The sequence below is a fragment of the Platalea leucorodia genome, assembly GCF_965183815.1.
Source record: "Platalea leucorodia genome assembly, chromosome: 14".
Classification (NCBI taxonomy): domain Eukaryota; kingdom Metazoa; phylum Chordata; class Aves; order Pelecaniformes; family Threskiornithidae; genus Platalea; species Platalea leucorodia.
Window position 1 is genome coordinate 247,610 of NC_138836.1, and position 284,634 is coordinate 532,243.

At 48.1% G+C, this 284,634-nt stretch overlaps 2 protein-coding genes across 8 annotated transcripts; both read left to right on the top strand.

The window, feature by feature from the left end:
• The first annotated feature begins 24,936 nt into the window (after positions 1 to 24,936).
• On the top strand, positions 24,937 to 42,707 carry LOC309597245 (uncharacterized protein). The gene is made up of 8 exons (XM_082326480.1): positions 24,937 to 24,991; positions 26,649 to 26,813; positions 27,661 to 27,972; positions 29,596 to 29,748; positions 30,991 to 31,113; positions 39,615 to 39,962; positions 41,326 to 41,435; positions 42,463 to 42,707. Exons 2-8 carry the CDS (start codon positions 26,750 to 26,752, stop codon positions 42,571 to 42,573), a joined length of 1,221 nt encoding a protein of 406 aa, XP_082182606.1. The 5' UTR covers positions 24,937 to 24,991; positions 26,649 to 26,749; the 3' UTR covers positions 42,574 to 42,707.
• Positions 42,708 to 111,527: 68,820 nt separating this feature from the next.
• On the top strand, positions 111,528 to 215,720 carry SEPTIN9 (septin 9). 7 transcript variants are annotated; one of them, XM_082326764.1, is made up of 11 exons: positions 111,528 to 111,605; positions 155,002 to 155,661; positions 195,134 to 195,325; positions 199,377 to 199,505; positions 199,924 to 200,005; positions 200,687 to 200,824; positions 207,358 to 207,475; positions 209,977 to 210,072; positions 210,955 to 211,051; positions 212,602 to 212,653; positions 213,553 to 215,720. In XM_082326764.1, exons 1-11 carry the CDS (start codon positions 111,584 to 111,586, stop codon positions 213,686 to 213,688), a joined length of 1,722 nt encoding a protein of 573 aa, XP_082182890.1. In that variant the 5' UTR covers positions 111,528 to 111,583; the 3' UTR covers positions 213,689 to 215,720. The 7 variants fall into 7 exon arrangements, with proteins under 7 accessions (XP_082182890.1, XP_082182888.1, XP_082182889.1 ...); XM_082326762.1 differs by lacking the exon at positions 111,528 to 111,605 and adding an exon at positions 140,651 to 140,769; XM_082326763.1 differs by lacking the exon at positions 111,528 to 111,605 and adding an exon at positions 154,851 to 154,911.
• The last annotated feature ends 68,914 nt before the right edge of the window (positions 215,721 to 284,634 follow it).

The following is a 284,634-nucleotide window of genomic DNA, read 5'->3' on the forward strand; positions in this document are numbered from 1 at the left end:
TCCTGGGCACTTCATTTTGCACAACCAACCTCTTCCCTTCATTCCTCTTCTTATCTACAGGCTCGAACTGTGGGAGACCACGGAGAGCAGTTCCAGCCCTGCAGCTTTCACTCCAGTTTCTCTTCCTGGAGCTGCAGCGAAGGGAGGGTCAGTAATTTACTCCGGGCTTTCCATGGGAAATGAGTGCAACTCCCTGAAATAATAGAAGAGAGGCAGCCACGTGTCGGAGATTCGGCAAGGTGTGTTCTCCCATGTAATTTTTGAGACCTTATCACATCAAAAAAATGTTTTCTCACTATTTTATCATGTCAAAATGTTTGTTTTCTCTCTGCTTTTATTATTTTAAAATGAACTGAAACAATAAGCTGTGTTGATGATGAGACTGTAGTGTTATCTAGTCCATTAAATGAAGTCAGACACAGGATGAAGTCAGGCAGCAGATGGCTCTCCAGAGCTCCTTGTCAGCTTGTATCTCTGTTGAAACAGAGCACTTTACTATTGCAGCTGCTTGCTTTATTATAGGATTTCCATTTTGTTGCTAGAACCACAACTCATTTGGTTTCCTCTGGAGGGGAGGGAGCTCTCCGGGATGGATTTACTTGCCTGGAAACTGGCATCACTTGATCCTTTTGTAGTTGAAGGTTTTTTGGGCTGTATTTTTTTTTTTTTTTCCCCTCCCCGAACCCTACAGTAATGATGGAAATCTTCCAGAAAAAGAATACAATGATATTTTTTTGTTGCAATGGCTAGGCCCTACAGACATTTATTGTCTTTTATGCCTGTGGCAGGTCTACGCTTGGTTGGGCCCTAAATATTATGAGTCTGCCAGCTCCTGCGAGGGTTGTCCTTGGAGAAGCGATGCCAGTAGGACCATGGGAAGGAAGGTCCCTAACTGAGTGTTGCAAAAATAGGCATGTGGATAGCTGTATTCACATGTAACCCACTTGAGAAGCGGTAGCCTGGAAGCCCAACTGGTGGCTGAGGCTGAGTGCTTTCCAACCCAAGGGCTTTAACTCTGCAACTGAAAGTCCTCAAGTTTGTGGTCCTCATCTCTAGATTTGTTCTCGGCAACTGTAAAGGGATTATTTAACGATTACCTGAAGGCAGTGCTTGGTGCTACTGTAGATCCCCCCAGGTCTTCATGAGTTCATTTACCTTTGCAAGGGACAGTAGGTCACAGATTGGTGAGAAAAGGTGGAATTTATTCCTGGGTAGAGTATGGGAGTATTAAGCATAGAGAAGGATGACGTTTTGTTATGAAATTATTTCCTGGATTTTTTTCCTTTTTTGGGGAAGCTTCCATGGAAAAAAAGATCTTATCTGGGTAACGTCTGCAGGAAATCAGTTGTGTGAGTGGAAGGCATGGTCCAAAGAAACCCTCAGGAGAACTGAGCATGGTCTTACATAAAAGCACATACCCTTTTTGGGAATGAATCTAAAGGAAATGTGGGTTTTGAGGTCCTGGCGTAGCTCCTGATTGAATGTTTATGTTGCCAGTGTTTTGCTGCAGTTTTGTGGTGTGAATTTCAGTGATTTCTGGATTTGAACCAACTTTGTGTTGGACTAAATGAACTCTGTGTGTAGTTTGGATGTTTTGCAAGTGTGTTTAATTATGTGTACTAAATAGTATGATTATTTGTATGTGTTTTTATGTATGGAAAATCCAAATACAATGCCTCTTGGCTAACCCCATTTCCTCCCACCCCTAATCCTTCAAAACCTTGGGGCTATTTGGATTCAGTACCTGCTGCTTCCGCCATTTGATCCATTTTTCCCCCATGCTCTTCTGATCAGAAAAAGGAACCAAGTTAAAACTCTAAGCCCACTTATACCTCTGTTTGCCTCAGAGACAAAGAACATCATGACTTGGCACCTGGTGAGACCAGACCAGTTCTGCTGGCTTGGTCTGGATCCCAACATCTCACCTCTAAGAGCAACCATCTATCTGCAAGTGCTTTGGTAGCCAGCGTACCTCTGGGATGTATCTTCTTAGCAGGCAGCAGTTAGAGACTCCCTGAGCTGGAGTTCACATCAAAGCCATAGTGTTTAAGAGCCTCTGTTGCTGCACCTTTCTTCCATAGATCTGTCTAATCCCAAATGTCCTAATAGTTTCTGGGCTGGAACTTTGTGCTGTAGCAAAGGGCTCTTCTCTTGATTGTTTTAAGCATACAGCACAACAATGTTTTTTGTGAACAGCAGGAGCTGATTGGCATCCGCACCGTGTTCAGCCCCTGGGAAGCTCTCAGCCAGCCTGGGGGCTTTGCTTTGGTTCCTTCAGGGCTTTCAGGTTGCAGCAAAAAATGACCCTTGTGAGCAGAGGGAGCGCTGCGGCTTTCATTTGCTCATGTGATGCAGCTTTAATTATTTTCCCATAGTGGCCCCTACTGCTGCATGTAGCCAAGCAGTGCTGGGCTCTGGCGAAGACCCATTCCACCACTTACTGGGTGGCTAGAAGACAGTTGTCCTTGCTGGTTGGGTGGAAGGGATGGGGGTAACCGGCTTTTGCCCGGGCCAGAGGCAGAAGTCTCCTTTCTGATCTTGAATGATCAGCTTCAAAGTTATTTATACATTTTTAAATTCAAGGCAGGATCTTTTTCAAACACAAAGACACTGGATTTCTTAGAAATACACCTAAGTGGTCTGGACTGTGCTACTTTTTCTGTTTTAGAGTTTGAACTTTTTAAAGAAATGGGAAATGACAGCATGCATTATGCACAAAAAAAAAAAAAAAAAAAAAAAAAAAAGATATTGTACCAGGGAGCAGTGAGTGAGCAAAAAAACATGTAGGTATGTGGAGAGATGTCCCAGACCACCAGAAGAGACAGTACTGAGGAAAGCTAAAGCAACCAGGAGCTCGTTCCTCTGAACAGGTCCTGCTTTGTCACTCGGAACCAAACATTCCTCTGTAAAGTTGCCAAATCACTTAGGACCTGATTCAAAGAGTGCCGCTGCCTTCAAAATGGGCTTAGGATCAGACCAGAGAGCTGGTGATTCTCAGTCTAGCATGCAAGCAGACTGTCCTTTTTGACTACCACTGTGACACTTGCTAGAAAGCTCCCTGTACAGAAAAAAGTAATGGCCAAGTAACAAGCCTTATTAGATAACTGGTGGAAGAAAAAATGATGAAGATTTCTTTTTTATTAGTATTTATCTCAGCATCTGGAAAGAGAGAATTTCTGAATGCAAAGTCTGTCAGGTAAATGATTAGCTATAAGTTATTTGATCCTCTTTCACTGGATGGTGCAGAAGCAGGACATGATTCAGATGTCTTTTGCCTGCTGTCAGCACAGGTTGATTTTACCTGCTGAGAATAACATGGACAATATACTGGTAAAGCTGTGGAATAACAGGAGTAGGAGAGCTCTTACTTATCCTGTGGGATATTTTCTCCCAGCATCCCCAGCCCTGTCAGTGGTCCCACTTCATCCTGAAAGTATGTGTGTTTGCTTTGAGGTGAATGAACTAATTAAAACCAGCTCTCGTGGTGGAGAAAAGCAATGCCAGCCTCTGCAGCATGCCATCCTGCTGGCATCAAGAATCATAGAATCATTAAGGTTGGAAAAGACCCTTAAGATCATCGAGGCCAACCATTAACCTAGCACTGCCAAGTCCACCACTAAACCATGTCCTCGAGAACCACTTCTACCTGTCTTTTAAATATCTCCAGGGATGGAGACTCAACCACTTCCCTGGGCAGCCTGTTCCAGTGCCTGACAGCCCTTTTGGTGAAGAAGTTTTTCCTAACATCCAACCTAAACTTCTCCTGGCGCAGCTTGAGGCCGTTTCCTCTCGTCCTGTCGCTTGTTACTAGGGAGAAGAGACCGACCCCCACCTCGCTACAACCTCCTTTCAGGTAGTTGTAGAGAGCAATAAGGTCTCCCCTCAGCCTCCTCTTCTCCAGACTAACCAACCTCAGCTCCCTCAGCCGCTCCTCATAAGACTTGTTCTCTAGACCCTTCACCAACTTTGTTGCCCTTCTTTGGACACGCTCCAGCACCTCGATGTCCTTCTTGTAGTGAGGGGCCCAAGACTGAACACTGTACTCGAGGTGTGGCCTTCACCAGTGCCGAGTACAGGGGCGCTATCACCTCCCTGGTCCTGCTGGCCACACTATTCCTGATACAAGCCAGGAAGCTATTGGCCTTCTTGGCTACCTGAGCACACTGCTGGCTCATGTTCAGGCGGCCGTCAACCAACACCCCGAGGTCCTTTTCCGCCAGGCAGCTCTCCAGCCACTCCTCCCCAAGCCTGTAGCATTGCATGGGGTTCTTGTGACCCAAGTGCAGGACCAGGCACTTAGCCTTGTTGAATCTCATACAGTTGGTCCCATCCCAATGATCCAGCCTGTCCAGGTCCCTCTGTAGGGCCTTCCTACCCTCCAGCAGATCGACACTTCCACCCAACTTGGTGTCACCTGCAAACTTATTGAGGGTGCACTCAATCCCCTCATCCAGATCATCAATGAAGATATTGAACAGGACCGGCCCCAACACTGAGCCCTGGGGAACACCACTTGTGACCGGCCGCCAACTGGATTTGACGTTGGTAAAAGGTCTCTCTGCCTCGAGGAGCAACCTTGAGAGGTGTCCCAGCTCAAGGGGAGATCACTGCCATGCAGCCACACTGCCTAGCAGGGAGAGCTTAAAGAAGGCTCACTTAGGGTGTGTTGTGCATGGAGTGATGCACTTCACTTGTAAGAGAGAAGCAGCAATATGTTTACTGATAACAAAGTTTGATAGTAAATGCAACAGTGGTTTAACAAGATTCAATGGCAAGGTACACTGGATTATTTACTGCATAGGGGACAGAGTCAGACAAGACTGTCAGGGAGACCTTCCTGTTGAGTCACAAGGTTCAGAAAGGACCCCCTTGCTTTTTAAACTCTTTCCTCAGAGAGGAGTCGAGGTGTGGCTAGATCCAGACTTAGCCTCGTACTTGGTCAATGGTTTATGTCTAAAGAATTATATATGCACAATCTATCCTTTATATTACTTAGCTAAGATTACAGAGTTTCAGTGCACTTGTTCCCAATTCACTTACTGAGTATCTGATGTAATATGGATTCTCTCAGCCTCGAGGAGTAACCTTGAGAGGTGTCCCTACTCACGGGGACACCCTGGTGTGCAGCCTGCTGCTGTGCAGGAGAGCTTAAAGGGCTCTTGGGCTGCTCACTATTTATGGGGGTAAGATGATTGACTTATAGTCATATTTGCATACCAACCACAGATACCAGTGTGTCCAAATCTGGCTTGAGTTGGGCATGGACCAGCACTGTGGTCAGGTGGGTGCATTACCATAAATAAGCCCTTGGCTATTGTGTTGTTATCTGTCTCCCCTGAATGCAGCCATCAAGACCAGATGCACCCATCATGGGCACCACAGGTGGTTATCACTTGATTGGAGTTACTTATGGGAAAAGGTCAGGTGGGAGGGGGAACACACTGCCACAGGCTGTCATATTTATAGGATAAAGTGATTGGCTCCTAATCAAATTACATGCCAGGGAAAAGGTATGCAGGAGACTCCTTGTACCCACAACTTTCTTTGTTCCTTGATAAACTAGTCTTGGAAAAGCCACCTGCTATTCATGTGTTAATCGCATGATCGGTGTTCCGAGCTCATATGCATCGATGCTCTTGCTGTTTCACTCTGCTCCTTTGTGGGTTTTCAGAGAACAGATTGAAACTAGAGGAGTTCACCACCTGGCTATGGCTCAGGCCTTTACTTCTTCCGCAGAGCCTGCACCAAACCACTGCCAGTCTGGTCAAGGGGTCGAGAGCATCCGTCACAATAATGAAGCTACAAGTTGCTGGGCTTGTGCTGCCTGAAGTCATGTTTCTCTCTGAAATTCGGATCTCTTCTGTGATGTGCAACTGATAATACTTCAGCTAAAAAACATTAGTAAGAATGACAGCAATGAGGAAAACAAGTGGTATGTCAGTAAGCAAGTGTCCTGAGGGACACTGTGGCAGCATCTGACTGTGCCTCATGGAAGAAAAACATCTCTATGGAGGGAAAGGTTCAGAAAGGTGAAAGTCAATGTTGGAGGAACTGGTGTGAGTCCTCAGAGAGCCTCAGTTATGGCAAATGGAGTCGGGGAAAAAAATCTGTGCCCTTGGCAAGAATCAGACTTTGGTATGAAAAGGTCAATTGAGAACAACTAGAATTTGTTTGGATAAATAGGTCAAAGTCATCTTTGTGTTGAGAAAGAGAAGCTATGCTCAAATGAGGAAGCCTTATGTTGCAAACCACAAAATCCACAAATATTGCATTACCTGGCTGTTGATTTTACACAAGAGGTCTATTATAAGCCACTAAACCACTAGGATGTTGCATTGTGCTTCCCACCACCCAGGGCAGGGACTTGTAAAGAGCTAAAGTTCAGACCTCTTGTGCATCTTTGCCTCAGAGTCAGGTAGTGGCTCCTCTGGGGTGCAGCCCTGCTTCTTCTACTCTGTGATCCTTTTTGCCTGGTGCTGATGGGCTCTGGATGGTGGCACCCTGAGCAGGGCAGGCTCCTGCAGGGAGCAGTTAATCAAGGCAGAAGGATGTATTTTGAGAAGGAAATGTTCTGTAGGGATTTTTACTGTCTCTTTGAGTCAAGACTCTCTTGATAGTTAGCATAAGCCAGCTGCTATTGACCAGGAAATGTGCTTGGCTCATTGCTTGCTCCCTTATAAACAATGTCGTTATCTTTTTAGCAGTAAAAAAATTAAACTAGAGTAGCTTTCCAGTCATCTGTGCAACAATGTTGTTCAAATATAAAACTTGATCTTCTGTATAAGCAGCATAAACAAATATTACTGTCGCATGACAAAGCTGATGATGTGAGGCATCCTTGTCCCATTGTCTTGAAACAAGATGGGAGAAGCAGAATCCTTAAATCTTACAAACTTCCATTTAGATGACACTTCCAGTAATTTTCCTGACAAGTTTATGATTAAACAGGCAATGGATTCCCCTTGTTGGGTAGATGATGGCGTTGTGGTAGCTCCCTGAGGTCCGTCTGGGCAGTGGCACGTTTGGACCCCATGGCATGTGTTAGCTGGCAACCCACCTCGCTTTGGATGTTCTTCGGTATACCTGGTCCAAGAGGCGGAGGTGACCGCGTAGTTACCTCGCAGTCTGCCTGGCGTTTGTGGGTACAGTCCTGTGTCTGTCAGCAGCGTTTGAATAAGCAACTGTGCCGTTTTGCGTTGGGGAATGACTTGCTGGTGGCAGCTCTGCAAGAACTGGGTGTTGTAAGAGATCCCAAACTGAACCTGACTGCGATAAATTGAGTGGTTACTACAGGCAGTGGGACCTCAGCTGGAGCAGTGTCCTGTTTCACAAGAGCTGTTCGAGGAAGATCTCCATGCTCCCCTTCATTGAAGTCAGTCATGGCCGTTCTGCACTTGTGGGGCTTGCTGGCAGGGGGATGGTGGCTGAGCACAGGCTGTCTGTTAACACTTTGTAGAAATAATATCTCAACACCTAGCTGTTTGGGGAACTATCTTCCACATCAGACAAATGGCATGTTTTTTTCTATAGATGAGAAAAGATGATACTACCTGAGGCTGAAGGTTATCTAGAAAGGAGGAAAGTGATGAAGCCAATAAATCTGGGGTCATGCTTAATTTGTGAAGATGGAAGAATGTGTCCCTTGCTTTCCTGGTGCGGCCTACACTGGCCAGAAGCTGTGTTGGAATGATTATTTTTTGGAATGGTATTTCTTGTCAGGGAATTTGGGGTTCATGAACCATATTGGGCTGCTTCTCTCCACTACATCTCTCCATAGGAAGATTTCCTTGTGACACAACCTTGGTGGAGAAAGGGAGTGTGATTCTTCTCTGAGGAGTTAAAAAATGTAGAGGAAATCATGAGACCTGGAGATGTGATAGGCAATTAAGCTGGAAAACAGCTCTAGAGACAGCTCTTTGCTTGGGATGTAGCTGTAAGAGAGGTTCTTCTGTTGGCACAGCTCACTTTTGAAACATGGGCAATCTTTTGCTGAGATTCCCATCTCTCAGCCTGATGGCACTGAGATCTGCTCTGATGCTTTAGAAACACTGTTAGCATCTATACAGCCATTGCAAGATCTTTTTGCACTGTGAACTGAAGTTGCTCCATAGCTGGAAGGGAGACCCCAACACCAGCTCGGTCCAGATGGGAGAGCTGGGAGTGAGCACAGCGCAAAGCACACCAGAAAGGGAAACACAATGCTGCAAAGGGAATTTCTTCTTAGTTTTTCTGCCTTGCCTGAAGTAGTAGACCAACGAGCCTTGCTGCAGACAGTGTCTGTGGAGGAACTGTATTGGAGAGGACGCGCAAGTCCCTTGCAGTGTCAGGGGTGTTCCGTGCCTGATGCCCCATCTGCAACAGCCATCAAGGGGCTTGGGCTGCAGTGGGATTGACAGCTTCTATCTCCTCAGTGTGCAGTAAATATAATAAAGTCACAGGCTTGTGATTAAACATTCCTTTTAAAGAGAAGGAAAAAGGGTTAAAAAGATCTCCGGTTTCCTAGTACCAATGCAATCTGTATCGTTGGGAAGCAGAAAATAGGCCCAATGGTGTCAAAAGGCCAGATGTCTATATCATTAAACCCTATGTATATTTATTCTCTGGAACATAGATATGAAAAGGGAAACATTAACTGGTTCTTCATTTCTTGCTGGGAGCAGTGATGATATCTCAGGGAAGCGTGAGAGTTCTTTGGGTCACTGGACTCCAATGTGAGATGGGATATTAGGGAAGTAGCACAAAATCCCCCGTCTTCCATGACAGGGCTGAAGTAATTTCCTCTGAGAGTGAGATCCAGGTCACAAATAAACCCTATTCTTATAAATGGTCAAATTAAGACCAGTACTGTCAGATGCGAAGTATGAGTCATACAAGGAAGAGTTACAGAGGATGTTAGCGTGTCCTCACATGGTTTTTGCTAGCAGTGATTGAGGAAGAGGTATTCTGTCCAGGGACCTCTGGAGAGATATCTTGGGGCAGAACAAGATCATCAGGAGGCAACAGCCCCTCTTAAAATCCATTTCCCACCCCCAGCCCCCCAAATGGCTGTACTGCAATGGGCAAGTCTTAATCCCTGGTCAGAGTTGGTGGATCCAGAAGTCATGGCTTGCTCAAGGGAGGGTCTTTTGTCTTAGCTGCCTCCAGTGTTTTGCCATGCACCTTTCACTGTTATTAGTTTAATTTCCTTTCCCTCTACACTGACCTGTCTGTGTGTACTCTTTTCTGCTTTTGCCTAGAAGAATAGATGGTAGCACATGAACAGTCTGTTTCCAGCCTTATGAGAACTTGCAAACTTCTCCTTTGCTCGCTGTGATGCCAGTGATTGCCTTCTACTGCCTCTGCTTAATTTTGAAGACTTTAATTCCCACTGGCAGGTTTGGTTGGTGCTGCTGAGCAGCACGCTTGGCTTTTTGCTAGCGCACACTAGGACACCTACAAGAAAGTAGGTGTCTAAAAACTCTCAGTTCTTGTGTTAAATTGTGTTGTAAGAAATCATTTAACTTCTTAGTTTCATACTGAGCTCCTGGGGATGTAGCTTTGGCATGTGAGCTGTTGCTCAAGCTGGCCTGAGAGGTTGGTAGTGCTGGGACTAGGACTGAAACTCAGGGACAACAGGCATAAAACTCTGTCTACCGTCTTGGGATGGTTTCCCAGGTTTTGCTCTTTAAGGAGTGATCCCTGCCCTTAGGGAGTGATTTGCTCCCCAGTGTAGTTTGTACCAGATGTATCTGGGAAAGGTTTTGCCTGCAATGTTTGTTGCCTTTTGGATTTTGTTATTCTCTGGGCAATATTTAGATTTAAACTCCTCAGAAGGTATATGAGCTGCTCCGAGATGCCAAGGAATGTGTTTGCTAGGTCATTGCCTTTTAAATATTCAGTTGTGCTCTTCACTTTAGAGCAGTAACACAATTGTTTGTGCCTGTGTAAGTAGGCTTGTTTTGCAATTCCATCATTTTAGTTTTGAGACAGAAATGTCCAAAGCTGTGGAATCTGCATTCTATAGATGCAGGCGTAAATGGGAACAAGTTGCTTGTCTTCTAGAAAGAAGGTGGCTGAGTAGGCTATGAAGTACGTCAGGCATACAGACCTAGAAGCAAGTTGTGGCGCTCAGTAACTATCTTGGGGGCAACTTTCTTGGGCTCCCCTCTGAAGCCCAGGGGTGTTTGTGCTTTTCCAGAGGGTAAACCGGAATACAGGGAGGGTAAACCGGAATACAGGAAGGGTAGGTTGCTCCAGATCATATTGTGTGACCACCTAGGAACTGGGATGTGCTGTTTGGTGGTCTTGGCTTTTAAACTTGCAGGCTTGTCATGTAGTGTTTCTTTGCTTATGGAAGTAAGTTCATATTTTGAGCCTACAAATTTTCTAGGCCACCAACCTCCTGCTGTCCAATAAATGTTCCCAAGGGAATTTATAGTTGGTTATTTTCATCCTCTCTTCTGGCTGAAGAGAACAAAACCAAAACATGCTGCCAGAGCTGGTGTTGCCAAGCCTGGAGTGGAGCAGAGCTGCTGCTGCAGTTCATCCTCCCAGATGTGCTCTATCTGCTGGAAAACAGATGGGGAAAGCTTGACAGTAGCATAAAGCTGATTTTGTTCTACTTGAGCATTTCCTCTTGTGAAAGGAAAATCCCATCCTGCTGCTCCAGGCAATGATGTATTTGCTTGGCCTTTGGCAGGGCAGGCTGATGTGCAGACAAGCAGAGATTTTTAGCTGGCAGAAGGTGAATGAATCCTTTTGTGCTGGGGTTGAAAGTATTACACCACTATTTTCTCAGACCTTACAGGTCTTACCTATTGGTGAGATCCAGTCTCCTGTGGATACCAGCTGATGTGGTTTAAAAAAAAAAAAAAAAAAAAAAAATCTGAAGCTGGGGTATCAGTCATTAGGAGCTGCTTTCTCCTGTGGTGCTCATCCTGTCTCACACTGTATAAGCCTCTGTTTTGGGGAACTGAAATAATTTGCTCATTCCTTAATGACAGTCCCTTTCTCCCACAGAGTGCTTGTGACTTGTGCTGGAAGTGCTTTCAGTTATGGTCCAAAATGCATGAGTCTGCTTTCCCAGAGAACAAAAAATGCTCTCTTAGCTGCTTTTGTATGCCATCACCACGTTAGCAGTTCCTACGAGCTAGTGCAGCTCGTGGCAGCGATACACTTGTATTTAGATCCCTGCTTGCATTAGTTAGCTAGGATTCAACTTTATTTTGGCTGCACATATCACATCCAGTTGTGGGCCAGTTGTAAAGCAAAGAGAACAACACATGTACTTAATTAAACCTTGTCTATACAGCTCAGAATACAATAAATGGATGAAAGAGGATGGGACTGGTGACAAATATTCTTTAGTGGTGACTTTTCAAAGAAGTGCTCAAATAAGGCTGTCGAGCCATCATAGGCTACAAGAAAAAAAGCAGATATTAAATATTCCTCTTGGCAGGTGAAGCAAGAGCAGGCTCATGGAAGTTGCATGCTCCTGAGCAGGAGTAAGACTGGGTGTGGAAATAACTTCCTTGAATTGAGCGGGCAGGGGTGCAGCCTCCAGGCTCGTGAGAGCGCGAGTCTGGATGGCCAAGATGCTCGCAGCTTCTCTGATGATACGCAATGGTGGTCTTGGGCACAAGGGGAGAGCTCACTTTCCTTGCACCCAGATGCTGTGGCAACAACCCAGCCTGTAAATCTCTGCTGCGTCCATTAACTTGAAAATAAACTTGAGCGGTAGCTAAGTGCTTGCGTTGCAACAGAAAGCAAACATTGAGAAGAAAAATGACCTGGGCGGGGTGGAGAAGGAGAGAAAATTCAGCCGGTTTTTCTGGAGTGCTCCTTGTCCCAGCAAGTCAGAGCTGCCATGGGTTGAGCTGTAACCCCACTGTGGTGCGGGATTCTCTGTTATCGGCAGTCTGATGTGATCCTGCTGCCTGGCGGCACAGCCACGAGAAAGGTGTGTCGTTGGTTTCACCTCTCACCTTTGACAGTGAGTTTTCGTGATTTCTGTTTCTAGGGCAAAGTGCTGGGGCTGACGTGCACATCTTTGGCCGATGTACCTGTGGTCGCTGGCTGGGGCGGGCAGGCTGTTGGTCTATCTGCGAGTCCATCTGAATGTACTGCGAAGAAACAGGATAGCTTCTTTGGACTCCAGCACATAAATCCTGGCAGACTTGCTGGCTATGGGGCAAATCTGCAAGCAGGTGGTGCTTATCTTAAAGGGCATTAAGCCCCCTCTAAATATACCTATGTTTTAGGACAAGATGGTCAGGGAAATACCAAATTTCTTTAAAATTATTTTGAAGGATGTTGTGTGTCTCTATTTACAGGCTGCTAGGAGGATATAGTTTTAAAAATCTTAAGATGATTAGCCAGTGCAAGACAAGCTGTATCATTTTGTTGTTAATAATGAAGTTAGATTGCTGGCAGTCAGAACATTTAATAGAAAAGAAATATTTCAGCTGAGGAGGTGTTTTACAGCTCACTGTATATCTCAATATGCCACTGGGGTTTTTAAGATATTAAACCACAGCTGTCTTGGGGTGGGGTGGGGGTGGGAATAAGCCATTAAAACTGAAAATTTGCATCACCAGTAAGGTACATATACGAGGATCACAAATCAAGATGTTACCTTAAAGGAAACCTTAGCCAAGGGTTAGATGTTTGTCTATCAGTCAGAAACCCTGGGTACTGCATCTCCCACAGTGGGAATCCCTAGCTGGAGGGAGCTGGGGGAGGCTGTATGCTTTATGTGTAAATGGGATGCTGCTGGCTGCCCAAAAATGTTTGTAATTTTTCAGCATCCACTTGCAGAAGGTGCGGTTTCCTCTGCCTGCCTCCTTGGGTCATGCTTCACCTATTTTTGGTGTCTCATTGAAGCAATCTTTTGACCTGAAGGGGGGAAGAAAAAAAAAAAAAAAAAAGCTTGAGCCAAAGCATCTAGAAATTTTGGAAAGAAGAAGGCAGCCTGGACTAAAGCTATGAGTAGGTGGGCATGGAGGGAAGTAGATGTAAAAATGTATTGAAGAGAGACATTAATTCAACTTTGTGCACGTGCTTATTACATGGGGTCTCAAGCAGGGTCAGCATGCCCGCCAGAAAAAGACAGGGAATTGGTTGGGTTTTTCTAAAGGGAACGGCTCTAATTTAATGCCCTGAGCCTGGAACATGAGAGTGTAATGGTAGACAAATGACCCAGCATTGGAGTATTTTTCTCGTACAGAAGCTGCAGTCCTGAACTGTGACTGTACGAGCAAACCACATCATCCACAAATTCACCTAAGGGGCAGTAGTTGTTTTGCGGCACTGGGATTAAACTGAAGGCTGATCATTTATGTATGATGTCTGCTAAATAAAACCCTGAAATTGTGTCTCCCTAGGCTTACCGTCCACCTCTTCAGCTATGAGGGCTCAGTGTGTGGTGCTCAGGGAAGGCCAAGCACATAAATCCTTCCAGGAACACTGCGTTCTTCTTAGAGCATAATTTGCAAATGTAATCAACTTGTCTGGGCCTTTCAGTCTGTGAGTCATGTGATGAAAATAGGAACAAAGTACGAACTAACAGCGGTTTGAATGAAAGGGTGGACTGTGGACTGGGAGGAGACATTCGTTGTTCTTCTGAAGTGTAGCCAAAGCTTGTAGCAGTGTGGAGCTGGGACTGCTGCTTGTGACCAGCTGCAGGTCGCACTGCATAGTGTGGCTGTGCACTGCATGGCAATGGTGAGGGACCAGAAAAGGTCACTGCGTGTGCCAGAAGGAATGGCCAAGTCACAGAAAAGAGCTTATGGCTCTGTGGAGCTATCTAGGCTTATAGAAAAGAGGGAAAGGAGTGGGGTCAGCCACTGGAGAGTTGGAGTGTGGAGGATGCTTTGGCACATGTACTAGCCCTCAAAACTTGCTCTTCCCGGGGAGGGATCCAAGTAGTAGCAGCTGAATTGCTGAGCTGGTCTCAGCAGAAAGGTACATGGTGAGTTTTTGAGATATGGGAAGTGGAGCCTTCTAAGCCAGTAAAAAATGGAGCAGTGTAGTGGCTTTGCTTTCATTTGCTTTCTGGCAGTTAGAGGATCTCCATGAAAGCAAAAAGAGCAGTTCCTTTGAAAAAAATGTAGGAGGGTGAAAGATGCACTAACTTCTGCTCATTTCCTACATGTCTGAAGTCATTAAGGAAAGGCTAGGAGATAGGATGTGACTATAGATGTTTAAGCTCGCTCTTTTAAGAATACATTGGTGGACCCAGGCACCTTTCCTGGTTCCGTGTGAGGCTCAACAAACACAGGTGTGTTAGAGCAGGGGCAGATGCCTGGGGGGAAAGCTGAAATGTTCTCTTGTGTTCGTGCCAGGACTCAAAACGGTCAACAAGGAAAGCGGTCTGATGTGGCACACAGAAACTGTGAAGACGTTGATATGATTGCTAACAAGAAGCTCATATTGGCCATGTGGCAGGAACATAAAACTCGGAGTTCACCCTATAGTTAAAGGAAGGGAGACACAAGGAGGGACCCCAGCTGTTAACAGCTTTTTGTCTCTGAGGGAATGAGCTGGTTTGTATCAGAATCCAAAAGCAAACTGATGCATGGACCATGGAGGATCAGGGGATGGTACCTTATTAACTTAGACAGCCTTCCTCTTCATGCTGTTTCTCTCTTTGCAGAGTGGGGACTATGGTGTGCCCACACTGCTCAGCACTGCCTTCAAAAACTTTGAAATCTCTTTTCTGAAAGTAACGGTGCTTGTAACTGCTGTGGGGAGCTTTGCCCCATGGGAAGGGCTTGTTGCTGGAGCTTTATCAGTAAGGCTTAATATTAAAAAATCTTTTTTAAAGTATTGCCTTTTTTCATCTTTTCAGTTCTGATTTCATGATCATTACAGATCTGTGGTCCAAAAGGGCAAGCCTGAACTTTAGTAATCACGAAATATTATCCTTAATCTGATAACCAGGCAAATAAGATTGGAGAAGCATGTTGGCTCCTCCTTCAAGAACACTGATGTTCCTTCCATCTATTTTCTCTTCTTAGTATGTTAAAAGCTGTGCTTTCTGGTGTATCTAAAAATCTGTACTGAAAGAAAAGTAACTTTTGTGCCTTGGCTCATGGTCTTAGACATATGATTTTTCAGGAGAAAAGAGATTTCCTTATGTCCTGTTTAGCAGTGAAGAAAAAAGAATAGCTAGGGTCACCACGGTGTTTTTTCAGGGAGAAATCAAAGTAGCCATGGACCAAACCCTGGATTTTAATTGCAGTTTCTCTTTTATAGTCCTTGGTCTCTATTATTAAAGGGAAAATTATAATAGCGAGGTTTGGTATTAATCACTAATAATTCTGTTAAGTTCTTTCAGTTTCCTTTTGCAGAAGGCATTGGATCCTGTTTTAACTTATTAATTTGCTGTGGCCAAACTGCTTTGCCTATAGTGGTGTTGGCTGTGAGTGTGTCTGCAAAGCTGGAAATGGTTTTGTATCTCTGCTCCCTGTTATTCTGATCCCTGAGATGCTGCTGGGTATTAATTGTGCTATAGCTGTGTTCCCAATCAAAACCAGACCCCTTGGACCCTCAGGGTGCACGAATGCTCAGAAAAGGTTGGTGTTTCTCCTGAAAAGCCAACAAAACACTTCTAGGTCAAAGGTTCACAACTGCAGATACGGTTCCTCTTTGGCAGCCTTGGAGGGCTTAGTGCTGTTCTTGGAAACGATCTGCCTTTTAGAGGAAGTTAGGCTGCAGGTGTGCAGAGGCTTTTGGGCATTGCCACGAACACTGGAGGTGGTAACACTTATTTCTTGCAAGAGAAGAGCTTGTTTGTACCCCATTCAGGAATTTTTCAAATGCTCATATTGGCCAGTACAAACAAGACTCAGCTATGGAAGAGAGCTGCTTTATTCAGAATCGCTGTCTCCCCAGATATGGCAAGATAGCTGTTTCAACCTGGTTCAGCCAACATCTGCAGCTCTAAACAGGTCAACAGTGAAACAAAGCAGAAGCACAAGCAGCACGTGAGCTTGGCATGTAAGGAGAGCAGCTTCTATGCAGACTTAAAAATAACTCTTCCTCACTGTTCTTAAAATGAACAAACAAACAAAAAAATCATAACAGAAGCTGCCTGATACTAGGGAAGGCCAAAAAGGCGATTGCATCATTCTACAGTGAATTCAAATGCTAGTAAGAGTATGATTCAGATCTGTAAAAAATGTGTGAGGAACGTGAACATTTTCCAGGCTGCCTCTAGTCCCTGCAGTTTCTCTAAGGCTGTTGGTGGAGGGAATCTCACGCAGATGGACGAGGGTGATTTGGCAGCACCTCTGCGTGGCTGGATGTGTGCTCGGCATGGTGAAAACTCCTGGCGGCAGTGGATGCTCAGCATGCCATGACATGGCACACACTGGGCAAGCAAATCCTGGCTTGGTCCTTGCTGCCTTGTGATGTTCAAGATGACCGTAATTTGTGCCTTCCAGCAGCTTTTTGATGTTAGGTAATTTCGTTGAAGGAAGTTTGATAGTATCAAGACAGAGGCCCTCTGGCTCATCCAGCACTCTGCGGTCTTCTGGGGAGGGAGATATCACACCATTTCCATGCTTGTTCACAGTATCTTGCATCAAGAGTCATAAAGCTGGTGAAATGCTTGTGTCCTGGCAGCAGGGTCCTGCTCAGCTGGTATGCAGCTTCCCTGTGTGGCCCACCAGCCCTGGCTAGCCTGGGAACTGATGAGGCTGAGGATTTATATGGCATCCAGAGCCATAACTGGCATGAGGGGATCCCTGTGCTGTGCTACCCCATGCAGCAGCGAAGAGTAGCTCCTCTAGTAGAGGAGGTGCACCCCTATGGTTGCAGCATGCATCTCTCTTACTGACCATGGCCTTGAAGTCAGAGAAGTCAAGGATCAAAATTATGGCTACAATCCATCTATGTGTGGCATTAAGAAGATAATCTGTCCTTGTTCTTGCCATTGGTCTATCTTCTGCTTCAAGGACAGTAGCCTTGAGGTAGGGGCTGCCTCATGGGGTATCTGCAGGGGGCTTAGCACAAGAGGGTCTCCAAGTATGGACATTGTGTGAGCGCTGAACAGTGCAGCGTCTGTGAGATACAGAATTGGGAGGGTGGAAATTGCTCATACAGTGATATGGAAACCTCAGAGAACTGCATCTGGTCAATCTTTGCTCAGTTGTCCACTTAGTGAAGAATAAAGCACTATGTTTCTTTTCGAAGCAGTGGATTTGCATCAGGGATGAATTATAGCCTTTTAATAAAGGTTTTAAAGATGCAGTATATTAATTAAAATTAATAGCTCTCTGAAGTTCACAATGTGGTTCTTAGACTAACCTACAAAACCTCTTTCCTCTATCTACACTTTGGATAGTTTTGTGGGTTTCTGTTACAGTGACTCACCAGTGCCAAGAGATATGAGACTGCTGGTTTTCATAGTATCTTTCACCATTCTTCTGAACAAAGCTTACTGTGTATACTCAATTTTGTAAGGCAGCTTTTCCAGAAAAAGCTTTATCATTCCTTATGTTCACAGCTGTGTACGATACCCGACTGGTGAATTACTTAGCATCATAAAAGTAATCTTTATTGCTGTATTGATTGTCATAAACAACTATGGTTCTCCATTTTCATGTTTCAGCCATAAATTACTTCATGTGCTATTTTCTTGATGTACCAGTCCCTCGCAAACACTAAAGGGGAGGTTTTGTAGGTAAGTGAGATTTGGAAACCAAAACCAGTGGCAAAACATACTGAGACCAGTGATACAATGGGATAATGACTGTTACTGCTGAGACTTGGGATAGATCTCTGGGCCGCCTTATTACTCTCTCAATTTCCCAGAATGTGAAATAAGATATATAAAAAAAAAAACAGGTAATGGTTCTTGGAAGCAAAAATTAATAGAAGCCCAAAACACTACTTGTAGTCTTGTATATGCCTAACAAAACTTCTAGGTTCTTCTGTGTTCATAGTATTTGATTTTCATCCCCTGTCTTTCGGCTCGTTCCTCATGTTTAGTTCCTGGCTAAAGTTCTGGCTAAAGTTAATGTTAATATTCTGGGCTCGTATTTCTAGATTAAAGGAAAGGGGTTTCATGGTGTCAGGGTGGATCAAAGTAGAAGATTCCTTGGCCACAGGAGAAAGTTCATGTTGGAGAGTCTCTCTTTTGGAAGTCAAAATGAAGCCTGATTTAGTAGAGTTTCTAGGATTACTGCAGTATAAATACAGTCTAATAAGGACCCTGATGGTGGTGACATCAGCAAAACAGAATACAAGTGCCTGTCCTTCATCCATTAAGTAAGTTGTCTGTAAGTTGGTTGGCTTTGAGGACAAATTGTGTGAGGAACTTGAAAATTTTGCCTTAAACAGAAATTGGTGCATATGCAGGAGTAGGCTGATGGTCAGCTCTTACAGGTACTCAGGAGGTTTTACAAATCATTTAGCAGATACACAGCATATTGTTTGTGATCTTATTTCCAGAAGGTCTCTTTTCACATAACACAAGACAAAAGGTTCTTCAGCCCACAAAGAAAAATAAATTTCTAAAGCATATTTCTGGGTGACTAAGAGAAGGGAAATTCCTCACTGAAGACATAAATTACTAATATTTTTTCCTGTTTATCAGGTTTATAGTCAAAGGATGTAGTGCAAGCTTGCTCTGTATAAAGTAAAATAAACTTCTCAAAACAGTTCTTGGAAACTGAAATTCTTTGCCTGTTCCTGGAAATTTTATCCCCCAGATTTCTGTTCCATGCTCATAGAAAGCAGGCATTTGAGGAATTGGGTATCACTCACAGGGAACACTGAAAATGAAAACCCACATGAAAAGAGGGCCAGGGGAAGTCAATACTGTGGCCCTTAGGAAGAGGCTAATCTGAGGCACTTCTTGTGTGACTGGGTATTACCAAATTTTTGTACTTGGAAACTGACTTCTTTTTCTATGAAAAATGAATCAAGGCAAAAGAAAAATTAAGATTTTGAGTCAGATTCTCAGAATGTTGATATCTTTTGCACTGACAGCTTGCACTGGAATTTGAACACAGCTACTATTTAGATGGGCTGAATTTGAGTGAAGAGTTTAGTCCTGTTAGCAGTTCCTCAAACTGTTCAATCCTCCAGAGGGGCAAAAAACCCGAACATGGATCTTTGCTGCTGTGTTCCTTGGCTACAACTTGTTCCCTTGTGCTATTTGCATCACACATTAAAACATGTTAAAACAGTGTTGGCCAACTGTCTTTCTCAGTGGTCCATTTGGCAAAGATGTGGAGTTTGGAAATAACTATTACTGTTTCTGTAAAAAACAAACAAACAAACAAAACACACACACACACACACACACACACACACACACACACAAAACCCCTAAAACAAACAAACAAACCCAAAAAAAAACCAAAAACAAAAAAAACCAAGCAACCCCCTCCCAGCCCCCCAACTCAAAAAAACCTAATCCAAAACAAAAAGAAAATTTCCTTCTTGTCTAGTGAGTTAAAGGGTTCATCTTGAGTGCCTTGCAGCTGAGGGATGCTAAGGGACTACTCTTGCTCGGGGCAGCCAAAGGATTGACAAAGCTCCAAAGTGCTCTCCACCCAGCACTGGCACATGCACTCATCTTCCGGTTTCCATAAGGTCATATCTGAGACAGGCAGTGGAGTGCAATAGTGCACATGGCTGCAAACTTTTCTTGAAACATAAGGGGATTCAGCTCAGAAGTAGGGAGCTGCAGTGCATTTCTCTTTCCCTTCTTTCTGGCTGTTCTTTGAGACCACTTGCAACCTGGAAACAGAATCAACAGATGATATACCAGAGAAAGAGGGTAGGTATGGATTCATGGTGGGCCAAAAGGGCTGTTTTCTCCTAATGGAGGTGCTGTGTGCTGTGGTATGTGGGACTGAGGCTGTGTGCTGCAATAGCAGCAGCTCAAACTTATGTCACTGTCATAGCTCTCCCTGCCCCCAAGTAGAGGTGTTGAGTCAGCAAGGTGTTAAGAGGTGTTTTCTCTCTTTATCTGCATGTCAGAGTACAGGGGAAAGCATCGTGCACAGGGCTTCTTTCAGTTTCTTTATTAACTGATTAACTTGAAGGCTGCCCTGTCAGAACTGTTTTTCTTCTATAACGGCAATTTATTTTTCAATGAGGAATTCTGGATTGTTTCAGGTGGCAGGGAAAGGTGCAACATGTCATGGGTCAGCTTGGGGTGAGCTGAGCCACTCGATCCTGCCAGTAGCAGCCAGTGAGTGTTAGAGATGTCTGCTGCCAGTGGTCTTAAGAGAGCTCTAACCATATTCCATAATACGTGCACGTGTAATCCCACGCATGGTAAATTCTGGAGCCTTTCCCGTATAGATGTGTTCTGACCATGGATTGAGCAGAGAAGATGCTTAGCCCTGTTTTGGAGGGGCAGAGGGGATTACGCTGTCTCTCCTGGCCATGGCAGGAGCACTAGGATGTAAAGCAGAGCAGCCCCTGCTATAGCCCCCCCAGCTATTGCCTTGCAGTGAGCCTTGCTCCAGCTGCTTTCCGACTGCGGGTTTTGCTGTTTCAGAAATTATTTTGACAGGAAGCATTTCTGAGCAAGTGCAGAAATGAAAGCCCTTTTCTGTATTCCAGACTTAGAAAGAACAAAGAAATGATGATTCAATTGTTCATTATGAAAACAGACTTAAAAACATTTCCTCTTTTTGTCCAGGTGTGTTTATATGAGTGTTGGGAACAGAGAGACAAGAATGACTCTCCCTGCAGCTACTTCGTAGTAGCAGGTTGCAGAGGGGGATTTTGGTCTGCCTCCTGACTGTTCCCTGTTTTTGAGATGAGGCTCCCCACTTTTTTTTTGTCTACTGAGAGGTGCTGTTTACCCTTCAGTACTGTGCTGCTCTTTCGTCTCAGCCACCTACAATGACCCAGCAGTAGGTTTTGGCTATCAATTCCCAAACCAGCTCTATGGGGTTTTCCTCCTGCATTGTCAATTCTGCCATGTACCCTGAATGTCACACAACTTCTTTGACTTTCCCTGGGTTTTTGAGACAAAACCTGATTTGCCACAGGCAAAATCCCAGCTTCCAGGACAAGCTATATGGCAGCAGGTGGATATTTTGTGTGCACTGAAAGCTCTTCTTCGGTACCGGCTTTGTGTCCTGTGGTATATAATTTCATCAGTTCAACACTTTTATAGCCCTGCAGATCTCTGCCCCCCATTTTCATTTCTAGTAGCCCCATCTGGCTCTCCCATGCAGGGCAGGGTGGATGGCATTCCTCCTAAAGACTGTCACAGCAGCTTATTTTGAGCTGCTTATGGATGAATAGCATTGCTACCCAGGAGCCAGAGACCCAGGCTGCTAGACAAGGCAATCTTTAACGTGGAAACCATGTTGCACAACTGGTGTTGCATGCTTTTCTCAGGGAGCAACATGTTTTAGAAGGAACGTGGAGGGTCTTATCCTTGAGGAAATGAAAGAAGAAAGATTTCCAATGGAGGCTATGCAGCTGGGCTGGGACTGGCTTATTGTAACAGTATTGATTTTTGGAACAATTCCCACACAGTTCATTATCAGTTATTGTTTCTAGAGAGATGCTGGCTTAACCTATGGCCTTTTTTCTCTGCTGAACACGGTATGAGCTGCTCAGAAGGAGCAGAAAAGTCTTTGTTCTTTTTCTTAGTGGTGTTTTCTGACTACTTCAACACACTCATGGGTGTGGGAATGAAATATTGATCTGAGAAAGATTTCTGAGTAGGCAGTCATGCCCAATGTGATTTCTCGTGCCACTGCAAGACCTTACGTTCTGCCTGGAAAATTAACTCTTTCAACACTGATCCCTGCCAGGGAATAAGCTGAGCTCAGCTCAGTGCTGCAGGCTCATCTCTGCAGGGAACCCTTGCATGGCAAGTTAGTAGCAGACCCAGGAGCAGATCTCAAATCTAGTCCATTCACATCACTGTTGCAGTACATAGAGAGACAGATTTACTACCCAGGTACACGTAAGCAGGTTCCTGGGAAGTTTTCTGGGGGCTGTGATTTTTTTCCATGCTTTCCAGCTGCAAAGTCCCATGCAGCAGCATGGACTTTACCTTATTTGCATTTCTCAGTGATGTTGCTGCCCTGCACTCCATAAGAAGTGAAAGTGAAAAGCCAGTTGCTTTTTAAAGAAGGGAGAAGCCCGGTGGTGTTCCTTTTTCTCTGGGACCCAAGTGGTTTCTGCATCTCCTGTACAGGGCTCTGGAAGAGGAGCTGAAGGAACGGGGAGCTGGAAAGGCTGCTCGGGTGCGTGGAGAAGGGAAGGGAAGTGGCACAAAGGCTTCCTCAGACGCAAACAACTTTTGAGGTACTCACATTGCTGCCTTCTTTAAGGATTCCTGTCTTACAGTCTGTCTTTTCTCTTACAGGTTGTTGCTGTTTCCTCTTTTTACATAGGCATTTAGACACAGGCATTAAAAAAGCCTACAGCAGAAGGGAAATGATTAGCGTGTTTCATGTTTTCCCCATAAGGAAGAATGTGTGTTACTTGCGTGCATGATCTTGCTAAATAAATAACACTGCTTTTTACTGCTTGACTAGCCAGCTTTCATGCAGTTCTGCACTGCTTTCACATTGCTTGTGTGAATGCAAAGACCCAACAGCTTCATTAAGTGGTGCGCGTCTTTTATACAAGTGTGAGTGACCACAGAATTAATACAATAAATCTATCGGAGTGTTTTCATGTTCATGTAATTCCCAAATAATTTTTCCCATATTCAATTAACCTTTCTTTTTTTTGTTGTTCTAGCTCCTTAGCATGTTTTGCTAATATGTCTTTTTCCAAAATTGCCATCCTGTCATATTGGCAAGTAAAGGATAATTTGCCCAGAGGGTTGCAGTAGAAATTTTTGTAACTCTCTTCCTTTTCGGTGAGAAGCTGTCACTCAAGCTGGAGCTGATTGTGCATTGTTTTCTCTGTTGCTACTGCTCCACTCCCAAAAGGGACCCATGGGGACCCTGGTGGCTCTGGGTTCAGAACAAAATGAAACAAGGAACCGAACCAGAAAGCATCCATCAGTAAGGATATTGATTTTAAAACAAAAGAAATTAAACCAGTGAAACAGTTCATTCTACTTGCCTTAATGTGCTGCAAGCAGAAAATAAAATGCTAGTAGTGTTTTCTAATGGTGACTGTGGAAATTTTTTTTTTTTTAAGAGCAGCTGCTGGGAAGCCATGTACTGTCAGGATTTTTTCAGAGATTTCTCAGCTCAAGCACAGTGTCCTGCTGATTGCTTTCTTAACTAGCTTGTTGGAAGCGTGGAAACAAACAGCACTCAAAGGTTTGCTCTAGAAATAGCTGTTTTATCTTCTCCTGTGATTTTGTTTCTTTTTTTTTAATTGCAAAAGCTTGTGGAGAGTAGTATTCAGCAGATCAACAAAGTGAAACTGGTACTGAAAGTAAGAAAAAGATTAGCTCTTATGTAAATTCTCCTCCTTTTCCAGGAAAGAACTTAGAGAGGGGAATAAAATCTATAGGATCTTCTGAAGTTCTTTGGTTTTTATTTTGTTGCTTCCTTACTTTCTTCAGTAGTATTTTCTTCAAACTGTTTGAAACTTAAGTCCTCTCCCTTGGATAGTTAGGCTACCAGATAAACCTTTTCTGAAAATGTATTGCATTATTCCACCAAGACAGTTCTGCCTGACCATATAAGCCATATGCTAAAATGCTCATAAAGCTATAGACCCCCAGGGTGTGTGGCTGGAAGAGAGAGAAGGGGCAGGGAAATGCAGTGTTTACGGTTGGAGAATAGCACTGGACCTCATGGGTCCATGGCTGCACTTCACGGTTGGTTGGAGAGTGAAGCATATCTAAACCCCAGGGCAGCAGCCCTGCTCTGCCATCTCCTATTGCTGGGGCTTTGGGTGACCCCCTGCCACAGCTCTGTGCTTGTCACAATGGGGGTCCCCACTGAAGTGTCAGCCTCAGCTGAGCTGTGCCGGAGACAGAGGTTGGTAAGTCTGAGGATGCACACTAGAAAGGCAGTGAGCTGTTTTATCTTGTGCTGGAGTAGGAAAATGCAGGTGTCTAACCAGAATATTCTAGGTTGTTAGCTTTTAACTTTGAGAGAGGACCCTTCCTGCTATTGTGTTAATGACTGACTGACTTTCTTGTCTTGGTAAACATTGGAGTTGTGTTTGTTATGAAGTTGCGGGAGAAAAAAAAGCAGGAGAGTTTCAGGTAGTGATTTTTACTCAAATAGATCCTTTCAAAAACAAAACCAGAAGACCTTGTTAGGGCTCTACAACTTTTGGTTTCTGGTTGAATCTGCTTCCTCCTGCCAGTGATCTCAGGTTGGCTTGTTCCATGGGGTCAGGTCTGACCTGGGGAAAAGCTCCTCAGCTGGGTGTGAATGTTTGGTGAAGGAGCTCCAGATCCTTGTGGTTGCTACTTTACTTATCTACTGCTTGCAGCTGATCTACTTTTAGGGTCTGGCATTGCTTTGTTACAGCTGTATAGACAACTTCAGTAGCTCTGAAAGTCAAGGTTTGTATTGCCTTGAAAAGAAAGGCAAGCAGGCAAAAACCTTGATGAAAAATATTTTCTATCCAAAGAGCATGTTTCATTTTAAACTTGAGTGTTTCATTGTTAAAATAAGTTTAAAACTGACGGCAGGAGGTGGTCAAGACAGCTAAAGACTCTCAGAAACCTGCCAAAAAAGAGGATTATATGACATACCAGCGGGAGGGAATAGAGATTTGGTGCACAGTGTTCTGGCTTTTGAAAATGAAGAGAAGAAGGGAAGTAGGAAGGAACATCATCAGAGAGAAGAGGAAGGGAGATGTTCTTTGAGCAGAATGAGAGGAGGGGCAAGGATGAAGGAAGAAGACCACAAAAGAGAAGACAGAATGAATGAGGACAGAAGATACAGACCTTGGGCTGAAAATTACTGGGGGGGGGGGGAGGGGGAACCAAAACAATTATTGTCCTTAACCTCTGGACAAATAACTCTGCCAGATGTGCTGCAACTGGTCTGTGAGGACTGCATCAGGCTGGCGAACATGCTCCGAGGAGGACAAGGAGGTATAATACTCTGGAGGTATTTAAAAGATGTGTAGATGTGGTGCTTAGAGACATGGTTTAGTGGTGGACTTGGCAGTGCTAGGCTAACGGTTGGACTCGATGATCTTAAAGGTCTTTTCCAACCCCCATGATTCTGTGATTTAATGATTCTAAGGTTGATGACAGTCCCTTGCCACTCTGCTTGCCTGCAGGGGAGGAGGGGGACAGGCATTGTTGACTGGTGCTTTGCAAAGCAGGAAACAAGATAAAGTGAGTAATGTGTGAAGTGGTACTGAATGATCTGTTTTGGAAAAAAAACAAAACAAAACAAAAAACCACCAAAAATAAAAAAGATAGGAACTGTTTTTAGATATGTGGAAAGAGGATGAGAAAAGATGCTGAGCTCATTTGAGTGTTGTTAATACTTGGTGGGGCAAGAAGACATTCTTGCAAGATTGTGTAAGTGAGAAGGAGCACTGTGCATAAAACGGAAGAATTTGTCCCTTGTGTGGTGTGAAGTGGAAGGATCACACCTTTGTGGGTGCACATAGAGCAGCGCAAGGACCTGGGCTTGGTCCAGCATGTCCTGGGCTTGGGCCCTGTGTGTGGGGTGTGCAGAGCTTGGGGCACTGCGGAAGGGCCCCAGATTTTATTCCACAGGAAATTTTGCAGATGGTCTCAAAGATTGCCTCCTGTGCCTGTTGGCAGCTGGAAAGAACTCGTTTTGCAGGTTGTGTTCCTCCTGTCTCATCTGTTCCTGGAAATTGGGGTGGGACTCTCAGCAGCTCTAGACTAGCACATATCACGAGAGACAGCAATTATTAACTTCTGCTGATTAGGAATTAATGCATAATTAATTTGGAAACTTCCTCAAGGTATGTCTTGGGTAGTGACATACCAAAAGAAGTTGTTTTAATGAAAGCTTCTAATGAAAAGCTCCTAGGAACAAAGCAGTTTGTGTCTTCCAGAGCTAGGCTAGCAAGGAAAGTTAGGTGATTTTTTCAGATTTTTTTTTTTTTTTCTTCCTTCTTTGGAAAGTGAAACTTGTGTTTTACTGAAACATATTTCACAAATTCATGACAGTTTCATTGAAATGGTTGAGGTTGTATTTCTGACTAAATCCAAGACATTTTTTGAGAAGAAATACTAAGCTTTTGTTTGTTCATTTAATTTGAACAGATATTTCCCATCAGGTTTTCTAAATTAAAATTCAATTTGACAACAAATATTTCATCTTAGGTCAAGCAAAACATTCAGCACAAAACTTGTCTATTTTTTTGTGCATTTTGGAAGTGACAGCAAGTCAAAACGTTATTTGTTGCCTGTACTACTGAGTGATGTGTGCAGGGCCACTGCCTTGAGGAGCCTGGAGAACTTGGGCATGGAGCCTCCTGCCCAGCAGGCTCAGAAGGGATTTTCCTTTCCCTGCAGAAAGACCATGTGTCTTCTACCGCCATGATTGACCTAGAGATGGAAAGGGATGGGAGTTTGGCATTTGCAAAAGCCATCTCGGAGTGCAGTAGCAGCTGAGCAGCATGAGTCTTTCTTTGCCTGTATTCCAGCTGTCTTGGCTAGAAGAAGCTTTATGCACTTGGCCTGGAAGTTGCTTTCTTTTGGGCTGGAGAAAGATAATAAGAAAGATAATGAGTGTTAAACACTATATTTAATGTTCAAACAGGGAGATGACTGAGGGAGGAGCCTGGTGAGCCTGCCCTGGGATTGTGGAAGATCTAGGAGAACATCCAATAACTGCTGGAGCTGAGTACACAGGGCAGCCTGATGGATCCTCACCCCTTCACGTGGCTATGTTTCCTGCTTCTGACTGTTCCAGCTCCCCGTCCAAGTGAGTCTCCTTGTTTGATCTCAGTGCTTTTCACTGCATGTTAGTAGCTAAAAACTTTTAAACTGTTATTAGAAAGCTCAGTTGTGTCCAGTTAAAACTAAGTCCACAAAACCACTAAGGTGAGAAAAGAAATTAGGAAGGTGAAGGTTGATTCATTTGACCTGTCGTAATCGCCTAACTTGGGAAGGGTAACTTTTTGGATCTGTCTGAAGTCAGATGAGGTGAGTCTTCTCTCAGAGGACTGGCTCTTTACCAGGGCAGTCTGAATGAGTAAAACCCCTTTGTCAGCTCTTGGCATATTCCAGCACTTCAGCCAGGCTGCTGGTGCATTTTGGCTTGGCTGTAAAACTGTTGCCTGCAGGAATACTGAACTGAATCAGTGGCAGTGACCTGGGACACTGCATCCAGCTGTATGTAGTCTGGCAGCTCAGCTGTGAACTTTATTTGTCCTGGGATCTGGATGTCTGCTGGAGTTATACCTGATAGGATTGTGCCAAGGAGTTTTGGAAGGAAAGAAAATAAGAATGAATGATTCATCTGAGCCTGTCTGGGCAGAGGACCTCTTAGCTCAACAAGAGAAATGTCTTTCAACTGACTTCTGAAGCTGTCAGCTTCCTAGTTAGGACCCCAGTGGCAGCAGTGGGGGAATTGTGTTGTATTTCTACCCCCAAAATTATTTTGAGGACTGGGCCCAGTACCATATAAAAATTGCCCATTGGCAGACAATGTCTCCTAAGCCATGACCAGGTTTGTCCACCAGTACTGGTGAAAATACTGTGGACCAATACTGTGGACCAATACTGGAGAAAACTGTTAGAAAATAATTTTTCTTTGTTTTCTCATTTAGATATTGCCATGCCCAGTGACAACCCTGCTGAGGGGACACAAGACTCTTCCTTTGGCAAAACATGTGTGACAGTCTACCACTGTAAAGACTGTAAGAGAGACACATGCAAATCATCCAATTACGAAGACTTTGTAAAAATTGGTGAAACACGAAGTGAGAAATTTTCAAATGAAATAATTGAGTTGGAGACCAATGAAACACACATCAGTATGTGCTTTCAGCAAGAAAATACTTTTCCTGAAGGAATTTATGCCATCTTCTGGGAGAAAGCCATGGGAGCAGGAGACTCATGTGGCATCCTGAATTCTGGAGGTATGCTCTACTGGGAGCATGGCTATCAACACATGGAAAACGTATTTCTCATTATGAAACAGAACTGTTATATATTTGGGTAGACAGTGAGGTTAATGAGTAAACTAACTTGTCAAAATTAGTTTCTTTTGTGAAAAAAGTCATTAAGTCATTCACAAAAATAAATTAAATTCTCTCATGTCAAACACTGCCTAAAACTACACTAGTAGAGATTCAGATAAATTCACGTTACCCTGATTCATAAAGTTACTTTTTTTTTTTTTTTGCAACCGCAATTCTCACCGTCAAAATCTGTGCCAGTTTGCAATGTATGAATCCCATCTACTTCAGTCAGTACACACTGAAATCCAGGTCTAGCCTAAAGAGCCATTCTGTGCTGCTCTTCTGTACAATTCAGTAAATAGTTGGAAGGATACCTCCTGGATTTCTCATAAAACTGTCAAATTCAGAGATAAAAATGCCTGTCAGTACATGTAGCAAGTGGTTCCAAGAGGTCAAAACTTCATGGTGGATCAGGTTGCACAGGTGTAACTTAGTTGAACTCCATCCAAGTCAATGCCATTTCACCAGTTAACATCTGATTGAATATATATTTGGCTTTACCTTCCTAGTTGTAGACGATTCTCTAAAAGCAACTTTCATCACCTCTCTTGTTAGACTTGGAGCGTCCTTTCTAATCTTATTGCTGACAGAAGAAAACAAGAAAAAATTCTTAACCTACATATGCTTTTGTTCATCCTAACAATTCCTTGTGCATTTAATTTCTGACCACAGTAAACCATTTCTGTCCTGGATTTATGCTTACCACTGCAAAATATCTACATGCTGTTACCACTGTGTAAAGCTTGGATGGCACTAAAACGTCCATAGTGAAAACTGGAAATTGCTGTAGACATAGATGCCTATATCCCTTCAGAGGGTAACAGATGAATGTGTTGAGTGTGGGATGTGTAGGTAGGACAGAGTTTTCAAGATAATGGTCTTTGCATTTCCCACCTCTTAGAAGAGGAGTAAGTTATATAATGGCATAGTGGCATGCAGGCTAGGCGGGAGATGCACTCCAGGGTCTCTGAGATTTATACAGCTGCTGGTCTTGCTTGTTCCTCTTCCTTGGTTCCTGTGGGTAAATGGAAGGTGCAAAATTTTGTCATAATTATTATTTGAATAGAATTTAAATGCAAAAAGCTAATGATACGCTTTTTACAAATGTTTTGGTGTTCTTAATTACATGTGAAAAGTCTTTTGCATTCTTCAAATGTGAATATTTCCATTATTGGTTCATAGAACAGTTTGTCAGCTTCAGTGAGAAGAAAATCTAAAGGATGACAGGTTGATCTGAACAGTTGGTGAATTAATCATCATAGAATCATAGAATACCAGGTTGGAAGGGACCTCAAGGATCATCTGGTCCAACCTTTCTAGGCAAGAGCACAGTCTAGATGAGATGGCAAATATGATATTAAATATGATGATGATTAAATATGATTGTAGACATCTCCAATTTTTTGTGGTACATGAAGGATCCACTTTTTTAACCTATTAACCTCTTTGACCTTTTTAACCCTTGATTGAAGATCTTATAAATGATCCATATTTATAATTAAAACTTCTTTTATCTTTCAGCTTCCTCAGAAGATGTGAGGGGTAACATTAAAATTTGCTGTGAAGCAGAGACAAAACTCTCGGAGCCCAGCCCTGCCCTGAAGTGCTACACTAAAATGTCGAATGAGAAAACCGTAAAATCAACAGCCAGCATCACTGATGAGGAAAATCTAGGTTAATCTCTTAACGTGTTTGTTTGCCTTTTGCTTTGAGAGAGTTTTGCCCAGACAGCTTGATGTGAACAGTTTTACATGGAGGGGGGCGGACGTACTATACATTCATACCTTGGACCCACACATGCTGTAGCCATCCAAACTGAGAGGCTTTCCCCTAGCCCATTAGGTGCCCAGTCCTGGAAATATATGTCCATAGATATAGGTTTCTGTAACTGTAGCTATATAGCTATAGATACAGGGATGCTGAGGGAAGGCGGTATGTGATGGGTGGGCAACAAGTTTTCAAGAATTCCACTTACCAGTAAATGATAAATGAGACTTTACTTCCAGACTAAGAGGACGTTTGTAACACAGAGTTATTTTTATTTCCAAATTTCTTTCACTGTAGAAATCCCCGTCATCTTCCTTAGGTTATGGACAAATAGGACATCTTTGCTTGAGACAAGTAAACACTGTTTATCCTTTTCTGGGGAGAGTCCTCGGTAGGGTTTATGGCTCTTCGCTTTTTGCTGTGGTGTTTGGGGTTTTTTTGTTTGTTTGTTTGGGTTTTTTTTTGTAATTTTTGAATATGTGCTAGGCAATTCTATTATTTATCTTCCAAATTAGATAAGTATTAAAATACCCTTTCTAGATATCCTCTGCATTGAGGTCTTTAAAAAAAATGGACAAAATGGATTTCCTTAGTGGCCTTTGAACCCATCATTAAGCACGTATTATGTCGCTGAATGTCTTTTCCTTACCAGATCCGTTTCTGAAATGCACACTATCCAGACACCATCCAGAATGATGCTACCCTGAAAAACGTTCTTCCAGCTTTTATTTTCTGCTTACTGCATGTCTTGTTTTAGCAGAAAAACTGGCTAAAAATAGTAAGATCACTAAAAGACTTCACAGAGCTATTGACCTTCTATTTTCAGGATACAAGGTCTCGCATGTCTTATTTTTGTTTATTTCAGATGAGACAGATATTCAAAGGTATCTGTTGTGGTGGAGAGTCAAAGATCAGCTTCAAATATTGATAGAGTCATTTTTTTGGTTACAAGCATCTTCATTAAGGTATCCTAAGCCAGAGGCTATTTGTTCTCTCGTTCATCAGTTCCTTCTCTCATTGTCAGCTTTTGTGAGGTACATTGCAGAAGCACCAGGCCCAATTCTTCCTAGCTGATGCTTATGAGGCAGGCTCATTTTCTGGCACACCTGGTTGATTCACTTGGACTCTTTATTTTCTTCTACTCTGCAGGTAATCTTCAATTTTCAATGAGCAAAAAGAGCAGCATTGGCATCATCACCCCAGTACTGATTCTTGGGGTTTGCGCAGCAGCACTGGCAATGTATTGTGTTCAACAGAGACCAAATGGTCAAGGTACAGTCTGACAAAATGTTGTTTCCTACGGGTAACGTGCCTTACAGGCTGTGCTGGTAGTGGAAAAACCATACAGGGTTTTCTTTCTGGATCTCATTTCCATAACATTGTTTATGAGGTTGCTAAATGATATTCACTGTGAAGGAGAGGCTGGGCTAACAGCTGGTATGAACTCCACCTCTGCATTTGGTGCCATTGTGTAGTCCTCAGTCAGCTGGTTTTATTATGAAAAATAAGGACAGAATAAATTTCCTCACTGCTACAGTAATACAGCCAAGCAATTGTACTGCTCAGCCTTACCTCAGTGGGATCCAGTTCCTTGGAGTAGTCTCAGACTGTAACATTGCTGTGCAGCTTGCCCTGTAGAGACATATCCCAGCCCAGGAGACTGCTGAACATCCAGATGTGGGCTGACAGGTCCTTTAGGTGAATGGTTCCCACTCACAGCTCTGCCCACTAAAGAGCCAATTTTAATTTAAGAAAGAATATTTTCCTAAATGTGTCGAAATTTACCACTAGTGCTCTCCTGAGGTCTTGCCCTGTGGTGTAACGCTTGGTGATGTTTTAGGCCTGTCCTAGAGCCCCTCTAGGGCAAAGGCTGATGGGCCACAGCAACCAGGGCAGGGTTTCAGCGGAGATGCCATGAAATCGCTGGGCAATGAAGCTGCAATCCTTTCACCTTTCAGAGCAAGAGGTAGTCCAGGAGCAGATGGGACAGGCCAGCTGCCTGGAGGGCTTCACACTCCAGATTTCCAAGCCTGAAATCAACCTGTGCCTTTCGTGGCCTCGCAGACATTTTTCCTTCAATTCTGCAGCTGTTATAAAAACCCAAATGAGCTCTTGACGTGTGAAACCTCACACCTATTTGAAAAACATCTACAAATGAGAAAACCAGGCCTCTATGCCAGCAGTATACTCCTCAGTAATGATGTAAAGTGTTCAGCTGAAGAAACAGATGCTTATTTTATACGAGACCTCATGGTAGTTTTCACAAATGTACCTTCACCAAATCCATGCGTTCGCTGAGGACTGAATGCCACAGTCATCCAGCTCCAGGCCTTCGCAAACAACACAAGAAGCTCCTTGGATCTCCCATCCTCTCTTGGTGCTTTGCTGAGAACAGCAGTTGTGTGGCTGGCCCAGGTTTAAACCAGCTGAATTTTCTCAATGGTTTTTGTGATTGAAACTATCAGTTCATCTGAAATTCTTCAGAGAACTGTATCTGTGCTCAGGAAGGATGTGTTGAACCCTGAGGAACATGCTCTCTGCATGTCTTGCATTTCAGAACATGACAGCATGCCCATAGGTCTTTATTTTTTTTAATTCCCAGGTGGTCTCTAGATCCAAAAAAGCATTTTGTACAGGTGACTGGTTTGTTGAATTAGAGAGGTTTGGCCTTTTGAACAGACGTTTGATCTTGCAACCACCTGCAGGTTGAGGACATCTCTGCGTGCCCATTCCTGTGCAAGGGTGGATGGGAGGGCTATATCCAGCTCCCTCTTAAACAGCGTTGGGTCATGGAGGCCATAGCCCCTTCCCAGGCTGAACAGAATTATGATATCAATCTCCCTGACAAATTAGGTCATAATACTGGCAATTTTAGTGTAGAACACTTTCAACAGTAACTCCAGTGGACAGGAAAGCATATTGATGTACCTGCTCTGTTTCCTTATCAGCAAAGACTACAATATTTCTGCATCTGAAGACTGATTTGGGTATCCTGCATGCAGACAGTATGTGATGAATACTGCACTTCAGGGATTTTTGGTAGTTCACAGGCAGTATGTCATCAAATTATTTATCATTCACACTTGATTTGAATAAATCATCAAAAGTTTGCATTAGACCTAATCTAGTATTAGGCTTTTGAGCAAAAATCAGCAGCAGCGCAACTGGAAAAGCGGATCCATGAAACTTGCAGCAGGAAATCTCAAAGGAGGTAGGATGTTGTGTGACTCTTGAAATTTGCTACAGTCAAATCTAAAGGGAAAAGTTCATAATGAAAGACAGCCAAAAATATGTTATTAATTAATTTTAGAAATACAGGAAAGCCTCTGTGCTTAAATTTGGCTCTTGTTTGGCACAGGAGACTAGTGCTGTTATGGGTCGGGGGTTTTTTTCCTTCCCCAATCAGGGCTTTACACTCAGGCTGATCTAAGATACCCTTTTACCTCAGTTCTCAGCTTATTTCTGGGATTTTGTCTTTTCAGTTTTAATGTGGTGGAATGCAGACAAAACTTCATGAAGAGATGACAGTCCCTAGCTATTCAAAGGATTGTAGGTATTTACCGAGTATGTTAATTTGACCGATCCATTTGTGAACTCTGTTATATCATGATGAATGTTATGTTTATTCAATAAGCCAAAGCTAAGGTTACCTGTAAAGACTCCAGACTGCACAAGGATTTAGAGATAGAAGGAGAAAGACTTTTCGTCTTTATACAGCGCATTAGCACAATTGCAGTTCCTGTTTTTTCCCAGAACAGGACTGCTGTAAACTTTTGACAGAGTAGAGCTATGTCTAAAAGGAGTGAGGAAGGGTTTTTTTGGAATAAAAGCCATCTTTTTTGGAGGAAATAGCATATCTGCTGCTATAGCCTGGGAAAGGAGCGCTCAAATCAGGCATGGGCCTTTCACTCTTTGACCCCAGTGCAGCTGTCATGGGTGTTGCTTTTGGTTCTGTTTCCCTCTGCTGTAAGTCGTTGCTGTGGGTGCCTTTGAGGAAGTGCCAAGTGCTCCAGCTTATGCAATCAAGCTGTATACTGTGCTTCTGGAGACTTCCCGTGATGTATGCATTATTTCTGTATACCTAGAAAAATACTGTCTTAAAATTGAAGGCCATGGCAATTCTTTTCTATGGTCTTTTAATGAGAAAAACAAATGTGCCTATGTCTATGTGTGGAAAAATCTGCGTGTGTGTGTATATATGGTGTTCAAATTGATGGCTGACACTAGGTGGTTTTGGTATAAACAGAGTTTTTGAGTTCTTTGGAAAAGGGGCAAAGTGGTATTTGAGAACTCGCGTTGTATTAACTTGAGAGATTCAGGTTTAATGATGTGCAGATTTAATTCCTATTCTTTAACACCAGTTGGTGCCAGAGAGCTGGACTGTTTTGAGAAGAAAGGTTATATGAACATCTCTGCCCAGTGACAGTTGCTTAGCTAAATTAGTCACAAGACACAAGTCACAGACTGGTCTTTATGGCTCACTCAAGCGCACTTTCCTTTACATCTCTTCTTTCTGCTGATGATTATGCAGATTGTGATATTCAGAGGCATCACTACCAACTGTTTCACTTTGCCACTCCTGAGTTGTGTTGTGCTGGTAGACACCAATCATCCCAAATCTCAGGAAAAGCTGTTATAAATAGCTTTAAAGATCTACAGTTTTTGTTCTAAGCAACTGCATTGTGTGGTTTTGCAATATACAAATATGGGCAAATGTTTGTTTATGAAATAAAAAAAAGACTAAAGATACTAAGCAGTCTGACTCACAAAATGCCATAATTTGATAGTTGTAATTTCATTTTAAAGATTTTTTTCTTTTGTTTTGTGTTGTTATAGTCATCACAATAAAACATCAGCTTAAAAACTGGCTATTCATTGGTAATCTTGTGTTGATTGTATTGTTATCTGTTATGTTAATCTCCTTTACAAAGCATCACCATCACATGATTCCCAAACTCATAATCCAGTGTTATTGTCATGGTTCACTTCTTAAATATTGCAAAAGCAAAGACGGGGAGTAAGAAATGTCTCCTAGTATCTGCTTTTGTGTCTAGTAGTGAGCCTTTGTAGGGCTACTTGAAAGCTCGTTTCACAACCTGCCTGAACTCTGTTTTCTTTACAATCAGTGATGAAATTTCTAAGCTTTCAAGCATTCAAGAAATTCTTTGAGAACACCCCCTTTCTCTATGTATTCACACAGGGAGAAGTGCCTGCAGGAAGAGCTTTTCATCATATCAGAGAGGGAGCAGGAGCTACATGTGAACTGTAGCTGAGATTCCCTTTTGCTGGTGGTTAGCAGCTCTTGTGTACTGCAGACACTACAGAATGTGTTATTAGGTATGAAGCCAGGAGGCACACAAGAGGTACATACCGTGCTGTTGTTCGGAAATTATGCACATTGTCATTGCCAAGATGCAGATCAAACCTGCAGTTTTGTGAGCAGGGTTTGTATAATAATTTAAGGTTTATGTGAAGTAATGGAGCATCTCTCATCTACTTGCTCCTTACAAAGCCAAGACTTCTGCATTTGAAGCCACCAACCAGGCAGCCTGCTAAGCCTGTGGGAACACTGACAGACTGAATTGATTGTACCAAGCGCCTACACTTCCAGTAAGGCCGCAACAGGGAGATTATTGCCTGACTTTGGCACTGCAAAGAGCAAATTTGAGCCTATCTTTTCTCAGTTGACTGTAAAGGGAAGGTAGGGGCTCACCATAGAGACTCTTTCGAATCCTGCCCTCAAGATGGGGGGTTGTTCAGTAGTAGGAAACCATGGGCGTGTTAAGTGTGAAGTCAAAACCAAGATGCACCTCTCGAGAGAAATCTCTCTTCCCCCTCTCTGTCACATTTGTTGTGATATTGAGGCAAAAGAGGCATGTTGCTAACTTCTAGTAGACAGCTGATGTAGCTGGAAGACAACAGGTCAACTTGTGGCATATAACCCTTTCTTCAGGTCTTTCTGACTTTCTTATCAGTCAGATAATAGAGTACAACTAAAAGGACCTTTGAAAATGCTGTGGATATCATGTCTTTCAACTGCATCTCTCTCTCTTCTGCTTCTCCCATGCTTCCCTGGCCAGAATGGTACGTACAGCATAGATGCTCTTACATTTCACAAGTTTCAATATTTTTCTGCCCCCCCCCCCCCCCCCCCCCCCCCGAGTCTATTGTCTCAGGTTCTTGGCAAGTTCACTGTTAGCAAAAATGGGTGGAACTTTGAAAAACATTCTCTGAATTTATAGAATGAGTTTTTAGAAAAAAATGAAAAATTGTGATCAGAACTTTTCTATACAGAAATTACTCCCTGTAGAAAGAGTGGAAGCTGTTTTGACAGAAATTGAACGTGAACTATATCTGTGTTGTTAAGGTTGACAGGGGGAGCCCACTACTGGGTAGAAATGAATATTGATATTTACTAGGGACATAATTATTGAAGGTGTAATAAAACCTTACTAGAAATATCTGTTGGTGAATATTGTTGTAGCTGTTGAGAGTACATGCTGGAGCCATGCTTGGGGAAAACAGTGTGAATCTCTGAGGAGAACAGGCTGAGGAAAAAGATGTCTCTAAACAGTCAGCCCTTTTTCCCCCCATAACCATTGACAATAACTGGAAAGGACAGTGACTTGAGAAAAAAATATTATCCATAAGTCAGCATGTCTGAAAGGAAGACACAGTGAAACTGGTGAGAATATTTATTTTGAGTGTCTTTGCTAGTCTTTAGTTAGTGGTTGTGGAGGAGTCAATACTGATTTCTGCAAAGATAATTTAACTCTTGAACTCCTATCCTGATCTTTTGGAGAAAACTATTGATGGGCTGCGGCTGCTTGTCATTAGCTGCATGTGTTATTAGATCATGTAAGCGTGGGTGAGCTTAGAAATACTAATTTTAGGCTGATGGAGAGGGATTTCCTAGGCTTTCCTTCCTGGGCTTTCCTTCCCCACTTGTAAAGGCTGAGTGCTCTGTGCCTCTCCAGCCTTCTCCATCACCTCATTTCTCTGCTGCTTTGGAAGGTAATTGCTGACAACTCCTGGGTTGCCTTAATTCCTTCTTTAAGTGTTGTAGGAGCAATGTTCTCATGCCTGGTCAGGTTGGATTAACCTACTGTATCTAAATTCCCACAATCTAGTCTTTCTGTGTTTGACTTCTGTGTTTGTTCCCTTATTAAAACAATTTTTTTTAAGTATGTAGGGATCCTTAATTTGCTTGTCAACACTGAATGATTCTCCCTTTTCTATACTATGTTTGTCCTAGATATGTAATATGCTATATTCTTTCCTTGCTTTTAATGTAATTTCTTTTAGGTGTTTCCCATTTGATCCCTCTGTTCCTTGCTATTCATTGCAAAAGTACTTACTGTTCAGTTTCTTTTGATATTGAGGTCATTAGAGAACTCAAAGGGTCTCATTACATATTTTTATACCTTTGTTTCTTTTCTTAGTGTAGGCTGGAGTTATACCTTCTGCAGTCCTCTTCCTAAGAGGCTACATTATCCATTTGCCTGACGTTGCTAAAGCCTCCTTTCTAAAAAAAAAAAAGTGTCATTTTCTTCCATTCTCTGCAATTTTTTGATACCTTTGAATTCCAGATTTAGATCTTCAACCAGCTCCAATTATTGGGCTGAGTTCAATGAAGCTTGTATTTTGAGAACTAATAGGATCATACTGGGAATCTACCGAGCCCACTAAATTTTTTGGATGAGTGACAGAAGCCACTTTTTTGCCAAGGCCTTTTAAGCTTTGGGGAGACATTGAGTTGCACAGGTCAAGGGCATGAAAGGCGCTATAGGTTTCAGGACAGCCAAGAGATGATCTATACAGGATAGTAAGACTAAGGTCCAGTCTTACAGAGCAGTTCTGTTGATGGAGCAGTTGTTTTTGAAAACTACTTCGATATTAATAAATTGAGAACAACTCTGATATTATAATTTCTTATTTTTAGGTGGAGAAAATGAACAGTCAGCAGACATTATCAGTGTTTGGGAAGGAGACTCCATCAGCATAACTTGCCCAATGAAAGGTTCAGAAAATGAAGTGGGAATGTACTTGACAACTAGTATACAGCCAGTCAATGTGATATATGTTTCCAAGCAGAGTACTTCATATATCCTTCCTGCTTTGGCTAGTCGCATCAAGTATTCAGAGGAAGGAAGGAATCTCAGGATAACTCTGCACAATGTACAGGAATCTGATTCCAATATCTACCTATGCACTAAGTTTATTAAAAACAAAGGCCATCATAAAAAGCTGATTGGGAAGACAACCATAGTACTGGTGAAAGGTATTGCAATTCTATCTTTTATGTCATGAATTAATAAATACAGATATATATTTTAAATCAAAGATTGGAAGGGAGGGAGAGTTGGACAGAACTTTACCCACGTCTGCTCAGGTAATGTACTGATTTGAAGGAAAGTGTGGATCTGTTCCCTGAAAAGGTGAAGAAAACACATTAGATAGAACGGTACTAAGAAAACCCCTAGAACATCAATTCATGACTAATTTAATCCTAGCTACAGGTTTTCATGTGCGTCATAGGTTGCTGCAGCAGTTTGGAAACAGGACCTATAGGTCTTTCCAAAACCATCAGCCAAATCTTTACGAATAGCTAGCAAAGCAATGAGCCTCTTTTTTTGGCAGCAGTTTTTGCAAATCTCTTTTGTTTTTACTATTTCATCTTAAATGACAAATTGAGAAGCTGGTGCTAGGCAAGGTTTGCAAGTGGGGCATCAGTGGATAAAGGGATGTGTTTTTTTTCTCTTCTTAATGGGCTTTTGATGAATGGGCACAAGTGCTCCTTTTGGCAGTCATTTCTGTTTAGGGGAAGAATTTTTCTGTCTTTTTCTTTTTTTTCTTTTTTAGTTAGAAGAGGGTTGAGTCCACAATACTCTTTGGCAGCTTATTCCTTTACGTACTTACCCTTCTGATGAGACCATCTCACCTGAAACATCTTTACCAAAAATTACAGGGTTTTCTTCCTTTCCTGTCCCCAACGCGTGCAGACCTAATTGATTGCTGGGTCAGTAATAGTCATTTGTATCTACAAAGACCTATCATGTCCTTCCTTAGGCTTCTCTTTTCAAACTTCTTGACTGTGTTTTCTCAAATGAATTCCGTCTTGTTGATTATGTACTGTTTCTCCAAATTATTTTATTAAATTACCTTATATCTTTTTTTGATTCTGATCCTCTTCTCTAAAATGCCTGCAGCCTTCCCAGAATTATATTTTATAAAAATGTGATAAATTCTGTCTTCATTCCCTCATCCATGTTAATGATAATGTCAAAAGGAACAGGGCCTGTCCTCAGAGGAACTCAGTGAAATGTCTTCCCAGCTGGACAGCAAGTTGTTAATAACTACTTTTTGAAGCCCGTTTTCAACATTGATGGTACTCACATTGTATTATTTCATCCAGATCTTTCTATGGCTTAATCTCACTTAAGAAAGCAGGCAACGATCCATGTCTCAAAGGCAAGCTGATGAAGCTGTATTCCCTTAGAAGAGTTCAGTATGTGTATTTTTTAGGTAGGTGGAGACCCTTTACAACCAGGTAAACCTGCTTGGTTAGTCGTATTTTCAGATCCTGGGGCAGGAAAACATGCCAAGGTGTACTGACGTATATCTTTCCTCTCAAGGCACGCATAAAGGAAGCCTTTAAAAAAAAATATTTTATCTAAATTTCTGTGGTCTGTTCTTTCTGTCTTTGTATTTGCTCCCTAGTGAAAATGCACTGTGTTAAGTATGTGGTAGCCATTAATCTCTCTTGTTTTTAGCCAAAACCAGTGGAGTTGTTGAACAGTCACCACTTTATGTCAATCCTCAGCAAGGACAGTCGGTCAACATTACCTGTGCATTGAAAAGCTCACATGAAGGTGAAGGGATCTTCTTGCTCAAGACTCACATGCAACCTGAAAGAGTGTTGTATGTTTCAAGTGAGAATGCTTCAACTATTTTTCCTGCTTTTGCTAATCGCTTGCAGTATTCAAAGCAAGAAAAGAAAATAGTGATCACTCTAAATAACCTATGGAAAAATGACAGTGATATATATGTATGTGCTGGAGTGGTGAAAAATTCCTCTTTCCTCTCAGTGAACAGAAGTGGCACCATGATGCTGATTAAAGGTACTCTCCTTTTGCTTGTTTAATCATAACTAATTATAGGCATGTTGTAATACAAAAGGCGGACTAAAAGCTTGCAGAACTTCAGTCAGGACAGCTAGAGCACTAATCCATGGCTAGACTTCTTCCAGTACCTGGGAAAGTTTGGAGAGTGTGCCCAGACTCCTCTGTGCCCTGTTGTACTAGGACACAGAAACAGGCACTATGTTTCTATTTGCCTTGCACAACCAGAGGGGAATTATAAAACAGAAAACTTGCTATAATCCCACATCATAAAAAAAAATTGTCAAAATCGGACAACAAACACTTCAGTGTGTCTGTGAATAATCTGTCAGTTTTAGGAAATGAATCAGTATTTTTAGCATCAGTTCTTTGACCTTAATGTGACATAAATGTCTTTTAGAAACCATTCCCTATAGCAAGTCTTTGTGTTTAAAAATAGGTCACAATAGGGAGTGCAGAACAAGTCCTCAGACATTTACAGATAATAGCAGACATAATCTCACACACCTGTATTATACACTGAGCACACTGTGAGCATATGTTCCAAAGACTGTTTTTTTGGGTTTTGTTTTTTTTCTGCAGGATGGCATTGCAACCATTTGCTAAGATGAAGACAAAACCAGCAATATGGTGCTTAATTTTGATCTTACTGGTGCAGCCTAACTCTGTGTATTGAGCTTTGATGAGATCTTTGTGTAATTACAATAAGGTTTACATAGGCCCTAAATGTTGCAAAGGATCTATCTGCAGTCTGCATAAAAGACCGTGGTCTCATTCTGTGCCACTAGCCATGACTGGTGCAACAACTCAGTAATGTGAGTTGGGGAAAATGACAGTGGCACATCAAAGCAGCAAGGTGATTACCAGACATTATGTTATTCAGATATGGATTAATTGAGATTTTAGAGAACTGCAACCCGTTCCACTAGCGCTGTTCTGCTCAGTGTATATTCTCCAGATCACAGCAGCCTCCTACTTCTGGCTGTACTGCTTGGAGCCTGACAAACCTAGCTATTACATAATTCCTACATACTCCTGGCCGAGCCCTCCGTATTGCTGTAATACTGCAATAAAACATTTTCTGTTTCTGTTATGAGTGCGTGGTCCTGCTTCTGATCAGTAGTATGGAAGCTATCGCCTTTGTAGAGTTCTCCTCACTGACCCTTCACATGCCACCTGCAGTCATCACCAGCCTCCCAAAGAGCACAGGGAATGCCAGTGAGAATACTGATGGGATGACAAATGTAGCTGTGTAGCATGCTGTTGATATCTGATTTCTTACTGACTAGTAAATATTTTTTTCATAATAAAAATAGAATTCTACCGCTTCGTATTAATAATAATAACATAATTTCACATGCAGAAGTGGAGCAGACAGACTGCACTAATAGTTCCTGGGACATCTATGGTCTTATCATTGTGGTAGCGCTACTGTTTTCTGCGCTGATATGCTGCACCTTCTACCGTGTCAATGTGAGTATGCTGTTACCATGCCAGAGCAAAACTGAATCTGGGTTGAGAGAACAGGTGCCTTTGATATTATTTGTAAATAGTGACTGAGTCAAGCAAACATTTGATAAACCTAAGGAATCATAGCTTTCTATTTTCTCCTCTTTGCCTTTGTTTAATATCTCCTAACTGTAAACTCTTGGCAGTAAAGACTGTGTCTCCTTATGTTTCTGTAACTCTTAGTAAATTAGATGTTTGCCTTTTGATAACAAACCTCAAGTAAGCCTTGCAGTCAACAACACAGCCATGCATTGTACTTATTTCCCTGAAGAGAGCACCTCACGATTCTGTTTTGCTTCTTTTTTTTTTTCTTTTTGTCAATTGGGAATGGAGCTGTATATACCAATCTTGTGATAGATGTAAGAGAATGTTTGGAGGGTGACACAAGGACAACAAAAAGTCATAAAATAGCCTGACATGTGAAAGTAGCTGTAGAGAACAATTTTGCCCTGTTATAGAAAAAAAGGTGACCAAGAAATTTTTCCTGTAATGGGATTATTTACATTAATAGTCTGCAGAAAGAGCCCAGAAATTATTTGTCTCTGATAGATCCTTCTGCTCCATAAAGATTACTCAAAATTAACAGAGTATGATTCATAGGCCAGGCTCCTATCTCATCCCTCCACGTATGGCTTCAGTACTGCTAAAAAACAGTAGTATAACATCATTCTGCCAAAGCCAAGCAGCCCTGTGGGATCTGGTCTCTTGTGTTACCAGTAGCAAACTAAGGATAAGCATTATTTATGTTGGGGCCACAGTTATACTGAAATCTTGAAGGTACTTTTAGTAAAATTACATCAGACTGACCATAGAAAGTTAAATAAATAGGCTGACAATTTCCACCTAATCCTCTAAGACCTCATTGGGTTATGAGAGGAATTTTAAAAGTACATTTTCACTTCAAACAGATGGACTCCTAAGATGTAAATTGACTGCTTGGTCAGGGTCTTTTCAAGCTCTGTTCTGACCGGTTGTTTGTTTTGTTTTGCAGATGAAGAAATATTTCCAGAAAAGAAAACCAAATGAAGTATATGAAGATATGTCATACAGTTACAGACGTAACAACTTAATCAGAACCAACACTTACTCTATTGATAATTAAGATTCTGCCAACTGGGACTGTGCGTGAATCGACCACAGGTCTCTCTGAGAGCTGCCGTAGCAACCTGATGCAGTAGCTGAACTGAAAATACTATCATCTACTTTCCTCAGCGTAAGGAAAAACCTGCCTCATTTCCAAAGCTGTTTCTGCTTTTTTGATCACTTGTGAAATATCTTTTTCTTTTTTTTATAATGTATATAAAATGTAGAGAAATGAAAGAAACCCAGAGCTGGGTCCACTGTGGAAAGTCAACAATCTTGCATGTCCAGAGAAATATCAAATTGCCTTGTTATGAGGCAGGATTGATGGAGTTGGCTTGTGGTTTCTGGTGACAGGCTGAGACTAGAATTTTTCTTTATTGATGCATTTGTTTAGTTTTTGACGGATTAGGGCCTGTTTGCTGTTGATAAGCATGCATAGCTGGAGCGGAGTCAGGCAGAGGGGATTGTCCTTCTCTGTAGGTGAGCTCTGCTGAGATCTCAGCTTGCTAAGCCAAGCCTGCCACTTGGGAGAGGATATTTCCCTTCAAATGTCGCTCGTAAAATGCTGTGCACCAGACCTGAGGGAGAAATCTGCTCCCTTGGGTGGCTGGTGGAGGGATGGGTTTACCTTGTAAGCAGAGAAGTGTCTGTGAATTGCAGACCCTGCAATCTTCACATAGCTGTACCTGAATAAAATTATGTTTGTGATCAGGGCCTTGTACAGTTGCTGTATGTTTTGATCCAGGTATTAAAGACTATTTCATGTATGTTGCAAATGAATGCTAGTTATTGAATGGACAGTTTCTTTTAGTGTTTGGGTTTTTTTAAATAGGTTTTTTAAAGGTTTCTTGCAAAACCTAATTCAAAGGTTCTTGCAAAATGAAGTATAACCTGCTCCTAACAGCACCTCAATAGACAACATAATATTTTCCACTTTATTTACATAATCTACATGTGGGTGTGTTTTTGTTTTAAAAACTGGTCACTGAAGAAAATACCAAAGAACACTTCAGACTATGTATATTCATGCAATCCTTTCATAGTTGCTAAGATAAAATTCCTGAAGAGCTAAAAATGTCAAATGGGGACAGGTAAGAAACAGATGGCACTGGGGAAGCTCAGGCTATCCTTTGAACAGCACCTTGCACCCAGTCGTGAGGACTGAGGACCACAGGGTTCACTAAATCTGGAGCAGGAGATGGCGTCTCACCACTGTTGCTCCTGTATAATGTCCCCACGAGCACGGCCCCAGCGGGGTCCGATGTCCTCTCATGGGGGTCCCACACCCCCTCTCTCCATGGCCTGGGCAAGCCCTCAGTCCTCTCAGAGGACTGTCAGGGTCCTTTCAGGGCCGCTGTTCAGGGAGGAACAGCTTTCCTCACAGGTTGAAACAGGGAGGTCCTCCTACCAGAGCCTGCATGGTACCTGAAGGCCCAGGGCTGTGCTGACCCACTGCAGGAGGGGTTGACAGGCACAGCCCACTGCCATGTTATCACCACAGCATCCTCTCCTCTGGGGCAGGCCCTGACATGAAGCTACGGCCATGCACATCCCTGTCTGGGCAAGGCAGCACTGCCCCTTTGCTGAGTGCAGGGACAGCAGCAAGACCAAGCAAATTGTGTCTAAATGTCCCCTGCAGCATTTAGACCATTTCTGTCCTTGTCCCTGGACAAGCCCAGCTCAGAGGTGGACGTAAAGCCGGGGAAGATTACCTAACAAATTTGATACCGATCTAGGAACTAAAGTGCCCATAGTCAATCACTTTTTGTCACATTTTCATTTTTGAAAAAAGGTGCAGGTTTAGTAGAAAAGGGCAATACTCCCAGACAGACAACATACAGAGGTTTGAGATGAGCAAACTGGCGTTTGACATCAGCTCTCTGTAGCAATACTACTGTGCAAACATGACCACAATTGTGAAAAAAACAAGCTGTGAAAGGAAACAGTAGTAGAAGTGGTTTCTTTGCCTTGGCATAAATAAAAACAAACAAAAAAAGTAAAACCTAGCTGAGGAAAATGACATATTCATTTCATATTCATATATTTAATGAGTTGTACTGTGTGGAGGGGTAGAGAATCAACCCCACAATTAACCAAAGCAGTGGTGAATGAACTGCTTAAAGAGAACTGCTGGGAAATGAGCTCAACAGTGTCAGAGGAAGGGGTTGGGTATTTGGGTGTTCAAGAGGGTTGGGGAGGCACTAAGATGCAGTGCGGTCTCAGAGCTTCCCTGGAAGGCAAGCAAACTGCATTTTTCATCTCCAGAGTTGAAGAGACAATTGCTCCAGGCTTATCCTGTTGCCTTTGCTGTTTTTCTGTCTCCTGTCCCTGCACTGGGGAGGGACACAATTTTCAAGGAGAGGTGGGAAGCACAGTAAAAGGCTCTGAGACTGAGCCAGGACCCACAGCAATGAGAATGGTATCACGGTATTGGCAAGATCTCCTGCCCCATTTCAAGGACTAAATGACAGAAACTGCAGCTGGGAGCAAAGCAGCCTCAGGTGGAGAAGCAGAACTGCAGCTCTAGTATCAGAGTTTACTGAACAGGGATGGAGAAAGCTGAGGCAGCTGAGCAAGGACAGTATGTCAGAAGCAGAGAAAACATGACAGGCAAGGTACAAGCAATGTCAGAAGTGACTCAGGGCGCTAGGGCTATACAGAGTGGCCTGGCCTGAGCTCTCAGAAAGGGGAGGGCTCATCAGAAATAATTTTTGGTTATTTGCAAAACTGGAGAGACCAACCAGCACATGTAAATTACCACTGATGGAGCCCATAGACTCAGTAAATTTTTACTGAGGAAAACATTTTAACCCTTTGACTAAGGCACGTCTGAGAAGTACCTGCTTAAATGTAGATGCCAAGGAGGCTGATAAGCTGAGTTGAGCCACAAAACATTTTCCAGAAGGACTGTATATGGGATAGAAGTCAGTTCTCCTCTTGTGGCTTGTGATATATTGTAGTACATTAGATTACTTCCAGTGACTATCCTGCAAACAAATGTTTATATGCTTCTAGCAGTTTTAAATGCTACATGACATATTTCTAAAGCCTACACTGGTACAGTTGCCCGGAGTTAATTTCTTCCACCTGTCTGTCATTAGTTGTTGTTTGTGATCATTCTTCCATCCAATAAGTCACGTAGGGGGCTTTCTGTTATTACCTGGAGGATATGACCAAAATATGTCCAGCACTGCTGGTTCTGGTGAAGACAAGCTACTGACTGGTGATTTCTCATGCGGAGAGTAACTCGGGTTAGTGAAAAAATATTTCCGTTCATGGCATGCAATCTTTTGTAAGCACATGTTTTTCAAGGCATTTAGTTTCTTTTTGAATGTTTTGTAACACTCAGCTTGCAATCATGTATTAGCAGTTAGCTTACAGTCAAATTGAAAACATGCAGGGTTTTTTTTGGTAGTTCACAGATTTGGTTTTTACACTGTTTAGAGCTCTGAAGTGCTGAAAATGCCTTCTTGGTGTAATTTTTTAAATCTGACATCTTTGGTTAATATGCTTCTGCTCTAGTTCATGAATTCTTCTACTGCCTGAGATCTAATTTTAAGAGTATTTGTGTTGTCATGCATGGTTTTTAACACTATTTCAAATGCTTCAGTAATGACTGGGTACTGGCTATATGCAATATGCAAAAAAGCTTCCAAAGTCCACTTGAAATCTCAACAGATTTTAACTTACTTTTTGGTAAATCACTGATAGTACATTACTGATCTTAACTCTCTTAAATAGCCAGAGCATCCTACCTTGTCTACAATATCCTCACATGCAGAGGATTTAGGCTTAATATTAAGAGATTATAATTTTTTCATTCAAGAAAGTGAAATAAAGCAACTAGCCTAAATATTGATTGGAGTGAATAAAACACTGTCCTAACATTAAAATTTTACAGTGTTGTCATCATCTATCTTGAACAAGTAGATGATCTGTCCAGCTTGAGGATGGGAGGGGACTCCACTATGTGTAAATAAACTGCTAGTAGGGCTGAATGAACTCTCTGGATGGTGCTAATTCCTTCCTGTGCAACTATTTCACAAGAAAAATTATTTTGCTTTTGGGTGGTTATTTGACTGTAACAACTGGCTGGCATATTTCTGAAACTCTCCCCAGAGAACATGTCCATGTCTCCAGAGAAGATATACACCTGAGGTTTTAGAAATGATCTGCTATACTCTCATGTTTCTGACTATAATGAGAATAATATCTAAACATTGCAGATACCAAGTGGAAGATGCTCTCTAATTCTTTCTGTGAATTAATAACAGTAATTAGGAACGCTCTGGGAAAGCCTCTAAGTTCACTTCTCTCAGCAGTTCATGCCTGCCTGAGACATTTGGTCCATCTCCTCCTAACACAGTGGAAAACTACATGCTTGTTTCTTCAAGGCACCTGGCTGAGCTCTGGGGTTCAGGAGCCAGTATTGCATCCACAAATCCATTAAGACACGGAGGGCTAAATTATGCAGCTGTTTCTCATACAAATTTTAAAAGCTTACTCTGGGGCTACTTGTACAAGTAATGCTTTATCAACAGGAGTAATCATTTCACCCTCAGATGGCAGAATTTAGTACTCTGCTCCGACATGACAGAAAAAAAAAGAGCTTTGTTTTTTGGGGTGCTCTTTCTCTACACACACTGCCTTACAACTCTTAGACGAGCCTTCTGAGAAACCAAAGGTCAGTTTACTGCTCATGGTTTGCACCTGCATTATATTCTCTTTGATAAGAGACATAATTGACAGCAAGCTTGCGGGTGCATGACATTTAAGGTATATAGCTATGTTCTCATCTGGTTTTTAAGAGTGGATGGTGAGATGACATTTTGCCTCTTCTGGGAAAGAGACTTACATAAGAAAGACTTTGTGACATCCCTGTGAATTTCTCTGCTACTCTCCTCATACACTATAATGCTCGTAGTGCAAACTTTTGGAGCTTCTGGACTCAAAACTTTCTTTCAAAAAAGAAAAACAGTTCAAGGTTTCTAAAAAAGCCATTAACAAGAAACTGTGCATGTATGTGTGTACACACTGCAGGTGAGGAAACCACAGTTCCTAATGACTGTCAAGGCTAAAATTAAAAACAGAGGCCTTCCTCAGAGAGCCGTATGCTCCTCCCTTGCAGAGGCTGTTTTGGAAATAAAGTTGTTGCATGCAGAAATAGATAATTATATTTACATCTTATCCAAAATAGGAAATACAGGAGAGCTTCTAGGAAGTTTTCAGCTCACAGAGAAACTCAAACGAACAGTCTGAACTGAGGCTTTGCAACTTTTAGACTTGTTCAGAATTCGATGAACCAGGAGGGATCCATCCTTGAAAGGGTGTCTATTGTTCTTCTGGTTCTTTTGTTGGTAAATCTCACCATGATGATCATGGCAAGTTAGCAAATAGTCTTAGTGCCCTTGGCTGGAGGCAGAGATGGGCTGTTCTTTCAATGCTAGTTATGCAATGGCAAGCTCTAATGCTTGAACCTGAGGGCACCACTTTGGTGGAACAAAAAGAGAGGCAGGAATAATCATAATAACAATTACATGCACTAATAACATGCTTTCTTCAGCTAGCTTCTCTTAGGCTGCTCTCATGCCTCAAGAAGAAAATTGTGGTCTTTGTGGTAAAGATACAGAAGTCTGGGTGCTGCGGGGATGCTTGAGGGGTTACGTTTCTATCTGCCACTCAGCACTGCTACAGAGTGGGCTGCTCAGCAATCTGGCTTATCATCATACTGGGAGATGAACTTGTGATAACGTTCTGGCAGAAGATCGTGGTTTCTCTGTGCTAGGAAGGACTGTCGCGCTGCTTCTGCAGAGCAGAAAGACTCAGATGCATAAGGTCACCGAACACAGCCTCGCTAGTCCTTCTCTGAACCGTCACCAGCAGGTGACCTGGCCTGCGGTCCCTCACTGTCACTCTCCCACGTTATGCTCTGTATTACAGCCGGCTGTGGCCATTAGGTTAGTCAGTGGAAACCATTCTGTGCTGGCCCAAGACCAGCCTGTGTCGACAACGTTCTCCTCGTGGTTTACTAACAAGCTTATGTTAAGCATGCGGTTCAGATCATAATAGAGAACTGTGAGAAAACGTGAACATGCCTAGCAGGCTTACCATGGCCACGTTCAACTCTGATAGCTCCTACAGATAGCTTGGGCAGAGGTGCAGTCCTACTGGCAATGGCCAGTATTTGAATAGGGCTGATCTGCTTGAAGCATTATGCATTCACTAATTAACACAATCTTCTGCTTTTTCTATTTTAAAGGAGAGAAGCTGAGGCATTAGATAGCTGATGCCACTGGACCAAGGCTGTGCAGCAAGTCAGAGGCTGAGTCAGGCAGTAAAGCAGTATTCATTCCTGCATATCATGCAAGCCCACCAACATAAACATGTCCTTCATATTTCTATTATGTCATTATATGGAAGGAAGTAGAGGAAGGTAATGTGACAATCAGATTTGTTCAGCTGTGAACTGGCATCACTTTCATTGCTTCACATTTAAAAGGTTTGATTTGTAATCTTTGATCTCAACTACTTCCTAGCACAAAGACCTAAGAGAAAGCACCTCCTGATTTTACACCATGCCTGCTTTTTTTTTCAGCAGAACTTTTGGCATGTGCCAGTAGCACGTTGTAAGTAGCTGGTCTCTGTGGCTGGTGACTGTAATATCTCTGTCACCAAAACACATCATCGGGCGGTGATCTTGCTCTGTCAGTCACAAATGATACGATCTGAGATTTTTCTCTTTTGGTATGGTTTATTTATCTCAAAGAGCACCTTTGACATTAGAGTGGAGATTTGGCATATGATGTTTACGACCACTTATATATTCTGCTGAGAGAAAGAGCCTTTCAGCTGACATGCTGCATCACTTTATTTGGGCATTTCTACATTATACTTGTACATCTCTCCTCCCTGTATTGCTAGTTCAAATATTAGCAGCGGTCTGGCTTTTGCAGGCCTGACTTCCTTATGGGCTCAGATACTCTGCCCACAGTTAGACCACTTCCAATACATTATCATGCTTAGGGCTTGTCTGGTGTTTGCAGGCAAGGTATCGCAGGGTATCTCAGTATCACAGTGTGGAGCTCATGTAGACATACCAGTTAACAACGCCTAACTACTGATGCAGCAGCACTGTCTTTCACAAGGCTTGGCATTTGTATAGATCCTGACTAAATCCACTGGCATCTGGGATGCACTGAGCTCCAGCTTGCCCCAGCTATGTTGTTATCAGTGCCTGAGCTTGCTAGGTTAAAGCCATGTATCTCAACTGCTGTGTAGATGCACCCTGCATGATGTAGAACCACAAGCTCCCAGTCTGACATAGACAAAGTGTGGAGAGGGAACCACCACAGTCTGGAGTATTAACAAAGAAGCTGCTTAAGAGATAGAGATTAAACAAGAATTTTTGTGTTTGGGATTTTTATTGGTTTTGTGTTTGGTTTTTTTTTATAATTTAAGCAGAGTTGTTTCAGTGATTGAAAACTGATTGCTGGACGGGAAAAATCATGCTCCTACATATATTGCTATCTGTCTGCTAGGTTCAAAGACATTCAACAATTATGTTTGAAGGGTTATAGGGAAAGTAGGGATATTCATTGCAGTACTGGGCACTTTCAGGTATGAACCCAAGACTCAATAGGTCAATAATTTGAGATGGAAAATGTTATCCAATATTCAGTTCATTTAAAAGCTGTGCGATTATTTTCTGCAGCTACACTTGTGCATTGATCTGCTGTGCTTTCTGTCTGCCAGCCCTGGACTTCTCTTGACCACAGACTGTACCAGTCACTCTGAGCTGTGATGTGACAGTCATGGGCTGCTATTGAATTCTGTCAGCTGTTAGGTGGCCCAGCTGGTTGACCATCCCAAGATTCATGCTAACATGCTCATATGAATGAGGTTCTTAGAATGCTCTTCAGCCTGAGTCATATATGGACCAACTTGCAGCTTATTTATATCTGCTTGGACAATATATTATCAGTTCTGAAAGGTCCTTTGCTGGTTAAAGTAACTTTTTCATAGTAAATTTTAAGTGTGCTCAGCTATACATATATTACTCTTTAAGAGACTCTAATATACTACCATTACACAGCTGGGTATAGAGGCCATTTCAGACCAGCAGCAGGCAGGGAACTAATTCCCCACTTGCAGTTCAAATGGACAGGTAATGAGGTGCAGCTGAGGTTTCCTTAGGTGCACAGGGATTCACAATATAAAACAGAGGAGCAGAGAGAAGACTGGCTTGTTTGAGCTACCAGCCAGGATTTCCAGGTAAGTGCTGCATCATAAAAAAAAAGGTAGAAAAAAGTGTTCTCTAGTCCGGTCTTACATTTCCTTCTTTTGTTTTGTATGGCTCTCTAGTTATCACAGATCCCACAGCTCTAGGCTCAAAATACTGATAGACAATAGCTGACTTCTTGTTTCCTTGGTGCAGGCTGTGGCAGTTATGGGGAAGAACCTAATTAGAGGTGTGCATGAAGCATCATTGCTGTATTCCAGCAGAAGCTTGGTCTCAGAAAAGCAACCCAGCTCTGTGTGCTACCTTACTGTGTTAAACATGTGAAACACGAGCTCATATAGGCAGGCAAAAAATGAATTTTTGAAGCTGAATTAATGGTGGTAATTGTCAGTGCAAAGACATCCTGGCAGGAGCAAAAGAAGTTTGTAGCTGCAGTCCCTGAGGTGTTTGGAAAGGGCAGGGAGTGAAGGTGCCATTCTGGTCTGAGGAAGGTGTTGGTTGGAATAAGGTGCTGTACTTTCCTGTTGTCTCCAGCAAACTCAGCAGCCGGTATGGCTCTGAGTATGTGTCATGCTTACTCTGGAAGTGGTCTTAACCAAGCTAGCAAGTGAATGAGGTGACATTATAATCTTTTGCAGCTCTGCCATGTCTTAGTTGCTGTCTTAAATGCAGCAACTTTTATCTTATCTTGCATATCAGCTGTTATCCCCTCCCTGATACACCACTTTCTCTGTGACTGTCCTTTGTCTAACAGGTGTCTAAATTAGTCCCTAAGAGAACTTCACCATTTTCAAGTATGCTGTAAGCCTGCGATCAAAAAGGCAGGCACATGCAGTGCCTGAGCAACTAGACATGGTATTGTGAATTTTTCTGTAATGTTTGTGTTGGCAACATATTTCCTCAGCAGCAAGTTTAGTTTGTAAGAGTTGGATGCTGCATTTTTTTATTCTTTGTTGGTCTTTCCCTCCCCACTTTTGTGTGTTACTCATTTCCTTTATAACAAAACAGGATATGTCTTCAAGAACCACAAGAACAACATGTATTAGCTCAGAGGTGCGTCAATTTACTACATCAAAGTGCAAGTAAAGCTGCCTTCAACACTGTCAAAAAGCTTGGCCAGTGGAGGAGAAAGGAGGAGAAAGGTTGTTACTGTGAGATTTTTTTACAGCTGGAGGAAAAGGAAATACCAGAAGCTATTAGAAGGAAATCTGTACTTAATACTTTGTGGTCTCAAATGGTTTTACTTTTTGCTTTTTTTTCATATCTGTGAAAGCATGTTTGAAGAACTTTAAATTAAAAAAGGTGGCTATTATAGTAGGAGTTGGCATCAAGACTTAACAGGAAAACCCTTGACAACATATTGGTGTTTAGTGGTATAATAGTATAAAGGTTTTTATTAGTATCTGTTCCTATGCTTGGCTTGAGGCTTCACTTGCCACCCCTCTGGGCATCCCCATTAATGAGGGAGGGAACCCTCTGGCTTGTTAAAAATATGTCTGTTTAAGAGAATGGAAGAAGATACAGGATGTTACTAAAGCATGGGAAGAGGCATCTTGAAGGAGGCTATAGCAGAAGTAATGGGTTAGGGCCAGCAAAGAAGATAAGAGCTGATTGATAGAAGTGTAGGGCTAGAAAGACTCTGAGAGGTCATCTGGTCTATGCCTCTACTACAAAAAAAAAAATTAGCTGTGTCTAGACCTAGACCATCCCAGGAGTTAAGTGCTTGCCCAACCTGTTCCTGAAGGCTCCTGCTGATAACATAATTCCTAAAGTCTGTGCTAGAGTTTAATTTCCTTGTAACTTGTCTGACCTGATATTGAGGTGTGTTTAAAATACAGCATGGAGTATGAGGCAAACAATACTACTCTGTTCTTCGAGTAATGTCAGTGGAAAGGTTTGGACTAGAACAGGGGACCTTGAAGGTACTGCTGCCTGAGGAGAGAGACTCATAAAAAAATCTTGTGTAGAGCTGGTAGCAACACAAAAGAGTTATTATGAGAGAGATATTTTTGATGTGCAATTTGCACTTCATAAGAAAACATAATTCCTAAAGCAGTTTAAGACAGAGCAGGTAGATGCATCATGTGGAGGGGCTTTGGTAAGCAAACAGGCTCAAGGGACAGACTGATTCACCTACCAGTGAACATTATGGTGAGAAGGAGGATGTGCTCCCTGGCTGGGCAATGAAAACAGAAGCTGACAATTGTGCTCTTGCATGTCAATGGCAGTGTCTAAATCGCTAGAGCTTTCTGCATGTACATACAGACACGTGGGTGTGAAGGCATGCTCTCCATCTTCCATCCTGAGCGTATTGCTATCAAATATTCATCAGAGGAAGATTTTCATTTGTACATTTTGCATTATTCAGGCTTAGAAGCATTTCAGTGACTTTCATGTTGCCTACAGTATTTAGATACCAGGGATAAACAGAAGCCTCTTTAATTTTCTATGTTTAGGAATTCTGCTTCATTAAAATTCTTTTGAAGATTAGTCTTAATGATAGATCTTTAACTTGGAGTCTTCCTCCCAGGAAAAATAAGCTTGTGACTGGAAACAGATGAACCTGCTGTAGAGAAATGTCTGCAATTTGACCATCAGCCATGGATGGAAAATACAGCTACCTGCATTACTTTTCAACATTTGCCTTACCCCAAAGGGCCTGCATCTAACCCTAGTGTGCAGTAGATTGCTGCTGCTTCCATGTACTCCCCCAGGATAAAAATATGAGAGTATTGTCCTTTGAGTAATTCTTTCTGAGACACTAACAAAACAGACAATACTGAGCCAGTTCAAACTGTGTTTTAAACTATAAATATTCAGTACGTGATTTTTGATAGAAAATTTTGGCTTGATATGTTACAGTGCCTGATTTCTTCCAGAGATTGTGAAGCACCAGACATCCTGCTTAAAAGGATTAAGGATGCTTCCCATACTCTGGAAGGCAGGTGTGCTATTCGCTGCCATAAAACTTGGATTTAGGGTCAGACAACAGACTGCCTCAAATTTATTGAGAACATGATGATACTATTATTTTTGGTACTTTATAAAGGGGCATACAGAGTTCCTGAAGAGGTTAACTCCCCTATCATGCTTGATTACTCATTAGCAAACAAACCAGGATGTTTGACATGAAGATAAACAGTTATAGCATCCATTTGAATTTGGTAGAGTAAGACTGTGTTATATTAGGGTAGCCAGTGCTTGTTACCTAAAACGCCAAATGAGAGAAACAGCCTCTGTTCTGAATGCAGCCTGGGCAGGCTGGTTCCAGAGGACATAGGCTTTGGCTGGGACTGGGGATGGTGCTTGACATCCTCTTCAGATGTTTGTTCCAAACATTCACAATTTCTGGCTTCTAAGGGGGAAAAACCTGAAGCACATCATTCTCTGATAGAAACTAGAGGGATAATTAAATTACTGTATTTTTCAAAAATCACTTGCTATGAGCAACCCCCTTGGGAAAGGCAGGCAGACTGCTCTGAGGAGCTCTTGGGTTGTTTCCTTAGTTCTTAGCAAAAAATTTTCTAACTTTATCTGCTTATATTGGAGTCTGCTGCAATTGTGTCCCACTGGTTTTGCATTAGCAAATCTTACTTCAGTTTAGCAAATGCATTAAAAGGATAAGAGCTAGTCAAGTGCTTTTAACATTGGGTAGTTAGAGCAGGTTGAATGTTTTGATCTGAAGAAAACGAAAACTATTAGAGCAATGTTTATTTTAAACCACAAGCAAAAGATAGCAGCTTAGACTAAATTACAAATTTTCCAATCTTGCAGACAAGCACCAGAGAGTCAAAGAGCTGCTGAGCTCCAGCAGCTGTCATTAAATCTGTCCTTATAATGTGCCTACCCTATGTTTATATTTGTCTGGGAGCTGGTGGTGTGGGTATGTGTGTATATGTAGGAAGAGTTTGTCCACATTCTTTCCTTTCTATTTTCTATAGCTGTTTATGTGGTAGCTTTTCTGGTACAAGGATCTCAGCAAGCAAGGAGAGTTAAATTCTCATAGTTAGAGGAAAACAAACAAACAAATCTTGGGCATACTGCAGAGGTCTTCATTTTTGAGCAACACTTTGAGTTGCTGTACTGAGAGCTGAAATTAATATTAAGACACCTGATGTCATCATGTCCAAAAGATGCCAAAGCTTCTGCATGCAAATGGGGTCCTGCCATGGAAGAGCTACAAAAGCTCCTTGCTTTTGTTTCTTTTGATCTATGCTAACTGGAGGTGGGGAACAGCAAACAGCTGTCTCTTATGCCATGGGCCAATTAGCGACTAGAAATAGCTTGACCTAGAATGTTTTGCCAACCTTTCAAGAAATGGATGAGAAACTATAGAGTTCAAAAAACATGATTAAACAAGTGATATAAATATTCTTTAGGCAGGCTTCATCTTGCTGACCTTCAGTTGTCTACAATGGAGAAGTGTACTTCCAAGGCCGCTTTTAAAGTCTGCAGAAGCAGCAGGATGCTTGCAGCAAAAGATCCTGAGGAGCTGGATGTGTCCCACAAAAGAAAACACAGCGCCCCCTGCTACAGTCTATTGCTCTCAATAGACTGTGGCAGTCAAGGGGTTCAGATGTAGATGTCTGCACTGCAGGTAAGTTTGGACTGGTGGATCCCAGCCTATGCAGCAGAGTCTCTTTTCAAAGCATTGGCAGTGGAGCTGGGAGCGTCCCAGCAACATTGGCATGTGGGGGGAAAGGGTGAAAACAATGAAGCAGCTTTCAGTGGTTTCATTCCTATTAGGGCTTTCATGAAAGGACTTCAGTATGCTTTACACTGAGATTGGAAGAGACTGTTAATTAAATAATTAGCTGTTTAAAATGTATTTATTAGGGCTTAACAGCCAGGCCACAGATATTCATCAGTTACAGAGCCACAATATCTGCAATAAATGTTTTTCACCCTATAATCAAATACAGCTTAATTAGGCAATGCTGGGAGAACAGTCATAATAGAGTGGGTAAGACATGCCTTTATAATTGAGATTTAATCAGTGAACTCTTGTATGTTCATTGAATAATTGAATATTCTATGCATTTATCAAGGATTAAAAACTCAGTGGTAGACATGCAAATCCCCTTGTATTAAATACATCTGAAATTCTCAAATACCATTTAATGAATATTAACATTCTGGTTAAATCTAGATAATATACACATTGTAGATCTCACTTCTGCAGTAGGCTATTTTATCGCTATTTATCACTTTTTTCCAAGCTAAACTGTTTGTGTGTTTGTTGCTTTGTAAGTAGTTGTAGGAGATGGGCAGAAATAGGCCAAGGGGAAGTGAAATGGAGATGGCATCTTGTGCGTTCCTGGAATGAACAAGCTGTCCCGGATGGGACAGCAGGAAATATTTTTACACTGGCTGCTAGTGAGCAGACTAAACCAAATGAAGGTGCCAAGCACATCGGAAGATGCGGTAACTCTCCCTGGAGAGTTACTATTATACTTAGTGCTATGCATGTGGTGGAACAAGCATGTAGAAATGTCCATGGACAAAAGGAAAATAAAAAAACCCCAAACCAAAAATAAAACCCACGTGCAGAAGCCTTAATGATCGTGTGAGATGTGGATGAACAGTGCCAGTGTTAGCTAAGAACCAGCACACCACCGCCTGGTTCCAGTTGTTGCTGGAGAGACACCAACCCCTGCAAAGCCCATGAGAAACAGCCCTGGGTCTGCTGGGGGAATGCGTTCTCAAAGGAAAATGGGTTTACCTTACTCAAGTCAAGCTTGCAGACAGTTTTTTTGCTAAGTGTTAAGGATGGAGTAAGAATGCAAAGGAGTATGAAATTGTGATTAGTGATGACAGCTCATGTCTGAAGTGAGAGCTGAGTGGCAAATTAACATCCCAATTAAAAGTGAAAGCACAATTTAAACCAAGGATGGGTCACAGGACTGCAGCTCGGCAAATCCCCCTGTGTGTTTGTGTCTTGTGCAGCTCATACCCTGTCACGTGCAGTGCTGGGAGCACAGAAAGTGCCTCAGGTTCTTGGAAGCAAAGCACAGAAATGTTGCAGGCAGGAGACCTGCCAAGCTAATCGATATTGGTAACACTTTAACTGTTCCTAGCAGAGCGTGAGTAACAACAGAGCCAATAGTATTTAATTCCCCTGCACCGGTCCTTTCCTGCATTCATGATTCATGCTTGGCAGTCTGATGGCAGGAGAAAGTGTGAACCCTAAAGATTTCTGCTAGTATGCAAGGTTAATTACTTTCCATGTTATTTGACTTGTGTTTTTGTGGAATCAGTGCTTTTCACCTTTTACAACTTGTAGACTCCTGACATTTTCAAGTGGGGCTGAGACTCTCAGTTAGTGAACTTATAACAGGTAACAGTAGTGTACATTCCTTTGCTATCTTTTGCAGATGCTCTGGAGGGCAAGTCCTCTACCCCTCCCCTCTAAGCGCCTTGTCCACAGCCTGAAGACCATTTCTCTACATTCAAGAATAACGAGCCAAACAGCCACTGTGCAGCTTTTGCGATGTGGATGGCTTGCTTTATTTCCTGCTTTTGGAAGTGTTTCTTGCTACCTTCAACTTGGACACAAGAGGGTGATGTTTCCTCAGGAATTTGTCTACCAGTGTGTTGTAGGGTGAACAGGCGTGTAGGGAAATGTGCTGTAAAGAGAAAATAACCATGCTTCCTTTTCTTCTAACCTGGTAGGGTTAGCCTTGCTCCTGCTTGACACCGTGGTTCAGTGCTGGAGGGTGCTCTGGAGCTGGGTGGACACTAGAACATGCTGCCTCTGAGCTACTGCTCATCTCTGCTTGGGAAACTGCAGAACTGTTTAATCTGACCAACAGCAATTATTCCAGGGTTTCCTCACATGCCCAAGACCCTTGTGAAGGCCCCTTCCCTTATGTATTTTCAGAGATGCAAGTTGTTGCCATGTCTCTGGGTCCTAGTCATTCCTACAGCGTATACATCTTTCACCTGTGGTGCACAAATGCCTGAATTCCCATCACTGACCGCACCACCTTTAAATGCTTGACAAGCACAGAGCAAAAGAAACTCTTCCTGCCCCAGGCAGGGATTATGATTGCTGATAGTGTATGGAGCAGTGTTGAGAGAAGAGCTATCTTCAGGATAAGCACATCCTGTTCCTGCACATCAGATCTTGCTTTCCCCAAGCCAGTCTCACTTGTTGGTCTTGGTTCAGGGGTGTAAGTCTTAAGGGTCAGAGGGCAGTGATGGCTCTGCTTCTGAATTCCAGTCTGTTTGTACCTCCAGCTTGGAGAGAGGACACAGGTCAGTCTAAACAGTCCTGGAGTCACCCCTTCTATGGGAAGTGACTTATGCTCAGCTTTGGAGGTGTTAAATCCTATCTGCTGCCATGAAGTACCCAGGAAGTGAATGCCAAACACTGCTGCTCCACCACCACCCTGGTCTGCCATCCTCCCACCTCTCCCTGGCTGACTCTCAAGCCTTGGTGCACATCTACTCTGTGCTGGGTCACTACAGGTGATTCTTCAAGACTATTGATCTGCTTTGTTCTACCAGGTTTACCTTCATGCTTAGACTGAAGACACTGGTTGGCCCAGGAGCACAATAAGAGTCCTTTGGGAATAATTGTCAGATGTTCAGTTACAGCCAGGTTCTGGCTCCTTTATAGGTAGACAAATGAAAGGGGCTGGATTCCTTAGGAGAAGGTGTCTGACATTGGTTTACAGCCATTTGCCTCCAACCATGTACCCAAATCCACTCTTTCCTTATAAATTAAAGGCAGTGAAGGAGCCTGAGTTGAAAATGTGGGGGGTTTGGGGTGGCTTTTTTTACTGTCTTAAGGACTCTCTGGTGACTCTACCATGTCTCAGACCCTATGCCACAAAGTGCTCATGACAGTGCCCTGTTCAGGGCATTCATTTTGGAGGACAGTAAGACTGCCAAGGGCCCTTGGTGTGTTCACAGCATTGGTCCACTCCATGAACTAGGTAAATGTTAACTCTCACTCTACTCTGTACATTCCATCAGTACAGACAGGGATTTGGGACTGTCTCCCTGAGTTGCCATTGGGCTCCTCTGACTCTCAGTTGTGCCCTGGACCAGATGGTCTCTCAACCTTTGGCAGCAGCAGCAGGAGTCAAATCTCTGAAACTCCAGGCTTTTACAGAGTGCTGGATGCCTCACTGGATATGTAATCCCTGCACTTGGAACCTGCATGAGACAAGGCAAAGCAAATAACCACAGACTAAATATATGGTCAGGATGTGTTGGAAGTTGGCAGTGTAGTTTGCTGGGGTAGCCAGGGAGGGAGGAGAGAAATGGTCAGCTTTCTTCATGTTGAACTAGATAATGCTTGGGATCCTTTAAAAGACTTTAAAATGGTTTTGGAAGGGAAGAGGTGGAGGAGATTCAGCTATAAAAAGCTGGATGAAGTCTGAAGGGTGCAATGTGCCTGGGAATTGAGAAGGGATTAGCAGTCGGCTTTGAGAAAGAGGGTGAATTTGGGAGCAGTTAATCTTTCACAGCAGTTCAGAACAGGGCTTTAGTACCTCCCTGTGAATCAAGAGATGGACTTCTGCTCTGATCCGTTCCATGAGCCACAGCTCCTTTTTGATCCTGTGTATGAGTTACACTACATGTTGGCAGCAGTTTCTCTGAGGCACTGTTTGTATCCTTCTTAAAAGAACACAACCAAAATAAAGATCAGTTGTCTCACCTGTTTTACTGTAAGGAATTGCTAATGTTGTTACAGTGGAAAGGATGCTATAAAACAGAATTAGAGCTTTGTGCTTTAACTGACTTTTCTTTGTATTTCACCTGGTTTGCTCAGTGAAATTAGAATGGACTTTGCTTATTTTTTCTGTTCAGAGTCACTTTCTGGCCCTTTGCCCAGACCAGAACAGCCCCAAGCTCTCCAGTACTGAATGCTGATTAGAAGTGGGGCCAAACTCTACTATAAAGCACTCTGAATAAGGAGACAGCTCTAATGATGACTGTGACCTTTACTCTTACTCTCCTACAAACTGGAAAACCCAACTTGATGGTGCTTGAAATTCTTAACATTTTTGTTACTGGGCAGTGCTTGTTACTGTGAGTAGTGATAAAAAGGAAAATTAAGAATTCTTGTTAATATTCTGGAGGCAAATACCCACCTGAACATCTCGGTTCTGCAGCATTTAAGAGGAGCATGACATGTTGGATGGGATCTAAAGGTTGAAATGGCCTCTTCAGCTGAGCATCCTGCCTGTGGGCAGTGCATTACCAAAACAGCTCTTCCATGAGTCACACTGATTGTACACTCCTCTTTTCCCTGTTAAGTGAAGAGAGTGTGCTTCAGCTGAGAGCTTATTGATGAAAGAAACCTGTGTTTGATCACCTTTGTCCTCACTGTGCAGGTAGAGGGATATGTCAATAGATCTTATTTTAGGGCTTAAAGGTAACATGCAGCTTCTGGAGTGCTGCTCAGGCTGCCTAATAAATTTCCTGTAAAGATCACTTTGCTTGCTAGGCATTCATCCACCCTGGGAAAAGGCATGGAGGATTCCCCACCTGCTTAAATCCAGACCATCCATAGGCACAGCAGCTTGTCTGATAAGGACTTTTTATATAAAGAGGAAGCAGGCAGGGCAATCACCTTCTACTTAGTCCAGCGAGGACATGGAAACAGCTGTGCCTGCTCAATAGACAAACTGTAGTTTGTCTAAACTCAGTTAAGTCTGGCTTAAAATACCATGGGTCAGCTGGTATAAATCACCTCTTCTAATGTCACTAGAGCTGTGCAGGTTTCTGTCACTTGAGGCTTAATTCTGTATTTATTTGAAAAGTTCCCCAAGGTGACCCTGCTCTGGCTTTGCTGCCAGCTGACTGAGATCTGTGTTTCTCAGGAGACTATGCTATCTCCAAATCAGTAGGCACATACGCTTCCTTCTGCTGGAGTCTGGGGGCACTGTCACCTTCCATGCTATCAGCTCTTCTGAAGCCTTCCCTGTGCCTTTGTGGAGATGCAGATGGGACCTGGGGCACAGAGGAACTTGTATGCTGGTTAGCTGCTAATGAGATGGGGTTTGTACTGTGCTGGGAGGCACATGGCTGAGCAAACACGCAACCTGGAGTTGGCTGGATAAAGTGTGCTGTAGGTAAGGTGGTAATAGCAGAGAGATTGCAATGTTCCTTATGTTACAGCTTTTGTTAGGCTATCAGTTGATTTATCTATAGCTCTATGTATCTGCTTGCTGGAACATATTGAGTAACTAGCTATAAAGGATAGTCTTCGCTGGTCTTGGCATTTCTGGTGTTGAAACACTATGCTAGTGCTATTATTTTGCACATGTTGATGCACGTTTGCATATACATGGTTTGGTCTCCCTCATAAACATAAGCTAAGCTTCTGAAGGAGAGATATACCTCTTGTGTGTAAATATACAGTGGGCTTAAAATGAATGTGTTTTTACAAGGTTATTTGCTTTTCATAAGTGAACAGGACCATACCTGCATCCATAAATAATTTTACACCTTAGTTTCTTGTTTGCAATTTCCCCATGTAGGACAGAAATAGATAATAGTAAATAGATATCAGGTGTTGTCTCCCTAAATGGCTAAGGGGGCAACAAGAAGGCTTCAAAACAATTAAAAAATATAAAGCTCTGTTCCTATGATTTACAAAATTTAATTCTGCCTAAGGAGAAAGGTCACAGCCATGGGACTGAGTACCCAGAGGACAGTTCAGAGCTGGAAAAAGCCCAAGAGTTCTCCCAGGATAAAAGACATAGTGTGAAATCTGCAGCTTCCAGCAATTCTTAACTGGCCATATAAAGCTGCTAAATAACAAGAGTCCCCCTTGCCCTTAGTGGTACAGTACCTAGACATACCATAAAGTAATTCCAACTTCAGCCAACAGTCTGGGGTGTATAATAAGTAGGATAGGAGGAAGGGGAGTAAGATCTTAGACTCACCAGTCCCCCTTGGGTTTTGTTCCCATGGGCAAGTGCTGATGAGTGTTCTTCATTTTGTTTCTTCACTGATTAAACTAAGAAACCAAACCAAAGGACACAGGAGAAAAGGGTTAAAGGATTAGGAGATGGTCTTTGAACTGCCATGTGGCAAGGTAATGAGGCATGAATTATTAAAATTATTTCAACTACAACTGGCAGCCACATGCACCACTTTTGCATTGGCTTTCTTCCTCTCTGTAAAAAGACAGGTTTGCAAGTGATCATGGTTTCTTGGAAGAGATATGCTCTTCCAGAAATGTTACTTGTATAAACAATGTAATTTGCCATTGGCCAAGCTGCTTTTGCGGTTAGATAAGTTGAAGTGTTGATGAAATGGGCATGGCTCAGCAGCAAGACAAATTTTCTGCTTGAAAACTTAGAGATAGGTTACTACCGTCTTGCTGAAAGGACATGGGTATTAGTGGCCTCTAATACTTGAATCAGAATGGTGAGCTATGAGGTACTGGTCATATGCTGCTAATAATTATTAAAAAAAAAAATGCTTTGGCTTTAATGGAAGAAGCAATATGTTTATATCATGTATTCTTTTGCTTGTGCATAGCTTGAAAGTAGTTGACAATTACTCTGTTCAGAGATTTGTAAACGCTGGTTTATGCTCAACCTCTGTAACGGCAGGCACCACGCTGCTAGCTGTTTCTCCCATATTTCTTCATGATCTAAATGCCTATAGAAATAGGAAATATTGTCAGGAATAGCTCCATCTGGTGACTGCTAAAAATTTTGCACAAAAGCATATATTTTGGGTCAGAACGAACAACCTCAGGTCTGACTCCTTGAGAAAGCTCATGTGGTCACAAAGACAAACCAGCAGAAGTAAGACTTGCAGTGTTTGCTCCAGCAGGTGGCTGGTGAGATGTTCTGGTGGGATCAGAATTTGATGAATGTTTCAGAAAGAGTGGTTTACCTAGCACATTTACTTTTCAGTTTTCTCTTTTGCTACTCATGAATTGCAGGGGCAGGAGGGAAGGAGAACTGAATCCACTGGGACTCAGATCAGTGTGAAAACACTGAAATGTGAGGTATCCTGAAGCTGCATCTCTGAGCAGTTTAGTTAAACCATTCCTTTTCACTACTTTTCTCCACACCAAGTCAGTGTTCATCGTCAGAATTCAGATGTACTCCATTCAGAAAGGTGATTGCTATAAAGGCCATTGCCAGGTGGATGCATCTCTAGTTACTTTCTGTGCTTTTTATCTTAATAGGGAAAGAAAAGCAAAGGCAAAAAAGTAGCATTTGTAGTTGACTACAATACATGCAGAATGACCTCATTGGAAAAAGCGTGCAATACTGGCTGCAAAGTTAAATAGATTAAAACTCTTACCCTGTTGTGGACAGTGACCACAGCGTCTAGCAGGGACTGTATTACTGCATTCGTCTGTGGGGGAGTGTCTGATCTATGGGCAAGCCACGAGAAGGCAAGACAGTAACAAATACTTGAGCAAAAATTAATCTGTCAGGCAGGGAAACAATTGCATGAAGGCAGCCACTGTGCCAGACTGCTGAAACTGGGAGGAGAGTAGGGCCACAGGCCAGGCTGGGAGCTCACTGGGTGAGCAATGAATGAGAAACCTCTGCGGGGTCTGGCTGGTGCCATTGCTCGCAGTCACAGCAGGCAGCGCTCGGCCCCGCTCCTCTCGGAAATATAAGTTATTAAAATGTAACAACAGCAGGAAGGCTTTTGCGCTAGGGCTTATACAATATCCCTTTTACAGTTCCTGGTTTTTCCTCCTCCTTGGAGCAGAGCTGTTTTCCTTTGGCCACGGGTGAGATGAGGGTTGGCTTGTGCCATGACCCCGCCAGCAGGTGACCGTTTCTCCAGCTACTCTGCAGAGTTTCCCTTTGCAGCCTGTGTGGAAGTGGAAGCCAGATGCCCCCTGGGGTTTCTGGATGACAACTGACTTTTTCTGATCCATTCAGCATAGCCTCGTCGTGGGAGCAGCTGAGAGGCTTGGGGGGATGAGGAAGGAGAAAGCATTCCTTGCTGCTACATTCACATAGTTCCTGGCACCAGCCAGCTCAGCAAGTTCCTCCTGAAGCCACTCCAGACTCTGAAATCATTTCTATTAGGAAACCATTCATGCTCTAGCTAGAGCCCTAGCTGACTCTTTAAAGCCCCCCAAAAAAACCACTAAAACACTGACAGTGGTCAGGAGCCTCTGATGTTGCCTGGCTTGTTTTGGCAGGGCTGACGGTCTGGGCTGCAATGAGACCCGAGTCCTCTGTTGTTCTCGGCTGTAGTTTTCCCCACGCAATATTGCACTTCCTGCCAGTGTGTACAGAACTGGAATCAAACTCCAGTTCTATTTTTCTTAGTTGCCCTTAATGCTATCCTTGTCCCTTTCTCAGTAAGAAGAAAGGCAGCTTTGCACAGTGTGACTGTATTTACTCAATTTCTTGCTGGTGCTGCCATTACTGGAACTGCCTGCAAAGGATGAGTGTCAGCGCTAAAAAATTGCCAAAGTTTGTAAAGCTGATATTTAAGAAATGTGTAAGGTGAAAATACGTATTCAGGTTCTAAGATGCTTCCTCAGCGGTAAGACTGGGACTGTCTGTTGTGGGGACTCAGAAGATGCAGGCAGGACAACCCTCTTCCTAACCATGGCTCTGAGACATGTTCCCTTTGCCTGCCCTCCCTCCCACCCAAGCCTGTTTTTTGAGTCCCTCTTTGAGGTGGGTATGTTAGCCCAATCATGCTGTTACCTGCTGAACTGCAGTAGGCTTGTTTCAAGTGTTTAAATTGCCTCTTTGCTTGTCTCTCTCGAGTGATGATTCATTTTGATTGATCAGCTTTGAGCTGGGTGTGAAGGTAGCCCTGGCTGCTTCATTACTGGCACTGCTAAGCTTTTGATGAAGCTGATTTTTACCTTTTAAAGCCACTGCCTGTTGCAGCTCCCCTGCCTATTAGATTTGCTCCTTTCACTGTCAATGGGAAAATCCCCTGGGCCCTTCTGGAGTTTTCCAAAGGTATTTGTACCCAATTAATTTGGAAATCTTGGACTTCTAGGCTTAGTGTTTGTTCATGTATGAGTTGATTGGAAATGAGTGTCTTGGTTTTGAGAGGTTGGTCTGTCCACTGCCCTAAGTCTTGTGCAGGTACTTCAGTTGCTGCTAGTTGATGGCAAAATCATCCTTTTAAATTCTGGAGTAACTTATACAGATGAAGATAAAGAACAATGAGAAATGAAGCAGTGCCAGTGTAAGAAAAGAGAAAATAACAGTGTAATTATGTCCTCAGCGAGCAAGGCAGAGACGTAAGTGACAGCTAAAGCTGGCTGACAGTATATCTCGGATAAACCTGCGTCTATTTCCAGGAATACTGAGAGTTGTGTATAATAATAGTCCAGGGCTACAACTCTAGATCTGGGTTAAACCAGCTACTTTCTGTAGCCCTTTTGTGTCTCAGTTTCCTCACCTGTAAAGTTGGATAACAGTAATTTCCTCCCAGAAGGGCTGCCAGTGCTGGCTAGAAGCTTTACTGTGTTATAGCATTAAGGAAAGAGTGGCTATTATTAATCACTCCTCATATTTTTTTCAACATTCTGCACAAATAAATTCTGTTTGGTTTGGTTTTTAAAACTTGGAATCAATGGCTGGACCAAATTATAGCTGGAAGCTGAGAGGTATAAGAAAAGACATCCAACATGCAGCTCAGTTTGCTCTGTGTAGGACAGAACTGCTGAGGCTGCATCACTTGTGGCTCTTGAGCCCAGTGCCAGCATACAGAATTCCCTCCTTACAGCTTTTCCATTTCATGTGCCAAGTATTCAGCTCTTCAGTCTGTTATAAATCTTCCCTAATTCTGTAATTGCTTTGGTAGTGATTATAGGCAGACTTTTGTTGATCCTTATGTGGTTTTCTTTTATCCACGTTTTCTGCAGGCTCTTTTATTGTTGTTGATTCTTTTTTCCAGTTCCTTGTGCCCCTTTTCCAGTTCTAGCAGGCCCCATGGCTCTGGTCCAGTGTCTTCCCTCCAAGTGACACGCAGAGCCTCCTCTGCATCTGGGTCTGCCTTTCCATTAAGAGCTGTCGGGGGAAGGGCCTCCTTGTGCCTCTTACACACTTGCAAATATGGGAAGCAAACATGTAAGTTCATGCATTTAAGAATATGCTCTGAATCACACTTGCAGGACCGGGAGTTGCATTCAGGGATGGATTTAGAAATCATGGCAGGCAGACAGTTAAGCATGATTGTACTGTTCCCTAAGTACCCATGGATGTCTCTAAACACAAGCAGTTACAACAGCAGCAAAACAATCATGCCTGGCTGTTTGCTTGGCACATGCTCAAGTCTGCAGCCAGATCAGTTGCTACTGCTGAGGAGGGGTTGGAGTAGGTGGTGTGCGGTCCCTCTCCTCTGCAGCAGTTTAGTCCCACACTTTCTGTGCCTCCCTCCAGTGCAGCAGGACCAGTAAGCCTGGCTTTTCAGAGCTCCAGCACTCTGCCTCCGTTCCACCTTTTCTTCCTCCCCAGGGATGTATGTTCCTGTCTCTAAATTGCACATGTGAAAATGTACCTGATGATCCAGCTTGACCAAGGGCAGGCACTGGGGTAAGCCCCTGCCCTGGGTTATGTATGATGCTTGGATAAAAAACAGTGATATTCTCACTTGCCGGCAAGTGAGATACGGATCTCTTCTGTACCACTTTGGAAGGACATGATTGATGCAAATCTATGGTTGTTGCTTCATTCCTGTAGTTTCAACTAAAACTCAGACCATAAAAGCAAAAAAAGAAGTTGTACATTTGTGAAAAATGGGTTAAGCTTTGAGAGGTTTGAGAGTTTGACTTTGACCTGGTTTTGTTTTTCAAACTTGTGGCTAGTTTCAGAAGTGCTCAGCTGGCATTTCTGAAAGCAGCCCAAGGATTTTACAATGATTCATAAGGGGGGGGGGGGGGGGCGGTATTCATGTGGGTCAGCTCATGAAGCACCTTGAAGAGTTTTGTTTTCAGAGACTGGGGCTGTTCAAAATGGAAAACGCTCATGACCTTTCATTCAGACTTCCCCTACATTCAGGGATTTTCCTTCTATTGAATGGGCATTGACTACTGCCTTTAACTTTCATTTTATTGTCTGTTAACACACTCTTCAACTTTAATTTTGGGTTGAAGTAGCCCCTTCCCTAGCCATGGGAGAGGCTGTTCTATGAAAATAGCCATCTGATGTACCTTGTGGTTGAGCAGATGTTATCTTGTTTGGTAATGAAATTCTGCCTTGAGTAATTGGACATTCTTCCTGGTTCCTCATAATTAAGGCAGAAGAAAAGAACAAAAGCTGCTGATTTGATATGAGTAATTGCTTCATTAAGTTATTTGCTTCCTCACCATAACCGTCAGCCCAAAGAAGAGAACAGCATGACCATCAGACGAAATATGATGATACTGTAACGCTGTGGATCTTTGGTGCTGTGTTGTCAGATGGAATCACAGTGAAAGGCATTAGGAAACACACTGCTAAATTATTTACCTCTAAACCATATGCACTTAAAACCACAGAGAGAGTCTGGCTGTTGCTAGCTGTGCTGTGTCCTAACCAAGTGAATCAGTCCTCAGAAAAAGCAAAGAGCTAGTGTATGAGGCTTTAGATCAACACAGCTGCCTTGCCTCCTGTATCTGAGCATTGCAAATTGATGCTGAGAGGCTGAACATCTGTGTTCTAGTGTGGAGCAGGGAAGGGCAGAGCTGCCTTAAATCCTGGCCACTGGCAAGAAGAAAGTGGCTCAGAACTGGAGTATGGCAAATCTTAGTTGTGGTGATAGCTTATGTCACTGCTGTTCTTTGCATTTAGTCTTCCTGGGTTTGGCAAGCAGGTTCACATGTGCGTTTGGGTGCACAAGGACTCACTGGTGAACTTACTGGACCCGAGCTCCTCTCGTGCTTATCTATTTGCCCCATCTCCATCATTCAGTGGTTTTGCTGCTCATGAATAGCAAGGCACCCCAAATGCACTTAGTAAACCTATCCCTTATTGCCAGCTTGAGAGCCAGGCTACTGAATAGAAGCACCTACAGGATTTCTATGTGCCCACTGACAAAGTCAGGGCTTGGAGGCTCCTTGGATGTGAATTCTGCTGAATTATCCCCAACTGCTGGGGGAAGTGGTTCCAGGTCACTGCCAATCAGTCCTCCAGACTTCTGCATGCTGTGCTCTGCAAAGCCTGTATTATTGAGGAATGCTATCGGAAACTTTGATCATCAAACTGATTTCTATCTCTCTCCAAGATCTAGGCAGGTATGTTTTCTTACAGGAGACAGACTCCACTGAGCTCAGAGCTGACAGGCCCTATATTTCTGCAGCTGTAAAGTTGGGCAGTAACAAGTTAGAGGGTAACCCTTTCTTGGCCAAAAGCCACAAGGTCTCATCTTCTGTGTGGTCTCCTTCCCCTCCTGCTTTCTTTCCCTTGAATCCAGGGGCTCTCCAACCTGAGTTTTGCAGGGCTTTTGCAGCGATCTCTCTGGCCGGGGTGCAGTGCCACCGCTCACCTCGTGCCTGGTTTGGCAGCTGCCTCCCCATGGTGGGCAGGATGGGCTGCTGGTGCGGAGCAGGGGGAGGAAAACTGTATCCTCTCTCCACCCTTGCGGCCACAAAAGAGCAATTGGTCAGGAAAAACGACCTTGGAGGATCATATGTAAAACAAACAGAGCAGGAGAGGGAGATGTGTGTGGTCCTGACACCTGAGGTTTCCACCTCTAAATCAGTCAGAGATACTGTTCCCCAAAGAAGTGGCTTAGGCCTGCTCTGCTGCTCCCTGGCAGGTCTTTGCAGCATAAATTCCTGCTAATCCTTGTTGCTGGTCACCTGGGGAGCTCTGCTCTCTGCCGTAACAGCAACTTCTGCCTATGAGGCAATGCCTTTGAGCCTCAGGGTGGCACTGAGTAATGCACAGCCTCCCCACACCTGTCCCTGGGAAAACTCAACCTTCCTCTCCTTTTGTAAGACAAGAAAGTTGGTCTGAGAGGTTGAATGAGGCAGTTGGAGAGATGCAATTACATACATGCTAGTCTGTGAAAGTGTAGGGTTTTTTTTTTTTCCCTGAAGGCTCATCCTGTCCTTATTTCTATACCTTCCTCCTTGCTGCTGCAGTATGCATTACTTGGTGCTGATGCCTCCCCTGGTCTCTCCCTCACCTTGACCCTTTCCTGGGCTTCTGGCTTCCTGCCCCAGTCCACTGCATGTAGCTGGCAGTGCTCGTCTCTCTTGTTCCTCTGATTGCTGTACTATGTTTACTTTGGGAGATTGCATATGTCTGTGCAGGACCCCCACATGCTGGGGAACGTGCTTGCCTGGAGGATGCTTCTGGGGGAGAGACAGCACATACCACTTGCAGAAAATGCCTTTCATGCCTGCCATGAAACTGCAACATGCGTGTTGTGGGCTAAGCCATGAAGAACCAGCTGCTGAGGGCATCACAGCTTGGTCAGGCTTAGCAGCTGCTGCAGGAGGTGCAGCATCTGCAGCCTTGGTGGATGCAGGTGCCGCTGGGCTCTGAGGAGCCTGCCCACGCTCACCCCTCAAAGATCACTGCCGTGTGCGTGGAGTTGGGCATCACAAGACGGAGACAAGTGAGATCAAGGCAGCCACTCTGAAAAGAGACTGGCTCTGCACCTCTGCCAGCACTGAGCTGGTATAGGAGTGCGAGGGTGGAATGTGTTTGGCAGAGGGGATGTCCAGGGCTGGTGTGGGACGGGTGTGTACGCCAGATCAAGTCCAAGCTGTTTTGGCAGGGCTGGATGCATGAGGCTCACACGATGCCTGCCTGTGCTGCAGCTGGGCTGAGACAGCAGTCTGAATCCCTCACTTTCAGGAACAATAAATTCCCCTCACTAATCTTACGGGGGGGGGGGGGGGAGGGAGGGAGGGGCGGCGCTTATAAATTACTTACCTATTTGAAGCCTGTGGACCCTGTATTGTATTAAACATTAACCTGCCCTTCTGAGCCAAGTGACTGATTCTCTTGGTACTTCTGAGGCCAGGCAGCCAAAGAAAAGGATTCTTTGTCATCAACAGTATTTCAGAAAAAATCCCTTCAGCCATTTTCTGTCTCATTGTGTGTGTTTGGCCCTGCAGTAGAAAGCCTGCTCCACAATTTGCTGTTTGTATTTGTGCAGTCAAGCTGATCAGATGTACCCCAACCACGGCCCCGAAAACACTGCTTGCCAGTAGCCCCGCAAAGGTGCAGGCACACTTTGCACACATAATCATGCATGTGTGCAGAACCATACACTTAATTGCACACATGTGCACATGTAATCACGTGCTTAACTGGGCACACGTGCACATATGTGAGAAGAACAGAAAGTTGTCTTTTGATCTTCTGTAGAGTATCACTCACAGTACTCTGCTCTGTGAGTATTGGGTATTAAAAGTACTCATGCCCATCAGAGAGATGGAGGCAAGAGCAGAGCGGGGGAATTAGTGTTCAGGAGTGGGTTCTGCTCCTGACTTTGCCCTTACTTGGCGTATGAGGTGGGGCAAGCTATTGTGCTATTGTTTCTCCTCCATAAATTGTGACTAATGATTTCAAAAGCACCTGTGGAAAGAGTAATATATTGTTACTGTGGGCTTAGATGCATGTTTACTTAAGCAACAAAGCTTTGGTGGTTCAGAAGTTTTCTTGATCAAGTTCTTTCCTAACATCTCCCTGCTGGAGACTGCAGTGTAGTCAGGCAGCAGTGGGTAGAGCCATTGCTGCTACAAACCTGGGAATGTGTGAGTGCTCCGGAGCTGTTTCAGTGCAAAGTCTGGCTGCTTAGTACTGAATCCCCTGGCGATTTCAGCTAGCTCTTCAAATTTTGCACTAAATGCTTGAAAGGGGCTCAGACAATCCTTTTTTTTTTTTTTTTTTTTTTTTCCCATATCTGTTACAGAGGTGATAATCTATGATCTGAGAAATGGTAACAAATACTAATGGGACCACATCATCTTAATCTAGCTCATCTACTCTTTCTCTGTCCCCTTGCAATGCCAGGGTTAGGGTTGGGGGGCAGAACAGTTTTTTCCTACCATGGAAAAGTCTAAAACTACAACATCAAACAGAAAGCCCTTCCTACTGAAATAATGCCTTTGAGCTGGTCGAAGTTTCTCACATGGGTAGGACTTGTGCTCTGCACCTTTGCATGGATGACTCGCCCAAGCAGGCTGTGGAAATCTTTCCAGTGATCAGCCCAGTCCTTCCTCCAGCAGTTCAGGCTCCTGCACTTCAGTGTGCCTTTAGTCATAGCGAGTCTTAATTTGCTGTTTCTTCCTGTCTGTGTTCATAATGCCCCCAGCTTATTGCATTCGTGTAACTAATTGTCCAATGTGTGTTTCACAAGGCAGTGATTGGGAGCATGTCTGCTCTCCTGGCAGACCCATGTGCTGAGGCACATAAGGAAGAGCAAAATGGAGCCTCTTCTTCCCCACTAACCTGGGGGAGATGCCAGATCCCAGTGCTCTGGGGAGCTGGTTATGGGGTATGTGGCTTTCTGCATGACCCCAGGCAGTGAGTAACTGCTCGCACATAGGTTTCCCTGTGTCGTAAGCCTGCACAAGCATTTTGCTCAATTTACAGCCTTGAATGAGTCCTTTACGTGTGGGTTTGAGGAGGAAAGAGGTGTTTACACCACAGTGTGCTGACGGGCAGTAACACACTTTGAACTAGAAAACTGCCTGACTTGAGAGCAGTGCTGACCTAAGCTGCTCCTGCAGCAAAGGGCTGAATCAAAGCCGTAGGGTGCGCTGGGCTAGGTGCATGAAATTCCCTCCCTTCTCTTTGCCCCACCAGCTAAATACGCTGCAATTTGCAGGGCTGGGAGGTGGCAGGAGTAATCCCTGGGGACCATGTGTTTTCCGAGGGGATAACGTGCAGCTGCTGAGGAGGCTGCACCCTGCTCTACCCCTGCTAGTGCCAGGAGAATTGGAACAGCCCATAACTGTGTGTGAGATTAGGAAGGTGTGTGCTAATTAACGTGAGCGCTGGGCTGCCCCGCAACTGGAGCTGTGCGCGTGGATGCGGTGGTGGAGTGCGCGTCCCCTCCCTGTCCCTGCCTGTGCCAACAAAAGGATCGCGCCTGCGGCACGGCACCCCAGGGACCGCTCGCCTCAACGCCTCACCCATCCGGTCTCGCTCCCATGTCACAGCTTGAAGTGACGGCATGAAGAAATCCTCATATTCAGGTGAGCAAGTGGCCACTCCGCTGTCTCTCTCTCCTCTTGGCTCTCTCCCTTTGCGTCTGTACTCTGAAAAGAAAAAGGTTAAAAAAACTCGCCAAAAGCACAACTTGCACAAGCCCTTCTGCCTCTAAGCAGCTCTGTAGCAGAGTGAGCGGCTGTTTCACTGCGTATAAACAAACCCTGTTGATCAGTGGAAAAGTCGTAAAAAGCAAAACAAATCCAGGGACGCAGCTTGTTCCAGGCAAAACTTGGCATTGGTGGCATGGAGCTTCTTATTCAGGAGGTACCTGTGCCAGCACAGGGTGAGCTCCAGTGCTGTGCGGCAGCTTGAAATTAAAACAGGATGGTGGCATTGTGCGTGACACCGGCTGCCTTTGGGGCTGGAGGAGTTTCCAAATTGGGGGTGGGAGAGCTGGGATCCCCTGATGCTGCAGGACTCTCCTCTCCATGCTCCCCATCCCGGCTTTCCCGGTCTTGCCCTGCAGGGTGAGAGCTCTGTGCCCTCTGCTCTTGCAGGCTCCTTTTCCCCCAGCTAACATGGGAGCAAGCACCCATGACTGATATAACTTCTCTGAGCCTTCTGTGAAATCCTGCCAGCGGTCCCAAGAAGCGGCTGGAGTGTGACAGAGCGGACACATTTCCTACAAAATGTTCATTGCTCACGTAGTAAAGCTCAAGTGCCTCTGGCAGCTCCTCCAGGTGTGGGGCTTTGCTCTGCAGATGATTTCTGCTTGGCTCCAGCTACCAGCTTGTGACCCCATGCTCTGTAAGCCTGGTTCTGCCCTGGCTTTGCCCTGGCTGCTGTGGGGACGTGGTGTCATCGTGCTGGCCTCCTAATGTCCCGAGTCACGGGTCTGGCCGCACTGCAGGGGTGTTTGGGGCAGCTGCCATGCTGCAAGTCACTCAAGCCATGTCGTGGCCAACTGGACTCTGCCTGAGCTCATAAGCCACAGGAGCTGGGGGTTTGTGTTCACTCAGAAAACTCCTTGTGTGATGCCACTGCTTGTTTATCGTTAAAATTAGTAACGTTTCTCTTGTACATTTCTCTTCTCGCGTTATGGACTAAATGGACTGCCAGCAAGGTTTTATTAGGGCTTGTATGCTGGGAACCTGAGAAAGCCTAAACTTGATTATTAGCATGTTGTAATGGATTAAAGTGTGTATTAACAGTTGTGCATTGTGCGTAGGGAAACCTGTTATTTGTATAGGCCTCCTAAGGTGCAGGCGGTGGCTAAAGCAGCCCTGGTGCGGACAGGAGCAGGGCAACAGGTCTGAAGATAACTGGCTGTTGTAAGAAAAAGCTGTCAGTACTGCATGACCTGATATATGACTTCTTGCTAATAGGGCCAAGTGGTCCTTAATTGCTTTGCTTGCTTTGGGTTGATTGTGCTGGAGTGAAGCTGTGGCACTGCAAAGCCTGTGATGTGATTGATGTGTCTCTGGTAAGTCTCCAAACTCTCCTTCCCTTGGTGTTGCAGCTGAGGTTGGTTGACATCTGGTCATTACCTTTAATTCAAAAGGGACTGTCAGTGTACTTTGGAAACACTGTTTGCCTTGAGATTTCCCTTGGTATGGGGCAATTATTTAAGGAAAATGAACAGAAGAATTACACTAGCCAGGATACACTACATTGAAGCAACAGGGTATGAGCAGCTCTCTTCTGTGTGTTGCAGAAGTTCTACTTTCAGTGTTGCAGCTCCTGGCCATGCTGTTGCTGGGGCCGTGCCCCTCGCTGATTCATCAGGCAGAAAGGCCCTTGATGAATCACGCGCCGTGCTGGGGAGGCTGCCTTTGGAGAGCTGCCACCTCTGTGCCGGGCAGAGCCAGCCTTCCTTGTCCCATGAATCTGGTGGTTTTACAAATCGGGTAACAGTGGTGGTGACTCGCTTTGGGGAATTTCACTGGGAATCCAGGTTACTTCTCCAAGACATGAGTAAGATATACAGAGCGCTGCGGAGCCTCTGAGCTTTCTATTGCCAGAGAAACTGGTGAGGTGACAATGTGACTTCTCAGCTGCAAAGACTGCGCTTCCCAAGCACATTGCTGACAACCCCTGACAGGCTGGAAATGCAGTGCCTGGCTGAGAATCTCCCAAAAATGACAAAAGGAAACAATAAGCATGTTCTAAACACTTTTTAAGGTTAGGGAGCATCCCTTGCTGGCCTTGTTTGCTCCTTTCCAGTACATTCTGGATCTGTTCTGTGGACCGGGGTCCCGCTGAACCCAGCTGGAGGATCTCACTTGACTTCACAGGGCTGAAGCTCCAGCTCTGTCTTCTGTGAACACAGCAACGCTGCTGTAGTTCTCTCCTGTTAGCAGGCTGCTCCCCAAGCCAGGCAAGACTTACCTTTTTCTAAAGTACTTCAGGGGAAATCATTATCTATCTGCTATGACTTTTGAGCACATGCCGCATAGGTGCGGTTGGGATAAAGAGTTTGCCTTCAGATGTTTTGCCTCTTGCCAGCAGAGAGAGGCTCAGACCTTTGTGCCGTAGCTGCGGGCGGCTCAGCCTGGTAGTGATTTTATTTCCTGGAACTTCCTGGCAGCAGCGATAGGAGGAGGGGGGAGGGTGAAAAGGGGATTTTACATATTAAAAATGAGCAATAACCACTATTGAAGCCAGCTCTTACATGTTTGCTTTACGGATGTCTATTATTTCAGATGCTTAAGGCAAGGAGAGTTTTCTTCTGAGATATTTTACTTGTCCTGGAATACTGGGGTTTTTTTAAGGATTTTTCAATTCTCATTTTCCATTACTCAAGCACAATTGCATCACCAAAGAAGCAATAGACAGGATTTGTGATAAATGACACGATGATTTATAGGTATTTTCAAGGATGGTGCAAACTGTTCTGGCCAAGGACTGTTTTCAGTTTCAGGTTTATGTAAGGTGTTGGCGTGTGCTGAAATAAGGATCACCCTAATTACAGTACCTCCAGAATTATCCATAGTGGTTATGTGCTACCCACCCTGACCTAGACTGTGGATTCCTAATTTATTGCTTAGGCACATAAGGAGAAATAACTCCTCATATATTAGCTGAGGCTATAGGAAAAACTGCAGGAGTAACAGCAAGAACTGTGAGCTGATGATAGGATTTGGGAACAATTTTTTTCCCATATCATGACTCGCAAAATGATTCCCTATAAAACACAGGCAATAGAATATAAGTCAAATTGGAGTTGTTGGCATTTTCTAGACTGGGAAGCTTTGGGAAAAGAGCTCTGTCCTCTGATTGGTTGATTTATTGTGTCCCTGGATCCCCTCCCTGCTGCAGACCCATCGTGTTGCCTTGGTGCTGACACCACACCGCATCCTGCAGATGCTGAACACCCACGGCTCTGGTCCAAGGCAGAAGCAGTTACAGGTGTTAGGAGGGGGGTGAGTCGGGTTTGTACGCTGCTAAAGGGCTCCCATTTGTGGTCCTGTACGTGCAGCTGGTGGAGAAAAGCAAGTAAGCTCTTGGTGGGCATGAGCGAGAGCTCTGGTGTGTGGCTGTGATAGCACAGGGACATGCACTGCAGCAAGCGCTCATCTGGCAGTAAATGAAGGAGTTCGTCAAAGCGCAATGAAAAGTGCTGGGTAGACTTGCCCCCTTGCCTAAGGAAGCATCAAGGGCTGTGGCTGAACAGGTGCTGCCTGTTGAGGGGTCCTCAGTACATCTATGGCTGCAGCCGGTCTTCTGAGATGGTGTGGAAAAACTGAGACTGAATCTTTTTCAGGCTGATACTGAGTGAGAGAGGCCCACTGTGATTCCACCAATGGCTTATAACCTCACTGTCGTAGAAATTGCTGGGTGGGGCAGAGATGACGTGGTGTTTGCAGAGCCCCATTGTTCTCTCCTGAACCAGACCCCGTCTCCTGTCAGCTGGCTGGCATTGTGTTTGTCAAAGCCATGGGAAAAATGAACAGAGCTGTTCAGACTGAATTTTTTTTTTTTTTAGTTAGTTAGTTCACTGGCCAAATGGCAGTATCTGAGGATGCCATTTCAGCTCCTTTGCTGCCACCCATCCCTGCCTTTCTGTCTTCCAGGTCTCTGAACTCGAGCAGAGCAGTGAAGCCTGGCCTGGGCTTCTTTCCTTTCCCATCCGTGGCAGAGCAGAGCTGAAGCATTTGTAAAGTCAGTGTGAGTGTGGGGGATGTGAAGGGGAAGGAAAAGGGTGAGGAGAGAGTTCTGGAGCCCAGGAGTAGAGGGAAGAGGAGGGATGGTGGTGCTGGAAGTGCCATCGTGGGGTCAACTGGCCCAGAAACACCAGTCCCTTGCCTGAGGCTGTGGAAGTTTTGCACTACATGGTTTTGTGTTGGCATTGTGTTACCTTGTGTTACTGAAATAGCAGGAAGGAAAATAACAAGGATTACAAAATGAACTGGCTTCTTGATAATCCAAGAATAGCAGGAGGCTGGTGCACAGACAAAGGGCTTTGTATCTTATTTTTGGGATGCTGAAAGCTCTGCAGGTTGTCTTGGTCAGCTGCATGGATGATCTGCAGCATTCAGATCTATGTGAAAGCTGGGTGATGCCAAGTGTTCATGGCCCTCCACCCTTGCTTTAAACCGCCAGAGAAAAGAGAGCAAATGTGATGCAGTTCCTGCATGGCAAACACTTACTGTTTCAGACAACTGCATCTCCGACTAGTCCGTGCCTCACACTCACTTTCCAACCAGTGAACAGCAGCCACAGTGCCCGCTCATGTTCACGCATTCTGCCTGGTGGGTTTTCTTCCCCAGCCCCCTTCATTTATTTTTTTTTTTTTACCACCAGATCTATCATGTCATGCTGTTCCCTTCTCTATCCCTGCCTGAGTCACTTCCCCATGGCTGCATGCACGGCTGGACGTGACCTTTGATGTTCCCACTGGCTGCTGCCCCCAGGATTGTTGTTTGAGCTATAGCAATGTTTAGAGATGCTCAGAGAGAGTGGATGCCATTGCTCTGACTGCTGCGGGGATGCAGGGTAAAAATGTGCATGTCTTTCCCTCCCCACACCTCTGAGTTTCTCAATGACTGGTGTACGATGGGTGGCAGAGGCAAAGGCCATATGAGCTGGGCACTGTTGCAGACCATGCTCCCAAGCCGGCGCTGTGGCCAAGAGGCAGCGTTGCCCAGGTCTGCACTGTGTGCTTGACAGCTAAAAACCTTTAATAATTCTTTTTCTTACTTTTAAAATGAAAAAGGTGTATGCTTTAGAGAATTAGATTTCTAATGTGCCTGTCCTCTCTTGTGGTAGTAAAGCCTGTAGTTTTCCTAGAGTGCTATGAATTGTTGGAGTCTCTGGTGGATGAAAGCACCCTGATCCTTGGACAGATCATTCTCAGGTGCCTTCAGGGTCTTGCAGTCAGTTTCCGTGGCTTAGCAGATATCAAAAGTTGTTGATGGCAGATGGCATCAGTCCTAGCAAGCTTGCCTCTGCGCTTCCTTGCTGCAAAAAACAAGGTGGGGCGGTGGGATGTCCAATCAAAAAGCACAATTGTATTTTACTCACTCACTGACAGAATATATTTCCATAAATGTTAACGTACTCTGCTGTCACATGTTTCTGATGGCTCCTGATGATTGATGTAGTCTTGTTACGAAAAAATTCTCCTATAGCAGTGCCATGCTGTGCTGGGGTGGCAGGATCAGCGTGATGGGTTTGGTTGAGTGCTCCGCCATTGCCAGATTTGGCTGGTGTGTGTGGGCAGTGGTAGAGCTTTGCTTCACGTAGCAAAACATCCCAACATCTCTTAGGAAATAGTTTGGAGAAGCAAGGGAATCCAGCCTGCAGAGAAAGCCAAATAAGAAACTGCATTGCAGAAAATAACAAAAAGCTGTGTGGTGTGCAAGGGGGTGATTATCTGCTTCCCCAAAACACCAGTCATCTTCCTGTGCCCACATGGGGTGAGCAAAGAGAAGTGGTGCCATGTGGAATGGGGAGATGTTGCTGCAGAGGGTAACTCCCTGCCTGCTCACTGGTCCCTGTGAGGCAGGGAAATCCCTCCCAAAAGCAGCACTGCTGGTTACCAGATAGCGAGTGGGGCTTTGTGGGTGACGCTAACCTGTCCCCTTTTAGACAAGAGATGTCATGGGTTTTGCATAAGGTGGGATCCAAATCTGGGGCAAAGTCTGTAGAAGAGGAGAGGACTTTGTATCGCAGTGATTTGTGAAGTTTTAACCTGTCAGACAGATGTGTGAAGTCTGTTTGCTTTTTGTAAGCTCTCTGGTGGCACGCAGGAGAGGGTGGGATCCACCTGTCCCTAGGGGTGATCCTAACTGGCCATACCAGTGTGTTTAACAACACACCAGGGAGTTTCCCTTCCTGCCCAGTCCTGGTGTCCTCAGGAAGAGCGGCCGTGCCCGCGGAGCCCTGGCTGTGCAGCCCTTGTTCCCTACGGAAACTGTACGCTGCAAGCGGTAGTGTGGTGGGAGAGAGGTGGCACAGTCACTGGTGAGTCAGCCCGTTCCAACACTGGCCTGCAATGACTTATCAGTGACAGGGATGGTTTGAAGCACTCTAAAGGGTTTATGTTTAAGAGGGGTGTTCACTGCTGCCTGGAAAGCTGTTTCCTTCTGTGTATCTCATTGTTCAGGCAATAGCACAGGCTTGCAAAGGCCTTCCTTGCAGCTGCTGTGAGATGGGGCACCTGGTTTATCACTGTAAGAGCCCAAAGGGGAATCCTGGCTTTGTGCTTGTAAGGCAACTTCTACTGTCATGTGCACAAAATAGCCTCTCACTGGACATGGTAGAGTTCAGACGTCTCTGAAGCAGAGGCCAGCATCAGCGTGGGATGGCACCAGGAGGACAGGCAAGGAGAAGTTTTGTCCAGTGGTGCTGCATTTGTGAAAATAGCTGGCTGGGCAGAAGGGGGCTCGTTGTGAAGTTCTTGCTCAAGCTTTAACACTGATCGTTGCGCTACAGCGGTCTGAAGCATGATATAAGTTATCTCAATGACCTGAACTTTTAATTTCAGTGAGGGCAGGTTTGAATCTGATGCCCAGAGAATGTAACTGTCCCCTCCATTTTCCTCAAATGCCATGCTGCCTTTGAGGCTCCCAGGTTGAGCAGATGAAAATTAAACTGGAGGGACAATTGCAAGCTGGAACTAGCAGCAAAAGGGGGTTTTCTTTTTCTCTTTTTTTTTTGTTTTTTTTTTCCCCTTGTCCATGCCTGATGAGTATTATTTACAGGAAACGCTTTGTGCAGCTCTGAGATTTGTTTAGAGGAGGAGTGTAGGGGGAGGAGACAACTAAAGGCATAATGGAAATGAAAAAGGTCATGGTAAAGCTCAAGAAAGTCTATAATTTCCTGGTGTGGGAGTATGGCTATTCTGGGGACGGAGGGAATAATGGAGCTCTGGCTCTGATTCCCAGGGCGGGAAAGAGCTTGCCGAGGGACAATCTACACAGGAACCAGCTCCCTTTGGGAAGAGCTCAGCACCCAGCAGCTCTCCTCAAGGACTTGCAGGGCTGAACCCAGAGCAGCTGCTGGGGACACAGAGGGTCCCTGATGCTCAGCTTGTCGAGAGTCCTGTCCCTTTGCAGGCTGTGGCAGTGATGCCAGGCAAACTCTGAGCTCATATACTTGGGGAGCAAGTTGGAGTCTTGATCTTCAAGAGTAGCACCTGGGTACAAATTTGTTTTGCTTTTGATGTTATCAAGGGAAATGGGGATTGCCTATAGCATTATACAATGGACAGAATAAATAAAGGAAACAAGGACAAGATGCCCTCAGCAATTACTGCTGAGAGCTGTTGTTGAATGGCTCAGTGGCTGAGTTGTAAGTGCCTGGACATGTACAAATAAAAGTTGCTGAGAAGAATAACAGATCTGGTGTGTTACAAGTCAGGACAAAGGACTTCCACATGATAGACCATGGAAGGTGGCAGGGGTTGGTTTGAGTGAATATAAGGTTGATGGAAAGCTGTGAGTTAACAAGGCTGGAGGATTTGTTTTGCCTGCAGGAAGGGTACAGCTCTGAGTTGCAGAAAAGAAAGTGTTGCCCACTGACTTGGCTGGTGGGGAGCTGCCAACCTGTCCAGGTCTGTGACTGGGGGGGTGTCAGCCAGCGGCACTCTACAGATGCTCTCTGAATCTCTGAATCTGAATTCTCTCAGTGCCAGGAGGCACACAAGGCGCGAACATCGTTCTTCCACTTCGATCGGTCTGTGGCTCCGTGCTCTGGAGTCCACAGGGCCACAGCGCAGTCTTCTGTTGTTTTTTTCCTCAGGACATGACCGATGCAGTTCCATCTCCTCCTCCTCACTTCATTACTGATTTTCTCCATCTCCGCCATTTCATTTTTTTGAAAGTTGATGCTTGTCGTTTCTGCAACTTTTTTTTTTTTTTTTCCGGGAGGAGGTAGTTGGCCTCCTGCCCAACCCCCATGACTTGGAGGGCCAGTGGTTTTTCTGTTAGGGTGGCCTTCCCTTAGTCTGCGTTGGTTCGCGGCACCTTCTTCAATTTTATCCGGTGCACCCTCCAGAGAGGGATCCCCTATCCACCACCCAGGGGACGCGCCTTCTAGCCGTGCAGCCCCAGCCGAAGGCTACAGATGCTTTGCTCTCCTAATACTCTGTTTCCGTCTTCCATCCAATGTGACTTTCAATTAATTTTTTAAATTAAAAGCAATATATATATTTTTAAATCAGTAGGAGTGAGGAGGAAACATGATTCATTGCCCACATAGAATTTAATTTGAAGCACTGAAACTTGATGTTGCCAGTCCAATCCTGAAATGCTGTAATCCTTCTTGTCCTCTGGTTTGCTTTGGGGCAGGTTTCTGACCTTGCTGATTTTCAGTGTTCTAATGATAAAAGGAGTCACGTGTGCTGTGTTGCTTTTATCTAAGGTCAATTGCTAGAAGCACCAGGAAATCCTTAAATTCAGACCTTTATTATGTGCTTTTGCAGCCCCCTCTGCCATACAAAGGGTTTTTTTTTCCCTTCGATGTCCTGCCTCACGTGTTTGAGAGCATGTTTTATCAAATTGTGCATAATACTGAAAAATGTGAGTTTGAGTTGTGCCCAAGCTGTACCAAAACTACCACCACATCCTACCATGAGATTTCAAAAGCCTCTTTTTAAAGTATTTTTTTAACAATAGGTTATGACTCTCAGAGCTGTTGCGTATTTACTGAACAGTTCAGACTTACGCAGCCTGAAGGACTAACATTACTGTAGCAATTGCCCTTTGATGTTAATTGTCATTCAACTGCATCTGTAAACGCTTTCCCAAATTGCTGTACTGACAAGTGAGATGCTTCAGTTGGTGAGTCCCACATATGAGCACGGAAAGGCTGTTGGTGCTGTGGGTTGTCGGGGGACGTCATGGCTTGGGTGGTCTCTCCTGTCCTGCTTGGCAGCTGCAGCGCAAGGCTGTCATTTATTTCCCGGAGTGGGTTTTTGTCAGATAAACCTCTCAACAGTGATGCGAAATAATCTGACAGCTGATTTCTGCAGTTAATGTTGGGAGCGATGAGTTAATGTTAGGAAGGATGAGCTCAGCCCTTGCAAGCTTGATCCATCTGTGGAGGTTTCAAACGTGCCTCTGCTGCTCTACTCTGTGTGCTCCTTCATGGACCAGCTGCTCTCTAGGAAATTGGCATCAGGCATCGATGTTTTAAAACACGTTAGGCTTTTTGGACAGTGTGTATGTGGTGGGGAGAGGGGAGGAGGATATCTGTGGCTGAGGGGGTTTTGGGTTGGTTTTTTTGTTTGGCTTTGCTAAGTTTTTAAGCATCGTGGGAAAAGTAGGAGCCCTGCACTTGAGCTGTGGTGGAGAGGGAATAGTAAAAAGTTGTTTCATAGTATGTGTCTGGATTAATGTTCAGATCTTACTGAGCCCTTTATGTCCTTTAGGCTGTGAATATAAGTATGGGAGCCACTGGGAATGTGTCGTTGCACTGGGTGCTTATTGTAGGTGCATGTGTTAAACCCTTTTATAGACTGCTCCAGTTCCTTGGTGGACAGTTTGCTGGCTGCTGTTGGCAGGGTTTGTAACACAGAGAAGGGTTAGCGGCTCCAGATGCCAGGAAGCAAGGAGCTGGAAGATTGGTCCAGCACATAGTCACACAGCCCCTGGTGAGCTAGGAGGAAAACCTGACCTTAGTCCTGGGTAAAAATAAACAAGATGTCCTCATTCCTAACCCTGTGGAGATATTTCTGTGTCCAGATCCTCTCCATCTGATGGACAGACTGTTACTGAGAGGCACAGCAGGGGTGAGAAGTGTTTCCTGCAGGTCAGGTGTACACAGGAGTGTGGGTCAGTGGATGGAAAAACAGAAGCCGTGCTGGCAGAGCATGTACACTGGTGGAGGTTGATGGGGGAAGACCAGTACAGGAATGTGGAAAGGCAGGAGCAAGGGCTGGGCCTGGAAGGGCAGGAGAGGAAGATGCTCCCAGTGCTCCTGGGCTTGGGGCAGGAGCAGAGATGCAACAAAGGAAGCGACTTCACTGATGAACTGAGCATGTTTCCTCCTCGGGCACCCCAGGAGCAAGGTGTGAGCCAGGGCATGTTGGTCTTTGCCCTGAGATTTGAATGGGGGGAGATTTATATAGATATTTTGAGCATTTCTGCAGCGCTCTCCCAAAATGCACTGAAGGTGGGGGACGCGGGGACAGGAGGTGAACCAGGTTCCACGTGCTTCTGGGCCAAAGCTGGTCAGCTCTGAAGGAGGAAGAGTAGAAAGCATCAAATCTTGTAAGGATGCAAGGGAAAACATCAAGACAGGAAACAATTTCTTTAGACAGTTGTGTGCTAGCATGAATTAGAATAGCCAGAAGTTGTACTGGGGCATACTGGGAGGGATGCTGGAAGAGAGCTGCGATAGCCTCTGAGAAGGTAAGAGCTGTACAAGTAACGCTTGAATTAATTTATAATTGCATTTCTTTGTTATGAATGTTGTTATAAATAGGCTGATGAGGTAGTATGAGTTCTCATGACTACAGAAAGAAATTGTTTTTGATAATTTCTAATGTGCGAATGCTTCACAGTGAGGTTAGACATCTGCATAGGAACTCACCTTTCCCATGAATAGCACAGGAGCTATAAATAGTTTGTAGCCTTGTCTTCAGAGCTTCCCTTGTATAATCATAGCACAGGTAGAGGACACGGGGCTCTCTGAACTTGTCAGACAGACCCCAGGCCCCTGCATGTGGGAATCATGCCTTCTTTAGCACACCTTGGTATGTGTCGGGTTTTAACTCTTCTCAGCTGGACAGCAGAAATGAGAACTACAGGGAAAAACCACGCTGGTTTCTTAGGTCAGGTGTATTCAGGACCAGAAGTTCTTTTTAAATCTACACGGCTTGTTGCAGAAGGTGTCACTGGATGGAGAACAGTGGGTCAGAAAAGGAGATGACATGGTGTTAAAAATACTTGTCTTGTGCTCAGTATGGCAATAAACTGTGACTGTGTATGGAGAGTAGGCTGCTCAGATACCCTGCCAATGAGTTGTGGCTTTTCTCCTTCTTCCTCACCACCTCCTCTCTGCTGACTGTAGGCTGCCAGGGCTGCCCGAGTACGCACCAGGGCAGCTGCTTTAGCCAGGACTGTTCCATGCTCTCGTACTTTCCATCTGGAGATGACCTTGTTTGAATTTCTAGGAGAGCACAAAGCTTGCCGGGGTGGGTTTGTTTGCATTTCTCTCTAAGCAAATATCTGGCTGTCATATGGAGCTGGAGCAGGTGGCATGCAGCACCTTGTCCAATTCCAAGGTACTCAGTTTCAAGGCAAAATCATGGCTTATTAACACAGCCTGGACAACCTCCTGTTAACCCTGTTGAGTGGAGGATGTCTGGGTGTTTCCACAAGGCTGTGCCACTCCCTGTGCACTCATTGGGCTGGAGAGATGGGGACAGGCTGGGGAAGCAGTCAGCTGTGTAGATCTGAGGGAGCAGTCTGCTTGCTGCAAGGCTGGTCATGCATGGTCAGGTTTTCTGGCTCTCTTCATGTAGCTGATCTGTCCTGGCTTCTTACCCAAGAGGGAATCCTAAGGGCATGGTAGGACCCAAAATAGATAAGCTAGTTAGGGCAAACAAACTCTTGAAGCAGAACTGCTCTGCCTGGCACCTGGTGGCTTTTCACATTGAGGATTCAGTGTACAGTGTTAGGGGTTTGTAAAGGGGAACAGTCTAATTCTGATCTTCTGTGAGGTTGAGCCTGGATGCTGCTGGCCATCTCATTTACAGGACTCTGACAATCTGCTTTCCACACCTCAGTTTGCAGTCAGCTCCATCCTACCTTCCTGCAAGCACCTGCCTGGAGTACTTGTCACCCTCAGCTATTTCTGTAGTCAATGATGATAAAATCTGTCGATACAGCCCACATAGGATATGAATCTTTTGTAGGAACCTCCTGCAACCACTGACTTGAGGGAGTCTAGTGTATAGATTACCTTTGGACTGGTCCTTGCTGAATCACATTGCATCCTATTCAGGTTTTCCGTTTGTTTGTTAACCATTTCTAGTGTATCAGGATTAATTTGAATTCTAATATTCTCTAGCATACTGGCATTTCATCCCCACTTGGGATCGTCTTCATCTTTTATAACTTCTTTATTTCCCATTTCTGATGGTTAATGAATGATGTATCCTTAGGTCAAAACACAGCTGGGAGATCAGGCTTTGGATTAAAAACTGCCTTGGCATAGTCCCTCAGAACATTCTGGAAGCATCCAAGCCCTGTTGCCTATAGATTATGGAGAAAATAAGACTCTAAACCAAGTAGAGACCTCTGCTTTGGGGGCTTAACAGCCTCCTCTGCTTTTCAAATCATCTAATCATAATCTTTGCAAGATTAAACACGCTGTTTCAGCTCTTTTTTTTTTTTTTTTTTTTTAATTTCACTTTCTTATGGAATAAACTGGTGGTGACAGATGCCCAAGAGCCCTGGAGGTCAATGCTTTGTTTACACATAGGAAACTTAGGGCACGAGCTGGTGACAATTCTCGCTGGAGAGGGACATGGCTGTTTCTTACCTTCTCCTGGAGCAGAGGGCTACCTGGCAGTGGCCTTGCTCTGTGCTGGTATCACCAGGGCAGAGTACTACAGAGGGGCTTCGGGCTCCTCTGGGGGATGTGTTTTGTGAATAAACATCACCTTTTCTCCTTTGCTCCCAAAGCCTTCCCAAGCATCCGTGGGAAATTCTCTGTGAAAGACACATGCTTATGCCATGTTATGGCTGAGGAAACTGAGCTGCAGAGAAATAAGCTGCTTCATTTGGTTTGTATTGGGGCATAATCAGATATCCTGACTCCTGCTCCTTGTCTAATGACTATGCAGGTAACCAAAGTGCTTCCTATTCCTGTAAGTGTCTTCAGTCTTTCAGACATTGATCTTCAAGCTCAGAGAGCTAAGATCCTGTATTGCAGAGGACTGAGGCCTGGAAAAAAACAAGGTGGAATTTAATTTTGCCTAAGTTGAGCCATCTAAAAGCAGCTCTCTGAATCAGAGCTGGTCCCTGCAGCCTCTCTCCAGCCAGGGGCTGTCAGATGAATCACCCTATCTCCCACTTCCATCTTGGGATGGAGGTGACTCACCTGCTGCAGTGCCTGTCTCCTCTGACTACAGAGGGTGTCTGGGGCTCCTGCTCAGACTTCTAATGTGCAAATGCTCAGGCAGGTGCTGCCCTGAGGCTTGTAGGTTATTTGTGGCAGAGCAGAGTCAAACCCGGGCCTTAGGATGATAACCAGAGGTCTCCAAAATAGCGGGCATCCTTCCTTCACAGATGCTAAAGCATGTGGCCGCCAGTTTGCAGCAGCAGTGCAGCAAGTGACTGCTTGGTGTACCAGCAGTTTTCAGAAGTGGTATCATCTCCTTGTGCAGCTGGGGCTGCTTCCCCTGACCTGCTCAGGTCTGAGCTGGTTGAGGAACAGCTGGGTCATGCTGAGGAGAGGCACCATTGCAGATCTGATGTCTCGGAAACAGTAAATACATTTAGTCTGTACCAGTGAACATTCTTTGGCTCCAAAACTGCTCACAAAGAGGTGCTTTTGGGGAGAGGAAGAGGGGTGCCATCAGGAAGCTTGCTGAGACAACACAGAAATATTTTCTACCTGTGATCTCAGCCTCTGGAGATAAGGCTGGAATTTTGACACCCCCCAGAGCATCCTGCCTTGGCCCCTCGTTGATCCTGCAGCTCTGGACAGGGGGGAGAGGTTCCTGTGTGGGTGATGTTCCCACAGGGGAAACAAAGGGTTGGGGCAGGTTTGGGCTGGAGGGACATGGCAGTGTCATGGGTACCCCCTGGACAAGAGGTCTTGGAGTCCTCCGACTGCAAAAGATGCCTTTCACGAAAGGTCAGCTTGTCTAATCAACTCTGACAGTGGTGTAGGGGTCACGAGATGTGACCTGAGCCTCCAGACACAGAAAAACCTTTCAGGTTTGGCTGGCAGCAGCCTATGTATGTATGGTGGCAGGTCGCACACAGTGTGGTTCATTACCTACGGCATAAGGTGCAAGTCCATAAGCTTCACCACGTTGGGAATCCTCTCTCGTGCTGCTGCTTAGCACAGTGCAAGGTCTTGTCAGTGCTGGGGTCAGTGCATGGAGTTTTCAGTTACTCAATAGTTGCAGGCTGAGCTTTCCAGGGAGAATCCACACCAGCACAAAGCAGATCTCAGTCCTGTGCATATGCATATTTGTTACAGAAATAGCAGCAATTGCCTTTTTTTGTTGTGAGGATTTTCATAGTGGAGGCTGAACATTTGTATCACCAGGGTGAGTGAGGGAGGGGTTTTGGATTGGGCCCGGACCTCTGCTGCCCGGCTCCATGATACTGAGTGTGCCATGTTCCACGTACAATGCTGCCTTTCAGTCAGACCTACAGAATAGGCTTTGTGTCTCCTTGTGTGAGCCCTTTTTTAAGAGAGAAAAGCTTCCTTAAAGGCTGCAGGCAGAGCTCCATGCTTTGAAATGGTTTTCACCTGTGCCAGGAGTGATTTCACTCTGCCTTTTGGCAGGGCTGAGCTGTTTAGTGGTGCCCAGTCCTTTACCTTTCCCTTCCTGGCAGCTGCAGAAACCCATTAGAGGAACAAGTTGCACTGGGACCGCTTGGTACCTGGGGAGAAGAGCTTGTAATCTTGGAGTAGTTTCAAGTACCAGTGGTTCCTACAGCTGGGGCTTATTCAAATGAACCTATTCTTAATTGTCCTGCTGTCCCTCTGTAGAGCTGACTGTTGGAGAGCATGGCTTGGCAGAAAGGTAGGTGTTAGGTCTAGAATTATTTTGTCCCTTAAAGATTTAAAAGGATAAACCAATAAGATATTAGCATTCATGTATTGATTCTACATCTTGTTTTTAAACTAATTTAGTGTTTTTGTGCTGGGTGCCTTAATCCTCTGATGTGCAGGAGCAGGACACAACAGACATATTCTGGGGCTCAGCATGGGCAATGGGTGCTTCTGGGAACCTAGTCCTCCTTTAAATGCTTCATAGAGACTGGGGGGAGAGGGGGAGCTCACAGGATACTTAATGTCAGCATTGATTGCTGACACCTCACAGATACAGCCTTAAGCCGCTCCTGTAGCTGACTGGGACTGTGGTCAGTCTTTCTGTGGGTGTCTGACTTGGAGATGGAAGAGAGAACTAAGTGCAGCATCGATGTTTTTAAGATGCATTTAGGCCCTCTCAAGATGGAGATAGAGTTATAATACAGTTTGTAAAGGCACTTTTGCAAACTCTAGTGTAAGCTGATCTGCAACATTAGGCACTCAAGTGTGTCCTAAAAATTGGCTGAAGTTCTCTTCTATTCCAGTTTCACTGCTGCAGCCACTATTAAATATCATTGTAAGATATGAGGAAAACCATTCAAAGAATGTTACTAGCTTATGAAACTGGATTGCCTTCGCTACTTCTGGGGCAGACTTAATAGGAGAAAACACTCAATGGTATGGGTCCAGGGCTTCATTGTAGTTTCAAATGGTAACTTTCCTTCTTCCCTGATATTTAAGGACAGCAGACACTATCTTAGTAATCTATAGATAGTGCCTGAATCATTCTTTACAGTACAGCTAAAATGTAAAAACATTAAATATCCCTCCTGCTCCTATAAGGAGGGAGAGTGTTTGACACCTCATTTTACAGGCAGAGAAAAGGATATGTGGAGGAGGAAAGTTATGTGCAATGAGTTGTGGTAGAGCAGTGATGGCAGCTGAGTGATTCCTGATTCCTCTATCTGCAGACAGCTTTGCCCCCACAGCTGAGCTGATCCTCCCTGGCTGCCCACCTCAGCATCTTCCTCAGGCAGGTTAGCTTCAAATGAGCAGAGAATCAAGATGCAATTGGAGCTGAGGTTAAAGATAAATGTAAGAATGTGGATGTCTGACGTCCCAAGGGGGCAGCTGCGATTCCGAGTTTAAATTTCTTGTGTAGGGCTACTGAGCGATCTGACTTCTGAACCGCAGCTTGCATCTAGGGACTTCTGACTTCCGGGCAATTCTGCGTAATATCAGAGGGTTGCAGGGCTCCTACCAAAGTGATCCGGACTCATCGTTGTATGAACACATGATTGCAAAGTGTGCATGTTCTGGCTGCTGCTATACTAGGGATGCTTGGGTGAAAGGGCTCCAGGTAGCGTTTGTAGCCCAAGGTACATTTGTGTGGATGTTCAATGCAGAGAGAAAAGTGACCATTGTCTGCTTGAGCTTAATGCTTTTCCAGGATTACCTGTTCTCAATCAAGTGGCCAGACAGTTGGTGAATCTTGACCCTGTGTATTTGTCTGAGGTTTGGGCTAGGGAGGGAATGGGATTTAGTGACCGTGGTCCCTTGGCTGCTGGTTCCTTCATCTGGATGTTACATGGCTGCAGTGGAGCATCTGTCGTACTGGGTGGAGGAAAAGGGCGCCTTGTCCCAAGTATGGAGTGAGACTTGGGCTTGTATGTTTGCATCTAAGTAAAATCCCTGGATGAGTTTTCCCTTTGCAGTGTCTTCAGAGTCAGATGCTGGTCTCAAAGCCAAAAGCTGCCCCTTATTTCCTCCAGCTGTGAATGAGGAGTTGTTTGCTAAGGCTGGGGAGTCCAAAGTGGCCAGGTCTGCTCTGGGTGTCCTGTTAGGTACAGGCACTGGCACGCCTCCACCAAGCAGCCCAATGGGTCATTGTGGTGGGTCACCCAGGCTCAGGAGAACCCTCAACCTCTGCCCTCTGTCACTGGCAGCCTTTTGGCTAGTGAGCCGCTGCCTCTTTGTTCTCGGCTTTCTTCCTTTATGCACCCCCATCCCTCCCTGGGAAAAATCAACATTTGCCTTTCAGAGCCTAGCAAACAGAAGGGGTCTGTATTACATCCTGATGGCAGCCACAGGCTTGCAGGGCTCCGATAATAAATCCAGTGATGTTTGTTGTGGGGGGACCCTCTGAAACACAAGTTTGGTAGTTCTGTGTATCTGAAGCAAGAGCAGGGAAGCAGTGAACTGTCACTGAGCAAATGTTGTGGCTGAAAAATAAAATTTGGATTGCACTGAAGTTACAAGAAGGTGTCAAGAAATTGATTTAAAGTCTAAGCAAGGAGGATTTTTTTAATCTGAAGTAACACATTGCTGCTTAGTGTGCTAAAGCTGTGCATAGTGTCAGAGTGCAGCAGAAGGCCAGATGCTGGACTGGGAAGTTTGCACCAGGAGTTCTCCTGTGTGGTCAGAGCCAGAATGTTATTGGCCTGCAGGGAGTGGGGAGGAGAGCCACGGGGTGTCTTGGGAGTATTTGATCCATATGGAAATACCACCTTGCAGTTTCAAAATTCCTTTCCCTTCCTCCAGATCTGACAGTGGGTTTTCTCCAACTAATCCATGGCCATTGCCAGATGAACCTGAGAAAGTTAGGTGCATGTGTGAATCTGGACGCTGTAAATGTTTGGGGTTTTTTTTGTAAGGCAAAGGATAAGCAGTGGTCATTCGTTTTGTTCTTTGTTTGCATAGTGCTCGGCATGTTAAGCCTTATCCCTTGTCCATTCAGGCTCCTAGGGACTTGTGCTATTAATGTTAATCATTAACTAACACACTTATAGCTTGCTGAAGCTCTTGTGACAGCTGGTTAATGTAAGAGTTTGATTATTTCCTTCTTTGAGTAAGGCTGCAGCTTGGATGAGTTCAGATGCCTTCCCTCCTTCCCATCTCTGCTGGGATGCTGCAGGTTCTGCAGAAACAAATGGGACCTGATCCAAGCCGCTCTTGCGATGGCTTTGCGAGCTCTGTGACACGCTCTTGGAAAAAAAAAAAAACCTTCATTTAGTGAAAATGCCATGAGGACACTGTTATAGCTCTTGGGTCCTGCTGCTTCTCCCTCTTGGATTTCAGAAGCTAAGGACTGTGAGCAAATGAGGAGCGTGGTGAAGACAGGGTAAATTTAGAGGGACAAGATCTCTTTGGAAGTCTGGTTAGCTTCAGCAGTGAACTGGAAGTGATTTTAGACTTGACAGTAGTTACCAGGTCCGTTCCAAATCAGTATAGCTTCATAAGAACAGTTTTCTGTCCCTTTATAAATCCTTTTCCCTTCCCTCCTGCTGCCAAGTAAAAGAATTGCATAAACCAGCAAAACTGACAGTACATACAAAAGGCCTGTTTTTCTAGTCCCTTCCAATTTGTGTGGATACTTGCATTATAAATATGCATTTGTACAAGTCATCTGATGTGTCAATGTGGTGATGTGGCATCTCTTCTGCTGCCTGGCCAGATTACTGAAACACTCTAACCAGAACGATCACAAAAGATGACTAACATGCTTTTTCATACGAAAAACTGCTTGTGCTAATTTTTTTTTGTGCTTTCATGATTATCCAGCATGTCTCTGAATGACTATCAGCTGTGAGGAATTTGTGGGCAGTAAAGAACAGACCATCACAAACAGTGGTGAAATGATCCTGTTATTTCTGTCAAGTGAATATCTGAGGATTGAGTTTGCTCACCTCAGAATAAACGCATGGGGAAGAGGCATGGTCTCTGAGCTGTTTTAGGGCCATTTTAACTATTGAGCAACTTGCCAAAGCATTTGAGGTCACTCCAATGTTTAAATCTTGACAATCAGACTGAAAAGCCAGGACTTTATTCAAGCATGAGCTTGAATTCGTGATGACTGGATAAAAATGTGTGGTTTGGGTTTTGCAGGTCAGTCAAGGCAATTTTCTGCCCTTGACCTCTATGGATGCATCAACTGATTTCCTGAGAATTACTGCGGTTTAATTTTAGTTAAAATCTTGAATCAAAGCCTGAACTTGAGCCAAGGTTAACGTTAAAGTGCTGGGTCCCCTGTCATCTTCCACCACCATGTGCAAGACCGGTCCTTCTACTAACTTAGCCCTTTGCTGTGGCCAGGAGCTCTGGGCAGGCCACTGCTGGGATTGGGGAAGCCTTTCTAACCTTGGAAAAATTGAGGCTTAATTCTTGCTGCCTCTTATCATTAGCACAAGCTTTTGGAGCATTTTTTTAGTGTTAGAATGTGTTTGGTACCTGCCAGAAGTATAACATTGTGGTAGAAATATATGTGTCTTGCTAATGCCAATTTTCCTGTGGTTTCCTTGAGGGTTATCTGTAATCCAGCCTCGGGCTAGATTTGTTCTGTGTGTGAACTCATGGCTCCCCTTGTGTTAATGGTGCTGTGCTGATTAGCAGTGTCTGGCCCCAGCCTCATGATATCCAGCTCCCACATAAGTGAAATGGTGGTGGTTTAGGCTGTATGGTCTATGCTTAGCCTTCGACCTAGACACATACAGCTTGTTGGGGTGCCCCTGTGGTGGTAGCTGTGTTGGAGATGGTAGTGGTCTGCTCCTGTGTCTGTGCTCAGTGCCCCTTGGGATCAGCATCCTTCCATCCCATCAGCATCAGCTCAGTTTGCTGCCAGAGATATTTGATCCAGAATGAAACCATGCATGTGAGCTGAACTTTTTTCCTAGCTCTGCTCAGCTTCTTTGGAAAGAGTCTCCATTACACAGAATCTGGAAAAGTGTCTTTTATTCTTCAGTGCATGTTTCTGATTAGTGCTGGAAATGAACATGATTTTTTTCCCTTTTTTAAAACATATTCCTTTGAGGTTAATGTTGCAAGTGGATTTCAAGTTAATGGATGTGAAGTTGTAATTGTGTGGTTTGTTGGAGTTGGGTTTGGAGCAACAGAGACTCTTCTTCCTTTGCTACTCTGAAAACAGATATCTCTCCCTTACAGTCCTCTGCTCTACCAGAGCTTCTTTGTCCCCAGCTGTCTCCAGTGACACCCACAGCTCCATGTGCAGGGCTCTACCTCTGAAGGTGACGTCCTGTGTCAGTATTAAAACTTTGCAGCTCAGTCCCCAGCAGCTGGTCTGGTATGTTGGAGAAGCCACCGAGGCGGTGGTTATGCAGTGTGGATCAAACCACGTGTGGGTTATCCTCCCTCTGTTAACAGCTCCAGGCCTCCTTACTGATTAAGTCTTCTCCAGACATTTTATCTCAGGAGCTTGCAGAGCTTGTCTGTGTGGAGCAGGATGAAATACAGCTGCCAGTGAAGGCAATTATCTTCCCCACTGTCTGGATAGTACCTGTGAAGTAGGTAAAATGAGGTAGACTTCACATCCTGTATGGTCCTGAACAGATGGTCCTAGGAGTGTTGCAATGGATACGCACACCCTAAAAGGCAGTGGAAAACTGTCCCAGTACCTGTGCCAGCTCTGCATCCACTGAAGGGTAAATGAGGTGACATCCTTGCTGTCATCTTATATCCTCTCTAGCTGACAGCAGGGATGGCCTGAGGAGATAGCAACAGGCAGGATGGGTTGGAGGAGGTAGGGCTGGGTGCCTCTGCAGTGCACAGGCTTGTGCAGATCCTGCCCTGGAGGGAGCCAACTCTAAAATGCCCAGTGTTGGGTAGGTGCTGTAGACACCACTGAAGCGTTGTTCTGCTGGGGGGGTCTCCCACCACCCCGGTGCCGAAGCTGGTGGAGTCTAGGGATGGCTCCATGGCCTGGCCTAGGCTTGTACACCCCAGGAGAGAGCTCTGGGGAGCCAGGAGTGGGGAAACGTCTGTAGAAGGAAACTGGTCTTGGATGGAGACACGTCTCCAGTGCTGTCTGGACGTCCTGCTGTGTTCGTGCTGGGTGACAAAAGAAGCTGAATTATCTGATCTCAGACCCCCTAGTAAATGCATTAACAGAAGCAAGGGTCACACTGGCTGCTCGGATGACCTGGTGCCACTTTGCTGACTCCAGCACAGTGTGGGATGTCTCTTGCTGGTTTTGGCCCATCCCTTTCTGACATGACCTTTGTTTGGTTTGGGTTCTTTTTTTTGTTTGTTTTTTGTTTTTACTGGACTGTGTACAGAGAGCAAGTTCCTGGGTTACATCCTCTATTGTTTGTCTGCACCCCATGGTTTCTCTTGATAATGGAAATTACTCATTTGTTCTTTCTGTTTTTACATGGTATGAGTGTAGTGGCATGGATCACTTCCTGTGAAGAGAAAATAAACCTCAAGTGGCCTGTCTTGTTACTATTATATGCATCCATAAAAAGTTTGGGGTGTATCATGCAAAAACAGTTTCTCCAGACAGGCTGGATTCAGTCTCCCTGCTGCCCTGCACCACATCTGCATCTTTTACATTGGGGCAAGTGTCTAGAAAATGCTCCTGTTTCAATACTGCAATGCTTTACATCCATGGTGTGTTATATCAGTAGCTGCAAGAAGCATGAAATAGTAGAATATTTGGCCCAATATTATCGGGAGGGAGTGATTGAGACATGCGCCTGGCTGGGATCTCGCTTGCACTGACACAACCCAGTTGGAGAAATTCTTGGCTTCAGCAGTTGCGAAGGAGACCCCAGTCAAGCTTCATGTGCCTTTGGTGCCGCTGCCTTTCTGCTGTGCCATATGGTCCTAGTCTGTGGATCTGGAGGGGAATTAGTCATTGATTATAAAACGTGAAAAAATATTGCTCAGCCAGTGAGCCAAGGTGAGGCTAGGCTCTGCGAATGTTATAACTTTGTCCTGCTGCGGCACATCCGCTGGGTTGAATGAACTGTTCTTGGATTGACTGATTTTAACTGTTGGACTCTTCCATTTTGAACTAATTCGGCTGGGGATGTGGGGAAGCATTCTGAACTTCAGCTACATAAAGCATATTTCATTATGTTTCTTAGTCCAGTACACTACAATAAATTTATAGCATGGCTTGAGGGCATTTGAACTGCGTTAAGAGGGAAGACGCATAGACACTGTGTCTGGGGTGGAAACCTTTGATTTTCATTTTGCAGCCCAAACCCGGGGCCTAGCCTGCTGCTTCCATGCTATAAATAGAGGTAACCCCAGAACGTGCTTAGCATGCCGATGCTCTCCCATCCTGCCCACATTGCCGGCTTCTTGGCGGTGTGTTCAGAGCAGCATATTTTTAGCTGTTGCTTTCTCTTTTTTTTTTTTTTGACATATCTTCTCTTCTGTCTTGCCAGGCTGCCAGCTTTCCCTGCTGTTTATCTGCTTTCCAGGACTGTCTGGATCCTCCCTCAGTGGAGGGGCAGCAGGGCATCATGGATAGCAAGCTTGGCTTGGACTCCAGATTTGCTGTTATGGTGTTGGACAGCCTGTACAAATTACTTGTTTCCCCCCTTATTTTCCCTTTTGTTGAAAGGGGATTAACAGCATTATTATGTGTTATTAATGTTGTTAAGAGGGGGTTGAAGCAACAGCTGTCAGAAAAACTTCCTTCTGATACTGTCTCCAAATCAATTCAGCTTATCCACCTTTGGGTTTACCTGTTTAAAAAGGGTGTCAATAATAATTACAGATCCCCAGAGAAAACCTGTGAGACAGGGCAGATAAACAAATTCTCAGAAATGTTTGCATAGAAGGTACAGGCTCAACCAGCGTATGGATGCTCCAACGGCTGTGCTGTGTTGGATGCTCAGAGTCCTGTGTGTGCTTTTTCCACTGGAGTCGTTGCTAAAGGGAATAAAGCCTATTTCCTATGTGTGATCCTGTCCAAGCTTTGTAAGCTCTCTGCTCTGCTTCCATCCTGCTTTGCTGCAGACTGAATGAAGTCTTTGAACATAACTGGATGTATTTAACTAGCTCAGCATGGCTACATATCTGCGTTCTTCAGCGTGCCACCCATAAGGGACCTTTTTTCTCCAGTTTTTGAGCAGTTATGAAAGCCAGATTTCAACACTACACCTTGCCTGCATGCAGACAAAGCAGAGGTGTTCATTCTCTGCAAGGAGCTGAGCCAGGACTCGAGTGCTCTTGCAGCTTGTCTGAAGAAGTGCTATTTAAAACTGTCGAGCAGAGGAAATATGCCTTTCCATCCTTGCTAGTGTCCAAAGAAGCAGTAGACATTTAGAGAGGAGAAAATAATTAAGAAAAAAGATCAAGGACTGGGTTTAACAGAAAAAAATGTTTAAAATTTATAATGGTGGTTATAGTGCACAAGCTCCTAGAAACTTCAGCCCTTCTCTCACTGTCAGTACTGGAAACCACAGACAGTGATGTGTGTAGCAGCAGACTGCCCTGTTGCAATGCAGATAAAGCTCTTAAGAAGGCAGGCTGGGTGTTTGTGTGTGCAGGTGGATGGTCCCAGCTCTATTTTTGGCCCTTTGGCTGGCGGTGCTCTTTGGGGGACAGAGCTGAGTGGGGGGATGGCTCTGTGTAGTGCTGGCTAGGGGCTCTCCCTGTGCTGCTGTGGTCAGGCAGCTCTGCTGTTTCCCTGGGACCGGCCATGTGGTTCAGCCACATATTGTAGGCACAGAGGGTTTTTATATTAGAAAAGGAAAGGGAGAGAGAAAATGCACATGCATATGTATATTTATAAGCAGAGGCTTCTGAGTATGAGACACTTTTTCCATGTCAAGTTGCCAGGCAGCTCTTTTCCCTTCCCTCCCTCCATCCCAGGGCTCATTGGTATGAAAGCTTTCCTGCCTTTGATTCCCCCCCCGCCCCGCGTGGGATGCACTCGTCAGCTGACAAGGTTTGTAAGGTTGCTGCTATGTTACAAATCACAGTTCAGGGATGTTCTGCAGCTTAAATTGGTGCTGGTTTAACCCCTTTGCTTATTGTCCAACAGATCTGGTAGTTGGTGAGAAATGAAGATACTTGTTTAAAGGCTATCACTTGTAATTAAGCAACAACATCACCCCAAAAATCTGTGAGTTTCTCTAGCTGTTTGCAGGGTAGAAATCCCAATTCAAAATATTGGTGTGGTCAGGCAGGGTTTGTGTTGAGCTGAGGAGCCTCTGTGGCTCTGTTCTGGAGCCTGACAGCTCCAGCTTCTGGTGTCCAAGATGATGGACATCATCCTGGAGCTATTGTTTCTCCAGTGGGACCCACCAGAGACTCAGGAGCTGCCAGACCTTCTGGGAATCCCCATATCGGGACATCATAGCATTCGGGGTAGTTTCAGAGTATAGCATCCCACATGAGGTGGTTCACTGTGTTTATTGTCTCTGTTTTTATTGTCTGAAGAAAAGAGAAACTGAGGCACTAATCAACATATGGTTTCTGTGTATGGGGAGGTTTTAACCAAAGGCTCGTTGAGGTGAATTCTGGTTCTTGCTGAGTTTTTCAGCATACCTGAGAAATGAGTGTTATTGAAATCACCACTTCACAAATAGGCAGCTGGGACAGCGGAGAAGTTAAATGAATTGCTGATGGATTAGAAATGTTGCTGTAGCCAGCAGGCCCCACTGGCTCGTGTGGAGTCTGGGAGGCAGGCAGGCATCTGGGAGTTACTGATTACTTTTTGAAATGGGTATGGGAATGGAGGAGACAGGTATGTCTGGGTTTTGTCTTTCAAAGTAACGTATGATGTAGGGTAGGTTAAGATGTCCACGTATCTTTGTCCAGCACAGTGCATGTGAATTAGCAGTGTGCTACCCCAATGAGTATGATGAATACTTTATCATTAAAAAAGATGGAGTAGAATTAGCCCAGCATCTGGATAGCTGCGTTCTGGCTTAGCATCTGCCGAGAGCACGTGATGTATCCTGTGTTTCAGCCCTTCTAACCCTTTGACAGGGTTCTCGTATACGACGTGTTCCCAGGATGCTGGGTGCAATCTAGCCAGAAAGCAGTCACTGCTTGCTTTCCTGTGATGCTGAATGCAGGAGCCACTGCTGCTTGTGGCTGAGCTGGCTGGAGAGGCCAAGCACCTCTGGGAAGCAGTTTCTTTGCAGGATGCTCTTTGCTGAGCTCTCTGCTAGTGCAGGGCATGTGCTGGTCCTTAAATTCCTCTGCTTTCTTCTCTCAGCAAGGAAACCTGTCTCTGGAAGTGCGGCACTTGTTTCTAGGATAAAATATCCTGCAGCAAGAGGCAAAGGTTCATGTCCCACTTAATGATTTCAGAAGTTCTCTCTGGTGTTTCTGGAAACCCTAAATACATTCGTGGGTTTGAGATATTTGAATAATAATGTTTGACTTCTTCAGGGAAAGGTGGAGGTCTCTCCTCAAGTGTTTTTCTGTTTAAAATAACATATAACATTCCCTCAGTCGCAGAAATAATTGTGCATAGCAGATTCCCAACAGAAAATGTGCCTCATCAGTTGTAGAATCAGAGCGGGGAGACTGCTCCACATATACCATATTCACATGAACTCCCTTGACCCATTCAAACTTTCTTGCTTTAGGAATCACCCGGACCTCCAGCAGGAGACTTCAGAGACTCAGTGACCAGACAAGTCCAAGTAGGTTGCATGAATTTCTCTTTGAAACTTCTTCATCCAATATAAAAAAAAAAAAAAAAAAAAAAAAAAAAAAAAAGAGAGAGAGAGAATGCGAGAGGTAACCCTTAGAAATCATATCTCTTGCCTGCTGTCCAGTGGCCATGGTTGGGAAGGCAAAGCCAGCTGCTAATAATTGCAGACCTGTCTATGTTGCAGAGAGCAGCATATACAAAAAAGAGAGCAGTATGTATATATTTAAAAAAAAAAAAACTGAAAAAAGAGAGCAGTATAAAATAAAAGATTAATTACTTACTGAATAATGGACCCAGAGAGAATAATTGGAAAGCCCCATCTCAATTCAAGGGGTCTAACACAGGGCAACAGAAAGCAGGAATGGCCTGAGGTTGAAATACAGCTTTAGTAATTAGAGGCTCTTTTGTACTCTCCTTAGCTATTATTTTTTATTGGATGTGGAGATTTATGGATTATATGTGCTTGTGACTAAATTTACACTCCTAATTGCAGCTTAATGTTTCTGAAGCTGTTTCTGATTCAGAAGAAAGCAGGTGGGAGGGTATCTTTCTTGAAAAAGGTGTTTTCCAGCCTCAGGAAAGCAGTAGCAGAAGTCTCGGTGCTTGTGAGTACCCAAGCCTGTGTGCTCTGCTTGCATGTGTGTGACACTGGTTGGGACTGTCCACGGGCAGAGACAGGTCCCTGGTGCTTGCAGGCATTGGACTGACCCAAATTATCCACTGGGGGTAGAAAGTTTCAGTCTTGTCATGTAAAATACCCAAAAGGAAGCCGAGACAGCCTATTTCTGGACTTTTCCTTTTGATGGCCCCTTTTCCTGGCTCTGCCTGCACCCCCTCCCTCACCCCAATGGACTTGTGCTGCTCCAAAGGTCCAAACCCTTGCAAGAAGTGTCTGTCTCCAGAATTGGGGTCTCTTGTACACCATGGATATTCATCTTAGTAGGCGTTTTGCTGCAATTGAAATCTTCCTTCACGTTTGCTTCTCTGAGATGTATGACCTTTCCTTGGCATTGCTGCCTCGTTTTCTCTGGGATGCTGATAGTTGTCTCTGCTGCTTGCTGCAGTCAGCCTGTCCCCCCAAGAACCCCACTTGCCTCAACACCCTGCTCTGGCCACACTTGGTTCAGGGCTTTCATCCGCTTCCATCCCCTTGGTCTCTCTGTCACTCACAGTTGTTCCCTCTGGGCTTGATTTGCTATTTCAGTTCGTCGTCTTCTCAGCCCTCATATCCTGTCTCAGCTCCCAGAAGTACTTATCAAAACAGATGTTTTCAGCTTTTCCCTCTGCGTGGGTGGGAGGAGAAAGCCACCCTCGGGATGCCTTCCTAGAGTGGTGACTTCAACGTTTTGCTTTATCAAGGCATCAGCACATGTGGAATGGGGATTAGTCACAGACGTCCAGTTAAGCGTGCACTAACGCCCCAGGAGCTGTGACACTGCCTGCCTGGCCTTCATCAAATGCTAGTGATAAGCACAGGGACAGGTATTCACATTATGGCACAGGCAAGGGTCACAGGGGACATGGCACACTGATGTTGTCCTGCTGCTGGGACACTTGCTGCTTTGCATCTGGATCTTCACAGCCGTGCACTGTCACCATCTCCAACCCTAATGTTGTGAGGTATTGCTGAGAGGATGTAAATATGGTCAGAGTAGGCCACTGCACCCCAAACTAATGTCAAATGGCAGGAAAAATGCATAGGGTGATAATTTGGCATGGAGTCTCAGTATTGATCTGGGTGCTAAAGCTTTGCAGCAGAGATCCTTCAGTCCAGAAGAACTGAGCTGCATTTTAAAGCTGATGCTTCAAGACTTGGCCACCAGCGCAGAAGCTGGTAGTTTTGAACTGAAGTGCATGTTTATCTTCTGCCTGTGCAAAAACGAGGTTGCAGTCTCAGCCCTGGCACCGCATGTTTTCATACATTTATGCCCAAGGACAGAAATGGGAATTGGTACAGCTCCAAAGGTAACTGGAGTGTAGAGAATCTAAATTGAAAGACACAGAGCATTTGTTCAAGCTTGTTTTCTTCAGACTCTAATTATATACTTTTCCACTTTTCTGGTGAGAGACCTTTTAAATTTTAATATCTTTTTTCAAGTTTAAAATCAAATGAGCAGCTCAGTGCTCCGGTTTACATTGCAGTAAATATTTATGACTCCATATAACTGCAGCTCAATTTCCCCTTGTTTCAGGTCCAAATTTTCCCCTCTGCACATCTGGCCTTGTACCCAGAAGCTTTTATTCCTGTAAAAGATAAATTGGGGTTGGGATGACTGAGCAGTGGTTGTAAGTGAAGCATCACAGAAGGGGGTTGCTTTGGGCTCTTTGCCACCCTAAACAAAGAAAGGGATGACATGCATTTCTATAGCCACCGAATCTTGGGATCTAGATAGCTACACAGTCATCCACACACCACGTATTGCCTTGGGGCATGCAATGACAGTAGGAACCTGGAGATCTGACATCCACCTCTTTTGGAAACCTTATTCTGTGACTCCTCTGAATTTTTCTTGTGCCTTTGAAAGTGCTTGTGTGGCATTGGCATCCGGCATTGCTCAGTAAGCAGCAATTCTGGGGCTTTGGAGCTTCAGTTTTTGTTTCATACAGGCCTGCTGCATAGTCCCAGGTAAGCCAGTGAGGTGGGCCTCATCTGGGCTGGTCAATGGAGAGAACTGGAGGCTATCAAGGAAATGTCTGAGAGCATTTACTTGATGATTGGAAGAATAAGCTTCTTGGAGGAACCTATATCCCCATAGGGTTATAGGGGGCCATAATTTCTTTAGGTAGCTACCTTTAGGGGGGATATGTGACTCCTATGCTTTGTCTCAGTTTGTTTTTCTTTGGCTGCAAAAGTGGAGTTAAATGTCATCCATACCTGAGGAATAGCCTGGGAAGGTGGAGATGCTGGATTAAGACAGTGTTCAAGCATCTCACAGTTGTAATGGGGCTCTGGCTATATGAAGAGATGCCACAATTATTAGTACAGAAACAACTTCTGATGTCCAGCACCCTGGAGGTGCTGAGCTACACCTAACCAGGGCCCATTCAGTGGAAGACACGTGGAGCTGGGCTCACTGCTGGCTCCCTCTTTCCATGGCATTGCTAGTTGTATTGGTTCTCACTGCCTGCAGCTCAGCGATGGGCCAGCTCGGGGCTGTGGCTCACCATCAGCAGCAGCACTATCCTGGGGTGCAGCCTGATAGCCGGAGCTGGGAGGGTCTCGGCTCAAGGACTGCAAGGACAAGGAAGGTGTCTGGGGCTTGGCACTGTCCCCCTTCAGTTAGGACATGGGACCCTTTCCATAAGGTCGAGTTTTGTGAGTGGTTTGGAGGCTCTGTTCAACATGTGCTTGGGAATGGGCAGAGAGAGAGGAGAGGAGTGGGAAGAAGCCCTTTATAAAAGGCTCGATCAGTGTCCAGAATTGTGGCCCTTAAAATGGCATTGTCACCTGATGTGGGTAGCTTAGGACAATATTTTTGCAGAGTTAAGAACGGTGTGTCAGGGAAGTTACTCCCACTTCATTTTCCTACAACTGTACCTGATGAATTTGAAAGAGAGAAATATGTGCTGACATCTGCCATCCAGAGCAGTGATGTGTTCCTGAGCTGGCCAGAAAACAGCCCCAGAGCAGTTGGAGTAGAAGAAATCGACATCGTATTCCTCTTGGGCAGCCAGCTATGCTCTGTACTTTGATTTGTTTCCAGGCTACAATTCATTTTTTGCTAGGAGGAAGGAACTTCCCTGGTGGGGGTAATGCAGGAGGGTCCAGAAAAAGATAAGAGTTTAGTGATTTAGCTAAAACAGTGTGTGTTTTCTGTGTAGGTGAATGCAGGGAAGAGGATATTTTCCAGCTGTGTTGCAGCAGAACTGCTCCTGCACTGGTGCTATTTGTGGGTCAGGTGCTTTGTTCATGAAAAGTCCCAAAGGGGTGGGAGGGGAGCAGGTGCTTCAGCTTTCCTGGTTCAGCCTTTGGCTGCATGGCTGCCTGGAGCCGGCCTGAGCAGAGCAGGGGCAGGCTGCCAGGGCCAGCTGCAGTCCAGGGCAGGCACAGTTTTTCCATCCAAAAAAGACAGGGTGCTAGTGGCCCCACTTCTGCATGATCAGCAGTTGGCTGAGGATCAACCACAACTTGTCTCGGTGCTTTTTGGAAGCGTAGGGCATAATTTAGAGAGGCATGAAGCTCGAGGCCAGCTATCTGGGTTGCATTAGAAAGGGGCACTCTGATGTCATGAAACCTTCATCAGGGCAGTTTGTCTCATACTGTCTAAATACTTCTCTTGGGTATAAAGCAGAGGGACTCCCGTGCCAGGCATGCTTCTTGTTTGCGCCAGCTTGACCCCATTGTCCACCCTTTAGGTCGATGGTGATAGAGGGGCTAGAAGCCACAGCAGGTGGACAAGTGTGGGCTGGAGAGGCAGGACGAGTGAGATGGTTCAAAGGTGCTGGTCATGGTATGAGCTTGTGAGCTTTTGCTCAGGGCATGAGCTCTAGGACTCCATTGACCATGATGGCACTGCACTGTCATGCTGCCCAGGGCACCCAGGAGGTCTCTGCAGGAGCTGGTAGCTGGGATTAATAAAAGTGGAGAGAATATAGTCTTACATGAAAACTTCAACAAAATATGCACAGATAGTTCTTGTGTTATTTTGCTTTTCCCTGGTTAAGCCTTGGATTTTCCCTTTAATTGTTACTGATGGTTCCCATCTCATAGTTGGGGGAAATAGAGCAGCAGAGAAGCTGAAAGCTGTACCTTTTGCATTGCCTGTGAAACTGGGGATCCTTCCCCATGGGTACTGAAATGGAAAGATGTGTGGCTGGGTGGGTAGAAAAGCTGAACACATATAGCTGTGGGCATAGCTTAAAATGGCACTTCAACAGAGTCAACAGGATTTCAGCAGGGTTCGCTAATTTGGGATGCTCCAAGTTCATGCAGTGAGCTAAAGGTAGACAAAGCACTAGATCTTGCTGTTTCCATCTCCTGATTTAATACCTCGCCCTGAGGACCATATCCCCTCTTTATGCCTGGAGTCTGTAAGAGAACAACTTTAGAAATTGGTTTATGTGAGGTTGCAGGTTAACCAGAATAGTGGAAATAAAAGAAATGTCAAAAGCCAGGGGCTCCCTAGTCGAGCGTACATGATTACTGTTACGTAAGCTAATGCAGAGTACTATAAGACCCATTAGGCTTTTAAGTTCCTGCCCCCCAACCCAGGGAAGTGCTGCCAGAACTGTCACACATCTGCAGCTCAAACATGGGTACCCCCACCACACAGCACAGCCCTCTATGTGTAATTGTGATATCTGAGAAAACTGAGTTTAGGAAGCCCTCCTGTAAACCTTGGTCCAGACCTTCAGATTATCCTAACCTTTACTGCATCCTTTTTTAGCTTCCTGTTGGCACACTGGGATGCAGGCTGGGAGTGCAGCACTTCTGGTCTAGCTGCAAGCTGTGGGGATGCACAACATCGCATTGCAGTGTGATGTTTTTAGCATGGATTGTGCCTTTCACCTTGGTGGAGCAGCAGAGGGGTTAATTAGAGACTTGTGGTTGCAGCCTCATTGCTTTGGACGTGTCCCTAGATGAGGTCATATGAAGTTCTTTGGGCAGCCTCTGTTCCCCTTTGTTTTAAGCACCACACTGGTCACCCCAGCTGCATGGATCTCAGTGCCAAAGAACGTCCCCATGCACATGCACTGCTTGCTCTCCTCAGGCTCCCTAGTGACAAGCCCTCGTTTGACGTGTGTCGTCTTGATCTTTCTCATCACGACGGCGAAGCAGCAAAGGGTGAAGCTTTGTCACCAGCCAGCCTGGAGGGTCCCTTCTGCAGCAGCACAGCTCTGCAGGAAATCCCAACTCCAGGCAACAAGAAGTTAAAGTGAAAAGGCTGCTCTTGATTCAGGTGCTTGGTTTCCTGCACAGACATACGAGGACAGTGCTTGCGTAATGCAGACATGTGGACTCCAAGCTGCCTGGGATAGTCCTGTGGGGCTCCCACGTGCATCAAGCAGAGATGTGCATTACTTATGGTGAATGAGGGAGCGTAGGCGCTTGTGTGCACAGCTAAGAAATTAAGGAGTAGTGATAGGTGCTGTGGGCCTGTTTGCTATTGAGGGGAATTACTGAGCACTGGCTTGTTGTCCGGTTCCCTTACAATACCTGTGATTCATCTCCAGTCCTATGTATAGTCTCTTTTTAGTCCCAAAAGGCTACTGGACATCACAGGTGAATAGGTAGATCTTTTGATGCTTTCTTCGTAAAGCTCCTGGCACCATGGGCTCTGATGTGACGAAACCAGATAGTGAAATATAAATCAGTAGTTCAGGAATGACTGGGGATTTAATGCTCTCTAATGTTTGGAGGCTTTAGCTACTGACTGTGATTTAAGATAATCATCTCCCTCCCTGGAATGTGATACAGGTTTGCTGATGAGTACTGATGAGGTCCACAGGGTTCCCCCAAGGAAAGGAGCTGTAGAGGTGCAGAGTGCAACTTCTCCAGGACAGGAGCAGTAGTCCTTGAGTGAGGTCACTTATGACCTTGGGACCAGGCATCTCTGGAGTAAGCTCCTAATGCCCTTTCATAGAAATCATAGAATCATAGAATGCTTTGGGATGGAAGGGAACCTTTAAAGGTCATCTAGTGCATCCCCCTTGCAATTGGCAGGGACATCTACAACTAGGTCAGGTTGCTCAGAGCCCCATCCAGCCTATCCTTGAATGTTTCCAGGGATGGGGCATCTACCACCTCTCCGGGCAACCTGTTCCAGTGTTTTACTACCCTCATCATGAAAAAATTTCTTCCTTATATCTAGTCTGAATCTCCCCTCTTTTAGTTTAAAACCATTAACCCTTGTCCTATTGCTACTGGCCCTGCTAAAAAGTCTGTCCCTGGCTTTCTTATAAGCCCCCTTTAAGTATTGAAAGGCTGCAATAAGGTCTCCCCACAGCTTTCTCTTCTCCAGGCTGAACAACCCCAGCGCTTTCAGCCTGTCCTCACAGCATAGGTGTTCCAGCCCTCGGATCATTTTTGTGGCCTCCTCTGGACCCGTTCCAACATGTCTATGTCTTTCCTGTGCTGAGGACCCCAGAGCTGGACACAGTACTCCAGGTGGGGTCTCACCAGAGCAGAGGAGCAGAATCACCTCCCTCAACCTGCTGGCCATGAAGGTTCTCTTTCAAGAGAACCTCATATCAGCTGTGGCAGAGAGGAGGTGGGAGAGCAGGGCGGGGGAATAGCAGTGGAATGTGGTTTTATCTTGTTTGTCTCATCTCATTGGGAAGGATGGGGGGGGGGGGGGCGGGTGGGACCCCAGTCCTCTAAAGGAGCGTGCAGTGCCCTGGGAGAGAGAAATATGTTCATTATCGTCTCTGCCAGCCCCAGCCCACATCCTGCGAGGGGCATGGCTGTGCTGGGATGTGGCTGACCCAAGGTGCCTGTGCAGGAGCTGATGGGACAGTCTGGGAGGAGCCCTCCTGGGGCTGGGGAGTGAAAGCACACACTTCCAGCCAAGGTGTCAACAGGCACTGGAGGAATAGGATAGCCATGGAAGTGTGTGTGTGGGGTGCAGCGTCTGGCACCCTTCCCCTTAGGAACAGGGGAAGACCGAACAAAATGAAAGGAGGAAGGAGGGCTGGTGTGTCACCTGATCTGTATGTGCTAGCTCATGCGGTGCTGGTTACCTAAGCAGCTGTGTGTGGTCACATTTCTCTCAGTTGAATACATGTGTCTCTCCATGGTGTTTATTTTCTTTGTCTTTTTGTTGCTGAAATGTCAGTTTGCTCTTGGACATGTTGGCAGACCAGCTTGTGGCTGCTCAACTTTCTCTCTTCCCCTCAGGGTCTGGTGTCCCTCATCACATGGGGAGAGGCAAATTCCCGAGCGCTGGCTGCCCACCACAGGCATCCTCTGAGCCTCTGAGGCTGGCGCATCTGGCGGTGGCTAGTGTTTACCAAAACCCTTAATTGTACCGTAGGCAGAGAGCACTGATTTACTCCTTGCTATATTTATCTTGTGTCTAGGACTGCAAAAGAGATGGAAGCATAGCCTTTCATGCTGTTTGTTGCAGAGAGATGACTTGTTTGTAAGGCAACTCTGCAGTTGGGCTAGTGGATAAAGCATTGTAGATGTTCAAGGCTGGCCTGCAAAGCATGAAATCTTTCTGCTGAAATTTTGGAAGCTGTGAAAGCAATGAGTGAGGTCCAAGAGAAGCACCAGTAGCAAGAGGCATTCCTGATTGACTGGCTTGATGGAGCAGTCTATTTGTATTATTTTTTTTATTATTTTTTGTAGTTTAATTTCTGGTCAAAAGCATGTTATGATGTTCAGAGAAGCATCCAGGCCTGGATGATTCTGCTGCTAAATGAAAATAGGGTCTGCTGCCCAATTCTGGAGCGTTTTCTCTCCTGCAGTGGATCGGCCCTTCTTCAGCAATGGGGATTTAAGGCAAGGTAAGACAGCAGTGGTGTCCTCTGGCTGCATCGCACCAACACAGCATCTCTGTTGTGTTGCGGTAGAGTAACATGGTGAAATCCATGCAGAGAGAGCCCTTTGCCTGTGATTGCACTATAGACAGCAATATTTTGAAAGTCCATGAGTTTAGGAGCTGCTTTCCTAAAGAAGGTGAAACAAAGATCTCGGCAGGTCTGTGCTCAGGTGAGGTCTGCCCTCAACGCCAGAGGAGCTGCTTCAACACACAGGAGCAGAGCGTTGCTTCCCAGGAGCCCGCGCTGCCCAGGTATAATGTGCCTGGAAACTGTGCAGCTTTTCAGCTGGCTATGGCATGGTGATGTGCAGGGAGCTGGACTTGCTGTGCTGTGGCTGGGGTGGCTCTGGGGCTCCTTGGGGCAAGCTGGTCTGAAGACATTGTAGGGGATCAGTGTGTAATGCAATCTGTGCCCTGCCTTATTAAATAAGCCTAGAAAAAAGATGGGCAACTCCCACAGGTGTTTGCAGGGATTGGTGCAATTCTTCCTTCTTTTAGTCTGCCTGCTTACCAGACCCAGGTGGTAACTCTCTTGAAGACTTTTCTCCTTTGATGGTTCCTTCTGCCAGGCAGGAGCTGTTGCAGTGACCTGCCTGGGAGGCAGGAGGCTGAAGAGCAAATACAGTAATACCATTGGGAACATTGCTTTTGCCCGGCGACTGCTTGGTGGGGAATGACCACAGACCTTCAGATATGGAGTAACCCCCCCATTTGGGGGGGACTCAAGTAGTGAGTTGGGGAAGAGCGAGTGTTGAGAGGGCAAGAGTGATGGTAGGGAGGAGTCCAGGAAGGAAAACGTAGTGGAGGATCGTGGAAGAGTTAACACTTATCTGAGATTCCCTGCACTCTCCCAGGAGGGTGAGCATCCAGTCCTCCTGCCTTTGCTTTTCACTCTGCACTGCCAGCTGCTATTAATACTTCAGCATGGGTGTTAAAGCATGAGCAGAAAGCCTGGGGAGACTATGCAAGGGATTTCTGGCAGTTTGAGACTTTCAGGAAGAAGGGTTGAGAGCCAGCATGGAGGAGAGCCCTAATAGGGGCTCTCCTTAAAGATACATCCCTCCACAGGAGGGGATGAGACAGAGGGAGACTCACGTAGGCATCATCTCAGGGGGCTGTGTGGGCTTGGCGCAGGAGGGGAGATGCCCTGCTGCTGTTTCAACAATCCCCTGCTGCAACTGTCATACACGCTTCTGGGTGGTGACAAACCCTGTGTCCTGGGCATGGTCTTTGGCTTGGAAAAAGTAATAACTTGGGAGGATCTGCGTTTCCTTGTGTTGAACAAATAAAGGTTTTCATAAGAAATAATCAGGTAGGAGCAAAATAGTGCTTGGCAGCAGATGTGGAGCAGCCAGGAGTGGTGGTCCAGGGCAGGGCAGCTCCGTGTCTGCCCAGCTGGGAGAGGGGGATGGAGGAGTGGGGAGGCAAAGAAAAAATAACTGGCAAAGAGCAGGACAGCAGCATTCAGAGGATAAGTACCTCCCTTGGAAAAGAGGGCCATGTCTTTGGTTTTTTGGGTTTTTTTTGTTTTGTTTTGTGTTGGTTTTTTTTTTTAATTTTTTTTTTACCAACTGAAAAAGGAGAATTTTAGCCAGCACTTTCTTCTTCCCTATCCTCAGGGCTCATATTAAATGAAACTGAAAGGTTCTCAGAACAAACAGTGGAGGCTCAGATACTGTCATCTGCTGGCTGGGTCCAGCCTGGGGGTAAACGGCATAGAGGGAATATAATGGAGTAACACTTGATTGCACTGTTTGAGTTTGGGCCTGTATTTCCTCATGTGGAAATGCTTCACTGAACGTAATTTGATTTAGGTGTGCTCCACTCTGCTGCACTGTCCTTCCCCTCTGCACTTTCCTCCCAGCTTGCTGGTGCTGCATATAGCTGAGCTTGTGAAAGAACCAGTTGAATCCCCATTTTTCCTGCCTCTCCAGGCCCTGGAGGTCTTTGGCTGCTCTGGCTGCTTCCCAGCACCTTTGTCAATGCAATTTGAACCTCTGATCCCTGCACGGACTTGCAGCATTCATCCTTTCCAGCTCGCTCAGCAGCAGGGCTGGGGTTATACAGTGATACCTGGCTGGCTTGCTAAAAGCACGGTAGAATTGCCCAGCTGTGACTATGGGAGCCAGATATAAAAGAAAATAACTCTTCTGTTGGATGAAATGCCACAGGAACATAATTACAGCATAAACAAAGAGAGGCAGACAGGGAATTGCAAATAGGATCTGCCTGAATACCTGCAGGCATCTGTACTACGGTGGCTGCTGCTGTGGCTGGTGACAGTGTCTATAGTCCTAAATTCCCTCCTGGCTGCCCACCAATGTCTCAGGCTCTGTGGCATGTCCATGGTCGGGGTGAGCTTGTGCTGTCTTCACAGCACCCTCCTTGCTTATCTATGTGTTTGTGCACAACAAGCAGTTTATTGCTTAGCAAAGGGCTTGGGTGGTGTTGGGCTAGCCTAGGAAAGGTGTGAGAGAGAGAAAATTCAAACTGAGCCTGGATCAGGGTTTGGTTTACTTTTGTGATTTCCTTCCTAGCCTTCTCTGCACCTGTCAGTGCTTCCTGCTGGCTGCCACCCCTGGTAATATTTAAAGCTGCGAGGTGGGTGAGGGAAAACGTGTGCACCCCTGTGCCAGCCTCAGCAAGCACGGGGTGATGGCGGAGCAAGGCTCCTGCTTCATTTCAGCTTGTTTGCAAATGGAAATTGGGTTTATCTTTATGGCAAATAGGTTTCCTAAAAGTTGCTCCTGCCTCTTCCCTCTCCTCATGGCATTGCCAAAAGACAGCCCTTGGGGGCCTTGAACCCTGAGAAGACAGCCCCAGCCAGGGGAGAGTCTTCTCTATCCCCTTCCCAAACCCTAAATGTGCTTGACTTTCCTCCCCCAACCCTTTTAACAGTAGTATTAGAAAATGCAGTATATCTTATCTTTATCTATATGGACTTGTACAATGCACAGACCACCAAATAGCCATTTAAAGAGGCATGTGGCGAGCTTCTCAAAAACCAAGGGGGGTGGAGGACCCCCACCCTGTAACATGCAGGTTACTGGAACTGTGCCTTTGAAGGGACCAAACCCGGATGTTGGCATCATGGGCACAGCATGGCTGAGCACCGACCTCTCAAATGCAGACACCCCAGTGCCACTGCTCCCTTCAGTGGTGGCAGGAGTGCTTTGTGACACCGTTTCAAATGGAGACACACAACTGTACCTTTTAAAGTGAATCTGTTCAAATTTGCTTGAGGACTTGAAGTCTGAATGAGAGCATCTATCTGGAGGTTTTATGAATTTAAAGTTCAATTGCATTAGTCATGGTTTGGATTCACTTCCCTGAGTGCCTCATGGTGATCTGCCCTGTGAGAAGAGACGCCTTTGCTTTGTCCCTCCTGACCACCTGGGTCTCGATGGGTTAAAGTCTACAAAGATGTGTGCTGCCCCCATCCCTCCTTCCTTTCCATTCACCTTCTTCCTTTCTTGATACTTCCCCTGAGTTTTTTCCCTTCCTCTCCAGCATCAGGAGCTTGGCAATAAAGGCTGCTCAGTGGAGGCAGTGGACTGGATTTTGTGCTGCATGGGGCTGTGCAGCTCCCCTGGGTCCTCGCTTTGTGTTCGGCACCTTCGAGGCCTCAGACAGGAAACATGGTTTTGGTCTGTGCCTGGGAAAACATTGCTTATTGTCCTCTCTCTAATGTCTTAGGCACTGGCAGCAGGAACATGCAAAGCTTTAATAGCAAATAGAGAAAGAACAGGAATTTGGGAAGAAATCTAAACCTCCCTGCCCAGGGAATAACGCACTGGGGATTGCAGAAGAACTTTCGTAATGGATGGACTGTCCTGGGGCTGCCTCCTACCAGCTCTCTGCCATCTCTTGGGCAGTGGGGGTGCTGGCCTGACCACCCTGCTTGGCGTTAGCTGTGTTCCTCCCTCTGGTTTAGTGACAGTGACTCCCCATCAGCTGCTGTATGGGGAAACATGCATGTTTGCTGGGATTTTTCATACTGAAAACCAATGCAAGGTAGGTCCAGGCTGTCCAAAGGTCCCAGCAGCACCTGGAGTCTTTCCTTGGAAGTGTATTCATCCAGTGAGGAAACAATTTGTCCTTCTGCCCATGCTATGGGGGGGAAGTACCAGGCTTTGTCACAGTTATCACACTTGTGATTTTCTGTGTGAACTGTGAGAATTTTGGGGCAAAAAGTGTCATGTGTACCATGCTGACCACACGAGGGTCCTCTCAGCACACCTGGCCTGCATAGCAGCTGTGCCATCGCTGCTAGTGTCTGCCATCCCTGCCTCCAGGCTGCAGGAGGGATGGCTTGTTTGCCAGCTCTGGGGACGGAGGCTGTGCCCTTGCATCTGGCTGGGTGACTCAGGCTCTGCACTGTCAATAGGAATTGGCAGTGGATGACGCGGGAGGGTCGCACAGGGTGGTTTGGGAAGCACGGGCACCGTCTCAGCAGAGGTGCTAACGCAGCGTCCTTGCTGCCTGCCCTGGCTGCCAGCCAAGTGGAAGTTTCCAAGCAGGCCAGCCTGTTGCTGCAGCTGCACATCCCTCCATCCTGGCCGGGGAGAGGAGGCTCTGGCGACGGGCTCTGCAGGGCTGCTCTGCTGCCTCTGCACTCCTGTGCCCTGCCCGGGCATCACAGGGAAGGAAAACTGCTCTCAAATCCCACCTTCTCTCCACTGTGGGACCCAGGAGAAGACCAAGGACTTCTTCCCAGGGCAGAGACTTTCACTATCGCTTTCAGGCTGGCTGCAGAAATCCTCCCCTTATCGCTGTTTTGCAGAGGGGAGGAAGGTGAAGCGGGGCTCAGTGCCAGGGTCAGCATGAAGCTCTCCAGTGGGTTGCACAGGGAGAGTAAACGTGTGTAGCTCTGGTCCTGCCTGGTAGCAGCAGCAGCCCATGATGCTGTGCTGGGAATGAAGTCAGCCTTCATCAGCCAAATAGTTTATGCATGAATCGAAACTTCAGACCTGGCAGGGTGGGGGAATGCGCAGGATCTGTGCGCTTTTAAAATGCTGGAGCCAAGGAAGGAGGAGGGGATAGAGGAAATAGCAGGAAAATAAGACTGGGGAAGCGGGGAGAGATTTGAGAAGCTGGATGAGTTGTTAGCTCTGTTATTGAGAGGAGCCAAGTTCCTTAAGCATCTCCTGGTGGATATTAAGAGGGAGCTGTGGAGGCTGGAGCGTTCCCCTGGACACTCGCATGCTGTAGCTTTAAGACTGTTTTACAGAGGACTCGGGATTTCCAGTTTTCCTGTGCCTGGTGGAGTATTTCAGGGAGTTACAGGATTTTTCGGGTCATGCACCCCCTTTTTCTTTTTTCTTCCTTCTTTCTCTTTTTCTCTTGCTCTTCTTTTTCAAAGAGACAAAGCTACTTCAGTTTGGAGCACAAACATATGATCAGCACATGGAAATGTGGTAATTTGGATGCATTCATGATTGCAACAGATTGAAGAAATTAGACCAGACAAAGAGCTTTTTTTGGAAGAGGAGGAGGCAAGGCAAGGAGGGAGGGAAAGTGGGGGAAAGAAGGGGACGCCACCGAAAAAAGGGACGGCCGTGACACGCGGATGCTAAATATATCCCATAGTAATGGAGAGGGACCGCATTTCAGGTAGGCTATTGATCTTTTAATATGTTATATTCTGCCTCTGCTCTCCTACCTTTCCAGCAGCTTCTGCATGTTAAGAAGAAACAGCCATGCTCTGGGTGGATTTCAGCCGATTCCTTTATTTCTTTTTTTTTGCAACACTTCCTTTCTGTATTTTTTTTTTTTTTCCATCCTCCTGAGCCCTCTAGACAGAAGGTGGTTCCAGCAGAAGCTGGCGGGGGGGCAAGGGGGAAAAAAGAAACTGCTTTCTAGGTCTGGATTTCATTTGAGTCTCTCTCTTCCTCCCCCCGCCCCCCCTGCTCCCATGTGGCACACGGTGCGGGGGGATGAATGCTGAGCCTGTTAACTCAGAGCTGCAAGCCAGGGAGAGGGAGGAAAATAGCCGAGCTCTTGGCATGGAGATGCATTTCTGCTCTGAAGGTTGGCTCCTGAGTGTGTGTGTGTGTGTGTGTTGTGGTTGAGCTTTCTCTGCTTGCCAGAGTATCTTCCCCTGGCTTTTGCCCTCCCATCCTGCCTGCCTGGCCGGGCAGGAGCTGCCAGCGTGTCCTGTGGCTGTACCTTGCGCAACACCAGAGCTGGTGGCCAGTGACCTGCTGGCGTGTGCTTCACCTGGCCACTCGTGGGGGTGTTTGAGTAGGGGGAGGATGGAGGGCGGTAAGCGGAGGAATGAATAACTCCATTTAATTCCTTAGCTTCCCTGCAAATCCCGCCTAATGGTCTATGTCTGACTGGTTCTAGAAGCTGCTTCTGGGTGCCTTGAGCCGTTGGGGAGCAACGTTGCAGTGAGCTGCTTTTGGTATGGCCGTGACTGTAACTGTATGCAGGGAGAGGGGACAGGCGGTGCAGTGTCACCCATGAGACTTATTCTCCGCATGTATGAGCGGGATGGCCAGGATCAAAGAGGGAAAGCGAGGGAGGGGGTGAGTGCGCCAAAATTGGCAGACCAGTGTGCTGCAGCCCAATCGTGGGTCTCCCTCCTCCTGCCCCACATGGCATGGCACAGCTCGCCCTCCTCTGGCACAGCAGCCCTGTGGGAGGCACAAGGCCTCTTCTCCTGGGTGTTCCCAGCTGGCTGCTGGGCATCGGCACTGAGAGGGAAACCACAGGGATGAGAGGAAATGCTCAAGCCGGGGTGGAGCAAAACTGTGGCCAGAGAAAGCTGCTCCCATGGCTGGTCTGTACCAGACCCACGGGGCCCGGTCCAGGGATGTGCTGAGAGCACCCGGTGCCCCTGGACAAGGACTTACCTGCAGGATCATCCTCTGCTCCCCCCTGCTTCTGAAAAGCATGGATGGCACCTTCTCATCCCTCTCCATCTCTCTTGCTCACGCTTTGTCCTCTGGTTTGAGCCACTTCAAAGCATTCCTGAGAGCGGCTCATAACTCAGAGCCTGGTGGGTGTTTCAGCAGCACAGGGCTTTGGGCTGGATAGTCTCTGCTGCTGTGTGCAGGCCTCTGCTAGGCAGGGACGGTTTGGTCCCACTGTGGTTTGGCCTTTTACATCTCCTGTTACATCCTCAGTGCAGTGCTGGGTCCATTCTGTCTGCACAGAGGTAGTGCGGGGCTTTGCAAAGGGTTGCTGGTGAGAAAGGGGACTCCCTAGTGATGTGATCTGGGGCTCTTTGTTCCAGAAAAGCATCCAAGGTGGGTTTTTCTCAGCCTTGAGCTGCACATTGTGTTCAGCTGCTGTGAGGAGCACAGAGCCCTTGTGCCCAGGCTAGCTGTCACTCACTTCCAGGGCATGCAGGACCCAGGGGACCACATGGGCAGGAAGACCCCGGGCAAGTGTCTTTGTGCAAAGATGCAAGACCTCTTGCTAACCCCTGGGAGCACGTTTGCAAAACACTGATATCCAAGTGTGTATGTGTTCCACTAACCTCTACTGGAACCGGCTTTTCTGTGGGTGGTTGAGATGTGGCTGAGCTGTGGGCAGGGACGCAAGCAGCAGGCAGGGCACATGGGTGGTGTAAGCAAGCATGGTCTGTGCCTTCACCTAAGGCAGTTGTGCCTGGGGAGCTTCATGTGGGATGCTGAACACAACCCTCTGCCCTCGCTCAAACACAAGTGGGTCATGTCCTGTGTGGGACCCCAGAGCCATGCCCACCATTTCCATACTGTTTCTGATATGCGGCTCTGGCATGAAATACGGGATGGGGGAATAGATGGGCAGAAGGGGCTGGTCTTTGGTCGTCTTTACAGACCCTGCCTTGGAGGGATCAGCACAGGCAGGGAAAGCTGCTCAGCAGGGCAGCAACAGAGGGAGTGCAAAACCCACACGTGGGGACAGAGGAAAACTGTGTTCAAGGAGATCTGGAGCACAAAAGTGACAATATCACCAGGTCACGCTGTTGGCTCCCAGGTCCATGGCACAGTATGGATTCACAGGGCAAACCACTGGGCTCACAGCAGACCTGCCACTGCTGGTTCATGAGAGGGCTGCGCCAGCCGATGTGCCTGGGGGTCTCATGGGGCCACAGACTCTGGCACTGCCATGCTGGTGGAGGAGAGGAACAGGGAGCAGAGCCTAGACTGACCCAGGCTCCTCCCTGCCGTGGCCATGCGGGCAGCAGGACAGCCAGGGCTCTGAGTTTAGTGACTAACCAAAAGATGATTCAGATGAAAGCAGATGCGTGCAGTGCTGGGGGCCATATCCCAGTCACTGTTCTGGCCCTAAACATGCTTTTAATTAATACTCTGCTGTGGGTGGGAACAGCTGACTCCTAAGCTGAGTGTGCGGCTGCAGGATGGGGTGAGGGCACCCGAGGGTGGGTGGGAATTGGGCCTGGCCTCTTCTTTGAGGGCTGCTTTCCCACAGCTGCTGGAGCTCAGCCTGTCCTGTGGAGTGTCCTTTGCCCAGGGGGAGCTCAGGCTTTCTTGCCCAGAGCGGTGTCCCCAGTCCAGGATCTGGTGATGACAAGTGCCTCGTGCTTTGGAGGAAGGCATCAAAGGTGCAAGGTGATGCTGTAGCTCTGTGCCTCTTCACTGCCTGGTCCGGGGTAGTGAGGGTCTTCCTTGGTCTCTGTAACAAGGTACCAGTCTCAGGTGGTGCCTTTGGGTGCTAGTATAAGAAACATATCTCATGTAATCTGCTAGTCCCTTTTAATCTCATTAAACTATCTCTTGCACGTTTCCACAAGCTCTAATATTGCATGAAAAGCCTTAGCTCTGAGTTAATTTATTTCCAGACATCCTTCTCCAATGGTTTTGGGGCCAGGGAGCTGTGCTCTGGGGCTGCTGTGTTCCTCACATCTGCCGCTCCTCTCTGCCTTGCTAGATTGCTTTGGTGGCAGTGGCCTGGAGATGGCTCTCCTGTCTTTCCCTAGTAGATGGCTCTTTTGACTGGTCTAGATCTTTCTACAAAACCTTAATTATTGATGCCATGGGGGCCCTTTACCCCTTCTCAAAAGGGAAGGAAGGGCCCGCAGCACCCTGCGCAGTGGGGGTTCAGTTACTGCGATGGTGGGGTGACAGGATGGGTGCAACCCTGATGAAAAAGGAAGTCTGACCTCCCAGATAAGTTATTACTGTCACCTTTAAAATTGCACTGGGAAAACTCATTTTAAGAGTTTTATAAGTAGGTAATTGTAACATTTGACTGCAATGAGTGGCACATGTTGGGCAGGGCCCAGCAGCGGGCAGCTGGGAGTGCTGTAGGTGCTTGCAAGCAACCTGCTGAATTGCAGCAGGAACGATGAATTGTTTATTAACCTATTGGTGATCATTCTTAATCTTTCAGTCATATATATTTCTACTATGGATATGTTTGTGTGTGCATATTTGTAGAGTTTAACATGGTTTTATACATCACAGTATGCACCCAAATGATTCGAGCCGTGAGGAGACAGCCCATGTTTGCAGCATGCGGCTTTTGGAGGCTGTGCAGGCAGCAGCTCTCAGACTAAACGCATCAAGGCAGAGCATCTTCAGTGGTCCTCAGAGCTGCCTGGGACGTACCGTGTGCCTGGACTGAGCAGTAGGAAAGGAGATTAGGGACCCTTTATGTGAATGCTAGAGGTGTGAAGGGTTTTTGGGAAGGGAATGTTCTTGTTTCTTCATTAATTTTTTTTTTTTAATAGAAGTTAATCTTTAAAATGCATGTAGCGGGGCAGAGAGGCTAGGGTTGCTTCCAGTCACTCTGGCTATCTCTTCTGTCGCAGGTTTCTTGGTGTCCCTGTTATTCCTAGGAAATGGCAGAGAAAAGCTCGACATGTTTCTTTTTAGTAGTCTTCTCACAGCTATACATCTTCTTTTACCAAATGTTTTTCTTTTTCCTCTGGCTTGCAGCATGTCACTGTGTTGGACGCCAGATCGGGCATTTACAGTCTGGATGGTTCTACCTTCTGTTAGATCCCACTGCGTTCATCCAGCCCTGGCACCCAGGGACACCTTCCTGTCTGTCCTGCCTTTGCTGGTAGCTGTTGGTCTGTCCTTAGCCCTCCCTTCTGCTGTCAGTGTCCCGCTGCTCATGTCCCTGCCTGGTGCTGACCCCCACAGTTTGCTGTGGTGTGCAATGCGCTGTCCCCTGAGGCCGTGGGCTTGTGTGCTATGTGCTGTAAGAACCACTTGCAGCTTTTTTCACCCGAGTTTCTTGTTCAAGCATTTACTTTCATCCTAGATGTTGTGTAGTAACATGTTGTGACTGCAGGTTTCAGCTCATTTAATAGTAGGTCTATGCAGGCCCTCTCTCAGGGAAGGGTTTGGGTTTCAGGAGGCTGCAGAGTTGCCTCTGCAGATGGTTGTGTTCGCAGCGTGCTCCGTGCTGCTCCCAGCCTGCTCTTGGCTGCCTGCACCTGCCTGGCCAGCAGATACATTCCCGCAGTTGTCTGAGGCATGTCAAGGTACGAAGCGTTACCCATTTCCTGATGTCTGCTCTTAAATCTGCTGGAATTTCTGCTTATCTCCATTAAATACAATCCCATTGTGGGGCACAACTCATCTCTTGCCTGACAGCACAGGTAATGCTCCTCGACAACCGCTCTGTTGAACCTGGCTAACCCTGGGGCAGGAGGTCCTTTGCTGCCTGCCCTCCTGCTTCATGCTGGATGACTCGGAGCCTCCCAGCAAAGCGATTCCCATGCTGCCGGGGTGAGGGAGGATGTTTCTCATGCAAGTCAGGGCGCTTCCAAGGTCCAGCATACCATAATGCTGAGTGGGAGCAAGTACGTAGTTAGGGAAGTATGTCTGGGTCAACACATGTCTTCTGTTGCCTTAACGATCTCAGAAGCACAATATCTATGTCCTGTTGGCTTCTCCATGTGGTACTTGCAGCTGTAACTAATGGACAGAATAATTTGTTAGAGAGCAGCAATGCCTTGTGCTCTGAGCGCTGTAGTTGGGCTCAGGGCTCTGCAGCCGGCCCCTGGCATCTTACGGGCAGTAGGGAAGGTCCTGATGGGCAGCAGCTCCCGTTTCAGGGACAGTCTGATACCTGAGAAAATTTAGGTGAAATTTCTTGCTCTGCCCCAGATTTTCTGTAAGTCCTTGGGAAAGGGCACTTGTGCTCCCATTACCCTTTGGTTTTGGGTAAGGATCTGGTGTTTGGGTCTCTGTGCTGAAGCTCTCTGTAGGCGAAAGGGGGATCGCAGCAGTGCCTGCCTGGGGGCGGGCCTCAGAAGTGCAGCTGGAAACTTGAAGCTGTTCTGACCAGGTAAAGGGAGTCGTGGGTCTCTAAAATGGGTGTTTGCTTGGGATCCGAAGCTGTTCCACCCAGACTACTAGTGTTCGATGGCTACTCTGAACAGCTGATGGAGACAGCATGCTTTACATACATGCTTAACCAATGTCCACGGACAATGACTCCTTTACACTGAGTTTCTTGGGCTATTCCCACTGCTTCTTCCCAATGGCTTCTGTTTGCAAGGGCAGCTTGCTTCCTAAGCACCAATACTGAAAATTAATTTCCCCATGGTCATCTCTGAGTGGGATATGGCACCCCCTCTGCCTCTTTTCTAGCACTTCAGGCTGCTGCTGTTACATTTATTTGTCCTGTGCTAGCACCTGGGTACCACGTCCCTGGCATAGGAAGAGCGTGAGCCCTTGCTGCTGGATGGAGCTGCTGTTAGAGTGGCAGGTGAAGTGAAATAGCCCTTCAGAGAAACGTTCAAAAGAGCAATGGGATGCTGATGCCAAGAGTGTTGTTAGAGACTTATAAACAGCTCTGTTTTGTGGCTTAGTGGAAAATGGGCATGATTTTACAGCTGAACAAAATGCATTAGTTTTACAAGCAATAATCATGTAATAAACCTGAAAGTGCTTTTTTTCGTAGAATCATAGAACAGCCCAGGTTGGAAGGCACCTCAAAAGATCACCTAGTCTAGCTTTTCGTGGGAAAGGAAGCCTAGATGAGATTATCTAGCACCATGTCCAATCATATCTTGAAAATCTCTAGTGATGGGGACTCTACAATGTCCCTGGGGAGGTTGTTCCAGTGATTGATTGTTCTCACTGTAAAATATGTCTGTCATATCAAAATGAAGATTCCCCCTCCCTCCTCCCCGTTGGCCTGGTCCATGTCCATGTGAAGTTGCTGCTACATAAACAGATCTGTATTAATTTTGTGATTACATCATTACCAGATATCTTATGAACTAAAGCAGCTGTTCTTGGAGTAAATTCTGGTTTCCAGTGAAACCAATTTGGGGAGTGATAAGCATGATTGCTTGATGCAGGGTTTGCGGGGGAGCCTACCATTAGCTCTGCAACGTCTCCAGGTTGCAGCTTTGACCCCGAGCTGGCGGGGAGGTTGTAGCTTGAGGCTGTGGAAATAAAGGTTTGTTGGCATTTCACTCCTGGCTGTCTGATCTGGAAAATTAAATCATATCATCGAGACAACCATGTTTGATCTCTGACACGCTGGAGCAGAAAAGTACTCTTATTTTGGTTGTTTTGCTGTCTGAAATGTTGATATTTTTTTTTTGTTTGTTTGTTGGTTTTTTTTTTCAAAATCCTATTTGGTTTGGAGAAGTGGGGTCAAGGCACAGCAGTGTGGTCACCCTCTGGTGTGGCTGCTAACGAAGGTATTGGTCCATAGATTCAGAAGTGACTCTCTCCCTGACTCCCCCCATGCTGCGCTCTCCCTCTGTGGCTTCCCAACCTGGGGCAGCATCTGTATATGCCTGTGGCACCCCCTTGCTGGCAGCCCACCCCTCTCCTTTCCTTCTTGATGAGTGCAGGACATGCTTTTTTGAGTTTCGGATGCTTTTTCTTTCCAGGGCTACCTGCTTCAAGTTCTTAGTCATGGTGCTGGAGCAGGGGCTGTGGTGATGTAGGTGAGACCTTGCTGATGGGGAGGGAGGCTGACATGGGGGGTTTTGGGGCTGGGAGCATGTACTCGGTAGGTGCTGGGTGTTTTCTGGGCGCCTGATCCCTTGTAGTGGCAGGGAGCACCAGGCCTGCTCAGCATACACAGGATGGAGGGACTTACAGTGGCTGAGCATCTCTGATGAAGCCAGAGCCTTTGTCAAGGGCAATGTGTGTTTGAGTCCATCTGGGTGGTTTAGGGGGACAAATGGAAAGAGTTAAAACCCTGAATGCTTGGTAGGGATGCTTGCTTTGAAGAACACCTAGGAAGCTGGAAGACAGCTCCTGGGGAGTCGAGTGGTGTGAAAGTGCAGGTTGGGAAGCGCGGATCAGGACTTGAACTCAGGCTTTTGAGCCCAGGGCCTGTTTCTGCTTTACCATCAGACTGGTGAGAGCGGCTGTGTTGGGCAGAGCTGCACAGCGGTGTGGGTAAGGCTGCTTTCGGTGCCTTCGGGTCTGGGATTTTGTCCCTGTGCCACTGACTTGTGTTAGCTACAGCAAGTCATGGACTCCCTCCATTTTGCTGTCTCAGAGATGTTCGCTTGGACTTTGAGGTTCGAGCAGGTCCTTATTTGAGATAAGATGAACAGTCTGGTCCTGTGTGAGGGTCTGTGTCTCTGCACCTTCCTCAGAAGCACCTGGTGCTGACCAGTCTATGAGCTGTTGTACCAGCTGGTCACTGGCTCTACCCAGTCTATAACCAAGACTTTCAACATCTCATCTAAGCAGTGCTGGAAATAGAGCATCGTACTGCTGGCACCCCACTGCCTGGCCTGGTGGGAATCCTGGCTTGGAAGGCTCTTCCCAGACCATGGTGGTGCTTTCTCCTGCCCAGGAGTGTTTTGTGTGGACCGCTCTCTTACTGATGTTGCTGTGACAGTGCTGTAGGGACCCCAGCTCTGGTCAGAGTTTTTGGGTGATGTCTGCTGTGAGTGTACCTGGAGACAAGGTCCTGATGACTTCTACAGACTTGTACAGAGTGAATTGCCTGGGGCTGCACAAATGATCAGCATCAGATCTCCCACTTCCCAGTCCAGCGACCTGTTTCCTTGACTACACTGCCTGTATAGGAGAGAGAAGAGGCTTTTTTAACTGCTTCAGCTGGTCTTTGCAAACCTATACTCTGTAAAGAGCGCTCCAGAAATTCTTTGCTGCTTTTTTAGCACATATGTGGAGGGGATCCCTGGGTAAGAATCATAGAATCTGTTTAGGTTGGAAAAGACCCTTAAGATCATCAAGTCCAACCGTTAATCCAGCACTGCCAAGTCCACCACTAAACCATGTCCCTAAGCACCACATCTACCCATCTTTTAAATACCTCCAGGGATGGGGACTCAACCACTTCCCTGGGCAAGCCTGTTCCAGTGCCCTGTACAGGGGGACGATCACTGCCCTCGTCCTGCTGGGCACACTATTTCTGATACAAGCCAGGATGCCATTGGCCCTCTTGGCCACCTGGGCACACTGCTGGCTCATATTCAGCTGGCTGTTGACCAAGACCCCCAGAACTTTTTCTGCCAGGCAGCTTTCCAGCCACTCTTCCCCAAGCCTGTAGCGTTGCATGGGGTTCTTGAGACCCAAGTGCAGGACCAGGCACTTAGCCTTGTTGAACCTCATACAGCTGGCCTCGGCCCATCGATCCAGCCTGTCCAGATCCCTCTGTAGGGCCTTCCTAACCCCCAGCAGATCAACACTTTTGCCCAACTTGGTGTCGTCTGCAAACTTACTGAGGGTGCACTCGAACCCCTCATCCAGATCATTGATAAAGATATTAAACAGAACTGGACCCAGTACTGAGCCCTGGGGAACACCACTTGTGACTGGCTGCCAACTGGATTTAACTCCATTTCCCACAACTTTTTGGGCCCGGCTATCCAGCCAGTTTTTTACCCTGCGAAGCGTATGCCCATCCGAGCCGTGAGCAGCCAGTTTGTCCAGGAGAATGCTGTGGGAGACGATGTCAAAGGCTTTGCTAAAGTCCAGGTAGACAACATCCACAGCCTTTCACTTGTCCGCTAAGTGGGTCACCTTGTTATAGAAGGAGATCAGGTTAGTCAAGCAGGACCTGCCTGATCATTATTACCTGACTAACTACCTTTCATAAACCCATGCTGACTGGGCCTGATCCCTTGATTGTCCCGTACATGCTGCGTGATGGCACTCAGGATGATCTGCTCCATAACCGTGCCCAGCACTGAGGTCAGGCTGACAGGCCTGTAGTTTCCTGGATCCTCCTTCCGGCCCTTCTTGCAGATGGGTGTCACATTTGCTAATTTCCAGTCAACTGGGACCTCCCTGGTTAGCCAGGACTGATGGTGGAAAGAAGCATCTTCGTTGGCTTAATTAACTACCTGAATGCCTCTGAAGAGTAGGTACCTGCTGGGGCCAGATGACCGAGGTCTGTGAACTGACTTTGCAAGACCCCAGAGGGGGTCATCCTGCATTTCAAGTGAGGTTATCAGCAGCTGTATGCCAGCAATCTTGGTCACTGGTTTCCAGTCGGCTAAGGGTGGGTATCATCATCCCCGAAGGCTTCAGTCTTACATCTTTCTGACTCACGAGTCTTTCACTCCCAGTGACTCATCCCCATCCCCAGGAGTGCATTGGGGCTGGGAAAGGGGTGCCCATGGGCCAGGCAGGGATGACCTGCCGCTGGCAGCTTGTGGGACCCCCAGTCCCGAGCACAGGGCAGGGATATTCAGCCTGGGGACGTGGCGGTGGTGAAATGCGCTCCGGGGACCGTGCTGCTGCGGGCGGGGGCGTTGCTGCCCTCCGGCGAGGAGGGACAGGGGGTGCGCTGAGTGCTGCCCCTTTCCCTGCCAAGCCCCAGCTCCGGCGGGGCTGGCGCGGCCGGGGCCGTTAGGTGGCGGTGTCCCCTTCCCGGCCGGCTGCCGCGGCGCAGCGGAGCCTCCGGCGGGGCAGCGGGGCTGCCGGCCTCCCCCTGCCCCAATCCTCTGCCCGCGGTCGCATCGCTCATCCCCGGCGCTTGCGGGTCCCCCAGGAGTTGCCTGCGCCCGCCGGCTTGAATTTCACCTCCAAAAGCAGGCTGCGGTTGCGTTCGGCTGTAAAAAGGCAAATAGCTGCTGAGGATTACAGCAGAGGATAGTAAATTCCAATACACAGATACATGGAGAGATTTTATTTGGCGAAAATAGATATTTCTCACTATGTTGCTAAAAGCATCTGGCTGCCCCTCTCCTAAACAGATCTGCTTTTTGGCACAGCTTTTGTTTACCACTGAGTCAGGATTTAAGCTGCACCAAGAGGGAATGATCTCGTGGCAATTAGAAGCAGGGCTGTTGGAGTCCTTTTCCTGCTCTTCTACTAAATTGCTTTGTATCCTTGCGTAAATTATAAAACACGTGTGCTCTAACTTCCTATATGGAAAATGAGGTAGATACTTTCCACTTTTCATAGGCACTTCAGGATCCTCTGCTAGACAGCTGCGAGGGATTTGTCATGACAACGGTGGGAATTTGACCCCTTTGAGATGCCAGCACCCCTGTGCAGGGCTGGGATGAGGCTCCCTACAGGGTGGAGGCAATGGCTGGTGCTAATCTGAGATGTGGAGCTGGAGAGTAGCTGAACATCAGGCTGGAGACATGAATCATTCTCACGGGATCTATCTCTGCTGGGGAGCATGGGCCAAAGAGCAAGAATATGGGATTGACTCGCAGGCCGCGATGTCTATCTCTTGGTTGCTGCGGGCATGGCGAATGCAGGCAGAGCTTCCTCCAGAGGGACTCCGGTGCCGAGCAGTGCAAAATCACCTGCTGGTGCCATGTTCACAGCCAGAGCACCACCAAACACCAGCTTGTGGTCTCTTCTCTGCTCCACTCGTTAGCAAGAGCTATCTGACTCTTCTCTGTTCACTGAAGAGATGGAAGGGGACATAAACCCATTTGTCCTTCTCTGCTGTCTTCTGCTGATGACCTTTAGCTGAAGTCTTTAAATATTGCCCCCTCTCCCCCTGGAGATGAGGATCTTCTCCTGGCATGGGCCTGCCATTTCCCCCAGTTTGTCCACCTGATTCCCCCTCCCCAACCCTGAAGCATTTAGCAGTTTTGCTTTCTTGCTTTCCTTCTCCCCCGTGGCTTCCCTCAGCTCCATGAGGTCAATGAGACTTGGAGCAACAAGGCTGGAGCTGCCACACCAGAAACACTCACCAGGAGGGCTTGTGTTTAAGTAAGTGCTCACTGATTTATCAGGATAGAGGCAAAGCAGGCAACCTTGAGAGCAGGTGAAGTGTTGGACCAGGACGGGATGGTCTTCAGCACCTCTCTCACATTCTCCACTTCATTCAAGTGGAGAACTGGTCAAACCCAACTTGAGCTGCCTAAAAAGAGCTGACTGACATCTGTATTGACAGCTGCTCTCCAGGGAAGGGGGCCCTGTTGGAAACTGCTGTGGCTGGTGAGCAGTTGGTTGGTTGTGTTTTGGGGTGTTTTTTTCCCAGAAAACGTGAAAAATTCCCAATGGGTGGAAAGGGAAAGTGAACTATGGAAACTGTGTGTCTCGTGCTCTCAGTTGAAACACGCCCTGGAGAAGGCATATCCTCCATAAGAGGAACAGCAGTGTTGGCCACCAACCAGGAAACCCTTCCTTCCCTGCTCCCCTGTGCAGCAAGAGCTAAGTGCCGCAGGCAGTGTTTCCACCCAGAAAGGCTGTTCCTGGTTCCTCTTCTCGTACCTCTTCACCCCTTGGGACACCCACTGGAGTGTCCTGTTTAAATGCAGGTTGTGCTCGGGGGCTCTCTCCCCTTTGCTTATCAGTTTTTTCCAGCAGACTGGTGTTACTGATAGTACTGGGCTCTGCACCCAGGCTGTTCGCTGGTTTTGCTGTGAGAACGCGGGGAATGTTGCTGGATCTTAAGTAATGCCTTCAGCGTTGGCTGAGGTACGTGGTTTGGATGCCTGCTCCCAGCCTTGCTCCGAAATGATACAGCAAGAGGTATGTCACGGCATTGGTCATTGCTTGGCTCAGATACACACGTGCACCCTGGGCTGTGCTGAAGCTGGGTTGCTAAAACTGGCCTTTTATCTCATAGTCGATCCCCAAATTGGTTCAGACTCACCTCTGGTGTCCTCTACTTGCTTCTGTTGCTGCTCCGCATCCCCCTTGCTGTCTTGAGGCTGCTCAGAGAGGTGGCCCTTTGTTTGCAGCTGGAGAGGAAACTTAATCTTGCCTTGTACAAAGGCAAGAAGGGGACAGCCAGCGGTGCAGGGGACCGAGGGGCGGAGAAGGGGGAAGCGCAACAGTGGGCGATGCAGAGGTGGTTTAGTTGTAGAGGCTGAAGGGCTGTAAGGCAACTGCATGGATGGGAGCGCCGCAGACCTGGGGGAAGAAAAGATGGAGTATTTTGGAGAAAAGGACCTGAGAGGCAGAGGGAGGGGTATCAGAGGGCTTTGCAGCAACAGGGGTGGGGACTCAGCCTGAGCTCTCCCTTTCTTGGCTTGATGCCTTCCTCCCCCTCCTCTCACTGTGTATGGCGTTTCCTCTTGCAGGACAGCAGAGACCCGGACCCTGCTCTGTCTCTGGTAAAGCTTAGGCTTGCCTGCTTACCCAAGCTTTGCTCATCTGCTAGACCTTGTGCATAGCAAGAGGAGGTTTGTTTTGCTGCTGGTTACCCGCAGAGCAATGAAGGTCCCTCTGTGAATCTAAACAACAGGCAGACAGCATGGCCCCTATTTTTCTGCATTGAAAGAGTTCGTCATACAGCACTAAGTAGCCATCAAAACTGAGCAACTTATTCCTTTTCTTTGATAAACTCTCTCTTGTACAAGGCTGCACGTTGTCTCGGTGGCCACCAGCACCCTGTTTCTGGTGGGAGCCCCTCTGTGCCCTGGCAGCAGTGAGCAGCAAGCATTGCACAACATAAATCATGGGAAATCCGGTTCTGTATCGGATGTACTGTTCAAAGGCACCTTGGTTGTGCTCAGGACATTCTACTGACAGATTTTCCCATGAAATAAAAAGTGCTAGCTGTTGACATACAAATGTATCCGAAGTGTAAGCTTTTACTGTCAAATTTCACTGCTGCTGGCTTAAAATCCGGAGGGCATGGCGGTGTAAAACCAAGGATAGCTTTAGGGGGCAGAAGTTGTTTGAACTTTAGCAGAAGTTCACGTTGTGTTTTGAGTTGAAATACAGGTTACTGCTTCTCCCAGCTACAGTGATAGCTGCATCCCTTCAGGAGCCGATGCATGGTCCCCTGCGCAGGAGGAGCCAGGCAGCTGGGAAGGAGGGGCAGAAGCAGAACTGTTCCCTAATTGCCTCTGGCCATCTTGGAGAAGCCTTTTGAGTTAATTGAGCTGTCTCTCACACTTCCTTCTCTGTTTAAACAGTAAATAGAAATCTCATTAAACTGTGTAGGGTGGCAGTGTCTGTGGGATGTATAGAGTGTGACATTATGCGTGAGGATGGCTAAGGTGGTGTGTGAGGCCTCGAGGCATCACCTCCACGTGAAGCCCATGTACCTCTGCTGTTCCCACCTCTGCCTATCCTGAGGTCCTCAGCTCCCAGTGACTGTCACACGTGTCCCTCTGACCGCTTTAGGTCTTGGCTCTCAGGTCCCTGACTTCCCTGTTCTTTGCCTCTTGGATGGTTTAAGGCTTTTTCTTGTTTTTAGGAAAGCTAATTCATGTCAAGGGCTGCCAGTATCTGTAAAGCTGCTCTCTGAGGCCAACTGTTGCTCACAAGCGAGTATGAGATTTTTTTTAAGCAGATATGTCAGATCTATCATCAAAAATATCCCCTTCATAGCCCTTTCATTCATATTGCATGGACTTAAACAATAAAGCCAAGCTGGTTTTCAGTCCTTTTCCTGGCTTGGGAAAGAAACTGCTTTAAAAAAAAAACAAACAACCTGGTGTTTTCCAGCAGAGATGCAGCATTTGCTCTGTGGGGAGCTGGTCTCTCTTCAGGAAGCGCTGGAAGTGGCTAATTGTATTTGATACCTTGCTCATCAACTGTATCTGTCGTGAACAGGAACATCTTACATTGCAAGGAATTTACTGTTTTCCATTTAAATAGGAAGCTGCCCTTTGAATATTAAGAGTTAAAGGCAGATTCTCGACTGATGTGGGCTGTCAGAGCTCCACCAACTCCAGCAGCTGAAAGTGTATTCCCTCACAATCCTGCTGTGCTTGGCGTTTTCGTAGGGTTATATAAACATCCCTGTTTTATAGATGGGGCCAGGACATGCAATCTGCAAATTGCTGACAGTCCCTTGCAACATGCAGAGCTGCACCAGAAGCTTTGGCAGCCCCGTGATGTTGGGGAGGGATGGGAGCCACCTCGGGCAGAGCAAAGTCGTTGGGATCCTGCTGCAGGGTGTGTGCTGTGGCTTCGGGTCAGCTCAGCGCCGGCTGCTGCTGAAGTTGTTGGGAGCTGATTCTGACACCGCAAGAGGCTCAAGCCAGCAGGCTGGGGTACCTGCACAGCTAAGGTCATTCTTTGGTGTTTTGACATGCTTGTGTGCCTCCACCTGAAGCCTCTCACCTCCTTGTGCCTTCCTAATCTCCTCTTGCAGATGGGACCATCCATTGGTTCGGGATGCTGCAGGAGCTGGACCTGCACACTCGCAGCACCACGATCAGGTTTTTCTCTCTAGGAAGGCATAGGAGTTGAGGTTTATCTCTGTGCTGGCAGGCAAAGGAGGATGCCACACCTCTGGGAGCTTCTGGGGGCTGGGAGGAGCAGGAAAGTGGAGAAGCAGGACGTGAGCTTTGAGGAGCTGCATTTCATGGGTTTGCCTTGAATCCAGGGCACTTTGAGATTTCCAGGGGCCCTAGGGAAGGAGAGCAGCAATAAATCTGGGTCATAAATAACAGCCCCTTGTCCTTCTAGTGATTTCTGATGCACTGTGCTTTTTTGACAACAAATGCAACGACAGGCTGTAATCCACAGGGGTTTTTCTTGGCTCTCAAGCTGAGAAAGTGCTCGCTCTAAGCAGGCTTGGCTGCAAGGAGCTCCCAGCTCTGAGTGTGAAGGTCAGGGGGACAGGAAGCAAAAGCACAGATAACACATTGTAGGGCTCTTTCATTGCTAGGCTGGGAGATTTTGTTGTCCTCAAAATTGAGCTCTGGGAAGCCTGATGAGTGATGCTGTGGCTGCTTCTATGGGACCTTCTAGTGCTGCAGCTCCAGGAGAGCTGCACAGCTCCCTCAGGAGAAGCACCTAAGGGAAATGCAGACCGAGTACATCCTGTAAATGCCTAACAGGTCTAACTGCTGGGGCTGGAAATTCATCCTTGGGTGACTGGTGTGGGCTGGGGGAGCCCTTGTGATAGAAGAAAGATAGACATCCAGTCTGTCTTTGGATGTGGCTGAAAGACAGAGTTATCGTCACGTAAAAGATCAGAAGTGGTAATGAGATGCAAAGAGGTCCTCATCTTTAGGATGGGAAACTTTTCAGGAAGCCCCAGACAGTGTGGGACATCCAGAACTGTGCCTGGCTTGGGAATTTTCTCCCTCGAAGATGCCCAGTTCATGCCCTGCTAACCATCCTTCTGCTGTATAACGTAACAAACTGACCGCTGTGTCCCTTCCACCTCTGGTCAAACCTTCCTAGGCAAACCCCTGGCTGTGCCTCTGTGTGTAGGTGCTATGGCTAGTTCCAGTTGCTGTTTCCTTATAAGATGAGGTTTTTATTCACTTTATTCCTTTGTCAGCCTTCCTTGAGTTTTGTCAGCTCTTTTCTCTGTTAGCTAGAAGATTGCTAGACGTAGAAGGAAAACACCACATTCAAAATGCCTTTTCAATGCCTAATTTAGGAAAATAAAGAGCATTGTTTGATAGAACCACTCTGTGTCTGAGTAACATGCATCGCTAGGGGTGTGTGGAGAGAGACTGCCTGGTTCTCAGGATGGGGATGGGTTGTCTTCACGTTCTCAAGTCTGCAGATGCTCAACATATCTGGCATGCGAGAACTGGGCTGGACTATTTGCCTTCTTTAGTGACTGGAAGCAATCCAGCCTGCCAGTTCCTGCAAGCTCATCCTGTGGTTTAGTGGATAATACTGATCCTTGTTCAACTCCCACACTTTTGTGCCTTACAAACGGGTAGGGAAGACTTTGCAGACCTTGTACTGTGCAGGGATCCCAGCTGATTGCTGTGGAAGGCAGCATGAATATTCATTGTGCTGTGGAGTGCTTGCTCCATAGTTTTAACAGAATGTTTATTATTACACAGGAACAACCATGAAAATTATGGCAGGTTGTAGCTGGTCAGCATGTGCAAATGATGTAGTGTTGGTAGCAATAACTAAGAGGAAGGGCTGTTTCTTTGAGCTCAGCAAAGTGCCTTCACAAGTGCACTTACAGGAGTTTAACTTCTGCTGATGTTGTCTCCTTCTCTGCCAGGACGAGCGTGTGGTTTCTATGTTCTTGTGCAGTTGTGAAGCTGACTGTAATCAACACATGGTTGACTGAGCTCAGAGACCAGGAGCTACACAAACCTGCATTTTCTCAAGCAATCAGCAAAGCTGCTGAGCAATGCAAATCAAAGTGACAGCCAAGTCAAGACCGATCGGCTAGAGATGAGCCTGCAGGCTTTATTCTGGGACTGCACCAACGTGACTAAAAGCAAATCCAAGTGTCCCAAACCAAATGTTATCCTCAGCAGACCTAGGACAATCTGATGCTGTTGCTGATGCGTTTGTATCACAGCTAATGAGCAACTTGGCATGGTTGGCGAGGCTGTTCCTTGTCCACAGAGCAGAGCTGGGACAGCCCCTCCTCTCCGGGAGGTGCAGAGGGGATGTGGTGTGCAGGATGGTCTCTGTGAGCAAGAGGTGATGTTGGCTTTCGGTGCTAGGATGTCCCCTGGCCTTTCTGTCCTGACAGCGGGGTGCAGGTGTGTCACCTGGATAGGGTGGAGAAATGGGTCTCCACATCCAAGCGTTTGTTTCAGCTGGGCCTCATCAAAGCTGCGAAACACTGAAGCTTTTAGCCACATCTGACATGAGGGTGCTGTAACTATGCGACACTGCTGGCCTCCATCTGTGTATTAAACTCTGATGAAGGTGTTTAATGAAGACAGGATGGAGGTTTCACTGAAGAGCAGGACAGCGCAGAACAGAGTGGAATTTGTGAGCGAGCCCTGCAATTCTGCCTGCGCTCCCGCCTCACCTAAATCTGTTGATATATAGAAGATAGATGAGGTGAGCAGATTTTAGTATGAATGTGGCTGGCAGCAGACACAGATCGCGGATTAAACATGTGCGTTGCAAGAAAGGGGCTTTCTTGAGGCAGACAGAGAGGTCTGCTGTTGCCGTGCAGCCCTATTCATCTCCAGCTCTGATGCTAACATCATTATCAACGTGTTTATATGAAGCTTGGCTGCAAAATGGCTCATCATCCTCAAGTTTTTTCAAGCAAGTCTGTACCTTTACTAAATACTCCTTTTATTGTGCTGCCAAGGGCTCTCCCAGAGGCCAGTAAAGGAGGTGGCCTGTTTGGCTACAGTGGTATCTGGACCGGAGGTTCAATTCCTGTGTGTCTTAAATGTGTCTGCAGACTGGCAAGCAACCAAGTGGGCACCTCTTTCTCCAAGTAATTGACTGCTTATGTGCAAATCAGCCTCTAGCTGCTTCCATGATGCCTGGCTCACCAGAGTTGCATGAGAGCATGCCTCTGCCATCACGCTTGCAAACCTTGCTGAGTGCCTGGGCTGTGCAGGGAATGGCGAGGACGGGGGCAGCCCAGCCCTGCTTCTGCACTGGGCCACCATCCTTGGCTCTGAGTGAGCACCTAGAGCTGCTCTGGGCTGTTAACATTTCTCTGCAGTGTATGAAATAGCTGTCCATCCTCCAGCTGGCAGGCAATGCCCTTCTAAGTTACAAGCAAGTGTTGTGGAGAAGACTTGTTTGGAAATCACCTACAGAAGTGGAGCCGGAGCTGCAGATGAGATGTCCCTGGCAGGGGGCGTGCAGCCCTGCAGCCAGATGGCCAGAGCTGGTGCATCTGCGGAGTGATTAAGGGTCCTTCTTCTCATGGGAGGGTGTTGCTGATATGTCAAGGCTTGTGTTTCTGCAGAGGAGCGCTCCCCAAGGCACTGGACCGAGGCAGCAGGGCAGTTTTATTTGATTCTCGGGAATGTCGTCTGGTCGTAAACCAACCAAATTGGTGGTACTGCGGTGGAAGGGGATTTTTCTGGAGTCTGGGGGGAGAAGAAAGGTACATAAAGGCAGAGCTCAGGTCTGGTAGTTTATTCCCTTGTGTTAACATAAACATGGCTGTGTTGGTCTGCCTTGTGATTACTTGCCTGGGAATAACAATATCCCTTGAGCTTATAGACACTGCCAGTCCCTGCTGAACAAGAAAGGCTGATGCTTAACGCACGCAACACTTTTCTCCTGTCATTCCTTTATAAGGAAAAACATTTTAGATTTTGTTTCTACCTTACTTCAACTTCTCCTAAACAAGGGCAGTTTAATTCTGTTGGTGGAACATCTAGTCTAATACTCCCTGACCTGGTGTGGTTATTACAGGCACTAGCACTACAAATTAAGATGAAGTATTAACGAAAAGTCAGGACGGTGAGGCTGAGCTCACCAGAGAGCGTGCAAGGTGGGGTGATGAGCAGAGACAGCCTGCCTGCAGTCTGGAGATGGCAGAAGTGATAATGGCAAGTGAGCACTGTATGAACTTCCCGTTGTGGCATGGCTTGGTGCGACGGCAGTGGCCGCATCTTGTCAGAACGGGAATTTGGCCAGTTCCCCTTTCCCTGCTGGGCTGGGCCACAGGGTCATGGGTGCAAACAGAGGATGCGCTGTATGCGAGTGGGGATAACCCAGCCCTGCCTGTCGCTGCGATCGAGCAGACCCAGCTCTGCTCATTCAGGACATCTGGACTCTGCAGTCCTTGTTTAAAGCCAAAAGCAGCAGAGCTGATTGCCTGGCAGCCTGCAGCAAGATGCTTTGTACAACCACCCAGGGAAGGGCTGTGTCCCACAGCTGATGGCAATGCACCTGCTGCTGAAGTGTCTCTTGAGTGTTGCCCTATTCCAGGACCCCAAAGTCAGCCCATCTCTAGGGTTTTACTGTCCGTGCTTGTCAGGGGAGTTGCCAGTGGGGAGTTTCTCTCCCCCTTGTGCTGCTCACTGGAAATCTCCTCCTCTCCTGCCTGGCTTGGTGCCATCTCTCTCCGTGGCTGGGGCTCTGGCCTCAGCGTGCTCGCGGGCCCCTTTCCCATTTAGGGAAAACACTGGATGGCCCTTGCTTTTGGCCTGTTTGCAGCACATCTCCCAGCTGACTTTTTTTTTTTTTTTGATCCTCTTTTGTTTCTGGAGGCTGAAATCCCTAGTGTCCCCCAGCCGTGTGTGTCTGCTGTGGCTCGTGTCGAGAGATGGCTCTTGGAAAGCCATGCTGGGGCAGGCGGGGATGGGGGGAAGCCCAAGCGTTGTCCTGCCCTGGATGAGGCCGGGTGTTGACAGTCTCTTCTAGAAGACAGGTTGAGCCCGAGGGTGGTGGTGACAGCGTCAGGTCCCTCCTGCAGTAATGATTTAATCTCAGCAGAAACAAGTGCCCTGCAGCGGGGAGCCCGCAGGCACGGGGCTGGGCACGGGCGAGAGCTGGGGCAGGCAGAAGTGGCTGAGCATGTGAAAGGGAGAGTTGAAGGAAATTCCCCTAAGAGCTTGCATGTTGAATCAGGGTTGGTTTTGGTTTGGTTTTTTTTTTTTTAATACAGATTTTTAAATCAGCTGTGCAACTTCTGCACCTGTAGAAGAGGCTGAGTCTGTGTTAGCAGTGCACATCTGAGAGGTGGGGGGGAGCAAAGGCTGGTGTGCTATAGGCTGATGGGTGACCTGGTTAGAGGGGGCTTTGTGGTCCCCTTTGCCCTGCCCTGTTTTTCCAGCAGGAGAGGCAACTGGAATCCAAGCACCGGGGCTGCCTCCTGTATTTGGGGTAGATCCTTTGAACATGCAGCTCAGGGTTGCTGCTTTAGTGCTGCCCAGCACAGCTCGGCTAGCTGGGACCCTGGAGCCAGTGTGATTATACTGGGATCTGGTTAGTGGGGGATTACCTTGGTTGTGTCTTCTGTGTAAACCTGAAAGAGTTGTAGTAAACTTTTCAAGAGGACAATTTAATGAGATGTAAAACCCAAGGCAGACCCTGTCCTTGCTGAAGGCAGCTGATCCCTCCTCGGGTCCAGGCTGTCCCATCTCTTTCCCATTTGCGCTCCTTGAGCCCAGGAGTTTAACAGCACTGATCTTGCCTAATTTTATGTGTGTGCCTGTGTTGGACCTGCCAAGACCTCCTGGGCAGCAGCGGTGCAGGTGGTGGAGCTGAGGGCGTGGTCCCTGGCCAGACCATCACAGGATGATGCCAGGGGCACCCAAATTCCCATCCACATGGAGAAAGGAGCACACAGGCCACGGATTTTGGCAACAATGCCTGTCCACTTATGCACCCTTCCCATCCCTTTGTGGTGGAGCTGGAGCAAAGGGGAAGCCGCTGGTCGTGCTCTGTGCTGTACGGACACCAACCACCGCACCTTGGCATCACCACTGGTGGTTTCGCTGGCATTTACCAAAGCCTTTACAAGGAAAGGAAAATTATGTTTGTTCTTCCTTTCCTTCCTTTCCGCCTGCCCTTGTGTCCTTCTCCCACCGTGCGGTGAGCTTCCGCGCTGTGTCCGCGCTGCCCAGAGGAAGTTGAGTGGGTGTGGGGTTGCGGCTCTGCCTGGGAATTGTTCTTATCAAACTGGTTTATGTCAAAAAGGAATAATAATAATAAAACCTTTGATGGTAAGCAGGGAGATCAGGAGGTACAGCTGCTCCTAAGGGCTGACCTGCAGCTCGTAGCACTTTCTGAGCCTTTACGAGGAGTTTTAGGGTCCTTGTGCTGCAGCAGATTGTGCTGCGTGCCTGAAATATCTTGGAGGAGCAGGGAGAAATGACTGGGGGCTGACGCAGGGAGTGCGAGCTACTGGAAGCAACTCTCTGAGAAGCAGGGGAGAAGTATAAGAAAAGCAAGTTTCCTGCCATGAGCTGGTATATTTATGACTAGAAAGTTTTGAGTTGAAAAGGTCTTGAGCAGGCAGCTGAGGGAGCAGCAGAGGCAGTGGCTGTAAAAGCTGCTTTCCTGGCTCATGCCCTGCTCTGCAGCAGGGATGGGAGGGTCCCGAGAGGGACCCTCACCTCTCCTTTTTCCCCCTGCAACTACCATAGCGTGCAGGCAGTGGAAATGGAGGGAAGGTCTTCTCTACCTTGAGGTCTAGGCACTGCAGTTTGTTCTGGAGTCAGATGCACCCTCAGCCGCATGGGAAGGATTTGCAATGGAAATGTGCTGTGCATGTGTGTGTTAAACTCATTAGAGGATGACCAAGGTTTCGGAAGCCTCTTGGTTCTGTTAAAACATCTGTGCTGTCACGTAATGCTGGCTTTTGTGCCTGTTTTGGTCTTAATATTAAAATGTAGAAATTAATAATTAATATTTTTTAAATAATTAAAGTAATTAAGTCAGTTTTCTGCTGGGATCCTAAACTGCACCTCCCAATTTCTTAGGAAAGTCTGACCTGAAACTAAATGAGAAGAACAAGGGCATGAGACTGAGTTTGTTTTAACTGCGCGAGGTTCGGGCAGATGCAGTTCCTGATCCTCTTTCCATTTCCTTCCCCTGCAAGTGTCCCTCGCCGTTTAATCAACACCAGGGAGTTGTGCTTCCCTTCCCTTTCTAGGCACAGGAACTGCCAGCCCGCTCCGCCAGTGTGACGGGGACCTCCCTCCCCGGCTCTCCTGCCCTCCCAGCAGCACTGGGGCAGCTGGGTGTGCGCTTGGCTGGGGCTGGGGCGATGCGCCTGGCCTAGGCTTGGGATGGCGTTTCCCTTTCCAGGCTCTCAGCATGCACAATAGGCGGAACCACCAGCTCAGCGTGCAGCGCTTCAAGCTGGGCTCCGGCACCAGCATGAGGTCGGTGGGGCCCACAGCAAGTTTGTCCTGTGCATGCAGATCACCGGGTAAACAGGCACATTGCTTGTTGGAGTTGACGAGGCTCGGAGTGCATAGGAGGCAGTTCATGGCAGGCAGAGCTGTGCCCTCCCAGCCCAGCCATGTGCCGCTGGATCCGAGCATGGCGGGTGCTAACCAACAGCATCCTTCCTGCTGGCAGGCACTGGGACCAGGTGCCTGGTTTGAATCCCACCTTAGCATAGGTGTAAACCCAGGGCAACTTCATCGGTCCCCACAGAGGCAGGGGAGGTGTTGGGGACCATCAAGAATTTGCACACATGGGGTGCAGGAAATCTAATCTGTTTTTAGATTAGCAAGGTGAGAGAATGGATGTTGGTCCTCCACTTGCCCTGCTCAGTGTAACCACATGCGATGCACTCCCTTGTCCTGTTCGAGAAAAAGCTGGTACCCACTCGGCACGCTGACTTAACAGAGTTAAACCTAAGACGAAGTTAAGCCTTGATCTTCTTTACAGCTGTATCCCTGCTGGAGGTGGGGAAGAAGAGGCTGCAGGGACCTTGTGTCTGTGGTTGTTCCTCCACCCGCCTGGCTCTGGTGGGGCCTCTCAGCTCCAGGGTTGTCCCAGCACACCAAGTTTGCTTTTTCCCATGTTTGTGCAGTGAATATCTGAGAAGCTGTAGGCTCAGGGACTATCTCCTTCCCTATGTCACACTGTTAATTCCTACGAGCAGCTGCGCCCCACCTTGAAACCTGTTTGGCTTTTTGCCCCCTTGATTTCACAGCAGTCCCTTTATATCTCCCATCACTAGCTGTTAAAAACATCTTCTCATTTCCAGCTCTTATTGACGTGTTTATACCATAACCATGTTTGAGTTTGCACTGGTTTTTTTTTTTGTTCCCTTGGCAACAGTGATCTTTGCCTGCAGCAGCTCTCCCCTGTGGTCCATCTACATACGATGCTTCTAGCAGTCCCATCCCCTCTCCACCTTCATTTCTGCTCGCTTTTACTGATGCTGGGTAGCCAGGATGACCCAAGACGGAGCACTAGTGATTTCTGCTGAAAGTATCTCATTTACTACGTTTTAGGAGCGCACTTGCTTTAACTGCATGGCATCAGTGGCTTGCGGTCACGCTGGGACCCACTGGTGCACCGAGGTCCTTCGCGCTGATGTGCTTTTCATGAGCAAAGACTTTATTAAAAGCCCTTTGGGTACTGACCTGCCGTCATTCTTCCGAATTTCATCCTATTTCTATTATCCAGTCTTCAAAGTTATCTGACCCTTTCTGTGCAGTACCCTGGTTCTGTGTTTGTAACAGGGGCTGCGTACCTCTGTGGCACTAAGGGATGAGATCTGGCCACATTTCCTGTATCAAAAAAATCAGTTAATTATCCAGAAATCTCAAATCAGCAAACATGTTTTGAATTATTTAAACTTTTCCCATGATCTTAGTTTCCTTGCAAAGGAAGGGAAGTGTGACTAGCACTGAAATTCAGCCATCCTCGCTGTGTTTCCTACTTCTTTGGAAGCAGGAAGAGCCTGAAGTCTTGGGAAAGAGGCTTTTTTCATGACAATTCCTGCGTAATCAGCAGGGCTGGATTCATGCCGTCATCTACATGAAAGCATGGGCGGAGGTGATGGGAACTGCATCTCTGATTTTCCTTCCAGAGTTCCCCCCCCATCCCCAGCCAGTAACACTGGCACTTCCCAAGGAGCTGGGGGCCGGGCTTGGCACTGCTCACCACCGCAGCCGGGTCTGGTCTTATTACTTGCCAGCTCCCCATTTCTGAGTGATGGCTGTTACATGCCTCAGTTTCCCCACCTGTAACATGGAGATCACTGCACCTCTTCCTGGTAGATTTGGAAGCAGAAATGGTTTTTGGGCAGAAGCATACGAACTCAGAAGGTGCAGGGAGCAGAGGAGCAGAAGGGAAGTTAGTTGCAACAGCCCTGTTTTTGGCTTAGAAAGAAGAGATGTGACTCACTATTCCTTTTCCTTCAAAATCTGCCTTGTCTGGGTTGTTACACGTCTGTTTCTACCTGTTACCCTGCATTGGTGCTGCCCGTCTGACAACAGCTGAGTGGATGGTGCAGCCAGTGCTGACCTGCGCTTCAGCTCGAAGTGATGCCATGGGGATGCTGGACGGCCACGGATGTTGGGGGTTGGGGTTGCATGGTGCAAGAGCCTCCACCCACACACTGCACCTACCCAACCTGGAAAGGCTGGGAAGGATGTTTCATCTGTGATGAGCAGCAAGAAAAGATATTTGGACTCTCAATAGAAACATTACGTGGTTAATAATAATATTTAGCTGCTCCTACATAGTACTTTTGGTCAGTAAGTCTCAAAGCATTTTATAGATGAGGCCAGAATCAATAAAGAGTTTTGTTTTCTAATTAAAATAGGAGGAGGAAAGGGCAGATGCTGTGGATGAATTACCTGGTTTTGTGTAGGAGATAATTCAAGATTCAGGTAGCCACAATGACTCATGCCACCTAGTCTAACCAAGCCTGACGCTCATGACTGCAGCAGATCGCGAGACCGATAAGGGCTGTGCAGGTTCAGAAAAACCTTGACTTGTGGGAAGAAGAAAAGCTGCCTGAAAGACTGCATTCTTAGCAGCTTGCGAGGAAACTGTACGGTGCTGTTTAAAATGTGTGCAGATAGGAAAGTCCCTTTTCTGCCTTAGCCTGTCTCGATAAGGGATCTTCTAACACCGATATCTACCATCTCCTTGGGTTTTTTTCTCTCTTATGTTTTTTTCCTCCTTGAAGTGACTTTCGAGGTCTGCTCTGCATTGTGGTCCCCCCACGCCTACATCAGGGCAGAGGCAGTGACCAGCACTGGCTGCTTCTGGAGGAGGTTGTGCTGTGATCTGGAGAAGCCCTTGAGGTACATCACTGCCTGGAGGGCAGGAGAGCCCAGGGGTGAGGTACCCAGGGGACAAGAGGCAAGGTTTCTTGCATCTGCCAGCTATCATGACATCAAGCTAGGTTTAGCTTGGTATCTATAACTAAGTGATCAGCAGATTTTACAGACTGCCTTTTCAGGGGCAGGAAATCACTTCTAGGCCAACAAAACAACTTTGCAGGAAGTTTATTGCTCATCTGAAGAGCAGAGCAATGGTGAAGGAAAAAGGGCTGGGGAATCAGTGCCCTTGGTGGCCTAGATTAGTAAGGAAACAAGAAATATTTCCATTGTAATGTAATAGGGCAAAGAAAGTAATTTACTTAAAGCCCTCCTGCAGCCAGTGGTTTACAGAGCAGGGATTGTGTCTTGGGCAGCAGTTGCTGTGTACGGTATCCTGAAGGTCTCAGCTGACCAGGAGCTTGAGGTGAGTCCTCTGATACAACAAAACCAGTTAATGAGACCCTTGGTTGTGTAAGCAAGGGGAGCAACAAGCAACAGAAGAGAGGTCATCTGCTCTCTTTCTTTTGAAAAGTGAGTTCTCTCTCTTTATTAAAATAAAAATAAAAATCCAATGTCAAACACCTGTGAAATGTTGGGAGAAAGGAGCAGGAAAGCCAGATAAGTGACTAAGGGACCAAAGAAAATACCTGACACGAAGGACAGAAGGAACAGAACTTGATTAGCTTATCAAAGGGAATGTAGGTGATGTGATCAGTGTGGGAGATCTTTCATCAGGAGAAGGCTCAGGGTCCTTAATCTCCTCTATCTACTAGACAAGGGCAAAGCAGGGCCTGTGCTGAAGCTGCATTTGGACAAGCAGTACGACACACGCTTGTGCTATGCTGACGAGCATCCCCAGAAACGAATTCCAGGGGAGGTGGTGGATTCTCCATCCCTCTGGGATGGGTGCTCAGCTTCCCAGGGTTGCCTGCCTTTCTAGAAGTATTATTTAGCTAAACACAACCTTCTGGGTTCAGGGTGCAGGTAGAAAACCAGATGAAATGGTGTTTAGTTGTTGTGTGCAGGCTGGAGAAGTGAATGATTTTTTTTTTTTTTTGGTCTTATGCTCTTATAAAGCCATGCCTCTGACTGTGGCTAAATCAGATAAAGGTGCAAGAAAGTCTCCAGGAGAGAGAAGGATGGGCTTATCTCCCCGGAGGAAAGCTTCCTCCTCCTCTACTAGCAGGCGCTTGGGCTATGTGCTGTGGGGTGAGTTGTTTACATACCTTCCTGCTTTAAATATTTACTATTAGAGCTCTGGATATTCTTGTTATTCTTTAGTTGCTATAATTTTCCATCTGTCTTTCCCCCTCTCAGTGCCTTAGGTGCATGAGTGCAATATTAACCAGCTGGTTTTAATGAAAATGAACTCCTACTTACAGTCCGGATATTTTATTTCACACTTCTTGGGGCTCTCCTCTAGGCCTGTTGATTTGCTAAACCTTTATTAGATCCAGGATGATAGCATTGTCTTTGCTTAGGAAATGCAGAGTGACCCAGGGAGCTGGGACTAAACCAAACTGCCTCAAACTCTTCTGCTGAGAGAGCTTTGAGTTTCTTCAGCAGCTTCATGAGGCTGTTGGATGTCATCGTGACACTCACTACTCCCAGTCCATCAAACAATAGGGTTTTTTTTCTAGTGGTTTACTACTTCTTACCTCTGATTGACCTCAAAAACAGAGTTCTATCACAGTGCCACACCAATCCCCATGTGACCTAGTTCAGAGAGTGTCACTGAACTCCACGCAGTGGGTCTGACACTGGATCTTTTGGTGTTTGCAAGGGGGGAGAATCTGAACATCAAAAAATGTGCTCGGTCCTTCCTCAGATTGACCCTATCGCTGCTTTTTAATCTTTTTTACAATATTGATTTTTAGTTTTTCTTGATTAGTTCATTTTTTTCCTCCATTAAACCCATACTACAACCTTGGTGATGAGAGTGTACCGAGGATTTATGATGCTTAACCGCCTTCATAAAAGGCTTCTTCTAGGTTCTGCTCCTCCAGAAAGGGAGTCATGGACAGTTTTTAACAAAGTCGCTTTTTTCTCGCTCAGTAACGATGGTTAATTATTGACGGCTACATTTTTACCTGCTTGAAATGGATTGTGGATGTGACCTGCATAAGAGCACTTGAGAAGAGAAAAATAAAGCCACTTTCTTTCAAAAATCGATGCCACTGGTGCGGTTCAGCCCGCATGTGATGCTGTGCAATGTAGCAGTCGCCACCACTCCCTGCAGAGCATGTGTGGATGTGGGGGGGCAGGGACCTGACACCCAGGCCCTGAGCCCAGCAGCATGAGAGCCGCAGGTCCACGGTTGTTCCTGTTCTCCAAGGTGTCGGGAACAGGTACCGGCCTTCAGACAGTGGGGCTGCCAGGGAGACGTGCACCGGTGGCTTTATGGACAGTATATCACATGGGGAGGCATTCACATTTCCATATTGCGATTGCACAGAGATACAAAGCCTGTTCCTCTCTGCACTGTTGTGGTATGTTGGTTTCTGACATTGCTAGGAGTGCAAGAAATGAAAGAGGTGAGTGCTGCTGTCTGTGAAAGGGGAGGAAAACCACTGTATCTACCTTAAAATACCATACTTCTATTTTAAAGGGACATTCTTAAGACTATTTAAGCAGTTCTCATGGTTTAAAGTAATGCGTTTCCTTGGATTAAGACCTCAAGCTATTAACAGTATGGAAAACCTGGAACTTCTTGAGTCTGGGAAATTGGTGCTGTTGGTTTCATTTTCTGGTTCATGTACACTCTTGGGGAGTCTGTGGTGTTTGCACACTTTGGAAGCATAAAATTAAAAGTGTGACGTAAGTGATGAAGCATGTACTTTCTGCAGTAAAAGATGGTAACAGTACTAGTGTTTTGCATAATTTTTCTTTATGGTTCACCCAAAGTGGACTAAAACCTCAGCCCATTAATTGTTCTTTTCCTGTTGATATGCCTGGACACATTTCAGTGGGTCTCATCACTTTTAAATGATGCTACTAAAACACAGGGCGGGGCGGATAAAAAGAGGGTCAAGAGGGCAGGATCTGAATCAACACGGGAAGGGAGAAACATCAGAGAACGGGCAGAGAGATGCACAAATGGAGAGGGTGTGAGAGGTGGAGAGGAGGCAGCAGTGCTGTGGAAGGGGCTGGTGTCGATGCCCAGAGCTGGTGCTTGCCTCGCTGGCTCTGGCCGGAGGGGAGTGAGCTGCGGCAGCACGGGGCTCAGCACAGGCCCGGCTCCACGCTCGGCTTTGGGGCAGGTTTTGCAGCTTCTGCTGCTGCTTCAGTGGTGGTTTTCCAGAGCTGGCTGCAGAAGTGGCTTGGATTTTGTAGTGATGGGTTAGCACTGCTAGCTAGGGCTTTGGTTTGATTTTGAGAAATCATAAACATAGAGGAGGGTGGCCAAGTTGCTCCTTTCCAAACAAGGGCAAATTGAAAAGCGAATGGGTTATCGGTGCTCAAGCACATCAGTGGTGTAACCCACCCGTTCAGGCTGGTGCCATCGCTTCTGTGAGGCATCCTTGGGTTGTTACCCAAGGTCGTTACCTATTGCCAGGGGCTTCGCGCCGAACAGGCCCAGATGCAGGACGGCCGGCATCGGGCGTGGGGTTCAGCCCGTGCTTTCTGGGCCCGGCCCCGGGATGCGGGACAAGCTCCAGCCTGCAAGACGCTCGTTTGCCCTTGGGCGGGCAGTGCCCGGCTGCCGCCTGGGCTCCCTTCCACCCACCCACCCGGGGCCATGCGGGGGTCCCCTCCCGCCGCTGCGCGGAGGTGGGGGGCGCGGCGTGACGGGCGTGGGGAGCAGCCAGTGCGCGGCGAGGGGGCCGGGCCGGGCTGGGCCGGGCCGGGCGGCATGGCAGGCTGCCCGCCGGCACCGGGGGCGGCCGCAGCCGCTCCCCCTCCGCCATTCATTCGGCCGCAGCCGGCGGCGGCTGCGCGTACCCGCCCGCCCGCGCCCCGCAGAGCCGGGGGGCAGCACCCCGCGCCCCGCCATGGCCGACCCGGCCGTCAACGCCCACCTGGAGGGCATCATCTCCGACTTCGAAGGTGGGTGGCCGCGGAGACGGGGCGGGTGCTGCTTTTGGGGCTAAAGTGGGGAAAGAGCGGGAGGAGTTGCCGCCGTGCCGGGCTGGGCAGCGCGGAGCCGCCCGCGCCCCTCGCAGGCACCGCGCCGGGCGGGGGGGGGGCGGCGGCGGAGCGCGGCTGAGCCCGCCCGCCGCGGGGTCCGGCTGCCCCCCGCCTCCCCCCGCTGCCGCCGCCCCGGCCGTGCCCGGGGTGGGGGGGACCTGGCCTCTGCCGGGGTCGCGCCCGCCCGAGTGGGCAGGGCTGGAAGGAGCGGAGTGCCCGAGGGCGGCCGGCGGCCAGCCCGCATCCCCCGGCAGCGCCGCAGCCGGGGGCCGGTGCTTGTCGGGCCGCCGCCGGGCTGCGGTGTCTTTTGTTCGGAGCGGCGTTGCGCCCGGGTGGTATCTGCTAAGGCAGGATCTTACGGGACGTTTTTCCTTTCCTGCCTTTCCCGAGTTGATTTATGTACGTTTTTAGCTGAAAACACACGCCTGACACGACTAAAAGTCTGTGAAACTCCAGGCACTGGCCCTTCTGTCGACTCCCAGATTTTGGATGTGAACGCAGCCCTAGAGTAGCTGGGAGGTGGATAATGAACCCAAGTTTCAAATATGTCCATAGCAGGAGCTGCCCGCCCTGGAAAGCTTTGCAGTTGTCCCATGGCAGAGCTCCAGCTGCCTGATAGCGTTGCCTTGTGCTCTGATGGAGTATCTCCTTGCAATCCCCTTGGCGTGCGGATGGGGATGCCTTCTCCCTGGGTGTCTGTGGCTCTTGCTCAGCATGCTGGCTTTTTCAGGCAAGAAAATCAGCTAGCAGAGAAGCATGCTGCTGCCAGATGGGTATGAGAGTCAAAGACAGGCAGAAGAGGGGTGGGGGGTTGTGTCTGAAGCAGGCGTTGAGAGATTGGCTCCGGGGAGCTCATCTTCCTAAGCAGAGTTTTGGAAGAGCAGCTCCATCCCTATGCACTCTCATGTCCTGGCAGTTACCCAAACTGAGCTTCGTGCAGCGGTTTCTAGAAGAAAAAAAAAAAAACCAAAAAAACAAAACCCAAGAAATAGCAGAGATCTGGGGGCCACAGTGAAAGCTTATCCGGGGCCGTGTGTGTAGCTATAGGCTGAGATGACTTCACCGCCTCCTGGTGAATCCAGCCTTGCCTTTGGGAAGGAGCACGGTGGTGTTTTTCCTGCTGGGTAGCTGAGGAAGCTGAGAGTGCAAGGGTTCCTCTTCCAGGTCAGGCGGGAAACGGGTGGCAGAGCTGGTGTCTCTGCAGCTCTCCTCGTAAGGTTTAGCCACGTTCACGTCCTCTTTCTCCAGCCCCTGGGCTTTCTTCAGCTGAAGTTGGGAGTGGAGGGCTTAGCAGGAGGCTGAGGAAAGTCACATCCCTTCGGAAGACTGGGACTAACAAGTGTTGGGACACAGAGAGCAACCCAAATACACCATGAGTTTGGCACTCGGGGTTCAACGATGCCTTTGTAACTGTCCTTTAGGGACTCTGTGACCTCCCCCACCACAGGGCTCCTGTGTGCTGATGTAATTACAGCCTTTCCTTTCGCCTGCCCCAATTGCATTTAAATCTCTGAAGAATGACTAATTCCCTACTTGGATATGATAAAGGCTCTGCTGTGAGCCCCGGGGCTGCTTGTTCAGGCTGTGTGTGCTCCTCCATGACGCCGAGCCACTCCGCAGTGCGATTTTTTTTTTAGTCGGTGGAGCGCTTTATGTTTCCTGCCTGTGCAGAGGGAGAGGCTGGGGAAAGCTCTGTGCATCTGCAGCCAAAAGGTCTGGCCTTGCCCTGGAGCAGGGATCCAGGCTACTGTTTCATAATTTAATTAGTTTTCTGAGTTGCATAGCAGCTTCCCAAGAACAAGGCAATTGATTTCTAGTCTGTAGGGCAGGAGATGCAGTGTTTGTGTCTGCTGGGTGGGCATCTCAGCCCCAGGCAGCCTGTGGCCAAGCAGGAAAGATCAGCCAAAAATACCACGGAGAAGAAACACCAGATCACCCAGCAGCCAGAGCCTGCTTTGTTCTTGCCGGTCACATGCTGCCTGCCCTCCTGAATCACCCTGGCTGTTCCTGCCCGCTTTCCTCATAGCATCCCTGCCTGCTTTCCTCGTAGCATCCCTCCCTGACGTAGGACCAACAGGTTTCTTGTACCTGCTGAGTTGCAGAAGGCAGGGAGTTGCAGGCTTGGCTGTGGGCTGCTGGTGTGGGAGCTGCCGGCCTCCGTGAGCCAGAGGAGGATGCAAGAGCCCTTTGGGAGGGGGAAGGAGTATAAGATACTCAATTCCAGTTTAGTTTCCAAATCAAAGCAACATGCAAGAGGGAAGCACAGCGCAGCAGAGTGCGTTCTTCCTTGTGCCTGATGATGCAATGGGAATGGTCACATCCAGGCAGCAGTACATGCGGCCACCTCGCACCGAGCCAGCAGGTCCTGCGGGGAGGGCACTAATCCCGTTTATTTGACTGGCAAAAGCTTCCTGGTCTCTAATGGGGGAGAGCATTATTAATTTTGTGGTTTGCTGGGATTTACAGAGCATAGTAGTTCTCCCCCTGGGTTTATAGATTTTGGTGGGTTTTCGGAAGCGTAGCTGGTTCAGCTGCGGTTGTGGCAGTGCTTCCCAAGCTCACCTCTGCCTTGGAGGGTGCTGCGGGTTGCTCAGCTCCCCAGAGTCTCAGACACGGACCCGTGAGTGGCAGGGAAGGGAACTTGTAGCAGTAAATCAACCTGGGTGGTGGGATGCTTGTGCAGTGTGTTAACATTGTGTAAACCCCACACCATCCTGATCCTGTTCAGGTTGGGTGATATGGGGGTGTCGGCATCTGCGATGGTCGACTGCGGAGAGGGGCGGATGTCCCTGTTCACAGCTTTGGTTGGTTGTGATGATGCCCAAAGGTAACTCCGCAATGTGGTACTCGTCTTTCTGCTAAGGATTTAAAGCACTGTGCACTCATGATCTATTGCATGGTAGTAAGATAGAAGAGACCTGCTCCGGCCCCTCATCCCGGTGGGATGTGGTTGCTGCTGAGCAGAGTCCCATGGGTGACTGAGGTGCATTTTTGCTGGCAATCGCTGATGGTGAGTTGGCAGCAGTGATGCTGAGTGCTCTTTGCCTTTGCCAATGCTGTCAGTCGACACCAGATTCGTTTCCTCGTAATGTTGAAACACAAAATGTCATAGTGGGTGTAAGCTGTGAATGATGGTAAATGCTGAGTGGGGCTGTAAGTGCGGGGAGTGGCAGGGTGGTGCCGAGAGGTTCAGTGTGATGTCCGGAGCTGGAGCCTGGGGGGCACACAGGGTTGCAGCTTCGCTCTGGCAGAAACCACGAGACAGCCTTCACTGATGGTTCTTAATCCCTGATTTACCCATTCCCCATAGCCCAGCTCCTTCAGAGAGTGTATGCTCGCTGGTAGGCGAGCCTTGGCAGCTCTGTGGTCTGAGTGGTCGTGCGCTGCGTGGAGCTGGGCACTGAGGGCAAGGAGCCTCCAGCCCTACCAGGTCACATGAGTGCTGATAGGAAGGCTTCTCTGTTTCTTTTGTCTTTATTTATTTTCCTTCCCCACTATTGGACACTTTCCCTACAGACACATACCTCTTGCACCACCCGACGCACGGTATTTCTAGTATTTCAGCCAAAGACTTTGTCTCAGTGAGGTACTACTGAGTTGTGCTAAGTTATGTTGTGGTTTTAAGGGTCGTTAAAGACAAAAAAAAAAATCAGCCAGGTTGTTTTCGGGGAGGGCTGTATTAGAAATAGGCTTTTCTACGTGCATGAATCTCGTGGGCTCGTCCTTAAAATTTACTCCAGCAAATGCCCGGGATGTCTCTGGGACACGTGGCTGTGGTGCATCCCCTGGGCTGCTCAGGGCTGGCACGCCTGCTGCTGTGGGGAGCAGCTGCTGCCCGCGTGCTGCGGATGCTGGGACTCAACCCTGCTGCTAATATTAGCAGGAACGTGCCAGAGGGATGGTCGCAATGTTATATGGGTGATGTGTCTTGAATTCAATATGGTGAAAAGCCCCGGAGAGGAGACGTGCTTCGTGTTTGTGTAAGCATCTCACTTGGATTCAGGGTCTCTCCTGTAAGCCCTGCTGTGGGTCTTCAGGATGAGTGCTCTCCTGGGCTTGCATGCGTGGGAGTGGGCTGGGAGGCTGGGTCTGTCACTAACGGTCCCGTGTGCACGGAGGTTCAGCACCTGGAAAAGGAAATGCAAAAAGGTCTTTCAGATTATATCTCAGATCATCTCAATCCTAGGAGTGAAGCAAAGCTCCTGAATGTCAATTGTTGGATTTCCTGGGCTGTCCCCCAAAAATTATACAGCAACTAGTCTCTTCTGGTGCTCTTCATCACCAGCCCAGCATGGGTAGAGCCAGCACCACTCTCCCAGCTGATGGATGTAGTGTGCTGCTCTGAGATGGCTGGTCACCTCTGATGTCTGCAAAGACGAGCTTTGCAGGCGCTCTGGAGAGTTTTCTTTCTTTTTCACTCTTCCTATCTATGTTTCTGAATCAGAGACAAAAGGATGAGGTGGATGAGAGTTTTCTGCCAAATCAGCACGTGGTGGGGGAAAGTGCTTGTAGGAAGGCAGAGTTGTGTCTTCCCCAGCAGGAGTTGTATCTTCCCCTACAGAACTGGCCTTTCATGTGCAGAGTGGAAAAATCGCATCTGCCTGGTTACAGCAGCGGAGACCTGCCGTTGCGGGTTGTTTTTTTTTCCCTATGTATATTTAGTTCCTTGGGAATAAAAAGGTTGTAAGGGAGTGGGAATGGGAAGAACAGGATGTGGATCTCTCCATCCACGTGAGCTGGGCTCTGGGGATAGCCTCTGGCCCTGGTTAGGATGTAGGATCATCCAAAGGTCGTTGTTTATAGTTGTCTTATGCAAGGAGGGCTGAGCTGCATGTCCTTGGGGACGGGCAACCACTGCAGTGTGGAGCAGAGTGTCCTTGGCTCTGCGTCAGCATGGAGGGTTTCCAGTGTTGGCTGGTACGGGTGAGCTCTTGCTGTCCATTTGAGATCAGTCTTGGGCAAAGTGAGCACCGTGTTGCGCTAATCATAAACCTTTCAAAAGTGGCTGGATGGGAAGGGACAGAGAGTAGATGAGGGTAGCTACTTTGGCCGTGCAAGTGAACTGCTGGTGCCTGGAGGTAAGTCAAGGTTCGGAGTGTGTACACCATACTGGCGCTTCCAAGTACTTGCCAATCTCTGGGATCTTGGTAGCATCTTTCCCTTAGTAAGACGCTCACCTAAAATATAATCATTCTCCACCTTTACTCTTTGTTCATTACCTGTTGGTGGTTTATGGCAGTGGAGTGAGTAGGAAGCACCTTTAGAACATGTTGGGTCATGCCTTAAACATTTGAGTGACCATGTCTGCATCTCTTGGCCAATAAATGCCAGCAAACCTGCTGCTAAGTGAAAGTCCTGGCACTTCCGCGTGTCCTGTGGCCACACTGTCTGGGTGCTGGTTTATTTTCTGTTTTGCAGCCCTCCCTTTCAGGGAGCTGCTCAGCCCGTTTTCCCAGGAGCCAGGACCCAGACAGCAGCCACAAAAGCCTGGACTGGGACTTGTCATAAATCCAAAGACAATAATGGAGACTTCAGAGCCCATAATCGCTCCAGATATTCATGTTTCTAACTCTGATATTTGATATTCAAGTCCATGTCTTTCTGCAGGACCATTCTGCAGGCTCTTTCCCTCTCCCTCCCTCCTCCTGCTGCAGTGAGCTCTGGCACCTTCTTGGTCATTAGAGGTGGGACATGGAGGCAACAGGCCAAGTGACCCTAAATTCTGGTTAAGCTTGTTTGAAGCCTGTAAAATGAGTTGATGGGTCTGAGTCCAGTTCCTGATGGGGATGTGCCTGTTTGGTGGGGGTCAGGGTCCATCAGGGGAATTCTTTGTGGGACCGGGGTGGGCTGCCCTGCCATGCTCTTCAGCATGGGGCCAGGGTTGTGTCCTGGCCACCTCTCGTTTCATACCTGCAGGGTGCCGTTTGGTCCTCGTACCCCTCTGCTTTGCCCATGGAGAGGTTGGCAGTTTGCACCCACTTCAGGACTTTTCAACAAGTGCTCGCATTGAGGTGTTGGGTGTCCCCTCGAACAGAGACGCCAGAGCTGGCTGCAGTGGCACCAGCAATCAGTGGGCAGTACAGGCAGGGCTAGTGGGCAGCGCAGGCAGTGCTGCAGGCCTGAATGGCTCCCAGGTCCCTCCTTTAGCCACTTTCACTAATTTACCCTTTCCTGTAGCTTTTTAACCAGCACGTTGCAACACCACCCATCAGGGCGGCTTCTCAGCCGGAGACTTAATCACTTAGTGATTTAATCACCCAGTCCCCGCCACTGTGGCTGGTCGCCCACCTGAGTCACTCTCCATGTCCCCTTTGTGGGCGTTGAGAGTCGTGACTCATGGGGATGGCATCTGGGTGCTTACGGATTCCTACACCCTGTGTGGTACCAGCACCGAAGCTGGTAGCACAGGGCGGTCTGGGGTCTTCAAGACCACCTGCATCATGCTTTTGCCTTCTGGGTAATAATTTTAAGGTGTTTTAGAAATACTAGTGAACCAAACCAAATCTGCAGTCCCCTGGGAGGCGCAGAGAAGATTTATTTCTCTCCTTCCTCCTCCCCTTATGAAAGGAAACTGGAGCACAGACCAGAGGCAAAAGCTGCAGAGAGCCTGTGGCAGAGCCAGTAATGCAATCTGCTGGGCTGCATACCCTGTATTTTATGTAATTTTCTGTACAAGTATGAAATGAATATAAGGGATGTAAAATATACTGGTCTGATCTGGAAGCATTTTGCTGAGGGTTAATGGTTATGTAAACCAAAGTGTAATGGAGAATCAAAGCTAAAACCTTTCTAGAGCTGCAATACAGGGACTGGAAAGCTAGGATTTTGAATTAATCTGAGTGTGGATTTTATTTTTTCCTATTCTTAGTCCTGACTTTGCATGTTCATTTCTGGTAAATGAGGGGTTTGCTGCATTGGTCTCAGGCTGTCTTTGTAGCTTACTGTGTGTGAGTGAAATGCTGCTTGAAAAGCTTTGGTTAATGTCAGAGCCTGGAACTTGCATTTATCCCCAAATTTCTTCCATAACTCAGCTCTTGCTACTGTTTGCACGGTTCAGGAAGGCACTGCATATTGACAGCACGTTGCCAGCGTTATCTTCTACACACGATTTATGTGTCAGACCACGCAATCTATCGCAACTTCTTTTGAATGTTGTTTGTAAAGTCAGAAAAAGTCTTTATTTGTGCATAAACCATTTATAACCTGACCCAGGATAGCATGAGAGTCAGGCTACAACAGCAGATTGTTGTTATATATATATTTATATATATGTGTTTATATGTATGTGTTGCCACAAGGTTGGTTTATTGGTAAAAGAAAGGTGTGAAACCTCCTGGCGCAAGCACGGGGAGGGGATCCAGCAACCCTGACTTCTCTTCTCTCTTATGTTGGATGACTGGTAGCTTCGGGAAAAGTGCTTTTAAAGTTTCCTGCTTTCATTTCCCCAGATGTAAGAGAGGATCCAAATTTCTCATGCCATTTTGAAGCTCTTGGTGTACTCACAAAGCCCCGCCAGTGTGTGTAGCATCGCTTGCTGCCTGCCCTGCCAGTGAATTTCCCGTCTCAGCCCCATGTGTTTTGACCCCACTGAGGGGCTTGGTGCAGTTGGGAGCACCTTATTGTTGTGGATGGGATAGAGGTATCCTGCTCTGGGCCTACAGCAGGGTTTGAGCTCCCTTCCCCTTCTGCTGCGGGACCTTCAGGTTTTGTGTACAGTGTATATACACACTATAGATACATGAAGAACAGCCTACTTGTCCCTGTAAGTGAGCCTTTAGTTCACTAAAATGCATCCACCTCTGTTACGGATGGCAGCAGCTATTCAATGGCATCACGGACAGTGGGTTCAGATAAGCCAAACCCAGGTGGCCCCGTGGTAATGTGGGCGAACACTCACTTTGCACTAGAGTTGGGCCAGAAAACCACTGTGAGCATCCTGCTGCCTGGTGACAGGGGTCTGGGAAGCTTTAAGGGCTGTGAGCTGTAAATGGTATGTTGGGTTTCCAAGGGCTCCTTGAAAGATGAGACCTGCAGCCTCCCCCTCTTTTCTCCCCAGGAACAGGAGGTGACCATCTGGTAGCAGTTTAGAGAAAGTCAGCGCTCTCAAACAGTACCATTGTATCACGTGAAATAACGGGGCGCCTGGCTGCCCTAGTCCCATAAGGCTCTTACGTGTCGAAAGACCCAAGAAAAGCTTTCTGTGCTTAAGCAAGCAAGCAAACGTAACCCCTGGGTTACAGAGACCACGTGAGGGGCAGAGGATGTTTAATGGGAAGCAGTTGGGCGCTGCAGCCGTGGCAGAGCCCGAGGCTCCAGTTGTGAAGCAGGTCCCGGAGGAGCCAGCATCCCTTGCTGTTTATTTTGGTCTCCTCCCAAGCTCTGTGCATAGAGGTTTCCTTGTACAAAGCATCCCCTCGACTCTTACTTGAGGTATTCTGTTTAAAAAGGGAAGAAAGAAGGAGCAGATGTTCCCTCTTTGACCCGCCCTGGGTCCCACGGGGTGCCCACAGCCAGACTGCAGAGCAGGATGAGCCACGGTGGATGACATGCCGTGTAACCGTGGTGCTTCCCACCGGGAGAGGTGGAGCCCTTGGGCAGGAGCCAGAGCCCTTCATGGCATCTGGGCACCCTTGGCTTGGCTGGGACCCCCAAGGAGGGACTTGCCTTCTGGGAGAGGACCGTGTAGCTACAAGGTCCCAGCCATGCCATTTGCTTGTGACTTCTCTGGAAAAATCTTGGCTGTTGTATGAGCTACTGGGATTTGAACCAGACCTCTGCCCCCTCTTCCCAATTTGCAAGATCCCTAAAGAACAGCTTTAACTGGTGGCGTGTGACCTGCTGGTGCCTGGCCGTGGGGTGACCGGGAGGACGCAGTGACCGCGCCGAGCAGACATCTCCAATGCCGCGGCACAAAATAGAAAGACCCATAAATATTTTGCTGCTTCTCAGGCCCTGTGCTTGCTTGGGGAGCGTTGAAGCTGGGGATGAAGGCACGCATTCCTTGCCCCGAAGTGCCTGGCTGGCAGGGACGACATTTGGGTCAAGACTGTGGGTTTGCAGGAGCTGCTGCCATTGTGCACAGCCAGCAGAGCTGCCTGCAGCAGGTACCATCTCGAAAAGCCCATGCCTCCCTCATCTGCCAGGATTAATATTGGCATTTTTTTAAAGCTGGCCCTGCAGAGCGGGGCCATGGCTGTGTGGTGCTGGGCAAAATCCCGCTACCTTGAGAGGTTTGCAAAGGTCTGGTCCCCAAAGGGACACTGCAGCAAGCTGTTCGCAGCCCAGGCACGATGGTTGTGGGCAGAGGCTGGCAGGGGCAGAGGTTGCATCTGAAAGGAAGCACTTGGAAGTCTCATTTTAGAGGATTTTGGGCCTTCCCTGCTGTGGGAGGAGATGCACTGTCTTCAGCAATGGTGGATTGAGCTAGAGCTGCCTGAATTGGCTTGGAATGGGTTAAAAGGAAGCACGTGTCGATGGTAACACCATTTTGTGCTCACATCCCACGTCCTGAGGCCCACGCACCTCCAGAGGAAGAGAAGGAAGGGCGATGCTTGGCACCTCCACCTCTTTCCCTGCCAGCTGCCTCTGACACTGGCCAGCGGATTGGATGCTGCTGGTGGGGCTGGGGAAGCCCTGCTAGTGCCAAAAATCCACTGGAAAATATCGTGGGGATAACCCTGCAGCGTGGCCATCCCGGGCCCTGCTCAGGTCAGGGACATCTTGGCCCAGGATGTCACGGATGTGGACCTGGATCCCCACAGGGACCCGGAGCATTAGCTATGACTGCCAGCGTGGGACACCGGCACCGTGCGGGTGGGAGCGGGGTGCAGGGCCCCGCAGCGCTGCCCTGCCTTTGGCTCCTGTTGTTGTAATGAATACGCCAGCTTCCCTGCAGGAAGCCAGGAGGAGGGTCATCTGGAGCAGAGGCTGTTTACTTTCCTTTCTTGGCCCTGGGCAGGACAGGCTATTTTTAAGCTTTTTCTCTTTTTTTGAGAGTTGTTTTGCTTCCTGAGGTCCTTTTCTCTTCTCTGTGCAAGGAGTAGGAGATAGGCAATGCTGAACAGTGGAGCTGCAGCCGTGCTCAGTCCCTCTGAGGGCCACCATCGCTGAAGGTGGCATCCCTGAGGATCACGCTCATGGCCGTTGGTCTGTCTCAGAGGTGGAAACACAAACCCTGTGGGTCACAGTCCCTCTCCTTTCTCATGTCTGGGATGTTTGACCTTCTCCAGACCACACTGGACTCAGGGCAGTGGCCAAATGTGCCGTCAGGACAAGCTGGGTACCAAAATCCTTGTGCAACCAGAGGCACGAGATGGACATCCCATCCTGCAGAGACCCATGGGTGGGAAAGCTCTTGGGTTGTCCCCAGGCAAATCAGTGACACCGTTGGGGAGGGAGTGTCACTGGGAGCTGGGCAGCCTCATGATTTTGCTGTCAGAAATAGTGCTGAGCCATTTCGAACCCTCCATTGGGGTGACGGTTCCTTGTCCAGCCCATTGGTACCTTCTTACTGCCCGTCGGGATCACAGCACTGGCATGGGAGGCATTACTGGGATGCCTTGAGTCTCCTGTGGCTATAATCGTGATTTTACAGCTCTTCCTTAGGCTTTTTGAACCCCTTTGTGTCTGGGCTTTGACCTTTTTCCCCTTTTTGCAGTGAGGCCCAGAAGGACCTGCTTTTGGCAGTAGCAAGTGGCAGGGGGACTGAAAGGAGCTGAGATGATGGAGGTGGTTCATGCAATGAACCCTGAAGGTCAGCAGGGCTGTATGTATCCAAAGCTTGTTATCGGGTCAAAAAGAAATCCCCAAACCACTTGGTATTGAGAAATTTCCAGAGGGATGTTCATTAAGAAAAGATGCTTGCCAGCATTTCCTTTGCTATCGGGTTCCTTGAGAGCATTTACTTTCAAACTGTTCCCCCAGGCACATCTGTCATGAGGTTATTAGGCTGCTTTGTTGAAGGGAATAAAATGGGGCTGCGCTGGCTGGCTGGAGGAGTGACGAGCAGGTTTTAAAAGCCTGACATGGACAAAACTGAGATCCCATCCATCAGGGTGCTAGCAGCACCTGGCCGGGTTGTGTCCTCCGCTACTCTTGCCCGCCTGGCTTTGCTCGAGGCCGGGGAAAGGCTCCCCATTGGGTCGTCCTTTCCACTTCCTTTGTTTTTCTGCAAAATGCAAACTGGGCTTGACGGGTGCATTGTTTTAAACTTGAGAATTTGGGAAAAAATAGCTAAAATGTTCTTTTCTGGATTAAGGCTGTGATGGAGAAGGAAAATGATAGAGAAGTCTTTGCTGGAGAGTCTGAGCTCCAGCTCAGTTTTGGAGACCTAGAGTTCTGTACACATTATAACAGCTCTCAAGTGTGGGACTTTTTCTGAGTTAGTTGTTCTGGGGGTGCTGATAACTAAGACTTAGATGCAGACCTGCAGCGCACGAGATGTGCCAAGCAGAGACCACGGGGCAGAAATTGCCACAGAGAGCATCTCGCCTCTGCAAGTGAGTGGTGACATGGCTGGGAGGGCTCCACGGGATTCAGAAAACAGAGCAGAAAACATGGAGGAAAAACATCTTTATTTTTCTTTACTGCCTCCCTCCTCTTACCAATGCCTGAATATTTTTGAGATGCAGGACAGACCATTTTGTCACTAAGTGCACTTCATGGGGCCCTTCCTGGGTTTTACGTGGTGGATGTTGTGTTGTGCTTAGGTGCTTTCTTCTCTTTGTAGACATAAAGCATCTGCGGTGCCGTTTCCATCTGGTTAATATTGAGGGTGAACTGCCCAGTGCGTCCCTCCCTGCCCATGCTAGCCGGGACCCCCTCACTGGGAGCCATGGCTTCCCGGCACTTCCCGTGCCAGGGTCTGAACCAGAGCTGGGGGACTTGGACGTGTGTCCATGTGCGCCTCTGTCTGTCCCCAAGCATGGAGGAGCTCCTGGACGGGGCTTTTGCAGGAGCATCCTGGGGAGGGTCCCTGTCCCAGCCTCGGCAGTGCCCATTCTGTCTGGTTTTGCAGCCTGGCGTTCATATTTAGCAGTTTTTGGGTGTTCCCCGCCAAAAAAGGGAGAGCAGCCCAAAGCCTGTATCCTAACACTTTAACTCCTGTGTGCCTCCCCATTTCGTGGCTTGTCTGACATGCGAGCCCCAGCTCCGAGGGTCTTGCTTTCCTCACCAGCACCTTTGGGACCCCTCAGAGGGGCCATCGCTGTCCCCAAGTCCTGCTGCCCAGGACGGAGGCAGCCGCATCTGCTGCCTGCCCTGCCTGGAGCGGGGGGCGGCGGGTGTCTGCAGCTGCGTTTGCAATCTGCTGGCGGAGCAGAGCTGGGGCAGCTGCCACGTGGATGGCCCCCCCCCATCCTGCCGGCTGGGCCCAGCCACGCCAGATGGCTTCTCTCCGGCGAACGGATGTGTCCGAGGGCTGGAGGGTCCCCAGGTCCCCAGGCTCCCTGGCCTGCCCCGGGGGGTCGGAGCAGTCCTGTGGAGCAGAGGAGGTGCTTCCTGCATGGTGGCTCTTCTCCAGCTCCACCCCAGGGGTGGCTGGGAGGTGGGTGGTCAACCCTGGAAGAGGGAATGCTGTGCTCCAGTCTCTCCCCCCGCTCCTGGTGTCCTGTGTGATCTCAAGCCCGGGTTTTTAAAGGCTAAATCTCACTGATATTTTCCTGTTTATGTAAAGGATGGTGGACTCATTACTGATGCTTGTGCCGGTCGTTAGCAGTGTGGCTGTCATCACAGTGAGGCTGTCAGCATGCTGGGTCAGCTTTGCTTCATGGGGGCTGCTTTGGGACTCCAGGGCTGTGCCTCATCCTGTCCCAAACCTGTGCCTGGCTGGGTGCTGGGACACATGGGGGGTATTAGCAGCCTGTGGCGCTTGGATGGGCCCCAGCAGCGGTTCTCTGCATTTCCCCCACTTCCCGTGAAGTTCAGCCCTTTGTTTCCACCTGGCTGGCTCCTGTGCGGAGCACGAGGTGGGATGGGTTTAAGAGCTTCTACTCCTTAAGTGAGGCCTGGCTGGAGCGGGGTGGGAAGGGCTGCATGGGGGACACATGGCTGTCCAGGTGTGAGCCAGGACATGGTCAAGCAGCTGGGATGGGAGCATCACTCCACAGATGGAGGCTTCCTTTGGCGATCCTTTGTGCCCCTGAGCTGAGGGGTCTGACACCAGCGTCCATCAGGTTTCCTTAGACATGCTCCTGGCTCAGGGGGCTTGGGGGCTTCATTCTTGCGTAGCCTGCCTGACTGGGAGCTCTGTGTTGCTGAGGGGGACCTGTGTGATGGACAGAGCCGAACGACGGGCCCTTGTTTGACTGCTGCTCTGCTGCGCAGGGGTGACTGCCCTACTGCAGGTGAGAGCGCGGGGACAGATCCTGCGCAGTGCTGGGGCTCAATGAAGGTGGGACTTTGCTGCCTCTTCCTGCATAAATCGGAACATCCAATCTAATGTTGCATCCGCCTCTCTTTGCCTCAACTTCCCCGTTGGTAAAATGAGGATGATGATGTTCAGGTTTTAGGATGTCCCTAAGGCCTCCCAGTTGGCCCCTTCCTTGCATTGGGGTCCATGTCAGTGTTTTGAAAGCACTTCAGTCTTTGGCCCAGGTGATCTCTAGGATTCTTATCAGGGATATGAGCTTCTGTGGCTGCCACCTTTATTTTTGTTGCTGCATTTATATAGATTTGATGCTGTCCTGGGATTGTATTCACATTCCTGACTTGGATTTCACTGGCAGCGCTCACTGCGAAGCCTGTGTTTATCTGCTCATCCTTCAGATGCAAGGGGAAAAGGGAGGTGTTGAGAGTTGGGTTGTTGGCTGTCACTGAGTCCTGTGCCGTGCTCTCCTCTGCCATGCTGCCATGGGGCCCTCTGCTCCCCTCCGAGCACGCATGGGGTGCAGGTGGGATGGAAGGCAGTGCGGGGATGGTTTCTACTCTGGGGTTGAATTTCCTGGCTCTGTTTCCGGTTTTGTAACTGGGTTTGTAATTTGTCTGAAGAGGCAGAGCCTGGCCCTCGGTCCCCAGCTGCTTTAAATGGGATTATGAACCCTCAGGCGGAGGAGCAGGAGTGGGGTTAGGGGCCTCAGGCAGTGTCTGTAAGCCTCTCTTGAGATGCTCAGGTGGATGGTAACTAAATTCTGAACTCCTTTTCATGTTTTTCAGCTCTGAAAAGATCTTTTGAGGTCGAGGAGGTAGATCAGTCTTCAAATTCCTCCACCCCACAAAGACGGACTCCGAACCCCCTCCTCAGGTCCACCGTGTCCAGCTCCACGCAGAAGTTTCAGGAACTTGGTGCCAGGAATTTGGAGCCATCTTCCCGACATGTGGACCCCACAGGCCAAAGATCACCCAAGCCCTCTCTGAGGAGAGTGGAGCTCTCTGGACCCAAACTGCCCGAGCCGGTGTCCAGAAGAACAGAAATCTCCATTGACATCTCATCCAAGCAGGTGGAGAACTCCACCTCAGGGTTGTCGAGGTTTGGCCTCAAAAGAGCAGATATGCTGGGGCACAAACCGCCAGAGCCCACCTCAAGGAGGACTGAGATCACCCTCGGCAAGCCCCAGGAGCCAGGTCTCCGGAGGGTGGAGGCGCCAGCATCAAAGATCCCCGAGATGCCCCAGCGAAGAGCTGAGACGGCCAACGCTGCTGTGCCCGACACGGCCACCAAGCGCGTGGAAATTCAGGTAGCGAAGGCTGCTGAGGTCCCAGCCCCACCGGCACGGCAGGTGGAGAGCTCAGAGCCTCCCCTGGCCACCCAGCCTCCCCAGACAGAGCCAAAGCCACAGCCGGCGCTGATGGAGAGCCCTCCAAAGAGAGAAGAAGGTGAGTACAGCTCTGGGCAGCTGCTTGGGTGGGACGCTGGCTGATACCTGCCTTCGTCCCTTGCTGTGGGCTCAGAGCCCATGTGGGGACGCTGAGCGTTGTGTGCTGCTCTTTCGGCTCTGGTGGTGATGCCTTTCGAGGCTGGCCTTGGATCTGTGCTCAGATGTGTCTACATACATGGCTGTTATCCTTGGGTTTATCCTGGCTGAAAGAGCTGTCAGTTTGAATAGAAAATGCTATCAAGCCTGTAAGGAAATAAAAAAGAAAATGCCAAAAGCCTGGGTGCTTGCAGAAAATGACAATTCTGACAGCTCGGGCCCTGTGTGCCAGCCCACCCACCTGTGCAGCATCTAGAAAAGCCTCTGAGGTGCTGGAGAGGCGGTGGTTGTGGAAGCGTTGTTACGATGGCTTGTTGTTTAGTGTTGTTGCTTATGGTTGTGGGGCAGAAACCGCCTCTTCATTAGCAGGAGTCAGGGTTTTTTTGGCCTTGGAGCCAAAGTCTAATAACATCATGGACCAGAGCCACTATTAAACTGGAGCCCTGGCTTATATTAGCTCTGTCTTGTTTTCAGTTAATCCCGTATTAAAGCCAGCTTCTCTTCCCTGCCAGCTGTCATTTATTCTTCCTAATGTTTTGGAGATTTTTTTTTTTTTTTACCCTCTTCTCACCTGTTAGTTATTTTTTCCATTCCCCATCACCCACGAGCTCTCTCCTGCGAGGGATGCAGCGGTCGGTCGGAGGGCACCACCTCCTCACCCCACCCTGTGCCTCTCCCCGGGAGTTGTGGGATGGTGTGCGGTGACCAAGCCAGGACCTGGGAGGTCCGTGCCTGGCCCCAGAGCTGGACCACACGTCCTTGTCTCACCCCATCATGGGATGGTCCTTTGCTCCGGCTCCATCTCCTCTCCCCGCTCACAGGGCAGTAACAGGGGCTGCGGAAAGGCCAGGTTTCGGTGTGTGTGCATGGTCTCAAATCAAATCAGGAGTCAGTGGTTGAGCTGATATCAAACCCATAAGACTTGAGTGGGTTTCTTTCACTGTGCATGTGTATGGCTTAGGTGTGGCTTTTCTGAGCTGGGTTTTAAAGAGTGGACAAACACCTCCAGTAGGGAACAGGTTGGTCCAACTCCAGATGGGCATGGCTGAGCTCTTAAGACCCAGCCCAGTGATGGGGTTCAGCCTGTGTCTCCCTTACGGGCTCTCTGTCCCCAGCCGCTGTGCGCCTGGTGCCCAGGAGGCCCATCTTCTCCCGTGGGTGGGTGCTCGGCCTCACCCTGCTGGGTTTGGGCTGCTCTGAGCTTCTTCCCAAGCTCTGAACCGCGAATGGTTGGGCACTTTAAGAGCAGAAGACCATCTAAGCTGCCTGAGGGGGAGAGGGAGGGCCCTTTGCATCAAAAACGACTTCAGAAGCCCAGGACAGCTGCTGGGGATGAGTTTTACCCAAGAGCCCAGCTGTCTGGGGTCTGCCTTGCAGAGCGAGCCAGCCCTCAGTACTGGTACAAAAGTGGCTTTCAGTCTAAATGCCTCCAAGAAGAGCCAGGAGACAAAATAGAAGGGGTATGGAGGGCTCCGGCTCCTTCTTCCTCTATGTCAGCACAGAGGTACAGCCCAGAGTCGCTGCCAGAGCCCATGTCCCCTCCCCGGACATCTCCAACCTCCTCCATCGCCATGACTCAAGGTTGCCTGGGCTGCTCTTGCACAGGGCCCCGTTTCAGGGCGCTCCTCCCTGTGGTCCATGACACCCACCCTGGGATGCTGGGCGGGTGGATGGCATCTCTTCTTGTTGCTGGTGTAAGCACATGGAGGAGTTTTAGGGAGGCTGCACAGGGACGCTCAGGGAGCCCTGTGGATGGGTGCAGGCATGTTGCCGACGCTTCCCAGCTCCACTGCAGCTCTGGCCCCCGCACAAGCCCCCAAGTGAAAATGTTGGCTCCTTGATGCCTGCAGCAGAGGCAACACACGGCACAAAGTTCTGCTCCCTCTCACTGCTCCCAGGGTTTGGGGCACCCGAGAGATGCTCCCGTGGCACTGCACACCCCTCGATCCCGTTGCTCGGTTGCTCTCCAGTGCAAACAGCTGAGCCGGGGATGCGGGCAGCTGCCTCCAGCTGCCTTCAGCCCTGTGCTGGGACTTGCCTTCCCCCAACTGCCCGGACTCAGCCGCCTTACGCTTAACCCCTCGTCCTGCTGCCGAAGGTATGCAGGAGATCGTGTTGTGCAGGAAGAGGCCGGTTGGAGGAGAAGGGCAATCGCCCGGAGCTTGGCAGTTCAGAGCAAACCACAAAGGAGAGGAGTAATTATAGTGCTGAGCTTTATTAGGGCGGCGTGGCTGGTGGTGTGGGCTGAGCCCGCCCTGGAGCCGTGGTTCTCAAGGTGGAAGGAGGGCAGGAGGTATCTTCGTGGGGCAGAAGAGCAAGAAATATTCCTCCCCATCCCTGTTCTCCCTCTCCGAGTCCTTCTCACGCCCTCCTGCACTCCCTGGGGAGCATTGGCTGCACTTCTGCAGGTTTAATGTTCAGTTGGGCCATTGGTGATAGGGAGACAGGACATGGGTGCACATCACCGGTGTGATGTACCACTGCACCAGCATCCTGGGCAAAGCTGGACTTCATGTCCCCAAGGCAGCTGGTGCTCCCCAGCTGAGACAAGGAATGTGATGGGTGACCAGGCGATGTGGATTGCTATAGTCAGAGTCGTCCAGAGAAATCTGAGCAGGGTTGTGCAGTGGGTGTAGGCAAGAGGAGAATATGCAAAGGGCCGAAAGAGGCACAAGCAATTAAAAATAAACACTAAAAAAAGGTGAAGGGAAGTGGCCTTTCTGAACCTGCAGCCTCGGAAACTGTGAGAGTCTGTCTTCACTGCGCAGGACTTACCAAGTCTTAATATCCAAATATGACTGCCTGTGGGTGGTGATAACCTCTCCCGAGATCCCGCCATGGGCAGCGGTTCACTCCCGGCCCTGGGGCACTGGCCCAGGCTGGAGCTGGCGGCTGAGGCTGTTCTTCCCTTGCACTAGCAGGGCATGTCTAAGCAGGGCACGCGGTGCCTGCGCCCGCATGGCCGGAGCGGGTTCCTCCCCATAGCACTGTGCTGTGGAGCTGGCGTGGCAAGAGGGGGCTGAGGCAGGTGGCTGTGCCCCGGGCTGCCTGGGCTGCCGTCCCGCTGCCTTTGTGAGACTGGTGTGGTGGCTGGGTCCTGCTTCAGTGACCCTTGCTGGTGTTGCAGCCGGCGGGGTGCTGGCTTGCTCAGCCGCCATCACCTCCTGCTTCTGACCCTCTTCTTCCTCCCTGGCTTGCTCTGAAGCAGTGGCTTTGCCTGGGATGTCCCCCATGGCCCTGGGCAGCGGCGCAGCCCCACCAGGCTCCTTTCCACCGTGGCAGGCTGAGCATGGCTGCTCAGGAGAGGAAAGGGGAATCCTTGTGAGAGCAGCAGTACTTCATCTGGAGAAATCTGTTGGCCCTTCACAAAGGAGGGATCTTGAGGGCTCCTCCCGAGCTGGATGTGGGACAGGCCAGTCCTTGGGAAGAGCCGTGTCGAGCCCGTCAGGGCTAATCCTGCTGCATCCTCCTGCCTGAGCATCCCCTTCCACTGGTGCCTCCTGTCGCTGATGCTGTGCATGTGTGGTTGAATGCCATGTTCTTCTGTTGTTCCTTGCAACCCGGTGGTCGTCGGGGTCAGGGGGGAAGGCATTGTTGGTCCCAGAAAAGTTAATGTTTGCCATGTCAGTTTAATACATCATCTCTGCTCCCCCCAAATCTGAACCTGTTTGTATTTGTGGTGAAGGCTCAGTTTTGGGATCTCAGGTGACAGATGAGAAGCGATCCTGGATGAGAGGTGGAAGCCAGTTTGATCTGATGATCCTTTTTGTTTCTGGCACAAGCCGCTGTGGTCACGTTGCCCGGGGCCCTGGGGACGGCACGCTGCCAGCAAGGCATGCTCTCCACCACAGCTCTGCCACCTGCTTCTGCCCTCGCCCCATTTTCCTGCTCTTGGCAACTGGTAGGGCCACAGTTCTTCTCTCCCTCCCCCGTGGTCCTTTCTCACAAGGATGCTCAGGAGCTTCGTTAGATAAATCAAGGCAGATAAAATGAATAATGGGAACCTTCACCTAAAACAGGGACTTGACCTTCCTCTGCAATGTCCTGTCCATCAGCCTGATGAAGCGCATCTCTGCGCTGATCCATGGTGACGTGCAAAACGGTCAGAACCATCTCTGAGCTTCCAGCTTTTTGGAGTCTTTCTCCCATTGGTGCCTGATGCCCAGCTTTGGGACAGCCATGCAGGGGGCCAGACACCTCGTAAAAAGCAGCAGGGTCCTTACTTCTATTTTGCTGCACAACAAGCAAGAGGACGTCAGGAAAGAGAAGCAATTCAACTTTTTCACTCTTTTTTTCCCAGCCCTGGACCCCTATGGAAAGCTTTTTCTTTAGAACTTGCTATTTTAGAGGCTACTGTAGAGTTGAGCTAAAATTACAAAAAAAAAAAAAAAGCAAGCTTTCAGATCCACATAGCTCCTTGTGAAGGCTGTATCCAAAAACCGGGGACCTGTTGCTGTGTGCTGGGGAAGCCATGGTGGAGGCTGCAGCCCGGTCCCGCCCCAGCCAGCTTCAAGCCTTCATCCTGCCATGGACACCCAGGGATGGAGAAGCGAAGTCGCCCGAGCTTTGGGGTGACTTTTCTTCTGTGCTGTCCTGCAAGGGTGATGCTGCGTGTGGGGCTGGGCTGCCTTGCTGGAGCTGGGAGTTTAGAGGTATTTGGATGACTATTAATGCTCCCCGCAATGAAGAGGCCAGCGTTGAGTGGAGGCGCAGTGAGTAATCATTTCCAGCTCCCTGAGCTGCACAGCAGTTTAACTGTACAAAGAGATTAAAGCTGTAGGGAAACATTTCCTTAAAACCAGCTGACACATTTGGGCTAGATTGCAGGTAGTCTTTTGTTGTTGTTGTTGTTATTTTTAACGGGAAACTGCCTACAGCCTGAGATACCAAATGGAGAGGCTGAGTGAAAAACACAGAATCCCAGTTTGTGAACTCAGGTGCCAAAAATGAGATAATCTGGAAAAATGGAGACTTGCAGCGCCAGTGACTTGGAACGAAGGAGTGGGAGCGTGTGTGGGGGAGACGATCACGTCCCATTGCTGAGATGCTGCCTGATCCGGGACGCCACGTGCATGGCCTCCTGCCTGCACGGGGAAGGCAGCGGGGGGGGGCTGGGCGCTTTCTGCTTTCCCCCTCCCACCGCGCGCTCTGTCCCTGGCTGTGCAGGGAGCGGCCAGCGCACCTCAGTTCCTTTTGGGGTGTATTTTGGGCACTGAGGATGTCAGGAAGGAGGCCAGGTGATATAGATGTGATGGTACTTCTGCTGCACACATCTTTGCCCCTCAGAAAAGCTATTCCCGAACTCATTACATTGTGTTCAGCTCTGGTCACGTTGGCATTCACGTGTCCCCTTCTTTGCATCTGTGTGGGCACAGTTTATATGGATGCCATCGCGGTCCTGTGTGGGTGCTCCAGCCATGCGGGATACGCCCCAGGCAGCAAGCCTGCTTTCCCCCAGTTTCCAGAGCAGGCAGCCAGACCCAGGTGCAATCACATGGAGAATTCGTTTGCCCTGTTGGAAGTCCCTGAGGGCCCGTAGGAAAAGCAGTGATCTCCCCAGTGGAGATTCATTATGCGAAGGAATAGTTTCCCATAGGAAATGTTACAGTTCCCACTTCCGTTCCCTGCCTCGCATCGTTTGAGACCAGGAGAGGGCGAACCCGTGGATGCTGAGCGCAGAGTCCTCCTGGCGCTGGGCTTAATGACCTAGCAGGTCTCTTCCATTGCTGGGTTGTGCATCAATGTCATTGCTTCCTGAACCTTGCAGGAAACATCTAAGGCTGAACGTGTCTCTGTAGGGATCAAAGCCACCTGTTCCAGGTGGCATGGCACCTGCAGCTCTCTGCAGGCTGTGCTCGTTGCATTGGGGTATGAGCCCTGTGCAGCTGCAGGACCCTCCTGGCTCTGCGCCTCCATGCATGCAAGCTGGGGCAGCCGCTGCCTTCCAGGCAGCCCCTGGGCAGAGAGGTGTCTTTGCCGTGCTGAGAAACGTGGGTGAGCGCTCCTGCCTGCCGTTGGATGTACGTACATATTAGTGACACTGGAAGGTGATGGGAGATGCAACCCTGGCTGAGGGTGGCATGTACGAACCAGACCCAAGAGTTTCTCTGTTTATCTTGCAGTACCTGCATGTCTGGAGCACATCGCAGTTGTGCTGGGGAACATGCTCCCCGCCCATCAGCTCCTTTAGCATCTTCAAGCTTTCTCACATTTAGGTTAATCATCCTACAGGCTGATAAGGCAAATAAAATCCGTTATCTTGACCAAGATAAAACAAAGAGTTTGCTTTGATCTCCTGCAGTAAGGCCTGGCCACTCATTTTGTGCCTTCTCTGCTGCCTGCTGGGGGAGGGAAACGATGGCAGTGGTGACGAACCTTCTGTAGTTAAGAAACAATTTTCTTCTAAACTATTTCTAGACCTCTGTCCCTGCCTGAGATGTTTCTGTTGGCCAGTAGTTGAAGGGACACCATAGGCTGGGTATGGTGCCAACTCTATAAACTATGTAAGAGGACTTGAGGAACTAAATTGAGATTATAGAGAGATAACTTTGTTTTGAGAAGATCAAACGTTGTTGTGAGCAAAAAAGATAACTTGACAGCAAGCCAGTTGTGTTCTTTACTCCTCCAGCAAACAAACAGGCACACAGACACTTTTGTATTGTCCAAGATGCTGTGACGAAGCTGAAGTGAATGTGGCTATAAATGGAAGAAGCAGCTGGTCTTGGATTGCAGCCTGTGCTCAGACTTCTTTGGTCCCAATTTTTGTTACATCTGTTACAGGTTTTAGAGGGGGGACTTGGGGAGAGGGCTGCTTTCCTTCGGGTTAGTTGAATTTGGGCCATTCATTTTGTTCGTCTTCTGAATGGGTCTCTGCGTAGAAGTTCCCTGGATTTCTGTAGGGTCACACGTATAAATACTTCACTCTTTTTAATTGTTTCATTTTATTGTGGCATGAGGATAGTACTGGACATATCGAGAGACAAAGCTGGACCAAAGGGTCTGGTCCAAAACATTCTGCAAACAACAAAACTTTGCAGATGTTTATGCATTTATGAAAAGCAAATAATTTTAACAAGCTATCTAAGGTTGCTGTGCCATCTCAGGAGTGACAGCATGGGGATTTTTGGTTGCTTGGCTCCTCCTTGACTTGTGTTGTCTGCAGTTTCTTCTGTGTGGAAGCAGTGGGTTGGTTTTTGCATAGCAAAGGCAATTTGTACAACAGGGATGACGAATGACTGAAACAAAGCATCTTTTCAACACCTCGGAGTTCAAAGATTGTTGATGCTCTAGCGAATTTGAGTATAACCTTGGATTTATGTTTAGCTTTTCAACCCAAGAGATGGTGTCCAGGTTATGTCTAAGTTGGGTGGTGTTACCAGCCCCTGGGTGTTCTCTGAATTCTGGGTCTGCAGAGGCTTTCCATGGTGCAGCTCTAGCGTGGTCCCTGGCCAGTGTTTCCAAAGGGTCAAAAAGTATTTAGTGGGAGCTGAGCACCTACCTCCTTTTGTCTCTTTGTGAATGCAATCTTTGTCCATCTAGGAGCAAGACCTTTGCAGGGAATGCTCCCAATGGATCCCTTGCATATGGCTTCATCCATACATACTGCATGGCGTTCACCCTGTCTTGCTTCAGATGTCTGCATTTGAGTTAATCATCTGGATGTCTCCCTTAGGCTGGTGTGAATTCTGTCCTCAAAGGGTTTATTTTTCTCTGCTGAATGTAAAGAGAGCCTATGCAATCAGTTCAGCTGGAGATGCCTCCATTTGGGCAAGACAGATTTTACCCTCCTGTATTATTTCCAAAGTCAAAGCGATAGAAGTGAAAAGGGATGTTGCAGCAGGACAGAACTGTGCAAGCCACTAATCCCTTGTTATCAATAGTGCTTGACAGCCCCCCAGCAAACCTGGTCCCCTTGTGTTGGGTTGTTCTGCAAACAGGTCGCTGTGGACAATCATTTACTTAAGTGCACAGGTCAGACTGTCTTTCATGCTTATAGATAGTACTTTAACTTTTTATGATGGCTCTGTCTTCTCCCCTCTCCTCCTCTCTTGCTCTGCACAGAGTGGGCCAGACATTCCTTCCCTCTCTCAAAGAAAAGCTCAGTTTGGGGGGAATCTCAGGGAAAGAAGATTAGATGGGAATCCAGAAGGGTATGGTGCCCAGTAGGAGAGGGCAGTGATAAAAGTTGATGATACATAAGCTCATGAAAGGAGCTTTCTCACTTACAACTGTATGGTAGCTCACAAATCTTAAATTGTAGGGCATTGCTTTCAACTCCAGCATGAATGCACCTGGGGCATATTTCATGTGTGACGGGTAGATCTGACGGGAAGTCACAGGTATTGCCCTACCCAGCTTGGGCTGGAGCCCCTGCCTGTGTTTGCTTCCCCTGCATGTTATGACTCTGGATGGGAATTTTTGTTTACTCTGCTTGTTATTTGCTCTGATCTGGGAGGCTGTGCTGCTTTCTACTGATGCACCAAAGTGCTGCAAAGCTTCTCTGCAGCTCTGGTACATGAACATACAGGATGAGTCCCTGGTTACAGTCTCTGAAGCTACGAATGCACAGGGTTATGCCATTATGACGTAGAGGTGCTGTCCTCCATCACGTGTGTGACATACTTGGGGCATTCACGGGCAACTCACTTCCATCTGTAGTGGAAATAACGTCAGAGCCAGAAGAACACTGAGAAGATCACAAAAGGTTGGATGGCATGAGAGCCTGGTCAGGATCCTGCCTTTGCTGTTCACTTGCTCATTGTCCTGGGTGAATCCCTCTACCCACTCCAGTTTCTTCTTTTGTAACAAGGAGCTGGTGAACTGGCAAGGTGCCTCGGGTTCTGTCCTTGCATTGAGTCCTTTCTTCTTCGAGGTTCAGCTGATGATAAGGAAATTGCTGGTCCTGGTTGCAGAGGCGCAGTGGGGTCGTGTGGGATGGGAGAAGCTGCTCTGACTGGCTTACTGGAGTGGCTCTACAAAGAGAGAGGTCCTCAGCTGGTCAGGAGGAGAAGGAGGGTATCAAATGGTTTCTGTATCAAAACCTTCTCCAGTATACTCCACTCTTCAGTCTGCTTTCTCCTAAATTTGAAAAACCTGTAGTTTGGAGGGGAAAAAAGGATTTGGAAGGCAAATTTTGGATGTGTGGGGAGCAGATGTGGGGATGGATGCTGCCTCTGGATTTATGAGTGATGGAGACTGCTGACACTGAGGGAGGTGGAGCAGGCACTGGTGGGGTGTTTGGATGCTTTTTGCCTCATGTCCTCCTCCCCTGCAGATAGGAAGCAGAATGGCGATTACCTTGGAGTTGTCCAGATTTGTCCTGGGAAAAAGGAGTAGATCTGAGCAGCCTTTCTGATAAAACATAATTGTTTAGACAAACTCTGGCTGAACTCACTTCCTCCTGCAGCCCAACATGCAGATAAAGGGGGTGAAAGTGGGAGGCTGAGTTCACAGGCTGCTGAGGCCTTCCCTGGGGTCATGTCACCCCTGAGATCCCCTGTCCACCCATTTTGGTGGCCTTGGAGAAGACGAGAGGATGCAGTTGAGTGCTGAGGATGATAGAATCATAGAATCGTTAAGGTTGGAAAAGACCCTTAAGATCATCGAGTCCAACCGTTAACCTATCACTGCCAAGTCCACCACTAAACCATGTCCTCAAGCACCATGTCTACCTGTCTTTTAAATACCTCCAGGGATGGAGACTCAACCACTTCCCTGGGCAGCCTGTTCCAGTGCCTGACTACCCTTTCGGTGAAGAAGTTTTTCCTAACATCCAACCTAAACTTCCCCTGGCGCAGCTTGAGGCCATTTCCTCAACAGATGCCCAGGCTTTAGGTAGTTCAGTGCTCTGAAATGCAGAAGAGACCTTGATAACACAGCACATCAGCGCTGGGAGCAGGGAGACACCAGCGGTCCTGGGGGGGAGCATTAGATCCATCATGGTTCATCTGCAAAGGATGGACCTTGGTTGTGTGTTGCTCTGTGGGATGTGGGAGGTGAATTTGCTCCAGCCATGCTCTCTCCAAACCTGGTGGTCCTGAGCATAGGGTGGCTGGGCAGAGCCATGCCCTAGAGAGATTCCTGTTTGGACTGGAAATGATGAGACAAGCAGGACTTGGGTGGGATGTGGCCACAGGAGAAGTGTTGTCATGCCTGTGTGGCTCCTGCTGAGGTCTCCAGGAGTCGAGTTGTGGAGTCAGATGAAATCTGAGATCCTGCCATAATGCTGATGTTCCTCCCACCATCTGTCGGGGAAAACGGTCCTCCTTGCCCTACTTTGTGTAGTAAATAAAAGTTTATTTACAGCCCAGGAAAGCATGCCCTGAGGTTGGGAGGTGAAGGGTTCTTGTGCGGCCCTGAAGAAGCTCTGGGGTTTCCTCTCTGCTTCGTGGCTTCAGTTCCTGGGCAGAAAAGTCTTGCAAAGGAGCAGCTTTGTGAGTGGGAGCTCAGTGAAGCAGAGGCCTTTGCATGGGGCCTGGGGCTTGGCTTCATTTCCCTGTAGCCAGGCCACGTCTCCCTGCGTGTCACCTGGAGAAGAAGAGCTGGGAGGAGATAACCAGTGCTCACGTGTGACATGTGGGCTGGACCAGTCAGGGAGAGCAGCAGGCGATGGGCTGCCATCCGTCTGCCTCCACCCTTGGCCACTGTCATCCAGCATCTCCCCAGAACCCATGTTTGTGTTGGACCCTGGGGGATTTGTTTTCTTTTCTTGTGTTGGGGCTGAAGCTAGTCCTGGTCTTACCAGTAGCAGTGTACCCTGCTCTTCCTGCCCCAGGGCTCTCCATCACCATCTGGCACCTCCCTGTCGTCCCCTCCCTGGTGGCACCTGGGCACATCTCTGAAGTTCAGACAGTGCAGTAAAACGAGCTCCTTATTTAAATCCCCATTTGGTTAGAGAGGAAAGCAGTAAGGAACATGGGTTATGAAGGAGAGGAGCAGAAGAGGAAGAATCAAGGGGAGAGCCTGGCCCCGCTGCCCTCCTGGCCCCATGGCTCCCAGCCTCTTTTGTGCTGCATCTCCTCTGCAAAGCCGTTGCAGTAGCAGAGGAGATCCCTGGGCTTGTGCTGTTGGCTGTGTCTGTCCTTAGCTTCAGAGCAAGCAGAAAGGAGAGCATTACCTCCCTCCTCTACCTGGCTGCTCCTGCTTGCACAGGCTCCGTCCAGAAGTCTTCAGTCTCGGTCCTGCTCTGTCCAAAAACCCCTGGGCAGCGTGGCCAGGGTCCTCCTCTCTGAAAAGGGGGCTCTCCAGGATGCTGCACAGGGCTGGTCCCTTCCTCTGTGTGTGTGACCTCGGGCAGGGGGAGAAAGGATGGGGCTGAGCAGTGACTGCTCCTTGCTGAGAAGGGGACGTGGGGATGGGGCTGAGCTTCGCTGACCTGGGTCTGCAGGGTTTCCAGCTCTGCCCTGGCACAGCCTGAAATTGCTCTGTGGAGCTTCAGAGAATGAGCATTTGGTCTCTCTGCTCGGGGGAGCGGGAAGGGTCTCATTGGGGTTATTTCGGCCCGTTTGTGGGACAGACAGTCTATGGGATAGTTGTTTGAAGAGCAAGCAAACCAAAGCCATCATTTAGGCTCCACTGAAAGAGCAAAGCTGGGAAAGCCTCAAATCGTGGGCTGCAGAGACAAGGGGGGACGTGGCTGTGGCTTTCTGCTGGGGAACAGTGCTGTGTCCCTTGGGAGGGACACGGAGAACATTGTTTTGAGTTTCTGCTTTTCCTTCTCATTTTTAGACATGCAAAATTAATTTTTCTCTTTTATTGCCTGTAGCGATATTTATTTTACTGCTCTGTGGCAGTGGGAACTGGATAGGTTTTGCAAACTGAATTTTGCCTTGACAAGCCCCTCCTCTGATTTCGCACTTCCAGCTGCCAGGCTTGGTTTTAAAACAGCTTGCACTGAGGCTGAAAATACTTGAAGGGTAGAGCAATGCCTTGCAGGAAATGGCTTAAGCTTCCTGCCCCCAACATGGTGTGAGTGTTAAAGCAGAACTGGAGAAATATTAGACCTCCTACATCCGGCACGGTAGAGGAGAGCAACCCTGGGGTGATGTGATGGAAAGCCCGTGCCCCCCTGCTGCCTGCACCTGGCAGCTTCCAGCAGGACGAGGGGCCCTGCCGGTGCCCCCTGGGCCCCCATCCCCTTGACTTCATAGGAGGAAAAATGGGCAAATTGTTTCCTGCTCCACTGGGCTCTGCTGTGTTTTGGTTTTGTGGGAAATGTGTGGGGAGAGCTGGTCAAAGGTGGGGGGCAAAGTGTCAGCAGAGTGAATTTCCAGCAGAAAATGAGAGTTGGGAAAGCACTGCTTTTGATGAAATGTTTGCTACCAGTTTATCTGCCACCTGTCAGCCTGAAGTGAAAGGCGAAAGTCTAAAACAGATCATCAGGATCTGAGTTGGTCCCATTTGTTTGGGGCTGGAGCGGGACCTTCCGCATCTGTCAGTGGAAACCACATTGAGTTATTGGGTTAATCAGAGGCAACTTAATTCTTCCAGCCTGGATGATTTCCCTCTTCATGCTGGCTGAGCACCATCTACCTGGCCAGGCAGGGAATAGCAGCTGGCTGGCTGTCCGTGCAGGACAGAGATGCACAGGGGTGGAAGAGAAATGAGAGTATTTGTGTGCAGGCAGCGTGGGGAAGGGCAGGCAGTGAGGAGGGGAGAGCAGCGGTTCTGTGGAGCAGGGTGGTCCTCGCTGGAGCACCCTGATGGGTGTCACATCTTCAGATGTAATTCAGCTCACTGGGGTTTACTGCCCTGTTATGGAAAGCTTATCCAAACCCCAGTTTTTTGGCTGGAGCATGGAGATTTAGGTAATTTTATTCAAAATGTTATCAGCTGGCTAAAAAATACCTACACCATGTGGCTGGGAGCCCACAGTTGGAGTAGAGGAGTGAGGGGGGAGCTGCAGGGCCGCAGGCAGAGCAAGCGGGGTATGGTTCAGAGCTTTTCTCTGCAGCACCTCGGGCTGGTCTGAGCTCACTCGCACTGACTTCCTCCTGACAGTCACTGAGAATCATAAAATTACTCATAATGGAAGAAAAATTAGATCTCTTACACCTGTGCCGGGACTTGAGTCACTTTGGGAGGCGTTGTTCCAGCTCCAGGAGCAGAAGCAGAGCATGTGGGTGCCCTCTTGGGCGGGTTTACTATGAATGGAGCATTATGCTGTGCTCCGAACATCCTCCTCCTTGGCTTTCTGCCTTGACCCCTTCTTTTCCTGCACCATTTCACGTGGGGCGGTGGGAGCGCTAGTTGCTCTGCAGGAGCGAGGATCAGGAGGGGGTAAGTACCACCCTCAGCAAGCAGCTCTGTGCCTGGGGAGGTCGGTAATGCAGATTGCTGATGCTCACCTTTCACCATGGCATATAACCCCACTAAACCCCGAGCAGCGCAGCCCTTGGGGCTAGGGATTTGGCTAGGCACACCCTGTTTGTTTTCCCAGGTTTTTCCATGGGGTGCTTTTCCCCGGGAAGGCTTTGGCTGGCAAACATAGGGGAGGGGAAGATGAGGCTGATTTAAGTCCCCGAAGTAGTTACAGCTGGCTGAAAGCTGTGTATGTAGCCCTCTAATACATCAGTGGTGCCCACTGTGCTTGCACAACATGCTAGGGCTGTGGTTAAAGCTCGGGGGGTGCGAGCTAGCCCTGGTCCCAGCGTGGCTTTGTGCAGGCAGGGCTATGGGGGGCAGGAGTGGAGGGGTGGGCTGGACAGGCTGCATTGGAGCTGCAGGACTGGAGGGGCAAATGCTGTATCTGTTTTGGGACAGAAATACAGTTAGTTGCCTTGGAGCCATCCCCATTTGCCTACGTGGCTGCAACACTGTGCAGGGACCAGGAAGGTGGTCACACAGAATGGGGGGGATGAAAAGGCTTTGCTGTACCAAATGGTCCTCAGTTGAAGCCTGCTGCTGCCCTGCTCGCCCCATCCCAGAGCAAAACCCTGTGGATGGAGTTGGTGAAGCAGTTACCCATGCAGCATCCTGGGGTCCATGGGGCTCCGGATCCCCTCAGGGAGGGCAGCTGGGGGGGAATTCATCAGAAAAGGAAGCATGCTTCCACAGAAGTGTCCTGGAGCCCTTCAGGTGATTCAGTGTCACCGGCTTCGCTGAGCAGCTGTGGCGAAAATGTGGGTCTGCAGGAAGGAGCGAATGCTGCCGTGTAAATCGCTGTGTGGTTGATTTATTTTTCTTCTTGTTGGTTGACCTCCGGGGTCCCCCTCCCAGCCCTTCCCTCCATGTGACTGTAGGCCAGCACATCCCACAGAGGGATGTGGAGCCCTGGGACTGCAGCAGTGGGAGAGGCATGGAAAGGTTTGGGAAGAGGTTTGGAAACGGCTCCTTGAAAGGCTCTGTGCAGGGCAGAGGGCAGTGCTCGTCTCGCCGGACCGCAGGTCTGTAGGGAGGCCAAAGCTGATCGCTCAGCTTCTCTTAAATCTGAAATGAATGGGCAATTTGGGGCCCAAGGAGAGAGTTCTAGCAAGTTTCCATGAGACCCTGTGATCCTGCCTTGCCCAGACATCATGGGTGGGATGGGATGGGGAGGGCAGGGACATCCATCCTGCATCGGGCCGAGTGGGGCTGCACGGGACCTGCCCGTGGCCCCCGAGGGCTAAAGCCAGCACCCAGCCTTTGCCCTTGAAAGGGCAGAGACCAAGAGAGCTTGGTCTGGCCAAGCTGTCAGAAGTTGGTGCTCCTCAGTCCTCAAATACAAGACCTGTGAGGTGAAAAGAGAAGAAACAAATATTTTCATGCCTTGACTTTGCATTCTTGTTTCTTGTGCCTTAGGCTTTACCTGTTTCCCAGTCCTGGCAACCTGGGGGGCTTTTAAAGTGGTTATTTTAAGGATGCTTTCCAGAAGCCCCAGGGTCTGTGTGCTGGGGCTCTAGGAAGAGTCTGGTGGGACGTGGCTGCTGGTCCCTGTTCACTAGTGCACAGGGTGAAGGAGGGGTGCTGAGCTGTGGGGTTTTTGACTCTTCTGGTGGACACAGCAGTACCTGGTGTGTAACCTCTCTCCTCCTCACAGGGACTCCTTGCTGGAGCTGAGGCGCTTCATACATCATTTGGGTGGAGGTCTTGACAGCAAATTAGTTACCAGGGCCATAAAAGACCACAGGAGCATTGTGGTGGCTTCTTCTCCCAGGGTTGTTGCCTAAAATTCCCTCCCCTTGCATGATAGAGCTGATTTATAATGGGGGTTGGAGGACCTTGAGTTGTCCAGTGTCCTGGCAGGATGTGGCTTTCCTTGGGTAGAAGGCTTTCCCTTGGTGAGGTTGGAGGCACAGTTGGTTTCCCCATTGCTCTTCATCTAAAAAATAAGTTTGCACCTAAGCCCTTGCTTGAACGATCCCAAACTCTGGATCTGGTGTGTGTTCTTGCTTTTCCTTCAGGACTAAAAACCTGCCTGACGGTCGGTGCCTTGTCCTGGTTTCAGCTGGGATAGAGTTAATTTTCTTCTTGGTAGCTGGTATGGGGCTGTGTTTTGGGTTTAGGATGAGAACAATATCAATGATACACTGATGTTTTGGTTCTTGCTAAGTAGTGCTCACACTGGTCAAGGACTTTTCCGATGGGTGCACAAGAAGCTGGGAGGGGGCACAGCCAGGACAGCTGACCCAGACTGGCCAAGGGGCTATTCCATACCACATGACGTCATGCTCAGTATATGAGCAGGGGAGGGGCAACAATCGCTGCTTGGGGGACATGCTGGGCATCGGTCGGCGGGTGGTGAGCTTGTACAGTGTATCGCTTGATTTGTATTACTATTGTACTATTATTACTTGTTTTTATTATTATTGTTATTATTACTATTACTACTGTTCTATTTTTATTTTACTTTAGTTATTAAACTGATCTTATCTCAACCCACTAGTTTTCCCCTTTTGCCCTTCCGATTCTCTCCTGCATCCCACTGGTGGGGGAGTGAGCGAGCAGCTGCGTGGTGCTTAGTTGCTGGCTGGGGTTAAACCACGACATGCCCCCAGAGTGCTCCCAGTGCTGTGGGATGTGGGGGAACAGTGGGGGGACCTGGGCCCCCAGTGACATGCTGAAGCCAGCAGCGCGCTCTGCTCTCGGCTGCAAGAGGCTGTCAGAAATGAGAGCTGTATCCTGCAGAACTGAAAACCTCAAACCTAATGGGGCCCGTGACCTTTAAGAGGCTGCAAGCGTTGCAGAGCGTAGCCACTGCCTTTATCTGCAGATCACAGCCGTGCTGCTACCTATGGAGGAGGGTGGCTCTGAGCGGTGCTTGGGTCGCTGCGGGGGCCCTTCTGGTTTCATGGGGTGATGGGGCTCAGCTCAGCATCCGCTTTGTGCTGGCTGTGTTGAGACAAGGGTTTGGGAAGCTGGCATGGTGCACGGTGCCTGGTGCATCAGAGACAGGGACACATGTTGCTGTGGGTTAGCGGGTGCTGCCTCCCCTCCTCGGGTACTCGTGGGGGATCCTATGGGACTTGCAGTCTGGAGCATCTCCTAGCCACGTTCTCCAGTCCTTGTAGGAAATGGAGACAAGGCTGGGGGGGACCCTTGGTGTCCTGTGGGTTTGCGTCCAGGGGATTTGCTCTGAATACATCCCATGAAAGTATCTCCTTCCACGGGTCCAGAAAGCATGATCTGCTGTTACGACGTTAGGTCTGTGGGTGCTGTAAAGCCAGGGATTAGGTGTGACAGAGCCAAACAGGTACAAATGAACCCCAAAATCAAAACGTGAGCCAGGCATGTGTGGTAGGTCTGACAAAATGTTTCTTTTATTCACACCTAAAGCCAAGCTCTGCTTTCTCAGAGGCAACTGTCTCCCCAGCAGCTCCCGTGATGGTTCCTGATGATCCATTGAGAGCTTATTCAGTAGCAGCTACTAATTTGGGTGCCCCACCTCTTCCAACAAATGCAACCATCTGCCTTCCTGGCCTCCGTCATGCATACGTGGGCAGCGTGCTCCGTGCTGAGCACTGGTCTTGGTCTATGTATGCGTAATGCTGTGTAGGGTGGAGTGGGGATGGTGAGACCTGGGTGCAGGCGCTGGGTGCTCCATTCCCCACTCAGCTCCAAACTCCTGGTGTGATCTGCAGGTCTGCCCCTAAATGTCTCAAATACTGGTGCTTCTGTATATACACTGAAATCTCTCAGGGGGAGTTAGAGCCACCAAAATTGGAATTAGGTGCCTAAATACCTTTTAGGATGTATGTCTTGGCTCTTCTATATCTCTAAACACGGCACTGCCCCATCACCCTCATGCTGGAAGAGCATCAAAACCCAAGATGTGCCATGTCATGGGGAGCGGGATGACAGGAGTAGCTGGGGCGAGGGAGGAAGGGACTGGATGCTACGCTGGGGGCCTGGGAGCTCCGGTGGAGTTAAGTGTCCTCATTAATCTTTAGAGAGCCTCAGGGCCTGTCTTGGTGTTGGGGTGGTGCTGGATGAAGGTGCCCAGCACGAGCGTTTTGGACCTGGGGTAGAAGCTTGCATTGCAGGTCCAACACCATCAGTGGCTACACCCAAACCTCCGCTGTCCTTCAGCAGAGCTTGTCTTGCCACAGCTTGCCCAAGTCCGCCTGCTGCCGGGAGCATGCAGGGACCAGGCCAGGCATGTCCCCTTGCCATGTGCATGTGGGCAGGGGCAGAAACACCAGAGCCTTTTCCAGGAGAGGACTGTACCTCTCCCGAACAGCTCGTGCACAGATCATGGGCCATCACACACTTGTTCCCCTGGCCTGCTGCTTTTTAATGCCTCAAGGTATAAAAGGAGGGACTTGGAAATATTAGCGTGGCTTCTTTCATGTCGTGATGGAGCCCATCGCAGGCAGACCTCATGTTACAGCTTAGCATGGATGACTTGGTAGCTAATTTGCTGTAGACACCTTCTGTAGTCAGTAGGAAGAGAGGTGTTTCTCCAAACAGCAGGTTAAGACATCTCTGATCCAGCTCTGCCACCCCACCTTTCCTCTCTCTCTCTCCCCGGAGCAATTAGGCAGCTTGAATCCATCCCACCCCTCTTCCAAACTCCTCCTTGGGCTTCAGGATGTCCTGTGAGATTATTGAGTGCTTGAATGAGGGGCTTTCTTAGCTTGGCGGAGGCTGAACAGACCCCAGAGGGCTCCCATGCTGGGGGAAGAGCCCGTTGCCAAGTCGTAGGAGGAATTCCCACGTTCCCCTTCCTTCCCGCTGGCTGCCAAATTCTTGTCCTGTCTGCGAAAGCTGCTGTATTTGGTTGGATTTAACCTTTGCTCAAAGAAGTGAATAATGGAGGTCTTTTGGTTTCTGGGTGTAAATTCACGATTCAGGGATGATTTTGTATGCACAACAGGATTCTGCAGTGGGAAAAGCTGGAGGAGAGACACAGACTTCACTTGGGTGAAGCTCTTTACAGCAGGGACTTTCCGGGAGCCTGCAGAGAGATTACCCTTCCTACCTACTCTAATGAACCCCCCAAACCAGGCTTTAGGTGTCAGCCAGACCTTACCATTTCAGTAGAAACAAAAAGGCAGACCTGTGGGATGCAGGATTTCTCACGCCCGCAGTCACCTCAGGTCCTGCCTGGACACACGGACCCTTGGTTGTGGGGGGGGTTGCTTTGGAGTGGGCTTGCACTGGGACCCTGGGGAAACAGCATGGAGAGGCCAAACCTTACGAGTGTTTGCTGTTCTGTAGCAGCAATTCCCTCCTGGAGCTGAAGCTCTGGGGAAGCAGCAGAGGCAGGGGCAAAACTGAAGTGTTTTGCTGTGAACACATGGAAATCAGAGGCTTGCGACCCACCGAAGAACAGGAATTGGAGTAATTGCCCCCAAAATGACAAACTGTTGACTCTAAGAAGTGCAGCCCATGGCATTGCAACCAACCCAGGGGTTATGACCGGTGCCATAACCCCATGGGCTTTTTTTTTTTGTGTATCTGTGTAAATCTCTGCTCTTGCATTAGTGCCTGCCCTCAGCACTCCCTGAAAATTGCCCAAAAATTCCATCTTGGTGCAATTTAGGATACGCTCCAGCCTGCCCTGAGAACATCTGGTATCTGTGCATTGGGTGATACTAATCACAGCATGAGCGTGGCCAAGTGTTAAACAGCAGAGCCCTCCCACCTCCCCCCTGCAAATGAAGGTTGTTTCAATGTTCCAGCAATAAAATTAACCTAGCAGCCCGGGCAGGCGGTGATCTGGCAGGAACAACTGCTGTGTGGGATGAAGGGATGAAGAACGCTCTTAAATGGGCCAAGAAACCATGTGGTCCTATGACTTTTTGAAATCCCTGCGGTGTTTAAAGTTATTTTCTAGTCCTCCTTGTCTTCTGAATCCACGGGCATTCCTGCTGCGTCTGCAACTGCTCCCTCTCCCCTGGTATTTTGTGCTGAGGCTGTTGTTGTTGTTTTGGGTGTAAATGCTGCTCCCTGTTTCTGGGAAGGTAAACACCCCTCCTTCGCCCTGCTTTGCTGTAGAGATATCAAAGTGCTTCACAAAGGGGGGGAGATGTTTTGCAGATGGAGGAACGGGGTTGCAGAGGCTGCTGAGAAATGCATGTGAATCTGCTCTCTTGGAGGATTCTTGTGTTTTTACTCCAGGACATTTAGTGGCTTCCTTTAATGTTGGGCAACGAATAGACAGGACTGGCACAGGGAATATTTTTATTCCCCTTTTCCTTGGATGACCGCATGCCAGACAGCAGGCAAACCCCCATCAGCACCATGCTATTCATGTTGCCCCCAAAGGAAAGCGTGGCTCAGATTTGCCCCAAGTTCCCAGTTTGTGGCTGAGTTTAAAAAAAAAAAAAAAAAAAAAAAAACACCAACAAAAAAAAGACAGAAAAACCCCAAAACTATGTCTCTAGTGCAGTTGGCACGTTAACCACTGAGGCTGCCGTGCTTTCAAGGGAGGCAGTGCCAGCACTGCTGCATGGGAGGGATGAGGAGGGGGGGATAACGCTTTCGTGGTGCCTTTGATGTTGGAGGCTTTTACCCGAGTTACCCAGGGAGAAGCTCGAGTGCTTTTCATGTCTGGTGGTGAGGGAGGCAGAGAGCCAGGAGGGATTTTCTTTGCAAGACCTTTACAAAGAGAATTGAGCAAAACTTTTCAGAAGTTGGGACGGCAGCTGAAATAGGTGCTGAAGCATCCTTGGCTCTTGCAGACGCCGGGCAGTGTGCGTTGTCCTCCTCGTAATCCTTGGCTGAGTAAGTCTCTCTGCCTGAGCTCTCCCCAGCCTCAGGGAATAAAAAACTGTGGCAAGGGCTGTGCTGGAGCCTCCACAGCCATGCCAGAGGGGAGTCGTGGAGTGGGCAAGCTGGAGCCCTGGCTGTGCGATGAGTGCAAGGGAGGCTGAAGGGTAAGGAAGGGAAAAATAGAGCAGTGGCTTAGCAAGGGGAAAATACCAGGGGCACGATGCAGGCATCAGCGCAGGGGAATGCTTTGTCAGGGCCTGTGCTAAGGGAGGAGGCAGAGCTGGCTGTGCCGCCTGCTCGGGTTCACTGTGGGATGGGGATGTGCTGGGCTGTGTCTTGGCACCAGGTCTGGGGCAGGCAGGGAGCTGGAGAGGGGAGTCACAGCGGCTGGTGCTAGGTCCTAAGGGTGAAACGGGGCGGCAGCAACCCTGATGTGATCCAGGTGATGGCGGCTCCCTGGGATGTCAGCTCCCAGCAGGCTGGGACCCTGCTGCACGCAGGCTGCCCTCGGCCAGCTCCCACAGCCATGCAGTGGGTGAAAAGGGACCCTGGTTGCTGGCAATGCCGGGCAAGGGTGAGAGTGCTGCCTGTGAAAGGGTCCATACGGCATCTGGGAGCCCTGCCCCAGCCAGAGGGGCCAGGTGTGGTTGTCTGCATCCGGGCAGGCAGCGGGAAGGGGCTGCTGCAGCCTCACCTGCCTGGCAGATGTGTGGCTGTTATCGGCTTTGCTGGCTGCACTGGAGATGCTCTTGCATTACTTCCCCTGGGAAACATTTCTGTAGTGTCGTGGGGAGCGTATCTGGTGACATAAGGGAGGGCTGACAGCCCGTGGTCATCTACCTCCTCAGTTTCTGCTCTGGAAGTTGGTTGTGAACTGATGGGGAAGGAACCTCCCGGTGTTCGATGGCCCCTTGTCTTGATGAGCCCTGGGGAAAACCCATCTCCCGAGCATCCTTGTGAGCGCTGGTGGGTGGTGCAGGGCACCAGGCCAAGGAGGTGGCGGGGGAGTCCTCCTCTCCCTGGCCCTTTTCTGTAGCTCTAAGTGCCTGTCTGGGAAGTGCTCCCCAAAAGCAGCCTCCTGCTCTCCCCTCCTCTCACCCAGCCTGCCCCAGCGCACACGCAGCAACCCCCAAACCTGAGCTGCAGCCTGTGCCCCAGGGTACGTGTCCCTGCCTGCACAGGGGGATGCACTGCGGGGTGTGCTGGAGGCACCCAGAACCCTGGGGGCACCCCTCACCCCCCCAAAAAAAGGCAGGGGGCTGAGGATGCCCAGCTGCCTGCCAGGGGAGGCCTGATCCCTTCCAGGGGATGAGATGTTCGGGCTCTTGCCCCCGGGACCCCTGGCCCCGCAACGGGGTGAGGGGTGCCGGCCGCTTGCTGTCCCCAGCAGCGCCGCGGGTGCCCACGCGTGGGAAAGCCCAGGAGGAGCGGGGCTCGCCTCCCCCCGCCCCAAGAGCGTTTCCCCCGGCTTTTCTCTTTAATTGGCTCTTTTGAACCAGCCTCGTCCAACCCCCTCCTTACCCCCCCCCGCCTCCGGCCCCGGCCCCACGCAGGAGCTGCGGCCGCCCGGGTGAGTGCGCGGGGACGGGGCTGGGGGTCTCCGGGGCTGGGGGTCCCAGGGGGGGCGTGGGGGCCCCCCAGCCCCGTGCCGGGAGGAGGAGAAGCGGCGGCCGGGCGGGCCGGAGCCGGGGCTCCGGCGGGGGCGGGTGTTCCGCGGGGCCGGGGGCGGCCGCCGGTACGCCGCGCCCCGGTCTCGCGTGGGTGAGCTGAGTGCGGGCAGCGCGGGCCCCGCCCGCACTTTTGTTCCGTGCTGTGTCGCAGCGTTGTAGCTATGCAAACCGTCCCAGCTGGGAAGCTTGCTTTTTTCCCCCCTCCCTTTCTTTTTTCTTTTCTTTTGTTTTGTTTTGTTTTTTTGTTTTGTTTTTTTTTAATTTTAACGGCACCACGTCAGTCTTCTCTCTCCAGTTGTGATGGCTGTTTGCAGAGTGATCGTGGAAGATGGGGAACACGTATGTTTAAGTGACATGGTGGGAACCCTCTGGACTTGCTAAGTGCATGGGTTTTTCTCGCATGCCTTAGTCTGGCAGAGGCAGGGTGCTGGGCACGGGCAAAGGAATCGCTCTTTTCCTCTGGCGCCTCGATGCCCTGCTGGCACCTGGCACCTTTACACCCCTTGGAGGCAGCTGGGGGGGTTCCACTCCCGCCTGTGCTGCAACCAGCTGGTCCTGCTCGCAGGCAGCCTCTGCGCGGGAAGGCTTCATGCCAGAGGATTTCAGACCAGGCTTTTTATGTCCATCCCTGGTGTGACCACACTTCATTCAGGGACGTCCAGCCCTTCATGAGCTGAGCAGCCACGTGCCCTGCACAGCACGCTGGGCTCGCTCCCACTGCTTTCAAGGGTGAACTTGCATGAACGCACAGACCAGAGGAGCACAGGAACATCCTACTATAGTGCCAGGCAAGTTTTGGGTTAAAAATCTCGTGTTAAGCAAGTTCCTTAATTTTATTGAATTCTCACTGCCACGGATGGTGGGTGTGGCAGATGGAGCAGACTGGTGGTGCAGCTCTAGGGTGGGAAGGGATTTTACGCTGCTGTTGGAGATGTGCTGGCTGAGGGTCCTGGGTTCCCTGGTGCTAACGACTGTTGGTTCGTTTGACCGAATTCCCCTGCGAAATAGGTGGGCCTGGGCCACGTGATGGGAGATTTGCATGTGCAGGCAACGCTCGACTGAGCTTCATTTTTGACATGAGTGGTGGCTTAGGCACCACGCTGTAAAAAAAAAAAGAAAGCAAGAACTGCAATTACATGTGAACCCCTGAGAACCATTGCCCCATCCAGGTGTGATTCCAGATTGTAGGATACAGTATCCAGGAGGAGTACCGCCATCTAGGGTGTGAGCCCTGCTGTAAGGGCGTTCTGAGTGCAGATGAGGACATGTCGGGATAGAAAAAATATGTTTGGAACACATGGAGGACTGCGATAGCCCTGGGAGCTGTGATCCCTTCCATGCTTTTGTGGTTGCAGTCCGTGATTTTCCATGTTGAGAGCAAAATACCTGTGGGGCTGTGGGGCTCACGGGTAGCTCGATGGTGGTGTATTGAATGTGTTTGACCTCACAGCCATTAAGCACGTATATTCTCACTAGTATGTGCTAACCATAGCTCGAGGTATGCAGCTGTGGCGGGGTCTAATGGCTTGGTGGCTAATAACCTGGCAGTGGCGGTTCCTGGACGCCTCTCCATGGGGAATCCAGACTTCCTCTCTCTGAGCACGGTGGAATTTTTATAGCCTGTGGTTTTAAATGCTGTGATTTCCGTATGGCCGTGATGCCGCATCCAGCCCTGTCGAAGCTATGCTGGGGCTGGCCGAAACCTGCGCTGGAGCTGTTGATCCTTGGGTAACGTGTCTGAGCTTCGCTCCAGTACGTGGGAAAGGCTGGGCTGGGAAAGGGAAGGACGGCTCTCCTGGGGTTATGCTTGCTGGGTGCTGTGATTTTATGTCTGAATACAACTATACTTTATTTCATTTATCTCTAAAATTTGGTAGGTGCTTTGTGGAGAAGTGTCCGGTAAAGCTAGCTCGTTTGTTAAAAAATAGTAACAAAAAGTGGACTGAAAGAGTTAATCTTGCAAATACAGCTCAGTGACATCCTAGGAGTGCCTGTCCAAAAATCTTGTGGGGAGTGGGCATGTGGCATTTCAAGGTAACGGGAGGACATGGGGCCGGGGAGGTGGGAAGGAGCCATGGCAGAGGGGCCAGGCTGGCAAAACCCATTTGCTGCAGGGGCGTAGCTGTCGGGGCCACACTGTAATGCAGGGAGGGACACAGCACCATGGGATGTGTGCCCAGGTGTCAGCGGGGAGATGAAGGCAAAGATGGTTTGTCCGCATCTGTAGTGGGTGTGAGCACCGTCTGCTTCCCAGCAGCATCCCTGGCTTTGTTCCCTGGGGTCCCCATCCTTGCAGGGAAGAGGCAGAGCTCTGCTGCTAATACCCTGAAACTCTCTGGCTCGTGCTGGCTCACCCTCATCGTCCCAAGACGTGGTCCCCAAAATGCTGGGCAGTGTCGGAATGCTCAGGGGTGCCTCCCTGTGCGAGCTCATTGCTGTCGGTGATTGCTGTGGCAGGGTGTGGCCAAGCATCACCCGGTTGGTGGGAATTCGGCAGTGGTGCTTTCTCCAGTCCCTGGTACATCACATGAGAACAAATGCCAAGGTCTGGGTGTTTTGGGGCCATCAGACCTTGCCAAGCTAAGACATCCGCATTCCCCCGTGTCCTGCTGCAGGGATGCTGCCTGGGTCCAGCTGCCTCCACCTGGCTCTCCCTTCTCACAAATTTGTGGAAAAGTGATTTCTCTCCCCGTTTTCTGGCCCCCTCCCAAACTAGGTTAACACTTGCCACTGATGCAAAACTTGCTGGAGGGGCCTCGTCAAGCAGGGCTGTAAAAGCCACATTTTCTTTGGGAATCCGATTAAGGCCCCTTCTTCTGCACTGTGCGGATGCGGATGCCATGAAGTCTCTCTTTGTCCTGGAGGGTATTTCTGGCCCAGCTGCAGTGTGTTAACCCTTTCTCATCCCACACAATCCCAGTGATGAATGGCCCTTTGCTAAGCAGTGGGGGCCTTTTCCTGGAGCGGCCGTGGGTGGAAGTGGGGGCGCTGTGGGCTGTGTCCTCCCCCTGTGCATCTGGAGGCTGAAGCGGCAAAGCCTTTGTGCCTGGGTAGGGGACTGTGTTGGCATGTATGTGGGACAGGGACCTGCCCTAACGCCTCTTTCTGCTGCCTGCCTTTGGCATTTTTTATCTCTATTCCCCCAGATAAACTGGTGGAAGGGGAGATGTGCCCCAGTCCTGCACTGGGACCAGAGCCCTCCCCATGCTGGGGCAGCCTGGATGGCACAGAGGGACATGGGTGGGACAGGGAGGGGACAAAAGTCACAGTGAGCGCAGAGGCCGGGCCAGCTGGTGAGAGCAGGAGAGCTGCTTGTGTGCTCCTCGGAGAGCAATTACAGTGTCAGCAGTGCTCCCTGGGGTGCCAGTGCCCAGCCAGGCGCTGGCACTGGGCTGGGGACGGGAGCATCGTTTTGTCAGGAAAGCTGAAGGACTTAATTACCAGCCAGCAGCAGGGCGATTGCAGGCAGAAAGCGCCTGTATGGCTCCAGCGAAGCCCTCCGCTCCCTTGCCCAGGGTCCGAGGAGGCAGCTTAGTTTGGTACTTGGTGCTTGGCTCTAATCTGCTGTGGCTAAGCAGAAATGAAGGTGATCTCGCAGCAGTGCCCTGGGAACTGGTGGCTGTCGGCATCGCATGCAGCGCACCCAGGGCTTGGGTCTGTTTCACCTTTTTTCCTCCATTGGGCCTCATGGCTGCTTCACCTTGGATTCATCCACATTGCTCTCAGCCACAGCTTGGCTTATTTATTTATGCAAAAGCCAAATGGGAGCAGGGACCATTCCTTTCTTGTGGCCCGGCAGAGCTGGCAAGGGTGCCCAGTGCCAGCTCCCTGCAGCGAGGATCCTGCGCTGGCGAGGATCCTGCGCTGTTATCGGGGTGGCTCCTGATAAGATCAGAGCAGGGACCCCCCCTGTGGGGCGGGTCCTGGACGACAGCAAAGTGGGCTTGCAGACCACAGGTCTGAATTCTCCCCATGCCTCTCTGCTCCGCTGAGTGTTAGGACACGATCACCCCAAGGCTGATGGAGGGGTGCCGCCATCTCCCAGATCTGACCCCAGGAGCAGATGGGGACTGAGCGGGACTCGCTCACGGTGTCGGGAGCCGTGGGGAAGCAATACATTTCCTTTCCACCCATCCTCCTCCTCTTCCCCCCCATCCTCCTGACCTTTCCCCATCAAAATACAAAGCACTATTATTCGTAGAAAAGCACCTCCATCAAAGGAGACAGCTGGTGCTGCAAGCAGCTTGCTGGGGATGGGTTGTTATTAATTAAGCTGCAGGAGACAGCCCAGCAGCTTGGCAGCTTGAATGGAGTTTTCCTTCTTTTCAAGGTTAGGGTGCCCTAAATTCTTTCTTCTTTATCTCCAAAGGGAATTTATAGGTTTAAAAGGGGAAGTACACAAAGGACGGAGAAAGGCCCTTTATGCACAGCTTGCGCAGACACGTATCCATCACACTGCTGGCAATGAGTGTGTATGTGCAGAAGGTCTGCAGGGACCCTTAGGACCCAGCACCCACTTTGCAGCTTGGTTTGTACCAGGTGGATGCTGTGACCCCCAGGGATGTCACTGCTTGGGCAGCACTGGAGCATCCCCTTGCCACTGCCTGGGCATCTCCCCATCTAGAGAGGAGATGCCACTTTGGGGCGAAATAGAGTTTAAACTACTTGAGCAAGTTTGCTTGAGCTGTGGGGTGACCCAGGCGGACAAATTTTTCACTCCATACCATTCCCTCTTGCAAAGGTGATTTATTTTCACCAAATTCTTCTTCTGCCCCTGCTGCTGAGTCCGCTTTGACCGTGCTGCTGGTGGTGAGAGAAACAGAAGGCAGTGGTGGAGGAGCGCTGGACCCCTGGCGAGGTGCCCCTTGGTGTGTGAGACCTGTGGAGGGTCCATCTGCACCTGCCCTGCTCCACAGGGCAGGATATGGGGTTTGGTGAAGCAGGGCTCTGGGATGCTGACGGAGTGATGTAGAGAGGATTTTGCTTTACCCTTTTGAGGGTAATTTGTCCTTTGTCATAGTCTGGCTGGGGGTGTCTGGGGAGTAGATCGTGCCCTTGAGGAGAAGAGATGAGGATTGCTCCTAAAGAAAAGGCAGCAGCCAAGGGAGCGAAGTGCGTTTCCTCTGGCAGGGCCAAGCTGTGCCATCTGCAGAGCTCTCCTGGTGACTCTCGAGCCTCAGTGTTTCAGTGCCAAGGCAGACCTGTCGCCGCTGTGCAAAACCTGTGCTCAGAGCTGCGGCGTGAGGGGGAGACGCCTGCAAGATGCTGCATCTGCTTCACGTCTGTCGGAACCAGAACATCAGTGGCCAAACCCCTGCAAGGGCGGGGGTTGTGTGTGCTGGGAGGAATGGGTTTTCTTACTTTTTCCAAATATTTGTGACCCTGGCGTGGCTTCCAAGCAAAGCCCATTCCCTTCTGGAAAATGATGGATTACTCAAGCACAGTGAGGAGCCTCCTGCTTTCCCTGCTCAAGGGAGCAGATGCCGCAGATCCACAGAAGAAACGTGCTGGGGGAAGGGACGCTGCTGCAGGGGCACTGCTGGGATGCGACACCGGGAAGTGAGGCACAGCCTCCCTGGGGAGTGGGATGTGACGCCGGGAAGCGAGGCACGGCCTCCCTGGGGAGCAGGTGACTCACGCCGAGGACATGGTGCCAGCTGCGCGCGCTGGCCAATGGCAGCATGTGAAATAATTCCTTCCTTCCTTCCCTCCTGGAGAATGGGAGCGGGCTGGAGGTGACTGGCTGGAGGAGCTCCCAGTTTTTGGTGCAGTGGGAGCAGGAATGGTCCTGACGCCATGTGTAACACGGGTTCAACAAAACGGCCACGGTTCAGTGAAGCTGGCAGGCTCTGCTGCCTGCTTCCGGCCAAGGCACGGAGGGGGCTGATGGTGGTCACTCCCTGTGCTGGCTCAGGATGTCCCGGCTCTGCGTGATGGAGCCTGCAGGGCCCCGAGATGCTCCTGGCAGCACCTGCACTCTGTGGTACCTGCTGCTCCACTGCTGCCTCTGTCTAGGGAAATTGAAGCCACCAAACAACTCCTTTTACAAAGGAACCAGTGTGATACCTGCAGAGATGTCTCTGATATGGGCTGCTCAGAGAAGCTGCTCAATGCCAAAAGCCAGGTAGCTTGAAAGAAAAAAAACAGCATCATCTATAGACTTGGGAGTCCAGTAGAGCCAGAAGGGAGGAAATACTGTTGTTCTGTAGGTCTTATCATTACAGACCTTCTGGAGAGTTACCCTGCATGTTCAGAAGGGACCACGGTGGCTACCTGCCAGAGCCCTTCCTGGGTGGTAACACTTGCAGACCTGCAGCCAGGCTCTTAGAAGAGTGTTGGGATTGGTTTTAGGTGTTCCTGGTAATGGGGGATCCTTTTTGCTCCTGCTTGAAGTGATGGTGTCTCTTTCAGTGTTAAAAAATTAAGTTTTGGTCTTCTGGTCTGCAAGCCCATGTCCTTTTCTTGGTCATGCTGCCTTCCCCTGAGCTTGCTGGTGCTCTATCAAGGTCTCTGGATATGCTTTTCCTTCTGCTATTGATCTGAGATTATAAATATTGTTGGCAGGATTTCCAGCTATCCGTCAAAGTCATTGGGGACTTGCAGGTGGTCAGCATTGCTGCACTATTAAAACAATAAAAATGATTTACTAAGCCCTAACGCTACACTTTTAACTGGGGTTTGGTGCGATGCAGTACAAGTTAGAAATGTCCCTTCAGCATTCCTGCGAGAAAAGATGTCCTGCCTGTGCTCCCTGCATTCAAGAGATTTGATGTTTTCTTATTGTTGGGCAGCTTGGGGTGAAACGTTTTTGTTGGCAGTCCTGCAGGTCTCCCTCACAGGCTGGCTAGTCCTGGTCAAGCTGTCTTCATTTGCAGATCTCGGTTATTCCTCAAAGCTGTGGTTGGAGTTGGAGTACGTGCTGGCCAAGGGCAGAGCATTGCCTGGCATAGGGGAGAGCCCCAGCACTGCTGGGGTGGAGCAGGGCTGGTGTAGCCAGGTGCCAGCCCTGCTGCCGGACAGTTTTCTGGTGCAAGGTAAAAGACGGTGGTTGGAATTTTCCCCAAAACTCAGGTACTATGAAACCATTGCTGGTGATCTGCTCCTCCCGCTGCCTCCCAACCTTTCCTGAGCATCAGTGCTGGACCACCTGTGGACCACCTTCTCCACTGAGCCCTCCCAGCCCTGTGCTAACGCAGGGCTCATCCCCATGGCCCTGTGCAGTACGGCTGCGACATGAGGACCTGCTTTCACTTGCAAAGATGTCAGATAAAGTAGTACGGATAGGACTGCATAAGGCAGGCAGGAACCTTATTATTTTGATTAGTTGTAAGCCCAAGAACTGGATCTGTAGTTAGTTCAAATTGCTTGGTACGACAGCAGGAGGGCCTTGCTAGAATTGCTTCTAACTCTGATTATTATTTTTTTAAAGAGAAGAACAATGACTTTGTGATTTTAAAACTCTGAGTAGGGGATTTGGATCCAGTGCTTGGCTCTGTTATAAGTTTTCTGCCTGACCCTGGGCGAGTCACTTAATCCTCCTCCTGTTCATCTGCACCATAGGGGTAAGGCTGCTTCCTTCCTCCGCTGGTTAGTCCTGCCTGTTTGCAGAGTGAGCTCTCACAGCCAGAAACGTGCAGTGGGAGAACAAGTATGGTAGAGCCCTGCTCTCCTTCCAGGAATAGAGAGATGCTTCTGTAATAACAAATCCTGGAGGTGGCTGCTTGTCACTGTGTGAGTGCCGCCTCTGTGCAAACAGCCCTGAAGACACCCGAGGGCCTTCATGAGGACAAGCACGGTTAGCAAAGCCCAATGTACTTATTTGCTTTGAGGCCAAGGATGCCACTTTATTGTCCTTCTGAGCTGCTTGCTCCCCCACCTAGGGTTGTTTCTGGGAAGAATGAGATATGAGTTGAAACAAAATATTTTCTACAAATTAATCTGAAAAACAACTTGCACAGTGTGAGCTCCCGTCCTGCTTCAAATGTCTTTGCAAAGCTTCAGTGACCAAGGGCGGAGCTTTTCTATGGTTTTTTTTTTCCCTCTCACAGGCAAGACTAAAACATGTCCATGGTTTCAACGTGGAAAAATAACACTGAGCAGTGAGGCATTGGTTCACGTGGCCAAGCACCCTGTGCTCACCCCCCTGCTGCCAGTCTGGGTTTGGGCAAGTGAATGCTGTGCTGGATGCTTAACACCTGCACAGCGTTACAGATGTGGTTAATTTAACGGCAGGGACATGAAGAGTGGATCGCATCTGCAAAGCCCATGTGCACCTGAGATCCCCCCTTACTGTCCGTGCAAGCGCAGCACCTGAGTGAGCATGATGGAGCTTTGCAGAGCCGGGCTGAGCTGCTTTCCAGCTCTGCTCCTGCCTTTTTCCAGCTAACGCAAGGCTGGAGTAACTTGCAAACAGACCCAGCTGCTTATTCAGGCAAGCCCAGTTTGGCATCTAGTGTTGGATTTTCCTGGAGATTAGGGAGATTAAAACACTAATGACCATTGATAGGGGTTAAAGCTTTATTAAGTTATAAAAAGTGGTGTAATCCAGCAGAAAGCTACGCATAGCTGCAGCGTAAGCAGATTGAGGCTGGGTTTCCTGCCTGGGTGCTGGGGTGGAGGTTTCTCAGAAACTGGTATTTGTGGCACTTGCTGAACTGGGGGGATGCGAGTCTCGCCCCCCTTAGCACGTATTGTTTCCAGGGCAGCCCACGACAGCCTTGCCAGGCATTACAGAGAGGGAATGCTGCCAGCCCAGCGCATGGTGGTTGTGCTGGGTGGAGGAAGAGCCGCCACTGCTGGTGGTCCAGAAGGGGAGAAGGAAGGCGACAGCCATGCAGAAGGTTTCAGCCAGGTGAGAGCCACCCAGCTCAAAAAGGATGGACAAGTACGAGCCCCTGGCTTAGGGGTTGTGCATTGGAAATGGTGTCCTTTGGGTACTGAGGACTGCAAATGCGCGAATCTATCTTAACCCTTCGGTCGCCTGCAGGCCTTTCTCTGTGAATGCAGATCTTCTGAGGACTGCAGGGAGCTAGGGGAAAAAATATCCTGAGATCACAGAATAGGTCGAAGTAACATGTCAGAACCAGGGGTCCAAAAGAGGCGGGTTGGTTTTGCATTATGGCTGTGAAGGGAGGGAGAGCCCCTTCTGCTCCTGGCCCTGCAGCCTGGGTGGTGCCGGTGTTGCTGGGCTCTCCGCACCTGCTGCCCAGGGCTTACCACCGTCACCGCCGAACAGCACCGAGGGGGCTTCGGCCCACACTGGGACTGGCCAGGACCTTGAGCTGCCAGTGGGAGCAGGGCCAGGGGTGCAGCCCACCTGCCTGGCCCCATGCGCATCGCTGCTTCCCTCCTGCGGCTGAGGCCCTTCTTTCCGCTGGTGGGAGAGAGGTGGTGGTGAAGCTCTGGTAATCAAGATATAAGGCAGGAAGGGCTTGTGGAGACAGATAATATGTTTATTCAGCTTAACTGACATGATTTTAGAAAGCAGCCAGGCCAGTGAGTGTAGGCTGCCATCTCGTCCTTGGCGGATGTGAGATGTGGCCCAGGGGTCTTCAAACAGCTGCAGAGCACAGTGAGCCGACAGTCAGCGGCGTTAACACCCATCGGAGGCTGGTTTCGGTCTCTGCTGAGAGAATTTCAGGATGCTTGAAAGCAAGAGGCAAGTTTCAGCCCGGAGCACTGAGTGCCAGAAGGGCTGTGCTCAGCGCTGGGGGCGGGGGCGTGCCCCTGCCCCTTCGTCCCTGGAGCAGCGGCATGGACCGCGGGTCTGCTCGGGATGGGACTGCGCTGCGGCTCCCGAGTTTGTCCCAGCCTCGCTCTTTCCCCGTGGAAATTCCTAGCACCGACCCCCCGCACCTCCTGCGTGGGCCCGGGAGTGATCACGGGTGGAGGGACGCGACGGGAGCTGCTGCTGCACATCACCCCCAGACCCTTCCCTCTCTTAACCTCCACGAGACCCCCCGGCCCGGGACGGGCTCGTAGCGGCTGGGGGATGGAAACCGCCCTGGGGCGAAACAAACTTCCCGGGAAGAGGCTCCATCCCCCCGGGCCGGGCTGGAGGGGGAGGAGGGCAGTGGGGGAGGAGGAGGAGGCAGGGTGATGGGGGAGGGGGGGGGAGGAGGAGAAGGAGGAGGAGGAGGAGGAGGAAGAAGGGCGATGGGGGAGGAGGCGGAGGGCAGCGCGGGAGGAGGCGGGGAGCCGCCGGCTGCCGGAGCCGCCGCCGCCGCCGCGGGTGAGTCGCCGGTGCCCGGGGGCGGGGGCTCCGCGGAGGGGGGGAAGTGCTTTTTTTGGGGGGGGGTTAATTATTCTGGGGGAGGGTCTGAGAGCGCGGGGAAGGGGTCCCGCCCGTTCCCACGGAGGGCCCCGGGCACGGACACCCGAGCGCGGTGCGGCGTGGCGGGGCCGGGGTACCCGGGTGCGGCCGGGGGGCTCGTCCCGCGGCCCCCCCCGGCCCCTCCCGCCCCTGCGCCCCGCAAGAGGGGCCGTTGTTCGGGGTGGCCTGGCCGCGATGCCGGCATTGTCCGGGGATGAATAGCGGCTGTGTCGGGGGGGCACCTCCTGCGGGGTCTCGGCGGCCCCGCCCGCGCTGCTGCTGCCCCCGTAAACGGGCTCTCGGCGTGTCTGGGACGCAGTTGCCCTTCGTAAAAAAAAATAACAAAAAAGAAACAAAAAAAACCCCCTACTCCTCAAAAAACAAAACAAAATCCCAAAGAAAAGAAAAAAAATCCAAGAATCCCCAAACAAAAAAATTTTTTTTTTTAAAAAAGCTGAAGTAAGAACGCCAGGATGTGAATGCCTCCTTCAGCACTGGTTACTCCCGTACCTCGGGGTGCTGGCAGCCCTGGCGCGGCTGGCTGGCTTTTTTTTTTTGTTGCCGTAGCCGCAGAAGTCACGGTAGCAGCCAGGGCGGGGGGCGGCCCTGGGCAGGCGCAGCCGTGCCCGGGCCCCGCGGGGGACGCGTTCCTCCCGCGACGCCTTTTGGGCAAGCTGGGTTTGCGGAGCACTGCTTGTCTCATTGTTTTCAAAGCATTAGAGCTCTGCAGAGAAGGGGTGACAGGGGTGAGCGGTGCTTTCTCTTGCTCACGGACTGGGAAGGATCTCCACGTCCTTCCTGTGGGCAGGGGGTTCGGAGGGGGTCCCCTCCCCAGACCCATCAGGGAATCAGCTTTGAGAGGGTCCTCGGACCCTCCTCGGCATAGGCACCTGGAGCCTGTCTGTGGGGAGCAAGGTCTGTGCTGGCCACCGGTGTGTCGCTGCATGTGGCCGGTTGATGGAGTAGCTTTTGCTGGCATGGGTGTGCAGGAGAGTTCCCCTGCGACGGGGTTGTCCCCAGGGAGGCAGGGCTGCTCTGGGGTCAGCTCTCGCTCCACCTCCGGGGGAAGCTGCTTATGGAGGAAGACCACTGGGGCTGCGTGGCCAGAGACCTCCCCGTGCCCAAGGCTCAGGGCTCCGTTTGCAAGACTGGAGCAGGCAATACTTGGAGTTGTTTATGATCATCTTCTTCTATTTGAACTTCTCTGGGCAAACAGGAGGAGAACAGCGTAACAGCTCCTTGCAGGTCTTTGTAAGTGTTTTAGAGCTGCTGCCTCACGTGGCTGGAGAAACGAGGATGTACAACTGCCGGCTGCCCTGCAAGGGCTGGCACGTGTCTGAGCCGGGAAAGGGCGGTGGTCGGCCTCATGCCGTACGTGGGGCATGCCGAGACGGCACGGGGGCTTGCGCCTGAGCTCACAGGCAGCGGTTTGTGAGCACTCGAGGTTGTGTCCAGGCAGACCTGGCACCACGGTTTGACCTCTGGGTCATCGCTGCATCCCAGCCCAGAAGCACCCAAGACTGGAGCCTGTGGCAACCGGAGGGTTAAGCCAGGAAGGGTAAGCGGCATCCTGGAGCATCCATCTCTTGTAAATTAAAGAGCGAGGGAGGGAGGGGTTAGCTGCTGCGGAGGGGTGAGCTGCGGACGTTTCCGGAGCAGTGAGCGAGGACGGAAGCGCACCCAGCGAGTGGGGATGTCTCGACCTGCGCAGCTGTGTGCAGTGCGTGCCCGTGGCTCATGCCTGTGGCTCGTTGTTGTGGCCCTGCCTGGTTGCCCACTGAAGTGCTTGCTCCAGAGCAGGAATTGCTGCCTCCTTTTTTGATCTCTGAAAATGGATTTATCCCTCTGCATGAGTAAAAGGCTTCAAGCTTGGAGCATCTTGCATGCTCAGGAAGCACCTGTCTGCCTCTCTGACAGCTCTTGGGTAGATTTGGTCTAATGAAATGTAGTTAGGCATCCTTTGCTATTTCTAGGTCCTGTCTGTTAGCACCCGGGTGGAAATGCAAGCCAAGAAGGAAACATTAACTGGTTGGTAGGTGGGCCTGGGCTGGTAGCCAGCCTGAAACCATAGCCTGGTGCCCAGGGATGCAAGGGACAGGCTCCAGCTCAGGCTTGGCTGTGCCAGCTGGGCACAGATGATTGCAATTGAATAATAGAAACGTCCTTTAGTTACAGTTTGGTGCTGCAGGGTCTGTGGTGGTGGCTCTGCACGTCGGGCTGAGCCCTCCTCTGGGGTGCTGGCTGCCCCCCCAGTTTCAGACTGAGCCGTGCCTCGCATTCCCTGGTACCCACGCATCCCTGTGGGACCAGCACTGGGGGACCCCGCTGTGGCTCTGACTGGGCAGCCGAAGAAAGCAGCGATGCCTGGGCCACACTGGCTTTGCATCCAGCCCTGGCTTTGCTGCCTTCCTCCCTCCTGACCCCTCCTGTCCCCTCAGAAGGGAAAGCCGTGGCTTTGCCGCCTCCTCCACAGGTTGGGTCTGTTTCCATAGCTCATGGTCACCAGCTTGGTGTGCAATGGGGAGAGGCCCCAGAGGCTGCCCGTGCCGCAGTCGCACCGGCTGGCTGTAGTTAACCAGGAACTACAAATTTACTCTTTGGTTCTAAAAACATATCTGTTACGTACTACAGGCACAATTTTGTAAGATTGCTGCTCCCCAAAATTGAAAGGTTAGTTGGTCCACACTGCTTCCTTGAAAACATCTGTGGATGCTCAGCTGCCTGGGAAGCGGTTGTGTTTTCACGCCCTGATACGCTGCTGTTGCTTCTGTGAATCTTCTCTCTGTGTTCGCGTGAACCTATCCAACAAATCTGGAAGCTCACGGTGTTTCCAGTCTCCACTGTGTGGAGGAAAGGGGAGTTCTCCCCACCGCATCATGTTGGTCTTCTGGGTGCTTGTAGATCTGCAGAACCGGCTGCAGAATCATCAAAAAATGACAAATGCTTGGTGCTCCTTGCATCTGCAGGATGTTTCTTTGATTGACCCAGCAAGTGTTAGCATTTGTCCATTGGTTGCATGTGCATCCGTATAGTGTGCAAATGGTTTGAATCTGGTGGCTGGGAGGATGCTCCAGTGGCAGAGGTGCAGCCTCCTGGCCTCTCTCCGGCGGCTCTGTGCTGCCGTTGAGCACTAGGTCCATGACCATCCCTGCTCCAGGATCAGCTCTGCCTTCCCAGATCACCAGCATCCCGCTCCCCGTGCATCACTGGAGCAGACAACAGAGCTGCTGGGTCTAGCTGGGAGCTGGGGTATACGAGAAGATCCCAGTTCAGCCCCTGCAAGGGCTATTTAACCTTTGTGTATCTGCAGTGGAAACACCAGTCTCCTACAGATCCCTTTTCCAAATTTCTCGATGAGGACTGCCAGCCCCGGGGTTCAGGGTTTCGGGTGAGCCCACGGCCTGCATTTGCATCCCCTGCCCTCAGCCGACCTGGGTTGTTGCAGCCGCGTGGCATCAGTGCAGCATTTCTAAGCTCTGGGTTTGCTGGCAGCCCTTTGTCAGCAGTGTTTTGCAAAGCCCATCCCATGGCCGCCCGCGCACAACATCCAGCTGGCCAGAGGAGCGGGGGGCTCCCCGGGGCTCCCCTGCCTGCAGGGTGCCTTTCATCTGCTGCTTTGCAGATGTTGGGTTTGGCTCATGTCTGACATGCATCAATTACAGTGCAACAGCCCAGAGTCTTTGGCAAAATCAACTTTGGAGCAGCTGTCCTGAGTCAGCCTGGTGCCCAGGCTGGAGCCATGCGTCTGTTCCCACTCGGTGCAGCGCTGCCCTGACAGTCTCGACATCTCCCGTGCCCATGTGGAGAGGGTTTGCCTGGTAGACGAGGTCTAAATATGGCACAAGCACGTGTTCCTGTGTGCTTCATGTTTATCCAGCAACAGGCGAGCCGGAGGGAGCTGCAGGCTCTGGGCTCTCTGCCCCCATCAGCAAAGCGAGCAGCTCACACGCTTCCCCAGCCTCCCTCCCCACGGGAGGAACAAGCAGCAGTGTTACAGTGGCACTGGTGAAGCAATGGTGTGTGAGGTCTGATCCTGCTCTGGCCAGGGACTCGGTGTCAATCAGGAATTTCTGACGCTATTGCGTGGTTTATTAATCCGTCCGCCCTTGTAGCACTCTGGAAGGGTCGGCTCAGTGATGCTGTCACCGAGAGTGCTGCAGGTTTGGCACCATCCCCACAGAGAGCACAGCGGGTCAAACAGGTACAGTATCTGCCCATGGCATGTCCCAGGCAGCCACCACTTCTGCCCCAATTTATTTCTAGGTTCTTTCTATTTTAGACAAGTGCCTGTCGGGAGTGCTCCTTGCTACCCAGGACAGCATCCTCGTGTGCCTGTGCTGCAGAGTGGGCCTGTGGCTCGGCTGCATCCTGCCTCTGCTGGCACAAACCCCTTGGAGCCAAGTGGGATGCTGGAGTCCTTGCTAAGAAAACACTAGTTCAGTGCTGGGAAGCTAAGAAGAAAAGTGAAGGTCTGGGTTGTAGCATTTCCCTTGGGAGTCTGCTGGTGTCACCGGGACATTTGTGTCTTTGCATCACTGCTGTCCTGCAGACACTCCTAGTTGCAATACATTCATTTTTATTTTATTTTTTTCCCAAAGAGGAGCCAGGTGCTAGAAGAAAATGTCCTTTAAATCACTTTTTCCCCACAGACAAGCCAAAGCAGCGTGGGCCGCACTGCCGGCTGTGCTGTTCGAGCGCATCCTGGGTGACAGCGCGCCTGCGTGCTCTGCAGTGACAAACCTGGGTGACAACGCGCCTGCCATCGCCCCGCACTTCCTGTGGCTTTGGTCTTGCTGAGAGCTGGGGCATCCTGAGCCTTCCTGGTTGCACTGAAGGCAATGTGGCGAGGCAGCACGTAGAGTCTGCTGCCTGTGCCAGGGACAGGTTTGCCTGCACGTCCCCCTGCCCAGGGAGGGGTCAGCCCCTTCTGCATGCTGCCGGCTACTCCTTAGTGGAGTTTGATAGACAGACAGCAGCCAGGAGGTGCTGGAGGTGCTCCTGGCCTTTATCGCAAGTGGAGGGTGACTTTCTGCTCCATTTGTTTAATTTCTTAATTTCTCTGTGCATGCTGCTAGACCTTAGCTACACCAATTTCCAAGGATGCTGTCCCGTCCCGTGGGGCCATTGCGCTTTGGGCTCTCTCACACGCATGCAAGTGATGCCTGCAGGGGTTAAAACCGTTGCATAACCCAGCACTGGTGCCGATGGTAGCATATTTTCCACGTGATTTAGTCTTTTTTTTTTTTTTTTTTTTTTTTTTTTTTTACCTAGCGATATGTAGGGATTTTTTCCACTTTTGGCCTTGCCGTTTTGGAATGGGGCTAATTTGGGATCTGCGGTGAGATCTTGGGCACGCTGGGCCGGTCAGCTTTGCAAGGAGCAGCACGGCAGCGTGTTGCCAGCTGTGCAAGAGCCTGAATCTGTGTGTGCCTGGTGCAAAGCCGGGGAGGAGCATGGTGCTACTGCGCGTGTCAGCTGCAGTGTGTTTGCTCTCTAGCAGCTCTGTGAGTAATGCTGGTCTGCACAGCCTGGGATTGAGGATTGGAAAAAAAGGGTTCGGAGTGACCCAGTGGTCTTTGGGATCAGTTCTGGGTCTGGTTTTTTTTTTGTTTGTTTTTTTTTTTTTGTCTGCTTGGCCTATATTTGAGCACGTGGAAGCGCGCTGTGCTTGCAGGAAATGAGCACTTCCGCCTTGCAGACCTGGCAGGCTCCGGTCTGACGCTGCTCCTGCAGCTCCTGCCCATCACTGGAGGAGAAGGGATGGCCAGCTTGTGTTTGGAGAAGCCTCTTTGGACCAGCCATGTTCCTACAGACAAATCCCTTTGGAGGGAGGGAGAGAAAACCAGGCAGCACCTCATCAAAGGCCAGAAATAACAGTGGAGTGAGGTAGATGAGCTGAGATCCATATTCCTGTTTGAAGGAATAAGGATGAGGACTTTCCAATAAGTCCTTTGTAAATAATAATAATATTTTAATTAATAATAGTCAAATAAATAATAAAAAATAATAAATAAACTTTGCAAAAGGCTTAAAAAAATAAAATGCTTGCCTAGGCTGGTGGCTGCAGGGATCCGGGCATCAATCAGCAGCAGCCCAGGGTGGGGAGGGCTCTCAGAAGTGCGTTTTCCTGAAACCTGCCTCTCCGTGCCTGCATTAGAGGAGCTTGCCCTGCGCAGCTGATACCTCCAGGAGCTTACAAGGACCAGGCTGAGCTTGTGCATGCTCTGCCTTTGGGATATTTGCTGTGCCTGCTGCAGGCAGCACGGAGCAGCTGGGGTGGGGTGGACGCAGACTGCATCGCCCAGTAGCGCATGGAGGGCAGTTTGTCCTTCCCAGCAGCAGATGCTCCTGGCTGGTGCCTGCAGGAGTGGGTGGTTCCCCGATTTTTGTTATGAAGGTGTTAAATGAGGCAGTAGGTGCACATTTGCTTCTCCTGAAGCACTTTGCTAACCTGGAGCTGTCTTGCAGGGAAGGCGAGCACCCTGTCTGCAGGAAGTTTGCGTTCCTCGGTCAGATATTGGCAGAGCAGGATTGCGAAAGCTTCATGGCTGCATGGGTGTTGTCTGGCATGACCCGTTTTGATGCAGATGCATTGGGTTTTGGTTTGTCGGCGAGAAGCAAGCTGGGGCCAGCAGCCTCTGTGCTGCATCAGCTGGAGCTCGAGGAGGACATGTGTCAGTAGACACCAAGGACTTTTCTCACTTTGCAAAGCCATCCAGTTCCCCGAAACACGTCCGCGAGGCATTCCCACTAGCAATCTGCATAGCACTGTAATTACAGTGGTACAGAGGAGCAGGCAGGCTGTATAGGTCTGCAAGCCTTTAACAGCAGTGCCTGGGCCCAGGGCCGTGTTGCTAAAAGCCTTCATCACTCACTAAATAAACTCCTGGACTTGCGCCGAGGACTTTTCTCAGTGCTGCGTCCTGCTCCGCGGCAGCGGTTTGGCTGCTCGTGGGACCTGGTGTGCCTGCTCTCTCCGTAACAGCATCCCTTTGCTGAGGCAGGCTTGGTGGTGTGGGCAGGGATCAAGGTGAATCCAGTAAGTTAAGAAGGGGAATCCCAAATGTAATGTAATTACGGGTGAAGGAAGATCCCATGTGCCTCCTCCTTCTTAGCCTCCCGGTGCCCTCAGTCCCTACACGTGCTTTATTCCCACTTTGGATGCAACAGGCAGCTCCTTTCATTCCTTGCCAGGAGCAGCACTCCAGTGTGCTCGGCACTGCCTGCCACCCCTGACCGCCCTCTCTTTGCCTCCACAGGTCCAGAGGCAGTTCCCAGTCACGCACCCGGCATGACGGACGTTCCACGGGATGCCGGCCCCAAGCAGCCGGCGCCGACGCGGCTGGATAAACCAGCTGCGGACTTTGGCTACGTGGGGATAGACGCCATCCTGGAGCAGATGAGACGGAAAGCCATGAAGCAGGGGTTTGAGTTCAACATCATGGTTGTGGGTGAGTTCTCCCCTTGCGCCAGCTGCCCATAACGTGCTCAGCGAGTTGTTTTTGTTCTTCTGCGATGATGTTTGTCCTCTCTAGAGCCTCTTCAGGAGCAGCAGCTTGGGCTCAGCATTGGGGTCTTTGCCTTAGGAGTCAGCAAACCCTGCTCCCGAGGAGCTGGCTTGAATTCAGCTGTCATTAAAGCTGGTGATGCGACGTGGCCCGTGGTCCTGCACATCTTCCCATGTCTTGGGGTGCATTACCCATAGGCACGTCCCAGAGGGGAACACCCTGAGGGGCGTCAGGACTCACTGAAGCCTTGCAGAGAGCTCCCTTGCCCGCTGTCCTGGGAGCCCTGCACTGGTTTGAGCAGTTAGCGTGTTAGGGCTCAAAGGCTTGCACCACTGCTGGTATACCAGACCTCATCTTTGTTGGTGTTTCCAGCAATTTGGCTAAAATTCCTGCTTGTGAGTTTTCTTGTATTTAAGAGATTGTGCTGAGCAGCTCAGACAGCAGATGCAACCATGCTACAAGTACTAGGGAAGAAATGTCTTGTGAGATTTACTGGTGGGAACCAAGAACAGCAAGAGGGTTTGCATGGCTTGGTTGTTTGGTTTGAACGGCTTCTGCTACCGGTGACTCCTTTGGGGACCTGCAGTGTGGCACGGGGGGAATGAGAGTGTCCCAGAGGGTGTCTACATCCAGGGAGGGAGGGCTGGAAGTTGTGTGTCCAAATCCCGCTGCCTGCAAGCTCCTGTTAGTTAACTTTCCGAGGCAGCAGCGTGGATGAGATGAAGGGGCTTTATTTCAGCTAGAGGCCACTGGCCGCATCGCCACTGCTCTGGCTGCAGCTTTTGCTATAGGGGTCTGTGCTCCTGCAGCCCCTGGGCTCCTGGTGCCAGGGACTGCACCAGCCACTTGCCAGCAAAATGCTGGGTATACCGGAGAGCTGGGCAGGCACCATGGGAGGCTGTGCAAGGGGTAAAAGGGAAAAGAAATGAGCCTTTTCTGCATTTTTCCAGCTATCGGTGTCTGGCCTGGTCCTGTGGAACCCCCCATGTGAGCTGGGCTGTGCTCCCTGGGGCCAGGCTGTGCGGGTAGCAGCTCTCCCTGCCTGAATCTTCCCCGGGAGGTGGTGTGGTAGGGTGGTCTCGCCATCCCGCTTCCTCCTGCAAGGAGTTGTGTAGGGCTGCAGGGATGCCCATGGGGCAGGAGCCCCTACAGCCCTGGGGGGCTTCCTGGGGTTATGGGAGGGCCTGATCCAGAGTTTGCTAATTGTGTACAAGATATTAGTGTGCTGTAGCTTCCTAATGAGCTCTGCTGATGCTCTGCCTTTGCCATTTTGATATTTTCATACACAAATTGATCTATGGGGAGGGCTCCATGGGCTGGGAGATCGCTGCAAACCCGGTCATTGCAGAACCAGTTCCTGTAAGGTTTTTTAACAAACCCAGCTCTTTGCTGCCAGTGGAGCAGCACTTCCAGGGCAGAGGGATCGCAGCACTGATACTGAGAGTCTGCAAATGAGATTGCATGAGCTGAGTCCCCATTTCCCTGCCAGAAGAGGCACCCGTCCCTCCACGACCAGGCTGTGCTGCAGCAGCGCCTCAGTTTCTGCTTTGCAGATGCGGAGGGATGTTTAGGAAAGGGCCCAGCTTTGCCTTGGCAGCGCTGTGTGTGGTATGAAAGCCCGTGCTGCAGCGCGGCTGGAAAACATTGTTCTTCCCTTGGCAGGCTCTGGGCCGACTGTTTACAGGCTAGGGAATTCGTGGCAGCATAAACAAGTTGAGCTCTGGCCCTCCCAGAAGATGCAGGGAGGAGCAGCACCTTGTGGGGTGCCCTTCAGGGTCGGGATGCTCTGCTCAGGCTGGGAGGCAGCAGACAGACCTTGTCCTGCTCCATTTCTCCAGGGGACGGTTGAGCTTCTAGGGATTAGTTTAGCTCCTTTATTCCCATCCCGTCTAAGCTGTGAGTCCTTGCACTGAAATCATTGCAGTCCCTGTTTTACAGGTAGGAGATGCAAGGCGGGAGGTGACTTCTGCAAGGGAAGTGGGAATTGAGCACCGCTGCCAGCATGGGGTCACTCTCCCTGCACCATGTCCTTGTGATGGGGCTTTTTGAAAATCCTGTACCCTGTGTACCAGGGTCCCTGTTCAAAAGGGTTTTGCCAGCCTAACCAAAGCTCTGAGAGGAGGCTTCAGGCTGAGGTCAGCTTAGCCCTCTGTTGTCTAAGGCTGTGGAGATGAGAAAAAAGATCTATGCTTGAAAAAAAAAACCCAAAGCACATCTTTTGTGTTCAGTTTTTGGTGCAGAGCAGCTGGACGGAGAGGAGAGCTGGCCAGGCACAGTGGGGCTCAGCCACTCTTTCCCTGCCTGTTTTCAGCTCAGGGAAAGATGCTGGGCTGCAGACCAGGGGAGGTGGGAGCTGGTCTGCCCTGCGCTCAGCCATCAGCTCCCTGGGGTGCAGCCGCATCCATCACTTGGCAAGGTCAGCCTGTGGCCACGGTTCGGAGAGGCACATCGCATCTGTGGCTGCCAGTGGCTGTCACCTCTGGTCCCTTTCCAGGCAGTCTGACTCCAGCAGCTTGGACAGGCATGAATGGAGAGGTCGACTGCCAGGAGCTCTAGCAGCGTGTCGCCCTGCTTTCCCCCTTTCCCCAAGTGCTCTGTTTAATGATGAGCAGCGCAAGGAGAGATTTGCTCTGTCTCTCTGCATTCGCAGCTCCAGACCTGTTTGCACCTGGCCCCCGTATTTTCAGGCAGCAGAGGACCAGGAGCACCAGACCCCAGCCTGGTCCACGTGTTTCTTCTGTAACCCAGGTGTGATAGTGGCTGGCGAACAGGGTTTTCCTGTACTGGATTGCAGCGTGCCATGGGTAGCATTGCAAGCTCAGCTCCCAATTGCTGTTCAATCCAGGACCGGGCTGGCCAGGAGGTGATGCCCAGGGCTGATGTGCTGGTTGATCCTACCATTGGCTTAGAGTTGAGTGCTTTTGGCAGCCTGGATGGATCAGGGCCCTGGAGGACGTAGGTGAAATCCTTGCTGACTTTGCGCTTACAGATACTCCGCGGTGACAGGGATGTGCCGGTGGCAGTGCCGCAATAGCTGGCTGCAACATGGCTCAGCAGAATGGGGCCAAAGGGGCCCCCATGGTGTGTGCAGGAGCTCTGCAGTGGTTGCAGGGTGCACCAGACATCTGCTCTGAAGCCAGGTGTCTGCTCCCTGGGTTTTGAGGAGTTTCTCTGTTTTCTTTGCTCTGGAAGAATTACTCTCCAAGCTCATGGGACAACTGCTCTGGAGAATCGAGAACTGCTGGTGTCCTTTCTGCATAGATTGACCTCAGCTCTGGGATATAAGGCCTAAAAACGCTTCTCTGTAAAAGCTGTTGTTTCTGAAGTTGTGGAATCTGATGTGCTTCCTGGGACGTTGTTTGTGGGACTCAGATGAGCTCCTGGCCTGGACCTGCCTAAAAGGGTCCTTGGAGCCAGGTGGTCCAATTGCAAAAGCAAGTCCAGCCAGGAAGCAGCCATGGATGCTGCAGGGCTGAGGTTTGGAAGGCTGTTGCTGCTGTTAATCCTGTCCAGCTAAGGGCTTGCCAAGTTGCTCCTAAGTCTTCCCTTTGGAGCTGGACAGGGGAGGCTGCAGGAGGGTGAAGGCACAGATGTGTTGGGATGCTCCTTCCTTAGGTTCCTTAGTCCCCGTGCCCTTCTTCAGGGCTGCTGAGTGTCACCACAGCCCTTAAAAACATCCCTGATGGTGTCTGCCTGTCCTCAGGGTTGCTGTGATTTCAGGTGGATGCAAGGAACTGGCTCTTGCCTTGCCCGCTCCCAGAAAGCCGGCTGCTTTGGAGCTACGGAAGATGCTTGCTGCCCACAGCATCCTCTTGCCCAGGATGGATTTGAGCTCCTTGAGCCAGGGATGCTGCAGGAGAGCAGCTGCATCTCTTACCTCCCTCCCGCAGATCCGGTGCAGGCTGAGACCGTCAGCATCCCCACCCTCTGGCCCCTGAAAAAATAGCCCAGAAACGAGTGAGTGCTGACTGTGGTTTATCCTGCTCTTTTCTAGGTCAGAGCGGCTTGGGGAAATCCACATTAATCAACACCCTCTTCAAATCCAAAATCAGCCGGAAATCTGTACAGCCGACTTCTGAAGAGCGGATTCCCAAGACCATTGAAATCAAATCCATCACTCACGGTGAGGCTCTGCAGATCCCACCTGGTGCTTTGGCTTTTGGTCCTGCTCTGCCTTGTGTCTCCAGGGGCTCATGAGGGTTGTCGACCTCCACTAAACCTCCACTCTCATGTCTCTGAAGGGGCTTTTACCATCCAGAGATGCTTGCCAGGCTGAGAAAACATCTACTTTTTCTTTATCCACCAGCATTGACTTAATTGTGATGGAAGGGAACAAGTGAGGTGGCCATGGGGGGTGGCGTTTCAGGGCAGATGTGGTGTTGCATGCCTTTGGAGGGCTGATTTGTGCCTATTAGAAGCTGTGAAGGTGCGTTTCTCCCCTGGGAGCAAACCCCAGCTCTGCAGCTGGTTTTCAGAGAGTGAGCTTGTCCAGAGCGCCCATCGACGCTTGCCTCACATACCGGCTTTCCTCTCTGTTTCAGAGATTGAAGAGAAGGGGGTTCGCATGAAGCTGACGGTCATCGACACCCCAGGCTTTGGAGACCACATCAACAACGAGAACTGGTGAGCTGCCTTCACTGATGTGGGGACCACTGCAGAGGGAAGGCGGACGAGCGCCAGGGCATCCTGACCCAGAGCTGGAGCTGAGGGCCGTAGCCTGGTCCTGTGCCACCCATGCTCTGGGGAGAGCAGGGGAGAGGGTTGTTGTGGGTGGCAGCACAGTGCCATGCTCCCCAGGGCTGATCCTGGACCCTGTGAGAGCCCACAAACATCCTGCTGTTCTGGGCATGAGACAACCTTTGTTCACAGCCGGGAGCAGCTGTGTGGCAGCATGACTGGTTCCCGGACCTCGCTCATGTGGCTCTGAAGGCTGAACTCTGCCAGGAGTCCCTGGGACAGTGGCTGGCTGTGCGGGATGGCCCCCCCGGGCCAGGGCAGGGCTGGCCTGGCCGGCCGGTGGCAGGTGCCTTCTCCTCACCATGAGCTGGGCTGGGCTTTGTGGGGTTTGATGCTGCTCTTGCTCCTGTGCCGCAGTGGGGTGCGAAGAGCTGAGGGACTGCCCTGCTCAGCAGCTGGGTGTTTGAGTGTGTTTTGGGTTTGTTTGTTTGTTTTATGGGATTCTGTAAGATGCTAAGCATCCCCGGCTTGTGGGCTCTGCTTCACACAGTCAGGCCAGGTGGGAGGTTGAGGGTGGTACTGGTTCCTCACACAAACCCATCGTCCCGTGTTCCTCTCTCTCTGCAGCTGGCAGCCCATCATGAAGTTCATCAACGACCAGTACGAGAAGTACCTGCAGGAGGAAATCAACATTAACCGGAAGAAGCGGATCCCTGACACACGGGTGCACTGCTGTATATACTTCATCCCAGCCACCGGCCACTCGTACGTACCCTGCCGTCCTTGCTCAGACCCTTGGGGCTTCCCTCTCCTGCATTCGGTCTCGGGCAGCTCAGCTGTCAGGGTTGTCGTTGGGATCCCCCCGTGTTTCCTGGCGACTTGAGGAGCTTGAGGACAGCTTAAAGCTGTCCTTCCTAGGGCTGTAGCATCTGGAGCCCTCGCAATAACACAGCAGAGCTGCTGTACCCCAGAGAAACATGGCATTTCCTCTTCCGAGGGGCCATCAAAGCCTCCCTGAGCTCTGGTTAGCTGCTTGCTTTGGACACTTTGCTTGCTCGACCGAGGATGGAGACCAGTCATTGAGCTCTCAAATTGGATGGAAAGGCTGCCTTTGCAAACGGAACATTAATTTTTTTTTGCTGTGCCCCTGCTTTTGTAACGGGAGAAGCTGGTTTTCCTCGTGCTACTGAGGGAGCGAACACTCTTGCCCTTTAAGGGTATTTGGTAGGTTGTTTGACTAGTCTGCAAGTGGGATGCAGTTTATTCAGTGCAGAGCTCTCTGGGCTCTGGCACTTCTCAAGCGACGGCATCAAAGGTCCAGATCTTGCTCTATTTTTTTTCTTTTCTTTTTTTTTTTTTTTTCCTAGGCACATAGCCCGCGGTGAAATCTGGGGTGCTTAAAGTGTCTTGAAAAATGTGACTTAAAGTATCACAACATAAAACGAGACCTAAGTTTCCTTTTGATTTGTGTCAATTCCTTCCGTTTCTGGCTCTGTCTGCATGGGGATTTTTTGGGGTCTGTTTTCAAAAGTAAAATTAAGCCACCAGCACTGTATTAATGTCAGCCTTTTCCTCTTCGCCATGTAGAGATTTGTTCCAATAGAAAAGACTTTGTTTTGATTCTGTCAGTGGGTAGACCAAAAATGCATCCTTCACTGGAATAAAATGACTGCATGGGCCAGTTATGCTCTTCTTGTGTAACCGGCTGTCGATTGGGAGCAGAGGGGCCGACAAAACGTTTATGGTTTAACACGATAAAGCAGAAGACGTTTCAAAGGGAGATGACGTTTTTAGGACAGTCTAGCATGTTGGTCCCGCTTATCTCAGCACCGATCTGCAGACCCTGCCTTGGCAGGTCGGGGTGTTGCAGCATTAGCTATGCTTGAGCTTTTTCTCATTGCTTTGGGTGTTTAACCCTTAAAAGCACGTCCGATGCTTGGATCCTGTGGATACCGCAACCGCACAGAGATTGCAGATTTTGGGTGGTGGTGTCTGCCCTCACCGGGCCATGCAGGCAGTGCCGTGGAGCCCCATCCACGTGTCCCCCACTGGAGCCTCTCCAGCTGAGCGCTCTGGTTTCTCTCACCCACCAGCTAACAGCAGTTGCATGGAAGTTCAGCTGATTTTTTTCTTTCTCTGCAACAAACATGTGTTTCCAATATCTGAGTGAGCCCGGCGGTTGGAGGCCATTGTTGCTGAGCCCTGTGCTGATCCTCCTTCCCGGTAGCCTGATAGCCCGGCTGGGGCCAGCGCTTGCTCCCCGGCTGCGGCTCGGGGGGCTGCGCTTTCCTGCCCTGCTGTCAGAGCCGGCCTCTGGCTCACACGTCCCCTCCTGCCATGGGATGGAGATAAGCCAAGGAATGAATGAAGGGGGACAAACCCCACCAGGAGGAAGAAGTCAGTGGGAAATTTTGCTTCTCTGAGAGCTTGAGCAGGCATTGGGTTTCCTTTCTGCTCCCTTGTGAAGCCCAAATTATGTTTCTCATCATCATGGATGGGCGTTTCCCGTGGTCTGTGGACACGAATGGATGGCGTGGCCACCTCTCCTGCGGGGTGGAGCTGCTGTGGCAGTGCTGGTAGCAGCGGATCATGCTCATTTTGGAGAACAAGGGTTTGGGAGGCCATGTCATGGGGTTGTCGGACAAGGTTAAGTGCAGGTTTGTGCCCTCGCCGAGGCAGGTGGTCCATGGTCCCACGTGGAAAGGTATGGGAAAGGAATCCAGGTCCTTGCTTTGGCACTTCTGGCTTCACTGGGAGGCCATAAGGATCACGACTGGCAAGGGCAGTGGCTCATAGTGCTGCAGGGACCTGCCCTAGGGACAGCCACAGCCAGCTGTGGAGGACCCCACTGTTAGCACATGGCACCATCCATGTGCTTCCCATACCACTTGCCATCCCAGGATGCTTGGTGCCATCCGTCCCGGGATAGTGATTGCATGGGGCTTGTTTGCATTGCCTTCAGGGAACTGCTGCCCTTACCGTGTGATGCAACCAAAGCAGCGGTGACTCCTGTCTGTTTGTCCCTCCCCGCTCGCATGGTCAGGCACGGCACAGGACTTGGCATCCCTTCTCTGGCACATGGCTGCTGCAGGCAGCCAGGGTGAAGCCTGCTGGGTCACTGGGTGAGAGCTTGCTTTTTTCTTAAACAAAAAGGGAAGGAGAGGGGGAAAAAAGCAAAGTTAACCAAGTGTACAGATTCAGAGGCTGGAGTGGAGGGTTGCTGGGCTCTGTTTCAGTCTTGCCCTCCCATCTGGGCAGCTCAAGGGTTAATCAGCAGAGAAGTTTCCGCTGCTGTCTCCCTTTGCAGGGAGTTCAGGGCAGGCTTTGCAACCCATCTAGTTCACACACCCCCTGTTCTTCCTGTAACACTCCCGTAAAACCATGTTTGCGAAGGCTAAGTAACATGCTGGCAGGGGCTTTTGGCTGCAGCCATGCAAGGCCGGCTCTTCGCCACCCAATAAATATCTCAGCTCTGACCCCTGTGAAGTAACGCTCGGCTCTGAAAAGGGGCTCTGAAACACTGCCCTGGCCTCAGCGGCGCCTTTTATGTGTGTACTGGTGGCTGATGGGCTGGCACCCACTGCTGCTTTCCCCGCTAGCTGCCCTTCTCAGGTGCCAGCTGGGTCCCTCGAGCAGGCTGGTGGGTCCTGGTGATCGGGCTGGGCGGCTGCTGGGTGCTCACTGGAATTTGCTTAATGCACAGCTCAAATTCTTGCTGCTAGTTTGATCTGGGGCACAACCAAAAGGAAATAACTTGCAGCTTGCCGTGAATTTTGATTCCTATAATGGCATTTCAAGGGAACCAGCAGGAATGAGCCTCTGCTTAGATCGTGTCCATGCATGCTGGCTGTGGGCAATGCAGATAAAACGTGTGCCCAGCCATGATAATGTGTACCTAGCTGCTCTGCTTTCCCCAGGCACATAGCAAGAGGGGACAGGGGAGCAACCAGGACTGGCTGGGGTGGGCTGGAGCCTTTCCTGTAGCTTCTGCTCCAGCCCATCTACTCCCCTTAGAGCTCCTCCACCCCCTCCCAGCAAAGCCCAAAGTGTGTGTGTGTCTAGTTGCAAGTTAATAATGTTGGGGACCGTTTGGGGAAGGGGAAGAAAACACATGCTTTTTCTTCTTGAGCTTCGTCCTCTCTTTTTTGATCTGCTTGGAGCAGATTGCACATACCTGAAATGAAATAACTTGCTTTCTCTTGCTCTTTTGCATATTTGTATATATGAGAGTTTCGCTGCTAATCCTCGCCAGGTGCTGGCATCAATGTCTTGTGCAGGTGAATCAAGTTCAGATACCCAGTGGAGGCCAAGCCTGTGGCTTGTCACGGGCTGGTGGGGGTTAAACACCAAAACTGGTCCCCGCAGATACCAGTAGAAGCCCCTGCTGTGCCTCCCAGCAGGAGTTTAAGAGGAATTAGGTCTGTGCTTGCCCCACAGTGACCTTGGCTGTGTCTGCCTGGGTCTGTACAGGGCTATTAGTGCAAATCAGGCTCTTTGCACTTGTGATCACCTTAAGCCATTTATTATCATTTGGTGTCTTCACATGAACATGACGTCTAGCGACAGGGCTTGTTCTTAGAGAAAAGAATTGCTTTCTTCTAAATACTTAAGGTTTTTTTGGGGCTACCCAGCAGGAATTGGTAGAATATCTAGAAACTTGCAACATACCCTAAAACCTACACTTTGCTCTTCTGAGGAGTCCCTTGGTTCCCTTCCTGTTCTCCTGGATGGTGCAGGGAGGTGCCCATGGGAGGTGACCTCCATGGAAAAGGCATCAGAGCAGAAAGTCGTGTCAAAGGTGCCTTGGGCTCTTCTGACTTTGGGTGCAGACTGGTGTGGGACACCGTCACTGTGCCTGTGTGGACATGCTGGTGGACATGGGCAGGGGTGTGGGCTGGCTCTGGCTCTGCCTTCTGCCCTCAGGCTCACTGCCAGCATCCTCCGGGTATAGGTGAGGGCTCGGTATTGAGGCTCTTACGTGTCAGTCGAGCTGAAACTCAAATGTCTGGCTGATTGTGAATTTATCTGCATCAGCTACATATGCATCCTGGTCTTCACTCTAAAAGAAAAGCTAATGAAATAGGCAGGAACACAGTCTCAGTAGGGAAGAGGCTTTTAGAGGGGAAAAATTGTTTGAAAAATAGAAAAGAGAGAGGAGGGGAAAGAAGTCTGCTGGGAAAGGAACATAACCGCATTACTTCCTTGGAGGTCTGGGAAATATATTATACAGACCTCCAAACAATGTTTGCCAGCAGCAAGTCTGCTTAGATGTGTCCATGGGGGTTTCCTTGTGTTTTTTTTCTTTTTCTTTTCTTTTTTTTTTTAATAGCCAAACTCTTTCTTTCCTGGGGCCCAGGGTGATCTGTGACTCCTGAGTTTGTCTTAGGAACTCATTTGTCTGCACACTAATGACATGCTCTGGGCTATGCCTGCTGTTAGTGTGTGGGGAGAAGGCTCACCTGGCACGGTCCAGCCCGATCCCTGGGTGAGGAGTGGGTTTGACCAGGGAAGGGCTCAGCTGGGTCACCAGTGCTGCAGCCTCGAGCTGCCGTTTTTGGATCAGCCAGAGCTGAGCAGGTCTCTCCAGGGCTGGACATCCCTCCCTTGGTGCTGGAGCCTGGCACAGGTGGCCTCGCAGGATGGGGACACTGCCTGGTGAATGCTGAGGAGCAGGATCAGCCCCTTCCCCTTTGCACTCATGTGACTCTTGCTGGGTTTTCAGGAGCCGTGCTGGGTCTGCGGGGGTCTCTGAGCCCTTCGTAGGGCCTGAGAAGACCATAGTGGCGTTTGGCTTGAGCATGTTGGCGTAAGTTCTCTCTTGGCCATGTTCTCCCTGAGCACTCTGCTCCGCTCCGTGTTCCCCCACGCAGGGTTCCTATTGGGTGTCTGCTTGCACCTGGGCATTTTAAGACACTGTCCCATTTAATTTGGTTTCTTCTCTGTTGCCATGAGCCTCTGGTTTGTGGCACAGGGCTGGTCTGACCTTGGGGAGGTCTCGTTCTTGGCCCCAGCTCTGCCACTGAAGCCTGTGGCTCCTCTGAAAGGTGACTTCACCTCTCTCTGCCCCAGTTTCACCAAAGATGAGTTGGGTTGTGTCCTGCTGGCACATGCCACCACCGGAGGTCATGAGGATGTACGAGCGGCAGAGGTGTCCCTTTGCTTCCAGGGCTCTGGCGTTGACCTTCCTGCCTCTTCCCTCTGTGCTTTCAGCGAGGACTCATTTCAAACAGGCTCCTTAATGCATGAGCACCCCAAAGGTGTTCCTGTACCCTGGTCTCCCCTGGGACCTCCAGGTTTCCTTTTTCAAGGCAACGTCTGCTCAACTGTCCTGCATGGGCGTGTGTCCCCATCACCTCCAGAGCTACCGAGGGGGACCTGCAGCAAGTGGAGGTGTCCCAAGGAGGGCTTTCCTCTAGCTGGTTTGGGAACCCCCAACAGTAAAAACACCTTCAGGGAGGACTGAGGAGTGAGGGAGGCAGGCCAGGCACCCTCATCGCTGTCTGCAACTGGACTGCAGCCCTCGGACAGGGAGCAGCATGGCACCGGAGGTCGTGTCCGTGCTGTCAGCAGGAGCGTTTAGCAGGGAGGGATTTCCTGAGGGGCTGATCATTGGGGTTATGCAATCTGCAGCTTTCCTCTGCTGAGACTTTCGTGGTAGAGATTTTCTGACATTTTTTGCCCTCTGGAACAAGCAGCATTTCTTCTGTGCTGTGTGAGCCCCGGAGAATAGCAGAGCCTTTTTTAATCCCAGCCAATGGATGTGAGATGCAATTCTGGTTTATTCATGACAGCGGGCTGGTGCTCAGTGCAGGAGGGAGTGTGAGCAGGAATAGTCACCTGTGGCCATTTCCACGTCATACTGTCCCTGGATGGTGGTTGACAGCTTGGATAGGGCTAGAGGAGGTTTCACACTGTGGTCTCTCCCCAGCTTGATTTGTACATCGCAGGTGGGCTTTGCCAAGGACGCATGTAGCTTGGGGCAAGTTCCTGCAGTCCTCTGTGGCTGAGCATCTGTGCAGAGATAAAAGCCCTCTACCACTTCATGGGGCTTTGCGAAGGTTTGCAGGCAATAGTAGGGCACTTTGAAAAGGAAATGTTTTAAGTGTTTGTCTGCAAAGCACCTCTGAGACAGATGTGCTGTTGTGCTTTTGGGAAAATGTCTTTATTCGTCCTGTCTGAGAGGAAGCGATTCCCCCTCTGTGTCTAGTCTTTGAATGCCATCTCTCTGCCGGGGGATTGCAGCAGCCCCCACCTCGCTAGTGGTGTGCGAATCCCCTTTTTTCTGCTGTATGTTTCAGGCTCCGACCGCTAGACATCGAGTTCATGAAACGCCTGAGCAAGGTGGTCAACATCGTCCCTGTGATTGCAAAAGCTGACACGTTAACGCTGGAGGAGAGGGACTACTTCAAACAAAGGGTAAGGGGCTGGTGGATCTTATCCAGGCTCCCATCTCTTGTCCCCCATTCCCTCCTGCCCCTTCCCCCGCCCCGGCTCCCCCTGCCTTCCCCCGGCAGGGCTGGGAAGGCGAGCGCCTGGCTGGGAGCCCAGCGCATTCCTCCGGCTGCAGTTCTGAGCGATCCCATGTGGCCGGAGGAAAGGCCTGTGCTCCAAGCAGTTCCTTGTGTTTCTCTTGGATCTTTGTCAGTGCAGGATAAGTTTCGAGCTCTAAGTCTTGGGGCCTGTTTCTCCTGCCTCTTTTGTTATTGTTGTTGTTATTTTCAGGCTGGTTTCTGTTATTCTGGGAGGTAGATGGTGCTGCACATAGAGGCTGGAAACCCCATCCTGTGCAGCATCATGCACTGATACAGGAACCAGGCAAAAAAATGTGTGGGTTTACTGAGCTCAGCTGGGCAAGATTTATGGGAGAAGCAAGGCATGAAATTCCCTTGGTTGGGAGCTGGCAGTGGGAAGCCGAGGAGGGGCTGTCCAAATCCACAGCAAGGCATGGGCTTTCCTCCATGCACGCACTCCTGGTGCTGCCGAGAGGTGAAGATGCCCCGCTTTGGAGTTCGGTAAGGGGCTATAAATCCATTCCTGTAGCTGATGGATGTAGCTGCTGGCGTGATGGCCTCAACGTTCCCTGCAGAAGTAAGTAAGCCACCAGGCTCGTTGGTCTGTGAGTCTGAATTGCAGGGAAGTGAAGGGAAAGGGGGTCTTGCCAAAAGGGCAGTTTTAGGGGCCACCTCCACTCGTTATGGAGAGGACGGCACATTAGCCAGGGGTTGTTCGATGCCTCCGTGCAGAAGAGAATGAGCCACCCCTTCCCATACCAGTGTCTTCCCAGTTCTTGATGAGCAGGATTAGGCACTGAAATATCCAGTCTGGTTTTGGGGGCTGAATCCAAACTCTGCAAGCAGTTCCCTTTGCAGTGAGCTAGAAGATGGCTGGAAATGGAGCTGAGAGGTAATCCAGGCTGGGCTTGATTGGCATGGCAGCCTGTTTGCACGGAGATCTGCGAGGAGCTGATGCGGGAGGATGAGGATGTGAGTCCATGGTGCCACATCTGCTCTCTGCAGTGGATTTTGCAGATTGCTGGCTCTGTTCAGAGGTTACAAGTGCACATATCTGGGTGTCTGCAGGTGGCTGGCTGGCTCTGGGACTACAAAGTCAGTCTGGGACCTAAAATGTCACGTAGGTGCTCTTGGCTGCTGATACCATCCTTGTGTAATGAACGACCATTTCTTGTCAAGGGGTCAAGACACATTACACACCTGGCTGCCTGCTCTGTGCTGGCTTGACGCAGGATGAGCTCGCCCTATCTCTAATTACATTCCTGATTGTAGCCAGACACCCAAATCCTTCCAGATGGAGGGAGAGCACGTAGCCACGTGGCATGTTTGCAGTGCCCCTTTTGCAAGGGGCTCACCCTCCTTACGCTCACGGCTTCTGATCTGCTGGTGCAAATGAGAGGGCAGGTAATCAGTCCAGGTGGGCACAGGCTGGGACCTTTTCCCTTTGCTCCAGCGTGCCTGTGTGCGTGCTTCCAAAAAGCACAGCCCCATCTGCATCTGGGGGTGTAGCTGGTTCAGAGAGGCGATAGGTTTTTGGGTTTGGATCAGACTGGGCAGGTGATGGTGAAGCACCAGCCTGGCTGCAGGCTACCTAGGTTGATGCCAGTGCTGCACTGAGTTAGCGGAATGGACTCCAATGCCCTGCAGAGTTGGCTTTGTTGGATTGTTCCCCTAAAAAGAAAGGGTTTTTCACCCTGGGGGGTGGGAGGCCAGCTGGGGATTTCTCTGGGCTGGATCCACTTCTTTTGACAGCCTGCAATGTAGGTCTGATGCAGAGGAGTTTATTGCCATAGAAAATGATGGGAGCAGGCATGCAGGTTGGGTTTGGGTTTGCAGGTTTCTTGGAGAAGACTGATCCTCCATGCTCCTCATGGGCCGACCCTCCACCCAGGAATCAGATTTCAGCATCTCTTCCCCTTGCATAGAGGCAATATCCTTAGAGGCTGCTCTTCCAAGCTGTCTGTGTCCCTGTCCCCTCGGATCAGGCACTGCCATGACTCTTTTTCCAAGGAGCATAAGCTGACACCAGAAAGCAACTTTTAACTTTGGGTTATGTGCCTGGCAGCTACATTCCCCATTGCTTCGTGCAGTTTGTATTGTCTTATTGTCTTTTTCAATCCCAAAGCAACGCCCAGCTCATATAACTTCATCTTACTCGCAGCCTGAACTGTGTCTTGGCACTAGGTTCTTGCAGAGATTCCAGGGCAAGCGCTTGGTAGGTGTGTAGCAGTTAAAGCACAGGTCTCTTTCCCCAAGGTGGGCAGTGTTTAGGATGGAGAGGGAAGATGTTGCTGCTGGGCATTGCTCACGAGAGCCTCTTGGGTCAGCTGGGAGCTGCTGCTGTGGTGAGAATGCAGCTCCTCTGCCCGTGTCTCCTTCACGTGTTCCTCTGCTCTTCTGTCCTAGATAATGGCCGATCTTCTTGCCAATGGGATCGACGTGTATCCTCAGAAGGAGTTTGATGAAGACTCTGAAGATCGGCTAGTGAATGAGAAATTCAGGGTTAGTGTGTGGTGTTGTGGGTTGGATGTGTTTGGATGGGCCCTGCAGCTCTGGGTGCTGGTGATGTCCTGGGGGATCTCTTGCAAAGTGCCTCTATTTTCTTTCCAAAGCTGCTGTGCCCCTGTCCAGGCTGTCTGCCCAGGACTAAGGATGCTGCCAGAGCTCAGAGCAGGGACAGAAAGAGGGTGAGGCAGGTACCTGGGGAAGGTGTCCTATCCTGTCCATGTCGCTGCTCCTTCCCCAAGCCCTGTTCCTCAAAGGCAACCAGCAGGCAGGGAGGTCCCATGGCCCCTTGCCCTGCCCCAGGGGCAGGGAGTGCCGGTGTCTGCCCATCCTTGGCTAGGGGAGCAGCCTTCCCGGCACCTGGAGGTAATTTGTCTGTAGGCTGCTCTGCTTTCGTGGCTGTCAGTTCCTTGCTATAGGAAGTAGCTAACAATTTTTGGCTCAATAAAGTGGATTGGACAAATTCAAGGAAGAAAAAAGTCTTCTAGGGGCTCTTAAGTACAAAGGCACCACCTTGGATCAGGGAGTGACTGAGCCACAGGTTGCCAGATGCTGGGGGTGATTCCCAGGGAAGCATCATGATACCTTTGCCCCGGCTGTGCGCTGGCACCTGCCAATGAGTTGCTGGGCTAGACTGCTTTTGGGCTGGTTTATAGACTGGTTTTGGACTGGGCACGTGTGCAAGAGATGCTGCTGCCTGGGTCCTGGGCTGCCTGTGGTCCCTGGCAGGCAATGCTGCTCAGGAGCATCAGGGACAGACCAGCTCATCCCATGAAACTCTCTCCTGAAAACAGCTTGACGTAGGACTTTGCTCGCCAGCTTGGTTTCCAGACTGGTTTTCAGGAGAAAAACATAACTTTTTTTTTCCTCTTTCCTCAGGAAATGATCCCATTTGCAGTGGTGGGCAGTGACCAGGAGTACCAGGTTAATGGAAGAAGAATCCTTGGAAGGAAGACCAAGTGGGGCACCATTGAAGGTACCTTGTCCTCGTTTCCCTACCTCTTGAGCCCATCTCCCTGCCCTGACAGAAGGTGATGAGGTCCAAAACCAGCAGTAGAAGTTGAGGTGTATATAGTGCTTCCCTGCCCCTCCAAAGAAAATCACTTCCCCGGTGTTGGGGGACTGAAAACACCTTGGCCAATGCTCCTGCGCCAAGTTCCTAGGCCTTTGTGCAGCTCGGGGAGCTGCTGAGTGCCAGAGGGGACACTTCTGGGTTTCTTGTGGCCTGGATTCTGCTGGTTGCACAGTTAAATGCCTGATGGCTGGACTTGAGGGCACACGAGTGCAGCGCTGATCTCTCTGTGTCTCGAGCCCAGATCAGAGCCTTTCCCCTGGCATCTCTATGTCTCTGCACCCTCCACCATGCAGTTAGCTGGTGCCCTTGTGGGATCTCTTCCTTCTTCCATCTTAATCCCATCAGCATCTTCCTTTTTTATCCCCCATTTTAAATCATAATTTAAAGGCTAGATGAAGGCTTCTGGCTCCAGTGCATCTACACATTTCCCTGTCCCTGACAGCCAAGTGACATGTCTCCAGTGCCACCCGTCTGATCTTCCTCCCTTCATTTCACAGGTTTCTCTCATTTATGAGTCTTTTTAATAGGAATCCTGTGTTGAGGGATGGCTTAACAAAGATGCCAGGAGAATCAGTGTATTTTAAAGCTCTGCTGCCCTCTTGTGCTCTGTCCTTGGAAGCTCTGAGTTTAATGGGGCTCATTAAACCACTCACCTTCTGCGTGTGGTATCTGCCTTCAGCACAGGGAGACCCCAGAACCAGCCATGGCCACAGGCAGCCTTTGCAGACAGTGTTATTTGTTGTCTTGCCATTTTTGCATTATGTTCAAGCCTGTTTGGGTGGAAAAAAATAAAAAAAAAAGAGTTGATCCTTTAAATTCAAATGCCTGGTAAACTGCAAGCCGTCAGACTAATTGTGGTGGAGCAACTCCCCTTGATTTTTCCCTCTTGCAAACACTCTTGCTTGCTCCAAGCCCTATTCAGACACCAGTAGCCTTTGTCAGCAAGAGATTGCGTCCTTCTGCAGCACCGGCAGCCCAGGCAGCACAGTCACTGATGTGCCTGGGATATTGCAGGATGCTCGTGGTGAAGCTATAGATGAAACACTTTTGTGGACCTGTGCCCGGGGCTCGCTGCAAAGCTCACCCTGTCCCTTTCCCTGCCTTGTTTGGGGCCCACTTAAGCTTGCGTTGGTCCAGAGTGAGGGTCACAGTGGGAGATGCTGCTGGGAGTTCCCTCGTTTGGTGGGAGATGGTGGGAAGGGACTGGGAATGCTCAGTCAGACCTCACCAGCCAGTTGGTCATGCTGAGCTGGGGCAGGTACTTGGGTAAATCACCGGCCTTACAGCAGCAAAGAGGACTCTTGAGTCCTGCACCCTGTAGACCCTGGGGGTAAGTTCCCATCTCAGCCCTTCACATGCTAGTGAAGCCCCATAGGGTCCTCCTTACCCCAAGTGGTTGCCATACTCATGCCGTGCGTGCACGCTGATGGGTTTCTCTCTCTTCTTACCAGTGGAGAACACGACACACTGTGAGTTTGCCTACCTGCGGGACCTCCTCATCAGGTTGGTAGGACTGTGCCCTGTCCCTGTAGCCTTTGGTCACCAGGTGGCATCCAAAGAAAGGGGAGAGCCCAGCCTAGCTTGAAGCAGCTGCTGCTTCACTCTGCTCATCCATCCATCCATCCATCCATCCATCCCCTCCCAGCCTGATGCAACGCTGCAGCCCCTCTGCAAGGGGCAGCCCCACTCAATGGGGCACGGCTTCAGGGGGCTTTTCTCAGCTACGGTGCTGAGTTAAGGGAGGAGAGGAGCAATGGACGGGTCGGGACAGACTCCAAGATTGCTGGCAGTGTGCAGTGTGGCTCCAGCTCGCCTGCAAGCAGCTGGGAAGCCTTTTGGCCTTAGTGATCCCTGACTAGCCCCAGGCCCTACCCCCAGTCCAAAGACATCGCCGTCCTGCATCCCAGGATTGTGCCATTGGGGGGTCTGGGCGATAGCCAGTCCCTCTTGAAAGAGATGTCTCTTCTGCAGGGGAATGGGAGGCTGAGCCCCCTTGGCTTGCTGGAGGGGGCATTGGGCTCCTCCTGAATTTGGCTGCAAGACAAACTCTGCACATGTGAGCTGTTGCTGCCAAACAGTTGTGTGGGGCTACAAAACCTGATCCCAGGGACTTGCAGGACCAGGGTCTTCCCACATGGGTATTATGCAGCCAGGGCTCCTGTGTACCCAAGCACAGGCTGTTGGTACCAGTGAAGGCTTCTGGTCTCGGCTGCCCATAATTGCCTTTGCTTCCCTCCTGTGCCCTAAAGATATCGTTAACCAGTAAAGCAGGAGGGGAAATTTGGGCTGGGGGGGTGTTTGAAAGCAGAGGTTGGGGGTTGTAAGGGTTGGGGTGGTGGAGGCTGGGCTGGCTGAACCTGTGCCCAGCAAGGTGTGATTGCCTCCGTCTCCCTTTCCCGCAGGACACACATGCAGAACATAAAGGATATTACCAGCAACATCCACTTCGAAGCCTACCGGGTCAAGAGGCTGAACGAGGGCCAGAGTTCGCTCTCCAATGGCGTGACCGACAAAGAGCTGGTGGCTAACGAAATGTAACCGTCTCGCTCCGTAGCCAGGACCTTGCTCGCTCACGCTCGCTATTTCTCCCCTCTTCCCCCTTTATTTTTATATAAATCCCCTGCCACTGTCCATCTTCCCACCCCCAACCCCCTGCCAATGTTAACTGACCAAATAACCAGACGCCGTATCTGTCGTGCGGAGCAGGGCGACCGCTCATCCCCCCCTGCTTTGTGGCACGGATTTTCTTCTCAGCCCCTGCTCCAGCATCCCTGGGCTGGGGACCGTCCCCCCACAGAGGTCGGGCTGTCACTGGCCCCCCGTGCTGGCCTGACAGCCGAGCTTAGGAGAGCAGATCTGCGGGGCCAGGGGGGTTGGGGTGCCCCTGGGAACCCTGTCTGCCCCTCTGTGCAGAGGCTCTTCTCCGTCCGTTGAAGACAAGGGTTTCTGCAGGTGAACATAGCCTTCAGAAGCAAGGTACAGTGGTGTGAAGAGAGCAAGACAGTGCCATCCTTGTCTCCTGCTGCCTCCTCTGAGCCCTCTGCAGCCCTCTGGGACCCACCAGGCCCCAACCCAACCCCTCTACCCTGCCTACATGCAATAAACTGGGAGTGGTTAGGTGTCACCTTGCCTGTCACCGACCCCCGGCCAGGCAGAGCAACCTGCTTTGGGAGAAGTGCCTTTTCAGACTGTTACCTTGCAATAGCGTGGGAGAGGGGAGGGAGGGCTTGCCTTGTCTGTCTTTGCAGCCTGCAAAAAGCCTGTGACACTTTGCAGAGACTCCTTTTCCCCTCTCTCTTGGACCATAGATGTGGCTGATGTCCTGGGAACACTTGTATATTTATTTTTCATTCAGTTGGGTGACCTTTTTTTCCACTGAAGGCTCGGAGTATGTTTGTCCAAAGGGGACTGAGAGTAGAACATCTCTGCAAAGCAGTGGTGGGAGGCAGAGGGTTGTCCTGTCTGACCCTTGTGATAAGTGGGCTTTTCCCTACGTCAGAGGAGGCTGTTGGGTATTTTTTAATTATTTTTTAAATTTTTTTGGATCCCCTGTGTGCGTACATAACACGCTCCTCTGTTTTGCTAGTCCTTGTGCAAGGGGACTGTGCCTGTGTGGACCGAGCCCTGAAGCCATGGGGACAGCTGGGGCGGTGTTTGCGGGTGCTGTGCTCCGTGGCCCTCCCTGTTCTGCGCCCCCCCCTTAATGAGTCTCCAGTAAATAAGACCCTGCAAAGGGGTCGGTTAAATAGCACCGTGACACAGGAGCAGGTGGTCCTGGAGCAAAGCTCTGCAGTCCTGCCCCCTGCCCCAGCTCCCCTTGCCTTTCTGTTGTCTGCTCCGTATCAGTCGGAGCTCTGTTTCTGTTGTCAGTCTCTGTATCCTCTCTAAGGGATAAAACTTTCTGCAAATCACTCTTTTTTGGGGGGGCACATACTAAAATGGCAGCATGTCCCATCCTTTGGCGCTGGAAGGTGCCTGCAGAGCCCACCCAATGGTCTCCATGGGGGGGCAGAGCCACCTTCTGCAGCACAGGTAAGCAGGAGGAAGGAGGAGGTTGCTCTCGTCTTGGTGGGGCTGCGCAGGTAATGTTGCTCAGCGGAGGGTTTGCAGGGGCTCCCCACACATGTCCCCCCCGCAGCCAGAGGGGCGCGTGCGGGGGGTGCATCGCAAGGAGAATCCATTCTCCCCCTTAACTCATGTTTCCCCTCCTGCAACAGCACAACGGAGCTGTTGGGGAAGAACAACTATCTACTTGCTGACTTGCTATATTTTAGCAAAAACAAAACCAAAAAAAGTATTAACTGAAAAAATATATATATTTCAAGTGTTAAAAAAAAGACTGAAAGGGGAGAAAAATCTCGTGTGAGGCACTTCTGCAAATGTCATCTTAAACTTTTTTTTTTCCTCTAGTTGATATCTCAAGCTGGGCCAAGCAAGACATGCCGCTTTCTCCTTTGTAACCTGATTTTCTTTTTGGAAGAAAAAAAAAGAAAATAATGCAATAAAAAAAACCTTCATCCAGATCTATTAAAATGGCCTTTTGGGGGTTATAAGCATTATGACAAATTTAGTCCATTTTTGTATAAATAATAGTGTTTAATATGTATTTCCCAAAATAAATGTTTCAAATGCAAATAGAAGGCGGCTTGTTTGGAAACGTCTGTTCCCAGCCACGGTGTGATCATTGCTGCATGGACTGTGCGGTGCTGAGGGTGACGGGACAGTCCAGCTCCAGAGCTGCTGTGCTCTGCCCACTTTGGGGTGAAGGTTTTATTTATTCCTGACCCCCTTAACTCTTCCTACCTCAGATATCTGCCCCAGGTACTCTACAAAATGCTGGAGCTGCTGGTGCTGAGCACCCAGGAGACCAAGCCAGCACAGCCTCTGTGTCCTTGCAAATCCCAAGGGAGGCAGGTGGGTCCTCTCCCTCTGTTCTCATGGTGAAGCTGTTTCCACTGCAGTTGCTGGTATTTTTATTAAGTGGGTTGCACCTAGTTCAAGGGCAGGCAGATGGTCTTCAAAACCTTTCATGACTGCAGGGTTGCCCTTGGGATGCCCTTGGAAGTTGGCTTCACTTTGAGGACTCGCCTTCCTGAAAACCATGTTTCTCCTTGGTGTCACAGACAAGACACAGTTCAGTCTGGTGTTTTAATCTGTATCTTACATGTCTGTTGTATTTTTTCCCCTCAAGTCAGTTGAACTCAAAAGCCATATGGCCATGGTCCTGGGCAACGAGCTCTAGGTGACCCTGCTTGAGCAGGGGGTTGGACCAGATGATCTCCAGAGGTCCCTTCCAACCTCAACCCCTCTGGGATTCTGTGCTTCTGGAACTGTATGAAAACAAAACCAACAGGACAGAAGTCAGGTTGGATTGGGTTCCTGTGGGTGTGTAGAGTACAGGACAGGCTTATGTACATTTTTGTTCTGCTTTTCTGCTGGCACTTGGGTTTCAGAGTAGTAAATCGGGTCATCTTGTATGGCACGCAGTGAGGTGTGCAGTGAAGTTTGTCGATGGGCCCCCCTTTGCCCCAGTGCTAAACTCATCCCTAGCAATACCCTTTTTTTTGTGCTGTACTGCAGTTTCATGGTTGCTTTAGCTCAGACACTCCGCACGCCCACAGCTCTTCTCTACCAAATGAGTCTACTGGGGAGAAGAAGTGAGATCAAGGTGTTCTCGCTATTGTAACCGGAGCAAGACCCAGAGCAAAAGCTCGGGGTGGGGGGGAGGAATCAACATATAGTTGTAGTAATTACAAACATGGACCATGGCCTTTGCTTCTGGACAAGTCTGCAGCAGTTTTTCCCCATATGGCGGGTTTTTTTTCTTGTGCTGGTGTCTGGTTTTTGTAGCTTTCCCCAATGCCAGCACCTTACCATGCCATGGAGGGAGATGGGGCAGAGGATGCTCTGGGGCTCTCCAGGCAGATGCTCTCCTGGAGACACATTGAGAAACGGTTTGTGGCTGCGGCGAGGGGAAGGCAGGCAAAATTCCCAAGCTTAGCAATAAGGGTGGCTTTTGTTTAGACTGGAGGAGGAGCTCAGTGGGTCAGAGGTCCGTTCATGGGAATGGCACAGGGAATGGCTTCCAGATGTTACGAAGCTCTGGAGAAGTAGGGTTGGTGAAGGGAGAGCAGCAACGCCAGATGCTCTGATGGAGCAGGGGTTTGTGTGGGAAAATCCCAGCTGGGGGAAGGGTTTGCCATTGCAAAATCACTGCCCCCCCCACCCAGAGCCTTGGCCGAAGGGCAGGAGTGACCTGGAAGGGGGGTGGATGGGGAGGGTTTGGGCAGAATAGAGGCCAGCAAGGGGCTGCTTCCCCTGCCCGCACCCTCCCGAGCTGTCCTGTCTTGGAGGGAAATTTGCCTAACGATGCTGTAGCTGACAGAGAGGACCTTGCACTAATGGCTTATTGAGTGGCCTCACTTTAACAAATGGGGGAAATGAAGATGAGTGAGCGTTTAATTACCAATCGGAGCAGGGCTTTCCGCGGCGACGACGGCCACTCCCTTTCGCCTGGCTGCGGGAGGGAGGAGGACCCCCCAGCACAGCCAGTTCTCAGGGTGCCTGGCAGCATTGGAGGAGACGGCTGCTTGGCCGGGCTGGGCTAGAGGTGGGTCCCGGTTCCACCTGACCAGCCCGACCCACAGAGCATCACCATCTAAAGGGGATGACTATAAATAATAAGGATAAAAGGGAGTATAAATAATTAAAACAGCTCATAGTGAGTAGTTCCTGAAACGTCTGCCTGATTTAAAAACTAAATTACTTGGAGGGTAATCACCACCAGAAGCACATATATTTACCCACAATGCTGCTCTTCCCTCCTCTTCCTTTCACTCACCCTCTCCTGATTGCTATCTCAGGCATCGGCGCCCAGACTTATCGCTCATCCACAGCGCACAATAAACTGTGTTCTAGTTGTCCATCTCCCTGATTAATAGCGTCATTGGAGGGGAGGAATAAATCCTCTCCGGGTAGGAGGCCAGGTGCTTGCAGGAGGGGAAGCTGCTGCTGCATGACACCTACAGAGCCCAAACCCTCAGAGCTGGGAGCCTGCTCTGCCCCAAAGGGCCACCCACTACTCCAGGGACGGTCCCGTTGGATGAGCCTGTGCTACTCAAAAAGCAGAGCACCGCCAAGTCACCGCTAGCCTGGGGTACCCGGGGGGGATGCGTCATCACCTGCTCAGTATGAGCTGCTGTTAAGAGACTTTTCTGGATCATCACTCTCACACACTGGCCCATAGTGCTCATCAAAGCCTGAATTCGGCGACGTGGGACCTGTTCTCATGGGAAACATCTCTTTTTGATGTGCAAGCTGGGCTGCAGCAGGCATAGGCAGAGCTGGCGATCTCAAGCTTTAATTACTGTGAAGCTGCTGCAGTGCAGTTGAAAGCCTGGGGTTTTTTTGATCATCTTCGCTGCAGCTCCACCAGAAAGGAGGATTTGTCCCTCCTGGTCCACCTCTGTGCCACCTCCTTGTGCCACCTCCGTTGCACAGGGTGCTGGCCCCAGCCTGCCTGCTCCTTCTCAAAACCACAGCAAAAACTTTTCTTCTGTGCCTGCAGCAAGCTGAAGTTTGTAACTCTTTGCTACAGTTTAGTTTGCATTTATTTGGCTGAGCTTGTGTCTGGTCCTATACAAATTAATAAATAATTCTCACCATCAGCTTGATTTATGAGCAGTATTGCACTGTGTTGCTTCATTTAGGAAAACAGAATAATTTATTCCTAACTTATGGGATTCAGGAGACTTCCACCCGCAGCCCACGATATTTTCTCATTAATGTTACCCAGCTAAGCTTAAAACTGCAATTTCATAAGCCATGCTTCCTTCAAAGGCACGTTACCAACTTCCCAGGGACTCCAAAAGTTTGCTGAAGCTTAAAGACATACCTCATAGCATGCAGTAATGTACCAAAGTCCCTCTTCTTATTACCACTGTAACCATCTTTTCTGCAAGTCTCCCTCCCCTGAACTATTCCCGTCACGAATAACCCTGCAAGGATGGCACCACATGCCCAGCCCTGTCCAGGGGCTGGTGGTGATGGGCCTGGGCATCCCAACTAAGCCCCTTCAAACAGCATAACACAACATCTCAGTCATTACAACCAACCCTGCACTAACAAACCAATATGCCAAGCCAGAGCCTCTTAGTGGGGTTCCCAGCAGCAAAATTTGTTGTAGATGTGTGTGTGCAATGCAATGGAGGTTTAAGCAAGCGATACTGTGCAAAAGAAGAATAGATTAAGTCACTCTTTATCAATAAGGTAAATAGAACAAAATATTTAGCTGGAAAACAGAAGAAAGGCTAATTGCTGTGTAAAGGAGTTTGTAGCTTTGCCCTCGGTGCCCCTCGGGGCTCAGCCTCAGCTGCTGTGTGCCCGTCTCTTGGTGAGCCAGGCAAGTCGCCACGGGGCTGCCGTGCGGCTGCAGCTGGTGCTGTATGGGCACATGCACTGGCTGTGCTGCCTGCAAGAAGGCGATGAGGCTCACAAAGATTTATAGAGGCTGTACAGGTCCGATGGGATGGACCCCGCTGTTCCCAAGGTAAGAGGCCCCCAGCATGCCATCCCCAGCAGCCCATGGTAAGAAGCTGGTGCTCGGTGCCTACCTTGCTGTCCTGCAACAGCTCCAGGGGAGAGGATGCAGTTTTTCACAGGCTGCCCTGCAGACACCTCCTCGCTCCTGCAGGTCCTTCGCCACTGGGATCCCTTGGGCTCAGCTGGGCTGTGGGATGGCAGACCAACCTTTTGGGGGGGCTTTCGCAGTGTTGACAGCAGGCCAGAATTGCTGCTGTGCCATAGCTCTAAGCGATAGCAGCAAGACCTGACTTCAGAAGGAGTCAGACCATAGGAAGACTGATGATACCTTTTGTCCTTTATCTTCCCCTCTGGGGCTTCTCTGAAAACCATATAAGCCAAAGCATTTCTTTTTTGTAGTGTTTTGGTGCTGGAGACCACCCACAGTGACAGTGTGGGATGGAGGGGATAGGATATGGGGAGATGGATGACTGTGCGTGAGCTCCTTGTCAAAAAGAATCATCAAGACCCAGGGCTTAGCAGTTATTTTAATCCGTACACCATTTTTAAAACTGGCTTGTTGGGGGTTTTTTTGGTAAGTCACAGCTGAAAGCTCTTGCTTGCAAAATTTACAGACCCTGTTTGTTTTGTTTTGTTTTGTTTTGTTTTAAAGTAAAAATTACAGCCTTATAAGAACCGTGTCCTGAAATAGCTTTGCAGATGACAATGACAGGGAAGCAGAAAGAACCTTAGTCCCTTCGTGTACATCCACACCGTATTATACCACGTTAGCCTTAAGCTTAAATTGCTGGGGAGCAAAGGAGCACTTGGTGAGCACCGCCGCCAGTGATCCCTCTTCCCTGCCCTTCTCTTCTGCCACCAGCCTCAGAAGAAAGTCAAGATTAAAATCATATTCCTGAAGCAAAATTACACATTGGAGACTCCACAGCCCTCCTGGGAGGATAAGGGCATTCCTCTATAAATATCTGTCTCAATCTGTTTAATTTGCAGATGAAATTAAGCCTGGGAAGAAAGGGAAGGCTGTCTTTTCATGTGTGGGCTGTCCAGCTCTGCCTTGAATATCAAAGTGAGATGAGTTACAAAGCGCCGGCTCACTGGGATTATCTAAGAAACCTTGCAGGTCCCAAGTGACAGCGGTTATGGGATCAAAAGGTGTGGTACTTATGGAGAAAGCCAGAAAAAGCCAGTGTGGTTCTTAGATCAGCCCCAAAGAGCCAAATCTTGGGTCAGTTCGCAGAGTTCAGGAGGTAGGTGAGGAACCAGGAGAGGCTGGGCTTTCACATGGACTTTGGATTAAATATTAACTTGCTGCAGTGGGTTACGAGGATAACTATTTTCATTAATCATGTATGTGCTCATTATTATGGTGAGAATAGATTGTTAGAGCTTCATCTGCATGAGCAGCTCAACGCTAACCTCCCATTTTCTGCTCATAGCTTTCTGTAAACTATCATCTTTTATGCTTTCTCTCTTTTTTAGAAAACTTTTTCCCACAAGTAATTTTGTTGATTTCAACATTTTATTGGTTAGGCTTCAAAAACATCAGCTGAAAAGATTTAGCATAAGGATAAAGGGACAGGAGAAAATGCACCTCCAGCCAACAAAAACAAGGACAGTGAAGCGGGGTGATGTTTCTGGGCCAGCCCGTGGAGGTGGGAGCCTGACCTGGGTGGGAAAATAGCTCTCGCCAAAGGGTTCTGCGGCTGTGTACCAGTGAAAACTCATGCAGACGTTCAGCATGGTGTGCTAGCACAGTCCCAGCACACTGGGGGAATTGTCAATGGGATTTTCTTGCAAAGTACTTAGCTAGGCAGAACTGCAGGCCCAATTTATCTGCACAAATGAGAAACAGCGCAGGGTGGTGCAATAGGCCTGCATCATAATTACAGCCTGTTGACATTTTTCATATTAAAAATTCTTAGCTGAAAAAGGCCTTTTTTGTCATCTATTTCATTAAAAATTGGATTTTTTCCTTCTTTTCTCCAATTTTATTGAACTTTTCAATCATCATAACTTTTTTCAGCTTTCTTTCCCTTCTGTTTTTAGCTGCTCCTTTCAATTATTTGGTGCTTTCCTTTTTATTCCAGTAGTTTTTTTTCAAAGACTTGACTAGAAGGAAGAGGGAAGATATAGATTAAAATTTATACTAGAACAGAAAGTGGATGTATGGCGAAGAGTCTAAAACCCTATCATTAGCAATTTTTAATAAGGAATTTTAATAATAATATTGAGCAAGCTGAGATGTCTGCAAATGACTTCTGAAACTCTCCAAAATGGAAGGGAGCTTATCTAGCAGAGGAGAAAGCCAACTGATGGATGAAGATACAAAGTATTTGGAAAGAGGTTGAATGAGCATCTCTAATGCCCAACCATCCCGCTATAAAGATTTACGGATGTTGAGCATAGCTGCCTCCGAGGGACCCGTCCATGGGTGAAGGTAAGACCAGGGGTAGCACCTTGGAGGTGCCTTCTGCACCCAAACAGAAACCCCTCGCCCGCTGGCACCCGCCATGTCCCTCTGTTCTTCTCCCCCAGGGCTGGCTGCAATAGCTTGTCTCCACCAGCACATGTAGACAGAGGCACCAGGCCCATTTTTCAGCCCCGTGGAGGAAAAGATGTGGGGCAGATGCTTGACGGTTCCTTTTCTGAGCACTTCTGCAGTCTGGTGTGGAGGAGGAGTGGGCAGATTTGAGGTCGTGTTGGCAGCGATAGCTGGGACACTTCCCACTGGTTTGGAGGCTCTGGTCTTGCCACCTAACCCTACTTCAATCTGGCATCTTTGTTATTTTTAGCAGAGCACGCCACACTCTTACTGCTTCTTGCTACAGAAGAAAGCTGATTTAAACAGGGTTTTTTGCTATTGTCAGCCTGGGCAGTGTGCTAAATCATAAATGTCAGCTTTGGAGTATGTGCAACTTGTTTTGTAGGACAACAAAGTGAGTGGTCCTGCATTGCCATAAAGCACGCTGGGCTGTCTAAGGTTTGCTAGAGAGACAGACCACAAAAATAATAGGTGTGCTATGGTAAAGGTGCCCAGAGACTTCTTCTATGAGCCTCCTGTGCTTGCAGGGCTGCTGTGATGCTTCCCTGCTCCCGTTGCAGGCATGGGCAGGCTTTGCTGGGCACTGTGGCACCTCTGGGTGCTGCAGCAAGTGCCGGTACCTGCCTGCATCTTATTGTCATAATGCAAGAACCAAGGAACTGGAGGTGGTCTGTCAAGTGGTTGCACAGTTGTCTCTCCTCCTGGTGCAAAATTAGCTTAATTGAAGAGCAGTAAGTGCTATCAGCTGCTGGTGCAGGTGCTCCACTCCTAAACTCTCCGGAGGGCTTAAAAGCAGCAGCTGTTTGCTATCAGGAGTGATGGGCCTGAGGCCATGTTGGGCAGGAAGCTTTGTTCTGACCCAGAGTATCTAAAATGGCTCTGTCCTGCTGGCACCTTCTGTGAGAGCTGGAGCTGCGGTCAGGAGCTGCTATGCATGGAGAAGTAGGTTCAGTGAGTTTTTATTCTTCTTTAAATATAAATGTTACTTTTTGCACTATGGGCCAGCTTTCTCCAAAAGCCCAGGCCTGCATTGCAAATGCTTTGCCTTGAGTAGGAATGAAGTGGTTTTTGAGTGTTTGGCTTTGATTGTGCAAAGTGGGATATTTAGGGGGAAGGGGAAATAGGTGTTTGTTTTAAATCTAGAGGAATATTTCTTATCTGCATCTTGAACTCAGACTAAGGGTTAGCTCTAGAGCAGAAGCAGAGAACAGGGAGACACGGAGGAAAAAGAGGCTTCGAGCACTGGCTGGAACAAAACAGTTTAGACCTCTGCAGCTTTCCAGGGACCATGGTGTGCCAAAGCTGAGCACTCTGCATTTGATAGAAATTTAGCTTTGCAGGTAGCATGCTAATTCTTGCTGTGCTGGTTATAGTTCGCCAGAGACTGGATTAAGTGGTGGTTTTCAGGGTGTATGTGTATGGTAGACAGGGTCGTTTAGCAACCAGAGCCCACACAGTCACACTTATATTTAAGCACACCTTATATATACATATTTCATCCTTTTTTTTTTCTTTTATTAAAACTTCCATGTAAAACCTGGCCCAGATGGATGGGAGAGTTTGTCTCTAAGTCCCTGCAAGCTGTGATCCCTTACTGCTGGAGTACTTCCTCAGGCATGTTGGTGGGAACAGAAGCTGGTCCCAAGTTAGGTCTGTGCATGCTCTGAGCCAGCATGGTGTGAGCCTGTTCCCTTTTCTTTGGGGTCACGGTCCCCTATTTCTTCGTGTCCTGCACCACGTGGGTCAAAATTACTTAGTGGCCAGACTTTTTCCCACTGAGCAGAGAGAAGATGGTAACTGAAGTTGCGCTATTGATGGGGGCTGCAAACCTGCAGAGATGACTGGGCTGGAAAATCCTGTATTATAGCTAAAAATACCATATCTAAAAGATGTGCTTGGAGGGCTCTTGTACCTCTGTTTGCTCTGCTACTTTTGCCTGGGACGTGTGGTTGCTGCTTGGGAACAAAATGTGTGGTTGCTTAATGCTGTTCCCTCTTTCATCAGGACAGGGCGGTCATCACCCATGCTTCAGGGTTACTGCATTTCCCATCAGTTATTGGGTTTGTGATAGCCCATCAATATAGTTGTTGCTATGTATGTCTAGGGTCCAACTGCCCGCAATGCGAATGGTTATGTTTAAATTAAGCCTGTTGAATGGAGCCAAGCTGGGGTGGGTGAGCACTAACTAGGGCTGATGGGCTGGAGCAGCACTTGGGCACTGCAGAGCTCAGCACCCACCATGGATCTGCACCCTCTTAAAATAAAAACCTGGTTGAGCTTAAAACCCAAGTGCTGCATTGGTGGTGCTAAACCCCCTCACCAGTCTCCACAAAGAGCCTTAAACACAGTCATGGCGGAGCCGCAATGGTCTCTGCATCCTGGGGCCAGCAGGGGAGGTGGGGTCTTCCCCCAGTGCAGGCAGGGGCAGTTGACCCCAAGCAGCTCTCTGGAAGGATGAACACACACCTTTCCCTTCAACTCCTTTGCTCGTGAGGAGTGATCAAAGCGCAGCCCTTCGATTTCATAATCCAAGTAAATGCGCAAAAAAGAATCACACCCTAAATATTGAGGGGAAGGTATTTTGAGCTTCGGCTGCTTCGCCTGAGAAACGGTGTCTTCTGATTCAGCTTGTTCAAGTCATCTTAACAGTTCTTAGTGAGAAAAAACCTTTTGTATCCTCAAGGCAAGTATATTTGGGCAAAGCAATAAGAGAGACTTTAAGAGGTTTGGAGGTTATAGTGGGAAATAGCAGTTATTCCCAATAAGCAGTGTTAAATGAAGTGCTGCTGACAGTAGCCTGAGGCAGGTTCAAGAGTTTCAAGATTTGCAACTAAGAGATTAACCAAAATATTATTACAGGCAAGTTTGTATCTAAATCATTTAAAGTGCTGTTAGATGTTGTAATGTTTTTCCTCCTAAGTGCTCATAGTATATCTGCAGCTTCCTCCTGGCTTTCATGAACGAGCAATGAAAGGGCTCTTGATCTTGTCGAGTTTAAGATCCTCTGGTGAAGGAACAAGGACCCAGTGGATCGGCAAGTTCTCGTTTGATGGGAGGCTGCTTTAGCAGTGCTTCTATTTCACGTGGAGGAGAGATCCTCCCCAAGTCCTCCCTCCTGTTCCCTGTTGGATGCTCTGCTGCGTGGCTGGCTAATGGGTACAGTCCAGAGAGGATGCACTGAGCAGTGGGTTTTGCCAAAGCTCTGGGTGTAAAATGCCTCTGAAAGAATAGCAGCAGCATGGCCCTGAGCTGGAACAACCTGACCCTTAATTTGTAAAGGCCATATGATGCTCAGGAGAAAAAAAGTGCTGTGTTTAGAGATGTAAATGAGAATGGCCATCTCCAGGCACAGGTGAACACAAAAAGTCTTTGTCCCCTGGGTAGTGCCATCCCTGCCAAGCCTGAGTCTAGATATTGATTCCCTGTCATCCTGCAGGACTTCTCATGTGCACCTGTCACCCAGCAATCTGTGTTTTGAATGTGGGATGTTGAGTTTGTTCTTCTGTGCTGAACTGACATGGGAAGGAAATTCAGTGTAGGGCTGGCAGTATGGGGTTACTGAAACAGAAATGATCTGCCAGCAACATGGACAGTCACTGGCACTAGGTCTTGGCTGCAACCTGGATAAGGTAAATTTAAGTTTGATGGGTGAGGAATCAACAGGTCCAAGGGAAACTATCTGCAAAAGAGGGGCAAGCTCCATATGCTCAAAAAGAAAGGAGGGGAGAAGGGCAGAGATGTTTAGAGGGAGCTGATCTAAACCTGGGGAGCAGCCTGGAGTGCTGACACCGAGCCAGGAAATGGGTGTTTGTTATTTGGGTAAGATTTCTGTGCTCCTTGTGTTTGCTCAAGTCAGGAGCAGCTGATTTCTGGCAGCTCTCCAAAGCTGGAATGTCAGTTTGGCAATTCCACATCCCTGTGGAGATGAGCTGGCCATCCAGGGTGCTTGCAGGACCAGAGCCCTGGAGAGGGATGGACTTTTCCCAAGGGGGTGCTTAGGGGCATCAGCAGTTGTGCCAGGGATGTTGTGCAGGTGGATCGATAGATCTGTGAGAGGAAGGTGTAGATCTCCACCAAAGGAATACACCAGCAGAGCTGAAACCAGAGAAATTATTGGAGATCCAAAGATATTTCCAACTATGAGGGTTCAACATGCTGAAACCATCCTGGAGCAAGCTGGTGAGTTCTGGGCAGGGTGACACACTGTCTCATGGGGGGTTACTAAGGCTCAGGTTTACCTGTGGGCAGATGGTGTGAAACCTGAAATGTCCTGGGGTCTGGGAAATCAGTCCTTCTGTATGAAGCCAGCTTAAGCCATGCCAGAAACATGAAATATTACTTTTTCTCTTTTTTTCCTTGCTTGTTTCCAAGTTCTAAAGATGAATGACACTTCTGTGTCATGCAATAAACCTGAGATTGCAAGTTTTTTTCCATGTGAACAAGGAAAAATGTCTCCAAGTGTCTTTGTGATGTTACTTTTTTTTTTAAAAAAAAAAGGAAGAAATGTCCCTCTAGGGAATCAGATCTTCATGGTGACCTGATGACAGCGTAGCCTCCCCTGTCCAGCAAGCATGTAAGATGTCATTTCAAAAGGAACATAAAGCAAATTAAAGTTAAATTTTATTTTGTCTTGCATGTTGAGCAATCTGGTGGCAGTAACTCGTTGCATATGGACAGAGTGAGGTGGCAGAGTGTGGCCTCACATCCCCTCCAGTGCTAATGATTTTACCAGGGGTTGCCAAGGAATGTTGCAAATGTGAGGTATGAGTTATAGCACCTCTGTGAGCTGAGGAATGGTTGTTTTTTCTTGTTATTTGATAGGTGGGGGAACTGCATCTCAGAGAGGCTCTGGGCTGCCACCAGCAGTCAGTTTTCCCTTTCAATAAAATGGAGGGACATCGGATGTTGTTCTTGTCAGGGCTCTTAGAATTGTTAAGGTTGGAAAAGACCCTTAAGATCATCGAGTCCAACTGTTAACCTATCACTGCCAAGTCCACCACTAAACCATGTCCCATTGCCCCTCTTCCATGGTACTTGGACGGATGTTTGGGTGACAGCTGTCCCACAAAGCCTCATTAAATGGGGCTCAGTGTAAAGAGAGGATAAAGGAAGCAATGCTGAAATGCATGACAAGTGCTTTGCTTTTGCTGGACTCGGCACACTTGCCAGTTTGAAGGACCAGGTTGCTCCAGGCTTTCATTTCCTGCCCTGAAAGTGCAGACTCCAATGGTTAATGGCAACAGATGGAAACCCAGCTTTTCTGGAGGCTTTTAAGGATATACCTCGACTGCCATAATGACTGCAGGTCTGTGAGCCAGTGACTCCTGGGGCTTGCACTGTCCAAGTGCCCCTTCATGCCGGGTCCCACAGCTGCAGGGCTGCTGCCTTCCCATGCCAAGGTCTGGCACCTTATCTGTATGAAGCTGAGGGTTTAAATGAACTGAATAGCTGGAATAATCCAGTCCTTGAGGCCTTTGAGGAAACTAGGGGAGTCCACCTGCCTTGTCCTGTTGGAGCAGACAGGTCTGTGCTGTGCAGTGAGATGAACGCAATGTAAAGCTGAGCTTGGATCAGGCTTTTGATTTCACCTGGCCCTGAACATGTTCTGCATCATTGTTGCTGCTGCTGTATTTATCAGGAGTCTTGTGACACCTGGTGTTTTAATTTCTCCTGGAGTCTGGTGGTCTGATAGCATCCCACCTTCCCAAATGGGCCTTTCTAGCCCTTGAAGAGGCAGAGAGGCACTTCAGCAAGAGAAGCCTTGGGTTCTAAAATACTTGCTTCCTGCAAATACAAGGAGCCCAAGCTGCTTATATAAAAAATATTATGGAATTAGCTGTAAAATTAACTATTTGGAAATCCTGTTTTATTGTTTTGGATTGCTTGGAACAGGAAGACAGAGCCTGGCACTGCCCCGCAGAGACCCTTTGGTGCTAGGGCAGTGCCCCTAGTTTGTGTGTGCTAGAAGCATTGAAGATATTGCCCAAGGGTAGGCAGGGACGCAGGGGCTCATCATGGGTAAGTCCATTGCAACAAACCCCTCTGGGGTGCTATAGTGATACCAAGCAGGCACTGTGCATGTGGGACATTTGGGTGCAGAGCAATAAGAGCAAAACTGGATGTGCAGAGCCACGCTTGGCTGGCTGGATGCATGCTGCCGGTACCATCGTTGGCTTTCTCCAAACAGAGCCTAAAGTATTTAAATCATGGTCTGCTGAGAGAGGAGCAGCTTGGGAAAAGGCAGCTCTTGGTCCCTCTGAAATGTTTCATGAAGTCTGTGTCTTGCTGGATTTTGGCAAGAGAGATCTTGATTTAATGTGAGTTTTTAAAAGTGGGAAATGTGAAACAGCTGCTACAGTTGTAAGCAAGCCAGGAATGGAGAGGAGGGCAAGGCCTGTGGGTTTTTTGCTTGCAGACCTTGGCAAATGGGAGGCTTTCCTTTTTTTATTTTAATTAGCATCAGGAAGATCTTTGAGACCTTGGAATCCCAAGCACCAGTCAGGAGAGCTGGGAGGGTCTGAAAGGTGCCTCTGCACTGTGAAACCTTGACAGTGATGTTAAGTCAGGGAAGGGGCAAAGGAAACTGCAGGGCTTTGAGAGGGATGTGGGAGGAGTTGGTGAAAAAGGAGAGAGGGAGACTTCTACGCATCCTTGCCCAGACTTGTAAAGGCTTAAAAATACCCAAAGCCCTACAGCCCACTGGTTTCAGGGAGGGGCATCGGAAGCACAGTTCGGTGTGGTCCCTAGGCTGGAGTACCCTGATGCATCTCCCATCCACATGTGCTGCCTGGGGCAACTCATGGTGCTGGATCACACTGGGACTGGTGCCTCACAAGGACAATTCACCTGATTGCACTTGGGGTGAGATTAATCATTCCTGTAAGGGCTGGTTTTCTCAACTAAGTGCAAAGACAGCTGAGTGTAACTCGTGCAGACCTCAGTGTTCCCATTATAGTGCCCACAGGAGAGCAGGAAAGTCCCTCCTATAATATCTGCTAGAGACCTGACCTGGACAGAAAGCCTGAGAGAGGGGCTTGTCCAGCCCAGGCTCTTCTTTCTTGCCATCGACATCAAATGCTTTGGAGGAAGATGTAAGAAACCCCCTATAATCTCCCTGGAAGGGAGGCTTGTCCCAGTTAGGACACAGCTGGTTTTATCCTTTGCGTTAGGTGAGTATTCAAATAATTTAACAGTGAATGTTCTCATCCTTCATATACCGATGGAGTTGTTTCTGTGTCTCTAATGCTCTCATGACCTCAATAATGTCTTCTGTGAGTGTGTTTCTCAGGTTAATTATGCATTAAGTTTACATAAAGCTTTTCCTTATTTAATCGGGTCTAAACCTGCTGCTTTTAGATGTGCTGAAAGCATTGACACTTGGGTGCTACCGGGGTGGCTTACAGGAGTACCGTACCCACCTTTCTACCCTGACAGTTCTTTTGTACACCTTGGTATGTCTCTTTTATTTGTCACCTTGCTAAATAAGCACTCCTGAGACTTCTGGCTTTATTTTTTTCCTGTACAGCCTTCTCTGATGTGCACTACGGTAACATAACACCATAAAGGAAGGTGTTTACTGGTGTGATTGAGGGATGTTGTAGCCAGCTCACTTACCTTCTCTCTGGGCTGGAGAAGAGCCTGCTTGGGAGCTGCTGGGAGGTTTTTCTTAAACAGACTCATTCTTTCCCACGTAGCTTTTGTGAGTGTAAGAAATTGGGTAGAAAGTATGCCTTGCGCTTGATGTGTGTGTTTCTTTTGGAGATCTTTCTTTTCTCTTTGTTTTTCTCTGGGTTTCCTCTTTGATTTCTTAGCACTGTCTTTTGAGCTGGATGAGCTCTCCTCTGAAGTCTAAAACCTTGAAAGTAAGGGTTATGGTAATATTGCATAGAAGTAAGTTGGATAATGTGGTTCTTTTTTCAAGGCAAGCATTTCTGTTTGCAAAGTAACTTGGCAGTCTTGTGTATTTTGGATTTAGGCATCCTGGTGTATAAGCCAAAGATAACAGACATTAATTAGTTGGAGGACTGGAACTGTAATGAGGACAGTCACTCACATAGGTTGGCATTTTTATTTTAAATGCAAGTAATTAAAGAAAAAAAAAAACGTTGAAAAAGTTGATGTTAAAAGATGTTATATAAGTAACACACCCTGGGTGAGAGAGAGGCACTTGAAGGAAAGAATAACAGCCAAGTTGCTGGTGCAGCAGCTGCTGTGATGCCCAGCTATGGAGGGATTATCCCTGTAGCAGCGAAAAAGGAGTAAAGAAGTGTGGCCAAGCCAGGCTTAGTAAAACGAGTTTCCCATGGAGGTCCCATCATCAGGGTCTGGCCAGCCTGGGCTGCTGAGTAGCCACCCAAAATTAATCTCAGAGCATGTTGAGCTACCCCAGGCGTTCGCATGATGGGAACTGTAGCTTTTATCTGATGTGCCAGCTCAGCCCCGTGGGGAGGCACTGGCTACCACAGCCATTTATTGGTTCTTAACCACTTGTTTCCCTTCTTCAGGACCCATCTGCCTGTAATGATGCTCAAGTCCTTCCTCTTCTCTGGGTGGTGTACAGTGAAGGAGACTGGGTGGGGAATGCAAATCAAAGCTAAGCAATGTGCTTTGCCATATTTTTTGTTTAAGAAGCTTAATATATTAGCTAATCATGTGTGTGAACAATCTCGATATGCAAACTGAAAAGTAGCGTCTCCCTGGCATCAGCTGCTTTGAGCTTCCCCATTAACCTCTCCAGAGCAAAAAAACCTTCCTGAACAGCCATTTTGGAGTGTGCAAAATTGATTTTGTATTCGGCCTCCGGAGTGGAAGAAGATGGCGGTGCAGAGCCACAGATGCCTCTTCCACTCCCTTCTCCTCTTTTTGAGAGATCCTCTTGCCCCATGCATCTTAGTGATGGAGGACGGGTGGCTCCAGCACCAGGGCTGCCACTGCACCGGATGCTGGCAGGTTGGTCTCACTGCCTGGGCATGCAGGTCCTTCCTGGTGCCTTCTGGTGAGCAAAAACAATAAGAAACAAATTTACAGCAGCCCCTCCTTGGATAATTTCCGCAGTGTAAAGACCCCCTGCCTCCCACCCCCTTCATGTGAGTTTTCTCTTAATTAATTAATACTGCATTCATCACTGCTTAATTCCTGTTTCCGTAGCACCCGAGGAGGGGGGCTTCTGGCAGACGCGGGTGCTGAGACAGTCTAGATCTGCTGTCTTAGGAGCTTAATTAGCCCCCGTGACAACGTGGGATCATTTCTGTCAGCCCTGTAATGGGCGGTTTCAAACTGGCTTCTCATGGCCAGCAAAAGCAGCCCTGCGTCCCTGTGCTAGTCCCTGTGCAGCTGGGCTGTGTGTGCTTGTGAGGAAAGGTGATCTGCTGTAACAGCTGCTGGAATTTCAAAAAAATCACAAATTGGTGGGTTTTTTTTGAGCTTGATGAAGGACAGGGGACAGAGCAGCAGGGTTTGGTCTGTCCTGGGGTCTCGGTGCTGGGGCTGGGCAGGCTGGACACTGGGGCTAATCGGCGTTGGGCTGTAAAGGGTCCAGTACACCCCTCTCTGCTCATAGCTGTTGCTATCAGCATTGCAGTGCTCCTGGTCTCCTTCCCTTTTTTTTTTTACCTTAAACACAACCTATTGGCACTTGTGCTACCCTCTCTGCTGAAATCCTCTGTAACACCCTGTGCTGCAGCCCTGATGGGGACCAGGGCTGCAGCCCTGATGGGGACCAGGGCTGGAGAACCAGCCAGGGCAGCCATGCAGCGATGCTGGGGTGAAACAGCACATAAATCAACAAACCTTAACTGCCGTGCTGCTTTTAGGAGGAGAATACAATTTCTTGGGGACTGTCTGGAAAGAAAGCTGATGTGCTTGTCAGCATCATTTTTGTGGCATGCATTGGAGTTTAGATGAGTGCCTTTATTTTTTAAGGTTTTTTTTATCTCCCCATCTTTGAACTCTTCTCCCCTCCACAAAAATCCCAAGGAGAAGGAAACCCTATGTGCACCCATAGCTCATTTCTCAGTGGGGTGGTGATGGCGGGTACTCATGCTGGTGCAGATCCCATCTGCCCCAGCACTGTGTTTAAGATAAGATGGAGATACCCAGAGCGTGTGTGTGTGTGAGAAGGGAAGGGGAGATGGGGAAGATGGAAGGGGAACAAAAGCAGCAGATCCACTGTGGTGCTGGGCTCCTTGCCAAGAGCGGCTGCAGCACGCAGCCCTGATTGGGATGGCGGTTCTCCCCCAGCCGACATAACTGGCAATGCTCCCTCTCGCCCCTGCCCTCTCCTCCCTGGCACAGGCTGCCGGTGGGCCGGGGCGTGAAGGCGGCTCTCGTCTGGGATGTGGGATGTTGTCTCGCCTGTGCCCTTCCCACCGCTAGACGGGACCGCGGCATCGGTGCTCCGGCAGCCCGACGCGCGCCTGTCCCGCGTGACTTGCATACGCAATGCAGCCATGCTTAACGAGCGTGAGTAATTATGCCAGGCGGGCGGCTGGGGTGTGGGGGGCGATTGGGGTTGCGTGTGTGGGGTTATTTTCCTTGATTTTTTTTTTGATTTCCATTTCTCTTCTCTGCCCCCACCCCTTTCCCCCCCACCCAGTCCACAGCATTGAAACTTGGACACCTCCTTGGCGGTGGCTTCGGGAGGGCCGGGGACGCGGGGGTCAGTTGGCACAGCAACTGCTGTTCAGGGACAAAAGGAGGCTTTTTTGCAGTGACTGTAGCAGCTGCCAGCCAGAATAGCAAATCCGTACGACTTGGCACCACTCCAGCTTCCTTGAGGGTTGCAGAGGGATGGTATGTTGGAGGGTAAGACTAGCTAATTAATCTTCCGGCAGGGAACAATGTAATATCAGACAATTACAAAGACAGAATGAAATTACTATAGTGGGAAGGCTGGCATACAAATTTCTCAAAGGGTCCATCCCTCAGCCCGCTGCCATGTTACTTTATATGTGGGAAAAGCATCGACTGTACATGCGCTTTTCTGTTGTGCGTGGGGTTTTTTGTATGAATTGCATTATGTGTTTGGAGGAGGGGTAGGGGGATGTGGGCTTGATTGCAGGATAAGCTTTCTGAGGAGCAAAAAGGAGAAAGAAGAGTCATTCCAAGAAGAGGTGTTCCCTGTCAATTGGCTGTGCCAAGAGGGCAGACCTGGAGTGTCGCTGATGCTGCAGGCTCACAGGGTTGAGGATATTTTTCCTGGTTATTTTTTAGTGATTGTACTGCGATGCCTGATGGCTACAGCTTTTGGGAGGAGGATCTGACTGCTGGGTAGAGAGGGAGTGATTTCCTTCAGCCTTTCTGCATGCAGAAGCCCTCAAAGAGCTTTGGAGCTGCTGAAAGTTATTGGGGAAACACACCTACCAGCTCAGCGGTGGTAATTGCCAATAATTAGCTGTAATCACTGCTACCTACAGTTGGGATGCTGTGATGAATAGGGCAGTGCAAGCCACATGATGCAGGCTCCCTGTCTGTTTATTTGCAGTGGGGAAAGTATTAGGAAAGTCTCATTTATCCTGGAGTACAGGAAAGCATCGGTGGGAGATCAGCCTGTGCAGAATTAGCATAGGAAACCCCTCCTCCCTCCTCCTCCTCCTCACCAGGCATTTGGGATAAGCTAATGACTCTCCTCCCTCTGCATCGCCCTCCCAGGATGAAACTTAATGTGGTGGGATCTCTAGAAGTGTCATTAAAAAACAACATGAAAACAGTACCAGTCAAATTCTCTTTGCAACGTTGCATGTGTGCATCTGCGTGCAAGGCCTGTGGAGACGTGGCCAGAAGGCACTTCGAGCCAGGAAAGGATTTGGAGCAGCTCCAGCTCAGTTGCTCTTTCTCCTAAGGAATTTGAGTAGGTTTTTGTTTGGTGCCTACATATATCAGATGGTGCAGAGACGATGTTTAAAAACCACTGCAAGCCCCTCCTGCCTGCCTTGGCTGCTGTGCTGGGCTGCCAGTTGTCACCGAAGCTATTGCAAAACTTAGACTGAATAAGCAGGTTTTTTTAAGGGGGTAGCAATGCCAAGTGTTGGATTGGCAGGCTGGGGCCCCTTTTCCAAGCTGCAGATTAGGAGGAGTTGCACACAGCCTAGCCCTTGTCCGGTGCCCTGAAAAGCATCGTGGTGACTGCTCATCCATGGGTATTTGTCTGAATATTTCTCAGGCATGGCTAGATAACAAAACATTTCCCATTGGGTTTCATTAGGGATGAAGGTCCCATTCCAGGTTTCCATCAGAACTCCCTTGGTGTGGTGTATATTGATGTATGTAGCTCCTTATCTGACTGCATATACTAGCTCTGTCCCAGCCCAGGCTCCCTGAGCTGGCTCCAAAGCCTTCTGTTGAAACTTGAGAGACCAAAAAATTCCTTGTGCAGCCAAAAGAGATGGATCCCAAAAGTCAAGTCTCTGGTCTCACCATCTGCTGTACCCACCCTGTTTGCTCTGAGAGTCCCCCAGCACTTGGGTACACAGTGGGTGTTCCTTCCCCAGATGCAGAAAGTGTCCCCTCCCTCTGGAGGAGGCTGAGCTCAGCCCAGCTGTCCCCTCAGCTCTTGTCCCTGTCCACCAACCTGCAGCCAACCAGACCTCTGGGGCCTGAGGTTTTGGGGGAAACCATCAGGCTCAGCCTGGCTTGTGCACCTGCAGGAAAAGATCTTGGAGTTTTCCCATCCAGGTAGTGATGGCTCTAGTTATGGCTACTGAAGAGCAAGAGAGGATGAAGAAACTGAAATTAACCCAATCATTTAATAAACAGCAATTCAGTTGGACTCAAGCTTGAGTATTGGTCCTAATTAGAAATGAAGTTCAGTCCCTGTTCTGGACTGCCTCTGAAGTGCTGCAAAGGATGGGGTCTCCCCGTTCAGGTCTCCTGTTCAGGCCCAATGCTGCTTTCGGCTCTGTGTAAGTCAGTCCTGACCTGACAGCACTGGTCCTGCATGGAAGTGGAAGAGACAATCTGAATTGTTTCATATTTGATGACTGACACCAGAGATGTTTCTGTAAATTAATGAGTATATCTTCTTGACTATACTTAAAGTTTTCGCTTTGTGAATCTTTTATGGAGTTCTCTTTACATGGGGAAAAGAAACCCATAGTACTGAAACTTTACCTTTTAAAACCATACAATAAAAACCAAAGCCTCAACCTTTCACAATCAGTTGACCTAATGAAAGTTACCCACTGCGTCCAGCTCATGTTCACACTGTGGGGCTGAATTTGCCCATGAAGGTGGGTATATCCAAACATGTGTGCGTGCTAAAGGGCTAATAATGGCCTGGGCACTCTTTGACCTGAAGGCGTAAGCCTTGACGCTGCTGAAATTCTCTCCTTGCAACAGGGTGTGTCTCTCCTTGAGTCCTGCTAAGCCTCTCCAAGTCAACCTCTGGAGTTAGGAAATTTAATTTGTAATAAATCTGTATTATGGTACAAGTAAATCTGCTTCAGTGGCTATAAAAATTAATTCCTTATCCTAAACATTATTATATAGCCTTCAAAATGAATTGACTGTGGTTGGTAGCCTAGTATGTGCCATTATTGGTAATTAGTGTAACAAAATAACATTGCTGTAATATTTCCTGTCTACCCCTCCCCCAGTTGGGAGCCATTTCCTATTAGAGAATCAGAATTGCAAATGCAATGCTTGTGTGGAAACTGCTTGCTTTGATTTTTTTTTTATATATTTTGTGTGTGTTGGAAGTCGATCTGTTCCTTTCTTGGTCTGTGGTTTTCTGGGAGCATTTGCTTCTGAAAAAGCTTTGGGGTTGCACAGGGCACCATTAGACCCTGATGCTGGAGGGTGCTGGTGGCTACCTGGAGGTGCCCAGTGCTCTTGGATCTCCTTTGAACTTCAGCTTGTGCACAGTTGCTGCTGAGGTTTCTTACTATCTCCTAGGATCTGGCCTTTGCCATGTCTTGCAGACAATGTGCATCTCAACAGGTTTTTACAGTGATCCACCATAGCCCTGTTATCTTCATCTGGAATCTTGGCTTGTCCTAGAAGACACAATGGATCTGCCCATGGAGGTGCTTGGGCAGCTCTGAGCCTGCCAAGAGTTGGAGGGAAGCAGAGGCTCCCTTTTCTGAAGCAGATAATAAAGGACTTGGCTAGGGCAGCAATTTCTGGGCAGCCGAAGGTGTATATAGCAGATGCACACACATGTGAGGCTGAAAGGACCTGAGAAACTTTGCTAGGCTTTTGTAACTGGACAAAGCAAGTTTCCACACCTTACTCTGTTGGCTTGACTAAGAAACCTGAATGGGATTAAAAGGGTGATAGGAACACAGAAGTAACAAGTCAGAGTTTAGTTTATACATTTCCACCACTGTGTGTGAGACAGAAGGACACTATAGGGCAGCTTTTCTCCACAGTGCAGTTTTCAATTTGTCCGATGCCATTCTGCTCCACCTGCCCCTGCCTGCTGTGTGGCCAAGAGTTATCAAACCCTGGTGCTCACCCAAAGTGTCCTGGCATAATCTCTCAGGAACACCCGTACTAAACACTTCAACAACTACTGGCATCTTATTTGTGGAGTTTCCCATTGGATTATTTTTTTCACTATCATAAGTGGCTTTTTTTCTCATGAATTTTCAGCCTTCAGTGTTGCCTTTTGAAATATTCTTCTGTAGACATGAGGGTTAGAAACTTGATTCTTAGGGAATGCAAGTTCAGATTCTCCTGTAATTTTCTGGCTCTGGGATCTGGGACTTTTATATGAAATTTAAAACTTAACAGCTCTGTAATAAGAACCTGGGATCAGAGAAATGGGAAGGTGGGGGGAGGCCTGATTTTTTTTTTTTTTTTTTTTTTCATGCTGTCCCCAGCATGGACTTATTTCTTGAGTTTTGATGACATGACAACTTCAGAAGTCTGGATATATGCCCTGGACTCAGTCACCCCATATATCACAGAGTGGAAAAATGCAGAAACTAAGCAGTAAAACTGAGTGGGAGATATCTTTGCCACCCTGGAAAACATTCAAGATTTAGATACAGTAATAATAATAGCATCAGTACCGTTCTTAGCCTGGATGAGGATGGTAAATCACCATTCCAAATTCCAGAGAGTTACAAAGTGAACTGGCTGTGCCAGCTGAAACCTTTGATTTGGTCCAAGCTGGTTTTGGTAGCTGAGCCTGGGGTTTTGTGTTTCGGCTGGAGTTGTACAAATGCAATTAGCTTAAGCTTGAGGATACAAATTCACTCCAAGTTGGGGGAGGAAAATAAATTGCATGTTGGAAGGTGATATAATCATGGCTTCAGGAATTTTTCCAACTTTTTTTTTTCTTAAGTCAAAGGATATTGAAGTGATTCAAAACAGGATTTCACTAGGAATGAACTGATGTATTTTTTTCCCCAATGGAAAACCCCCCACTGATATCAGTAGGGCCAATGCAGTACTTTGAAACCTCTGTCCCCACTGCTCTTGCGGGATGAGAGCAGTGCTTTAGGTGTCGTTGGTACTGCCCAGGAAAAACAGGATATTTTCTTCTTTTTAATTTCCTTATTGAAAGGTCTGTATCTCAGGAGTTTGTCTGGAATGAAACATTTTTAAGCCCTTTGACCAATTCCTCCTGTCCTCTTGCTTTTGAAAAAAGTGACTTTTCTGTGATGCCAAACATCTTTTGAACTGGAAGTTTGGGGTTTTTGGGTTTTTTTGGTTGTTTTTTTTTTTTCTATTTGCTGCCCTTCTCATGTCACTGGTCTATTTTTCATCAAAATAGAAAGTATCCATTTTTCTTCATATGCATACTTCTGCATTTCTTCTCAGTTCTCTTCCTCCCAACCCCAAACCTCTCCTGCACTGCTGCTGTGCTGACAGTTCAGCTGTTTCAAAGGACACCATCAAAGTTATTTCAGCTTCGTTCTTGGTGTGAGGCCAGAATTTCTTGTCTTTTTAATGAACCATATAATTCTGGAGGAGAGAAATGAAGAAAACAAACTGTAGCAAGTCAGTATGGTGAATGAGTCCCTACTGAAGCTAGGCAGAAATCCGATCTCCTGTTTGCATGAAAAACTTTGCAATTCTTGATTTCTCAAATGAAACCAGTCTCAAAGATTAAAAAAAAAAAAAATCTCTCAAAAAGTGTTTTGGGTCAAATTAAATATTTAATTTCAATAAAATCAAAGTATTTCAAATGTATTTCTTTGTTCATTTAATATTTTATGAGATAAGCCTAAAATTAAACATAATGTTGTTTCTTAGTGGGGGAAAAAAACAGAGGTTGTTTTGTGTTTTTTAAAGAAACAGTAAATCAATCTGATAAGAGTACTTTTGTCCTCACGCTGAGAATTTCAGTGTAATGTTGTGTCGCAGCAGCCTTTTCAGAAAGATGGTGCCTCTCTGGGTACCGGATCTCCTGATCTTCCAGGGACAAAGATGAGCTCTTGCTGCTGCAGTGTAGTTTGGATAAATAGGTCTTCTATATGATCTTCTTTTTCTTGTATGGTCTTGGTAAACAGGTAGAACTGAGGTGTGATAACCACTTGCATCTGCCAGCATCTGCATGAAGGACCTGTGGTAGTACTTGGGTTTTTGAGGTTTTCACTTACTGCTTGGAGGGTTGGGTACAACTCACTTAAGGAACAGTGGCACATGTGACAAGAAACCTCCCAATGTGTCTAATCTTCAATTGTGTAAGTTTCTTTTTCTTTGTTCTCTTTGTGCATACATAGAAAGACTTCTTATGAACTCTGAAACACAACAAGGCAAGGTTGAGGCATAACATCAGAATTTGTGTATGCTTCCAAGGGAACGCTCTACTGCCTGGCCTGGGTTTATATATGCATAGGTTTGTTTGCCTGAATATTTAAAACAAGGAGGTTGTGCTTTATTATTGTTATTATGTAGACTGCTTCCTAAAATCAGGTTCATTTGTGGCACAATTCCTGATCTCTTGTCTAGACTCTCACTGTGGCAACTAAAAGGTTTGGCTTTGTGGAGTAATAATGGGGCAATGCAATGAAATGCAGGACAAGCACAACGCAGATCAGTTCTCTTTAATGTGGGTCATTTATGCACGTGCTTGTCTGGCGGCATTTCTCCTCCAATGTTTGGCATATGTGCTATTTATCTGTTTTCTTTGACCCTAAATCGCTTTGTCTGCAGCAAGCTTCCACTTCTGCAAGGAGATTTGTGAAGGGAAAGCAGCTGGACTTAACCTTTCATTTTCTACATCAGATTTCTGACAATATAAATAGTTTACTGGGCACTAGTAAGATTGTTGCACTGGCAAAAACAATCCTGTTTCTGTCAGTTACGTATCCTCAAGCCTTTCTTCGCTCTTTTTCCCCAGGATTTACTAAAATGGGTGCAGATCTGCAAGAGTGTCAGCAAGCACAGGAGTCCCTGCAACTGTTCCCATTGTAAAGCTGAGCCTAATTGCAACAGGCACATGTGATCCAGGATGAAAAATAACGTTATTGCAGACCTGTGGCTCAGGAGCAGTCCAGCTTCTGCTGCAGCTGCACTGGTGCTAAGAGCACTGGCAATTTCAGTCAGGTTTAACTTCTGCACCCATTTAAGCTAACCGTCAACTTTGGACAGGACACTTTGTGTGATGCTGCCTTTGCGCCCCACGTGCAAGGGAGCAAGACGTGCATGTGCTCCGCTCTGCTCAACAGCAAGGTGTGAGCAACCAAAGGGAAGTGATTTCCCAGCATTTTTTGCTGACGCAGAGCAACATGCCGTCACCTCAGGCAGTTGCAGAGCAGAGAGCAGCACCGCCGGAACGAGGGCAGGAGCAATACCAACAATTTACTATCCTGCTGCAAGGATGCTACAACAAGGCCCATAAATGGCCACATAAAGGGAATCTGGGTGGGAGCTGCAAACACAATTCTCCCTTAATTTAATAGAATGGTCCATTCAGCAGAGAATATATTGTAAAGCGCTCTCAGGTTGGATGGCCTCCTATTGTGTCTGGCCTTTGAAGTGCTGATTAGCTGGGCTGGGAACACGCTGATAAAAAGTTAATTTCTATTTGCTGTTGCTTTGTAATTGGATGAACACGAAAGCAATTAAATATTAAAACATACAAACAAATAACGAAGTCACTGTAATTAGCCAAAGTTTGATCACTGTCATATTTATTTAGGAGGAGATGATACGTCTCAGCAGGTGACATTTTAAATACCCTTGGCTGCTTTGGTGTTGTCTTCAGAGAATGCTGAATAATGTACGGAGGATTTAATTAAACCCCATTGTAAATCAGCTGTGATGACAGGGAAGTGACAGCCACATGTTGAAAAAAGAATTAGGCTGCAGCAAGAGAGATTAATTAACTATTTTCTACAGAGTTCAACCTAGGCGTTGTGCATGGAGTTTGTCCGAGGAGGAGGACTTGATTTTTAAGTTGTCCCACTTGAGGTTGGAACCTGGTGTAGAGAAAGACGCTCTGCACCCAGAGACATTGCAGCCCTTGAAGGGGTGGCTGCGATTGTTTGTATGTCTTGAGGGGGAAACTGAGGCACGCAGTGCTGCAGCCTGTGGCAGTGGGTGCTGCTGGGTGGCTCTTGCCTCCCAGCACCTTTGCAGCCCCTGTGCAGGATGGTGCCAGTGGCTCCCTTGGCATAGAAAAGATCCTCTGCGGTGAATCACAGGAATCCTGAAAAATCCTGAAACGATTCTTTGAGCCTTGAAGCAGGAGGGAAAGAGAAGCTCCTGGATATTTGCTCATCTTTGGCTGCATCAGAAAACCCCAGACTTTATGAGCCAGTGTTATCTGAGGTCCCTGGTCAATGCTTTTGCAGGACATGTTTCTTGAGGTCTAGGTTGGGCCAGTGGTAAACAGTGAATGGCAGCATGTTAGTAATTACAAGAAATAAAGTTAACCAAACTGGTGGGAGTCTTCTGAATCTAATTTGGTGAGTTTTATGTTACTGTTTCTTGCTGGCCCTTGCCTTTGGCAGCTCCTCCCTACTGCTTGGTAGATGTGTTCCAGCTGGCTGTGCATGGTGGTAAAAGCTTCCCATGCCCAGGGAAGTGAGGGAGGAAGGTGTTGATGTATCTGAGAAGGGACCACGTTGGGAGATGAGCTGTTCAGGTGGGAGGGATGGCAAGCCCAGGCAGAAATTAGGAAGGAGCCTTCAAAACCCTCTGTGACTCTGCTGGGGAAAAGTCAGGAAAATGGGCAAAGCAGTGTGAGATAGAAATGATGGAGAGCACAGGGATGAGGGAATGAGAGGAAATGAAATGGCAAGGAGCGGGGGGAAGGGAAGGGAGATGGTATGTATGGTTGATCAACAGCATTCACATTTGAAGATTATGAAGGCTGTTGTCTAATACTCAGTCTGGCCTTTTCTAAAAGCACTGTTGCCTTCCATGTGCATGGGCTGCAGGGAGATGATGTAGTTCAGCTTTTGGGCAAGGCAAGACCTGATTGCTGGCCAGGCCTGGAAAAGCATTTTACCTAAAGCACCTACAAGGACCTTGTTAGGGGTAGATCCAGCACTGGTTGCCACCTAGAAGAAGGTACTAGACCACACCAGGCTTTTCCTCCTCTCTTCTCCTATTGAGAGAAAATATTGCCAGTGTTATGTAAGAAAGACGACGTATTCCCAGCTGCCAGCGAGGGACAGATTTTGTCTATGTTTAAATACTCAAGAAAAAAAGAGAACACGTCTAAATGTACAGTAGGAAGTTGGGCTGAAGAACCTCAGATCAGCAAATTAGACCGAAAACCCGCAGACGGTCCCCATGCTAGGTTTTATTACTGCTGTGCTTCATGTTGGGGATGTGGTTAAGAGTCTTGCAGATTCAGGCTATGAGATGGAAGTTTAAAAACAGAAATAGGCTGGGTGGTGGGGCTAACAGGGGCTAATCAGAGAGGGCCTTGTGAGGGGAACGCGAGCCACGCGACCGGGGTTACAGGATGCTGCTGCGTGTTGGGAAGGCGTAGGGTAATTTGATCTCTTATTGAACCATCCCGTACATCTCCTCTGGCAGGGCCATCGCTGAGCGCCAGGGACCTGGGGTGAGGATGAGCCTGGCTGGCTTGGTGAGGGCAGGTTGGCGCAGAAGAGGCAGCGGTACTTCCTGTGCAGGTAAGGCGCTGCCTCACCTGGGATCACAGCATGTGGGTGAAGCTTTCGCTGGTGGAGATGATGATTTGCACGTATGACTTTGCATTTCAAAGCTTCATTCTCCCCCTCTCTTACCAATGAAAACTGGGAGTAATTGTACACATTGCAGGAAAAAATTCATTTTATTCCCAGAGGTGTAAATTAATTGATTCAGCCCAGGAAAAAGACCTGGGCGCTGTTACAGCCAGCTCCCTGAAGGCATCTCCTTGGTGTACGGGTCTGGTCAAAAATGCAAATAAGATCTTAGGAGGAGTATGGGTTGGGAAAGGATGGAAAGTAATAAGGAAATATAATATTGTCATAATGCAAACGAGTAGTGCTTCCTTCTCTGAATACAACACAAAATAATGATTTGTGCTCCCCAAAATGGTCTTGCAGTTCTGCTGGGTGTGCAGAGCGGAATGAAAATAGTGATCGGGGGCTGGAAAATCCCCCTCTCAGGGCAGAATGAATGGCTGTTTTTGCAGAGCACTGGGCTGACATGATGCACCAGCCCTGGAGGAGAGGAACTGAGGCCCTACCTCTACTGAAAAGGCCGTGGTGATGTAATGCAGCTCGCTCTGAGCTCCACACTCACAGGCAGTTGCTGACTGCAAGCTCTTCCTTTCCTGGGTGGCTGTGGAGACTGCAGCCTGGTGTCAGGGCTGCATGGGGAGCAGTAGGCATCAAGAAGGGTTTTATCCTTTCCCCTGTCCTTACCCATGACTTGCTGATTGCATTTTGGGTTTCTTTCCCTTCTTCTGAAGCTTCAGAGAGAGCTGCTGTGACAGACCGCCCTTGTGTGTATCCTGGCGCTGCTCTCTTGGGCTGGGGTTGGTGTAACCACCCACGTAGGCCAGTTTGTGCTGCCCACTGGATTTGGGGGTGGGAGGGTGTGTTTTCCCTGTGCTAGTTGGGCAGGGAATATGGATGGGGATTTTGCTATCTTCCGTGGCACTGTATTTATGGGCTTCTTCAAATTGACAGGGACTACTATTCATTGGTGGCAGGACCCCAGTGTGTGTGTGTGATGCGCTTGCTCTCTCCTCCTTTGGCATGTTTTTGCCACGATTTCTGGTCTTCTAATGTAAGTCTTCAGCTCACCAAAGGTGTATGAGGAAGTGTCTTGTGGTGGGTTGTGTTATGAGAAATAGTCTTTGGGATGATCTATCATAAGCATGTAATTTTAGCTGCCCCAAACCTGTGCCATTGAAGCAGTGATTTAGGCTGTGTGATCTGTGGTGAGAGATGGCAATCTCAGTGGGAAGTATCCTGGAGGGCTGTTTCTTTGCAGGCAATAAGACAGCCTGGATGCCCGAAGCAGACTTCCTGGATAAGATGCTAAATGCAGAGAAACTTCATTTCAAATTAACCCCAGTGCTGCTGAGTTCCCAGCTACTATGGCAGCCAGGACTGGGCACAACTGGGAAAGCTGTGGCCTCATAGCCGAATGTGGTGGCTGTCGGAGTGGTGCTGTAAACAGTGAAAGCTTTGACTGGCGGAGCTCTGAGAAATGGGTCCTTTTTGCATCTCAAATCGAGTACCCAACCACAAGGTAACCTCCTAATTTTAATTTGGCCGTGCCTCAGTTCCCTATCTGTACAAGAATAATTCCTCACAGGGCTGCTGTAAGGCAAATTAATGTTTGCAAACCACTTAGATACTATGATAATAAATGCTGTGAAAGCTCAGGAGAAAATTAAGAGCTCATTATTTAGACCAGGACTTCAATAGCATGCCATACACAGGACACAGGGCTACATATTGAATGATGAGGATAAAGAAAAATATTGAATAGCTGCTCATTAAGAGAGCGCTATCCATCTAGTGTACGAAAGGGGGCTTTTTCCTGCAGAAAAAGTGGTCCACGATCATATCATTACAGCGTGTGTTGCGATGCATCTATGCAAGGAGACTGGGCTTGGGTTATGTGTGCAGTCCAAATTCTGGCATTTTTCAAGTGCTTGACTGCAGCCTGACTGCTCTTTTAACACTGAGGTTGGCTTTAATATATAGCAAAGAGATAAAAATGCCAGTAGATGGCACTCAAGAATATGGAGCATCATTCCTGGGTGTGTGAGGCCAATAAAATATGTTGTTGTGTACCACAAATGGCTTCCTCTGCATAGCTCTTTATATCGGCTCTTTTCTCTACCTTTTTCGGGCCTGGGAGTTCGGTGCACAGAGCAAAGGAAAAACAAGTGTGTGAAGCACCAGATGTTGTTAGGTGGTCTGTGCTCTTCTCTGATCTCAATTTTGTTTCTACCCTTTGGGTTTAAATTACTAAGAGTCTAGAAATCCTGGGCTGTGCTCTCCTCAGCTGACCCTTTTTTATGCTTTGCTTACAGCTTGTTTGTAAAATGAGAGAACTTAATTTGAAAGCTGAAGTTAATTGACCTAAATAAACTAAGAGCCTTCTGTTGGCTTTATGGTAAAAACACCTGCATAACCTTAGCTCTCCTCCTTAAATGTACTACAGAGCAGAATAGTTTTCCTGGTGCATTTTCAAGCTGCTGCTGTTTACTAACAGTTATTTGTGGTGTAGTATTGTCTAGAGAGCCCTGCAATCAGAAAGCTGTTGTGCTCACTGCTGATGTGCAGAGATGGGGAGGCAGCACCAACCAGGAGCAGCTTGATTTGTCCAGGAAAGATGGACCCAGGGTAGTGAATCAAAATCGGGAAAGGGTCTGGCTGCAGACCTGCTGTAGAAAGCAAGCTCTAGAGCTGCAGAAAGGTTTTTTCATGTCTGCTTTGATGCTTGAGTTGGCCACAGAGCAGAGCCCTTTGCAGCAGATTTCCTCACTCAACGTTCGGTGTTGCAGGATTGACAAAGGCAGTTTCAAGCTGGGCCGTCACAGAAGTGAGGAATGCCTTGTCTGGAGGGGATCCATTGCTAGCTGGGGCAGGTGTTGGAAAAGCATCTAGTTTTGGAAACACAGCCTAAGCCTGACTTTTAAGATCTGTGATAACCTTTCTGATCTGTGATACCATCTGCCTGCTAGGAGTGCAACCTCGGACTGCCACCTCCTCTGCTCTCCCCAGCCGCAGCTGCCTCCCGGCTCTCCTGCTGTGTCTCACTGGTATGCTGTCTGAGCTCTGCTTTGAGAAAATCAGTCCTGGTATGACTCCACAACTCTAATTACCCTGGGCAAGCAGGCACTCTTGTGCCAGTTTAGCTTGATTCAGTACTGGCTGAAATAGCTGAAACCAGAATGAGGAGGACCGTGTCCATACATACACCAGTGCAGTGATTTAAAATGCTTTTTGGCTGCATTCATGCCATTTTTCTAATCCAGACAAGTCCCTGGGCTAGGCTGAAGGATGCTCTTCTGGGAACTGCAGAGAAGAGGATGAGAAGATAAAGGGCCCAGTATTAGCCTCCAGCTCATCTCCTCAGAAAGCATCAGCTGTTGAGCTGGGCTCTGGGCACTGGACAGGGATGGGAGACCTTGGTTTCACCTCTGAATCTGCTGGAAACCCATCACATGAGCTTGGTCAGACAGGGGTTAGCCACTTCCCTTCTCTCTGCTGCAGTTTTCCTCTTGTGAAATAGTTTTGACAAGAGCCTGTTTCCTTTGTGAAAGCTATTGCAGATCTGTGAATGAAATTTCCCTATTTTACACATTCTTCAGGTGATATATTCTGGGACGGGGAGGCACTCAGAATAAGACAGTAAAATGAGATCACGGATTTAGGTCCAAAACACAGACATGTTTGGGTATGACGTTTCAGAAACACGTTTGTTTTCAGCAAAACCTCTCCTCTTAGAACGGTTTGCAAGACCGCGGGGTGGGAGGGGGCAGCTGCCAGGCTGCTGCCTGCGGCTCTGGCGGTGGGAGCCCTCTTGTGGCAAATGCTGAATATGCCTGGGATCGTGGTGGCCTGCTAGCTTGAGTTGGAGGGTCAGAACGGATAAACTGATTTTAAAAAAATCTAGAGAGAGAGAGAGAGGTGTGTCCAGGACTAACCAATTCAACAGTGATTTGCTGTTTCAAAAGCCCTCCTGTAGTGCAATGCAATGACAGTAAATGACATTTCTTCATTGGGGGAGGTCACATACTGCCGAAGAATTGCCAACACACTTCTAAGCTAGGTGGGAGAAGGGGGAAGAGGGACCCACAAAGATCATCAAGTCTAACTCCTGGCTCCACGCAGGGCAACGTAAAAGTTAAACCATACATTTAGGAGCTTTGTACAAGTTCTCCTTGAACACTGACGGGCTTGGGGCCTTGACCACTTCCCTGGGGAGCTTGTTACAGTGCTTGATCACTGTCTCAGTGAAGAGTTTTTTTCATCATACCCAATATGAACTTCCCCGATGCAGCTTGAAGCTGTTCCCTTGTGTCCTATCACCGGACATCAGAGATCAAGGTCAGCATCTCCCTCTCCTTTCCCCCTCAGGAGGAAGTTACAGACAGCAGTGAGGTCACCCCAGTCTCTTCTAAGCTGAACAAGCCAAGTACCCTCAGCAGTTCTTCTAGTCCTTTCACCATCTTTGTTGCCATTGTTTGGACACACTCAAATATTTTTACACCCTCCGTATATTGCGGGGCCAAAAACTGCACATAGCTATTGAGGTGAGGCTGCACCAATGCTGAGTATAGTGGAAAAATCACTTCTTTCCACTGTTTAGCTATACTGTGCTTAATGCACCTCAGGATACGGTTGATCCTTTTGACCTGTATTGAGCTTCTCGTTAACCAAAACCCCCAGGTCCCTCTCTGCAGGGCTGCACAGCAGCCTCTTGTCCCTCAATCTATGCGTACATCCAGGACAACACAGTCCTAGGTGCAGAATCTGGCACTTGCTCTTGTTAAATTTCATACAGCTGGTGATGGCCCAGAGCTCTAATCTATCGCTATCTCTCTGTGAGGCCTCTCTACCCTTGAGGGAATCAACTGCTCCCCCTAATTTACTATCGTTGGTAAACTTAGTGTGTGTTCAACACCTGTGTCCAGGTCATTGATAAAAACACTGAAGAGCATGGGCTCTAAAATTGAGCTTTGGAGAACACCACTATTGACTGGCCATGTATTGACAGCCAGATGTTACCTCACTTACTACAACTCTTTGAGCCTGACCCTTCAGCCAATCCTATTGTGTACATGTCTAGCTGTATGCTGGACATCTTATCCAGAAGGTTACTGTGAGAGATATTATCAAAAGCTTTGCCAAAATCCACAGAACCCACACCCATTGCCTTCCCTTTGTCCACTAGGCAGGTAATTTTGTTATAAAAGGATATTAAGGTAGTGTAAGGCATGATTGTCCCTTCATGAACAGGTGTTGGCTTTGTCCGATGACTGCATTGTCTTTCAAGTGTTTTTCAATAACTCCTAGAATAATCTCCATAATTTCACCAGGCACTGAAGTGAGACTGACAGGCCTATAATTACCAGGGTCTTCTTTCTTGCCCTTCTTGAAAATTGGAATAACATTTGCTAGCTTCCAGTTGACTGGGACCTCTCCAGGTTCCCAGGACCATTGATAGATAACTGTGAGAGGTCTCACAATAACATCAGCCAACTCTTTCAGTACTCTGGGATGAATCTCATCAGTCTTATGTGCATTCAGGCACAGCAGCAAATCCTGTACAAGTTCAAAGTACAGCTTTTTTTACAGGACCCTATCACTCCCCCAGTCACGATCCTCCAACCCAGGGCTCCAGGCATCCCAGGGTGCATCATTGGTGTTAAAGACAGAGGTGAAGAAGGAATTAAATATCTCTACTTTATCTTCATCCCTATTTGTGAGGTGACCAACCCTATCAAGTAATGGCCAATGGTTGGGGTTTGGAGAGAAAGCAAGAGCAGAGTCCTGGTGTGAAAGGGGTTGCAAGGGCACATAAAGCTAACCTGCCAGGTCACCTCAAACCTCCAATCTGCTCAAAAAGCTGGGCCAGGACTGGTACCTGTTGCTGCAGGGAGATGTCCCTGCAACAGTAACTGAAATAATTACAGCCCACTGTAACAGAGGGGAAATCGCTGGCCAGGGAATGTTGCATGAGCTAGCAGTAGAAAACAGATGTTCCCCACTACATTTACTCTCTAAGTGAAAGTACAACAGATGCAAAACAGCATTAAAATGGTAGCAAGGCTGTAAATACAGCTTCTAATTATGGCACCAGGTAATGTCAATCGCAACAATCCAGATTTCTCCCAAGGATGCTCTGCAAGCAGGTGGGACGTATAAAGTCTTCTAAAAGATGGATTTGTTGGGTTTTTTTTCCTCCCCCTTTAATGTAACATATGTAAGCTTGCTCACTTAGGGCAGCAGAGGAGAGTGTCACAGCCTTTCTGCCTGGTGTATTTTTGGTACCTGGTGCTGAGAATAACCAAGGAGATGGGAACAGAGCATTAAATGCAGAGATTTGGGGATGGGGAGAGGTGGGTGGAGGAAGCTGCCTAGTACGGGAATAGCGTGAGCAGGAAGGGAAAGGAAGGAGCAGGAACGAAGAGCTACAAGAGACAGCGTGAGTGATGGGGAGAGAAAATAGCACTGAGCAGGGTGGCCCCAGCTGACTTCTTAGAACTTACAGCGTTTGCTATGGAGAGGAGGAACTTGGGATCCTCTGGGCTCTGGCAATGCTGAGTCACCTCAGTGGTGGTATAGTAAAGGGTAATGGATGGAAATATTCCCCCCTGGTTCTCTGCTAACCATTCTGTTCGTCAGTCTGATTTGGGGTTTATAGCCCTGCCAACCACAGAAGCAGCTCAGCATCTCTTACACATTAATAACACCAGCAGATTCTATGGCGCATTCTGGGGTCCCCCCTCTCCAATTTGGGACATGCAAGTCCAAAGGAGGTTGGTTTGCACTTCATTTCTTTCTTCTAAAACAGGAATCACTCTCTTTTCAGAGGTGATTTGTTTTGGAGGGGGAGGGAAAGATACTTAGTGTCAGGATGATGTCATTTTTAAGGTGGAAAGGCCTTTTCAAAGAGGCTATCGCAGTTCTTGAAGCTGGGAGGACTGCCACTGCCCAGCTCCTTGTGAGCCATAGTGCTCCCAAATTTCCTCTGGGATCTGAGGGAGGGACCTGAGCTGTGGAGCCAACCTAAGACACAACTCTGTGGAATACCAGCAAGGCGATGGGATACCCTGGAAAGGACATGTACATTAGCACGGGCACACCAGTGCCTGCACTAACAGCCTGCCTGGAGCAATTACTCTTCTAACAGAGAGCTGATTGGTGATTCCTGCATTGCTTTAGCAGGTTGGGCATGTTTCATGGAAAAATATGGATTATAAAGAGATATTTGGACTCTGACTATATCATGAAAGAGAGAGAAAAATGCATTTCCTTCTTTTTCTTCCTGTAAGTGCTCCTCCAGCATTGTTGGTCTATCTGCTGTTGCTGCCTGCAGGGAATAATGTGTAGGCACTGCAGTGAGAACTTTCAGGATAGTCATATATTACATGCATGCACTGTGAAGATCAGAGTTTATTTCAGATGTTATTGTGTACTACAGCTATTTGTGAAGCTGACACTCAGCTTGTCTTCGTGCTCCAGAGCCCACTTGACCGCTTCACCTGCCCGCAGCCCTTCATGCAAAGCTGGAGAGGCACAAAGTGCTGGCTGACCCCTTGGTGTGTGCAGGGAAGGACAGCTGACTTCTGGCTGCCCGGAGAGGGCAGGGGACACCTAGCCTGTACCTGGCTGGGACACGCCGCAGGGCACACGGTGCCACTGCAGCCTGGTACAGCCCCACGGGGACTGGTGAGGAATAGGGATGTGTTTGCTGCACACATGTACCGTGAGAGTTGTAACACAGTCACAAAACAGAAAATCCCCCTCTCTCTTCCCAATCAAATCAGGAGAAGAGAGCAGCAGAAAGTGTGTTAACTAATCAAACTGTGATTTCAAATTGGTTATTACAAATTGCTAACCATAGCAATTCTCCTAATGGCAGTGATTTAAAAATAAAAAATAACAAAAATAGAGCCTCCCTAAGCCACTGTGCTAACCAGTTCTTGCTGACGGGCAAGGGCTGACTGCACATCAAGGCCCTTGTGCAGGGCGCTCTCCGTGGCTCGGGAGCCTTGGATTAGCCTCTAATCCAGGCGGTGCAGGAGCAGATGCTTGGCTTGCCGCTGGTTCTGCCCTCGTCCACCATGGCCTGGCGTGGTGCCGGTGCGGTGAGGCTGGCGGTAGTAGGCAGCCTTGCTGAAGGCAGACATTCCTGGTGCCTGGATAAGGGCAGCAGCCCTGTGCACCTTCCCAGCAGTTTCCCTGGCAACCAAGTCATTCTGCCAGCAGCCTGCAATGTCAGAAAATAAAACAAGATGACACCACAGCTCCTCAAAAAAAACCCAAAACAAAACCAAACCCCCAAAAAAACAACCAATCCAAACCCCTAAAACCCCCCCAAGAACCTTCCTTCCTTCTTTCCCCCACCCCAAACTGTGGGACCCTTCTTCCCTGCTCCCACCCTGTGTTTTTGGAGGCTATCTGGGCATGCCCTTATACAGGGAGGAGCAGAAAGCACTGTACTTTGAAGACTGCCAGTAAGTTCAGGGAGATGCTGGAGGGCTGGGAAGCTGCAAAACGGCTCCTGCATGAGCTGGGAGCATGGCCCTGGCTGGATGTTGGGCAGGTTCTTCCACGCTTCCTCCCTGGCCAACCAGGTGGTTTGGCTGTGTCTGTTGGAAGCATTGTGGGGCAAGGAGTTCGAACGCACTTGAACTGCCTCAGACCCTGATTTTGGCACAGACAACAGCAGCAATGTTCCTTCACTGCCACAAATATGGCGTAAGCATCCATCACTTTTTGGGCTTCCCACTCTCCTGTTGTCATGGCCATCCTCATGGGGCTTTTGTGCTGCCTTCAATGGACCTGAGACTTTCTCACCACAGGGCTTCAGCTGAAGGCTGGTTCACTGATGGAGAGCATGCTGGTTGTGGGTTTCATGGAGTTATATGGTCTTGTTTTCTGGTGGCATGATTAGGAGCGCCTCCCTAGAAGGTGGAGGAGATGGGTACATGTATTAGTGGCCCACCTGTGGTTTTTGTGAAATTAACCCTGCTTGCTGCCCATAACAGTAGGTCCCAACTCTTTCTTTTGGAGGCAATGAGTTGACCTTGTTGGACAATCATCTTCCACTCTGTGTCTCTAATTCTTTCTAGCTCTTGCCTGAGTGAAGCATTTTATTCCAAGAGTGCTAGTACAAAATCCAGAGCAGCCATTTCCCACCCTGTATTTCTCTCCAGCTTTGTGATAGTTCTTCCAAGCATATGAGCTCCTACAGGTTGTGAAAAGTAGCTCTGGAGACTAAAAATGACTGATAACAAAAAATTAAATTAGTTAAAGCCTTTTACCTGTTTGCAACAATATACAGATACTTTCTTTGAGTAATGCTCGTGGCCTTCCTACTTTGAGCAATGCAAAGACAAGGCAGGAGTATTTTTTTGGATCCATATGGTGGGTTATCAGGAGGACTTCTCCCAGATACAACTGAACAGGTAGGGACTAGAAATCTTAGGACAGAGCGTTCTATAGTGGAATCTGTTGCTCCTAATAACACCTTCAGGGCTGGACGTGTGTGTGTGTGGACACTTGCAGAGATGCTTTTCGCAGGTTAAACCAAACAGTATCGGGGAGTCTTTTGTTTCTCAGGCCATACTGTCCTTTTTTTTTTTTTTCTTTTTTGGTCTATTAATACAAAGCATCTGTCTGCAGGCCTGTTATTCTGACTTTGACCAGCCCTATGTTCCTTTTCTGAACTGCTTGGACAATTCCTGCAGATTTTACAAGGTATCTTGCTCGTGTACCTAGTTCCCTAGTGAAGCAAGACAAGGCTTTCCTTATGTTATAAACAGTCTACCTCACTACTACTTCATGTCATATAAAACCTAACTTCTGATCACTATAAGGGTTTCCTCCAAGGCAGTTTGCCTCCAAAACTTAGCATTACACTTGTAAGAGTAAAAACCTCACAGCTTCTCCTTTCCATGGGAGGCATGGGGTGAAACTAGAGATCTACCCAGTTGCACATGTTGAGTAAACCATGTGTTTGTCAAATTTCTCTGTCTAAAACAGTTTTGCTTTGATACCTGTTTCTTCCAGTGTTTAGATCAAATTCACTCAACTAGTAGAGTTGTGTTTGGGAACAGAGATCCTAGTTTCATTTGCTACTGATGCCTCTGTTTATATCTAATAGGCTTTATTAATCCAGGAGCTCGTAATCACGAGTAATTGTGCCCATGTTGCCTGATATTCATGCTAACCCATTGGGGTTGAATATAATCACCTTCTCTTTTGATTACCATAAACATTTGATAACCTAGCCATTCCTGGCAGTTGGAGAGGTCTTATCACTGTTCTCGAGGGAGTATGTTCCTCTGGCTCAGGAACACCTATCTAATGTCAAGAAGATAATTTCTATGGAGAGGCTTATCCTGTTTGTACAGAACAAGTCTTGGGACTATAGAGTTACCAGGTAGGTACTGTTGTTTGTCTCTGTGCAAGCAAAATATTTCTAAGATGGCTAAACCATTGCTGCTGTCCTCATCTACTTATGTTGAGGGGCACTTGGAGGTCCCCATCCTCTCCATCCCTTGTGTCTGTTAGTGTTCCTAGAGGCCTGGAGATCCCCCTGTCTTGTTGCCCTCCTCAACCAGAAAGGGAGAATGGCATCTCTCAAGTGAAGGCAAATGAACTGATTTGCTGACCCACTTCTAGTTACACATGTCCAGCTTCTAATTCTTATTTTGGAAAGACCAGGCAATTCTTCCAATCATGTCCCATCATATGCTGTCACTTACTTGTCACATGGCTAATGAACTATGCCCTGCTCTCTACCCAGGGCTCATGCATGCTGCCTCCTCAAGCTCTTTGCCCTTGTAAGTAAAAGAGCAAGAGGGCAGACTCGTGGGGAGCAGTCAGCCCTGGGAGAATGGCTAACGGGGTCGTCACCACTTGTTTATCCTTTTTCTTGTATTCTTTTTCCTCTATGGCTGTAGAAAGAAGGAAAAAAGTGAAGGAAAAGAGAAAAGATGTGATGGGAAATCTGAAATAATAAATATAAATTTCTCTGAGTGGGTGGGGAAAGTATGGCAAGTATAGAAAATATTTAGGAAAAAATAAAAATTATGGTTTATTCTGAATACAGAAAACAAAAAACAGCTTCTTCGTATTGTGTGTGGTACTTTTTCTGTTTTTCTACTAGCTCCATTAAAACCTCAATAATATACACAAGTCTATTAAAGGTTTTCAAGATGAAACCAAGTTTGGTCGTTATCACTAAATGGCTCTTTGGTGGGCTGTATAAAAAGAGTGAATGGTCTCACTGCGGTTCTTAGTGGAAACATGCCCAAATTGCAAAACCAAGATTTCTCCTGGCCTTATATCAGGACTAACAGATGCTGCAGGGAATGAGGGTGAGTTTCTGGTCTTCTGCTGGCCTGTGCTAACACCCCATTTTCAGGACTAGTTCTGCCCCAGGCATCAAGGAGGCAGCAGCTCTGGAGTCCTTTCCTGTGGCAATTCTTCCAATTTTAGTTCTGGAGATCCTCAGGGGAGTCTGCACCGCGGCCACTCTGGCTGCTCCTGCAGAGCTCTCCTGGGAGCTGGAGCCCAGAAGCTTTCATCTGCACTTAAGTCAGACTATTACTATATATATTTTTTTTAAACCTGCACATCTCTTCCATGAATACAGAAAGGCTGATGAATACAGCATTTCTGGCAGTCTTTTGTCTCTTGTGCATCTGTTAGGACTCTCTCACCTGTGAAGTACTTCAAGTGCTAAACCTTCCCTTCAAGCTGCAGGACTTCCCCTGTAGCCAGCAGGACTCCCATGTGGTTGTGCAGGGACCTTATGGCAAAACCCTGGCGATCCTTAACTGCACTCCCCAGTGGCGTGATGTCCATTTGTCTCTCTACTGATCAAGGAGACCCCAAATGGGTGTAGAGGACTGGCTGACTCTGGAGAGAGGTTTTATAATGCTGTACAAGATCAATTCCTCTGTCACTTTGCCTATTAAGAAGATGGGGGAGGCAAATTTAGACCTGAGAATGAGGCTTGCTCTATGGGACAGCGACAAAGCCAACTCTGTCTTTCGGAAATGAAAAGCAGAGGCAGCAAAAGAAGAGATTTGCTGGGATCTGGCAGTTTATACTGTCATTTTCCTTGGTCTATTGCCAAACAGATACAGCCTGCGCTTGGGGAAAACAAGGGGATGAGTCAGTCTTCTCTGCTCAGGTTGTTATAGGCACCTCTTGCAGGCTCTAATTTAGACTCTGCTTAGTGGATTTGAGCTCTCAGTTCCACAGTGTCCTACTGTTCATGAAAGGATAGGTCTTTGGCCATAGGGTCTGGCCATCTTCACACAGTCCAGGCAAATCCAGTCCATTAGAGGCTTAGTGGAGATGGGAAATTAAATTCTTCTTCAGCTGACCTCTGGGAGAAATGCCCATCTTTGAGTCAAAGGAGCAGCCAAATTCCCCCTTTTGCTCTCAAAAGGGTTTTGGCACTGGGTCAGTAACAGAGGAATGTCATGCACGTGTGGCTTATGCCATGCTTGGCTTCTTGTGCAAGGAGCATGGAGGGATGAGGATGCATTAGGGTTGGTTCTGCAGGGCTGTTTGCTGGCCCAGGTATGGTTCACGGTACCATGGCTCAACCATCCAGCATCACAGGCAGGTTTGGTTTTGCAAGCATCTGGGGCCTCTGCAGCCCAGTGATCCAAAAGCATTCTAATGGGGTAGCTGGTCCTGCCCAGGGCCTCTCTGCAAAGTTGCTGCATGTTGCTTTCCCTTTTAGGAAAAATGTCAAGAGGGGTAAAATCCAGGAGGGATTTCTTAGGTATTTTTGTGCAAGCCAATAAGCCAGCAAGGTTGCCTAAGAAATGCAGCCTCACAGCTGAGTTACATTGCTGTATTCAGGTCATGTTGGACACAGCCGTTGCTCTTCTGAATAGTCACCCTGATGGGCTCTAGAGAGGTCAATGCCCGCACTTTTGTGGAGGGGGATGCTGCCCAGGCCTTGTACTAACAGCTGTCACCGTGTCTTTGCTGTTGTAGCTGATTCTTTTCTTGCAAAGAAGGAAGAGCAATTTTTTTTTTTTTTTTTTTTTAATACTGCCCCTGATATATTTTAATGCTGACCGCCTGATATGACATATAACATGGACCTGTTAGGATGTTGGTTGCTTGCACAATCTGAGCCTGTCTGGCAATCCTTGTGAAAAGCTCACTGAATAAATATCCTTGTAAATTTGAGGAGCATGAGGATGTCTGTGTGCTAGGTGCCCACTGAATGCAATAGCAGTGGTTGTGCTCGGACTGCCCGGCTTTACGTGTCTGCAGAAGTACTGGCCTGTTGTAAACAAGGGAGTCAAACCTGAGGCTTGGTCTGTGTGGAAATTTTCCAGACTTTTTCATCTATTGCTCATAAAGTTTTGATGAATACATTGTGATCCAGAGAGTTGCTATTCTATCACGCAGTAAGTCAATGTAACAACAACAAAGTTCCTGATTGGCCAACTTGCTTAGAAAATGTACCCATTTCTTTTGAGATTCGTGTGCTTTCTTGGAGCTTTTCTTTTTCATATATACAATTGTAGTTGCTTGTGGATGGAAATAGGAAATCATCTCATACAGTGTACGATTTAAAAAAAAAAAAAAAGTTGCATTTCTCTGTTCCCAGAAGAGAACTTTATCTTGCATATTGAATTGCAAACAGCAATTCCAATGGAGTTACAAAAAATAATTTTGCTAAAAAGCAGGTCTGAATGCAAGTTGTTGTTTTAATTAACTAGGTGGTTTGTAATCAATTCTACCCTGACAGGGATGAAAGTGGCTAGTTCGGTGTCATAATTGTGAAAATACTAGCAGGAAAATGTCTCTGTACCCAGACAAAACAATTCTTCTCAAACAAACACTCATGTGCAAAGCTAATTTGAATGCTAAACCCAAAAGATATTAAGAGTTTTTTGATGTTTTACTCTTGTTTGGACATTTGTGCTGTTTAACTCTGTAACTACCTGTTTGTCATTTGGCTGAATTAAACACTGCTGCATTCGTTAGCATATACAAGAGCTTAGTAATACAATCAGGCACTAATGCATTCATTTTCTACTTGACTGCTCATTCACTGAGATGTTAGTACATATGAAGAATATGATCAGGGTGACTGTGGGATGAACTAATCAGTTCATAATGAATAATGCGAAAATACAGATGTCCTCAGCACAGACTGAATTCAGCAGAACTGGAGGAGAACAGCTGGAGGAGATGAGTCCTGAGCTGAGATGCCACTGCCTTGTTTCCCCAAAAAAGGCTTGGGCAGAGCTGATGATCTTACATCATGCATCCTGATGATCTTAAGGGTCTTTTCCAACCCTAATGATTCTATGATTACCAGGAGCCAGTTCAAAAGCTGCAGACTGGGTACATCTGGTGCAGCCTTCCACTGCACAAAAAACGCAGCGACCTTCGCTGAAGCTGCAGAGATATTTATTTGCAAGGGCTGAGTGCTGGTAGGAGAGAGCTGCCAGGGTTTCCTCAATGACAACTGCTCCTTTCTGTTTGCCTTTCCTCATCCCAGCCCCTGCTAGAAATTTGTCATCTGTTTTTTTTTTTTTTTTTTTGTGGTTCTGAGCTGCTTGCTCTTACTGGTTTTACTTTAACTTCTGTCTTGGGAGTTAATTATTACAGATAGTTCTGTGTAACCTTTCTGACTGCAAATAAGAAAGCTGAGCCAAGGGTACGGACCCATGGCTGGGATCCATTGTACAGCAATAGGAGCAGGTGCAGGTTGCTTACATCTGTGTGTCTTGAGCGAGAGCAGCAGTTTTGAAAGCCATTTTTTTTACTGCGTTAGTAACTCTCGTCCAACTATCTGAAAATGCTCTCTCAGTAGGAATTGAGTGTTGCCCCTTTATTGCCACTTTTCCGTAGAAGACATGGAGACCTGAAAGGGCTAGGTAATTTCCTGAAGGCTACTTGCATGTGTGCCACATCTTATTATGGAGTCCCTACTTTTGTCCTCTTCAGTGCCCCTGAATCCTGGCTGCTTCTCTTAGGAGCCTCCTCTCTTGCAGGAAGGTTGAAAGCAACCTTTACTGTAAGGCTGGACAAATTATTTGCATGTGGATTTTCATCCCTCTGCTTTGCAAACCTTGGACATCCCCTCCACACTCAGTCTTATTAATACTGCTGGTGTATGTTTTCTTACCCTTGGACTAGGAAATGCTCCTTTTTTTTTTCCTTTCAGCACCTCCTTCATTCCTATAGACAAGAATGTCATCTGGGTTACTCTGACTTTAAAGTAGATGAGACTGGAACAGTTTCCCTTCTTGAGTCTTGGCATGTCCTGCATTTCTTGGGTACAACCAAGATCAAGACCACTGCCTTACAGACAACTCCCATGTATTACAAATAGGAGTGCTGCATCCCAATCTGTTGGTTCAGTCCCAGAGAAGGGATGTGGCAACATGTGACCTTCTGCCTTTCTTTCAAAATAAAATAAGATTCGGTCTGGGAACGGGTCTTTTGATGTCTGGGAGCAGTCCAGTGATCCTCTCGTGTGGAATGATTCCAGCTGGCAGAGATCGCTGTGAATGCTGGTGAGGTGATTAATGTCTCTTTGTGATTAGCGCCAACGTGATGTGCGTGTGTGCTGTATGACAAGCACTGAGGTCTACCCTGCCCATCGCCCTGTGCGTTATGCCTATGGCAGTATATACATTGCAGTCCTCGTTTGCTTTCCTAGAGGTCTGTTTTGGGTGGTGGGATTATTCATTTTGGGAGTGAAAATGGGTCCCTATGTGATGCTTCATACACATTAAACCAAAAGATTTGCAAGTAAATTCCAAGAAGACTGAAATCAGAGCAGATGCTTGACAGGGGCATGTCTGTCCTGCAGAGTGGAGGCTGCATGATCAGGGGAGTCAAGGGCTCAAGGAGGGGAGAGTTGAGAGAACTTTAGTAAAGACAGGGAAAGTTCAGCTTGATCTGTGTGTGTGTCTGTGTGTGCCCATGCGCCTGCGCATCTCTGTGGGTGGGATTTTTCTTCCCCCTTCTTTCACCGCCCAGCGTTCTTTATTGTCTTTTGCAGGTAGATCACTCACTGCTATAAATTTTCTTATCTCCAGTGCTTTTCCAATTATGGATAACAACAGGAAAGCAGTCATTGGTTTCTAAAAGGTCATCAAGATATAGGGCCCGATTGGGAAGGGGATGACTTATGGAGTTAGCTTGTGTAAATCTGGGGAAGTTTTATGCACAAGTCAGGCACGAAATGTAAGTGAGATTCATAAAAAACAGAGATTTACGCTGGCTTCAGTTAGTGGAAATCAAAATGGTTATGAAAATTTCCAGTTCTCTCTATGCCTGTATATGCAGAGAATAAGCTTTAAATGTGTTTTTCTAGTGCCCGTGGTGCTGGGGAAGGGCTGTCCTGCCAGCCCTGGGTGATGGACCACTGCCTGTCCAGAGGATGCTCAGGGTGCAAAGCAGTGGTAAATACGAACTTCTCCCACACCTTGCCTTGCCGGTCATCTAGAGGTGACCTCCTTCATGCATGAGAGGGCAATTTGGTCTTGTCTGAGTGCTGGCAGCATCCAGTGAAGGTGATGGCTGGGACAGAGCCAATTCTCAGGCAACATCAGGATTAATGCCGCTGTCTCTCTTTGCACTCACAAAGTCACTGCAGACCTGCGGGGCTTCAGTCATTGAATTTGTCAGGTTTGTGTGGGGACGTGAGCCTGCCCAGGTCACAGCTGGAGACACCTGGGTTTATAGCACCTGCTGTTGGCCGTGTCTGCTGCCAGCGACTGGAGGGAGTGTTGGAGAACAGCGAAGGCTGCAAGCCCTGGAGGCTGCGAGCAGAGGAGACACTTCAATCCTGAGCTGTGGTACAGGCAGCAGTTACATCTCAAAAGGTTGCTTGCCTTACCCATGTGCTGAAAGTGTCCATCGGCCTCTGTAGTGCAGCTATCGCTGCTGTCAGTGACATAAGGTGACAGATTGTTTCCCATTGGTATAGCAATGGCTTCTGTGCATATACAGCAATGTCATAGTGCAGGGCCTAGCTCCATCTTGAGTGATGCAGCCCATGAGAAGAAGAGTGAAAAATGTCTCTCCCATTTTATGTCCTGGCCTGTCCCACAGCATCCCCAGCTATCAGGTTCCCCTTCTGCTTCCCTGTGCTGCTAACATACCTCTTCTTGGCTTTTCTTCTAGTTGTAGGAATCCAAAGGAGGCCAAAGTATTGACACTGTTATGGAAGATCACATGCATATAATGGGTTTCCAAGCTGTAAAGTTATGTGGTTTGTGCAAAATGCAATGAGTAACAGGCAACGGTTCAAGGGAGAAGGGGAAGGATTGCTGACAACTAGTCCATTTTAGGCACTTAACCGAGGCACTGAAGTTATAAGCCTCATGAGCTCAGCTACTGAAGAGTCAGAGAGGAGAGCAGAAGGTCTACCCAAGGACAAATCATCCTGTCTGGGGACCTGGATGTCCATCTGGAGATGTTTCTTGCTGCTTTCCATGGAGGGATCCCTGGGCGACTGTGGTCCCACTAATACCAAGTTACATGGGAGGAACTCAGGCTGCGAGGGTGAGGTGATGGGTGTCAGTGCTGCAGAGCATCACCAGAGCAGGGCATGGGCATGCACAGCCTTCCGGCAAGGCTCTGAGGTCTGCAAGACAGGCCAAGTTCAACCACAGCATATGAGATAAAGACAAGGCAGAAACATTGGCTTGCATGGCAGGGCTGTTTTCCAGACATACAGTTACCCTTTTTTCAAGAAAAATGCCATGTAGATACAATTTCCAATGCACCTGACATGACAAATGGCTGGGACCATGGCAAGTAGCCAGAGACACAGGCATTTCTGAACATGCTGCCTCTCCGCGCCCAAATGTGAGGTACAACACAGCAGATCTGCCCTCTAAACCTGCTTCGAAACACAACAATTCAGAGGTGGTACAGAGGTGTCTGGCAGCAAAAAAGGTGTTGGGAGCTGCCATGAGCTACTGAACCTTCTGACTAATGCACGACGTCATTTCTGTCACAGCTGTCTGAACAATACATTTGCCAATTAAGTTAATTCAATCAAATCCCTTGTATCCAGCAGAAAGGGCAGAGCAAATCCAGGTGAGGGAGAGAGAACAGAGCCAAAATTCCCCTCTGTCATACAAAAGCAGAACAAAGGGCATGTGTGTATGTAAATATTTATGAATAGTTGCACTGCGGAGCCACAGCATAATTGACGACTGGAAAGCCAGTTACTGGGATGTGTCCTCCCCACCCATGAAGTGGTGGAGCGACTTGGGGAAGTGGCAGATGCTGTGTTAAGGGCTTCACTCCCACTTCACTGGTTCAAATGCAAAAAGGATGTGTTAAATGTCTGTTGGCCCAGGGGAGGCTCCACTCACCCTGCACTCAGGGATGCAACGCTGCTCCCTACTTGCTTACTTTCCAAAGCAAAACCATGCAGAGATGCCAGTGCCCATCTCCAGCTTGCAGGGCAGAGGTGTGGTTGTGAACAGGGGTGGCCACCAGTGCTCCCGGGTTCCTGTATCTTGCAGTGTTGAAACCTCATCTCCAGAGTGGATATCTACCCTTCCTCATGTCTCCCGTCTGGGCATGGCTTTTGTTTCCAGCTATTTCCATTGAGAATTAATTAAAACAATTTCTCATATGGTAAACTGCTTTCATTTCTCTGTCCCACTGTGCTTGGTATTGTTAACCCAGGGCTTGTTCAAGCTCTCCAGAAAGTGTGTCTCAGCATAAAGGTGACATTTCTTGACATAAGTGCAAGTCTGTACGTTTTCGCCACCTACCTAAAACCGTTGTGTGAGCAGGCTGTTGCAACAAAAGTATGTGTTGCAGCAAGACAACAAATATTACTTGCCCAATGAACGACAATATCTCCTTCAACCAGACAGTGAACTCTAGAAAGCTACATGCTTTGGACAAGGTCTGTGGTGCGCACTTTTGTGTTATCGTCCATCCAATTGCAGTACAACCAAACCCTTGGAAAACGGGCAGGTTTAGCCATTCATCGTGTGAAATGCAGAATATTTTGGATCATTGTTGTGTTACAAAAGTGGAAGCCTTACCTCTCAGAGTCAAAAGGGTTTTACCTATACCTTACGAAGCATCCTCTGCACTTTCTTTCCCATGAGTTGTTTTTTGTATTTGCATTGCCTTAAACAAATTTGAACTAAGTGTGCCTGTTGCTTCTCCTTAAAGAGTAATTTTTGGTTGCAGAGTGGCACACTGTGGCCTTTTCATGGTAAATGGTGGTCCCTTTAGCTAACACCTACATCCCATCTGCACTGGGGACTCATCCCATGGAATGGGATCGCTAAATCTTCTGTTATTTCTTCTCTGTTCCTAAGTGTGCCTTTACAAAGGGAGGGTCTGACAAAACTTGCCTGTGATCACACTAGCTTGGGTAGGAGCGTGGCTTTTCATTTTGGTTTCCTCCATGGTCTGAAAGATTGCAGATCCTACACCTGTATAACAGCTTTTTCACTTGGAATATTGTGGCTGGAAATAACATGAATAGTATAAGAGAGCATTCCCTGTTGGTAAGCACTCCCCAAAGTACTGACTTTAGCTATCCCTGCATTGTCGTTGGCCCCAGCACTGTGTTTTCTGGAAAAGTGTGGTGTTGCACCAGGCTTTGCACTGTGAGCTGGGCTTGATGCAGGGCGTTGCCAGAAAGGGTGGCATCACGCAGATGTTACAGCTGCCTGTAGGAGTCTGGTTCCTGTCCCAGCTCTGAGCCTTTCTGTGATCCTACTGCTGTCCTGATGTGATATAAGAGAGAAGGTGTGAATGTTTTAATATTTGCTTAAAAGCAGTACATGGGGTGTAGGGGAAGATGTTGGAGATTGGTAAAAAAAACAGCATCTGCTTCATGGACAGTGACTGCAGGGCTCCCCTACCTGTGGAGAGACTCACCAGGTACCTCCAGATGTGGCTGTAAAATACTTTGTGTCTTAAGGCTGGACATAAGCACTACAGGGGATGTGCAGGGTAGAGCCCACGTGGCGTAGCACAGGTTTCAACAGCCGCTGACAGATTCAGTCACCAAAAGGAGTCCCAAAAGGAAGGATGAAGGCCTATGGTAAGACCAGAAAGTGCAGAACATCAGAGCTGTGCCTGTTCCAGAGGAAACATTCAATGCATTCAATGCAGCCACTCCTTTGGAAGCAGGATACAGCTATAGGCTGCTATGGTGCGGCGGGAAAAAGCCAAATGAGACGACTCTTCCTTGACCTGTTCAACCCCGCTGGGGTGGCCCAAGGTCTGCCTAAATGAGGACATGATACTGCCGAGCAGCAGGAAAGGTCAATCAATCAGGGGGCTGCCCGTTGCTGGTGCAACGATGATTAAATTGGGCTTCGCCAGGTTATGTTGCAATTTGGCTTGCTGCCCATCTGTCTTTCCATGTTAAATATATCCATAGCCATATGGAGGTCATGGTCAAATCCAGGAGATCCCAGCTCATGTAAATTATCCTCCTTATACTCTAGTCTCATAAGAGCTTGTAAGACTGCTCATAGTTGCAGCATTCCCTCTCTGACACAGGGGTTTATATAGCATCTGGGCCTGGCAGTATCTCTCCCCTCCAGGGACAAGGAGGAGGGAGAGAAAAATTGTCAGTTCCTTTTTTTGCCTTTTTTTCACCCTTTTTGGCAGGACGAAGAATGGCAACTGAGCGAACATGCTCGTTTCCAGATTGACACCAAGTGAATACGGCCACTTGTAATCACTGCCTACGAGCATTTATCACTTCCACAGATTATAACGTGGGGAGCAGGTGTCTGACCTGCAATGACAAAAACATGGAGTCGTGGTAGGAAGGAAGGAAATAGATAAGATGTCATTTTTCGGCACAATTTTTCTCTCTTTAATGTTCTCCTAGATTATGGGAAACAATCATGGGATGCGGAATGTTTTATGGTGTCAGTAGGGTTTAAGGTTTTAGGTGCAAAAAAAAAAGTGATGTTGGATCCTGTATATTATGGAGTATTTATAGGACACACTAAGGTGTGGGTTTTTTTAAATTTATTTACTTGAGTCAAGAAAGATAAATGGGATTCTGTATCCAAGTACTTGTATCCAAAGGAAATTAAAAGAAACACAGTCCTCTTGAACTTGGCCTCTACTTAGGGCAGAAAATTGACAGAGAAATGACCCTTCTTAAAGAACTGCTCATGTCTCAAAGGACATGGTAGAAATTAGTTTGTAAAAATCTTTCCTTTTCATATTAGACATTTTCTGCTTCTCCTCATCTCTACTTTTTTCCTACTAGAAGTGCCACCAAAGAAAAAAGAAACAAAAATCCACCAACTTTGCCATGGTATCTTCTACTACTACTTCTAAACACACTCTTTTGTGTGACCCATGAACACTGCTTTAATGCTGACTTCAGTTTCCATCACTGAATGTATTTCAAAATGGAAAATGGCTTTAACTTTCCTTACCTGCAGTTTGGGGTTTAAAACCTCATCTCTCATTTTAATAATAGTAATAATCCTATTCTGAACTGCTTTCATGTTTTCCATCTGAAAAGCTGGCAAATGTCCTGCACGTTTAAGCATCACAATATCCTAGGACCAATGAGTGCAGACTGCCAGAATTCAGATTCAGTTCATTGCACAGATCAGAGCTGTTTGTATTTGAAACTTTTAGATTCATTATTGCAATGTACCAATGGGAAAGGAGGAACTGAGAGGCAATGGGATCTTGCAGATCACACATTTAATATAATTAGATCAAGGAGCAACCCATCCCCATATCTGCAGGCTCTTGGGCAGGAAGAGCTGGTTGCAGGTCAGCCTAGCAATTGCAATCTCTGGCTATGAGAAATGTTCACTGGAGATGCTGAAGAGATGACAATCTTTGTGTTGTGTCCAGATGCATATGAGTTAATTCAGGACTCTTTGGGAGAACTTTGGGGTTGTTGCTGCTGTTGAGCACTAGGAGAACAGCTTCTGCAAGGAGTGATGTCCTCCCTCTGTGATTGATTTTGTTGATTCTGATTGATTAGTGTTAATTAATCCTAGAGACGATTTGGAGCCAGAGGCTGCACAACACATATGATGGGTCTCTCTCTTCTCTTTGTTAAATGGGAATAAACCAGATTTTCCTTCACTGCAAATCTCCAAGCAGTGAGGTCTCTGTGCACCATTACACATATCTTGTGCCTTGCTCTTCCCCCAACAGCTGCAGTGTCTGAGGTCAGTGCAAAGATCCCCAGAATGACGTCCATTCTTGCCCGCACTGCTCCATGCATCCTTTCCATGCAAAGGAATAGCGATGTGGGATGCCACAGGGAAAGCAATTTGTGCCCAAGAGGGAGGAAGGAAGGAACAGTGTCTCAAAGAGCCAGACACCGCAAGCTTGCCCTGGGCGACACACAGGGGTGTAGAAGAAGAATTCAGTAAACCACTATTAGCAATGGAGAGGGGAGGAAGGGGACAGAAAGGAGAAGTGAATATGGGAGAGAAACCCTGGGCTGTATTGTACTTTGCTACCACAAGATCACAAGGTGATCTCTGCACGTTCACGTCAGCCTCCAAAGCAGATCTCCATATCCTTGAAAGTCAACTCATCAGAAATGACAGGGGGGAAGAAGAATTTAAAAGCACACCTCTTTTTGTCCTTGCTGGGGTGTTCTTTGATAGAAATGCTAGGGGAGGGAGGCTTTTCATATTGTTCTACGAAAACTAAATAAAATAAGGATAAAATTTTTGAGATGATGGTAATGAAATTAAGGTGTTTGCTTGTCTCTATCTATAACAACCTTCTGGCCAGTAATCTGAACAGAAATAATATTTTGAAAGGGAAGATAATTAAATTAAACAGGCAAACAAACTGGGAGGAATAAGACTTTTGATGAAGAAGGGCGACTGGGGGAAAAAGTAGAGGAGGTGGCAGGGAAAAGCAGCACATCTCTTTAAATTGTCAGTCTCTCAGGGCAAGGTTGCTGCAGACATAATGAGTGTCCTAGTGAATTATCTCCCACTTTTATTGTCTGTTGCTACCATGGAAAGATGGGGAGGTGGGGAAACTAACTTTTTTTTTTTTTTTTTAATTTGGACAGACTTAAAGAAGTGGCATCAAATTTGAAGGGCACCCAATCAATCTGTTGTCCTAGCTGCATGAAATTGTATTTCCCTGCCACTTCATATCTTATTTGCAGCAGCTGGGCTGTAAGTCATTGGTGATAACATTCTTTATTATGCAGCCGTGTTTATGAACTGTGCCTGGAAAGAGATGATAGAAATATGCAGCACTATGCAAAGGGGGGGATGCTGGGGGGAGGGGGGATAAATGCTAGTTGCTAGGGCAACCATGGGGCTATTTTGGGCATCAAATTTTGCAGATGATGAAAACCATTTTCATGTGATGGTTGGTCTCTCCGGGAAGAGAAGGGGAGAGAGGGCACACAATAAACCGGGAAGATAATATTCAAGAAGGCAGTCATTTAATTTTTTCATATATAAATATATATACAGTTTCAGCTGTACCGAAAATGTATTAAAACCAAAGGAGCCAGTACCTCCTAGTTAAGGGGAAGGAGAGATGTTTTAAATAACTAAATAGGAATTGGCATGCTATTAATCCAGGAGGCTTTCCTGCATCACTTGGCACAGTCTAAGTCTAGCTGGTGCGCTCAGAACACACTGCATGAGTCCTGCTGGTGCCTACAGTTACCCCTGCTTGCACCTCATCCGTCTCACCATAGGCAACTATAAGCTCTTTCCTCCAAAGGCTGTCTCCATCTCTATCACAGTAGCAATCGAGCTAATTAATTCCCAACCCCTCCTGTCACAGGTTAAAAAACCCCAAGTTATCAAAGGCTGCTCTTAACTCTTGCAAGGATCAGATGATATCCATACTTGATATCCATTAAAATGCTAAGATTCATAAAAAATGGGAATTGCTTTCAGGCAGTTGCCCTCAGCCAGAGATCTCCAACCTGGAGGATCTGAGCTGCTCCCACCATGCTGACACGGGGGTCATGGAGGGAAGGGTTGGATATCCCCCCCATGCATGCAGGCTGGGGCAGAGGCAGAAGATCCTGTTGGGAGAGATCCTGGGGACTTTCAGGACAGGTTGGACACTTGATGTTCGTGCCTTTGCAATGTTTTGAGCTGAAGGTAGTACTGAAGAGCTGTCAGGGCCAAGGGTGCTTTTACAGAATGAGCACAAGTTTCCCATTTTTGGCTTGTAACAGAGCAATACCAGAGAGAAAAGGCAGGTCACAGCAGGGGGTGAGAGGGGTAAAATTACCTGCATTTGCCCCAGCTGGGACCAGGGTGGATCCTCCTCAGCTGGTGGGTCCTGGATGGGAACGCAAAGGGCAGCCCCACTTACGGCTTCACACCTTCACCTGTGGGCCTCTCGTGCCAGCAGAAAGGGCAGGAGGCAGGTGAGCAGGCAGAAGTTGCAGTGCTTGGAAAGGTGAAGTGGAAGTGTGAGCAGGGTAAGAGCTTGTCCTGATCTCTCAACTTCTGACTTTCTTATGCGTAAAGTTTGCTTATGCTCCAGACTAGCTCTGTTGCAGTGATGCTTTTCTTAATTTGATTTTACTGGAATTGCTCCACATGAGAACAAGCTTATGAGTGTTGTTTGCAGCCCCTGGATGATCACAGTTGCTCTAGCTATTCTTAAAATCCTTGGGACTCTAAATATATTGGCACATTAAGCCAGTTAAAATGAACTGTGCATGTTTTCAACAAGAAATCTATTTCAAATGCAATATAACGTGACTCTCTTATTGCTCTAAAGTTGTGTTTTTAATTAAGTAGTTATCAGTGGCAGTGAGATTCTTCTTGAATAATTAAATCAAGGTAGTTTAGTGAATAATTGTAAAGCGAATTGCTGAGACCATCAGGCTGCTGTTGAGATGGTCTGTTTTCTTTCAGAAAATTAATCCAAAAGACGCATGTTGCTAAGAAAGTAGTAGAACATTGTGCTGGGTAATGGGCATTGGTCTTGGTATGCTTTGTGCCTCAGAGCTGCGTCATTCTAATTCTGCTGTCCTATCTTTCAGTTGTCTTCTCCAGAAACAAATTATGATGACTTTCTGCTTTGTGTGTTCCCTTCCCCTTAATCTGCTGCCCTGGGTAGTTCAGTACAGAAGGCTGAAAAGGGAGTGGGTGATAATTTAGTTACTAAACAACATAAGTGCAGACCTGATTTTACCAGTTCTTGTGTGCATGAAACAGGACTTTCTGGTCTGGATTTCGTAGCTTTTGGCCAAGGCAGGGCTGAACCAGCCCTATCTCTTACACCCTGACATCTAATTCAGAGTTTCTGTTGCTCGTGTGTTAATCTGGTATTTAAGATGTCTAACTTGGCATGTAGTAATTCTCTCGCTGTTAGATATTCTGAATACAAAGAGCCAACAGATATCTTCCATCGTATTACACGTTATTTGCCAGGAGATCTAGGGGCAATTCTCTGCACAAACCCTGAATTTGTGCAGGTGCCTCCTGCCATGGTCTGTACGGACTGCCTACAAAATAGATGCCCATCCACATGCACAGTGAAGGAAAATATGTGCACACTGTAGAAACAATATTTTTAACACATTTTTTATTTTTGAAGGCCTGCCTCATGTTCTCTTATTAGCTTTCCTTGCTCTGCCTGAGGAATGTGTCCAATAAATATGAGCATTACACAAATTTTGAGGAAGCGAAGCTCAGTCTGGAGCAGCTTGTTGATATTTTCAAAGGCAAAATGAAGAATTAAGTGAGGAGAGCCTGGCCACTCTCCTGACATTATCCTCAGGCATCAGCAATCACACAATAATTTACCAGCTGATGTTTTGTTAGGGCGTTTATTCTGTAACCACAAAGTCCACGAGGACTGATGGAGATACTGATATCTTGTGGATTTACTTCTATGAAGTGGGATTTTTTCTAAAGTGCCTCAATAATTTAGGAGTTCAGCCTTATTGAAAAGCATTCGGGTACCTTTGGAAATCCCATTCATGACTCTCTGTTATGCTTTACGAGCCTGCAGCCCTCAACGGGGATGTTATTTCATGCTCTAGGTAACAATGTAAAACTCTGTGGTTTTTAGCACCATACTGGCTTTTCACCAGGAGAACAATTTACAGAGATATTATTGCTATAGTGGACTCAATTCCCTGTGCCTTGTCTGGAGCCTTCCTGCTGTCACCTTTGGTTTTTCCTCAAAGCTTCAAGGATTTTCTAGCAGAGATGGGGCGGCTCTGCTGCAGCTCCGGGCTCTGCTCTCGAGTCCGCCGTTACCTGCCGGGGGTCTTCGGACAAAACAGCTCTTTCTGTCTGTGTTTGCATCTCTCTAAAATAGAGATATTGGCACCAACAGGGGCAATGGATAGGGTGAGAGGGAAGCTTTTGGGGAACAGAGGCTGCAGAACTGCAGAGCATTCTTAGCTGTTATTGGCTATTCAAGTTGTAATGAAAAGTCAGATTTTAAAATCTTTTAGAAAAATTTTTGACTTCTTGCTACAGAAGGTGGCAGATATCTCAAAATTTTCAGTCTTTTTTTTTTAAAGAGAAAGTTTAGAAAGGAAAAGTTTTTTTTCTTTTTTTTTTTTTTTTTTTAAGGCTTTTTCTGTGTGTTTCCAGCCACTTTGTCCCCGAAGAATGGGTTGGCTGTCGTTTGCCGTATATCCATACCGGTGCTGAGAAACTGGGAACTTTTATTTCTTCATTTCTGGTCCCTCCTGCACTTGAGCTACCAGAAATGCTGAACACAAAGTTGAAGCTTTCTGTGCACCGTGTAGTGTAAATACTGTGGGAACAAACATGGGTATAAAATTTGGGAGTAGCACAAATTCTTCCCCTCCCCCCCCCCCCCCCCCCCCCCCCGGACATGGAAGCTCCTGCCTGTGAATTTAATACCAAAGACAATCAAGATCTTGGTGACAGAGAGAAGGTCAGTCTTTCAGCTTTGTTTAATCCAAAACTTAACACTGATTGTGTTGATGTCTTCTGCTTTACAAAAGGAAAATATGCACCCTGGTTGGCAAAAATTAGTCATTATCGTTGCTGAGATGAACTATGACAGAGGTAGCCAGACTGGGGTGATGTTTTTGGTACTGGTCCCAGATGTGAAACCCAAACTCAGCTTTACTTGAAACTCAAGTTCAGGATCATACTCTGGTTCAGGATCATACACAGGCTCTTCGTGTAGCTGTTTGGGGCAAGATGCGAAAATGGATATAGGCATTTTGGTTTGATGCTTGCGTCTGAGAGTGTAAATCTTGCCAGTATGCCTTAAGTTCTTCTTCCCTTACCCAGATCTCCTTTGGTAATACATATGTTCCTGCTCCTTTTTTATAAGGGAGCAAAGAAGTGGTGTTTTAGGACACTCTGTGTGGTCTGTGGATTCTGTCTGGATTAGGACAAGTATTTAAAAACAAACAAGCCTCCCTTGCAAATATTTGTTTAAATGTTCCTTTTTACTGTTTATATTCCATGTGCATGTGGGATATGGAAAGATGCATTTTACACCAAACAGTGACAAAGGTGATGGCTTTGCCATCTAACATTTCAACATAACAACTTCAGTTTTTTTTTTCTCAGAACAGCTTTATTTATAACAGAGAAGTGTAAATGAGAATAAGAAAGAAAATGCATCTTCATGTGCCAGTTTCTATCACCTTGCTTTCAAATTTAGCTTGCTCGTTTTAATCAGCTCTGCTTCCCTAGAAGGCCCTTTAGCTGTTCTGTCGAAGTTTGTTTCTACACATGGATTTGACCAGCCTTCAATTAAAATAGGCTGCATACCAGGGTTTTTCATAGCATCACTGGGGGAGATTTTAGGGTTTTTAAGTTGTTTGTGTGCATGTGTGTGTGTATATACATTCTCGATACATTCACACAAATAAAACATGAAATATATTTGTATATTATTTAGATATGTATTTTGCAGTAACCTAAATGGCAGTCCCAAATCTGTCAGCTCTCAATCCCGGCTATTTGGCTCAGGGCAGGAACAGTGTGGTTACCCCTTAGCAGATGCTTTTAATCGTTGGTACCAAATCCCACAGGAGCCCATGGAAGTTTGGATAAGGTATTTTGTTTTGATGATAGATGAAGTAGAAAAATCAAACAAAATATCTGAAGGCTGTCCCTAGGCAATAGCAGCATAACCAGAGCATCTGGTATTTCCTACAGCAACAAGGTGTTTCAAAAGAAAATGCAGTGAACATCAGAAATCATTACTGAAGTAAGGACTGTCCCAGCAGCTCCAGGATTTCAGTTAAAAAAACCCAACCAAACAAAAAACAAAAAAAACCCCACAATGAAACAAACAAACAAACAAACAAAACCCCAAAAAAACCATTTTTGCTCAGATAATGTTTTATTCACTCCAGTGACCCCTCTACAGCCAGAAAGCTCCACTGGGTAGATGACTTCTCTGCTATTCATTGACCTTGCTGTCATGGATCGAGCCAAACCCTCTGGCTCGTCAGTGCTGCAAGCCAGAAATGATGGTTTAAAGGCTATTAGTGTAGCTTTTGTGTATGGAAAGAACTGAGGAGAGTTGGTGCTGCTAAAGGACTGTTTTCTTAAAGGCCTTGGAAAGGGAAGTTGTTTAATAAAGCCTTTGTGTCTGTCCCGTGCATGTCAAACTTAGCATCTTTTATTGAGAAGGTTATCTGTAACGCGTGCCATTTTCACAGGTAGGTGCAGATCGAGTTGGTTGCTCCAAGTAGAAAAATAGCATTACATGTAAGAGAAGCTTTAGAACACAAGAATTGCTTTAAGCCATACTTCTGTGTCTCATCAGCATGAGGGAAACCTCAATTCCCAGGGGTGAAATCAGAGGGTGCCTGCTCTGGGAAGGAAGGACAGGCATTTAAAGCAGGACACAGCCCTGCAGACTAAGCAAGCACCAGCTTTATACCCTTGTGGATAATCAAACCTAATTGACATTGCAATGTGTGCTTGATTTTTACTAAGACTTAGATCACAGGGCTGGAAGGAGCCTCAAGTGTTGCCATAGCTCCCCTCACTGCTCCAGTGATGGACCAGCTGTGCCTTTCCCTATAATTTCAGCTCCTAATGCCTCGTCCAGGTTTGAGGGCAGAAACTTTTGCCTCTTCATTTTGAGCCTGAAATGAGGGCTGAGCTATCGGCCTCCTGTCAGGGTAAAGGAGGTAAACTTCCTCCTGATGGTGTCCTCATGAATAATTCCTTTGCTCACCCACTTGATTTCAGGTTTCCCAAAATAACTGCCACTTTTCACACTGAGAGCGAGCAGTCCTGGGGAAAATAAACAGCTATACCACCTTGAGAGAGCCCTGAGCGAGTTGGTGATTAAAAAAAAATGGCAGAAGAGGTTGTGTAGGAAATTTTGAGAGTTGATGCGGAAAACACCATAATCCTTCCATCCTCCCATTTGCTGTGAATATCTGCCTCGGTTGCTTCTTTTGAGATATGAGTGTCTTCTGTCTGTGAATCCACATTCACGGGAGCTGGGATCCTGGGGACGATATGGGCGATACTCAGCACAGCTTGATCTGCCGTCGGGATCCGTCCTGCCTGCCTGCCTGAGCAGCTTTTCCCCTTCAGACAATTCAGAATTTCCTTTCTGAGTGTGACTCCCCTCTTCAGATGTGCTGTACAACGTCTCTCCACTGGATACCCACTGAATGCCTAATTTTTAACCACTCTGTCTGTCAGATCCACAAAAGCTGTTACTGGAGGTGTTTGCATAAAAGAGCTCCACCATAGGTATCTGAGAGCAGCTGGCAATGCTCTAGACAGTATCCAGCAGTGCTGATTGAGGCAGGATGCTTTAGTCTCCCTGGCTTAATGGCTATGTGCATTTTCTTAATGCACCCTCCCCCTCAATTGCCTCCTAAATTAGCATGCAGGATGTGTCCAGCCTTGGAGAGAAAAGGAGTTTGGAACCTCTTCAATTCAGACAAGACAGACTGTGATATTATAGTCAGATTTGCATTTTATTTTCATAGAGAGATCAGAGGAGAATGTGGGCTCAGCCTTGGGCTCTGGCTGGGATCGTGCAACGCAGACTGGGGCATGTGGGGAAGACGATGGCTTTGCCTTTTACAACACTACTCAGCACCGTGAGCCCAGCCTGGGTTCAGCCTTGCCTCTGGCATGAGGTGAAGCATGTTCACAGTGGTTTTGTCTTGTTTGCACTCCCCAATAACAGTCCTCAGAGCTGGTTTAACCAACTGGACAATGCTGGCATGGAGCAGGACTCCTGTCATACCCCAATGGTGGAGAAAGGGAGTGCACTTTGTGATGTGCAGTTGGTTGTTAGAGCTGGACACAGCACGGTGGAGTTCAAAACATGAAATGTTTGGATTGACTTGTGTGGCTGCTAAAATAAGGAGAATTTGATGGCCACTGCCTGCTAAAGGCTTTTAGGTGCCTGCTGTGAGATATGGCCAGTTCTGCGTGAATAAGGCTCCCTGAGAGACCTGACCACGGCTGAGGTCCTTCATGTCTGGATCAAAGCAGACCAAGAGATGTGAGTCTCCCAGGTAACTGGTACCCCTTTGAGGGAGAGGCAGTCACATTATTGTGCAGAGAAGAGTCAGTGTGTGCTGCTCCAGTCTCCACTGGGCATCTTTAGTAGTTGATGTGTTTTCCAGTTATGTGAATGTTTAAGACACTGGATTTCTCCATCAAACTTCTCTGCATGGTTAATGGCCACACTATAGAAGTGTAGCACTTGTGACGTTTGATGTTGTTTTTTTCTTCTCAATGTCCTCCTTTTTTTCTTCTGTCCTTCACCTCTCATACCCTCCAATGCTGTCCTTTTCAATCTAAAATCAGTTTGGCTTTAGGTTCAGGACAGTCCATAACAAGCAAGAGCAGAAATTACATAGGAGAGGGTACATCAGGCAAGAGAGCCCCAGCCTGCTGCCGACATCTTTACCCTGTGATCTACCTCTCTGTCTCACTCCTTGGTCTGCTGTGCTTTCTTGGGACGCTCGCCAGTAACACGCATGCTTTGTGTTAAACACACAACTGCTCTTCAAGAATTCACGCTTGAAATCATAGGTATTTAGAGGTGTTTGCGCCCTCAGGAGCTGGGGTTGCAGGGCAGGAGATGTGTTTCCCTGGGAATGTGAGTGTGCATAGCATTTAGTACACTGTGTTTTCTTGCTTTAATGGCAACCTCTGGTGTTACTGGAAACTTCAAGATGAGACGGGATAATGATAATAGTGGAAAAATGCTAAAGGATGGTTTGCTATAATGAGTGCAGATACAGAGTGAAGCAAGTACTGTTTTGCTACTGTGGCTTACTGAAAACTAACCACATAATAACTAGATGTTAGTGCTTGCAGGGCTCGTGGTGCAGTCAGAGGTGCAAATAACTGATTCCAAAGTTGATATAATCAAAGAATAAAAGAAGATTGAGTGTTATAGGTTAAGTTGTTGTAAATTAAAGCAGCTCTGCTGATCTGATTGCAGTTGTTCTGGGTTTTTGCAAATGTAAGCGAGAGGAGTTGGCTCTGTTTCTCCAGCTGATGATTGGTCAGAAAATGCCATTTTCTGGTATGTGAGTAAAAGTGAGTGGGGCAACTTGGTCTTTGTAACAGACAGCATTTCCTGTTGGAGTCTTTCTGTGTGTACTGTAAGCCAGACAGACCTGTTGTCCTCTTACAAACTGCAAATTACCCAGGCAAATGTAATTACGCATTCTCTTTGTTATTAGCGTGCAGCTAGGAAGCTTCAAGCAATCGTCCCTTTCTTGGTATTTCAAAGCTTACTCGCAAGATGCATCCTTGATATTGAACACAATGAGATGTCCTTTTTTTTTTTTTTAAATTCAATTAAACATTTGCCTACTGTGACTCTTTATTCACTGCAAATTGTCTCTGTAAATAATCTTCATCAAAAGTCAGAACCAATCCCCATTAGTTGTTTAGATTAATTAATGAGTCCCCCTGGAGCCACCCAAATGAATTCAATTTAAACGTCAACAACTTGGCTATGGAGTTTCCCAGGTTGGCATTAAGACAATATTAAACCTGCAATAAGTCACATTTAAAATGTTAATTCAAAGAAGCTCTCCATTTAGAGCATTTAATTAAATCCTTAAATAAACTGCATGGGCTCAATACCAGATGGTTCTGCATCTTCATTGCAGCAGAGAGCCTTGAAGTCATTGAGGAAAGTAATATTGGAGGCATGGTGAAGATAACCAGGATATATAGTGTAATAAAATCTAATCTTGTTTCCAGCAGGGAGATTCAGTGTATGTACACAACCTAGGCTAAAATTGTAAGTTAATTACATTAACCCCAGTGTACTCTGGTATCTGAGCAGCCAGAGATGAAATTAGTCTTTTTCCTATCATAAGATTCTTTTCAACTTCACTATATTAATTTTTAGCCAAATACTTACTCATAAGGAAAATTGAAGTTAATGTAACCAAAGACAAAGTAATGCAGTCTTAATATTCTGAAGGGATTATGGAGGGCCGTGAAAATACACTTTGCAAATGTCACTCACTTTGAATGGATTTGCGGTGGGAAGGTGGGGGAAAAAGAATTATGGCTGTGATCCACACCATGCTGGGGTTTAATAAAAGTCATGATTTCAGAAATGCGGGCCTTAGGAAAGAAAAAAAGAAAGAGAGATAAAGACCTCTGTCTGAAGGCCCAGTTTCCTTGATAAGATGTGATGAGTTGCCTCCTCTGCCAGATGGCAGAGATATGAGATCTTTGAAATCAAGCTGAAATTCTCGAAGTTTGGGTTAGGATACTTCATTCAAATATATATATGTTTGTGGGGGAGTTTTGGTTCTTGTTGCAAGAAACATCCTTTTTACACTACCTGTTTGCCTGGTAAAAGTTCTTGCAAAAACTAAAGACAAAGACCCTTTTCCCTTGGTAAAAACTCAAAATTGCATTGGGAAGATAAGGTGGGGTTTTTTTCTGTTTGTTTACTTGTTTCTTTAAAAGTTGAATCTGGGACTAGAGTCCTTGGGTACAAGTGTCTTGATGCCACTGGTTCAAAAAATGTTCTTCAGTTTCTGTCTTGCCTCTAAAAATCTGACATTTTCCAAGTGCCTTGAGTGCCTCTTCTCTGGGTGTTTGATGTAGCCTCCTCAAGCAGCTCGCTGTCACTGCAAGCAGCAGATCAACGCTCTGGGTCTCAGCTCAAGAACTGAAAGCCAACACGAGAAGATTTAGTTTGTTCCTTCCCTGCAAGCTGTAAAACAGGGATGTTATTAATGCAGCTCAGCAAAGGGAATAACTTTTTCTCTTAATATTCAAGAAAGTGTAATTCAATTTCCAAAAACATGAGTTTCCTTCTGTGGGGTAATAAAACACATCAGGGAGGAGAAATTACTTTGCTGTCATGGCAGGGCAGATTTGCACTGTTTGGGCTTTGCTGGGATGCCTACAGGAGTCCAGGTAGAGGACTTGAGCCACGTCAACAGTGCAAATTTTGCATGTTTGATTGCACAAAGGAATGGAGTTGGCGGGGAGTGGTCTTAGCCTGTTCATGCTACTTGCCCCATCCTGGGGTTGAAAGGACCGAGAAGGGCTTTTCCTTGGTGAGGCTTTATAACTCTCCCTCTCCATCCTCTCCTTGCCCTGTCCCATGGTGCTGGAGGTGACTTGGCCACACGCCTGTTGTTACAGCTCTGAGTGATGCTGCTGGCGCCCGGGCTCCACACCGCCAAGATGTGGTCACCCCTGCAAAGTGGCTCCTTCGCAGTGGGCCTTGCAGCGAGCTATTTGTGGTGCACCCTGGGGGATGGAAACACCAAAACTTTGTTACTTGGGTAATCGCAAGCTCCTGAGGTGCCCCAAAATTGGAGGAACAGCTGTAATAACCCCTCTGGTGTGGCTCCTTGTGGTTTGAGCCACTTCACAGGAGGAGCTGACTGTACTGAAATTAGCCATGAGAAATTACTTTACATAACTTAAAGGTAGTAAGAAACCTCAAAACTTTCTCCTCCATCCCTACCTGTCTCTTTCTTCTCCCTCCAAGGAAACCAGAGCCATTTGGTGACCTGAAAACAGCTGGGGGCTGGTGGATAGTGCAGCCCTGTACCGCCGCTTGCAGACAACCAGCTCTGCAAGCCTTCGGGGAGCAGCAATGCCTCTGCTGCATCAGGTCGCATCCAGCTCCCTCCCTGCAGGGTGCTCTGAGGAGGCTCAGAGAGGGAGACAGGGGCTGGCTGGGGCAGTTTGGGGCTGAATTGGGCCAAGTACTGCTATAGCCATGGCTCATTTACCTACATGCGTAGGAGTGACAAGACGAGCTTGTAAAACTTTCCGTCTCTTGTTTGCTTAGAGAAGACTCAACTGAAACACTCTGGAAATCCCCCAAATCTTGACCCACATGAAAAATAACTCCAGTTTGAACAACCCCCAGACTGACAATTTCAGAATTATTTAAAACTGAAAGTTTCTGATTGCAGCAGTCTCCCCAGTTGGTCTGTGTGCTGGGAATGGGGGCCAGCAGCACATATTGTGTCTGGAGTTTGCTTTTGAAGGGATCCCCTATGGGATTAGCTTTCCTCTTGGTGTGCATCATATTAGCATCATATTAACTGGGAGATGTTCTCCACCAAGGAAGATGTTAGAAAACATAGGTGAATTTTACCTGTTCTCTTGTCTTCCCAGATGTTTTTTTTTTTTTTGTCTGAGGGTCACTGCTTGATCACATGCATGCCCAAGAAGGTTTGAAGCACTTGGATCACCAAGGGGCTGGCTGGTGGGATATCCTCCCTGTCAGGAGCTCCTTACAGCCCTGTGGATGGGAAACTTTACAGGGGTCAGACTGGGAGCATGGAGAAATGCAGAAATTATACTTTTTTTTAGGCCCTGTCAGCAGAGTAAATTAAGCAAGGCCTGCTCACTAAGATGAAGATAGTGCTTGTCTTCCCATTCTCATACAGCACTGTGCAGTTCCCAGCCCAGGTAATTCCCAGCAGAGGACTTCTTGCACTGGGTTTTGCTTTATTGAAGCTTAGTGCCAAGTTCCTTAGGTTTTGTGCTATCTTCAATGAACTGAAAATAAATGCTGTCTGTCTGTCTCGGGTGTTGCCCCAGGTCGCAGCTGCAGGAGCTTGCACTGAATTGCTGAGATGTGTGCAGGCTTCTGTCTGTGCTGCACAGCACCCCGGGCGCCTGATTAAATCCTGCCGGAGGTGGTGAGTGCCGTTTGCTCCCTCACTCAAGCATTGCAAGCCTCGCTCTCCACTTTTAATGTGGTCCTTGCAACCATAACAGCTAATAGCATCATGATTAAACATGAGAAGGGTATTCAGAGCAGTGTGAATGTGCCAGTATCTTTATTAGCATGGGGCAACAGGAATGGGGAGGTGCTGGGAATGGTCCTGAAGGGCTTCTCCCTTCCTTCAGGGATGATAGATTAGAAGAGGGCATGGGATTTACTTGGTTGTAGGGAGCTGGATTTGGGAGTTGGTGTCTTGGTCATTGGAGACACAGCCTGGTTTTATTTATTGCTTAATGAGGATTCATGTAATAGCAATGTTAGGCAGTTCTCCGTGTATTAAAGACAAAATCTTGCTCATCTCTGCCTGGTGCCTCTAGCACTGGTGTGCACCCTTACCTTCTTGCTTGCTCTGTGTTGGGCTCTGCTGGTTTGCTGCATGTTTATATCCTGTGGCTGGTGCTCTGCTGTCTGGGGTTTGATTAAGTTAGCTGATGCTATGGGGATACAAAACCAATGAGGAGAAAAAAATAAGCCCAGAATGATGCTTTTATTACCAAGTAAGCTGTTTCCCTGGCAGCACGAAGTTCTCGCGATGCAGCTGCTCTTGGATTGCCCTTCCCTGCCCTCAAATACCCCCTCTGAGCTGCTGAGACAGCAAATGCTGCCCAGAGGCAATGGGAACCACCACTGTTGGTACAGATCTGGCCTGGGAAGCAAAAGGATGAGTTACACTGGTGCAGCTGTTGGTGGATTTTTTTAAAATTATTTTTCCTTTTATGAGTTCAGCTCTGCCCAATTTCCTTCCTGCCAGATCTGTCATTTTGAGCTGCTTCTCCTCCAGGTCTCTGCCTGTGCGTCTCTGCCACGGGACACACGTGTGAATGCGTGGCAAAATGTTGTGCCAGCAAGTTGGAAGAGGTACTACAAATGCCATTCATTGTGCTGGCTGAAGTCCTAAAGAGCTGGCAAGCTCTGCATTTCCTAACACTATTTTTAAGTGTCAAAGCTGTATAAAAGCTTATCCAGCAATGGAGTCTCAATGGCACAGCTCTGATTAACAAGCTATTGTGCATTTAGTGATGCCTTTTACAGTTTTGCTTGACCTACGTGTCAGCAGTCCCCTTCCCTCGCCACACATGGCTGCAGCCGGAGCGAGCTGGGTGCTAAGCATGGTGCCACCTCGGGCTTTGGGAAAGTTTTTGGAATCGCATCTAGCTGGTATTTACCTGCAGTTTTCTCTGTTTGACTCCAGCAATTATGTTTGTCCTTTCTTCTGCTGATCTCTGCTTACCCTCAGTTCTGCTGCTCCCCTTGCTATGTGAAGTGGTAGGCTAGGTTATATTTAAAGCCTCTTTTATTTCTCCAGGGTTTGCTGGGAAAGGATTTATAAGTGTCTTAATTCCAAAGTACTTGGGGCAGGGGAGTGCTTGCTTGCTTCCTGATGGCCGAAATAACTCCTATTATTTGGATGTGTTCTTAGTCTTCCCAGTTATTGGTATTTAGGATATTATATTTGTAATTTTTAAAAAAAATTAACTGATCATGCAACAGGAGCAATGATGTGCACACAACATAGTACCCAAATTACCAAATACAGAGGTCCCAGATGAATGAACACCTAAAGCCACAGATTCACTCTGTCCTGCTCCCTCACCTCCAAACAGCATTTAGGATGAAAATATGCTTGGCTCTGACAAATAGCTGTGGCTCTGACAGCGAGACTGCACTGGACAAAGGATAGGGACACACTGGCACAGTAAGTGCAGTCACCAAGCAATTCTCTGCTTCTGCTGGCCACCCAGCTTCCCAGCCACTGTACTTCAGTGGGAGTTCCCAGAGTTTGCTCCTGGTTTTTCTTACTTCTTAAATAAAGCTCCATGATGTCAATGATTAAGGATTGTCATGGGTCTATAATAGCCACATATGATTTCTTTTTCATGTAGGTGAGCCCCAAAGTCGTTTCAAGTGAAGTAAAAGATATAGCAGATCTTGCCTGTTAAATACTCTGCTGCCCCGTGGTGTCTGTGCTATTATTAGTAGGGAGGATTTTTGAAAGCATTTTGCTGGCTCAATTCTTTTCTTGGTGAAGTCAATGGCAAACCTCTGCTTGCCTTCAAGGGTAACAATAAGCTGCTGTTGTGCCTAGCTGAAAATCCTATCTGTTGTGGGTAAAGTCAGGATGTCTTGCTGGTGTGTTGTTCCTGTTGCCTAAACAAAACACATCCTGAAGTATTGACAGTAAATAAATATTTTAGCAAAGACATTTTTGTTGCTTTGACTTTTTTTTTCCCATCCCAGCTGCATACTTCTAAAAGGAAGTAGCAGCAAAATGGTTGAGAGATTCCTATTCAGCTAATTTTTCCCCGAGTAGTTACTGGAGTGGTTGCAAGGTGCAGTTTTGTTCATCCCATTCAAAAAGAGGTCCCACAGCTCACAGAGGGAGTGCTGCGGCATTGTCCAAAGGCAAATAGAAAAGTGGAGAGAATAATTTGTGTGGGGTTTGGGGGTGGTGTTGGATCACTTTATAATCTGCAAAATCAGTTTCAAATGAGATGTAAACCCAAGATTCTCCTCACCTGTGGTCATTAAATGTCTTATGGCATTTTTCACAAGACCAGGGGATCTTAGTGAAATCCCAACTCGATTAATTATATACTGTTTCCCTGAAGTTCTTCCTGCAGTTGCAAGTAGATGCAGCATCTTTCCCTCCTTTCTGTGTCGTCAATTAGAGTGCAGGCTTGTTAGCTGGTTTATTATCTGTTTCCTCTTTAAAGAGGCTCAGAGGTGGTTTTGTCAGTGCTGAATGAAGTATACAGTAAATAGTTTGTATACTGGAATATTGTGCTTAGGAAAGACTTTAGGAGATCTGTGGATGAAAGTTTCTGCTTGTGTGCTTTTTTTTATTTTCCCCCTTAATAAGGGCAAGCATAGCAAATATATCAAAGGTATCAACCACCAAGCACCTGAGTCCACCTGTGGCTGGAAAAGCAGCCTAGGAACTCATCTGTAAGATGTGACTGACTTGTCAGCTTTCTTTTTCTCCTCCTGTGCTTGCATATTCCCTTATCTGTGTGTGGCTGCAGGTAACACCTGGCTCGCAGTAACAACAAATCTCAAAGGGTTTTGCTCAGCATGGTGGAAATGGCGAATGGGGCCTGCAGCAGTGACAAAGACCTCCTGTTGTAGTCTAAAGGTTCCCACACAACATTGCTGGGGTTCTCCAAAACGTTTAGCCAGTAGTTCCATTTACAAAATCATTACTTTTTTTCATTCTTGAATTTGAAGGTAAAATTTGCCATTATTGCTATCGCAGTTCTACGATAGATGTAGACTGCCCTGTCCTAGGCACGGAGAAAATGTGGTTCTTTGCTCTTTGGGAAACTGGAAGCACTGGAGACCTTCAGTGTGGGGCCAATGCCAACTGCCCATGTGGGATCTTGCTCATGTAATGCTCCCGACTCAGCAACAACGACAGGCAAATGGTGAACACAACACAGTGAATGCCAGTTCTGTGCAGTGGCCTTCCCTCCAAACCACTCTTTAAATACAAGTCCATGAAACACACAGATCTGTGGCTATCTTCTCTTGTTGTCATCAAATGCTTGTGTGCTTGCACATATTCCCCCAGAGGAAATATTTTTTTTCTGGGTCTTTCTGTTGCATCTGTCACCATCTCTCTCATGCCAGGCTTGCTGCTTTTGCTTCATGAGCCAAAATAGAAGTGAGGTTATTAGCTTCTTGAAAGGGAGAAAACATCTTGGAGTGCTTTGTTATGTGAACAATAAGTGCTCCTGCCCACAAGCATTAGTGCAAGTGGTGAACAAGCTAGTTAATTATATTGAAATCAATGCTATTGGCTTAGATTTAAAGCTCCGTTCTCCTTGCATTGACTGTGTCCTTCCTATTACAGCCTGTGCCTTCCCAGACCTCGTGCCGAAGGCAGCTGCTGCTGGGCTGCCCTACAAGCCACTGCTGTGGTGGAGGTCAGTGTTTGCCCACTTTGAGCTCTGGCCAGCCCAGGGAAGATGCACAGCTCCAGATATGGGTTTCAAATTGTACCCGTTGCCCCAACCTTTCTCCCAAAGGCTAGGGCACAGGCTTTTGGGGCAACCTTAGGAGTTAAGATGTTGCACGGAGGGTTTGGCAGCCCTGGTACAAGCAAGTAGGCAATAGCAGGGCTGATCCACACCTGCATGCCACTGGGGTCCCAGTGCTGACCTGCTCATCTGAGTCACACTGGGAAAGGAAGATTTCTTGACACATTTGTGGCATGTCAAGCACAGCTCAGTTCTGGTAGCTTCTCCCACCTTTGACTAATTGCTGACCTGACATCTTTCTGATAGTGACCTTGTTTCAGCTAGTAATTCAAATATCTTTCAGTGTCAGAAATAATAAGTGCCACAGTGAGATGAACAAGCAGAGCTTAAGTTGAGCACAGATTAATGGGGTTTTAATATTCCTAATTTAATCACTCCTTTCTGTCTGAATGTGTGCAACATGATGTAGCAGCTAATTATTTTTTTAACCATGATGAGGATCTTTCCTAATCATTTTTATATTTAACATGAATGAAGGGAGGGCAGTGATTAATGAGGGAATAAATCTTACGAAACAGAAGCAAGCACATGATCAGTTAACAATACAGCTGTCTGAGATTTTTTTTTTTTTTTTTTTCCCTTTCCCTGTACTGCAAATACTTAACCAGCTGCACCTTCTTAGCTGGATAGGGAGCTGTCTTCAGCCCTAAAGAAAGACCTGAAACTTTACTTATCCCTCTGGTGGTTCTGTCGGCATCTCTCTGCGTGATCATCTTTGTGATGAATGCAGAATTATTTTTCTTTAAAAAAAAAAAAAAATTGTCCCACTAGATACGTTAATGGTTGGATAGATGTCTTTTCAAATATTTGTTCCTGACAGGGTGCTTGGAATTGCAGATGAGAAGCAAACCAGCTCTCAGCATCTGTCTGTTGCTACTGTACGTTTCCATTGTGTGAATGGAGACAAAGCCAAGCAATTCAAAGCTTAAGTGGATGCTCTTGAGATCTTTTTTTCCCCCCACTCTTCCCTTCTTTTTCCCACATTTGGCTGCTCCTCTCTAAATTCTGTTTTTTCCTCCATCCCTCAATCCCCATGTGCTGGTTTTGGGAGTCTGTCTTCTCCCTGCAATTCCTCCCCTCCCTCCCCCTCAAGTCCCTTTGTGCATCCTCGCTGACTGGTAATTTTAGGGTTTTTGCTGAGCTCTCAGGCTGTAGGATAGCTCAGGGTTGCAGGCTATGATGATCAGAGGTGTGGTGTGGGGTTTTTTCCCACCGCTTGAGTGCAGCTTGATGGTTTGTCGTTAGTATCAGCTGATTGCATGAGTCTGATGTGCATAGTCTGCGCTCATGTTTTTTTGTTACAGGGTGGTTTTGTGTGACGGCTGTTTTGGGGAGGCTTATTTGAGCCAGGCGCTGCACATGCTGCAGTGAAGCCTTTGCTCAGCCAGGCAGTGATGGCTTGCTGCAAACTGAGCCTCCTGCTGAGGATCTGGGGTTTGCTCATGGAAAGCCATAGCTGTGAACCCACCGTGTCCCTCCATTAATTATGGCCATGGATAATCTGTAGTATAATCCAGAAAAGATTTGGGGGTTTTGCTGGAATTTGGGGGGGGGGGGGGCGGGGGGGGGGGGGCAGGGAGACTCTGTGAAAATGCTCCATTCAGCTGTGGAGATGATTCAATGGGTTTCTTGGCAGTGTGGGGTCATTTTGGATGCATCTTTTCTCACCAGCTAACAAGCAGAATTTTAATAACCGATCAAGATGAGCTGTGCCCGAGCAGTGCTGGCAGCTACCCTCTAACCTTGGTGTCTTCTGCAGACTGTAAAATTGATCTAATTGGCTAAAAAAGAAAGATAGGCTTAAATACAACTTCTGTTGCTTAACACCTTGTCATTTCTTGTTTGTCGAATAAAGAGCACCAAGCTCAGGGAATCAGTGTTTCAGATGCCAGTGACACATACCAAGGGCTTGATGGATGCTTGGGAAGTTTGGGCTCCCGTTGTGCAGTGCTCTGTACAAGCAGGCGGAGTACTGAAGGGCTGTGGGCTAACGCAGTGCGGAGACGCGGGCAGAGGGATGGAAGAACCTAGGGAAATAAGAGAGTGCTGTGGACCAGTTCCTAAAATTAAGGCTTTTTTTCTGGCGAGGCACTTAATTAAAATTTTGCTCTTGCAGATCAGATATCATTCTTGCAGCATAAACATTATTCAATCAAAAGAAAAGCAGAGGGAAGATGGTTGTTTGCTGATCTAAGATAGGTAACGTGTGTTGGGAGCAGAAGTTAGCTGGCAAGATCCTGTTTATGTGAGCCCGTAGCTAGCAGCAAAGATCCCTTCCCTTGGTAAGGGAAAGGAGAGACTCAAACCAGGAGCAAAATTATTTCCAAATAGTTTTTTCTCTAAGACTTTTTTTCATGAGGTTTCCTCAGCCACCTTCTGTAGCATTGCAAATGGCAGTGGCATAATTGCATTTGTCTTCCAAACTGTCTTTCCTTGAGGGCAAGCTCCACTTTGGCCTTGATTCGATTGTGTACTTTTAATCTCGAAGAAAAGCTAATGCATAAGTATTCATTACAAAATTGCATTTTATATGATCAACGTCCCCTCTTATAATTACAGGTTCCAGCTGAATGTCATTTCTTTTCTCTATGCTTCCAGCTCCCTTACAGCATAAGCGTCTTGTACTCCTGAAGCTTCTCTGCATTCATGTAATAAATAAATAATCACACCTTTTCTGCTGTCAAAGCTGAAAGCATGCACAGCTGTTTGCCACAAGATACACTGGGACTGCAAGGGACAATATTTCTTAATTAAACTGACCTGAGATTGTTGGGTGTTTTCTTTTTTTTTTTTCTTTCTTTTTTTTTTTTTTTCTTTTAAAGCAGCTTCATTAGATCAGGAACTTAATTGCAAATGACTAGACAAGCTCCGCTCTTGTTTACTGGGAAAGGTTAGAGTATTTCTCACTGGGGATTAGACCCTGGGAGACATTTTGCAGTTTGATTTTTGTGGGGAAGGTTTTAGGTGCGCTCAGAGTATCTTAGTGCAAGGCTCAGAATTAGCAAAATAATTAGAAGTTCAAAGCAGAGAGGGGGGCTGGGTCGAAGCCCAGCCAACCTTTTTGATATTATAAGCCACATTGCAAAA

Excerpts from the sequence above, each read along its gene's own strand:
- LOC309597245 (XM_082326480.1), top strand. The coding sequence starts at position 26,750 with ATGGATCCTCACCCCTTCACGTGGCTATGTTTCCTGCTTCTGACTGTT. Across the intron at positions 31,114-39,614 it reads ACAGAGACCAAATGGTCAAG|CCAAAACCAGTGGAGTTGTT; the intron begins GTACAGTCTGAC and ends TCTTGTTTTTAG. Across the intron at positions 41,436-42,462 it reads GCACCTTCTACCGTGTCAAT|ATGAAGAAATATTTCCAGAA; the intron begins GTGAGTATGCTG and ends TTTGTTTTGCAG.
- SEPTIN9 (XM_082326762.1), top strand. The coding sequence starts at position 140,715 with ATGGCCGACCCGGCCGTCAACGCCCACCTGGAGGGCATCATCTCCGAC. Across the intron at positions 199,506-199,923 it reads AATCAAATCCATCACTCACG|AGATTGAAGAGAAGGGGGTT; the intron begins GTGAGGCTCTGC and ends TCTCTGTTTCAG. Across the intron at positions 211,052-212,601 it reads CAAGTGGGGCACCATTGAAG|TGGAGAACACGACACACTGT; the intron begins GTACCTTGTCCT and ends TCTTCTTACCAG.